At 36.8% G+C, this 224,376-nt stretch overlaps 1 protein-coding gene across 16 annotated transcripts, besides 7 other annotated features; it reads right to left on the bottom strand.

Moving 5' to 3' along the window:
- ADGRG6 (adhesion G protein-coupled receptor G6) lies at positions 78,361 to 222,615 on the bottom strand. 16 transcript variants are annotated; one of them, XM_005267061.4, is made up of 26 exons: positions 222,291 to 222,615; positions 214,978 to 215,078; positions 156,712 to 157,056; positions 153,829 to 154,452; positions 142,603 to 142,671; positions 140,779 to 140,862; positions 134,279 to 134,364; positions 131,622 to 131,674; positions 130,664 to 130,726; positions 126,867 to 127,009; positions 124,026 to 124,137; positions 122,564 to 122,628; positions 121,792 to 122,002; positions 120,649 to 120,820; positions 118,794 to 118,934; positions 116,353 to 116,472; positions 114,703 to 114,748; positions 113,211 to 113,317; positions 109,526 to 109,653; positions 108,558 to 108,826; positions 107,253 to 107,349; positions 104,518 to 104,801; positions 87,087 to 87,188; positions 86,258 to 86,410; positions 83,669 to 83,714; positions 78,361 to 81,285 (listed from the first exon to the last, which is right to left on the bottom strand). In XM_005267061.4, coding segments are annotated over exons 1-26 (3,669 nt in total). In that variant the 5' UTR covers positions 222,293 to 222,615; the 3' UTR covers positions 78,361 to 81,239. The 16 variants fall into 16 exon arrangements, with proteins under 16 accessions (XP_005267118.1, NP_065188.5, XP_047275059.1 ...); NM_020455.6 differs by having other exon boundaries at positions 156,712 to 157,053; XM_047419103.1 differs by lacking the exon at positions 222,291 to 222,615 and adding an exon at positions 221,883 to 221,945.
- Positions 110,816 to 111,110: an enhancer, noted in NCBI's record as "tiled region #3748; HepG2 Activating DNase matched - State 15:Elon, and K562 Activating non-DNase unmatched - State 24:Quies". NCBI's record gives its function as "activates a minimal TATA promoter and a strong SV40 promoter by Sharpr-MPRA in HepG2 and K562 cells {active_cell/tissue: HepG2 | K562}" and the evidence as "EXISTENCE:reporter gene assay evidence [ECO:0000049][PMID:27701403]".
- Positions 110,816 to 111,130: a biological region, named in NCBI's record as "Sharpr-MPRA regulatory regions 3748 and 6738".
- Positions 110,836 to 111,130: an enhancer, noted in NCBI's record as "tiled region #6738; HepG2 Activating DNase unmatched - State 15:Elon, and K562 Activating non-DNase unmatched - State 24:Quies". NCBI's record gives its function as "activates a minimal TATA promoter and a strong SV40 promoter by Sharpr-MPRA in HepG2 and K562 cells {active_cell/tissue: HepG2 | K562}" and the evidence as "EXISTENCE:reporter gene assay evidence [ECO:0000049][PMID:27701403]".
- Positions 148,613 to 149,812: an enhancer, noted in NCBI's record as "MED14-independent group 3 enhancer chr6:142695947-142697146 (GRCh37/hg19 assembly coordinates)". NCBI's record gives its function as "activates an origin of replication core promoter dependent on BRD2, BRD4, P300/CBP and CDK7 cofactors, and independent of MED14, by STARR-seq in HCT116 cells {active_cell/tissue: HCT116}" and the evidence as "EXISTENCE:reporter gene assay evidence [ECO:0000049][PMID:35650434]".
- Positions 149,770 to 150,371: an enhancer, noted in NCBI's record as "OCT4-NANOG hESC enhancer chr6:142695388-142695989 (GRCh37/hg19 assembly coordinates)". NCBI's record gives its function as "activates a minimal SCP1, AML or CMV promoter by ChIP-STARR-seq in primed H9 embryonic stem cells {active_cell/tissue: H9 hESC(primed)}" and the evidence as "EXISTENCE:reporter gene assay evidence [ECO:0000049][PMID:30033119]".
- Positions 189,956 to 190,250: a silencer, noted in NCBI's record as "tiled region #14737; HepG2 Repressive non-DNase unmatched - State 6:EnhF, and K562 Repressive non-DNase unmatched - State 24:Quies". NCBI's record gives its function as "represses a minimal TATA promoter and a strong SV40 promoter by Sharpr-MPRA in HepG2 and K562 cells {active_cell/tissue: HepG2 | K562}" and the evidence as "EXISTENCE:reporter gene assay evidence [ECO:0000049][PMID:27701403]".
- Positions 222,686 to 222,825: a silencer, noted in NCBI's record as "silent region_17614". NCBI's record gives its function as "represses an Ori minimal core promoter by ATAC-STARR-seq in GM12878 lymphoblastoid cells {active_cell/tissue: GM12878}" and the evidence as "EXISTENCE:reporter gene assay evidence [ECO:0000049][PMID:35858748]".

The raw sequence follows: 224,376 nt of genomic DNA, 5'->3' as shown, positions 1-224,376 counted from the left end.
TTCCAAAGTTTTTTTCTCTCTCTTTAAAACATTCCTCTTCCTTTTGCACATTTAAAAAGTAAACCTGACGCTAGTGCTTCAGAATTCCTGTAGCAAGACCCCTGTTTCTTTACTAATAATATGACCTGTTTTAACTAAACCTCCATAGCTTGCCAGCTGTCTTCCTTTACTGTATCTGAGATGGGAAGGGAGCGAGGCAGATGAAGTACATTGGTGATTGATGAGATGTTGGGGTGATGGCAGAAAGTATTTCCAATTTTAATTTATTAGGTTCATATTGATAAAGAACCTGTAAGCTCTTAAAAGCTTACTTCATTCACATATTTTTTGGCCAACAGAGTTTCACTGTTGCCAAGTAAAAATGCTTCCTTTATTTCTCTCACTTCTGCTGACATATAAATTTTTTTGGAAAGACTTAATTAGAATAAAAAAGCAGCTGATCCAGCCAGAACTGTTGATGGAGACAAGGTGTTTGGTAGCTGGATTTTGCTTTTTTAAAAAAAATCTATTTCCCTGGTTTTGCTATACACAGGAGTTAGGAGCCATAGTCCTTTGGCACCAAAGAGCTTCCTTCACACTGGAGTCCTTTCACTATTGGGGAAAAAGGGAAACTGGAGCTGTATGTACCACTCCTGCCAACACGGATACTGCTAACCTTGGAAGTTTCAAAAGAATAAACCTAGTTTTATAATTTTTGGAATAGCTGCTGCAGTGAAAGAAAGATTTGAATTCCTGATCAATTCTTTAGAAAAACGAGTTTTGCAATCTGTTCTGCTCTGTACTTGTATCCAGAAGTGAATGTGTTAAAGATGCTGAGAAAATAAATACCTTTTATAATCATGAGTTTGGGGGAAGAAGTGGGTGTATCTATTTGACGCTTGCCAACTCTTGCCTTTCTGTTTACTTCCCTCTTGTGTAATCATTCTTCATGATCCTCTTGTTGATGTTAACATTTAATGAGTGCCAAAAATATGCTAAGCCCTCTGTGGTACATAGAATGAGCAAGGCCCTTTCTCTGAGGACTCACATCAAGACACAAAAGCACTAGAAAAATAAAAGATTAAAACGGAAGACATAACCACAGAATTATAAAATAAATTCCACCAACCATTCTCAAGAAAACACAAAATCCCAGCCCTCACCAAATATAAAACAAAACAAACCCACAATGAGGCTTATTAAAATTGAGACTCAGACCATATATATTATACTTGAAGATATGGAAAATATATTTTTAATGAATATATGTTCATTAATTTATATTTTTATCCCCTCAGTCAACGAATATTTATTTCTTTATTGCAATGTCCTGGGATAGGCCCTGTGTAGGATAAAAATGTTTTTCCATAATGTTACTGACCTTAAGGAAGTTCTGATCTGGTAAGAAAAATAAAGCCAAAAATACATACGAGATACCTGTTGACTAGATAACCCCCACATGCTTAATAATAGGAACTCAGTGACTTCCCACTTAAGTAAATCTATTCCTCTCCATCCCCAAATCTTAGGTCGGTCCACATCATGTCCTTTCTGGGATCCTGCTTTCTGTCTTGCTTCCTCTCACCCACTGTTTATTTAGTAACTGGTGGGGCTTCTCTCATCCAGAGAAGGCCTAAAGAACATGTAGGATTTGGATGCCAGAAAGGAAAAGGAATGTTCTGGGAAGAAGAAATTTACATGTGCGGCAAGAGAGTGAAAGAAATAATAGTCCATTCGAGGAAAGGAAGCATGTTCCTTGGCCTGGGTGATGGTTTATGAAAAGGAGGGGGTGGCGAGACATGAGACAGGACGTAGGCAGGGACTCTCAGGTTACACAAAGGAGCTTATGCTTTCTCAAATATGAAAATACTTGAAGGCCTAGGAGAGTTTGATAAGGTACTGGGATCCCGCCACACTTCCTACTTTCCACATCTCTCTGCCTTTTTGTGCCCATAGCACATGGTATGGCTACTGTACAGAGCAGGCTATTGTAATTTCCTATTGTACAGAGCAGGCTATTGTAATTTCCTTTCCTTGGCCATAAATGAGAATCAGATTTCAGGGTCTAGAAATATAGTGGATAGAATTAACGCAGATAACTTTCCTTTTAGATACAGTTATCTGTGTTGGATCAAATATTTAAAACAAAATTATAATACTGTAAAAAGCCAGCCTTAGGAAAAAAGGAAACCCTCAAGTGGGATTTCAAAATCAAAGCAGTGAGTGTCTACGCCAATGCCAAGGGATACCTAACCCAGAAAAAAGCTCTAAAGACAAACAAACAAAATTTTAATGTCCTCACAGGAAATACCGAGCCAGGATTGTCTTAGTTTCCTAGAGTGTCATGACAAAGCACCACAAACTAGGTATCTTAAAACAACAGCAATTTATTCTGCCACAATGCTGGAAGCCAAAAGTCTGAAATCAAAGTGTTGTTGGTAGGGTTTGTTCCTTCTAGAGGCCCCGAGGGAGACTGTCCTGTGCCTCTCTCCTGGCTTCTGGTGGTGGCTGGCAATCCTTGGTGATCCTTGTCTTGGAGCGGCATCACTCCAATTCCTACCTCCATTGTCACATGGCCTTCTTCACTGTCTCTCTCTTTCCCTCTGTTTTAACAGCTCCCTTCCCTTGTCTTATAAAGACACCAGTCATTGGGTTTAGGGCTCACCCTAATCCAATATGTTATCTTAACTTGATTACATCTGCAAAGACTCTGTTTCCAAATAAGGTCACATCCATTAGCTCTAGGGGTTATGAATTGAACACATCATTTTAGAGGACACAATTTAACCCACAACAAGGATGTGAATATGAAATTTGGTCCCAGAGTAGTAAAATGCCTAAAGTACCACATAAAAGCAAACATGAAACCTCTCACTAGAAAAATCTCCACCAACCAAGGCACGTGGGACTCCAATTAAAACATACACACAAACACACACACCCTCCTGAAGAGAAGCTCACAATAAAAAAAATACAAAGCATACAGAAAAATGACCTATCTTGAAAAGGAAGAACAAGTACAACAATAAAGAACAAACATTTGAAATAATAAAAAATATCCCAAAGGTTTGCAATGATAAAAATAGCTCTGTAAAATAGTAATTGAAGTGTTTAAGACATATAAGAAGAAATAGAAAATAAAATTAAAGATGCGGCCACAGTAATGTGGACTTGGAAAAGAGAAAGTAGATATTGTGGAAATAAAAAACATACTTACTTATTAAAATTAACACAATAAATTGGTTAAGCAATAGATTAGACATAGCTAAAGAGAAAGATCAGTATGTTGGAAGATGAATCTGGTCTAAGTGCTCAGAAAAGCAGCACAAATAAAGAGAATAAAAAACATATTAAAGACAGTATAAGGGGCATGGAAGACTGTGTAGAAAAATTCAATATACATCCAAAATAATTGCAGAGAACAAGAAGAGAATTAGTGTAGATGACACAATATTTTTAAAAATAATGCCTGATAATTTTCTAGAATTAAGAAAGGTCATGATCCTCAGATTGGTTCTTAAGTATCCCAGATGCATTATAAGGAGATTGCAGAACACCAAAGACAAAAAATGAATCTTAAAAAACAACTTGAGCAAAGGAACAGATTGCCTGTAAATGAATAGCAATTAGACTTGCAGCAAAGTTTCTCATAAGTGAAAGTAAAGGCCAGAAGGCAAGGGTACTTTAAAACGTTATGGTAGTCCTGGAGAAGATAACACCAACTAACATTTACATAGTGATCTAGTATTGAAAAATGGGGGTAAAAAAGACAAAAGGTAAGAGAATGCGTCACTAGCAATAGAAAAGCCATAATTTAAGAAATAAAAGGAAACTCAGAAAAAAAAAGAGTAGGCATGCAAAACAATAAATATTATAGTAAAGAAAACTCATTAGCAATCTCATGTGATGAACATAGATATAAAAACAATGCATTAAACATTAGTACATCAAATCTAGCAATGTACCTTAAAAATACATATGACAAAGGGGGTTTATTTTGGAACTACAAGGTGACTTAATATTAGAAAAGGTAGTAATTTAACACATTGGCAAACTAAAAAGGAAAGACATAACACTGTACTTAAATATAGTTGGTATAGATAGAAAAAATATTGGATTAAATTCAACCTCTAGAGGTGATTAAACACCTCCTCCTACACACACATTTACCCAACTATGAATAAGACAGAAACCCCTTAAACAGCTGAAGAATACCTACCTAAAACCAACAGCAAACAACATATGCTGTGAGTGAAATGTTGAAGTCCCAACTAACACAACGATGTCAATTTACAAACTTATGTGTTTTAATTTTTTATATTGAACTAATTTTAAACTTATAGAAAAGTTGAAAAATAGTATGGAGAGTTTCTTTATATTCCTTACCTAGCCTCCCCAAATGTTAACCTCTTATATGATCAGAGTATGATTATTAAAACCTGGACATTAGCATTGGTACGATACTATCAGCTAAAGATCTTAGAGCTTCACAAGTTTTCTCCTAATGTCCTTTTCCTGTTCTAGTTTCCTATAGAAGATTTTACACGACATTTCGTTGTTAGACATAATTACCTCTAGAAGTTTGGAGTCATTCCCCAGCGTTACCTTGCTTTCCACGATCATGACATTTTTGCCAGGGTTGATCAGTTATTCTGTTGAATCTTCCTCAGTTTGGATTTTTTCTGATGTTTTCTTATGAGTGGATTGATGTTATGCATTTTTGTTAAGACTAACAGAAATAAGGTTGTATTTTTCTCAGTGCTTCATACCACGGCATTCAGTATGTCAATATGTACAAGCTATATTATTAAGATTTGTAATGAAGGTTAAATACATAAGGAGATACATTACATCCATGGATTCAAAGAATAAATGGTTAAAATATAACAATTCTCTTTAAAGTGATCTATAAATTCATGTAATTCCCATCAAATTCTCACCGTACTTTTTCATGGAATTAGACAAGCTGATTCTAAAAAAACTTGAGAAAAATAAGTCATCAAGATAAACCTATGCAATTCTATAGGAGATTTTTAAAATAAAGCTTTAGTAAATAACACTGTGATGCTTATGCAGGGATAAGCCCTGCAACTGAAAAAAAAAAAAAAAGAATTCCAAGAAACAAACTCACATATTTTGAGTACTTGATACAGGACAAAAATGGTATTAAAACTCTAATGTGGATGGAGATGATGGTGGACAGGAGGCGGAACTAGATTGCAGCTCTGACTCGGACAACATGCAGCATGTGGAGGCTTGCCTCATGAACTTTTGCTCCAGAACGACTGTAGGAATATATTAGGAAAACTGAGGGAACCACAGATCCTCTGAAGGAAGTGGATTGCTCCTGTAGGACCCTGAAGACACCCCAAATACTATGAGTGCCCAAACTGTGGAAGTGGGAAAGGGAGATCATCTGCCCCAAACATACATCCCGACTGGGGAACCTGCAGGTCTAGATTAAGGGAGAAGATTCTGATCTTACCTGGAGCTCAGTCAATTTAGAGAGCAGAGTGAAATACAGGGTAAAGAAGGCAGCAGGAAAAGACCTGTTGGCTCTCAGGGTCCCTTAGCAAGCCATTTCTGCCTTGCCTCACTGGAATCCCTGGGGACGGTGGATAGAGGCACTGGGAAAAGGCCAGAGGGAGAAGGTAACCTCCAGCTGAACTTTGTAATAACTTAAACCGATTGAGAAGTCTCCTGGCCAGAACTCGGGGGAGGCTTTGAATCCAGTGTACAAACTCCACAGGAGGGGGAAGAATAAAAGCCCTACTTGGTTTTGCAGCTGGGAGTCAGGTAGCCTGTGGCACATTCTCAGCCCTGCTCACCCACTGCTTGGAAACAGTCTTGGTGCTGTTGGTCGGGGCATAGTGGGAATGAGACCAGCCTTTTAGATTGTGTGGGAACTGGGTGAGACCTGTGACTGCTGGCTTTCCCCCACTTCCCTGACGACCTACATTACACAGTAGAGGCAGCCATAATCCTCCTAGGAACATAGCTGTTGACCTGGGAACCTCACCCCCATCCCCCACAGCAGCCACAGCAAGACCCATCCAAGGAGAGTCTGAGCTCAGACATGCCTAGCCCTGCCCCCACCCAGTGGTCCTTCCCTACCTACCCTGGAAACTGAAGACAAACAGCGTATACTCTTGGGAGTTCCAGGGCCCCCACACCAGCTGTTCCTCCCCATACTACCAGAGCTGATGCTGTCTGGAAAGTGTTGGCAGGAGGCCAACCAGCACAAAAATAGGGCATTAAACCACTGAAGCTAGGGTCCATCAAAGAGTCCATTTCATCACCCTGCCACTTTCCCCAGAGCAGGCGCTTGTATCCATGGCTGCAGGACCCACAGACGGTTCATATCAGAGGACTCTGTGCAGACAGTCCCCAGTACCAGCACAGAGCCTGTTAGACTTGCTGGGTGGCTAGATCTAGAAGAGAGATAACAATCATTACAGCTCAGCTCTCCAGAATCCACATCAAGAGGAAAAAGGGGAGAGTACTACATCAAGGGAACACCCCATAGACAAAAGAATCTGATCAACAGCCTCCAGCCCTAGATATTCCCTTTGACGGAGCCTACCCAAATGAGAAGGAACCAGAAAATCAACTCTGTTAATATGACAAAACAAGGTTCTTTAACACCCCCCAACAATCACACTAGCTCACCAGCAATGGATCCAAACGAAGAAGAAATTTCTAATTTACCTGAAAAAGAATTCAGGAGGCTAGTTATTATGCTAATCAGGGAGGCACCAGAGAAAGGTGAAGCCCAATTTAAGGAAATAAAAAATAACAATAATACAATAAGTGAAGGGAGAAATATTCAATGAAATAGATAGCATAAATTAAAAAAAAATCAAAACTTCAGGAAACAATGGACACATTTATAGAAACACAAAATGCTCCAGAAAGTCTCAGCAATAGAACTGAACAAGCAGAAGAAAGAACTTCAGAGCTCAAAGACAAGGTCTTTGAATTAACCCAATCCAACAAAGACAAAGAAAAAAGAATAAGAAAATATGAACAAAGGCCAGGCGTGGTGGCTCACCCCTGTAATCCGAGCACTTTGGGAGGCCAAGATTCGTGGATCATGAGGTCAGGAGTCCAAGACCAGCCTGGCCAATATGGTGAATACCCTGTCTCTATTAAAAATACAAAATTTAGCTGGGCATGGTGGTGCATGGCTGTAGTCCCAGCTACTCAGGAGGCTGAGTCAGAAGAATCGCTTGAACCCAGGAGGTGGAGGTTGTAGTGAGCCGAGATCACACCCCTGCACTCCAGCCTGGGTGACAGAGCAAGACTCTGTCTCAAAAAAAAATAAAAGAAAATATGAACAAAGCCCCCAAGAAGTCTGGGATTATGTTTAATGACAAAACCTAAGAATAATTGGTGTTCCTGAGGAAGAAGAGAAATCTAAAAATTTGGAAAACATTTGGGGGAATAATCGAGGAAAACATCCCCCGCCTTGCTAGACATCTAGACATTCAAATATAAGAAGCTCAAAGAACACTTGGGAAATGCATCGCAAAAAGATCATCCCCTATGCACATTGTCATCAAGTTAACTAAACTTAAGATGAAAGAAAGAATCTTAAGAGCTGTGAGGCAAAAGCACCAGGTAACCTATAAAGGAAAACCTATAGGATTAACAGCAGATTTCTCAGTGGAAACCCTACAAGCTAGAAAGGATTGGGCCCTATCTTCAGCATCCTCAAACAAAACAATTATCAACCAAGGATTTTGTATCCAGTGAAACTAAGCTTCATATATAAAGGAAAGATACAGTCTTTTTCAGGCAAACAAATGCTGAGAGAATTCACCACTACCAAGCCACCACTACAAGAACTGCTAAGAGGAGCTCTAAATCTTGAAACAAATCCTGGAAACACATTAAAACAGAACCCCTTTAAAGCATAACTCTCACAGGACCTATAAAACAAAAATACATTCAAAAAAACAAAAGCAAAAAACCAAGGTATACAGGCAACAAACAGCAACAAATGAATGGAATGGTACCCCACATCTCAATACTAATATTGAATGTAAATGGTCTAAATGCGCCACTTAAAAGATACAGAATTGCAGAATGGGTAAGAATTCACCAACCAACTATCTGCTGCCTTCAAGAGACTCACCTAAAACATAAGGACTCACTTAAGGTAAAGGGGTGGAAAAAGACAATTCATGCAAATGGACACCAAAAGTGAGCAGGAGTCACTATTCTTATATCAGACAAAACAAACTTTAGAGAAATAGCAGTTTAAAAAGACAAAGAGGGACACTATACAATGATAAAAGGCCTTCTCCAACAGGAAAATATTACAATCCTAAACATATATGCACCTAACACTGGAGCTCCCAGATTTATAAAATGATTACTAATAGATCTAAAAAATGAGATAGCAACACAATAATAGTGGAGGACTTGAATACTCCACTAACAGCACTAGACAAGTCATCAAGACAGAAAGTCAACAAAAAACCAATGGATTTAAACTATACCCTGGAACAAATGTACTTAACAGATATACACAGAACATTCCACCCAACAACCACAGAATATACATTCTATCCAACAGCAAGTGAAACTTTCTCCAAGATAGACCATATGATAGGCCACAAAACGAGCCTCAATAAATTTAAGAAAATTGAAATTATGTCAAGCACTCTCTCAGACCACAGTGGAATAAAACTGGAAATTAACTCCAAAAGGAACCTTGAAAACCATGCAAATACATGGAAATTGAATAACCTGCTCCTGAATGATCATTGGGTCAAAAATGAAATCAAGATAGAAATCAAAAAATTCTTCTAACTGAATGACAATAGTAACACAACCTATCAAAACCTCTGTGATACAGCAAAGGCAGTGCTAAGAGGAAAGTTCATAGCCCTAAACACCTACATTAATAAGTCTGAAAGAGCACAGACAATATAAGGTCACACCTCAAGGAAGTAAAAAAACAAGAACAAACCAAACCCAAACCCAGCAGAAGAAAGGAAATAAGAAAGATATGAGCAGAATTAAATGAAATTGAAACAAAAAATACAAAAGGTAAATGAAACAAGAAGCTGGTTCTTTGGAAAGATATATAAAATTGGTAGACCATTAGCAAGATTAACCAGGAAAAGATGAGAGAAAATCCAAATATGCTCAATTAGAAATGAAACAGGAGATATTACAACTGACACCACAGAAATACAAAAAATCATCCAAGGATACTATGAACACCTTTATGTGCATAAATTAGAAAACCTAGAGGAGCTGGATAAATTCCTGGAAAGATACAACTCTCCAGCTTAAATCAAGAAGAATTAGATACCCTGAACAGACCAACAACAAGCGACAACATTGAAATGGTAATTTAAAAATTACCAACAAAAAGAAGTCCAGACAGATGGATTCACAGCAGAATTCTACCAGACATACAAAGAAGAATTGGTAGTAATCCTATTGACACTATTCCACAAGATAGAGAAAGAGGGAACCCTCCCTAAATCATTCTATGAAGCCAGTATCATCCTAATACCAAAACCAGGAAAGGACATGCCAAAAAAGAAAACTACAGACCAATATCCCTGATGAATATAGATGCTAAAATCCTTAACAAAATACTAGCTAACCAAATTCAACCACATATCAAAAAGATAATCCACCATGATGAAGTGGGTTTCATAAAAGGGATGCAGGGATGGTTTAACATATGCAACTCAATAAATGTGATATGCCACATAAACAGAACTAAAAACAAAAATCACATGATCATCTCAATAGATGCAGAAATATCATTCAACAAAATCCAGCATCCCTTTATAATTAAAACTCTCAGCAAAGTTGGCATGCAAGGGACATACCTCAATGTAATAAAAGCCATTTATGACACACCCACAGACAACATAATACTGAATGAGGAAAAGTTGAAAGTACTCCTTCTGAGGACTGGAACAAGACAAGGATGCCCCCTCTTACCACTCCTCTTCAACATAGTACTGGAAGTTCTAGACAGAGCAATCAGACAAGAGAAAGAAATAAAAGGCATCCAAATTGGCAAAGAGAAAGTCAAATTGTTGCTGTTTGCTGATGATATGATTGTTTGTCTAGAAAACCCTAAAGACTCCTCCAGAAAACTCTTAGAACTGATAAAAGAATTCAGCAAAGTTTCCAGGTACAAAATTAATGTACACAAATCAGTGGCTCTTCTATATACCAACAGTGACCAAGTTGAGAATCAAATCAAGAACTCAACACGTTTTACAATAGCTGCAAAAACAAAACAAACAAACAAAATACCCCCAAAAAACAAAACTTTGGAATATACCCAACCAAAGAGATGAAAGACCTCTACAAGGAAAACTACAAAACACTGCTGAAAGAAATCACAGACAACACAAACAAGTGGAAACACATCCCATTCTCTTGGATGAGTAGAATCAATATTGTGAAAATGACCATACTGCCAAAAGCAATCTACAAATTCGATGCTATTCTCATCAAAATATCACCATAATTCACCACAGAATTAGTAAAAACAATCCTAAAATTCATATGGAACCAAAAAAGAGCCTACATAGCCAAAGCAAGACTAAGCAAAAAGAACAAATCTAGAGACAGCACATTACCTGATTTCAAACTGTATTAGAAGGCCATAATCACCAAAACAGCATGGTACTGGTATAAAAATAGGCACATAGACCAATGGAACAGAATAGAGAACCCAGAAGTAAACCCAAATATTTACAGCCAACTGATCTTCAACAAAGCAAACAAAAACATACAGTGAGGAAAGGACACCATATTCAACAAATGGTGTTGGGATAATTGGCAAGCCACATGTAGGAGAATGAAACTGGATTCTCATCACTCATCTTATACGAAAACTAACTCAAGATGGATTAAGGACTTAAATTTAAGACCTGAAGCTATAAAAATTCTAGAAGTTAACATTGGAAAAACCCTTATAGACATTGGCTTAGGCAAGGATTTCATGACCAAGAACCCAAAAGTAAATGCAATAAAAACAAAGATAAATAGCTGGGACTTAATTAAACTAAAGAGATTTTGCAGAACAAAAGGAATAGTCAGCAGGGTAAACAGACAACCCACAGAGTGGGAGAAAATCTTCACAATCTATACGTCTAACATAGGACAAATATCCAGAATCTATAACGAACCCAAACATGTTAGCAAGAAAAAAACAAACAATCCCATCAAAAAGTGGGCCAAATACATGCATAGACAATTCTCAAAAGAAGATATACACAGGGCCAACAAACAAATAAAAAATGCTCAATATCACTAATGATCAGGGAAATGCGAATCAAAACCACAATGCAATACTACCTCACTCCTGCAAGAACGGCCATAATCAAAAAATCAAAAAATAGTAAATATTGGCATGGATACGGTGAACAGGGAACACTTCTACACTGCTGGTGGGCATGTAAACCAGTACAACCACTATGAAAAACAGTGTGGAGATTCTTTAAAGAACTAAGAGTAGAAGTACCATTTGATTTAGCAATCTCACTACCGGGTATCTACCCAGAGGAAAAGAAATCATTATAGGAAAAACACACTTGCACATGCATGTTTATAGCAGCATGATTCACAATTGCAAAACTGTGAAACCAACCCAAATGTCCATCAGTCAACGAGTGGATAAAGAAACTGTGATATATATGTAAGAGATATATATATACACACACACACACACACACACACACACACATACATACATATATATATATATTATATATGATGGAATACTACTCAGCCATAAAAAGGAATGAATTTATGGCATTCACAGCAACCTGGATGAGATTGGAGACTATTATTCTAAGTGAAGTAACTCAGGAATGGAAAACCAAACATTGTATGTTCTCCCTCATAAGTGGGAGCTAAGCTATGAGGATGCAAGGGCATAAGAATGACACGATGGACTTTGGGGACTCGGGGAAAGAATGGGAAGTGCGTGAGGGGTAAAAGACTACAAACTGGGTGCAGTGTATACTCCTCGTGTGATGATGGGTATACCAAAATCTCACAAATCACTACTAAATAACTTACTCATGTAACCAAACACCACCGATTCCCCAATAACCTATGGAAATAACAAATTTTAAAACAAACAAACAAACAAAAAACTCCAATGTGGAAAGAATGGGTCACTCAAAAAAATATTTGGATACTTGAGGATATCCATTAATACCTATCTCACACAATAACAAAATACCAACCCCAGATAGATTAAAAGTCTGTGGCCAAAAGTCAAAACTGCAGAATTTTCAGAAAGAGATGTAGGAGACTATTTTTATGACATCAAGTAGGAATATCTTAAAGCCTAAATTAGCTATATGAAACATTTTTACACATTTGACTACTCCAAAATTAAAAACTTCCACATGATAAAATATACATAAAGAAAGTTAAAGGACAAATTTTAAAAATAGAAATTCACACAATGAACGAAAAACTTGTATCCAGAATATTGCATAACCTAGATTATAAAATGCACATATTTTATATTTTAATATCTCTAAAATGGGTACATCTTGCTATGAAGAGAGCAACTTGGCAACATACAATGAAGTTGAAATGCTCATACTCTTAGACACAGCAATTCTGCTCCTGGATTTATACATTAAGTTAGTGTTTTTCAAACCCTAGATCCTGACTCATTGTTCAGTTGACAACTGACATCCTGACAACTCAGTATGTCAGTCCCTGAATTTAACAAGGAGTAGAAGAGAGTAGAATATAACAAGAAATAGCATACAGAATAGAACAGAAAAGGAATAGAATAGAATAATATGAGAATATATCTTGGGTTTGTTTCAGTTGAATGACTATGTATGTGTTTATATGTGTTTGCACCTGGACTTGTCATGATGATATAAAATGTCTACATGCGGATCCTTGTCAAAATAAAGTTGCAAAACATTGCCCTAGAGAAATTCTCACACACGTAAGCAAGGAAACACATACATGAATGCTCACTGCAGAACTATAATAACAAAAACCCTGAAGTGAGTACACATAATCATCAAAATCAAAAAAGATAAATTATGATAAACTCACATAACAAAATAACATTCAACTGATAGAATACATTGAATTGGTTCTACATGTATTGACTTGAATAAATGTCAAAAACATTATTTTGAATGGAAAATGTAACATCCAAGAGGACATATCAAGTATAATACCATTTTAGTGTATTTTTTTTTAATAAAAATGCTACTTTTTATGAATACATGGCCACTAGGTAACTAGGCTAGTAGTTACCTTTGGGGAAAAAATGGAGGGAGGAAAGAAGGAAGAAAGGAAAGAGGGAGACAGGGAAATTTAGAGGTTGGCAGAGGTGTCCTCAACTCTGTTGATAACATTTTCTTTTCTACCAATGTAAAGTCTTCAAAACCTTGGCAAATGTTGATGTTTATATCTCCTTAGTGTTATAATTGCTGTACTTTTTGACTATTTGAATTATTTTATAATAAAAATTTTTAAAATAAGCTTCTTGAGAGCAAAAGAAAGTAACCCAAGTATCAAGTCTGTTCCATATTCTCAGTATCTAGGACATGTTTGGGTATACTAGATGCTTAATTCATTGGTTAGTCAACCAAGGACTTTGGGACATTGATGCCATTAGAGAACAGGCTGGAATCAGATCTCATGCATGACATGACCTGGCAGAGAGTTCAGGCTTGGGAGTAATGGGGTACCGGGGAGGTGAACAGGGTTAGCATGTGACAGTCTTACTGCCAGTGGCTTGCTTCATTCCAAGGCGCCCTACAGGAAAGCAATAAGAGGGCTCAGACATCCTGGACAATGTATTCCCAGCAGAGATGTCAGGTATGGAGAAAAATAATGCCACTCTTCCTTCTTCAAGAATGAGAGGTCAGAACTAGAAAGTGATTTTCAGTTGTCGGATGTTTTTTGTCATTGTCAAGAATTCCCAAAAGGATATCTTTGACCCCAAGAGTCTGGGGAGAAAGAAAACCCTTAGGGTAGCAGAGGCATCACCCAGTGTGCCTCAGACTGCTGTGGAGCTAAAGAATCAGAGAAACAGCGTTGTGGGATGAAAAAAGGGAGGCAAAAAGGGTCTCTTGGGCTCAAGGGAATTACTAAATCTCTGCTCTGACCAAGTGTAGCTCTATAAATTGCTCTGCTTTTCTCCTGGTGCTAGCAGGGAAGGCAGCTGTTTGTACTCAGGACACTTCCCCTTCTAGGCTGCAGCTGTGATGGATTCTGTTGCTCTTGGGGATGGGACAGAAATAGGTTCATGAAGGCATACAATTCCCTGATTTAGAGTGAAATAGAGTTGACAGGGAGAAGAAAGATTGTTCACTCCCATTCTTCCCCGTATGAACTGCTGGAAGGGGGAATATGCAGTTCCAAGCAGTTCGAGGTTGATTAGAAGTGAAAATCCCTGTAGCAGCCGATAGCAGCTATGGAATCAATCCGCTCCAAATTATTTTTTAGTGCCTGTTGAGGACTGGCCATTGTGACAGATTCGGAGAGGTAGGGGATAGAAGGCAGTTTACTAGATATAATTTAATAATCTTCCTGAGTTGTCATCTTTTAAGAGAGACATCTCATTTATTTTGACAAGGAAGAAGAGAAATTTTCTGTTCTCTTTTCCCTAGCAATGGATTTGTAGGGTGGTGGGTGGAGAAGGCTATTCTCCTTGGAGGAGTGAATGCACTGGCAGATCAGAATAAAACGCGGGCTGGACAGAGCAAGTCCAGGGCTGAAAGAGAGGTACTGGAGGAGAAGACAGTTAAAGAAAAGGGATAGAAAAACACAATAATGCTTAAAAATAATTTAGGGTTTACTTTAGATCAATCACTGTTTGTAGCATCTTGTTTCTTTTAAGACGCTTTTTTTAAAAAAGAGAAAAGTGTTTCTTTTCTCTTTTAAACTTTCTGTTTAAAAGAGAAAGTGTTTCTTTTAAGACGGGAAGTACAAAAACTATGTTTATATGCCAATGTATATGACCCAATAGAGAAGCAGTCATGATGGTGAAGTAAAAAGGGAGAGGTACTAAAGTGATGGTTTTGAGCAGGCAAGAGTAGACAGGACCCAGTGTCAAAGTGGAGGGCTCAGCCAGAGAGTGGAGCATGGGGTTGGGGGTGCTCATCTAACAGTAATCTCATGTCTGCCTTCCCCTTTGGTATATTCCTTTTCATCTTTCTAGAAGACTTTACTACCATTTTCTCAGCAGAGATAGCACTAGATAGAATACTCTCAAAAATATGTGTGTGGAATGAGTAGTCAATGATGAATGACCTAGACTGTATAACCATGTGCAAACCTAAAACACAAAACACATTGTCCAAAGAAGAGAAAAATTATAAATTACCTATAAAAAAATTATAAATTATAAAAAACACATTTTGTTTATAAGTTGAAAACCACTTTTAGGCTCAAGATTTCTTTGGATATTTAGTGTCTTTTGTGATTCCATATGAAATTTTGTATTGTTTTTCTGTATCTGTGAAAAAATGTTATGGAAATTTTGATAGGGATTCACTGAATCTGCAGAATGCTTGGGCAGTTGGACATTTTGACATTAATTCTTCCAATCCATGAACATGATCTACCTTTCCATTTATTCGTGTTTTCTTCCATTTCTTTCATCAGTGTCCTAGTTTTTGGTGTATAGCTCTTTCACTTCCTTGGATAAACGTATTTTCAAGTGTTGTATTTTTTTTTCTAGCTAACAATGCTGGAGGCATCACAATAGATTATTTCAAAATATATTACAAAGCTATAGTAATCAAAACAGCATTGTACTAGCATAAAAGCAGATACATAGACCAGTGAAACAGATAGACAGCCAAGAAATAAATCCATGCATTTATGGTCAATTAATTTTTGACAAAAATGCCAAGAGCACATGGGAGAAGGACACTCTTCTCAGCAAATCATGTTGAAAAAACTTTACATCCACATGCAGAATAAAATTAGACCTTTATCTCACACCATACACAAAAATCAAAATGGATTAAAGACTTAAATGTAAGACTTGAAAGTGTAAATCTACTAGGAGAAAACATGGGGGAAAGCTCCATGACATTGCTTTGGGCAATGATTTTTTGGAAATGACTCCAACAGCACAGGCAATAAAAGCAAAAATAGACAAGCTGTATTACAAACTAAAAAGTTTCTGCACAGCAAACAATTAACAGAGTGAAGAGACAACCTACAAAATGAGAGAAAATGATTGCAAACCATATATCTGATAAGGGATTGTGGTCTAAAATATTTAATGAACTCAAACAACTCAATAGCAAGAAAACAAATAACCCAATTAAAAAATGGACAGAGGACTTGAGCAAATATTTCTCAAAATAAGACATTCAAATGGCTAATAGGTATATGAAAAAAAAACATCAACATCACTAATCATCATGGAAATGCAAAGTAAAACCACAATGAAATATCACCTCACACTGTTTAGAATGGCTATGATAAAAAAAAAAAGATAACAAGTATTGGAGAGAATATTTAAAAAGTGAACTCTTGTACACTGTTGATGGGAATGTAAATTATTAAAGCCATTATAAAAAACAACATTGAGGTTCCTCAAAAATAAAAAATAGAGCTACCATATGATCTAACAATCCTATGACTGGGGACATATCCAAAGGAAACAAAATCAGTATGTTGAAGAGATATCTACATTCTCATGTTTATTGCAGCACTAGTCACAATAGCCAAGATATGAAATCAACCTAAGTGTCCATCATTAAGGAAATATGATATATATACATACAGCATTTACAGTCTCTCCACTTCAGTGTCCACTTCAAACAAATAATTTCATTTTATATAAAGTAGCCCTCAAATTGTGTTTTGAATATTTGCTTTAAACAATTCCACTAAAAATCTTTTTTAAACTGAAAGATTAAATTATTTTATTCTTCATCATAGCACTGTTAATAATGAACTGGAAACAAAGTAACCTGCAATAAGAAATTAGAGAGAGGCTGGCCAAGATGGCTGACTAGAAGCAGCTAGTGTGCGCCACTTTCACGGAATTAGAAGGGGGTGAATAAATACAGCACCTTCAACTGAAACATCCAGGTACATGTATTAGGATTCATCAAGGAAACAACTTGACCCAGGGAGAATGGAGAAAAGCAAGGTAGGACAACCACCCACTCAGGAGCAACACGGAGCCAGGGAGCCTACTGCAACCAGGGAAGTGGTCTGGGTCCTCACTTCTCCTCACTGGGCAGGCAGTCAGACCTTGGACTCCAGCACAATCATCCTGCCTCCACCTGACCACTTCAATCACAGGCAGCTCAGTATTTATCTCAGGAGGAAATCCCAGAGTCAGCCCATAACCCCTCTGCTACTGCAGTCGCGGTGGTACGCCCTAACAGCCCTCAGGCTAGGGAAGGAACAAAGGGCCTAGTCAGGATGCTGGCACCTCCAGCACACTGCAGCCACATAGGAGGAATCCAGCCTCTCTTCCCTTGGAATCCTCACCCCCTACTCCTCACCAGGCTGGCCCCCCAGCTCATGACCACAGAACAGTTACCCCCACCCACAGCTGAGCATACCCCTCGTAGTAGCCTGGAGTCTCCCTGGGGAGAGACTCCCAGAGACATCTGACAGCCCCACAGCCACTGTCGCAGCAGTGGTTCTATTCCTGCTGCCCTCAGTTGGGGGAAGAAACAAAGAACCTGAGGGCTACACCCGAGCTTACAGGATGCCACAGTCATCATATGAAGAGAACAGTCTCTCCTCCCATTGAGCCTGCAACCTCCTGCTTCCCTACAAGCAGAATTCAAAGCTCACATCAGCAGTGCAGCTACCCTACCCCACTGGCTGAACACTCCCAGTAATAGTGGCTCCACGTTTCTCAGAACTGGAGGCCCCAGAAGCAACTGAAAGCCAATCTGGCACTGCCTCTGCGGTGGTACTATCTGCTACCCTCAGACTAATGAAGAAGCAAAGACTCTAAGGGCCTTATCCACCCTCCAACAACCTGCTGTCGACCCAAGGAGAGGAGGCCAGTCTGTCTTATATGAGTCTCACCCACTCCTCTGCTCATCACCAGACAAGGAACCCTTGGCTTGGGCCTAGAGCACAGACCCCACGTCCTGGGATGATTACACGGAGCAGTTGCTGACCTGCATCTCTCTGGGGTAGAGCTCCAGTAAAAGACCCTTGGCCACAATCACTGCTAAGGTTCCTTCCTCCGCTACCTCCAAATTAAGGAGGAAATATAAACCCTGAGATTGCTCCAGAGTGCAGTGGGCAGCCCAAGAGTGCCAAGCCATGATCTACAGCCAACACTCAAGTAGGAGAGGAGCCCACACTTTCAGAGGATTGAGAGGCACCCTGGCTGCAAATGTGAGAAAATATAGGGAGGCCACATGACCAAGAAAGAGCTGATCAACTGACCTGTGCACCTAAGTGCCACCTACTGGATCACACCCCAAAGCTTCAACACCAAAAATACCTCACTAACATACTGCCCTGTGAAGCAGAAGACAAGAAGTCAGCTACAAATAAAGACTATGAACAAAGCTTCACCCTGTGAAAACATCCAGAAAAGAAGTCTACTGACTATACTCAATCTATACTGCAGTTAAAGGAACACACCCACATTCTGAGATGAGAAAGCACCAATACAAGAACTCAGGCAACTCAAATGGCCAGAGTCTACATCCTCCAGACAAACACACTAGTTCTCCAACCAGGATTCTTAACCAGGCTGAGCTGGCTGAAATGACAGAAATAGAATTCAGACTACGGATAGGAACAAAGATCACTGAGATTCAGTAGAATGGCAAAACCCATTCTAAGGAAACTAATAATCACAGTAAAATGATACAGGCCCTGACAGACAAAATAGCCAGTATAAAACAGAACCTAACTGACATGGCAGAGCTGAAAAACACACTACAATAATTTCACAATGCAATTGCAAGTATTAACAGCAGAATAGACCAAGCTGAGGAAAGAATCTTGGAACTTGAAGACTGGTTCCCTGAAACAAAACAGTCAGACAAAAATAAAGAAAAAAAAATAAAAAGGAATAAATAAAGCCTCTGAAAAATATGGGATTATGTAAAGAGGCCAAATCTTCAAATCATTGGCATCCTTGAAAGAAAGAGAAAGAAAGCAAACAACTTGGAAAACATATTTCAGGATATCATCCATGAAAATTTCCCAACATCTTGCTAGATGAGACCAACAGTCAAATTCAGGAAATACAGGGAACCCCTGCAAGATTCTGCACAAGAAGATCACCCCAAGACACGTGATTGTCAGATTCTCCAAAGTCAAAATGAAAGAAAAAAATGTTCAGCCAGGGTATTATTCTAGGTAAGTAATGAAATTAAGGCAGAAATCAAGTTCTTTGAAACTAATGAAAACAAAAATACAATGTACCAGAATCTCTAGGACACAGATAAGGCAGTGTTAATTTATAACAGTAAATGCCACATGAAAAAGTTAAGAAGATCTCAATTTACCAACCTAACATCACAACTAAAAGAACTAGAGAAACCAAGAGCAAACCAATTCCAAAGCTGGCAGAAGACAAAAAATATCCCAAATCAGAGCTGAACTGAAGGTGACTGAGACACAAAAAAAAAACACTCAAAAGATCAACAAATCCAGGAGTTGGTTTTTGGAAAAAAAAAAAAAAAAAAAAAAAAAAAAAATATATATATATATATATATATATATATATATATATATATATATATTTATAAATAGACTGCTAGCAAATGGGATCTAATAGAAAAAGAAGGCCAGGCAGGGTGGCTCAAGCCTGTAATTCCAGCACTTTGGGAGGCTGAGGCAGGCGGATCACAAGGTCAGGAGATCGAGACCATCCTGGCTAACACGGTGAAACCCCGTCTCTACTAAAAATGAAAAAAATTAGCCAGGCATGGTGGCTGGTGCCTGTAGTCCCAGCTACTTGGGAGGCTGAGGCAGGAGAATGGCGTGAACCGGGGAGGCGGAGCTTGCAGTGAGCCGAGATCGTGCCACTGCACTGCAGCCTGGGCAACAGAGCAAGACTCCGTCTCAAAAAATAAATAAATAAATAATAAAATAAAATAAAAAAAGAAAAAAGAGAAGATCTAAATAAACACAATTATAAATGACAAAAAGGGTATTACCACTGAGCCCACAGAAATACAAATAACCATCAGGGAATATTATGAACACCTCTGTGCACGCAAACTGGAAAATCTAGAAGAAATGGATAAATTCCCGGACACATACACAATCCCAAGACTGAACCAGGAAGAAAGGGTATCCCTGAACAGACCAATAAGGAGCTCCAAAATTGAATCACTAACAAATAGCCTACCAACCAAAAAAAGCCCATGACCAGACAGATTCACAGCTGAATTCCACTAGATATACGAAAAGAGTGGGTTCCATTCCTACTGAAACTATTCCAAAAAATTAAAAAGGAGGGATTCTTTCCTGACTCATTCTGTGGCCAGCATCATCCTGCTACTGAAACCTGGCAGAGACACAAAAAAGAAAACTTCAGGCCAATATCTTTGATGAACATCAATGCAAAAATCCTCAACAAAATACTGACAAACTGAATACAGCAGCACATCGAAAAGCTTATCCACCACAATCAAGTAGGGATGCAAGGTCAGTCTAACATATACAAATCAATACATGTGATTTGTCACATAAACAGAACAAGAGAAAAAAAAACACATGATTATCTCAATAGATGCAGAAAACGCTTTCGATAAAATTCAACACCTCTTGCATTAAAAACTCTCAATAAACTAAGTATTAAAGAAACATACCTCAAAATAATAAGAACTACCTATGACAAACCCGTAGCTAGCATCGTACAGAGTGGGCAAAATCTGGAAGCATTCCTCTTGAAAACGAGCACAAGACAAGGATGCTCTCTGTCACCACTCCTATTCAACATACATATTATTGAAAGTCCTGACCAGAGCAATCAGACAAGAGAAAGAAATAAATAGCATCCAAATAGGAAGAGAGGAAGTCAAATTATCTCTGTTTGCAGATGGCATAATCCTATATCTAGAAAACTCCATAGTCTTAGCCCAAAAGCTCCTGAAGCTGATAACTAACTTCAGCAACATCTCAGCATACAAAATCAATGTGCAAAAATCATTAGCATTTCTATACAACAACAACAATCAAGCTGACAGCTACCTCAGGAACGCAATCCCATTCACAATTGCCACAAAAAGAGTAAAATACCTAGGAATACAGCTAACCAGAGAGGTGATAGAAGTATGAAATGAGAACTATAATGAGAACTATGAAACATTGCTCAAAGAAATCAGAGATAACATAAACAAATGGAAAAATATCCCATGCTCATGGATAGGAAGAATAAATATTAAAATATCCATACTCCCAAAGCAATGTGCAGGCTCAATGCTATTCCTATTGAACTACCAATGACATTCTTTGCCTAACTAGAAAAAACGATTTTAAAACCCGTATGAAACCAAAAAAGAGCCCAAATTAGCCAAAGCAGTCCTAACCAAAAAGAACAAACCTGAAGGCATCTTGCTATGTGACTTCAAACTATACTTCAGAGCTACACTAACCAAAACAGCAAGGTACTCATACAAAAACAGATGCATAGACCAATGGAACAGAATAACGAGCTCAGAAATAAGGCTGCATGCTTACAAACATCTGATCTTGAACAAAGCTGACCAAAACAAGCAATGAGGAAAGAACTCCCTATTCAGCAAATGGTGCTGGGATAACTGACTAGCCATATGCAGAAGATTGAAACTGGACCCCTTACTTACACCACATGCAAAAATCAACTGAAGATGGATGAAAGACTTAAATGTAAAACCCAAAACTATAAAAACCCTGGAAGACAACCTAGGCAATACCATTCTGGACATAGAAACTGGCAAAGATTTCATGATGAAAACATTCAAAAGAAATTGCAACAAAAGCAAAAATTGACAAATGGGATCTAGTTAAAGAGCTTATGTACAGCAAAAGAAACTATCAACAGAGTAAACAGATAACCTACAGAATGGGAGAAAATTTTTGCAAACTATGCATCTGACAAATGTCTAATATCCAGCATCTCTCAGGAACTTAAAGAAATTTACCAAACAAAACAAAACAACAAGCTCCATTAGAAAGTGGGCAAAAGACATGAACAGACACTTTTCAAAAAAAGACATACATGTAGTCAACAAGCATATGAAAAAAAGCTCAACATCACTGATTATTAGTGAAATGCCAATCAAAATCACAATGAGATACCATCTCACACCAGTCAGAGTGGCTACTATCAAAAAGTCAAAAAATAACAGATGCTGGAGAGGTTGTGAAGAAAAGGGAATGCTTATACTCTGTTAATGGTTGGTGGGGGTGTAAATTGTTTCAACCATTGTGGAAAGCAGTGCGGCAGTTCCTCAAAGAACTGAAAACAGAACTACCATTCAACACAGCAATTTCATTAGTGGGTACATACCCAAAGGAATATAAATGGTTCTATCATAAAGACACATACACATGTATGTTCATTGCAGCACTATTCACAGTAGCAAAGACACGCAATCAACCTAAATGCCCATCAGTGGTAGATTGGATAAGAAACTGTGGTACATATACACCATGGAATACTATGCAGCCATAAAAAAGAACAAGATCATTTCCTTTGCAAGAACATGGATGGAGGTAGAGGCCATAATTCTTAGCAAACTAATGCAGAAACAGAAAACCCAATATTGCGTGTTCTTACTTATAAATGGGAGCTAAGTGATGAGAATACATTGACGCATAGAAGGGAAAAACAAACATGGGGGCCTACATGAGGGTGGAGGATGAGAGGAAGGAAAACAGTAGAAAACATAACTATTGGGTACTAGGCTTAGTACTGGGGTGATGAAATAATCTGTATAACAAACTCCCATGACACAAGTTTACCTATATAACAAACCTGCACATGTACCCCAATCTTAAAATTTTTAAAAAGAAGAAATTATATTAAAATATTTATTAAATACTATACATACATTGAAATTAATGAATAAAATAATATGCATATTTAATTATGTGATGTATATTCATGATACACATTTACATTAAAATATTGTTTACCAATCATATGTTTAATATTTATTTGGGGAAAAATATAGAATTTGTGCATAGAAAAATTTCCTGGAAGGATATATATCAAAGTGTCACGTAATTTCCTCTATGTGTTGGAATCATAGGTGGATTTTGGTCTTATTTTTTTTCTTTTCTTTTTTCACTTGTCTAAATTTTCTAGCTTTCTGCAATGAATATATATCACTTTTGATTTCAGAAGTGTTATTATTAATTGAGGAAAAGGACCTACCGCGTATTTCAAAAACTCCTACAGTCACCATCATACCTGCATGGCCCATAGTTCTCCATCAATAAAGTCCTGAACAGAAAACACTTGCCTCCACCTCTCACAGACAAAAAACAGTTAACCTCAGTGTTAAATCTGTTCCGAAGTAAAGTGCTGTTCATACAGTGTTAGCATTCATCTGGAAGAAGTGTAACGGTGTGGCAAACATTTTTTATTTTCCAGTCCAGACCAGGAGATTTACAGGTGGTCTGGGTATGTCAGGAGTAAATATGCATGATCAATGGATGTTCCGCCTCTCCTGAAAAATGCTCTGGCGGCAGTGTGGCTTGTTTCTTCAGGTGGTAAATTGTTGTTCATTTATCATCTCAGGATATTTCATTTTCTCCAAAGCAAGCATGATATTTAAAAAGTAGACTTCAGTTTTCCAAATGAGGGAAGGGAATGTTTAAACTGGTGAATGCCTTGTGTCTTTAATATAGAATCTATAGCATCTTCAAAAGGCCATTGAAGGAGTGTGACATAGCTGGTGTTAGTGCTTCCTGGTGTGGCTGTTGATAGGTGAAAATAACATTTTAAATTTTATGTCCTTAATGCCCTCCATCTTAGTTATCCTTAATTTCCACTGTAATCTTCTCCAGAATTAGCCTCCAATAGAACGCAAGCTTCCTCTCCAAATATAGCCTTCACCAGCACGAAAATAGCAAGCTTTTCTTCCCCTCTATTTTTTCTTGGTCACAGTCAGAGAGGAGAGAATTCAGTAAAATACTTCCCTGTGTGATGCATGTTAAGCATAATTTGAATCCCTTTGGGAAAATAACAACTCATTCTAGTTGTGTGGTTGCCAGGGGCTTGAATTATTAAGCTGTTATGTGGCCAGTGTTCCTTGAGCCCTAGAATGGATTTTGCTTAAGCTGTGTGGACTCCTCTCCCGGCCAGGTGATGGGAAGGAGGCTGTCAATGTGTTTCGTGCTGTATGTTTTCATCAGTATTAGTGCTGAGGAGAATGCCAATATTTGTGAAATAAAGATATGCAATCAGGAAAGAATCAGCAGAAAAAATGAGTTTTAAAAATAGAACAAGAGAAAGACAAGTAGCTGCACATTCATGGGGGAACACAGAATTATAAATATTTGGGAGTATGTGTCAGAGAGAAAAAGATAGAGTAGAACAATATTACTAGATTAACTCAGGTGTTAGATGCCCAGCTAATTCAGAAATGTCAGCCCTAGTCAAAGGGAAGTAGATGCAAACAAAAGATTTACTGAGCTTCTTCAACATAGCAAGTTGAGAGCACAGGAGAGCTATGAGACTTCATGTGTAATAAATGTTCAGATATGGCATCTTTTTCCACCTTTTAAAGGGAGGAATTTAGATGGAAGGTAGCAGAGAACATATGAATGAGGAAATGTAGTTTAATGGAAGGGACAAGGCTTTGGAGGAAGAAAGATTTGAGAGTTGCTTCCTAACTGCTACGTGGGGCAAGAAACCTACCATCTTTTATCCTGGGTCTTTGCTTTCTTTTATTTAAAATAGGCATTGTTAGCCCCTGTCTCTTTGGAGTCTAATTATGTCTGAAACTAAATAGTACAATGCCGGACATATAATTGATGCTTAACAAATAATACTTATAATTATTTCCAAAAATATTTGAACTTTACGTAGAAATTCCCTTGAAATGCTCAAGTACTGTGGCACTGCGGTACAACATAATGTCTCTCCATGATTGATTAGTTTAGCCAAAGTTCTTCACTCTTTATATGAATAAACCAAGGTAATGCATAGCTTAATTAATAAATAATATATTCTCTTAACAAGCATTATGGTCTATTGTTAAATCTTTTAAATATATAAATATATTGTAAATGTATTTTGCTTTTGTTATATAAATGTAGGAACTTGACAGAGACCGGAATGGAGAAATAGACAAGAATCCACAATGGAGGGCAGATGGAATACAGTCATTGTCTTAGGCTCTTGGGTCTAATAGATCTGGTCTGAAAGATTGGCTCCTTCTGTTTAAAGTTGTGTGACTCTGAGCAACTTGTTTAAATTCTACAAGCATCAGTTTCCTCAACTATATAAATGAACATAGTAAATATTAACTAGTTGTTTGCAATTAAGGCCTAAAACAATGAGTGATGTGGAAGGTACTGGGTCCTTGCCTTAGGTGGTACAGAGTTGTGGTCCATGATAAGAACTTAGAGGGTCAGAAATGAGAACTAAAAGCAGGTACTATATTTGCAGGTATGAATTGCCTCTCTCTGAGTCTTGAGAAGGTGTTTAGAGCTCATTTAATATTAAATAGCTACCTTTGAGACTTGTCTCTTAAGGTACTATTCAGCAGAGATGATGAATGAAGCCATATGTTGCCCCTGTAAAGCATGGATCATCACAGAGTTCTCTCCAGGGATGTGTGTATATTGATACCAGTGGGAAAGTAATATGTACTATAGGAGAGTTATACATAAAGTGTCATGAGAATTTAAAAGAAGATTGTTTCCATTTGGAGGGAATAGAAATGTGATTTTAAAAACAATTCCCTCATTCAGTTTTTTAAAACTCAATAACTATATCTTTAGCTGGGGCCTCTAAGCCACAAACAAGCTCTTGTGTTCCAATTCAATCAGGGTGCTTTTGGATACAAATTGGAACTGTGTCATGGTGTCATGCACAGCAGCATAAACTAATATCCAGTTTCTTTTTAATGTATGGTAAAATATTAGTTTGTAACTTTGAGTGGAAGTTTCAATATGTAATGAAATGCACTGATAGAATGGATCATTCAGAAATTTTGGTTCTAATTGAGTTATCTCTTGTATGACTGGTCTTAGAGAAGAATAAGATAACTGAACTAGAACATCCAAAACTGTGACAAGGGCCATCAACTAAAGATTAAGCCATATTAACAATTATTGCACAGAACTGTTCATTGGGCATCACTCTTGTCTATACTCATTTACCTGGAGAGCAAGTTGTCCTCAAAGACTCAAAAACCACTTTCCTGCATAATGTGGCATATAGTCTGTAGAAAAAAGAAGTATAACCTTAATTGTAAATGGATTCACTACTCTCAGAGAAAATATTCTTTGAGTGAGGATCCAAATAGCAAATTTTCCTCTCCTTAGCAAAACTAAACAATGAAAGTAAGTATTTTTCATAAATTCTATATTGTCTATGACTAATGGATTCTCCAATGCAACCAGCCGTATTAACATATCTGTCATCTCTGTGACACCTTAGCTTTTCATAAAATACATAAAATTTTGGTTTGACCATTTGAAGTCTCCATTTTTTAGATTGCTTGTTTTTAAACTTTAGTGATAAAAAGACTCAGCTTATTACAGTTTCCCTGTCTCCTTTTCCAGATATTCTGCTTCAGTGAGCCTTGGGTGGGACCCAGGAGTCAGTTTACATTAAAATCTCCCCAAGTCATTCTGATGCCAGTGGTCCACAGATCACACTTGAGAAATCCTGATCTAGATTTACTAAGCTTGATATAATGTCCTCCTTTAATCAAAGGTCTAGGAAGCATTTTCTTCGTTCAGTTTCTAGAACACACTTTGCTCCCATTTTCATCCTTGCTTAAAAGTGCCACTCATTTCTGGAACAAATCTAGGCCATGCTGTGAACAGGAGAAAAAATATTCTTTCTGTGAATACCTTGCAAAATGCTCACAGCTAGTCATTTTTTATGCAGGTGTGTGCACCCTAAGAATTACACAAGGTGATCCAGTAAGGTATGGAAAAAGTATTAGGTTTTCTATTTATACTTATTTTTACCTACAAGGAAAAAGTAATCTTCACTGATTTTAATGTATCTAGACAATAGTATATATGCATTGTTTCTAAGGAAATAAATATATATAGAGAGGCATGCATACTCAAACACTTTCTACAAGTAGAAATGAGTAATGAAGAGGTTGGAAGCCAACTGGTCTAATCAATAAAGTCCTCATTTTCCTCAACACTGCACTGTGTATTATTGCCTTGTACCATTGCTTGCAAGTAAAGTATTTATGTCTTCTATCAGCAATTAGAATATAGACCAGAAGACAAGAACTGTTTAGGCAAGACCTTCTCCCCATGCCCAGCACTTAGGCCAGAGTTATTCAATTAGTAGGCATTAATCTTTGTTTGGAGATTTACTGACTTGTCTCATGTCTATCAGCCTATTAATTCTCGGTATTTAACATGATTGGTAGAACTGCTGACTTTCCTTTATCACCTTTTTGTCTTCTCAAGTTCTGTCAGTCAGAACTACTCTTCACTCACATTTTCTTCTGATGAGTATATGAATCTTCTCTGTGCCTCAGCTTCAACATTACCTGTTCTATGGTGGTGCTTTTCTTCTTTCCCAGCCTCATTCAGTCCCATCTGTTTGCTGGCTTTCCAGAGTAACTTGTATATGGTTCTATCGTGGCATTTCCCATGCTATGAATAAACTTTCTTCTGGAATCTGAGCTTAACAAGGGCAAGATGTATGTCTTATGTCTACAACATGCAAGACATTTATATTGGTTGAATGACTGAATAAGTAGCAAAGGAACAACAAAAAAGTGCCATCATCCTTTGTCTATAGAGGTATAAAAAACCTTAGAAATATGTTGACAATTCTAAAGCGTATTTAGCATTATCTAATCACCTTTTAAAGAGATTTTTTAAAGCATCTTTCATTTCAATGTGAGAATATGAAATTGCTGTGCTAGGAGCTTAAAAATGTTAAGCAATGCTTTAGCTCAGTTTCCCTTCAAAGGTAGCAATTTGTAAACAAGGACAACTGAGAAATGCTTTGAAGAATCCACAAGTACTCTAGGCATCTTACCTGATGGTTTAAACATAAGATGCCTATATCTAAATCAGTACGCTTCAGTTACAATGTCCATCTTCACTTCATATTTGAAATTAAAACGAGAACATAGTGCAGAAGAAGGAGAAATATGAAGTCACAACTATTTTTTTTCTCCAACCTAGATGTTAGAAATTCAAATGTTAATAAGACAGAAGGTTCTCTATCCCCAAGGAGTTTCTTATCTGGGGAGATAGGAAATCAAGAAGTAAACAGATGAATAAACATGATCATTTCAAACATGAAAAAAGACATGAAAGAAATCGGGTGATTTGAGAGACAGCAACTGTTGGGCATTGGGGTGGGGAAAGAACAGGAGAAAACAGGAACAGGAGAAAAATATTCTTTCTGTGAATATCTTTCTAAATGCTCGAAGCTAGTCATCTTACAAAATTGGCCTGGCCAACATGGTGAAATCTCGTCTCTACTAAAAATACAAAAATTAGTAGCGTGTGATGGCAAAAGCCTGTAATTCCAGCTACTCAGGAGGCCGAGGCATGACAATCACTTGAACCCGGGAGGCAGAGGTTGCAGTGAGTCAAGATCGAGCCACTGCTCTCTGGCCTGGGTGACAGTGAGACCCTGTCAAAACAACAACAACAACAACAACAACAACAACAAACATATAGTATTCTATCTATACAAATTTCAACAATAAGCAAAACTAACCTATATTGACAGGAAGCAGAATAGTATTTTCTTCCAGTGGGAATGGGGCTGGAAAGTTTTCATTGGGAAGGAACACAAGGATGTTTTCTGACATTATGCAAATGTTCTGTACATTGATCTGGTATATAAAAATGTAAATATCATTTAGCTTGTTTAATACTTAAACATCTTATTATATGCAAGTTATGTCTCAGTTTAAAAGAGAGGAAGGAGGGAGGGAGAGAGAACAAGAGCGAGAGAGAGAGATGTTGTTTAACTTTCCCATGGTAAAAACAAAAAACTAGTAAGTGATGGAATTGGTTTTCAAACACTCTTTGCCTGACACTAAAGCATGTGCTTGTCACCAATCTAGTGTTGATATGGTTTGGCTGTGTCACACAAATCTCTTATTGAATTGTAGTTCCAATAATCCACACATGTAGTGGGAGGGACCTTGTGGGAGGTAATTGAATCATAGGGATGGTTATTTCCATGCTGTTCTCATGAGTGAGTGAGTTCTTATGAGATCTGATGGTTTTATAAGGAGCTTTTCCCAGTTTTGCTTGGCACTTCTCCTTGCTGCCACCATGTGAAGAAGGACATGTTTGCTTCCCCTTCCACCATGATTGTAAATTTCCCAAGGCTTCCACAGCCATGCTGAACTGTGAGTCAGTTAAACCTCTTTCCTTTATAAATTACCCAGTCCTGGGTATGTCTTTATTAGCAGCATGAGAACAGACTAATACAAGTGTACTGGTTTCCACAAATGCCAACCAATGTGCATGACAAATAGTAAGTACTCATAGTAGGTGCTTAATAAGTATTTCTAGAATTGAATAGAATTGCACTTTGTAGTAAGAAGAGGAGATGGTTGCATTCCAGTACTTTTGTATGTGAATAACATGATCTTGCATGTTGCTTCCTTAGAAAAGAACAATGCAGCCTGATTTTTCTGCAGTTCCCTGAATAATTTCTCACTGCATTTGATTGTGTATCCTCCCATTACCAAAAAGCTAGATGCTCTTTCTTTGATTTATGTTTGTCAAATGGTTGTATTGTGCATGTTATTAATTAGTCAATTGAAACTCATATTATTAATATTTATTCCTTCATGATCCAAACGATACTAATTCTACTGGGGGGGACAGAGAGCAGTTGTTGATATATTTTGTCCTGAAGGCATTATTCTGTAAAACATCAGCCTGTGTTTACATTTGCCCTATAAAAACATTAGAAGTCCAAATCCTTGTCTCTTTTCCTCATTTGCGTTGCATTCCACCAACCTACCCCTATTCCAGAGAAACCATAAAAAAATTTCAGAGAGTGAGTAAACATTTTCATATTTTACATATAATAGCTTTGTGCATGGTAAATGTGTGTGTGTGTGTGTGTGTAATTTGTGCTTGTTATAAAAGTATTCTTTAGTGAATATAAAGGTGTATTAATTTTTAAAAGATCCAATTCTCAAAAATATTTTTGAAGGAAAGATGCAACACATAGTGAGTGCCTATTTTTTGAGGTCCTAGATTAGAGTTTTGAAAATATAAAATAAAAAATTTTTAATTATGCTGAACTGGGAATAAGGGGTGACAAGTTCAGATAACATTTATTCAAACTTTCAGGAATGTAAGTCCCACTAGATGTTCCATTTTTGTTTTCTTCCTTCTTTTTAACTTTTAAGTTCAGGGGTACATATGCAGGTTTGTTGTATAGGTAAACTCATGTCACAGGGGCTTTTTGTACAGATTATTTCATCATCCAGGTAATAAGCCTAGTACCCAATAGTTACGTTTTCCTCTTTTCTCCCTCCTCCCACCCTCCTCCCTCAGGGAGGCCCCAGTGTCTGCTGTTCCCCTCTTTGTGTCCATATGTTCTCATCATTTAGTTCTCACTTATAAGTGAGAACATGGTATTTGATTTTCTGTTCCTGCATTAGTTTGCTGAGGATAATGGCTTCCAGTTCCATTCATGTTCCTGCAAAGGACATGATCTCATTCTTTTTATGGCTGCATAGTATTCCATGGTGTACATGTACCACATTTTTTTATCCAGTCTATCACTGATGGGCATTTAGGTTGATTCCATGTCTTCACTGCTGTGAATAGTGCTGGAATGAACATACACATGCATGTGTCTTTATGATAGAACATTTTTTTTTTTTTTTTTTTTTGAGACACAGTCTCGTCCTTTCACCCAGGCTGGAGTGCAGTGGCATGATCTCAGCTCTCTGAAACCTTCGCTTTCCAGGTTCAGGCGATTCTCATGCCTCAGCCTCCAAAGTAGCTGGGACTACAGGTACATGCCACTAGGCCTGGCTAATTTTTTTGCATTTTTAGTAGAAATGGGGTTTCGGCATGTTGGCCATGCTGGTCTCAAACTCCTGACCTCAAGCAATCCGTCCGCCTTGGCCTCCCAATGTGCTGGGATGAGAGGCGTGAGACACTGAGCCCAGCCAATTTATATTCTTTTGGGGATATACCTAGTAATGGGATTGCTGGATGAAATGATCATTCTGTTTTCAGCTCTTTGTAGAATCACCATACTGCTTTCCATAATAGTTGAACTAACGTACACTCCCAGCAACATCATGTAAGCATTCCCTTTTCTCCACAACCTTGCCAGCATCTGTTTTTTGTTTGTTTGTTTGTTTTTTACTTTTTGATAGTAGCCATTCTGACTGGTATGAGATGGTATTACATAGTGGTTTTGATTTGTATTTCTCTAATAGTCAGTGATGTTGAGCTTTATATATTTTTTTCATATGCATCTCGGCCTTGGCCACATGTATGTCTTCTTCTGAAAGATGTTCATGTCCTTTGTCTGCTTTCTAATAGAATTTGTTTTTTATTCTCGTAAATTTGTTTAAGTTCCTTATATATGCTGGATATTAGATATTTGTCAGATACATAGTTTGCAAAAATTTTCTCTCATTCTATAGGTTGTCTGTTCATCCTGTTGATAGTTTCTTTTGCTGTGCAGAAGCTCTTTAGTTTAATTAAATCCCATTTGTCAATTTTTGCTTTTGTTGCAATTGCTTTTGGTATCTTCATCATAAAATCCTTGTGAATTCCTATGTTCAGAACGGTATTGCTTAGGTTATCTTCCAGGGTTTTTATAGTTTTGAGTTTTACATTTAAGTCTTTAATCCATCTCGAGTTGATTTTTGTACATGGTATAAGGAAGGAGTCCAGTTTCAATCTTCTGCATATGGCTAGCCGGTTATCCGAGCACACTTTATTGACTAGATAATCCTTTTCCCATTGCTTGTTTTTGACAACTTTATTGAAGATCAGATGGTTGTAGGTGTGCGACCTTATTTGTGAGCACTCCATTCTGTGCTATTGGTCTATGTGTCTGCTTTTGTACCAGTACCACGCTGTCTTGGTTAGTGTAGCCCTGCAGTACAATACTTTGAAGTCAGATAACATGTTGCCTCCAGGTTTGTCCTTTTTGCTTAGAATTGCCTTGGCTATTTGGGCTTTTTTTTGGTTCCAGATGAAGTTTTAAATAGTTTTTTTTCTTTCTTTTCTTTTCTTTCTCATTTTATTTTATTCTATTTATTATTATTATTATCTGAGATAAAGTCTCATTCTTTTGCCCAGGTTGGAGTGCAGTGGCATGATCTTGGCTCACTGCAACCTCCGCCTCCCGGGTTCAAGTGATTCTCCCACTTCAGCCTCCTGAGTAGCTAGGACTACAGGTGAGCACCACCATGCCTGGCTAATTTGTGTGTGTGTATTTTTTGGTAGAGACAGGGTTTCACCATGTTGGCCAGGCTGGTCTTGAACTCCTGACCCCAAGTGATCTTGGCCTCCCAAACTGCTGGGATTACAGGCATGAGCCACTGTGCGCAGCCTAAGATAGTTTTTTTTTTTTCTGGTTCTATGAAGGATATTACTGGTAGTTTGATAGGAATAGCATTTAATTTATAAATTGCTCTGAGCAGTATGAGCATTATGGCCATTTTAATGATATTGATTCTTCCTATCCATGAGCATGGAATATTTTTCCATTTGTCTGTTTAATCTCTGATTTCTTTGAGCAGTGTTTTACATAGTATGAGTGATACTATGAGAAATGATAAGAAAATTGAAGGTCAGAGAAATTAAGGAATTTGTCACATTGTAAATGGCACAACCTGTATCATTCCATTTCAGTTGTAGCTGTGTTAATGCTCCACACTAGAGTTATAAGGGTTAAGAAAGGATTAATATCCTGGGAAAATCGTCGCTTTCTGATGGTCTTAACACCCTTCCCATTTTGAAGCCTTCTGTTCTCAGAGGTTAGGAGAGATCAAAGCTCATTTTAAAGAATCAGGGTTGCCTGTAATCCCAGCACTTTGGTAGGTGAAGGCGGGCGGATCATGAGGTCAGGAGTTTGAGACCAGCCTGACCAACATGGTGAAACCCCGTCTCTACTAAAAATACAAAAATTAGCCAGGTGTGGTGGTGCGTGCCTGTAATCCTAGCTACTCAGGAGGCTGGGGCAGGAGAATCGCTTGAATCTGGGAGGCAGAGGTTGCAGTGAGCTGAGATCGTGCCACTGCACTCCAGCCTGGGTGACAGGGCCAGACTCCATCTCAAAAAAAAAAAAAATTAAGGTTTAGTTCTGATTAAATGGTGAACTTAACAAGGGAGTGGAGTCACCTAATCTCTCCCCTTCTTGTTACTTGCAGTGAAGCTCTAGCAAATTTTGGAGCAGAACGGAGTGCAGGCACCTTGTGAGGGCTCTTCACCAGCGCCCTGGAGACTGTACCTAACTCGGTGGCTGAGCGGAAAGTAGGAGGGCAGTCAGTAGAAAAGTGGCTCATTAAAAATGGAACTAGTTACAGTAATTTTTAAAATGTAGAATGCAAAGAACATGAGGGTTGGAGGTCGATGATGTGTTTCAGTCCCTCCTCTGGGCTTCTAATGGAATATAGATTAGTTTCCTCTGTAAAGAATGGTTACAACTTAAGTCAGTGGTAGTGTTCTCCTTGCAGAATGTGTTATAAAACTCATTCTCTACCATAGCTGATATATCCTCATTTTATAGTAAGGTAGCAAAAGTGACATACTAAATGTTTCAAGGAAGAGGCTTATGAAATACAATTAATAGAACAGCAAAAGTGAATATAATAGACAAGTTTATAACTTATTCCAGCTTTTGGTTGGGAAAATTTAGACAACATAACCAAATAATTTGGCCAAAGCCTTATATGGATTTGTGGTGAAATCACAGGTCTCCCAACCCCATGCATGTGAGTTACTAGTTGGACTTAGTGTGATTTTCCCCTGCCAAAAAAGACCATGTAGTATTACTGTGGCTTTTTTGGGCTTGGCTGCTCTGGAGTAAAATGCCATCATTGTTTTAAATTATCACCATCACCACAAATTGGGTAGAGTAGAAGAGGAATGGTGATACACTAAAGAGAAAAGAAAGAGCCAGGCATGGTGACTCATGGCTGTAATCCCAGCACTTTGGAAGGCTGAGGTGAGTGGGCTGAGGCAGGAGAATCACTTGAACCCAGGAAGTGGAGGTTGCAGTGAGCCAAGATTGCACCAGTGCACTCCAGACAGAGTGAGACTCCATCTCAAAAATAAATAAATAAATAAATAAATGGAAAGGAAGGGAAGTGAAGGGGAAGGGAAGACATAGGGGGATGAAAGAGAGAGGGAGAGAAAGAAAAGGAAAGAAAAAAAGGAAAGAAAAAAGAAAGAGAGAACGAAAGAAAAAAAGAGTCAAGAAATAACATCTTGAGAGAAAGAAAAAGAAAGAAGAAAGAAAGAGAAAGGAAGAAAGAAATGAAAGAAAGAGAGAAAGAGAGTCAAGAAATAACATGTCTTGAGAGAAAGAAAGAAAAAGAAGAAAGAAAGAGAAGGAAGAAAGAAATGAAAGAGAGGAAAGAAAGAAAGAAATGAAACAGAGAAAGGAAAGAAAGAAAGAGAAAGAAAGGAAGGAAGGAAGGGTGGGAGACAGAGAAAAGAAGAAAGGAAGGAAAGAAAAGAAAGAAATACTATAAAGGGAGAGGGGTGGAGGAAGGAAAGAAAAAAGGAAGGAGTAAATAAATTTTACAGTTGTCTTTAGGTGACAAACATTCATGAATGAGACGCCAACAGCACCACTTGGATCCTCACCTAGATTTCTCATGTCAACTACAGAGTTCTCTGAATATTTAAGAATTAAATGCTTTGAAGGAGTAACTAAGGGTCCACAGATGTCTTTGCTGCTTGGAAAGAATTTCTCCACTGATAGTTCTGTGTCTGTCTTATCAGAGTTCCATTGGAAAGGGGGAAAATATATATTTTTTTCCTGTTCAGGTCATTTAAATGAGCAATCATCTTTTGAATTAAACTTCCTGACCTATAATGCTTCTTTAGGCACTCAAAAAATGTACTGATTAGAATAGCTTTCAATTTTGAATTGACAGAAATTGGTGTGAGCAGGCTGCCCCAGGGTCTGGCAAAGTCACATTGCCCAACAGAAATATTGAGAGAGGCCCTGATACCTTAAGCAAGAGATTCTTTTTTTTTTTCTCTAAATTGCTCATTTCTTGAATTTTGAAACTACAAAGGTGTGTTCATTATTCCAGCTTTTCTTCTGTCTCCAAGAGAAGAGACAATATTTTCATTATTGTAGAATATGATTTAACAATCTCTTGGATTCAGGTAACTTTCTCTTATTGGCCTTTTCAAACTTAGATGAAATGTTTCTCTAGTGATTGATTTAATAACCTGACCCAGTTACTCGGGCTGAAGTACAACAGTTTGTCAAGGCCCCGAGAGGGATGTGCATGAAGTGGTTTGCATTCAGTCACTGAAGGCAGACAGAGTTGGATTTGGTTTTTATTTCTGCCACGTACTTGCTTGTGCACACTGGACAGCTATGCCATTCTTCCAGGCACATTTCCTAATCAGTAAAATTGGTATAGTTATAGGAAATAGTCCATATTTATTTTTCCTTAAGAATATATGATATAATAACTGAAAGTACCTAGCAAATGGTACACTCACTATAAGTGTTAGCTATTATTACTTGTGATGGTTAATACTGAGTGTCAACTTGATTGGACTGAAGGATGCAACGTATTGATCCTGGGTGTGTCTATGAGGGTGTTGCCAAAGGAGTTTAGTATTTGAGTCAGTGGGCTGAAGAAGGCAGACCCACCCTTAATCTGGGTGGGCACCACATAATCAGCTGCCAGAGAATATAAAGCAGGAAGAGAAAACGTGAAAAGGCTAGACTTGCTTAGCCTCCCAGGCCACATCTTTCCCTTGTGCTGGATGCTTCCTGCCCTCGAACATTGGACTCCAAGTTTTTCAGCCTTGGGACTTGGACTGGCTTCCTTGCTCCTCAGCTTGCAGATGGCCTATTGTGGGACCTCATGAACATGTGAGTTAAAACTATTTGATAAACTCATAAATATATCCTATTAGTTCTGTCTCTCTAGAGAACCCTGACTAATACGTTACTGCTACTCATGTTGGAAGAATTGATAAGGTTCCCAGCCAGTCTTCTAAGTCTTCTAATGGAAAAATCATTCAACTGTAAAGGGTCATAACATGTCTTGACTAACGAAATTGGAAATGGATTGAATGAAGGTAAAAGAAAGGTCAAAGAAATAACTGGAAGGGATTTGAGGCTAAGCTGGCCAAACTAGGAGATGGATATATGAACTGGTCAGGTGATCCATAGCAAGTACCAGAAAAGACTCTGACTGGTGTAGCTCATGGAGTTGATGGAGATTCAGGCTTGAGAATAGGCAGAGACACAAGGATTTTAGGTTGGAGGGTCTAAAATCATGGCCTAGAACTCACCTGGTGATGCCACTGAGCACTGGCACCAGACACACAACCTGGGAACCCCTGCCTTTGCCAACTCTAGAAAGTGTCTGATGGTGTTGCTGCTGTTCCAGGATTGGATAAATTCTCATTCTGCCTGCTTTGTTGCATCATTGTTTCCAAATTCAGGAGTCTTGGATAGGTGGGTCTGATTGGTAAAAGGGCCCAGCAGTGCAAGCACAATTCTTCACTTTCTAAATGGAAGTCAGTTTCACCTACCATAATCCACTGGGTGGAAGATCGCTAAGTACAGGAAGGATAAGGAGAAAAAGTTTTGATTAGTGTGTGTCCCCTATAAGAGAATAGAATCAATGTTAGATATATGAGGTACCAAAGGCAGCAGTATGGGTCATTCTGCTACATAATTCATGCTCAGAACATAGATTGGGGAGGTCAATCATTAGACCCAATGAATAATCTAGGGCTTGGAGCCCCTTAGAGGTCATTTTGCTCTGGAAGGCACCTGGCATCTCCCCGGCAGTCCCTTAGTTAATTCTGTGTGCTCTCAGAACTGAAATTTGATCTGTTTGGGAACTAAAGCCCTTTCCCTGATCTTGACATTCTCTACAATGTTTCCCAGGCTTGAACAGGAGAAGACAGAATAGAGTTTTTGATTTGGGGGGAAAAAAGGGTCACCTATAAGAGTAAGAGTAAGTATTGTTTCCTCTGTGCTTTCACCTCCAGCCACAGCCAAGACTCGAGTTTCCATGTTTGGGGGAAGTACGTGAATCTCTTCCTTAAACATGAAACAGTGTACACAGACTTAGATCAAATATAAAACATAAAAATACTTCTGCCAATTACTGATGATTTAACAAATAAACATGGTTTTATATAGAGTTAATATAATTGTATAAAGGAGAATTTTGAAAAACAGAGAAATGGAAAAAAATTAATAATCCCATCATTCTAACAAAACCACTTCGGGCCTTTTGACCTGTTTTCTGTCATGGATACGTTGTTGTTCAAAATCATCTGGTTACTCTCCCAGAAACTTTCCTATAAGACAGAATTTGAGAATCAAGTCCAGGTGTATGTGTGTATCTATGGGGGCTGGGAAAAGTGCAGATAGCATGCGTCTTGGTGATAGGGATGTAAATTCCAACTCTAAGTCCAAAGTGTTGTGACCTGAGCCACCGAGTGACCTCTGTGAACCTCCTCTGTCAACTGATAACAATATGGCCATGCAGGGTTGATAGGAGGATTAATAAAGAGTTGTAAAGCAACTGTCAAAATGGTGGATACATAAAAATACACACATGCACACACATGTGTACACACAGATAAGGAAGAGGAATAACAAAGAACCTCACTTATTTCCATTATCCTCCATGGCACAGGAAACTTATGAGAAATAGCCGCCCTCTAATGGGGTTATATGTATTACAGTCCATGGCTTTTGCCTACCCAATATTTAAATATAGAACATTTATATGCTAGATACTGTTCTCAATGTTTTACAAATGTCAACTCATCCATCCTCTTAACAACACATTGGGCAGGATAATTTCAAAGATGAGGCCTTTTTGAGTACAGAAAGTTTGTATCTCACATACATACCTCAGATTGCACAACTGGTAAGTGGCAGGACTGGGACTATTTTATTTTATTTTATTTTATTTTATTTTATATTTTATTTTTGAAAGGGAGTCTTGCTGTGTTGCCCAGGCTAGAGTGCAGTGGCATGATCTCAGCTCACTGCAAACCTCCACCTCCCAGGTTCAAGAAATTCTTCTGCCTCAGCCTCCCGAGTAGCTGGGATTACAGGTACCTGCCACCATGCCGAGCTAATTTTTGTATTTTTAGTACAGACGGGGTCTCACTGTGTTGGCCAGGCTGGTCTTGAACTCTTGACCTTGTGATCCATCCGTCTCAGCCTCCCAAAGTGCTGGGATTACAAGCATAAGCCACCATGCCCAGCCAGGGCTGGGATTTAAATATAGCAGCCTGGCCCCAGGATCCATACTCTAAACCTTCCTGCTATGCTGCCATTTGGAGTGCAGTGGCTTGATCTTGGCTCACTGCATACTCTGTCTCCCAGGTTCAAGCGATTCACCTGCCTCGGCCACCTGAGTAGCTGGGATTACACCATGCCTGGCTAATTTTTGTATTTTTAGCAGAGACAGGGTTTCACCATGTTGACCAGGCTGGTCTCGGACTCCTGACATCAAGTGATCCATCCTACTTGGCCTCTCAAAGTGCTGGGATTACAGGTGTGAGCCACCATGCCCAGCCATTTGCTAAGTTTTTGAATACTGGAAACATAAAACAATTGTCCTTTTCTCCAGTGCTCTTTGTAGTTGGCATAGTCATTCTTCTTAGGAGGCAGTGTGGGCTATTGTTTTGCTGAAACCACCCGAAAACCAATTCTAAACTTGGCATCTTTCCTAAGGGCAAACAGCGGCAGGTGTCACAGTGCTTCTTCAAGCTCTGAGGGCTGTGCAGGGTAGACTAGAAGGAAGAAGTATCTAGCCTGAAGCATAGAGTGTCCTCAAGATTGTTCCCTCCCTATAGCCATTTCCTAGACCCCAGTTAAAAATAAATATGCAATGAAGTAATCTAAACATTTCCCAATAAGGAAGATGAAATAAATGAGTCAAGTTTCAACAGCCAGAGCAAAATTCCAACAGCATCAAACCACAAGTTGCCTTGAATAAAATTGTAAAACATCTAAAAGCAAAGAGATAATGTTGAGTTGAATCAGGCTCAATGCATGAGGTGCCTCTTATGAGGAGGTTGCAGGTGAGGGCTTCTGGAATATAAAGTTCTCAGTTGGAATCTCTCTGCGTGTGATGGTTAATTTTAGAGGTCAACTTGACTGGGCTAACAGATGCCCAGATAGCTGGTAAAACATTATTTCTGGGTGTGTTTGTAAGGGTTTCCAGAAGAGATGAGAAATTGAATTGGCAGACTGAGTAAAAAAGACTGCCTTTACCAATTCAGGTGGGCATTATCCAGTCAGTAGAGGATCTGAATAGAACAAAAAGTCAAAGGAAGGGTGAATTTCTTCTTTCTGCTTGAGCTGGGACTTTCTTCTCTTGTCTTTGGAGATCAGCACTTCTGGTTTTGGGGCTTTCAGACTGAGATAAGGATTTGCATTATTGGCTTCTCTGGTTCTCAGTCTTTGAGGTTTGGACTGGAACTACACCACTGGCTTTCCTTGGCCTTCAGCTTATAGATGGCAAGTCATGGGACTCCTCAGCTGCCAAAATTGTATGAGCCACTCCATCATAATATATCTCTGTCTATATATCTATTGTATTAGTCCATTTTCATACTGCTATGAAGAAATACCCAAGAGGGGTACTTTATAAAGAAAAAGAGGTTTAATAAACTCACAGTTCCACATAGCTAGGGAGGCCTCACAATCATGGTTGAAGGCAAAGGAGAAGCAAAGTCACATCTTAACATGGCGGCAGGCAAGAGAGCATGTGCAGGGGAACTGCCCTTCATAAAACCATCAGCTCTTGTGAGACTTATTCACTATCATGAGAGCAGCACCGGAAAAACCCATGATTCAATTAACTCCTACCGGGTCCCTCCTGCAACACACAGGAATTATGGGAGCTACACTTCAAAATGAGATTTGGGTGGGGACACAGCCAAACCATGTCATCTTATATAGATGTCATCTTATTGGTTCTTTTTCTCTGCAGAGCCCTGACTAATACACTGTAGCAGAAATGTCAACCTGAGAAATATGTGCCTTCAGGTGAAATGTGCACAGTTTCCACTGGGAGTGGGGAGAGGAGAGGGGTGCTGACCATTTAGCCCATAGAACCAACATCCTCTTTTCCCCAAGTCAGGAATGGCTGCTTCCCAAAACTCACCCTTAGACAATACCCTCAATTTGCAGCTAAGGAAATTGATAACTTAAGGGTCTATGTCTAAATTTTCACTGGAAACACAACTTATGTCTCCAAAATCTTAATAGGCTATTCCATAAATGCTTTTCCTTTCCTTTCCTTCCTTCCTTCCTTCCTTTTTCTTTTGTTTTCATGTATTCATTCATTCATTCATTCATCGTATTTTGTTATTCTTTCTCTTTCTGTCTTCCTTTCTTTCTTCCTTATTTTTATCTCTCAACATTCCTTCTCTTTTAGTCAGTTGGAGAATTTTTAAATTTTTCTTTTCAGAATTGTCCAAGGGTAAGCCACATTTTCATGTAATCATAGTTATAATAACTACTCTTGCAAGCACTTCGTTGGTACAAGATACTTTATGTGCACTGTTTCTAATATTAATACAAATAGTCCAACAAGTATTTGGTATTAGTCCCATTTCACAGATAATGAGAGTGAGAATCTCAGAGATGGGGAACTTGCTAAGGATCAAACACTGACCTTGTATTAGAGCTGGGATTGGAAGCGAGGTGCACAGGAGGCAAAAACATGTTCCTTCCTCTCCACCATGTAGCCTGAAGTCATTCAGGCTTGGTGTAGATTTGGTGTTTAAAACAGAGTGCTTGTAGATAGGGCTACTTAACTCAAGACAAAATGGTTATTTCCCCTAAAGCATTTGGCTTAACAACCTAAGGAGGTATTACATGCTGATTTATTTGTCTTTCTGTGAGCTATCATGGGAAGAATAATCTTTATATCTCTACAACGTATTTGATCCTGAAGCCATGGCCCCAAATGGCCAAAGAACGAATGAGTAAAATGCAGTTTGAAGGGAAGTAGAAACAGAAAGCAGCATGACCCCACGATGTAATGCCCACCTCACACCCTCTCTATAAACATATTCAGAACAGGTGTCTTACACAATGGCAAGCCTTGGAAAGCTCAGCACTTAATGAGTCCAGACATTTCGCAACCATGCATCATGAAGATCCCTTTACACCAGAGTACTGTACTTTGAGTTATTCCCCCCTACTAAGTAATTAAACTGTGTGACATTCCCTCTCCCAAATTTACTCCCACCCTCACACACGGTTTTGTTAATAGGAACATGAGGCACTGTAATGTGCTTAGCAGCACCAGGTGTGGGGTGTAAATCTGTCTACAGGAGTTGGAGACAAGGCATGGAGGAAGAAACCTCTTTATGTGCCTTTGAGTAACCCTTTCAGGAAAAGAGAAGTGAAATAGCTGATCGATAAAGGGCTGTATTTTAGCTTGTCATTGATGCCATTTAATAGAGAAAATGTTCCCAGAAAAGGAAATTGTAAACTTTGTGGTATTTGGTACTCTTCCAGATTTTAACACTGGTCAGGTATCCACTAATTAAATAGCATAATCATTACAGAAGCTTGCACTAATTTGTCTGTCACTTGTCCAGCATTGTGCCAGTATTAATTCTGCATACATGCTTCACTGTATTGTGCTCCAGGTGGCAGTGGCATCATTCTGTCTTGGTGTGTTGGTCTTACCACTTCATGCCTTTGGAGGTGAGGTTCTGTCTTTGTGGTGGTATGAACAGAACTAGGGTTTAGTCACCAAGCAAGATCCAATGGTCCCCAAGTTAGCAAGCCTGGAGTATTGAACAGCTGTATTCCCTTGGAGACAGCCACGTCATGATTGACCTTGAAGTAACAGTTTGTAAGCATCAGCTGATATTATGCAACCTCAAGAACTTCCCCATTCAGGTGCATTCAATGGCTCACAGACAGCCATGAACTCTATTAGGGCTCATCTCTCTCTCTCTCTCTTCTTTTTCCCCCTTTGCTTCTTTCTTTTCTGAAACTGTAGAAAAGAAGAAAGCCAGGAATTCAATAATAAGAATATTAAGCTCTCATTATAAAAACTTGGAAAGATGAAAAAGTTTAAAGAAGAAAATGAATAACACCGGAAAATATGCAGCTTATAGATAAACACGGTTAACATGTTCCTACGACTTGCAGCTCTTTTTTACTATATGTATATGCGGGTGGGGTACAAAACTATTATGCCTTTCTATGAATTTACTGTGCTTCATCCTGCGAAGGTAAATATAATTTGCCATGAAATAATATTGATGTGTGAGCACTGAATCGTAATATTTTCCATTGGCCACTCTCAAACCTATGTTCTACATATTATAGCATGATATTTTACAACAATTTTAGTCTTGTAGACAAGTGCAAAAATAGTATAAAGTCTTTTTGTATACTTTTAACCCAAATTCAGAACTATCAACATCTTACCACATTTGTTTTATCATTTAATCTGTCTTACTTTCTTCTGTATAGATAATAGCTTGGTAGATAAAAATAGAGATTAACAAGGAAAACTTGTTTTCCTGGATAGGCACAACACCTCTGACACCAAACGTGTGAATTTTCTACACTCGGCACTTCTTCACTTCTCTGTGGATACCAGCTGAGTAGTGACTCACAGGTCATTTCAACTCTGACACTATCCACCTGGAGTTAGTTTAACATCCTGCAAGTTAAAGAGCTCAGTCCCACAAGACCGCTCCCACTTTAGATGCCAATCACAAGTCCCGGGTTTCCACCTGTACTTCTGACTGGCTGGTTATAAACTAGGGGTTTCCATGACCCCCTTCTTAGGTTCAATAATTTGCTACAATGACTTACAGAACCCAGGGAAACACTTCATTTACTTTGATTGGTTTATTATAAAGGATACAAATGAACAGCCAGATGAAGAGGTATGGAGGGCAAGGTATGGGGGAAGGAGCATGAAGCTTTCATGCCCTCTCTGGGCGGGCCACCCTCCTAGCACCTCTGTATATTCACTGTCTCAGAAGTTCTCCAAACCACTTCATTTAGGACTTTTCTGCAGACTCCATCATGCAGGCATGATTAATTAAGTCACTGGCCATTGGTGATTGAACTCAATCTCCAGCCTCCCTCTCCTCCCCAGAGGTTGTGGGTGGGAATGGGGCTGAAAGTCTCAATTCTCTAATCACATGGTTGGTTCCTCTGGCAACAGCCTTCATTGTGGAGATATCTAGGGGCTTTTGGCCACCAGTCATCTCATCAACATACAAAAAGATACTCTTGGCCAGGCATGGTGGCTCACACCTGTAATCCCAGCACTTTGGGAGGCTGAGGCAGGAGGATTACCTGACGTCAAGAGTTCCAGACCAGCCTGGCCAACATGGCGAAACCTTGTCTCTACTAAAAATACAAAAAAGTAGCTGGATGTAGTGGTGGGCACCTGTAATACCAGCTACTTGGGAGGCTGAAGCACCAGAATCGCTTGACCCTGGGAGGCAGAGGTTGCAGTGAGCCGACATTGCGCCATTGCACTCCAGCATGGGCAACAGAGCGAGACTCTGTCTAGAAAAAAAAAAAGATACTCTTATCACTCCAGAGGTTCCAAAGTCTTAGAAGCTCTTCTGTCAGGAACCAAGGAGGAACTAAGAAAGACTATTACAACAAATGATGCTCCTAGCAGTCCTATTATTCAGGAAGATACAAGAGTGTTAGAAGTTTTGTGCCAGGAACCTGGGGTGAAGACCAAATATACATTTCTTATTATATCACAAAGATAGGCAATTTTTAAAAAACTATTTGAGAATAAGTTGTAAATTGCAGACATTATGAACAATTATGCATAAATACTTCAGTCTACTTCAGTTAATTTCCTAAACACAAGGGCATTATTTTATATAACCATAACATGGCATCAAAATCAAATTAACACTGGCACAGAAATATTATCTAATCCATAGGCCTTATTCAAACATGGCCAACTGTCCCAATAATACCATTTATAACAAAAATAAATTATAAGCATGTATGTGTATATGAGTATGTTGGTATGTACATATGTATGTATTCATGTTTCTGGCCTGGAATCCAATCCAGGATTACACTTTGTATTTAATTGTCATGCTTCCTTAGTTTCCTTTAATGTAGAAACTTCCTCAGACTTACTTTTTTGGCCATGACACGTTTGAAGAGTACAGACCATTTATTTTGTAAAATGTCCTTCGACTTAGGTTAGTCTAATATTTCCTCATAATTAGACTCAAGCTTTGCATTTCTGGCAGGAATATCACAAAATATTCCATCTTTCTCAGTGCATCATGTTAGGAGGCACATAATGGAATTCTATCCCATTACCGGTGATATTAACTATAATTGCTTGATTAAGGTGTTGTCTTTCAGATTTCTTCACTGTAAAGATACTATTTTAACTGTTGCAACTAATAAACTTTGTAAATATGTATATGTATATATATATACACACACACACACAAACAAAATATATATATCACCACAAAAAAATTTATAGGCACCAGTGATATATATATATATATCTCTCTCCACAAAAAAACTTATAGGCACCAGTGAGATACATATATATATATATATATATATATAAAGTTTTTCTGTGTGTGTGTGTGTATATATATATATATGTATATACACATACACAAAAATATATATATACACGCCAAAAAAACTTAATTTCAAAGTTTATTAGTAAATCCCAACAAAACTGAATGTGTGTGTGTATATATATGTATATATAAAATTTATATATATAGTTTTGGTTTTGATATTTAACATTATATTATGATCGTTGTCTCAATAAATATTCTTCATTGAAGTATTTTAATATTTGCGTAATATTTCTTTATATGGTTGGATCTCAATGGATTAAAAATACTTTTCTACTGTCGGTTATCTAGTTTGTCTCCATTATTTCATAATAGTGTGGTGTGTTGTTCAGCATGTAAATTAGCTTGGTCATTACGAGAAACAGTATGGAGGTTCCTAAAAACATTAAAAATCAAGCTACCATGTGATATGGCAAACCCACCACTGGGTACATCCAAAGGAAATGAAATCAATATATGGAAGAGATATGTGTGCTACCATATTCACTGGAGCATTATTCACAATAAATTAAGCTAAGTGCCCGTCAACAAATGAATGGATAAAGAAAATGTGGTATATATATACAATGAAATATAATTCAACCTCAAAAAAATAAGGACATTCTGTCACTTCAGACAATATGGATAAACCTGGAGATCCTAACCTGGAGCTCTTTAGATAAGTGAAATAAGCCAGGTCCAGAGACACAAATACTACATGATCTCACTTATACGCAGAATCTAAAAAACTTGAACTCATAGAAGTAGAGTTACCAGGGGCTAAGGATGAGAGTGAGGAGATATTGTTCATAAGATACAACATTTCAGTTAGACAAGAGAAATAAAGAGAGCTATTGTATAACATGGTGGCTATCATTAATAACAATGTATTGTACTCTCAAAAATTGCTAAAAGAATAGATATCAATTATTCTCACCACAAAAAAGGTAACTATGTGAGATAATGTTTATATTAATTAGCTTGATTTAGCCATTTCACAATGTATACATGTTCCAAAACAACATGCTATAAATAATATATACAATTTTTGTCAATTAAAATAAATAGACAATATTGTAGTGAATATCCTTCTATAAGAATATTTGTCAGCACCTCTGATTAGATCACTTGAAGTAGAAATATTAGGTCAAAACGATCAGACTGTAAGACCCTTTCTACATATTTTTAAAATCCTTCTTAGACTGGTTACACAAATTTACTACCCAATTGTCTCAGTCCATTTGAGCTGCTATGAAAAAACACCATAGACTGGGTGGCTTATAAACAACAGAAATTTAATGGTCCCAGTTCTGGAGGCTGCAAGTCCAAGACCAAGACATTAGCAGATTTGGTGTGTGTGGTGAGGGCCGGCTTCCTGTTTTATAAGTCACATCTTTTTGCTGTGTCATCACATGGCAGGAGGGAGGAGGGAGCCCTCTGTGGCCTCTTTCATAAAAGCACCAATGCCATCCATTAGGGCTCTCCCCTGATGATCTAATCTCCTTCCAAAGGACCCACCTCCAAATATCATCACCCTGAGGATTAAGACTTAACATATGAATTTGGTTGGGGCGGCAGGGGGGTGGGGGTGGAGAACATTCAGTCTATAGCACCAACTGTCAATTTACAATGCCATGCTGCTTTTTTAACCTTACTGGCATAAATTATGTTTTCGTCTCTGCCCATTTGAAAGGAGGGCAAATTCTAGAATGTGGGTTCTGGCATTCTGCTTTTGATTAGAAAGCTGCACAAGAATGTCACTCTACTTATGAGAAAATGCAGATAATCTATAAAACTCTACCTTTTCTTGATCCTATCAGAGAGCTGGGATTGTAAGCCAAATAAACAAACTGATTCCAAAGGGTGACAAGAATCTTTGAGGAGAGATGGGGTCCAAGGACTATTTCAGTTTTGACAGAACATGAGAGAAAGGCGGCTGCCATTAAACAAACTAAGAGAAAGTTAGCTAAAAATTAGAAAACATACTAAAAGCCAAGTGTAAGCTAGCATATCAACTTAAAATAACCATAAGCTCATGCAAGGTGAGCTCACACTTATGTGCAGGCTTGTTTCCACAGGCCTGCACGAGATGCTCACAAGACACAAGGCAACAGAAATATCCTGTCAAGGATTTTGAAGACTGTGTTGTACAGGTTACAAAAGCAACATAAAATACCAAACTCCACATAACTATTGACTACATTGACACAGCCCGCCATACTTTTGTGCAGACAGAAATGTGGTAACCATTGTTACCACAGTAACAACCAGTAATGGTAACTGGTACCTATTACTACGTGTAAATACTATTTACCTCAGTTTTCATCATTCTTCTACACATAATATTAGACATTCAGTAAAAAATACCAGATATATAAAGTTAAAAATAGGAGAAAATGACCCACTTTCAATAGATGAATCAACTATAGAACAAGACTTAGAGATGCTTCAGATATTGGAACTATTGAACAGAATTTTTAAAATAACTAGAATTGGCTTCTGGGTATAATGGAAAAAAGATTCCACAGGATGACTTACTCTGAAGAAAACAACTATAAAACTTAAACAATTTAAAAAGCAACTACCTGAAGGTACTGGAGAATAAACAGAAATGAAGAAATGCTAATGGGAGTGCATGCTTACTTGATAGATCAGAGGTTGATAAACTTTTTCTATAAAGGGCCAGATAAAAGGCTTTGCAACTATGCAACTATTCAACTTGGCCACTGTGACACCAGAACAGTCATGGTTAATACGTAAATGAATAAGCATGGCTGTTTTCCAATAAAACTTTATATATAAAAACAACATGGTGGGCCAGTTTGGCCTACAGGTCAAACATTTCCAACCCCTATGCTAAAGAATAAGGTTTACTTTATTGTTGATACTTTAGACAGGGTGGTCAGAGAAGACCTGTCTGATGAGAAATATTTTAGCTGAGACTTTAGGAAATGACAGTGTGTTCTGGGAAAGGGAAAAAAGTACACACAAGAGTTCTAAAGACTGGAAAAGTTTTGGGCTATTCCAGGAACTGTCAGAAGGCCAGTGCAGCTGGAATATGGTCATCGAGTGCCAAATAAAGTCAGAGAGTGGACAAGGAAGATCATGCAGTGGCTGTAGGTCAGTGTGAGGAATGTGAATTTTCTTGGAAGTGCAAGAGAGAGTCATTGAAAGGTTTAAAAGTGCAGCGATGAGATCTGACATATCTTTTAAAGGTCATTCAGTCTGTTGTGTGGAGGATGGATTGAAAGGTGGAGGACCGATGAGGAACCCAGCCTGGAGATATTTGCAGGAATCCTGTGAAAGAAAACAGAAACTTTTACTTGGTGTTCATACACTGCTATTATTTGCCCTATGAGGTCTTCTCATTCCTAGGAAGTAATGTTATTAACCAAAATTAAAATTTAGAAACCAAAGTAACTTGTCAAAAGTGTTGGAGCTCTGTTGCAAACCCAGGAAGACTAATTCTAAGGCCCATCTTAGACACCCTCCCATAGTCCTTTGACCTTAAGTTGCCCTTCCCATCACTGCTGATGGCCATGTGGTTGAACGGTTTTCCAGAGCTCTTTGGCCCAATACACCATGGTGCAGCATAAGCCATACCACCTCTGGCTTTTGGCACTTACTACAGCCAAAAGTCTGTTGCCTAAATGCAGGGGAGCCACAGCGTTCTCCACAGGCAACCTTCTCATTTCTGAGAGCATGTGCCAGAGGATGTTCACAGCGGAAACCTGGCTGAGTGTGTTTAAGGGCCCTGTAAAGCATGAAGATAATGTCATTATTCAGAGGCATCGTGTTGAAAAATATTGAAAATGCTTTAAAAGTCAGTTTCTCTTTGTTCTTAACAATTGACTATTCCAGTTTGTCATCATCTTCAGGATTTAGTTTTTTTTTGGTTGTTGTTGCTTTTGTTTTTTACCAAACAGTAATCACTTTTGAGGGTATTGCTATCTCACAATTAATTCAATGAACTTGAGGGATAATGAATATTCAGAGCTGAAAGGTGTTTACAAGATCACCCAGTCTGATAGTTTACAAACTGTGCTCTGAGGAAACCTAAGATTCTAGGGGAGAAAGGAGGAAACTCAAGAGGAAAACGTCTCTTTCAACTCTAGCATTTTCCTTTATTATTTTAGGTTTTGAACTTCTGAATAAGAGTCTTAAAAAGAAAAAAAGGAAAAAACATTCCCTTGGTAAAAATGCTTGAACTTACCTAGTCCAATGCCTTACTTTTTACATAAAAGTAATTAAATAATTTGCTTAAGATCCCACAAAGGGGTCAGTGATGGGGCAAGGACTGGCATTCTTAATCCCTGAATTTGTGATTTCGAGAATCAGTGTGGTACCACGGATAGAGAAAATATTGGTCAACAGACTTGGAGCTAATCATTACCAGTGTGTTTGGGCAAGTCACTTTGCCTTTTTAAAGTATCTTCATTTATAAGAGAATTTTGTTGTATTTTGTTTTCCTTCCTTCCTTTTGCTATAATATTTTCTCTCAGAAATGTGACTTTCAATGAATGAGGAGCAGTGAGATGAAATTTTAAAAGACAAGACTGGGACAATTCTCTCTTCTTAATTGTGCTTGCAAGTTTAGTTTAGCACCCTCCATTAGAGCAGCTTTTGTCTCTTTTATTAACTAATGCAACCCAGAAGACCCTTGCACTTAGTAGCAGATCCGTTAATATTTGTTTAGTAGCTAGGTCTACCAAGCTCCAAAAAATTGAATAAGCCATTTTGTTCTAAGGGATGCGCCACTGTTATTAATGCTGTACTGCCATCTTCTGGTCACATGAATAATTACAGTTGCATCCGTGAAAATGAAATCCTTCAGGAACTTGTTCCTTTTTTGTTTTTATATTGCAGTAATAGCATTTAGAGAAAAAAAATTGTGGGAATATCTTATTGTTGTTATAAGCAAATTTTAAAGGTGATCTTTTTAGAGTAGGAAACGTTTACATTTTCTGTGCAAAATGACAAAAGAAATATGTACCCTCACCTGAGAAAGCCAAGCAAGCCAGGGAGAAGAAAGGCTGGAAGCTAAGGAACAGAGGCACCGGGAGGTAAAAGGAACCAAACCCCGGCGCTGGGCGCCGCCCTGCGGACACTCCGGTCCTCAGCTAGAGGGAAGGGGAGACGGCTGGGCCTATGGCGAGGTGGAAATCCTTCCTCAGAGAACTTATGAACTGTGAGCTTGTGAGAGTCCAGAAACCCTGGGAAAATGCCAGGTCCACTAGCTATAGGCCTGGTTCTTCAAAAGCAAGATTTCCCTCACCATATTTTAAAATAAACCCTTGTGGGCCTTTTTTTTTTTCTTAGAAGCCAAGATACGTTGCTACAAAGTGAGATTTTCCTCTGGGCTACAATTGTGTCCTATAAAATATGGATTGTTCTAGAGAAACTCTAAGGCAATAACTTCGAAAACCATTACATCTGATAAGCATTTCTGCTTTCCTGTTCAAAAAGTGTCCTCCCAGCTGGGCGTAGTGGCTCACGCTTGTAATCCCAGCACTTTGGGAGGCCGAGGCGGGAGGATCACGAGGTCAAGAGATCGAGACCATCCTGGCCAACGTGGTGAAACCCCGTCTCTACTAAAAATACAAAAATTAGCCGGGCGTGGTGGCGCACACCTGTAGTCCCAGCTACTCGGGAGGCTGAGAGACAGGAGAATCGCTTGAACCCGGGAGGCAGAGTTTGCAGTGAGCCGAGATTGCACCACTGCACTCCAGCCTGGCGACAAAATGAGACTCCGTCTCAAAAAAAAAAAAAAAGTGTCCTCCCAACACCCCCCATCTAAGATAAAGTACCTGTGAAGAGGAGACCTTATATAACCCATCAGCAGATGTGATTAAAGACTTTAAGATGGGGGATCATCCTAGATGTGATTTAGGAGAGACCCATGTAATCGCAAGGATCCTTAGAAGAAGGGGCAGGCAGACCAAAATCAGAGACCTGCAATGTGACACTTGCAATGGAAATAGACTGGAATGATGTGGTCACCAGTCAAGGAATCTTGGCCACAGCTTCCAGGAGCTGGAAGTGGCCAAGGATGGATTCACACCTGGAGCCTCTAGAAGGACCAGCCATGTGGATGTCTTTATTTTAGACCTATGAGACTTCTTTCAAACTTCCGACTTTCAGAACTTTAGGAGAATAAATTTGTGCTGTTCTAAGTCGTCAGTTTTGTGGTAATTTGTTATGGTGGCAATAGAAAATGAATTGAGTCTTTAATCAATAAGGGTTGTTTTAACATAATCACCATGCTATTATCACACATCACAAAATTAATAATGCCTTAATACCATCAAATATCATATCCAAAGCTCCTTGATATTATGGTTCTAATCACCTTGTATTGTCATTACCTGCTTTCACCACTAGACCATGACATTATTAAGGTGTGGGGTTGATTCTATTCCGCAGTGGATCCCCTGCAGTGCCCAGATCATTGCATATAGTAGATGCTTAAAAAACCAGGGTAAATTGAAATGAATCACATCAATGATAGCTTCAGCGTGAAGTTTCTGAAAATTCAACTTCACTGTTATGACTACATATGTTAAGTCAATATAACGACAAAGTCATGAAGCTTTTCCTTTATGTTTTCTTCTAGGAGTTTTAAAAATTCATGTCTTATGTTTTAAGCCTTTAATCTATTTTTAGTTAATTTTTATGTATGGTTTAAGATAAGGGTTTAATTTCAGTTGATTGCATGTGGATATCCAGTTTTCCAATTTCCATTTGTTGAAGAGACTATCCTTCTCCTGTTGTATGTTCTTGGAATGCTTGTGAAGATCAGCTGACCATGGTGTGTGGGTGTATTTCTGGGTTCTCTATTCTGTTTTGTTCATCTGTATGTCCGTCTTTATGTCAGTACCATAATGTTTTGATTACTCTAGATTTGTATTTTGAAATCAGGAAATGTGATGCCTCCAGTTTTGTCCTTTCTCAAGATTGATTTGGCTATTCATGGTCTTTTATGGCTCTACATGAATTTTAAAATTGTATTTTCTATTGCTATAAAAATGCCATTTAGATTTTGTTAGGGATTACACTGAGTTGGTAGATTGCTTTGGGTAGTATGGACATTTTAACAATAATAGTAGCTCTTCTAATGCAGGCTGTCTTTCCATTTGTTTGTGTCTTAGCTTCTTTCATTCATGTTCTATAGTTTTCAGTATACATCCATTTCATCTCCTCAGCTAAGTTTATTCCTAGATATTTATTCTTTTTGGTGATAATGAAAATGGATTGTTTTTGTAATTTCCTTTTCAGATGGTTCATTGTTAATGTACAGAAAAGCAACTGATTTTTTTTCTTCTACCATAAGCTATTTCTTACTGGAAGGATAATTTTTAATTTTTTTTTATTTTTAATTTTTATTTATATTTTTAGAAACAGGGTCTCACTCTGTTGCCAAGGCTTCAGTGCAGTGGCACAATCAAAGCTCACTGCAGCCTCAAACTCCTAAGCTCCATCAATCCTCTTGCCTCAGCCTCCTGAGTAGCTGGGACTATAGGCCTGTGTCACCATGCCTGGCTAATATTTTATGTTTATTTTGTAGAGAAAGGGTTTTGCTTTGTGGCCCAGGCTGGTCTTGAACTCCTGGCCTCAAGGGATCCTCCCGCTTCAGCCTCCCAAAGTGCTGGGATTACAGGCATGAGCCACTGCACGTGGTCAGATATTTGTATGTTGATTTTGTATACTGCAACTTATTGAATTCATTTATTAGACAGTTTTTTATGGAGTCCTCAAGGTTTTCTCTATATAAGATCATGTCATTTGCAAACCAGGGCACTTTTACTTCTTTGTTGCTGATGTTGATGCCTTTTTATTTTTTTCTTGCCTAATTGCTCTGGCTAAGACTTTAATCTTGACAATGATTTCATGGATATGACAACAAAACCACAGGCAACAAAAGCAAAAATTAACAAGTGGAACTACATTAAACTAAAAAGCTCCTACCCAGCAAAGGAAGCAATCAACAGAGTGAAAAGGCAACCTACAAAATGGGATAAAATATTTGTAAACCATTTATCTGATAAGGGTTTAATCTCCAAAATATATAAGAAACTTCTATAACTCAAGAGTGAAAAAACTAATAACCCAATTCAAACTGAGCTAAAAACTTGAATAGATATTTCGCCAAAAAAGACATAAATACAGCCAACAGTTATATGGAAAAAAAATGCTCACCATCTCTAATCATCAGGGAAATGCTAATCAAAACTACAATGAGGTATCAGCTCAGAACTGTGAAGATCGCTATTATAACAACCTAAAAACCAAAAGACAATAAGTGTTGGTAAGGATGTGGAGAAATTGAAACACACACTGTTGGTGGGAATATAAAACGGTGCAGTCACCATGGGAAACGTTATGGAGGTTCCTCAAAGAATTAAAAATAGAAGTGCCATTTGATCTAGCAATTCCACTCCTGGGTTTCTATCCAAAAGAATGGAAATCAGGATCTTGAGGAGATGTTTCCACTTCCATATTCATTGCAACATTATTCACAATAGCAAAAATGTGGAAACAATGTAAATATTCATTGGCAGATGAATGTATAAAGAAAATGCATGTTCATACAATGCAATACTATTCACCCTTTAAAAAAAGGAAATTCTGCAATATGAGAAAACATGGAGGAACCTTGAGGACATTATGCTAAGTGAAATAAGCCAGTCACAGAAAGACAAATAGTGCATGATTCTACTTATCTGAATTATCTAAAATAGTAAAATTCATAGAATCAAATGATGTTTTCTGGGAGATATGGGGAGAGGGAAATGGGCAGTTAGTAAAGCTTCAGTCAGCAAGATGCATAAGCTCTAAAGATCTGCTGTACAACACAGTACCTGTGGTCAACAATTATGTATTGTATACCTAAAAATTTGTTGAGGGTAGATCTCTTGTTAAGTATTCTTATTGCAATTAAATATATATATATATTTATATAAAACAAATATACACACATATAGTCACTATTTATTGGTTTGCCACTCTGTATTATTTTATCTAACATGTGGTCAAACTGAAATGTCAAACTGAAGTGTAGAGTAACTTAAACTTCACCCAACAGGTGATCAGCAGAGATAAGATTCAAACCCGGAAACATCACTGTGAACTACCCAACATCCTTTAGGAATAGCTGCTGCTTGGAGAATTGAAGTTTGTCACAAAATATAGAATGAGGAAAAGATAATAAATGCTTAGGCAAGATAACTGCTTGCTAGAATTCACATGCAGAACTGCAGGTGTCAGGAATAATAGACTGGAAGAAATGCAACCTGAGAGCCAGGCAAATTCAATTGTGATTATCAATATTTAATGTAAAATATAATTTCGTTCCTGGGTTGACATGGAATAAGAATGAATGTCATTAGCACACAAAAAATCAGTTGCAATAAAAGCAAAATACAACCCTACAATGAGGTATCAGCTCAGACCTGTGAAGATGGCTATTATAACAACCTAAAAACCAAAAGACAATAAGTGTTGGTAAGGATGTAGAGAAATTGAAACCCTTGCACACTGTTGGTGGGAATATAAAACGGTGCAGTCACCATGGGAAACAGTATGGAGGTTTCTTAAAGAAACCATGCCATGGTATGATATGGTTCCTGGATGTTGACCGGATTCTTCACTCTCTGACTTGCTCATTGTAGTAGGCTAAATTATGCCTTCCCCAAATTTCCAGGTCCTAATCACTGAAATCTATAAATATTACCTTATGGGGCAAAATAGACTTTGCAGATGTGATATAATTAAGGATCTTGAGATGGGGAGGTTAATTCTGGCTCATCTTTGTGGGTCCTAAGCATGATCACAAATGTCCTTAGAAGAGGGAGGGAGAGGGAGACAACCACACATAGGAGAGGGCAATGAGACCAAGGTGGAGAGAGATTTGAAGACAGTACATTGTTGGCTTTGGAGATAAAGTAAGGGTTCATGAGCCAAGGCATGCAAGGACTGAGGCTCTAGAAGCTGAAAAAGGCAAGGAAATGGTTTGTTCTCTAGAGCCTCCACAGGACGCACCTGTAATAAACATCCCAACAGGTGTGTGTGTGTGTGTGTGTGTGTGTGTGTGTGTGTATCAAGAAGCTCCTAATACAAGCAACACTGTGAATGGCTTTCAAAAACATGTTGAGCAAAGTAAGTATGTAGTAAATATGTAATAAGTACTGTATGATTACATTTGCATAAACTTTCAGACTAGAGAAAACTAATCTATAGTGATAGGAATGTGGTTTCCCTGTGGTTGTGGGAGTGACTGATTGCAAAGAGCATGAATCACCTTTTAGGATGATGGCAATGTTCTGTATCTTGATTGTGATGTAGTTACATGGGTTTACACTTTCGTCAAGTCTCATTGAACATTGCACCTAAAATGGGTACAGTCAATACCAACTGATTCAGGAAAAACAAATTGATATAAAGAGCACAGGCATATGGATCCAAAATTGGAAGTGTGGTTATGAAGAGTGCTAGTTCCTCATCACAGGAGTTTTCCCACTATTATTGCAGCTTTCCTGAGGCTTTATAATAGGGTTTTGATCATGTTCTTGGGATTCTGCAATCACTAACTGGATCGTTTTCCATCAGAGCTGGGTTTCAGAAGGATTCTCTTGGAATATTTCTCCTGGATTCTCTTGGGTGCTATGGTCTCAATGTTTATGTGCCCCCAAAAGTCATGTATTGAAATCCTAACTCCCAAGGTGACAATATCAGGAGGTGGGGCCTTTGGGGAGGTGATTCTGTCATGAGGGTGGAGCCCTCATGAATAGGATTAGTGCCCTTAAAACATATGCCCCAAGGGAGCTCACTGTCCCCTTTTACCATGCGAGGTTACAGTGAGAAGATACCACCTACGAACCAGGAAGAGGGGTTTCACTAGACACTCAATCTGCTGGCAAGCCTTGATGCTGGACTTTCAGCCTTCAGAACTGTGAGAAATAAATGCTGTTTATAAGCCACCTTGTTCATGGTATTTTGTTATAGTTGCCTGAATGGATTAAGACAATGGATCTCCTTAGAAGTCAGCCAGCACTGGAGTTTTGATTAACAGAGCCTAACCCTGCTGCTGTCTTCCTGCAGATAAAAAGGCATATCTTCATTTCAAAACAAGCTCAGGTGAACCAGGCTTCCCCAACTCCATCCATTCTAGCAGCATGTAGCAAACCACATAACATTAAAATACAAAAACAAGCAGCTGCGTCTCCTGAGACCCAGAAGGTTCTTTGGAAAATAACATCCATTGTCTCCAAATTTTCTCTTGGAGTATTCCAGGGCAGCATTCTAAATACAAGGCATTGAGCTACAAGGTGCATTACTCAAGGCTAAAGAGGTGTTGGGATGAGTTCCTTCTTTCTTAATTTGGGGAGGAAATCACCTAATACTATGAGAGTCAGATAAAATTTATAAACTCCCTCTCCTGACAAATGACCATATGAAAACAACTGGAAATAGATTTTGGGAATCATCAGCCCCCTTACAGCCCACACATGGAACACAATTTTATTTTTTTTTTGAGACGGAGTCTTGCTCTGTCGCCCAGGCTGAAGTGCAGTGGCACGATCTCGGCTCACTGCAAGCTCCGCCTCCCGGGTTCACGCCATTCTCCTGCCTCAGCCTCCCGAGTAGCTGGGACTACAGGCAACCTCGCCCGGCTAATTTTTTGTGTATTTAGTAGAGACGGGGTTTCACCGTGTTAGCCAGGATGGTCTTGGGAACACAATTTTTAAACAGTGTCCTAGAGAGTCCTGTCTACCCAGTGGGAGAGTCTGTGATTATGGGATAACAGACTGCTTTCTTTATGCTTTCTTTGCTTACACCACCATTTTTCAAAACTTTGTGTAAGCCAGTGGCTTTTAGAACCAGTCTATAACAGGACAAAAAAAGGAGACCAAAAATACATGATTTACCTTTCCATGGGAAATGTTCATTACTGGTGATACGAGTTCGAAGGTCGTATAAAGTGAGTCCTTACTACTGTATCATATATTATATACCTCTCTTTAGTACATTTGTATTGTAATAGTTTTTTTCATGATAAGAATTACTTTTATAAGAGATGTTGGTAAATATGGGTCAGGAAGGTGCCTTGATTGCTTTCAGACAAGTGGAATAGTATTTTTTTTCTTAAACATGTGGACTTTCATTTCCTGCATAACAGAAAACATAATGGAAACTGTCACAAATTATCCTGGATGGTGGATAATTGTCCAAACAGGACCAGTTTCCAACATTTACTTAAATTTTAATTTGAATTGCTTGTGGCAATTTTTCAAATTCTGCTTAGCCAAATAGAAAGATATCTCTTGGAGGAAGAATTAAAGGCTATTTCTTCTTTTGACTGCTCATGACATTTTAAAGGAAGTAGACTCTATAAGTTAAATGTAGTCTGGTCATCTTACTGTTTTGTGCCAAGAAACTTAACTATATGTTTAGTCTCCATAATCCTCAGCTTTGAGTTATTTATTTTTAAAATGGTTTTCTAGTAGAGTGCTCTTACATATTCACTTTTAGATGTATTTCTCTGCTATGGTTTCAATTGCTTTTGCCAGTTTTGGTCTGGAAGGGTTGACATCTGAAATGTCTGTCCAGCCTGCATGAATTCATCTTTCTGAATATATCTAGCAGTGTGCAGGTTGAGACTGCCACCCACCTTATCATCACACTTTTCCCAACACTGCCACTCATTTCTTAAGGTTTCTCTTATGATTTAAATCTTCAGCATAAATATCATGATCATATTCACTACAGGTATAGAGATGTCATCAAAACTGCAATTGATATTGTATGCCATTCATTTTCTTTTCTGTCTCTTCCACTCTTTAAAGGATTTATTTATGGAAAAACACAATAAAAGAAAACATTTTTGTTGCCTGCTTTGTGTCAAGCCCTGTACTGGGCACTGAGGATACATGATTGACAAGACACAGTTCCTGTCTTCAGCAAACGCACAGTCAAAAGCAAATGTGAGGCTGTAAAATCAAGGGCAACATTAAAGTGGGTATGATTAGCATGCATTCTGCCTTTTTTGAGCAGGGGTTGTTTCTACCCTTGTTTGGTCTGTTGGTCAGGAAATGCTTTTAAGAAAAGTATAGCAAATCTTATAGGATCTATGAAATATGAGATAGTGAGTGCATACAGGTAAGTGAAAAATCATAGTAATTTTAGGCACTGTGTACATGTCAGTGTGGAGAAAGTAAAGCCTACAATGGAAGACACAACAGGAAAGGATAGAAATACAGGCAGAAATGAGTTGAACGGACTGATCAGCAGGGCAGTGTGACTTGATCAGGTTTATGTTTGAGAAAAATAAATCATTCCAGAATTATAGAAGATAGACTGCAAGGAGGACAGTGAGAGCGATAAATCAGTTAGAAAGCTAATTTAGAAATCCAGGGTAAAAATAGTGAAGTCCACTATGGCATTGGAAGATTGACGACAGAGGCCTGAACTTCATATGGCCTAGTTTCATGTTTTCATTTATCCTTTTTATAAGAAAAAGCAATATTGATAACTTTCATGACCATTTTTTTCCATTTACGTTCTGCCACTGATCAGTAGTTGCATTTTTTTTTTTTTTTTTGTAAAATAGTTACTTATTTGCTTAAAATTGCAAGTTCTTCTACCTGAACTGTTGCTGTTGTTTAGGGACCCTGCTGATTTACTCTGCTGATTCCGAATATATTTGGAAGGATTCGTTCTTTTATTTGAGGATTACACAAGTGCCTGGACAAGGGCCTTTACTCAGCAAAGAATTACGGAAACTTGGGTACATTTCCTCTGCCTTCATAGACCCAGGAAAAAGTAGAACGGGGTAGGGAGGACTGGGGTGAGGCTTCCTTCAGCTGCTGCAGCACATTCAATGAAGCAGTAGATATACGTTTTGTCATTTGCCTCCAACAGGAACAGGTAACACCAGCTCAGGTTGTAGGATTTAACTGGACATTGTTTTTTTCCCAGCTTTCGGAGGCAGACTGAGAGCAATGCAAGTAATATCTAAGAATAGTTTGCTCTTTGTATTTCATAGGAATTAAAAGGTGCATGGAAGCTAACCATATTTTGACTCTTGTGTTTGTACTTTCTCATTTGTTAAAATGATTCAAGGGACAATATGGTCTGGCACAAAAATGGAAGACACCAAAACTGGTTTTTTTTTTCACATCCAGATTTTAATGAATCCATTTATCATATAAAAATTTTGGCTTATTGATTTTACATTTTCTCCATTAGATCATGCTGCAATCTTTGAATATCTATTTTGTTGGTTTTGAGGATTAGTAACTAAATGTGTTAAGAGCTTTCTGACATATTTGAAATCAGGAGAATAAGCAACTCTGAATATATGAATATATTTAACTTTGCTTTTATATTAGCATATATTATAAGAGAAAGATTGCAAGGAACCATATTAGTATTGTCCCAAAGTAAGAAACAATTTAGTGGAGTACCTCTGGAAGAAGAATTGTGGGTGAGTGTGAAAAAGAAAATGTGAAATATCTTCATTTATTTGGAGCAAATGTGCTCGACCTACCTACATAGGCGGGAGATCTTACCTCTCTTTAGAAAGCATCATGAAGGAAATTCTACATATGAAAGCAAAGGAAGGCGAATTGGGCCATGCATGAATATATGGGTGGTTATTGTAAGATAATTTGCCAACCAAATCCTCATAATAGTATGAAGCATCAGAAAACATAAATTTATAATCTGTTATAAGAAATAGAAGATGAAAACAATTTATAAACAATAACCAGAACAGTTCTCCTCACACTCAGAACATGTGCCTCTCCCAGAAAACTATAGAGAATTTTAATGCTGAAAGAGCCCTGACTCCTTCTGCCCTTTGAGTTAGGGGCAAGTATTTCTTAGGAGGAATGCAAAGTGAGAGAGAGGAAGTGCAACCCTCTGCTCTTCTAGGGTATCTTTGGAATCTGCATGTAAAGATGTTACATTGTTTGGTATCTATTAATAAAATTCCTACAAAAAACCTAGTTGTAGATTGGTTGAAGAAGGTACAGAGAGAGACTTTTTTTTAAGACTACTCAAAAAAAATGGTGAAACTAAACTATCATTATAAAAGCCCTAGACTAATACAAATTAATGAATAAATGTAATACACATTAATTGAACACAAACTATGTGTAAGGCATTGTGTTTGTTGCTGCTTGGGATATAGAGATAAGCAATAGTAATGATACTCAGGGCCTTAGAACTTGCACCATAATTGGCTCTTTCATTTAGTTAAATGTTATTCTCTTGCACCCCATAAACCAGCCATCCCAAATTCATTGAAGGTCCTCAACAATCTCGCAGTTTAATTTCTTTATGTCCTTGCTTGTGAACATCCCTCTGCTTGACAAACTTAGTAGCTGAAGGTAACATTTTAAGATCACTTCAGTGAATTAAGTCCTACCCAAGACCTTTGCTATGGCTTGGCCGTGGACCCACTCAAATCTTATCTTGAACTGTAGATCCCGTAATCCCCATGTGTTGAGAGAGGGACCCAGTGGGAGGCAATTGAATCATGGGGGCAGTTTCCCCCAGGCTATTCTTGTGATAGTGAGTTCTCATGAGATCTGATGGTTTTATAAGGGGCTCCCTGCTTCACTCGGCTCTCATTCTTCTCTCTCATGATGCCACGTGAAGAAGGACGTATTTGCCTCCCCTTCCACATGATTATGTTTCCTGAGATCTCTCCAGCCCTGTGGAACTGTGAGTCAATTAAACCTCTTTCCTTTATAAATTACCTAGTCTCAGGTATATCCTTATAGTAGCGTGAGAACAGACTAATACAGTAAATTGGTACCAGGTGTGGGGTGCTATTATAAAGATACTGAAAATGTGGAAGTGACATTGGAACTGGGTCATAGGCAGAGGCTGGAACAGTTTGGAGGGCTCAGAAGAAGATAGAAAAAATGTGAGAAAGTTTGGAACTTCCTAGAGACTAGTTGAATGGCTTTGACCAAAATGCTGATAGTCATATGGACAATAAAGTCCAGGCTGAGATGGTCTCAGATGGAGATGAGGAACTTCTTGGGAACTGGAGTAGAGGTCACTCTTGCTATGCAAAGAGATTGGCTGCATTTTTCCCAGCCCTAGAGATCTGTGGAAATTTGAACTTGAGAGAGATGATTTAGGGTATCTGGCGGAAGAAATTTCTAAGCAGCAAAGCATTCAAGAGGAAGCAGAGCATGGAAGTTTGGAAAACTTGTGGCCTGATGATGCAATAGAAAAGAAAAGTCCAGGCCAGGTGCGGTGGCTCACGCCTGTAATCCCAGCACTTTGGGAGGCCAAGGCAGGCAGATCACAAGGTCAGGAGATCGAGACCATCCTGGTTAACATGGTGAAACCCCGTCTCTACTAAAAATACAAAAAATTAGCTGGGTGTGGTGGTGGGTGCCTGTAGTCCCACCTACTCAGGACGCTGAGGCAGGAGAATGGCGTAACCTGTGAGGTGGAGCTTGCAGTGAGCTGAGATCGCACCACTGCACTCCAGCCTGGGCAACAGAGCAAGACTCCATTTCAAAAAAAAAAAAGAAAAGAAAAGCCCATTTTCTGGGAAGAAATTCAAGCTGGCTGCAGAAATTTGCATAGGTAACAAGGAGTCAAATGTTAATAGCCAAGACAATGGGGAAAATGTCTCCATGGCATGTCACACACCTTCACACCAGCCCCTCCCATCACAGGCCTAGAGCCTTAGGAGGAAAAAATGGTTTTGTGGCCCAGGCCTGGGGGTACCCCTGCTCTATGCCACTCAGGGACATGGTGCCCTGCTTCCCAGCTGCTTCAGCTCCAGCTGTGGCTAAAATGGGCTAATGTACAGCTCAGGCCATTGCTTCAGAGGGTTCAAGCCCCAAGCCCTGGTGGCTTAGATGTTGTGTTGGGCTTGTGGGTGCACAGAAGTCAAGAATTGAGGTTTGGGAATCTCCACCTATATTTCAGAGGATGTATGGAAACACCTGGATGTCCAGGCAGGAGTTTGCTGCAGGGGCTGAGCCCTCATGGAGAGCCTCTGCTAGGGCAGTGCAGAATGGAAATGTGGGGTCAGAGCCCCCACACAGTGTCCCTTTTGGGGCACTGTCTGGTGGAGCTGTGAGAAGAGGGCCACTGTCCTCCAGATCCTGGTATGGTAGATCCACTGACAGCTTACACCGCTTGCCCAGAAAAGCTGTAGACACTCAATGCCAGCCCATGAAAGCAGCCAGGAGGAGGGCTATACCCTGCAAAGCCACAGGGGGCAGAGCTTTCCAAAGCTGTGGGAGCCGAACTCTTGCATCAGTGTGCCCTGGATGTGAGATATGGAGTCAAAGGAGATAATTTTGGAACTTTAAGGTTTAATGACTCTCCTATTGGATTTTGGCCTCACATAGGGCCTGTGGCCCTTTGTTTTGGCCAATTTCTCCCATTGGGTGTGTTTACCCAATTCCTCTACCCCCATAGTATCAACAAATAACTAACTTGCTTTTGATCTTACAGGCTCATAGGTGGAAGGGACTTGCTTTGTCTCAGATGAGACCTTGGACTTGGCCTTCTGGGTAAATGCTTGAATGAATTGAGACTTTGGAGGACTATTGGAAAGGCATAATTGTGTTTTGAAATATGAGGACATGAGATTTGGGAGAGGCCAGAAGTGGAATGATATGGTTTGGCTGTGTCTGTACCCGAATCTCATCTTGAACTGTAGTTCCCATAATCCCCATGTATTGTGGGAGGAACCCAGTGGCAGTTAATTGAATCATAGGGGTAGTTTCCCCTATGTTATTCTTGTGATAGAGAGTAAGTTATCATGAAACCTAATGGTTTTATAAGGGGCTTCCACCTTCACTTGGCTCTCATTCTTCTCTCTCCTACTGCCATGTGAAGAAGGACATGTTTTCTTCCCCTTCTGCCATGATTTCTCAGGTCTGTCTTTATTAGCAGCACAAGAATGGACTAATACACCCATCCTGACCATTCCCCAACCTAGAAATGACCTGTCTCTTTACAGCTCCAACTGTTGCTTTCATGCAGTGGATTTGTATCATAGAATCACTTCACTCATAATTAATGTGTTACCTAGTGCCACATTGACATTGCATTATTTCCCTCTATCCCTACCAGAAAAAACAATCTACTCATATATATTGAGATTACAGAGGCTTTTTACTAAAATGGAATTGTGTTAACCTTGAAAATACAAGGACTCAAAAGAACTTAAAAAATATTTCTGGGTTCCCTGCTGTCATCCTCTAAGAAATACTGTATGCTTCTGAAATGTGCCTGAATGAGTGATATGGTTGAGACAGAGCTCCTGCTTTATAGAAGCTTACAGTTTTCACAGAGTAGACTAGGAAAGCTCAAAGATGACTATGGTACAGGGGGAATAAAAACAGGCTAAGGATCTATTATAAATGGAGAAATGACATTTATTTGGTGACAGGACAGACTTCATGGAAAAGGAGGCATTTCAAATGGGCACCACTGGAAAAAAAAGATACCAAGAGAGAGAACATTCCAAGACAGAGAAAATGGCAGGACATATGTGGGAAGACAGCTCAGTTGGATCATGGTATCGATGCATTATGGAGGCCCTTGAATTCTAGGAAAGGAATCTGACTTAATTCAATAGGCAATGATGGGGCTTTGGGGTGATACAGCCAGAGCTTAGATTTAGGAAAACTCATCAAGTTGCTCTGTGTATGATGATTTGAGGCACATACAATATGGTATTCTCAATAAAAGTTGGTTGAATGAATTGTTGAAGATATGACTTCACAAATTCAGAAGTACAAAAAGAAAAGAAAAAAATGCAAAATAGTTTTCCATTCAGGTTGATAAAACAGTAACATTAAGTTTCAAAAATTCTTAGTACTTGTTATACTATGTGGTATTTATGCTTGGTACAGGACTTAGTGGGGATGTGGGTGATTTTACCAACTAATAGAAATATATGTGAAGGATAAACAGAAAGCTTTTCCACTATTATTTTGATTATTTTAGTAATCTAGTTGATCAATATTTTGAAAAGAGATCAGGATGGGGTACAGTAATGAATCTTATCAAAGTACGAAATTGCAGTTGATAGCAGTAAAATTGAAATGTTCTTAAAGACTAGTAGTGGGTGAAAGGAAATCCCCATAGAGATGGAGAACTTCAGCTAAGCTAGAAACAATATCCTTAAAGGAAAAAACTCCACAAACTTTGGAGACATTGCACAGTTAGGATTTTTCCTACTAACACTTTGCAACACCTAAAGAACACTGCTAAGATTTTAGGTTTACTTTAGTATTTGAGGACATGGGCTTTAAGGGCACAAGATTGTTGCTTGCATCACAGATAGTTCTTTTTGTCAAAAGCAACAAAGCCTATTATTATACAATTATTATAAAATATTATAAAACTATAAAACTACCCATTTCTGTTTTTAGTTCATCCAGATAAGACAGAAGGTACATCTAATAATGTTCTGAGTGTTCCAATGAATGCAGAGAAGAATGGCTGTACTGGAGGAGAAAAGCATTTGCCTGAAGTTGACAATATGAAGCTCAGCATATTCCAGGTAGGGCTGCAGATCCACCAGGATGAAATCCCCTCTACCAAGATGAAGGTCAAATTCCTATATAATAAGTTAGTAATCTCCTGTAGACATAAAAGTTGCCTGTTTTTTAGTAGTCACAATTTCCACACCCATGCTAAGAAAACTGGGCCCTTGAGTGGGGCCCAAGGTTCTATAACTGAACTTAATAGAAAGTGAGAATAACAACCAAGGCCACGATGCTTTATCATTTTTCAAATACTGCCACATATTTATCTCAGTTGTTCTTTACAGTCAAGTGAGGTAGCTATGGACATTACCAACTTTATTCCCATTCTACAGTTGAGAAAACTGAGGTTTGGAAAGATTAAGATACTTCCTAGTAAGTGACAGTTGTCAGTCCAGACATTTTTCTTAAAAGAAAATCCTTTGCTGTTTCCACATCATACTATCATCCATTGATGTAAGGAAATTGCACTAGGAGACAGAAAGAACCATCAATGTTATTAATGTATTTAAAATTAATGATATTTTGGAATAATTTTCCTAGAAGTTTGGAGAGTATCTTGTAACTAAAATAATGGAAAGGTACTAGAAAGAAAATAGCCCAGAGAAGCTGGGAGCTGAGTTGATGACAAAGCCATGTGATCTCCTTCTGTTTCCATTATGCTAGCTACAAGATACTCTCCAAACTTCTAGCCTTTTTAGAGACAGTTTCTAAAGATATGAGTCAGCACTACTCCTTTTAAACCACAGAAGGTACTAAAGTATTTGCTTTCCAAAGTATTCTCTCTTTATGTAGGGCCAAGAATGGGAAGGGATAGATGAAGTGGTTAATGTCACTCCATCCCGCAAAAAGTGTCTTGCACATAGTGCCTATTAATGTTATATAATTGTGATAGTGAATGTTATATGTCAACTTGGCTGAGCCATAGTGGCCAGATATTCAGTCAAACATTATTCTGGATGTCTGTGTGAAGGAGCTTTTTGGATGAGATTAACATTTACATCTGTGGCCTCTGAGTAAAGCAGATTACCCTCTATAATGTGGGTGGGCTTCTTCCAATCGCCAATGGCCTAAATAGAAAAGACTGCCCTCCCCAAGCAATAAGCAATTCTGCCAGCAGACTGCCTTTGGAATTGAAATGCAACTCTCCCCGGGTCTCCAGCCTGCTGGCCTACTCCATACATTTTGGATTTGCCAAGCCTATGCAATCACATGAGACAATTCCCTAAAATAAATCTTTCTATGTGTACACACACACAGCCTGCTGGTTTTGTTTCTCTGGAAAACCCTGACTAATACAATAATGTTAGGTAATATAAGTAGTAAGTGTGCATGTGTGTGTGTGTGTATGTATATATATATATATATATATATATATAGCGTTATATAAATGTAATACTTACAAGTAATGTTTTATATGTGTACTATGTCTTCACTTAACATCATAGATATGTAATGTTATATATATGTAATACTTACAAGTAATGATATATATATGTGTGTGTGTGTGTGTGTATATATATATGTATGTAGTAAATCTTCACTTAACATCATGGATAGGTTTCTGGAAACTGCAACTTTAAGCAAAATGACATATAACAAAACCAATTTTACCACAGGCTAAGTGATACAACCAAGAGTTAAGTTCCTATGGCAACATTTACGGTCACAAAACATTCCCAAACTTCTAAATAAAGACAAAATATTTCTAATATTAAACATTGAACTAAGTGTGAGCTATACATATATTTAAGAAAGACTAATGAACACAAGATAATTATTTACTCAATTTTTGGTGAATCAGTGATGGCAGTTGTAATGGTGGTGAGTTAAATCAAGAAATAAAGGTTTGCAAAGCAAAAATTGTAAGGAGCACCTCCTCCCCTCATACAGTTCACAATCCCACAGATATGGCAGCTCACTGAGTGCTACTGTACTGCATCATTTATTGCTGTGCATTTGGATGATTATCCTAGACTTGACAGATGTTTACAATCATTTGTCTTCATTCATTCATTCATTCATTCATTCATTTTTTCAATCTGCTTATTCCAGTTCAGAGTCATGGGCAGCTAGAGCCTATCTGGGTGGGAACTCACCTGGTACAGGATGCCATCCCATGACAGGGCACACTCACACCCACACCGATTCCCACACTCACTCATAGTGGGACCATGTGAACCTCACACAGATGAACCTCACAGGCACACCTTTGGGATGTGGGAGGAAAGCAGAGGTGCCAGAGAGAACCATCATGGACAATGGGGAGAGCATGAAGACTCCACACAGGCAGGGGCCCCAGCCTGGAATCAATGTTTTTTCTCACCAATGTTATAACTAAACAACTTTGAATGAAACAACTTTATTCAAAGACCTGCTGTATACACACACATATACACACACACACACACCTATTCAATGCAGCAATGGAAACAAAAGAGTCTTTCTGCCTTCATATGAAATTAAAACTAGCCTGCTAAGAAGTGAACAAATAATCCTTTCCAGAAGATGCCAACTGCATCCTGGTTGAATGCAGTTGAAGTTCAGGGTTCAAGAAAGAAAGCAATAATCTCAGTTGGACTCTAGAGTTGCCTTCATCTCTGTGTCAGAAACAAATAGGGACTAAATTTGTCTTCTAGGCGTTTTAGGAGACCCTTTTCATTTGCTTAAACATATGGAGCAATTTTAAAGTGAAGGAATGTTTCATGAAACCTAACAGCTCATTTCGATGCATTTTAGAAAATAATATAACACCATTATCACTCAAGAAACATTAAATTCTGGGTCCTGCCCACACCCACCCTGGATTGATAGAGGTTTGTGCAAAAAGAATTTTGAAGGAGGGAAGGATTAGGGAACAGAGGATTTGTCCTGCCATTTTGTTGTGACTATGAAGAAAGCAAGGCTTTGCATGATTATAATTATTTCAGGAAGAACCCAGAGGGTGCTGAGGTTCACTCTCATACTGATTGGATTGGCGAACGTAAACGAGGAAGTGAAGACAAGGAGAGGCCAGATAAGCTCTGGCCACCCATGACTCTGAACTGGAATAAGCAGATTGAAAGTGAAAACAAGTACCTATTTTCTAGTTTGAGTCCTGGCCACTTTCATCCCAACACATGCCAAGGGAGATATGGGAAAAATCTAACTCAAAGATTAGAGGAGAGAATGCTTTTTTAAACTTCAAATGCTTTTATTGAGTAAACACTGACTATATAAAATAGCAAAGCAAATGATAGGAAAAAGATCTTTTGGAATAAAAAGAAATTTCCAAGTGAATTGGGAATTATTTGGAAGAATGAAAGCCACAACTATGTTAGCAATTCCTTATAGCTTTTGTGGATAAGGAAAACAGAAAGCCCAACACTCATAACTATAAACTGATTTTTCTGTTACTGTGGAAAAGGCCTAGTAAAACATTTTCTAACTTTTATGTTTGGAGTACTTGTCTGGAATAATTCCTGAAAAGAAAATATCCTCTTTGCAATTCTGAGCATTTTATTTAAAAAGTCAGATAGTGAGGTATATATATAGTTATCTACCAAAAACTTTGAAGAAATTAGTCTTTATTATCTTCAGTTAAAATGTTAACTATTAAACAGAAATGGATTAATCAAGATAGTGACAATTTATTTTCACAATATATGTTAGTTTTTAAAAATGTGTGGTTACTAATCTAGCAGCTGTACTGATTTCTGTCATTCAAGCACTGCTGCTCCTGTTCCACTCCCCATATTTTCATTGCCATCGGTGAGTTCCCATTGTCATGATGTCTGTAAACTCGTGTTTGATGTAACTTACAAGGAGATTCTCAGGGCCCGTGAAAGGCAATCACATGAAGTATAATCTCTTTAAAGCACTTCTTGGATCTCTGGCAATGGATTCTATGGCTAAGAATTGCGCCCCCCGACACACACCCCACCATAGTTTATATGCACACAGCTTCCTCTAATTTGAATGCAAACCTGCTCTAGGCACCCATGAGTAAAGGTACACACAGGGTTCTGTGCAGTGGGGCACATCCATGTGCGTTTACTGAACAGAACCTTTTGGTTTTGCTTTTCTCATTTGCCCAGCAAGAGATCCCGGATTGCACATCTGAGGCCACTTCTTGGCAACTGTCAAATCTGCTTTGCTTGCTGTCTTCATATTTCCTGCTGATCTGTTTTCTTCTTTTCCCCAGTGACTTTGCACCGTGTGGTAACACACAGCTGGGGAAGAGAAATGGGATTTTGGTACCTGTGTTGGGGGGGATCATTAATTTGACAAAGTTGCTAAAAGACAGGGTTTTATCTCTGCTTTTTACAATGATATTGCCTTACTGCTGGGCCATCTTCTCTTTTGTATTTGAGAGTGAATCTTCCTACTAGTTTTATCCCTAGAAGACTTAATAAGAGTCTCAAAAATACTAAATTGTATGTATAGGAAAGTAATTTACTTTGGAAATTAAAAGATATATTTAAGTTGGTGCATAAGTATTTTAATGACAAAAGCCGCAAATACTTCTGCAGCAAACTAATAGGATACATGTATTCCCTTGAAAAATTTAGATTGAACAAGGTCAACATCTAGGTTGACATTTAGCTTTTAGATCTTTGGACTTTGTGTTTATATGGAAATTACTAGCATTTTTAAAGAAGTAAAGGAAATCATAGCACTCAAGTGCTGAATATGTTTTAGCTATTTATTTTAAATATATTTTAGCTATAATAATCAGCCTCCTTTATTTTACAGAGAAGTAAACTAAGGCCTAGAGCTGGTAAGTGACATAGTAAAGTCATATGGCACAGACTATTACTGGCAGAATGAGTATTTCCTAAAAATTAGGCCTGTGACCCTTTGTCAGCATTATATAAGTTTTAAGAGTGAAGGAACTGTTGGCTTTAGCAAAATGGGATCAATCTACCTTTTGAAACCTTAACAATAGTAATTCTATACGACTGCTTTTTCTTTTTTTTTTTCTTTAATGCCCTTCCTGTTATTTTTTAAAAATTTTAAGTTCTGGGATACATGTGCAGAATGTGCAGGTTTGTTACATAGGTATAAACGTGCCATGGTGGTTTGCTGCACCCATCAACTGATTATCTAAGTTTTAAGCCCCACATGCATTAGATATTTGTCCTAATGCTCTGCCTTGCCTTTCCCCCTACCCCTGACAGGCCCTGGTATGTGATGTTCCCCTCCCTGTGTCCATGTATTCTCATTGTTCAACTTCCACTTATGAGTGAGAACATGCAGTGTTTGGTTTTCTGTCCCTGTGTTTGTTGGCTGAAAATGATGGCTTCCAGCTTCATCCATGTCCCTGCAAAGGACATGAACTCATGCATTTTTATGATTGCATAGTATTCCATGGTGTATATGTGCCATATTTGCTTTATCTAGTCTATAACTCACGGGGATTAGGGTTGGTTCCAAGTCTTTGCTATTGTAAATAGTGTGCAATAAACATACTTGTGCATGTGTCTTTATAGAATAGTTTATAATCCTTGGTGTACATACCCAGTAATGGGATTGCTGGGTCAAATGGTATTTCTGGTTCTAGATTTTTGAGGCATCGCCACACTGTCTTCCACAATGGTTGAACTAATTTACACTCCCACCAACAATGTAAAAGCATTCCTATTTCTCCACATCCTCTCCAACATCTGTTGTTTCCTGACTTTTTAATGATTGCCATTCTAACTGGCGTGAGATGGTATCTCACTGTGGTTTTCATTTGCATTTCTCTAATGGCCAGTGATTACAAGGTTTTTTTTCATGTTTCTTGGCTGCCAGCCTTCTTTTGAGAAGTGTTTGTTTATATCCTGCATCCACTTTTTGATGGGATTTTTTTTTCTTGTAAATTTGTTTAAGTTCCTTGTAGATTCTGGATATTAGACCTTTGTCCTATGGGTAGATTGTGAAAATTTTCTCCCATTCTGTAGGTTGCCTGTTCAATCTGATGATAGTTTCTTTTGCTGTGCAGAAGCTCTTTAGTTTGATTAGATCCCAATTCTCAATTTTGGCTTTTGTTGCAATTGCTTTAGATGTTTTAGTCATGTAGTCTTTGCCCATGTCTATGTCCTGAATGGTATTGCCTGGGTCTTCTTCTAGGGTTTTTATGGTTTGGGTTTTACATTTAAGTCTTTAATCCATCTTGAGTCAATTTTTGTATAAGGCGTTAAGGAAGGGGTTCAGTTTCTGTTTTCTGCATATGACCAGCCAGTTTTCCCAGCACCATTTATTAAATAGGCAGTCCTTTCCCTATTGCTTGTTTTTGTCAGGTTTGTCGAAGATCAGATGGTTGTAGATATGTGGTGTTATTTTTGAGGTCTCTGTTAGTTCTTCTTTTCCTTACTAGTTAACAGTATCACAGCTTAACAACCTTACTTATGGCATGATGTAACATGGTTTTCTCATGTCAGAAACTGCTAGACAGTAATAGAACCCAGGCTAATAGCTGATTGGGACTTCAGACTTTTCTTCAATTGCAACAAATTAACAGGAAAAACACTCACACACACACACACACACAAAACAGATTTAACAGAAGTTCACACAGAGCAGTTCTAACAAATATTGGATTTTTGTTAGCCAAATTACAATTATTCTCTCAACAAGCTAACAACCATTTGAGGAAACTGATTAATTTATCAAATGAGGATGAAAAATAATTTTTAAATGCCTTCTTCAAGGTCATGTTAATTGCTCAATTCAGCATAGTTTCTAAACCATCTCTTGATTTTACATAGTAAAATTGATAGAGGAAAATATGATAATTAGAATTCACAGTTAATCTCTAAACTTCCATTTTCTTTGTAAAACTCATTTTCTTTGTAAATCGCTGGCTGAAGATATTACTCACTAGAATTCTGTTTTCCATGCCTGTATCCAGAAGCACTTGGTAGCCAATCCACCAGGGTGATCAAAGCCATCCAGTAGGTTAATCTTAGCATTGCTCCTGGTTACACAGCCTTCAAGCCAGGCTCTAGCCATCCTGGATTTTTCTGAATATGGGGATGGCCACAGGGGTATCCCACTTGGATCTTTCAAAGAACTTGCTGTAATGAGTGGAGTCAGGCTACAGCTTCCAGATACAATGCTTTTGAGGTCTGCTGGAGGCTTAGAGCTGGGAACATCCTATTCCCACGTGGCCTCCAGTCAATAACTGGAGGTCATTTCCAACCAGAATGGGACTCCTCAATGAGAAATCTTTGTGCTGGATCTCCTTGATGGGCTGGCCAGGACTTCCTCAGAATTATACTGCAGTCTGAGGCTATTTCTACCTTGTCTTCCTCCTTCCTACTCTCCTTTTATAGGCTTTCCTTGCCTACTCCTGCTCCCTTTTCTGTTATCTTTCACAGGCACTATCCCCAATAAACAGCTGGAATTCCTAAGTCCACCTTGGCATCCACTTCCTGGGTGACCCAAGCTAACACAGTGAGTTAACTGACACTCTTTAATAAATAACTTTTTTGCATCATTTATCATAATTGAACACAGTCTAAATAAACATCCTGTCTGAATTAGCAACTTTGCCCCTTCCCTTCTCCACAGCTTCTTTTGAATGGGTGAGTCTCAGCAGCCATATTCATACCAAGTGTCCTTGGACCAGGTGTAGACACTTGATTAAAGCTGAGTTAATCATGGATCTTTCTCAAGAATTTAAATGAAGAGACACTGAAACAACGGTTATTTGGTATTGAGAACCAGAGCTGTATGTTTATGTTTAGGACTGAGGCCAGAATGCGTACCATGGTAATATCAAACCCCATATAACATGTAACTCTGAAGAAACAGAAATTAAAGATCAGTGGTTGCCTGGGGGCTGGAGGAGAGAGTGATGAATAGGCAGAGCACAGAGTTTTTAGGGCAGCAAAAATACTCCGTATGATACTGTAGAAAGGAAGCTAGTCTGCTGCAGATATGGAAAAAAGAGCAAAGATGAAAATGATAGCATCACCACTTTGGAAGGCAGTTTGGCAGTTTATTACCAAACGAGACATACTCATCATACAAGCCAGCAATCATGCTCTTTGATATTTATCCAAAGGAACTGAAAACTTACATCTATACAAACACCTTCACATCAATGTTTATGATGGCTTTATTCATCATTGCCAAAACTTGGAAGCAACCAATACATCCTTCAGTAGGTGAGTGGAAACTAAACTGTGGTACATCCAGACAACAGATTATTCAGCACTAAAAAGAAATGAGCTATTAGGTTATGAAAAGGCATGGTGGAAATGTAAATGCATATTACTAAGTGAAAGAAGCCAATCTGAAAATTCTACCTACCATATGAATCCAGTTATGAGACATTCTGGAAAAGGTAAAACTATAAAGATAATAAAAAGATCAGTAGTTGCTGAGGAAGGGGTAGTGGGGAGGGAGGAATGAATATGTAGCACAGAAGTTTTTAGGGCTGTGAAAATTTTCTGTATGATACTTTAATGGTAGATACATGTCATTATATATTCACCCAAACCCATAGAATGTACAGCACCAAGAGTGAACCCTAATGTAAACTATGGACTCTGGGTCATAATGAAGTGTCAATGCAGGTTCATCAATTGTAACAAATGTTCTACTCTGGTGGGGGATGTTGATAATGAAAAGTATGCATGAGTTGTGGAAGGGGATATATGGGAAATCTCTGTGCTGCTTTCCCCAATTTTGCTGTGAACCAAAATGGCACTAAAACATTCTTTAAAACAACAGCAGCAACAACAGCAACACAAAGAAAATGGCTGCTTGATGACCAAAGCCATCATCCCTTGGTCCTACATCCCCCAAAGTCTGGCTGCACCCCTGGATGCTGGGCTCTATGAGGTCCCTCTGTGCTCTTACATTAAATTTCTAATATTAAAGCTAGCTTGAGCCATAAAACAGTTCCCAAGACAACTGCTCAAAAGCAGGATTTTCTGCATATTCATCTCAGACTTGAGTCCAGCCAGTTCCTTTCCTGATACTGAGAGGTGAAGCCACCTGAGCTTCTGGGTCCGGTGGGGACTTGGAGAACTTTTGTGTCTAGCTAAAAGATTGTAAATGCACCAATAAGCACTCTGTGTCTAGCGAAAGTATTGTAAATGCACCAATCAGCACTCTGTAAAAACGCACCAATCAGAACTCTGTAAAATGGAGCAATCAGCACTCTGTAAAATGGACCAATCAGCAGGATGTGGGCGGGGCCAAATAAGGGAATAAAAGCTGGCCACCCCAGCCAGCAGCGGCAACCTGCTCAGGTCCCCTTCCATGCTGTGGAAGCTTTCTTCTTTTGCTGTTCACAATAAATCTTGCTGCTGCTCACTCTTTGGGTCCACACTACCTTTATGAGCTGTAACACTCACTGGAAGGGTCTGTGGCTTCACTCCTGAAGTTAGCGAGACCACGAACCCACCGGGAGGAGGGAAGAACAAACAACTCCAGATGTGCCACCTTTAAGAGCTGTAATACTCACTGCGAAAGTCTGTGGCTTCACTCCTTAAGTCAGCAAGACCACAAACCGAAGGAAGAAACTCTGGACACATCCGAACACCTGAAGGAACAAACTCTGGACACACCATCTTTAAGAGCTGTAACACTCACCGTAGGGGTCTGCGGCTTCATTCTTGAAGTCAGCGAGACCAAGAACCCACCGGAAGGAATAAATTCTGGACACAATACCATTAAAAAAGATTGACAGTGACTATAAAATTGCTGTCTTTTTGTTCTTAACCATTTGCCTGTATCATATAGGGTAACATACAGCAACTGGGATAAAGGGGCTTGAAGAGCATAAAGCTAATACTTTTTTTCTTTGCATTTTATTTCTAGTCCATGTTCTTGCAAACCACAAAAATCCAAGGTACTTTAACATCTACTTTTCTAAAATATACAATGCAAGTGGACCAGGTCAACTACACATTCCAATTTAATTCAATAAATATTAACCAAGCACCTGTTACGTGACTAAGCAGTATGCTACTGCTTATCAAAATGATGACTATAAACATAACCCAATGCACAGAAGTTTAATAATATTATTCAGTAGAAAAGTCACATGCACATGAAATTTAAAAACACACACACAATATATATAAGGTGTCAAATTTAAGGCAATATTTAATGCAGTTAAGTGCTATGGCAGAGAATGTATTTGCTCTAGTTGGGTATCACTGATTACATTTTAGATCTTTATAAATAAACCAATTATTCTTTGAGTTTAAATAGTTTTGAATGTGTAAGAACTATCATCTCTCTTGGCCAGTGAACTCTTCCTAGGAAGGTTCTGTGCTTTATTTTGCAACCCCTGAGAACCAAAAAAGGGCGGAAGTTACTTGGTATACATGATAGATTGAGGCTTAGGACAATGAAACAGAAAAATGTTCCAGTGTTCTACAGGTCTTTCTTTTGCTCCTAGGGTATTTAAACTCTTGATTTTGTTATTTTCACATGCAGTGTGAACCAGATACTACAAGTATCAATATTAAAATGTATTTATGATTATATCAGGCCCAGTGAGGTGGCTCACACCTGTAATCCCGGAACTTTGGGGGGCTGAGGTGGGAGGAATGCCTGTACCCAGGAGTTCAAGACCAACCTAGGCAACACTGTAGACCTCTCTACACAAAATATTCCACTACAGGTGCCACATGCCTGTAGTCCCAGGTACTCAGCAGGCTGAGGCGGGAGGATTACATGAGGTTTGGGAGGTCAAGGCTACAGTGAGCTGTATTGTGCCACCTGACTCTAACCTGGGTGACAGAGTGAGACTGTGTCTCAAAAAACAAAAACAAAACAAAAGCAAAAAAAAAGAGAATATCAAATATTTTATTCTAATTGACATCTGAATTTATAAAAATCATTTTCAGTGATTCAGAATGAAAAAAAGTCAAGTCAAACAGAATATGTAAGTTAAAAGATTCAAAAGATTTACAGTGTATCTGAAATTATTCATTGTCCATTTATTTACAAGTGATTAAAATACATCCTTGACCAATAAGGTTTGAGACTTTAGAATATTAAGTGTTTAGTTATGACCTTGAAACAAATTGGTTTTTCAAAACACAGCAAATAAAAATATTTTAATAAAATGATTTGGCTACTATCCTTTTAAAAGCCACCCTAAGGGCAAACATTATTTATTTATTTAATGTAATTTTGCCAGGGATTTGCATTCCCTGGGAGGTTGTTCCAAATCCTTTAACTTTTACTCAGGTCCCCATCCTAATACCTTCTATCTTGCAATACCCAGCAGGTGAAATGAGCCTCTAATTATTTTACTGAACAAAAATTAGGAAACTCAACAAGCTTTCTCCAATACCTGCACCTTTGTCTTATCTAATAGCCTGTTTTTTGATCTCAGAAGAAGATAGGCCTCTTCTGTTTCTCATCCATTCTCCTCTCACCTCTAGGAGCCTGCTGTACCAACCATTCACTCTCTTCTGATGCCTTTCATTTTGCCTTCGAATATTGTATTCCATAAAACAAGTGAACAAATTAAACTTCATAAGACACTTTCCTTTAAGTTAATACTCTTTTAAACAGCTTACCTTCTCTTCTCTACCTTCCCACATTTTTGACATAAGCAGCTTGTCTCTTGAAGGCTTGCTTCTTTCAAGGCCCTTCTAACTCCGTGCCAACTGGATACAACCAAGGTGTTCCCTGCTGTTCTGAATATGGCAAGGTAGCTGTACCAATGCATGGGATGGCTGCTACTTTGAAAGCCTTCTGACGGCGTTGCCACTTCTGAGACCTGTGACCCCCAGACACCACTCCTCAATTTGCCTTGCTGCTCTGCTGACTCTTCCAAAGGGCTCCTCACTGTTCTCTCCAAGTTCAGCCCCTCTTCATTCTGATGATCCCAGCACAGTCATGGCCCTAAAGCCCAACTAGGATTGGGTTCCTTCATTGCCTAGAAGCCTTTATGCCTCTCTTGTGCCTGCTGCTAAGCTAAAACTTCTCTAGCCAGCCACTTGGGTTATTCACACAATGGCTGTCATCCCTCTGCAACCCCTTTCGACACCCTGCAATCAAGTCAGCCTCAACTCTTTTCCACCCATTTCTTTGGACTTTCCAATCTCCTTGTCTAGAATCTTTCCTTACCTTCAGGAGAGGCCAATCAGAATCTACCAGAACTTGAAAGACCAAATCATCGCTACTGGTTTGCTAGCCCAGAGGTTTTGCCTGAAGCTCCAGAAGCTTCTGACAAATGGATATCAGGGCATTTATCCTGGCCTTGGATTCTCTTCCTTCACCAGGCTGTAGGTTCTTTGAAGGAGGTGGCTAGGGAAGCTGATGTAGAAGAATGAACAGAGTCAGACGGACTTAGATTTGAGTCCCGCTCTTACCGTCTCTGTGGCCACAGGCAGGTTACTTACTGTTTTTAATCATCTGTTTCCCCAAATGGAAGAGTGAACTAACAACATGTCATAGAACTGTGCTGAAAATTCCATGATATAGGAAATAAACATCTGGCATCCAAACATATTTATAAATTTTTGTTTTTTTTGAGATGGAGTCTTGCTCTGTCACCCAGGTTGGAGTGCAGTGGCCCGATCTTAGCTTTCACTGCAAACTCCGCCTCCCAAGTTCAAACAATCTGACTGTCTCAGCCTCCCGAGTAGCTAGGACTACAGGCATGCACCAACGTGCCTGGCTAGTGTTTGAGTTTTTAGTAGAGATGGGGTTTCACCATGTTGCCCAGGCTGGTCTCGAACTCCTGACCTCTGCCTGCCTTGGCGAAAGTGCTGGGATTACAGTCGTTAGCCACTGTGCCTGTCCATGGTTTGTTTTTGTTTTTTTGTTTTTTTTTTTCCTATATAGTTCAGATTACTCAATTTAGGTTGGAGCTGCCTATGGTAACAAAGCATCCTTTTTTCTTTTTTTACTTTTTTTCTTTTGCGGAACAGGCTATATAGAATATAAATGCAAACACTTGAAAATTTCACGTTTATTCTTATTTCTCTCTAGGGAAGCAAAAAAAGAACTGTTAACACTAATTATTCTTCCTTGAAATAAAGATGGAAGGAGGGAAGGAAAAAGGGAGACAGAACAGAAGAAAGGGGAGAAGGATTTTGGTGGGGAGGAGGGAGAGAGCTATTTAATGTTTTTATATGAGAGAAATGGAATGTTATTCAACTGGAAACAGAGAAGTGCTTCCAAAACACTGAATTTATACAGACCAATTCCTCCAGATTTCAAAAATATTACCAACACAGGTCAGCCTGCAAATCAAATACGTGTTTTTCATTTGTTCCCCAATTCTACCCCTCCAGCTTTCCGAAGTAACCTGCATGTAAATGACTGTAGATGAGCCTTAAGCAGCTGCTTGTCTATTTTCTTAACATGGCTTGGCCAGGAGTTGTGAACATTGGCTTGGAAGACCTGGTTTAGCAGTGACCGTCAAAACACCTCACAACTTTGCACTGGGCATACACTTTGCTGAGTAGGGCAGTAAGCAAAATTGGGCTTTGGCTCACTGCAGAAAAAAAGTTATCCTAAATATCTACAGTAAAAGGAAGTGGGGAGGTTCTGTTCTCATCAAGTAAGTGAAGTTCGCTAAAATGTATCATTTGCTAAGCCTCTCACAATGAAAATAGCAACTATAAATGTGAGAAAAATATCCTAGGTCCTATCTTCTACAGGTTACTGAATCAGTTCCCTTTTGAGGATACTGAAGACATTCCCCGAAAGAAACCTGTATTATTTTTAATCTGCTGTAGAACTTGGCTTTGCATCAGTCATCCCAACAAATTCTAAGAACTTCAAAATGCATTAATCCTTAGTGAACTGGATCTGTGTAACATACTCATTCTGAGTGTTTTGGCAAAGTAGCCCTATGTCACTCGCTTAATTGGTGGCAGGTTATTTTCCAGCTGTCAAATAATCTTTTCCTATTTAGGAGTCAAAAGTAAAAACATTCACTCATAAAGGAATTGAATAACTTGGAACATGAACAACATAAGTATTTATTTGAAAAACATTTTCCATTTAAGTAAAATGGCAAATTAGCTAGAGTAGCTTCTTACTGCTAATTCTATTTGCACTCACAGTCACTTTTATTCATCATATTCAAAGATATTGCTACCAAAAATGATTTCACAAAGTATTTAGAAAAAATATATACAGTCTCTCTAATAGAAAGTTAATTAAAACAACAAAGCTAGGCAATATCAAGCTAAGAAAGGAAACCAATTGACATATATAAACACAAATAAATAAATATGTACAAAAGAATCTATGCCAACAACAGACAAAGAAAATCTTTACAATGCAAGTGAATGGTGACAAGAATGGAAAATCTCTCAGGATCCTAGACTATGACTCTAACACAATGTAGTTTAAAAAGAGGGAAAAAGAAAAGAAAACATAATGAAAAGAGAGTCTGAATTGATGCTATTCTCAAAGGTAAGCTGAACTAAATTTAGGCTCCCCAGCTAAATTCCTGACCTCTGTTCTGATGGGGGACTAAATGGAGGTGAGAACTGCATGCTTAGAACTGACAACAGAATTTGGCTCAATCTTTCAAATCCATTTACAAATGTTTCCCTTGAGCAATTTCTTAATTTTTTTCTCATCTGGTTATTGAAAATTTCTAAAGTGGAGCTGACATTGTCAAATATGAAAAAAATATTTTTCTGGAGCCATACGAATATGAGTAGAAATCAAAAGCAAAGCCATTTTTGAAGCTATATCTTAATTACTATTGACTAAGCACTTTGGGCAGAAATCTGACTAGTTAGAAAGCTAACTAATTAAAATCTACTATGAATGTCTAAGGTTTTGGGGGAAATGTATATGAATATTCAGTGACTAAGATTCATTTTCATCCATATGTAACCTCCGCCAAAATAAGCAGCCTGTTAATATATGCCTATTGAAAAGGATTTGGCTCAGTGACCTTAGATTTACTATCTTACTTAGAATCTCAGTGACCTTATATTTACTATTCTTTTTTACTGAATACAACCCTCCCCCGTGAAAGCCAAGCTGGGTAATGCTCTTGTCTCCCAGGATGGTGTTGCAGGATGTTGCAAAATGGAACAGTAATAAAAAACCCACTACCTCATTATCTCATCATCTGCTGGAGCCAGGCAAATAGCTTCCTGATTGAAGCTCAGCAAAAGGTGAGAGGTCCCTTGGGTTGCTGTGTAGCCTAAAAGCTCTCCCATATCTCAGACTGCAAACTACCTGTTTTTCGTGCAGAGAGAAAGGCCTCTAGGTTCCAGGTTCTGGACTTTGCCTTTAAGCAGATTGGCTTTGCCAGAATGTCTCCTTTTCTTATCACTTAATGCTGTTGCCTCCCAGAACCTGATACTTCCCAGATAACCCAGAGCAAATGTGAAAAAGCACAGCATGCACTGAGACCGATTTCTAAGAAACTGCATGGACTCCATCATCTAAGAACAATTACAATGTGGTCTCCTATACATTCATTAGCAAGCAAGCATTACTCAGAATAGTCTGAGAGTTAGGTAAGCTGCATAATAGTATGCAAGGTTTGTATGCAGCAGCCTGATCCATAAATAATACACCATCTATCTTGCCAGACCTCCTCAGGCTCTTATATACTATAACCAGAGGACTGACACACAAGTAGTTTTTAGACTAGCTATTGCAGACCCAGCTCTTCATAAATTATTTTGATTATTATGACTCACCCATATGTCTCACTTCATATTCCTTGGAACAAAACTCTCAATGGGGAAATACGAGGCTTTTATTTGTGCTTTAGGAAATGTCTTAAAGTCTCCAAAGCAAGGACAGAACCAGAGAGTCTTAATTGTGTGTCTCCTAAAAGGAAAATTCCACTGCATACAGCTTGCCTAATGGAAATTCTCCTTCCTCCCACAAGCCTATGGGCTTAATATACAGTAGAGGGGCAAAAGTAGAGGTGTAAGAGATTCATTCTTAAACAACTCCTGGGAGGTCCAGAATGATGGAACATCAACACTAAACTTAACTCGAATGTATGGGATTAAATTATACTTAATGCTTTGGCCCTATGCCTTGAATAGAATAAGTAAAATATTAGAAATTTATATAGCCTCATTTAACTAGGTCAACATTTTGGGAAAGTTTTCTTAAGCATGTTATGGTTCTGAAGGTGTAATATTTAAAATAATAAAAAATCCTTTTTAATCTTTGGGTCAAGGAGTAAACAGTCTTTTCTGCCTGTGGTTGAAATGTCATTGAAAATGAGAATATGGTACTGCATTCACAGAAAGTAACACTGGAATGGGATTTGTGGGCATTCAAAATAGTTACATTTTTTATTGTTGAGAAAGAAGATGCAGAAAATGGGTATATCCAGATATAACGATTAGGTGGAGTAAAATGAGCTCTATCTAGGGTCTTCCTCAGCATTGCTTCTCCCTTGTCTCTAATTTGAATGTCTCCCCTGCATTATGATTACTCTGATTCAATTATATATTTTACAAATCATAGCTTCTGTGGCTACTGAGTCATGTTACTCTCAGTACTGAAGTTTTAGTGATGACAACTCTTCCATGGAAGAAATATATTAAAAAGAAAAATTCTGAATTTCACAAAAGCCTTCTTAACAAAATACATTCCTTATATATATGCAGTTACCTAGGTAATAGCACATTTACATCACTAGTTGCAGTTTACACTGCTTGCAAATCTTCACATTTCTGCAGATTGATTTCTTTTTCTTAAAGACATTAAAACTTTGTGCTGTGGCTGAAGGTGTCTGACATGATAATATTTTTATAGAAGTTGTCTGAATGAGCATTGCAATAACCCTTGACCTTATCAATGACCTGATGGACAGGGATGATTGATGTTTGATCTCCATCAGCATGGGCCAGTTTTGACAAGGACTTGTCCATGGAAGCACTGTCTGCAAGAAATGATACAAGAAATTAGGTTCAAGATGAGCTGGTGGCATGCCTACAGGCCACCATATTGTATACTCCGTTTTGCACATTAAAGAAGAACAAAAGAAAATAAAGCTCCGATTCTTTCTTATATTAGGTAATAGGCAACACTAAACTTCCATGTTTTTCTTCTTCTAAGTATACTCCTGATAGTCACTGAGTGTCAACTTCCCTTCTAGTAATTTGTACTGTGGCTTACCATACGAAATATTCTTGAATGTAGCAGAGCCAATGAAAAAATAATTGGAAAACCACTTCAAAAAAACATGCACTATGGCTTGAAAGATGTACAAAATTATAAGGAATTAGAATGTGCTGAAATATTTGTGGAAGAAATTATATCTAAGATATGTTTTCAAATAATATAGGAAGGGAAAAATGGGTAGGGGTGTATAACTGGCTATAAATTGATGGTTACAAGGGGCTTTATAATAGTATCCTCTCTATTTTTTATATAGGTTTGACACTTTTCATAACAAAAAATTTTATAAAATTAAATTTAAAGGATTTTGGAGAATACAAGCAAATGAAAATAAATATGAAATGCTACTTTGAACGTATTTTCCCAAGGTTTTTAGCTGGATAAACAACTGGAAAATAGCAAAAAGGGTACTTCTTGTGAATTATTTTTTTAATTGTAGCAATCAAAGTTATTACCAGAAATATTTTAATAGAAAATGATTTATTTATATTAATTATCTTGTAGTTTCTGAATGATGTTATTGCTAACAGCACTAATATTATAGCAACTGATAGTAATAAAGGACTGCTAAATAATTTTTTCTAAAATTTTCAGTATCATATATTTAAATGTTATTTCCCTATACACAAAAGCTTTCTAAAATTGGCTCAGATAGTGTTCTGAAACCCACTTATGCTCTATTATCTATAAAGACGTATGGTTGTCTTCATGTATCCTACAAATATCTTTTAAGCACTTCCCTCTCCAAATACACTTTAGGAAAAAATTCTACCCTCAAATTAACCAAATTATAGAAATTTTACACTGATAAAGAAGATATGAACTTTTATAAAGTATTCAGTTTCCTATGTACCTTCTCCATACATTGTGGAAGAGGCAAAAACTCTATCCTGAAAAATTTTTAGAAATCATGGCTCTAAAATTGGAATCTTCACTCCAATGCTTTTTACATTTTGAGTATGCTGGACTCAGTATGTGACAAAACATTTAAAATCCATCAATAATTGGTAAAAGCCATCATCATCATGATATCTGTTGTCTTTGGAAACTATTCAAATTGCTCAACTATTATCTTGTGTTGAAGCCGACACTAAATACAATGAGGGCTAAAAAGGGAAATGGGATACTCAACCCACACTAAAGGATGCTAGAGAGAAGAATAGATGGTTCATGGAGAGAACGAGCAAACTGAAGCATGGTGGAACAACTGAAGCATTTTCCAATGTCGGCAAGGAAAAGGCTCAAGGAGTCATGACAAAAGGCCCCTCCCCATTAGGCTCTCAGCAAGCTGATTGATTCTGAGCTTCCTTTCAGTTCATATATTCACTAGCCATTGGTTTTCTGGTGGGGATTTTTCTATTGACTTATATATTAATAATGAATAATTAGTGCTTGGTGTTTTTAGAAAACCACATATCCTCAGAGAGATATCAAGGATATAGTCACTCTGTTTCCTTTGTAACTTCCAGTGGCATGTACTTTTAGAGATTTTGAAAAGCTTCATTTCAACAATGTGATCCAATTTAGTGGGTCTTTGCAGTTTAACAAAGCAAAATTCTGAATGAGGGCTGTATTTTTATATATGCTATTCCCAGTCTTCTGGTTAGATATTACATTATGGGTAATAAAGACTTTGATTATAGTTGCAAGTCTGAAAACCAGGGGCTAGGGATATGAACTATTATTTGACCTATGCTGAAATTTCAAGCAGATAACAATTCTCACAAAGCAGGCTTGGAATTCACAATTTCACTTACATGACTTCTATGAATGTACCATGACATACCCAGAAATCCACATGAGCAGTGGAAAAATAAAGCATTTCATGTCCTTCTACAACAAATCTTTTCTCAAGTACTGCTTTCTGTCATTATTTTACATAATATGTGCTCCACTCACTCCAGACCATGGTACATTTCCTAGAAGGAGCCGCTTGCAGATACCCCATGCAGAGAAGAGCCAGCACAGCACACACTATCATTCAAAACTTCAGAAATTCCAGCTCAATGCAGGAATGTCATTGTGCTAGCTGAAAAGAACAAGCCATTTTGCCGATGCAGCAAGAATCTTAGCTTAATCCATGCACATATTCTCTTATTACCTTGCAAAAAATTCATGCATTCAAAAAAGTAACGAAAGTTTACCTGAGTGATCCACTTTTGTTGAAGGAATGCTCATAGGAGACATTATCTATACCATAAACATATGAATATCTAGATCAATTCCAAGAAATGAACCAGCTAGATATCCATGATGATATGCAGTGACGTTTTGCATACCTTGAGTGATCCCAGGATGCTAACTGTTCCACTGAGAACTGTCTGGGTAGCCAAAGCCTATGTGAAGTCAGTTGACTGTAAACCAGGATTTATTATAACATTGAAGTAATGCCATATAACTAACTATATTCTCATCCTAGTTGACAAGAACCCATTTAGCCCCAAGGGTTTTTTGTTAAGGGAAACAAGAACATTAATGCATTCTTTAAAAAACAAAACAAAAGGCTAAGTGTGGTGGCTCACGTCTGTAATCCCAGGACTCTGGGAGGCTGAGGCAGGAAAATTCCTTGAGCCCAGGAGTTTGAGACTAGCCTGGGTAAGATGATGAGACCTCATCTCTACAAAAATACAAAAATTAGACAAGTGTGGTGGTGCACACCTGTAGTCCCAGCTACTCGGGAGGCTGAGGTAGGAGGATTGCTTGAACCCAGGAGGTAGAGGCTGCAGTAAGCCTCTACCGTGAGTGTGCCCTTGCACTCCAGCCTGGTAAACAGAGCGAGACCCTGTGTCAAAATAAATAAATAAATAAAATAAAATAATAGATGAAATAAAACAAAATGAAGAACAGACAATATTTTAAAATAGTAAAGTCTGCCTTTGGACCTCCATCTCTGCATTTCCTCTTTTATCTTCTAGTCCGTTTTCCCCCGAATCCTATAGCCCTTTCTATCCTTAATATTTCCAAAATGCCTCATGTTCCAAATTAACTGCCTTGTTATCTTCTTTCCTCTTTTAAGAGTGGCATTTCTTCAGGCCAGCTATTTTCAGCTGTTTAAGAGGAAAGCAATTCATTTGGTTTAATTCCTATTCATTAATAACTGATAAGGCATTAAGTATTTGTATTTTAGAAGGGGAGGCAAAATGAGTATCAAATTTTAAGTTTGGTTAAATAAAGTGAAAAAAATAATTCATTATAAGCAAAAATATTTTGTGCCACGGAACCACCAAATAAGTAGAATAATCTATCTTAGGCTATACCCCTGTTATCAATTTATTTACACAGGTATTCTTAAGCAGAGGTGCACAGACTTCTCTAATTTTATGCAAAATTGTGAAAATGATTCAAAGTCTGTACCTTTTTTTTCTGGAAGAGAATCAACAGCCTTCATTCAATTCCCCCCAAAATGTCCTAGACTTCAAGAAGCTTTAAGAACTGCTGTTCTAAGTTGCTCCAAGTTCTTGGATTTTTAATTAATTTTGGAATTAAAGAACTGTCTAAACACTCAAAACTTTTTCCATAGCACTATCATGAATCCCAGGCAGTGGCCACCCCAGTGGCAAGACATAGAAAACGGTGCAAACAGGGCATGTATATGGATTCAAATGTACACCAGGGTTATCTGTAATTCAAGTATTTGCAATATGAATAATTACAGACACATCACACACCTTACTCCCTATTTGCAAAAAGCCAAGTATTAATCTTCTTTGTGCCATTCACCTCTGCTCATGTTTAATAGCTAAACAAATTAAAAATTTAAAAGTTATTTCCATTATCCTTTTAGAATTATCTTTAATTAGGAAAGTGCTCTGTTTTAAATGTTGACAGCTGTCTGCCAGGGGTTTAATTTAAAAGTAGCAATTCTATTATTTCCCTTTGAAAACATGAAAAAGTTACACATTTTCACATCATTCACTATCAAGTGCTGCAAAATATTACTATTTTTTTGAGATGGGGTCTTGCTATGTTGCCCAGGCTGTGGTACAGTTGCTCAATCATTTCTCACTGCAGCCTGAACTCCAGGGCACAAGCAATCCCACCATCTCAGCCTCCAGAGCAGCTGGGACTCCAGGCATGTGTCATAGCACCTGGCTTAAAATATTCTTTATTTCCATGGTGTCGTCAGGATTTTTCACATACATGTTCAGTGTCAGAATGTGCAGCAATTGTAAATATCATGAAAAAACAGGATATTATGAAAGACAGTGTTTCTTATAGCCCTGTGTCACTTTCTAAATATTATGTTCTTTCATATATAATCAGTGATTTAAAGGGCAGTCATCAATAACATTTGCAATGGTTAAGGAATTAAGTCTTAAATAAAATGTACATCCTAGATATTGTTTCTTCCTGTTCCCAAGACAACTTGTCCAGTAATTATCATACTATGCTGAAATAATCTGTAATTCAATTTTTAATTTTAAAAATATATAACTTTTTAAACAAAATACCATAATTGTTAAAGATAACCAAGTTTTTGAATCAAATGATGAAGTAACAATAATATACAGAGTGAATTATTATGGTTATATAGCTAGAGTTTGGGTTACAAAATTTTTAAAAGGACAAAATATTCATAAAGGTGTTGGATAACGTCTTCAAACGGATTTTTATTTTCATAAATCTAAAAGATGCACCCTCTTAGGCACTGTGATTTATCAATCTTCATGATATGCCAATTTTTGCAATGAAAATGTGATGAGAACTAAACTTGAGGACATCTTTAGACTCACCTGTGTGGCTATTCCTTTTGAAATAGGTGGTAGAGCTGGATTTAGATTTGGATGTAAGATAGGTTGAGTTGGAACCAATGGAGCTTGAAGACAAAGATTTTCCTAGATTATCAGAACTTTTCTTGATGATATTGGTAGCTGTCTTACTCCAATCTGAAAAAAAAAATGACATCACCCTATCAATCTGCTTTACCGGGAATATGAACTGCTCTGAAAAAATCATCACTGCATTATTTATCTGGAGCATCTGATTTTCTGATATGCTGGCAATGGCTCAGAGAAGAGACTGACATGTAAACAATAAGAGGATATTGATAATTTCTTACTTTGACCTTGTATACGTACTATTTAAAATCTCACTTTCAATATCCCAAAGATGAGAAGTAACCACTGACAGTAAAAAGAAAAACAAAGAAAGATAAAGAAAAGAAAAAAGACAAAGTAGGTTTTTTCAGTTTTTTTTTTTTTTTTAATACTGAGAAAAATCTCTTTGCTTAATAATGTAATTGCGGATCTAGAAAATGTGGAAAGGTGAGTCTGGTATAGTGGAACCTCTGGGTATACGGGTTATTAAATTAGACATCAAACCTCAGGCAACTCATTTAACTTGTATGGAATTCATGCTTCTCCTCTGCAGAATAGAAGGGTTGGGCTCAAAGTTCTCTGATCTCTTCCAGCCCTGATATTCTATGATTCCAACTACGCATCTTCACATGCTCCACTTCAATAGCTTGCTACCACTGGGACTGGGTTGCTCTGACAATGAAAGACTGAATGACAAACTTTCCCATCTACTTGTAGATGTAAAATTTAATCAACAACTCTTTACCTGAGTTATCTGCTAACCGAAATCTACCACAGCAGAGATGCTGCCGCCACTGTTTCTGAACATTCTCCTTCATAGCACAGTGGAAGATGAATATAAATAAGCCTGTGACAAAAGAAAATATAAATATTTAAGCCAACTGACACATCTTTAAAGAGAAATCTTATAAAATACATGGATTCATTTTAATTTTAAATTTTTTACATCAAAGGCACTAAGAAACAAAGATCTTAAGGAAATGAATCTTGCAGTATGTAGCAGACACTTTAATCCTTTAGAAGAGAACACAAAGGCTCTGATAAAACTAGAATAACCACAGGGATCTGATTCTGTCTTTGCCTGTTCTGTTCAGCATTCATTATGACTTAACCTAAAAGCCAAGCTGAAATAAGCAACATTCAATTCTAGAAGTATTTAGTATTTCCCATATATTTGTCCTAAAATTATGTTAAAACTTTCCATACATATTTTAACAAAAGAGAAAATGGAAAACACACATAAGCTCATCATCTGTTTCAATTTGTGTATTCTGAGCTATTTTACATATGTATATTATAGTTATATTCATAGTATATTAGCTTGGGCCATAGAAAAGTGGTCTTTTTGCAGGTGAAACGTGGCACCAAATCAGCAAAATCATGCGGCTCCACCTGGCCTACTTTAGCTTTTCAAGATTTTAACACAGAAATATTTCCATAATGAGAAACAGTCTTCATATTTATAGTCACTCCTTGTGCTTATCAAAATCTGTGTCATTTGTATCTTAGAAGCCAATCCCTTTTAACTTTTCAGGGCATTTGCTTCCGCATTTTAAACCTCTCCTTGAGGCATCATCGATCTTTCTCTTGATTCCTCTATACTTGGTTATGTCCATTAACTTACAAGCATACTGTTAAAACACTTTTTTTAAGAACAAACAAAAAATTCCTCCCTTAACCTCCAATTTTCTTCCAGCTTCAATCTCTTTATTCCTTTTCCCAATAAAACTTCTTGAAATGGTTAACTTTTGCTGCCTCCCCTTTTTCTCACACCTTATCTTCTCCACCCAGTCCAAGCAGATTGCTATCCACATCCATGACCCTACTATGACCACTCTTGTAAGAATGATGGCAACTCCAATATTGCTAAGTTTCCCATGACCACTTTACTAGACGTCTCGGCAGCACTCAACACAATCAAACAGCCCTTCATTCTCAAGGTCATTTTCTCCCAGTTTTCTTCCTAATTTGCTGGGGATTCCTTCTTGGTCTCTTTAGTAGATTCTTCTGCTTTACTCTAAAAAGGTTTACATGTCCATGACTTGGTCCCGGGTTTCCATCTCTTCTATGGTTACATTGCCACTTTGGGTACCAACACTTCTAAAATATAAGCACCACATACTGATTTTTATATTTGGTTCTGCCCCTTTCTCTCCCCTACCCCCCACCAGGATTCCAACACATATTGCTCAAAGGACATCTTCACTGGGCTGTATCTCCCCTTGGCAGCATCTCACATCCCAGATGTCCTGAACAGAAGTCCTTGCGATCATGACCCTCAAACACACACACATCCCTTTAATTCTCAATGTGTCCAGCTCATTCCAGCCCAATACCATGCTGAACGCTCTTCTCCCAAATCTTTCCATAACACGTTCCTACCTGTCATTCTGGTCTCAGACCAACTGTTAACTCCTCAGAGAGGCCCTCAGCAACCGTTATTTTATTTTATTTTTAATTTTAACCTTTAGTCACTCCCTTTCACATCTTTTTTTCACAGCACTCCTCAGTATCTAACATTCTTGTATTCCTCATTTATTCATTTATTCCTTTGCTTGATCGTCTCTTACTAGCAGATAATAAGCTCCAAGAGAACAGGGATATTTGTGTATTCAATGCTGTGCTGGCTGTTTCAAGAAATATGCAGGAACTTAATGAATGTTTATTGATGGAATGAATGGTAACCAAGATCAATCAATCATGTAGTCTACATGAGTTAATTGAATGCTTACATGTATACTCTAATGTGTTAAATGTGTTTGGAGACGTGGAGGTTAAAAATAGGACTGAGCGGTCAAATTAAGAGGTAATAGGAATGAAAAGAAAACATATTTAAGGAAAAAGTTTCTGAAAAGCATGCAAATAAGTTGCTGAGGTTGTGTCCCAGTAAAACATTAAGCAGTATATCTACATAAGGGAGGGCTTTTTAGGGGATCTAGCGCTTGAACTGAACCTTAAGTTCAGTAGGGAAGTGAGGGAAGTTTCCAGGAAGGGTAATTGATTCAGTGACAATTTATTAAGCGCTGCTAAGCAGGAGGCACTGTGTTTTAGGAGTTGGAGATTCAATGGTGAACCAGGTAGGCAATCCTTGTATTCATGGAACAAAGGGTCTAGTATGGAATGGCATAAATGTAAAACTTATGACAGTCCTTTTAAGGGATCATTAAAACTTATATGTTCCTTTTGAATATGGAGTATTCATCAAGAAAACTACATTGCAGCTTGTACAATGGAAAAAGTGGGAAAAAGTCTTAACAGTACTCTCTTTAGAGTACTGTTTGCATAAATTTGCAAAATAAGTCTAAGGTTATGCTTACATGTTTTATTTTTTAATACGAAGATTCAAAGCGGCCCTTAGTTTTCAGAATAAATTACATTATTAGCAAATGTTATTATAGAAAAGGAGCTTAATTTCTACATGATGGGTCCTGATCACAGTAAAATGACTAGGCTGATTCTCCTCTAGGTTTAGCTTGTTGTTTGGTGATTAGCAACTGAGCACAAGCCCTGATACTTAATAGGTGCTGTCTATAAATTCCTATTTAAATTACTGAAGAATCATTACATATTTTGACTTGCAGAAAAATGCCACTATGAAAGTACTGACTATATTTGGTCATTGATTTCAAGTAGATGACCAGCCCATAAAAAGTTCTTCAGGGCCGGACGCGGTGGCTTACACCTGCAATCCCAACACTTTGGGAGGCCAAGGCAGGTGGATCATGAGGTCAGGAGCTGACCAGCCTGGCCAACATAGTGAAACCCCATCTCTACTAAAAACACAAAAAATTAGCCGGATGTGGTGGTTGGCACCTGTAATCCTAGCTACTCAGGAGGCTGCAGCAGGAGAATTGCTTGAACTCGGGAGGCGGAGGTTGCAGTGAGCCGAGATCGTGCCATTCCACTCCATCCTGGGTGACAGTGCGAGACTCCGTCTCAAAAAAGAAAAAAAAATTCTGGGAAATTTAAATATGTTGATCTCTGAGAGGTATGAATAAGGCATGCAATGACCTAAGTAATAGTGCATTATATTTATTATTACTATTATGTTATTTGATATTAATATATGGTTATATATTTATATAAATAAAATATGATTTTATTTATTATATAATTTATTACTAATACTTTATTGGTAATGAAGTAATTTGTAAAGGAAATAAATCCTAATGATCTATTTCTTTGAAATGTTATATCAGATAGGGTAGAGAAGTTTTTTCTTTTTTAAGAGACAGATTCTTGCTCTGTTGCCCAGGCTGGATGAAGTACAGTGGTGCAACTGTAGCTCACTGTAGCCTTGAACTCCTGGGCTCAAGCAATCCTCCTGCCTCAGCTTCTTATGTTGCCTGGACAATAGGCATGTGCCACCACATCTAACTAATGTTTTGTAGAAGTGGGGGTCTCACTATGTTGCCCAAGCTGGTCTAGAACTCCTGGCCTCAAACGATTCTCCTGCCTCAGCCTCCCAAAGCACTGGGATTACAGGCATGAGCCATCGTGACTGGCTGGGAAGTTCTAATTTAACAAAAGAAAAGCATTAATAAATATCAATCAATTTCAATTATTTAGAAAGCAAACAAGCACCTCGTGAAGGTCCCTGTGCTCCAGGTTGGGGAGGAAGAGTTGGAGAGGGCACTGGCTGCACACTGTCCTGGCCTGTGTCAGGGCATTACAAATCTCAGAGTAAGGAAAGATTTTCTTCTATACTCAGAATCCCTCAGAGCAGGCTTTGCAGGCTGATCCTCCTTCCCAGGAAGTACGGAATAGATATCATTCGGTTAGGATTTCATCCTCACACTCTACATGACTAAATCTCATTGCTTTTTAAAGCCTTTCCATACCTACCACATTCCCTAATCAGGTTGCCAATACAGTCAATCCTTTCAATAAGCAAATACACTTTGTACCACCAGCACTTTGAATAAGCAAAAGTGTATAAATAATTCGAATTGGTTACTAGATTCTTTTAAGTTTTGAAGAGAGGGTGGCAGTTACAGAGTAGAGTGGACTGAAGGAAGCCTGAGGTAAGGTAAATAGAGGCTACAGATGACGGAGGCTGCAGCTCCAGAGAAGGAAGTCCACATTGTCTCAGCTTACTCTATGTTCCCTTAACGGGGTCAGAATTTCCAGAATTTGTTCTTGGAGGTATTTTTGTCACACAGCTAGAAATATAAGTAACTGTGTATTCTTAAACAATTGTTTAACAGAGTCACATTTTAGAGCTGGAGGGGAATATAAACTTCAACGAAGGTCTTTTGTTCCTAAGCATTAACCCAGGTATTATTCGTTAGAGGGCCTCACATTTAGCAAATGATTTTTAGTTCTGGGTAGAAAGAAAAATTGCTGAATGTTGCTTCCCTTAATACTCTATTATTCTTTTGTAACCTTAGTAGTCTTTCTGTATGCTATATATCCTGGAAAAAACATTCAGAGGTTGTGTCTGGTGTTTTGAGGACATCAGAAAAGAACGAGGTCACAGATTCAGTTTCTTAGCCTTGTTGGGGTAGTAAAATGTGAATTATTCTGAGAATCAAATGCTAAGCACAGCCAGAGAGGATAAAGTTAAAGATAAGACTGACTTAATAAAACAATTTTTTAGATTGTATAGTGCTGCCCTATATCATAATTATATAACATTAAATGACATTGCCTATTTTTAAGTAACCATTGTGGTCTGTAAATATACAGGCACTCAATAATTTTTGGAAACACTGGAGAGGAGAAGTCATTTAAATGTTCTACCTTCCACTATGAATTGTGACGCTATGGAACAAAATTACATAATAAGCGTAACAAATTAGAATTCTTAGGAATGAATATATTTTAAATTTTAAGGTATTGTATTTATAATATATATATGGTGAATCCTATAATCTTGAGATTCATTTCTATTTTAAATAAGAATAGGATTCTCATAACAGGTTATTTTACTATTTGTAGTCACTAGCCCTTTTCCCATGAATTTAAGTTAGTCTGGCAATAAATATTATACCAAAATTCCTCCAGGACAAAATAGCCCTTTCACAGTTCAGTAGTGGGCAGTGTGGCAGGCATCTGGATCTGTAACAGTGCACACAAGCAATATGGAAAGAAATTCTGAACACTTCAGGAAGGAGCAGTAGAAATGAAGCCAGAGAGCCAAGGGCACCTGGAGGCTACTGTGAGAAAACATGGCTATTACCTCTTAAATTCTGAGGTTGAGGGTTTTTTGTTTTTGTTTTTGTTTTTCCTCCATCTACTTATAGATCTCGGTGTCAGAAGCAGGACTAAAATCACAAACTTTAATAGAGTTCTGTGTTGACAACCAAGAAAATCTGTTTGATTTCTCATTCCAATTTCTGCTTCTTTCTTTTGTTTCGAGATGGAATCTGGCTCTGTCGCCCAGGCTGGAGTGCAATGGTGCGATCTTGGCTCACTGCAACCTCTGCCCCCTGGGTTCAAGCAATTCTCCTGCCTCAATCTGCTGAGTAGCTGGGATTACAGGCGCATGCCACCACCCCTGGCTAATTTTTGTATTTTTAATAGAGGCGGGGCTTCACCATATTTGCCAGGCTGGTCTCAAACTCCTGAGCTCGTGATCTGCTCACCTCAGCCTCCCAAAGTGCTGGGATTACATGCGTGAGCCACCGCACCTGGCCTCTTTCTATCATTTTTTTCCCTTTGCTAATCTTCATACCACCTAGGAAGAATATGCTGTTCTAGCTTTCTGGAAAGAGCATTAAGATGTGACTGGGACCAGGACAATCAGGTTTTATTCTTCATAGTACTTGAAGCTTTATTTAACATTGCCCATAAAAGGTAGAAATAAAATGGCCCAAAAGACTGAATGCAGAGTTAAAGCTTTTACATCATCCTGAAAAGCTAGTGCCAGTTTCAAGAAACCTTCATGTATCACAAAAGGGAGCTCATGATAGACCTTTTTTGGTGCATTTTAGCCTGGAAAACTACCACTCTGGAGAATCCAAGCCAAAATTCCTTAGAATTAAGTTTCTTCAGCTTGATAACTGCCTTGATTCTTTAAGAATCCATTCCATGCTAGAACAATAAGGAAAAAAACCTTCATGCTTGTTAAATGAGCAGATTCCTAATCAGCTCCCAAAACTTTCATCCCATCCTTAGTCCTGCCTTCATTTCACTTCCATCTTTCACTAATCAGAGATATATGCTTAGCTTTAAAAAAAAAAAACTGTAATTGTGAATTGAAAATGTTTTAATTCTCAGTAAAATTTGCAATTTCCTCATTTAAAATAAATAACATTTTAATTGTAATGGAGAAAGGGTGTTGCAAGTAACACACAAGTGCTGAAAGTGGGCCTACGGGGGTTGTTAGGACAGAAAATTTATCAAATGCCAACTTGTCTAATACTCCTAGAGAAAGACTCCTACGGGCCAAGGCTGGCTCAGCAAATATAGTGAAGGAAGATGGTGAATAAGCAGCCAAGAAGGTTTTCAAAACTTGGAGTGAGAAACATTCTGAAAAATCTCAAGTAGTGAATTTAACTTTTGATATCTAATCCTTTCATCTACCAGAGAACACAATCAAGTAGCATGTTTGAAAAATAATAATACACCTATTTCTAAGTATTGGCATTATATTTACTGTAGACTATATGGGGTTGTGTTTAACCTTGGTCTTGTTAGAGCTATTTAACTATTCGGGGGAAAAAGATACACTTAGATATTTAGGCTAGAAATTTGGCTCCCACATAGAACTCATTCCTTTTGCTTGTTTCAGGCTATGATCCATGGCTTTCTGGGGGCAAATGTAAAATCAGTAGCCAAAGGGATGTTCTCATATCTTTCTGGTTATCAAAAGTTAAAGAATTTCTAGAAAGAGTTTCCTTGGATACTACTATACAGTAAAATTCGAGGCAATGCATATTGTCATTTACTTGGTGCTCTAAAAAGTCCCTTTGAAGCATCTAGGTAGAGTGGGGGGAAACAGACAACCTTGGGTCCTCATCTCTTAGAGTTCTTCAACAACTAAAGGCCACTGACACTTTCAGCAGAATTATCATCAATAAACTGGATAAATATTCTAAGTTGACTTTTTCTTCCCTCGGATAATAAATATCCAGAAATACAATTAAAGGGAAGACTTGCAGATATAGATAACTTCAGGGATGTGAGATGGCATTAGAGTGGGTAGTAATGACTGGTGTTTTAATCAGGTCATGAGCATAACATACTCTGGCAGGTTTTTTGTTTTTGTTTTTCTTTTTTTTCCCCTGAGACAAGGTCTCACTCTCTCACCCAGGCTGGAGTGCAGTAACATGATTATAAATCACTGTAACCTTGAACTTCTGGGCTCAAGCAATCGTTTTGCCTCAGCCTCCTGAGTAACTAGGAATACAGCCACACCACTACACCTAATTTTTCTATTTTTATTTTTGTAAAGATGGGGTATCACCATGTTGCCCATGATGGTCTTGAACTCCTGGTCTCAAGAAACCCTCCTGCCTTGGCCTCCCAAAGCACTGGTATTATAGGCGTGAGCCACTACACCTGATCAGTTCTGGAGTTTTGGTGGGAAAAACTGGTCAAGAACTAGTTACAGCAGATATTTGAGAAGAAGTGGCCACACACTCTAGGTACCACTGATTTTTGACCAAATTAGTCTAGATGACCTCTGAGCATCCTTAGTAGCCTGTGTCCAAATCTTTAAACAGCTCCTGTTTTCAGTTGTCACACAGACACAGTCAGCTGGCTATGGGGCTGGGGATCTTCAAGGGTTTATGGCTCTCTCTGGAAACTTCTTAAATCCTCCTTTCATACTACCAAGGTGCCCTTTAGAAAATTATTTCTCTGTGGCACAAAATGCCCTGCCAAAGAGTGAGTAATTTATTTCCTTGCAGCTGTAATGTCTCAGCCAAGCTGATGTTTCACTTGTGAGGGACTGAATTGGTGGGTCATCTCTTTACCTTGGCACCAATTCAATATGTGTATTATACATGTAATTATGTAACAGCTCAACTTTCATGAGGCTCCTAACCTCAGCCTCCAGTGGCAAGGGACACTTCATTGATATTTGGCATATTTCACCTCATACTTTGACTTAATTTTCTTAGTTTACCAATACTATAATAATAATACGCATTTCTCTAAATTACTTAACACTGAATAAGGGTAAGAGATTAAACTATCCTCTACTCATTTAATGTATAGTTAGTAACAGCTCTTTTTTGAATGGAAGTAGAATATTCTCTGCTGCATAGCAATTTGTATACCACAAAATTTTCTGCTTGTATTCTTCAGAAAAAATTTAAAATTTCAATACAGTGATATGCCTGTTTTATCCTGGAAAACAGCAAAAATAGCAAAAGCAGATAGACATGTAATTCAACTATGTTAAGAGAAGGTACACTTATCTTTTAATTTTTGCAGGAAAAAAATCAACAAAATGTTTACTCTGTAACTTAAATTAAGTAGGTGATATGGTTTGGCTTTGTGTCCCCACCCAAATCTCATCTTGAATTGTAATCCCCATAATCCCCAAATGTCAACGGAGGGAACTGATGGGAGGTGACTGGATCATGGGGATGGTTCCCCCATGCTGTTCTTGTGATAGTGAGTGAGTTCTCATGAGATTTAATGCTTTTATAAATGTTTGGCAGTTCCTCCTTCACATGCTCTCTCTTGCCTGCCACCATGTAAGATGTGCCTGCTCCCCATGCTGCCATGATTGTAAGTTTCCCGAGGCCTCCCCAGCCATATGGAACTGTGAGTCAATTAAACCTCTTCCCTTTATAAATTACCCAGTCTCAAGGAAGTTCTATATAGCAGTGTGAAAACTAATACTGTTAGTAAAATTAAAAGACCAAAGCATTATCCTGTGGATAATTAGAAAATAATAAATTTGGTTTCAGCCTTGATTCAATTCATGATGTCATTTGCTTATTTAAGTAGGTAAAATTTTTATAATCAAACAGATAGTAACAATTTTCTGATACCCATTTAACATAATTTTTGGCAATTAAATTATACAGTTATAAGTGTACATAAAAATAAAAATACATGCTAGAAATAAAAATATAAAACATACAAATAAAAAATAAAAATAAAGCATATATAAAATTTTATAGATAGACTCTTCAAATTTATGTGAGTACCCATATAATTACACATGTATATGTGTTTATAAACACATACCCCTTCATACATTTCCAAAAATCCTGAAAGATTAAATGGAGTTTTTAACATGCTTGAGCCAAAGTTTTGAAGAAATAAACAAATGTGACAAGAAATCTATCAAAAGTCATTCCTTGGATGTATATGTCCTGATATGGTTTGGCTGTGTCCCCACCCAAATCTCATCTTGAATTGTAACTCCCACAATTCTCACACACCGTGAGAGGAACCTGGTAGGAGGTGATTGAATTATGGGTGCAGGTTTTTCCTGGGCTGTTCTCGTGATAGTGAATGAGTCTCACAAGACCTGATGATTTTAAAAATGGGAGTTTTTCTTTACAAGCTCTCTCTTTGCCTGCTGCCATCCACATAAGATGTCATTTCCTCCTTCTTGCCCTCCGCCCTGATTGTGAGGCTTCCCCAGTCACATGGAACTGTAAGTGCAATTAAACCTCTTTCTTTTATAAACGGCCCAGTTTTGGGTATGTGTTTATCCGTAGTGTGAAAACAGACTAATACAGTAAATTGGTACCAGAAGTATGGTGCTGCTGAAAAGATACCCAAATATGTGGAAGCAACTTGGGAACTGGGTAACAGACAGAGGTTGGAACAGTTTGGAGGGCTCAGAAGAAGACAGGAAAATGTAGGAAAGTTTGAAACTTCCTAGAGACTTACTTAATGGCTTTGATAAAAACGTTGATAGTGATATGGACAATAAGGTCAAGGCTGAGGTGGTCTCATGGAGATGAGGAACTTGTTGAGAACTGGGGCAAAGGTGACTCTTGTGTTTTAGCAAAGAGTCTGGCGGCATTTTGATCCCACCCTAGAGATTTGCGGAACTTTGAACTTGAGAGGGATGATTTAGGGTATCTGGTAGAAGAAATTTCTAAGCAACAAAACATTCAACAGATGACCTGAGTGCTGTTAAAATCATTCAGTTTCAAAAGGGAAACAGAGCATTAAAGTTTGGAAAATTTGCAGCCTGACAATGGTATATAAAAGATAATGCCATTTTCTGAGGTGAAATTTAAGCCAGCTGCAGAAATTTGCATACATAATGAGTAGCCAAATGTTAAACATCAAGACAATGGTGAAAATGTCTCCAGGTCATGTCAGAGATCTTTGCAGTAGCCCTTCCCATCACAGACCTGGAGGCCTAGGAGGAAAAAGTGGTTTCATGGGTCAGGCTCAGAGTCCCCATGCTTTGTACAGTCTAGGGACTTGGTGACCTGTGTCCCAGCTGATCCAGCTGCCACTAAGAGTCCAAGGTACAGCTCAGGCTGTTGCTTCAGAGGGTGGAAGCCCAAAGCCTTGGCAGCTTCCATATGGTGTTGAGCCTGTGGGTGCACAGAAGTCAAGAATTGAGGTTTGGGAACCTCCGCCTAGATTTCAGAAGATGAAATGCTTGGATGCCCAGACAAAAGTTTGCTGCAGGGGTGAGGCCCTCATGGAGAACCTCCGCTAGGGCAGTACAGAGGGAAATGTGTGGTCTGGGCCCCACACAGAGTCCCTACTGGGGTGCCATCTAGTGGAGCTGTGAGAAGAGGGCCACCATCTTCCAGATCCCAGAATGGTAGATCCACCAACAGCTTGCACTGTGTGCCTGGAAAAGTCACAGACACTCAATGTCAGCCTGTGAAAGCAGCTGTGAGGGAGGCTATACCCTGCAAAGCCACAAGGATGGAGCTGCCCAAGACCATGGGAACCCACCTCTTGCATCAGTGTGACCCAGATGTGAGATATGGAGTCGAAGGAGATGATTTTGGAATCTTAAGATTTGACTGCCCTGCTGGATTCTGGACTTGCACTGGGCCTGTAGCCCCTTTATTTTGGCCAATTTCTCCCATTGCAACAGCAGTATTTACTCAATGCCTGTACCCCCATTGTATCTAGGAAGTAATTAACTTGCTTTTGATTTTACAGGCTCACAGGTGGAAGGGACTTGCCTTGTCTCAGATGAGACGTAGGACTGTGGACTTTTGAGTTAATGCTGAAATGAGTTAAGACTTTGGGGGACTGTTGGGAAGGCATAATTGGTTTTGAAATGTGAGGACATGAGATCTGGGAGGGGCCAGGGGTTGAATAATATGGTTTGGCTGTGTTCCCACCCAAGTCTCATCTTGAATTGTAACTCCCACAATTCCCACACATCATGGGAGGAACCCAGTGGAAGGTGATTGAATTATGGGGGCAAGTCTTTCCTGGGCTGTTATCGTGATAGTAAATGAATCTCACAAGATCTAATGCGTTTAAAAATGGGAGTTTTTCTGCACAAACTCTCTCTTTGCCTACCGCCACCTACATAAGATTTGATTTGCTCCTCCTTGCTTCCCGCCATGATTGTGAGGCTTCCCCAGTCACGTGGAACTGTAAGTCCAATTAAAGCTCTTTGTTTTGTAAATTGCCCAGTCTCTGGTATATGTTTATCAGCAGTGTGAAAATGAACTAATACATGCCCTGATGCCACAGCAGACCCAGCTCAAACACATGCTCCCACACATCCCGCCTCCATAACATTACATGGTGACCCTGCTGACTTTAAGGTGCCTCCCTGCAAGCTAAATCTAAAAGGGACTAAAATATGTTTAGCACAGTTTTAGCTTTCAGGATGTTGCTCTGCATTCTAAAGCTTTAGCCATTGTTAAATATTGTAATGATAGGCATCCATTAACTATAATATTGTATTAACAAGAAGACTTCTTACTCGAATCATTCTAGAAAAGTAAGAGTTTAATGAGCAAATCAATGATGAGTATTTTGTAGCAGCATGCTTCCTAAATTTCCCTTGGTTCTGTGCACATCTCTCTAGCTCTCTCATCCCCACCACAGTCTAAAATACTGGACCAACTTTTCCCCAAACACTGAGAGTCTCCTCCTACCTGCTCGCCCTACAGACCCTACTGGGCAGCTCTAATCCATTCACCACATTAGGTACAGCTTTATCTTTACAAAGTGCACATCCAATCATGTCACTCCACCTTTCAAAGACTTCCTATTGTGTTTATAAAGATTGAAATACAGAGCCTTCTGGTCTAGTCCTTGCCTCTCTGTTGTGCCTCTCTGCTTTGTCACTATCCTGCACTTTTGTTGTTCTCAGGATATATGAGTTTTCTTTTAATACCTTGAATATACACTGTAATCATCAACTATAGCAAATTTTTTGCACATGAAATGCCCACTATCTCAAATATTATTCTTCCTACTCTTACTCCCATCTTTCATCTAGTTAATTCCTATCGATCCTCCTGATTTCAGCTTAGATATCATGTTTTTTTGTAACACATTCTCAACGTCACAAGGTAATTTCTATAGAGCAATATATTTAATTAACCTGTCTCCCCTACTAGAATATAAATTCCATGAGGCAGAGGGACCACATCATGATTTTTGCTGGAATGACAAATATAAAAAAGAGAAAAAATTATTCCAATCAATAGAAAAAGAGGGAATCCTCCCTAACTCATTTTATGAGGCCAGCATCATTCTGATACCAAAGCCGGGCAGAGACACAACCAAAAAAGAGAATTTTAGACCAATATCCTTGATGAACATTGATGCAAAAATCCTCAATAAAATACCGGCAAACCGAATCCAGCAGCACATCAAAAAGCTTATCCACCATGATCAAGTGGGCTTCATCCCTGGGATGCAAGGCTGGTTCAATATACGCAAATCAATAAATGTAATCCAGCATATAAACAGAGCCAAAGACAAAAACCACATGATTATCTCAATAGATGCAGAAAAAGCCTTTGAAAAAATTCAACAACCCTTCATGCTAAAAACTCTCAATAAATTAGGTATTGATGGGACGTATTTCAAAATAATAAGAGCTATCTATGACAAACCCACAGCCAATATCATACTGAATGGGCAAAAACTGGAAGCATTCCCTTTGAAAACTGGCACAAGACAGGGATGCCCTCTCTCACCACTCCTATTCAACATAGTGTTGGAAGTTCTGGCCAGGGAAATTAGGCAGGAGAAGGAAATAAAGGGTATTCAATTAGGAAAAGAGGAAGTCAAATTGTCCCTGTTTGCAGATGACATGATTGTATATCTAGAAAACCCCATTGTCTCAGCCCAAAATCTCCTTAAGCTGATAAGCAACTTCAGCAAAGTCTCAGGATACAAAATCAATGTACAAAAATCACAAGCATTCTTATACACCAACAACAGACAAACAGAGAGCCAAATCATGAGTGAACTCCCATTCACAATTGCTTCAAAGAGAATAAAATACCTAGGAATCCAACTTACAAGGGATGTGAAGGACCTCTTCAAGGAGAACTACAAACCACTGCTCAATGAAATCAAAGAGGATACAAACAAATGGAAGAACATTCCATGCTCATGGGTAGGAAGAATCAATATCGTGAAAATGGCCATACTGCCCAAGGTAATTTACAGATTCAATGCCATCCCCATCAAGCTACCAATGACTTTCTTCACAGAATTGGAAAAAACTACTTTAAAGTTCATATGGAACCAAAAAAGAGCCCGCATCGCCAAGTCAATCCTAAGCCAAAAGAACAAAGCTGGAGGCATCACACTACCTGACTTCAAACTATACTACAAGGCTACAGTAACCAAAACAGCATGGTACTGGTACCAAAACAGAGATCTAGATCAATGGAACAGAACAGAGCCCTCAGAAATAACGCCACATATCTACAACTATCTGATCTTTGACAAACCTGAGAAAAACAAGCAATGGGGAAAGGATTCCCTATTTAATTAATAAATGGTGCTGGGAAAATTGGCTAGCCATATGTAGAAAGCTGAAACTGGATCCCTTCCTTACACCTTATACAAAAATCAATTCAAGATGGATTAAAGATTTAAACGTTAGACCTAAAACCATAAAAACCCTAGAAGAAAACCTAGGCATTACCATTCAGGACATAGGCATGGGCAAGGACTTCATGTCCAAAACACCAAAAGCAATGGCAACAAAAGCCAAAATTGACAAATGGGATCTAATTAAACTAAAGAGCTTCTGCACAGCAAAAGAAACTACCATCAGAGTGAACAGGCAACCTACAAAATGGGAGAAAATTTTCGCAACCTACTCATCTGACAAAGGGCTAATATCCAGAATCTACAATGAACTCAAACACATTTACAAGAAAAAAACAAACAACCCCATCAAAAACTGGGCGAAGGACATGAACAGACACTTCTCAAAAGAAGACATTTATGCAGCCAAAGAACACATGAAAAAATGCTCATCATCACTGGCCATCAGAGAAATGCAAATCAAAACCACAATGAGATACCATCTCACACCAGTTAGAATGGCAATCATTAAAAAGTCAGGAAACAACAGGTGCTGGAGAGGATGTGGAGAAATAGGAACACTTTTACACTGTTGGTGGGACTGTAAACTAGTTCAACCACTGTGGAAGTCAGTGTGGCGATTCCTCAGGGATCTAGAACTAGAAATACCATTTGACCCAGCCATCCCATTACTGGGTATATACCCAAAGGACTATAAATCATGCTGCTATAAAGACACATGCACACGTATGTTTATTGTGGCATTATTCACAATAGCAAAGACTTGGAACCAACCCAAATGTCCAACAATGATAGACTGGATTAAGAAAATGTGGCACATATACACCATGGAGTACTATGCAGCCATAAAAAATGATGAGTTCGTGTCCTTTGTAGGGACATGGATGAAATTGGAAATCATCATTCTCAGTAAACTATCGCAAGAGCAAAAAACCAAACACCACATATTGTCACTCATAGGTGGGAATTGAACAATGAGATCACATGGACACAGGAAGGGGAATATCACACTCTGGGGACTGTGGTGGGGTGGGGGGAGCAGGGAGGGATAGCATTGGGAGATATACCTAATGCTAGATGACGAGTTTGTGGGTGCAGCACACCAGCATGGCATATGTATACATATGTAACTAACCTGCACAATGTGCACATGTACCCTAAAACTTAAAGTATAATAAAAAAAAAAAGAGAAAAAATTAGATATAATGTAGTTTGCCTCCTTACTACCTGAGTTCATTTTGCATTCACTGAATCATTTCTTTAAGCTGTCTAAATTCTACATGCTTCTTTTAACAAAGCATATACTGCTAACAACAAAGCCTCTCTTGGAAGGTTCTGAAAATGACTCAACAATAAAAACCATTAAGTAAATTTCCATAGCATCCTAAGAAGTTTTGGCACAAGCCTGGGCAGCAAGCAATTGTTGGTAGACTCATGTGCTCTGTATCACTGCCTTTTAATTTAAATTTTCTTTCTGGGAGGTGTTTTAATATAATTAAATGTGCTGAAATCTGTTCTGAATTTATATGATTTAAAATTAGTCTTAAAAGTCAGTGATTTATGAAGAACACTGAGTTGATGATGGTTTACAACATTTTTCCCTCCTGACAGGGGACCCATGCTGGGAAAAATAAAACATCCCAATTCTCATTAATGGAAACAGAGCTGAACAGACAACTGTAGCTGTTGAAGGTTACTGAAACTGCCAGGAAATTCTAAAAGCAAAACCAAGGCTGGGCTGGCAGATCAATGTGCCTTTTATATACAATCCTGAAATATGAAACCATGGAATTTCTAATGTTAATGGATACTTTTGTCAATATTTATTTAAGCACTTTTATGTTGTATATTATAGAAGAGATTAAATAGAGGAATACTCACTTTATAAAGCTAGATCCCAATAAAGATGTATTTATATGCTACATACTCATTTTCCAATTTTTGGAGTTGCACTTGAGGCTTATTCTATGGACTAAAGATAATGAGCCTACATACTTCCTTTGTTATAAGACAATGAACCTGAATAAAATTTGCTGAACTAGTTAATACATATTTATGCCAGAGGCATCTCAGATTGGAATAGGCCATCCCCAAAGCCTCTTTCTCCATCTAGCAATCCATTAATTTACCAATCATTAAGCACCTACCATGTGACAATTATTTTGCACTTCACAAGCTAGTGGAAGAGCATGGGAGATAAGCAGTAACCAACTCTCCCCTGCAGATAACTACAGACTTTCTTAAAACACACTTGCAGGGAGTACCCACCTTGGCACCTCATTTGGTGAGTAATACAAATCTGCTTTCCACCCCAGCTCAGATATATTCAGCAATTTCTTCCCCAGACATCTACAACTGCAAGACCAATAGCTTCAGTTAAGCCATTTGCACTGCTCTACTCAGAAACATTCCAAGCATTCTAATTTCTTTTAGAGTGTTGGCCTCATGGTGCTTCTGCACACTAAGGAGTTTCATCAACAGTACAGGGTATATTCAAAATCTTAAAGAATTCCATTTAATGATCTAAAAAGACAATTTATATTCCCTTAAGCTTAAAAGTTAAATTTATTATAGAGTATACTATGGTATGTATTATGGAATAAGAGGTATGACTGCAAGCTCTTTGAAGGAAGCCTGGTATTTTTATGCAAAGCAGACCATTGACAAATGTTTGTTGAATTGTTGAACTAACTGTGAAATGTTCAACATTTCTCATAAAAAGATAAAAGTTCCTGAACTAGAGTGTTGGTATTTATTCTGAAATCAAAGGACCCAAAAAATCAAGGTGAACTGCTACTGTTCTTACATAGACTCTAAAAATTCTTCTGGCCATCAACGGTAAATCTTCAGGGGACAGGATGTATGAAGAGGACCAACATTCAGCAAAACTGTGAAGAAGGTAACTTGTCTGTGCATCCCTTTAAACTCCCCGTTTGGTTCTCAGCTAGATACTTCCCTTGCTCCATATTCATTCATGAAATAATATGCATTTATGGAGTACCTACTATCTGCCAGGTACAGTGTTCTAGGTGCTTGGCATATACCACTGATAAAAAGGCAAAACTAACATTCTACCTCATTTATCTATTCAAGACCCTTTTAACAAGTGACCACACTGCACATGGAACTATATTCAGCACTTGAAATAGTGACACAGAAACTTAACATGGCATCTGTCCAAAAGTGAAGCTGCTTGCAAATATGACAAAATTAGAAAGCAGAGACTATTCATGTACAATTTATCTTACCTTGTAATGAATTGAAGATGGAGAAGAGGTACATGAAGGGGATATTTAAGGGTCCCCAGGCAAAGAATGCAAAACCCCATGTCATGCCCAACAGAAAGGTCAAGCTAACCACACTGCGCAGGTTCCTTAACACTTCTTCTCTCAGGGTCCGGTTGCTTCTCTTGCCATTCCTCCCACAGATCTGCACCATTACCACAATGAACATGGCAATGTTCAGAAAAAACATGACTCCAAAATACCCAGCACAGGTCACATAAAATATGACTGGATCTTGAATCCAACAGCTTAAAAAAGAAGAAATGAGAAAGAAAAAAAGATTTATTACCATGTCCTGTTTACCTAAGACTTTTCTCAGCTTAGTTTGGGCTACTGCAGATTTTCCTCTCAAATGTCTTTAGAAAGCCACTTTACTTCCTTGGACCTCAGTTTCTTCTTCAATCTCTTCATAGGTCTTTTGTTCATTTGTTTTTGGATGGCCATTGTCTTAATATCTAGGTAAGCCAATATTACAAAGAAGACAAGGTTGCTTCCTGATTTCTGAGTTGATATGAAAACACTCTTGGCTGACTTGTTCCAAGCCATGTCTAACCTCCTTTTCTTTTGGGTGCCTGTACACTGAGAATGGGAAATTTAAAAACTAATTTTTGGTCTCCTTTGTATTTAAGGAGTGGCTGTATGACATCGTTTTATAAAGTGATATGGAAGTAGAAGTCTGCCAAAGGATTTTTGGAAGAGCTATTAGTGGTAGACTCAACTGGCAAGGTCCTTATTCCTTCTTCCTGCTTCAAACGTGCAAGTGAGCTATGGAGCCGCAGCCAGCATCTTCTGTCCAATGACAGAGAGGTCAAGCCTGCTGCAGAGTTGTTGGCCCTGACATTTTTAGCCACAAAATCCATGCCAGTGATTGCCACTACCATGTTTCTTGTCATGTGCAAAGAGTAAACTCCTACTCACTTAAGTCACAACTAGTTGTGAGTTTGTTACTGTGGCAAAATAATTACTACTAATATCATTGCTGTAGATGAGGCAAGACCTTATAATTGAGATTAATATACAGATGGTTGTCATGCACAATTACGTAGCTTACAATGATTACAAAATATCCCAGTGACATGGAGAAGAAGATACTTGATACTTATAATATATATATTGGATAGTAGATTAAAGAAATTTTAAAACTGTACTATATGCAAAGTTGTCAAATAATATAATTTGTAGATGTCCTAGTGCCTAATCGACGCTATAGGAATTCTTAAGACACCTCAAAAATTGAATAAATGATTTAAAGCAACTAAATTCATCTTGAAATTCTAGCACAAATGGTTATTATTCTGGGCCATATCTTCCATGTTGGAACATAACCTCCACAAAGGCAAAAGCTGTCCTGCACATCTTTGAATTCTAGAAACTAACATGATTCTGGCATACAGTAAATTATCAATAAATGAAATGTCCTAATGGTATAGCAGTTTACTAAATGGTACTTTAAAGTTCTGTATGAGTTGATGAACATACTTCTAAAATTCTCTTATTTAGAAATTATTTATTAATTTCTACTTTTAATGTATGTTGTTATAAATGTCCCTGGAATAATGTTGCTTGTCCCTAGAGCTAACGTTTCTTTTACACACAGAAGTTCTTCTAAAATTCTGGAATTCCTCACCTAGCCCCATTATTTTTCCCTAGTTCTTGTGGGGTCTTTTGAGTGCCACTTTACAAATATAAGAGATGGCAAGACTGTGAAGAAATGGGACAGAGATTGGATAAGTGATTGGATGTAAGTGGGTTTTTTTTTTTTTTTTTTTTTTTAGATGGAGTCTCACTCTGTTGCCCAGGCTGGAGTTCATGGTGCAATCTTGGCTCACTGCAACTTCCGCCTCCCAGATTCAAATGATTCTCCTGCCTCAGCCTCCCGAGTAGTAGCTGGGATTATAGCTATGCACCACCATGCCCAGCTAATTTTTGTATTTTTAATAGAGATGGGGTTTCGCCATGTTGGCCAGGCTGATCTCAAACTTCTGACCTCAGGTGATATACCCAGCTCGGCCTCCTAAAGTGCTGGGATTATAGGTGTAAGCCACTGCGCCCAGCCGATGTAAATGTTATCCATCCATGAGATATGCATAGATATGTGGCATGATGGGTCCCATTTCAGAAATAGGCTCTTTATTCATTCAGTAATTTTTTCAATCAACATATATTTATTGAGTACCCATGGTGGACTAATAAAATAGGAGATCGGTAACTGCCCAAACTGAACAATATAAAACCCTTAATCTCAATGATCTCACAATCTGAAGAGAACTTTTGAAATTGTTTAAGAACATGCTGATTTCTCCATTCTCTAAATTTCTACCTAACACTCCCATTGGCAATGAATCATTCACTCTCTGTCTGATACTGCTATTTAACTCTCTTGAAGACGTGGGTGGGTTTGAGGAGGTGAGAGTGTTATGAAATCTTCTGAAATAGAATGGGTCTTCTGAGGCTAAAAAACTGTCTTAGGCATTTTCTCAATTCCTCCATATGACAGAGTACAATGTTAATATGAAAAAGTGTCTCAAACATTTCAGGGCATTCAACTGAATTAATCTGTGGTGTAGCAGAGATTTTGGCAGTCATGTGAATAAACATCAACCTTTTAAAATGAAAGCCTTGTTATTGGCATGGAAATTAATGCTAAACTTCAGGAAACAAAGGATATCTACTCATCACAAAAAGTTTTTATTACTTACAATTCATCACCTTTTTCTTTCCCATAACTTTCTTTTCCATAGACTTCATTGTTGTTTCTGCTCGCTAGAACAACTGACACCACTAAGGCAGGCAAACCTGTTACAAAAACACCATGACACAAACTCTTTTGAAGCATCTGAAACTGCTTCATAAGACTGCTAATGAAATGTAAAGAAAAGAAATGAAAAGAAGAGAAATGCAAGCAAGCCAACATTCCATATCCCAGATTCAAACTTCTTAGAAATGGCAACTTGGTTAACAACAAAATCCCCTCCTTGGGGTTCAATGTCCAACTCTAACTGGCAACAATCCAAACCTACTCTTAAATGACAGATATTTAAATAAAATTCTGTTTGCTTAGTGGGACTCACTGGAAAACTAAACCTGATTTGTATCAAATCTAGCACTAGTGAATGTGGTTTCATTAATTAAGCCTTGTTAGACTGGCAGAGTTTAGGCAGACAAGGTCATTACAGCCTATTTTGCCTCCTTCTATATAAAGAAAACTCTTTAGAAAAAGTGGAGGAAAAGCAAGGGGGCTATAAAGTCTTTGTAGCCTTCTCTCCCCAGAGATTGAATAAAGTATTTCCATGTATATTTCAGTGGGGAAATGCTATGGCAGGCATCCCAGGTCTCTGAAGAGTGTGCTTATTGCCTCCTGAGGTGGTTTTGAAGGTCTTGAAAATATCTCTCACTTATATTTCCATCTGAAACAGATCTGTGAGAAAGCTCTAAAATGCCTGGCTCAATATGAAGCCTGCAAAAATAAGGGAGCACAATAGAAGATCTCAAACAGGTTAATACAACCACCTATGTCTGACTGAGGACTCATGTTATTACAAAAAGTTCAAGGCAATAATCCTATAAGTATTCTGGTTGCACACGCAAGAATAACATTCTTTCTCTGGTTTCCAAGACATAGGCATGTGTCTGGGGATGAGTGTAACTAGCCGTCTGAGCTGGCCTTTGTATTTTAAAGCATCATGGAAAAGACATCACTGCCTGCCAGCTGCTTCTTCAGACTTGGGTGGGCTGGCTCTGGGCTCAGGAAATAAGTTTGTGGTGACTCAGGGAGTGAGGGCTTTTCCTTTACTCGTGTATATAGTGAGTGCTGTTGATGAGTTTTAAAAAATAAAGTTGTGAAGATGTCCCTTCCTTAGGCTATGTATATCTAATCCATGCCATTCACAATTTTGAGGTTCCTCTTAATGGTACTATTTTTTTTTAAATAAGATTTTTTCCTATGAGAATCTGGCAATTTTCATGAGGGAAAAACAAAACCAAAAAAATTTTAAGAGGCTTACCCCAGCCAATGATGCAGAATTTTAGAATGTATCGGCGAATGTAAGTGTTAAATACTTTAACTAGAGCAATGTACATGTGAATTGCTTCTAGCCCCATCCAGGTAAAGGTTGCCAGAAGGAAGAAATGCAACAGGACTGCAACAGCAATGCAAAGTCCATCCACATTGAAGGAGGTGATCCAGCCATCTAGGAGGAAGAGGAGATTCAGGAACAGCAGGGCTGTGCTCAGGTTCATCAAGATTTTGGAGGGATAATCCCTTCGCAATTTCCTAAAAAATGAAAAAAGGAATCTATGAGAGAACTAATACTGTATATCAATCTTTTAAGCACAGGCCTGTATAAATTCGTATCTTATACAACCCTGCAATGAGATAAGTAGCACCACCTTTCTGATGTGGTTCTGCTAAAAGGAGGGGCTAAGGATATTTATGAGTATTTGGCAAGTTATAAAGACTTTAAAAATATTAGTTTACTTCAAAATTATTTCCAATTGTTTATACAATTCCCAGTTGGGCTTCAACTGAATTTTTTTTTAACCCAGGAAAAATTCTAGAGTTGTAAGAATGACATTTTTCTTAAAAAATAATTTCCCTAAATTATTTGAACCTTTTTGATTTTTAATGAGTTAAAAGGATCTTAAAAAAATTGTTTCAGGACTAATTTTATAAGATTATAAAACAAACATTTTCATGTTTTACAATACAGAAAGCACCTTATATAATTTTTACTTACTTAAATGTTAATCATTTCTAACAGATTTGAATGCATTTTATAAATAGAAATACAGCAATTATAAATTAAAATTCTATAGCTGGAAAATTCATGTTACATAATATATTTTATCAGAAACATGAACATTAACGTTCAACCACCCTACAGTGTATAAATGTTTTTCAAAGCCGAGGCAATTTTCTTATTCACATTTGGAACAGTTAGCAATGGGTTTGGCAGATTAAAAATATACTTACTCAAAAGCAACATATGTCAGGAGAGTTGCTGCTGAAAAAATAGCAGATATTCCACACCCAATATAGCTGATGAAAGTGAGGACTTTAGTGTTTCTTGCATCTAACTGTGAGGCACTTCTTGGAAGGTCCTACATAAAACATGGCGAGCAGCTGTAAGAAACTCTCTTCTCATGAGAATGGTTCTCTGTTTCACTAGAAAGTTCACTGTTAACATTAGAGCAGCTTACTCTCAGGGGCTAAAACCAACAGTGTAAATCAATATTAAAATTTCCATTTATTATATTATTTTCGATCAATAAATAAAAGAAAAAAATGCAGCATTACTTCTGGAAGTCGTTACACATTGTTTTTCATCATTACCTTCTTTCCCAAGCTTTCTGCAAACCGGTATAACCTGAAGATCAAAACCACCAGGACTCTCAACAGAAATTGGAGAGGAGACGGTTGCCTTGCATAATAAACCATCAGGCCCATTCCTAACAGTTGCAGGGCTTGGGGCACCAGTTCAAATGGAGACCACAGTAGTCTATATGGCCAAACCCTCAAGCCTTTAGGTTCCTTGCCAGGTAGCAAGGAGCTCAGCCAGAGGCTGGTGCTGGTGCTGTGACTGCCAGGCTCTAAGGGTGGTGCGGAGGCTCCTAACCCTGGTTATTTCAATGCTTGGTATGTATGAGGTGGGACTGTCTTTATTTTCATAACTGAGATGCCATTAAGACTTTTGGGGGTCATAGACTTTTTTATTCCTATAGTACTGAAAGGATACAATTTAAATTATTTGGGGCTGTTGTGGAGTGGAAAGAAGTAAATACTTTCCAGTGTATTAATATAAAGTATTAATTTCAATGTGCTAAGGGAGACTTACAGGTCTGGACTTGGTAGAAAAATCTTTCTTTTCTGCCTTAAATGGGGGATTGGGATAGGAATAAATCTTGAGGTAAGACCACTCACTCAATCCTGGTTGGAGGAGAAAAGTACCTCCTTTATGTAGATGTTAAAAAATGGAGTGTTCTTACAGAAGGGATGTATTGAATATCTAGCGTAAACTTTTAGGTTTTAAATTATGGAGAAAATGTTTATGATTTTTCCTTCTATATGTAAATTGCCTTTAACTGTCATCAAAATGCCAATAAAATCTGCTACTCACACACAGGCCTTAAGTTGTGTGTGTGTGTGTGTGTGTGTGTGTGTGTGTGTGTGATAAAGAAATGTGGGTTAGTTTCAGGTTTCACTGATGCAGTAAAGAACAGGTACAGTATCTCTGCAACATCAAGCCATGCACGAAGTGATGGAATTCAGCAGAAGCAGAGGCTCAGAGTCTGAGGGGGCTCCCCCTATCTTCTTATCCCAGGAATCCCTTAAAACACTGGGAGAACACGGGGCACCCAGGGTACATGGGATGGGGTTTGAGTTGGTGCCACTTGATTCACAGATAGGCTAACTCAACCAATGATTCATCAGCCCAGAGAGATGAATCATGGTTTTGAGAGATTGCCAAGTGATGTGTCACAAATTCTTGAAAAACCTATGACTTGCAAATCACAATTAAATCCAGAATTTCAAATAGAAATTAAATAAGGCTGCTTACAGATTTGTTTACAGATTTATACACAATTTCATGTTGTTTTGTTCTTTTAGAGAATGAAAATATGAAAACTTTTATGATATAGCCAATATGAAAATGTACTAATCTTCATGAAAGCCAGTTTTAGTACAAAGAAATGTAGCAGAAGACATTAAATTCTTGAAATATTTGTAGACCAGAAGATATAATTATAGGTATGAGGTGCATTGTTTTAGCATCTCATATGGTGAACTGGTGAATGTGTCATGGGACAATGCAGACTCTGGGAATATCTTATACAAGTGAATAAAGAGTTTCTAAGTCAAGAAAAACTCTTAACAAAGTCTTGGTGGTCTGGAAAAACTGAAAAGATAAGAGAACATCACCAAAAAGGATATGTTCTGAAAAGATTTTCTACCAGCAATTTTTAATATTACAAAAACAGACAAGGTAGAAAATGGAAAGAGAACATGAATGATGCTTATCTTCACATATATATATATATAATTAACCATTCAATCAGATAGCAGCAGAAAAAATAATGCGTAATTACAAACTCATAATAAAATTTAGACAATATATGAAGGAACTGGCCATATGAAGTCGTGGGCAGGCAAACTCTGGCTTCATATAAATCATCTCTGAAGAGTAAATTTTGTTACTGTTATCTATTTATTTAATACCAGACTTACAACATGCACATAGTTGAAATATTTAAATGAATTAAGCTAAAGCTTACATACCTGAATGAGTAATCACAAAAAATAAGTGTTCTTTGAAAGAATGCCTGCTATCACTTTTGCAAAAAAGAGAACATGGAAGGAAACTGAATTTTCTTTTATAATTACTTAAGGAAAACATGCAATAGTTAATTGTTCATTTTCATGCTTTGACAGCAAAAGGAAAATATTTGTATTTTAGATAGTTAAAAAGGTGTCTTCTATGATTTATCACCTTTTTAAATGACTTGCTCTTATTCTGCAGAGCATTTATGTACTTGATTGTCAGGAAAATTACAACTTGCAGGGTTGCCATATGACAATGGCCATTTACATAGGCTGAGTAGATTTGTGAGCCAAATACTACATCCCACAGATCCTCAAGGCTTCCTCCCAGTCCCCACAGGAAGAAGGGTGCAAGATTTAAAGGCGGGAATAAACAAAACCTGACGTCTGTGATTCTAATTTGAAAAGCTTTATTGCCTCAGCTCACATCACTCCTATCTCCTATTAAAAAACAAATGTGGTTTGGTCCCTTTATGAAAACCAAACAGAAACAAAGGCTATGCTACAACCCAGAGCATACCCTGGAGACCAGAAAAGTGTTTGCAAAATCACAGGTAAACTGGATAAAAGGGAAAGGTATAAATCTATGGATGAGTTCAAAGAAGTCGCTGGATGCGTGGTGCGTCTTAAAATTTGGTGGGATAAGAAAAACACATTGACGCAATCTAATTTTGTTTAAAACTGTTTGGCAAGCTGGCTAATAAGATAAAACAGGGGCATGGAAGAAGGAAGGAAAGAATGATATAGAGGCCTAAGAGTGACAGAAACATCATAACCATTATCTCTCTTGCAGCTCTGAAGTCTCCATTCTAACCCTAGTCACTAGTCTGTCCTAACAAACTGCAATCTCTAGGAGGGAGATCACTCGGTGCAGTACCAGGTACAAAGCAACGTTCAAATATATTGAATGAGTGACAACATAAGAAAAATTTTTTTGATTACACTATTCACAATTCCCTTCCATGTTAGTAACACCCAACATTTTCTTCTTTAACTTTCTCTCCCTCCTCCCACTTGTCTCCCCGTCCATCTCTTTGACTCTGTTTCTCTCTTAATTAAAAAGTTTCATGAGGATTTTCTTGTTTCTGGGATTATTTATCATCACTGTTAATGCTACAGGAAAAAAAGGGAGAAAGTTCTTTTCTATAATTACTTTCACATATTTTTAATATGTGATCTTTGCTAATTAGATTCTTTATTAAGAATTAAGATTCACGGTACAGATGAAAACTATCAGGAAATAATTCCCAAAATACATAATCTAAAAATACATACAAAAAAGGAGTATGCCATCCAAAGTTACAGCATGTCAAAATGAGCTTAGAAATTCCCCCCTTACCATCAGAACTCCAAAGTGTGTGAAGTGGTTACACAGGCAGACTGTCTCACTTGCATCTGAATCTCTGTGTGCAACACATCCTGACGTGTTCCATCCTCCAAAACTTTCTGTTGAAGGAATCAACAAACAGTGTGAAAACAGCAGGTCAGTTTCTTCTCTATAATGGATGAGACCTTCTATAGAGAAATTTGCCTCAGTCTCTTCTGCCATACAGAGTTTATCTGTAAAATGGATACCATTATGAAAGTTTTCAATGCTTAGAATAATTTGGATTCCTAGAATAATCAAATGTTAGCTCTGGGTGGGCAGTTAGAGGTGATCTAATCAGTAGGTTCAAACTTGAGAGTTCCACAAATGTTTGATTCAAGTTTAATTTTTAACATATTTTAAAATGAACTTCCACAAAAAGAAGACTCATTTTCAAATACACTACACACTAATGAACCAACAATTTTTTCTGAGGGTTAATCTACATTTTCATGAAGACATAAGAACAAAGAAGGTTTGCTTTCTTAGAATGTGCCATTTATGTATACAAAAATCATGAATGGTAGTAACTGATTGTAAATGGCTTGAAACCACCTTATTTGACTTTCATGGTATAAAATGGAATATGAGCAATGCATATTGTCAATGTATTGAATCCATTTATTTAAATAATATTTTAAGATAATAAAGTGATACTTTTAACTAGGTAAATGAGTAAAGATCTTCTCAAAATTATGCAACTAAACCCCTCCACCAAAAAACTCCTGTCTTGCTGTGACAAGAACTATCAAAAAAAGAAGTTTTTGCCCTTTTCAGGCTGTTTTCATCAGCAAAGTACCCTGCCTTTATATCAGAATGAATCTGGCCACAATAATCCTCACAAGGGGACAAACAGAAGAAGCTTCTTTATTTGTACTTCCTTTCAAAGAGATTTACACCTTATGCCTACTGATTGATTCATCCCTTAATTTTGCCTTCCTTTCTTGATTGTCAAATCTAATTCTGCAGGCTCTTCATCTCTTTCAAGTAATATATGTCCATTATATCAATTTCTATATTTACATTCCTTCAGTCAGCTTCTCACCTCCCTCATAACTGGAGGTCTGGAAGCTGGATTTTAAATTGTCTGCCTTACACATATCAAATAATCCCCTCAACTGTGTCTTAGAAGAATGAGATTAAGTGCAAGTCTACTTTCATCAAAAGTAGCAATAAAATTGTATGCTGTATTTTATAAATAACTGATGTCAAAGAGGTTGTTCAACTGAAAAATGAAAGAAAACACAGTGAAGTCTGCCTATTTCTTCTTGCAATGACTAAAAAGTTACAGAAATTAGAACTGACTTCCCAAGCTACCTAAACTAACTTTGCAGCTCATTTGCCATTTACACTTACATTGTGACTCACTCTGGTTTGGGGTGGAATTAAAGGAAATGGGGGTGTCTAACAATGTTTAAAATTCAGTTGTTATCTATATTAAGACAACCAATATTTTAAAACTTACTGTTTTTGTTCAGATCCCAGAAGGCACAGATGGGATGATGCACTTCCTATATTAACATAAGAATAAACATGTGAAATTGTGTTTAAAATGCCATGATTTAAATATGGCAAAAGAATAAAAACACGAAGGGTTTCACAAAGAAATAGATTAGTATTAACATGCCAATTCAACCTGAAAATGTAGGCAATTTAGGGGGATCTTCTTCTCTCCCATAGAGACTTCAAGCGAAAATCAACTCTAACCTCATAAGGAATCATACTACCTACTCATTTATCTGTAGGTTACTACAAATGTCCCATCATTAAGTATATTGATTCTACTCTCATTCTTAGCATTTAGAAAAGCTCTTGACACTACAATTTCACATCATCTTCAAAATTCTCCTTTATGTCTGGGTATTTACATAGACAAATTGAAAACAAGGACTCGACAAGATATCTGTAGACTCATGCTCACAGTAGCATTATTCACAAGAGCCAAAAAGTAGAAGCAACCCAAGCGTCTATCAATGAGGAATAGACAAACAAAATCTAGTATATACATACAATGAAATACTCTTCAGCCTTAAAAAGGAAGTCAGTTCTGACAGATGCTACAACATGGATAAACCTTGAAGACACTGTGCTATGAAATAAGCCAGTCACAAAGGACAAACACTGTATGTTTCCACTTATATGAGGTACTTAGAGTAGTGAAATTAAGAGACAGAAAGTAGGATGGTGGTTGCCAGGTGCTATTGAAAGGAGAGAACAGGGAATGGGTATTTAATGGGAGGAGAGTTTCAACTGGGGAGATGGATAGTGGTGATGGCTGCATAACAATGTGAACACACTTAATGCTATTGAACTGTACACTTAAAAATGATTAAGATGATACATTTATATTATGTATGTTCTACAATTTTTAAAAATCGTCCTTTATGAATGAAGGGGCTGAAACAAAGGAAGCCAAAGTGTTGAACACGGAAGTCTAAGACGGTTCGTGGCAAAGGAGGCTAGATCTTAGGTGACTTGGCTTTCAATCCTCAGCACACTCATTTCCAGCCTGTCTTCCTGCCTATCTAATAAATGGCAGAATCATGATGAGGGCCCTTTGGAAAAGTGAGAAAAACCTGTTCTTGGGCCATCTGGGACAATGAGAACTTCCATCTAATTTTATCAAACAAACAGATGACAAGGGTAATGAAGCAACAAGAAAAGCAACATTTGCAAAGACTAACCACTGCTAACCTCTCAAAAAATAAGTCCACCCTCCCCTGTTTCTTTGTTGGCTTTCCCAGTTGCAGTTATCTTTGCAAATATACACAGAAATACAAAGAAACAACCAAAACCTCTATTGGCAGAATTGTGCAACTACATCTGCATCTAATTTATCTGAAGCAATATATGTTATATCTGAAAAATAGAAGCCCTTCTCTTCACTTCCCTTCTCTTTCTGATTATTGAGTCCTAGATAAGACTAACCTCTCCAGCTGCTTCAATTTACTGTGACTTTAAAGCACTACCTGATCAGTTGTTCTCTCTTTATAGAAAACTGGGCCCTACTCCACAAAAAAAGGGTCAGTTACTTTTTAACATGTAGAAAAAAAGGCCCCACTAGTATATTAAATAGTCCACTTCTGTCCAAATGCTATTGGGAGCGTTTTCTTACCTGAGTTCTTGTATGTTTGATTTTTATTTGAACAGGATCCTTCAGATTCTGGATAGTAATGTTTCCAATACTGCACGCCATCACATAACTCACTAAAGTTTTTCTTTGGGGTCCTACATCCTTTTAAAGAAAAAAAAATCGCGTGTATCAGTCAGAAGTACACTTTTATTTTACTTTGGTGCTCCAAAATAAGCAAACTGTCAGCAATTTTTACACTTAAGATCTTCAGTTCTAGAACATCCTGTTTATCACATCAAGTTGCTGGCTTTCCTGAAGGAGGTTTGCTATTTCCCTTATTATAATAAATACATTGAGGGAATGTTGGGAGCCAATATTGTAAGACTGAGTTCATAAAACTACATTCTTGATTGTGGTGACTGATGTCAGCCAGTTAACAACTGAAACAATGCAGACTCATAAATAATATAAACTCATAAAAAGCTGTGAAACAATTAGATCATTTCCCTACTTTAGAAGATAGATGTTGTTTTCTTTCAGAGAAGTATGAAGAAAATATGGTGTGAAAAATAAAAAGCAAGACATCTTTCACATCCATGCCAACAGCCTGACATGTTTACTAACTTATACCTAAAAGTAATACTGGATTCAAGTCCCATCCAGGACTTCTACCTTCTTCTCTGACTGTATACTTGCCAGCATCTGCAGATTTCACTTAAGCAATAAGGCTGTCAGGAAATCAAATCTGTCCCATAAAATGGTTTGGACCAATAAGCATTCTATTCTGCAAGTTCATCTCTATTTTTTTCTTTCCCTTGTATTTCTTGTCAAATCTCCTGAATTTCTCTTTATATCATAGCTTACAAATCAGTTGTTTTGGAATAATCACAGGATAAATTCCAAATAAAATTCAGCATCCAGAATATAGCTTTTTGTTAATTTTGTGTGGTGGTCATTATTAAACTCAGCTATTAGCTGGTGATACCCAGCCTTTCAGTAAAACACAAAAAAAAACACCATCACCATCGTACCTTGCCCTCTATGATAGGGGAGCACCACAGAACCTTTAAAGTTTTTTCATTCTCCTGTAAATTAACTTTAGAAACTGAACATATGCTTCCTTTTTTTTTTTTTTTTTTTTAAAGAGACGGGTCTCACTATGTTGGCTTGATTGGCCTTGAACTCTTGGTCTCAAGCAATCCTCCCTCCTCAGCCTCCCAAAGTGCTAGGATTACAGGCACGAGGCACTGCGCCTGGCCAGATATGCTTCCTAATAACAACTTTGGTAGAGAAATACCAAAGGAGAAGGAAACAATGATATGGAGAAGACTCAAAACAATGACAGATGCTTGCAAATCTAAGAGTGCAGGGCTAAACCTTCTCCCTGCACTGGACTCCATTTCTGTACCATTCACATTTTGTGGCACCTACATACATACATGTTTTGCTGCATTTTTATATTGGTTTTAAGGTAACATTGTCATACACTTCAAGTTACCATAATTTTTAAAACTGCAGTTGTACATGTTTATAGCTATTAAATCTTTCAGGATAAATTACACGTTTTATACAAAATATATAAATTGCATTCATATAAATCACCAAATTTGTATAGAGCTGGTTCCTAAAACATTTGTTGATAAAATTTTTAAATTTTGGAATTAACTACTGTCAAGGATTCCATGGTATTATTTTTCCTTGACTATATCTCTACTTGGCTGCTCCTCTACACATGACATATAAAGGCAGATCTATTAGAAACAATTCTCTGACCTTGAGACTTGCTATTTTATATAAGTCACATTGTTCAATATGCAATGATATCTTGAATTTAATAGATAAGTTTTATTTTTTAAAAAGGGCCCAGCGAACCTGCTCTCGATCAGGTTGTACTTGTAAAGGCAAACAGAGGTCACCAGTGTTTGCTGGCAGTGGGCCTTCTAGAATCTAGAAATGATGCCAATAAAAATGATAATATGTGCTTAGCACAATTCCATCTTACTCTGCGGATGTGTAAAGACCAAAGGTCACTTGAAATACTAATGGGAAAACTGATTAAAGCCAAGAATGCTGCTCATTATGTAAACAGTACTTACTGCTAAATTAAAGAAAAAAAAAAAACCCTTTCCTTTGGTGTGCAATTTCTTTAACTGTAAAGGCCTAAATGATTGGAGAGCATAAAATATTTAATAAAAGTAATAATAAACGGTCATTTCTTCACTAATTCAATTTCTAATTGTTTAATGCAAGCCTTAGCCTAATACTTGAATTATTTTAAAAATTGAAGTACATACAACTTGTTAATTAGCATATTATCTGAAATAAAATATTTAAACAATTATATTAAAAATTTTCAGTTTTGAAAACACAGTAAATTTTTCTAAACCTTCTGATATATTTCAACAGAATCTAAAGTTTTGTTTTCTTTGCTCAAAGAAACTTCATTTGCAGTTGAAAAACAATAATTTAATGAATGTGCTTACCTGGAAAAGTCCAGTTTTGTTGAAGAAAGTAAACTGTGCTCTTCTAACTAATACAGAATCTTCTGGACTTAAATTCTCAAGTAAGTTTGGAGGCAAAATTACAGATGCCAGTGGATCCACTTGTCCACTCTCAAAATCCATCTGTCACACACACACAGATATATTGGTCAAGTAATCATAATTGAATGGTAATAACTTTATTCCACATGTATAGTTAGGCGAGTGAACAATTGCAAGTTCAAATTAGCCAGTACCAGGACTTCCCTTTGTATCTACAGTAGTCACTGCAACTCCTGGATAAACCCCTACAGACAGAGCTGTAGATCTCATTTGGGTTTTACATGTGTGCCAAAGGAGAAAATGCATTGATTTTAATTAAGACATAGGAAGAAATCTATAAATCAGTCAACATTTTCAAGTATAAGAATTAGATTTACCAGCAGCAGATTTTGAGGTTTTCTCAAAACACGTAGTGAAAGATAATAACTATGGGAGAAAGGGGCAAGGGAGAGAGAAAGAGAAAGAGACTGAAGTTAACTTGTTGATTTCAGACTGCATTAAAATTTTATGAACACTCTCAGATAGCATTTTTCCTGAAACCATAGCTCAAGGACAAAGAATGCTTTCCTGCAAATTGTCTTGGAATGAGACGGAGGTTGACTGAGTTTTACTCTTAAAATGTGAAAAAGAATTACCCAAAAGAGCCCCTAGTCTAATGGAGAAAAAAGGTCTTGCCTGTATCCTGATTTCAGGCTTTTTATATTTTCAGTTTGTTCTATCTCCACAGTTAAAAGATATATTGTGCTTCACATACTATACTCTCCCAGGTCAAGGACAATGCTTCATTCATTTTGTTTGCTCTGGTGGCTAATAGTGCCTGGCATGTAGTAGGAACTTGAAAACTCTTTGCTTATGTGTCGCTTGAACATGTTGAAAAGGTTCTCCATTAATCCAGCCCCAGCTTATGTGTCCAGCCGTACTGTCACCTGCTATCCCAGACTTCTACATCACGGGTTCTCAAAGTATGATCCTTAGACCAGCAATGTCTAAGGAACTTGCTAAAAGTGCAAATTTGGTGGGCCTACCCAGGACCTACTAAATCAGAAACTCCTGGAGTAGGTCCCAGAAATCTGTTTTAACAAGTCCTCTAGTCCTCCAGAAGATTATTTTTTTCTTTTTTCTATTGAGACAGAGTCTTGCTCTGTCGCCCAGGCTGGAGGGAAGTGGCATGATTCCGGCTCACTGCAACCTCAGCCTCCCAGGTTCAAGTGATTCTCGTGCCTCAGCCTCCTGAATAGCTGGGATTACAGGCCTGCACCACCATGCCTGGCTAACTTTTTTTTGTATTTTTAGTAGAAACAGGGTTTACCATGTTGGCCAGCCTGGTCTCAAACTCCTGACCTCAAGTGATCCACCCACCTCGGCCTCCCAAAGTGCTGGGATTACAGGCTTGAGAGACCGCGCCCAGCCTCCTCCAGAAGATTCTAATGTTCAGTTTGAGAACCACTGGCAAAGAGAATGCACCATGCTTCTTTTCACCTTGGGGCCCTTAAAGCTCTTTCCTCTAACTGAACTGATGCTCACCCCAAGTATGGTGGCCCCTACTCATGCTTAGCTCCAGTAACCCCTCTTGTAGAAGGTAAGCTGACCACCCCTGTCACCCAGATTATGAAAGCATACCCACTCTGAGCTCCCACAATACTTTATGGCTACTGCTCTAGTTAAACTTAGCCAACATTCAGACCTTGCCACTTCATGGACCAAGACCTCTTGGAAGCAGCAACTGCTAAGTGATCAGCAAGTTTTTATATGTCTAACTAATTAATTAAAATGAAAGAAACCACTGGCTCATTACCTGGAAATACGATTCATTATTGCTTGGAAGACCAATGCTAAAATTTGAAATTGCATTTGTCCCTGGTAACAGGGATGATACGCTGAGAGCCAAGTTCCGAGTTGTAATATTCACATGTGATGTGCTATTTAGGTCTATCTTGAAGGCCAATTCATCAATTGTTTTTAAAGCTCTAAAGTAACGACAAAAAATGCCACTATTAAGTAATATGATATTTTAGATTCTTAAACATACATGTTTTGCTGCATGGCAAAATACAAACAAAATAAAATTGTGTTTAGATTTTCTGATCTTAACATGAACACCCATAAAATTACCCCAATCCACAGTGATATCTGTTAAAATATGGAATCACAGGGATGGATAAATCCTCAAGAGAAATATCTGCTTTAAAGAAAATTAACAATTAAATCATCCTGAACAAATACTGTTTTTCATTTATTTTAGCCTCTCTTTTCCAACATGAAAAAGCATCCTCCCTACCTTACGGCTTATCAAGAATCAAAGGAAATAATGCGATAAAAGTGTTCTGTGAACTGCAAGATGCCATAAAAATGTTTATATTGTTATTATGTAGATTGTTAGAAAATACATTTTTAACAAATATAAAATTTTCTTCAGAGAAATGTAGAAGAGAAGGAAATAGAAAAACATTAAATATTTTAATATTAATACATTAAATGAAGCAATTAAATACAAATTGAATCATATAAATACAGGTACATTTTCATCTGCCCCAGCATGTTCATTTCAGAAGTCCAACAATCATGTGGCTGTGGCTGTCAGTGGCATAGTTCACAGTATAGTGGACTTATAATGATCAGTTATGCATAACTCTACTGGTCGACTAAATTTAGAATTTTATAATTTTTAAACTAAATTTAGAATTTTCAAATAAAAAATGAAAGACTGCTTATGCTTTCTAGGGCTATGTATATTGTAAATTGTATTTCTCAAAAAAAAAAACACACAGAACTTTTAAGTTCATGTTGTGAATGACCTTGCTTCACTATTAACGACTATCAATACATCTTGCAGAGATTTGAATTCTGAAATCTGGGCACAAAGTATTCAGATAGGTGAGAAATCATGTAACATCATTATCCAATAAAATTTACTCTCCAGGAAAAAAAAAATACTTACTCAGAAGATGACTCAAGCAAGTCACTGTCTGAACTGCTTAAGATATTAGAAAATATATTCATTAGAGTTGAGCCAAGTGTTATATCAATGTTTTCTTCTTTATTCACAATTCTTTTGACCTGTTCCACAATGTTGGTAATATTGGCTGAGGTTAAGTTCTGCCCATCAGCAGTTAAATTTAAAATCTGGTTAGCAACTTCATTTGCTTCTTCTAAAACAAAGGCAGAAGAAAACAACACTAAGTTTTACCTGAATATTTAGAGCATTTCCAGGAATCCAAAGTAGAGTGTAATATTTCACTTTACAGTTGAAGCAAGAAAGTGAGATTTTCCTGTGTATACCTCATCCCCATATTCACAAGGCAATAATATTTCTTTCTATGCAGAGACTAACTTCTCTCTTTAGTAAGATACAAATAACTTGGAGGGATGAATGAACACACAAAGTTCTAAGAGAAACATTCCCAGAATCCCTGAATTAGTGTATATTTGCTATTTAAAATTAATGCAAACTACAAAACATTGATACAAATATCAATTTATATATTAGTTTTGTCTTCTCTAGATTTTCCTTACTATTTTTAATCCCCTACAGAACAGAAAGTTAAAATGAGAGTAAAAAGTATTTTCTGTCTTAAGTGAAACAATCATTTGCCTTTTAATATGAAAACAGTATCACAGAGCAGAAGAATATTCTCGAAGACAATGAAAATCATGAAGCATGAAGTCATGTCATTTTGTCCTTGAGAAATAAAGGAAAACTGCTCACTTACTTAAACAGTTGGAGATATCAACAGGTCCCCAGTAGGTTACCAATGGGTTGGTAGCATTGTAAAAACTATGAAACAAAATAGATATTTTAAATATTTGATATAACTGGTATTATTTTGTACTGCTTAAAGGGATTTTTACATGATATATACATTTATTACAATATGATCAATGGACAAGCTTCCCTTTAAGATACTGAGCTTCTCACTCTTTCCATTTTAATTCTCTGTTTATCTCTGTACCTGTTTATATGTCTACGTTCTATCTCTCTAGCCTATTTCTGTTTATCACCCTATCTATACAATGTTCCCAAATTCTCTCCATTTCTCCACCTCATTCTTCTCACCCTTCCTTATTCTCTCCTCTCTCACCCCAGTTTGTTTCTCCATTTGCACTATTTCCTTCTACAAGTTTTCTTTTCCTGTTTTCCTATAAATGATATTAGAACTGAAAAGATTAGTTAATAACTTTTGGGATTTGCCTTGATTTCTAGGTTAAGTTTCCTTTGAAAATAAAACTGTAATGCACTGAAATAAATTTCATGCTAAAAATTCTTATGGGAAAAAAATCAGTAGCATGCATCTTGGAAACAAAATACCAGCAGTATCCTAACCTAGGATACATTGGCCAAGTACTGCTTTAAGAACTTTACAGGTAAAATCTGATTTTGAGTTCACATAACTCTGCAAAGCAGATTATAATTCACATCTTATAGAAGATTAAATGGAATTTGGTAAATCAACGAATTTTCCAAGTTCTCACAGCCAGGAAGAGATGGAGCCACATTTCAAACTCAAGTCCATACATCTCTACAGTCCCCTTCTTTGCTCCCTACAAAGTGTCAAACCCAGCAATATTTATAGTATGCAAAGTATTTATGCTTAGGCAGTTTCCATTTCTGAATTTCCCCCAGGAAAACTCTAATTGGGAGTGAGGTGGGTAGAGAAATGGATTTGACTTGCTATTCCATGAATCCCTGCAATTATCTAGTCTCTGAGGTTTCTGTTAAACATTTAGAGAAAATCTACACCCTGACAGTTTCCATCAGCAGACTATCCCAATCTGGATCTTGTCTTCATTTCCTCTTTGCCTCCTCTCCCCATTCCAGCAATAATCAGTCAAAATAGTTAAAAAGTTTCGGAATTCCAGACGCATGTTCCAAGGGTAGGCTAGGTTCATCCACATACAAGGTACTTTGCTCTGGTGCTACCCACTGGCTTCTAAACTCTTCAGTTTTTCTGTGAAAGGGCTTGATTAGCATGTGGCTGGGAGGAAAACACTGCCTTTCTGAGTCATCCACTTATGTTATCTTTATTCCCCAGGAGTGAATGATACAGGCATACACAGAGATTCCTGCCCTTCTTTGCAATCAATATAATGCCTAAGAACTACCGTGCTGCACGTATAACCCTGGGAAGGCTGATAACATGTAGCTTTGCTGGCAAGAGTCAGTGAAAATATTACCATATCCGAGAAGCAGAAAAGCCAGGCTTGTCTGGACAAGGAAGAACGTATTCAGAAGGTTGGATAGATGGCCAGTAGTAGCCTTTGGGTTCCTCCATGGCAAGACAATGACCTATATGAACATAAGAACCAGCATGAGAAATATTCACCTATTTTTTAAAGTTAGAGATTAGAGATGCAGGATGAAAGCAAAATGACAATGCTGGTAATTAGGTATTTCTTTAATGTAATACCAAAATATTAGTGTTTATCTTCAGAATTTGTAAAAAAAAAAATTAGAAGTTAGAAAAAACATTAACATTTAATACACTTCAAATCCAAAAATCATTACATTGGACAAAACCTTAAGTAAAAAACACAGTTATGTAAGTATAAACATGAAACATACATTATCATTCTAATCATTAGCAGATACTAGTTTTATTCAAAGAAATAAACCCTACAGAGAAGGAAAACAATCCTGAAAAATTCAAAATGTAATTTGATTTTTTTCAAAGGGGAAAGCCTAGAAATGATGCCTCAATAGTGTCTTCTTTGAGTTGTGTGGCTATTTTATAGAAAATGTTCCAGCTGCTCTGATAGCCTCTCCTGCCTGGAAGCTAACTAAGGGGGACACAGGAAGTCACCTGCAAACCAACAAACTCTCAGACTTCTTTATCCTCACATCATCTGACTTTTTGTTTGACGACTCTCTAAGTAAGCCTCATGACATCAATGATTCAGATTCTACATTTTAAAGGATATCAAAGTAACAGCAATACGTCAACAACAACAATAAACTCTTGTATTTCAGTACTGAGCATTAGTGAGTTATATCAGTTTTCTGGGAACAAGTACTGTCATCACCAACTGAAAATTCAAATAACTTTCCCATGTATACTGTGAACTTTAAAACTGTTAGGTTTTAGCCTTTTATTTTTCCATTGGTAGAAGCGCTTATCCACAGATTCATTTGCAGAAAAACAATAAAACGGATAATTTAAATTAAATGGTATAAATTAAATGTCTAAATATATGGACAGAGTGGTGCTGGGCTTTCACAGCCTATGAGGACAGAGCCAGTGCTGGTCCTCCTAGGGTTCTCCAGTCATAGATAAACTACCATTTGTCAGACTCCTTCTTTGTGAAGACTCCTATACGTGAAAGGGTAGCAGCTTGCATTCTCCCTCCCTCCAAAAAGCCCCATTTGTTAAGAAGTATTTTCCCATAGAGACTCAGAAATGGTTTATTACCATGATTAGTATTATTATTTGCATTCATCCATCTCTATGAGTTCTTTGTAACGGTGTACATCCACCCAATAGAGATGGGTGGCTCCTCACAGAAGTGGAGATGCCTGCCTCTTTACTAGACTGTGATTATGGCCTTGGTCGCAATCGCCCTCTTCAAGGCTGAGGAACACTTGCCTCCCTCAATTCAACCTCCTGAGTGTAGAGAAGGCGAAGGGTCAAAGTTTTCTTTTCTTTTGATCTCTACTAATGTACCTAATCACAGTATAATTGCAATCATAGAATAACATTAAAACAATTGCTTTTTGTTATCCATATTTGTGAACATTTGATTTCCTAAAATATTCTCATGCAGACTCATTCATTTGTCTATTCAACAAGTGTTCCAGTTCCAGGGAATGTGCTGGGTTCTGGAAATATGTGGGAAGTAAGAGTTAAAGAAAAAAGAAAATATGATCTTAAGTCAGAGATTATTGTTTACAGAATATATACATATATATATATGTGAACATAAATATATCTAGTCTTCTAAGTACTATGGTCTTCTGATGCATATGATGCTCTAGGCATCTGGACAGCATGAAGTAGAGGCTCAAAGGCAGTGATGTCTATACTTTATTTCAGAAAAGGTTCCAAAGAAGAGCTGACTTAGGAGCTGTCTTTAAAAATACATAGGTGATAATGAGGTTGCCGGTGGGAGTGGAGAAGAACAGTGTGCAAAGATATAGAAAGGGTATCTAAAGGAAGCAGCACAGCCTCTTTGTGGAAGTACAAGCCGTGCCATATGTGTGGCTAGAGCTTAGGATGTGAACGATCTCCAGGAGAAACTTGATTTTAGGTCCAACAGAATCCCTACATTCATGACCTAGTCCTGTGAAGACAGTGGTATCACTAATAGAGACAGGGAACATGAGAGAAGGAGACGTTTTCTGTTTGTTTTTTTGAGACAGGGTCTCATTCTGCTGCCCAGGCTGGAGTGCAGTGGCATGAACATGGCTCACTGCAGCCTTGACCTCCCAAGCTCAGGTAATCCTCCTGCCTCAGCCCCGCCTAGTAACTGAGATTACAGGTGCACAGCACAACACCCAACTAATTTCTTAATCTTTCGTAGAGACAGTCTCCCTGTGTAGCCCAGGCTAGTCTCGAATTCCTGGGCTCAAGTTATTCTCCACCTTGGCCTCCCAAAGTGCTGGGATTATAGGCATGAGCCACCATGCCCAGCAGGAGATGTTTTAAAACAGGAAATCTCCTTCTATAAGATTTATCTCATTAGAGTTCCCACATTCACATCTACACACTCTTTTTTTTCCCTAAAGTTGACAACAGTGATGATCAAGATTATTCTGGCATTTTGTTCATATTGTTAGTATTTTCAAAATATGTTCCTAAAGTAAAATATAAACTTTCATCTACCTCCTTCATTCCCTTGGATTCACAGACACTGAGCTGATTTTTTTTTTCTGCTATGTCATTCATTTGTTACTGAACTTCACCATCAGAAAAAAAACTTACATAAACAAATAGCGCATAAAGAAAATTTCTGCTGTTGTTTCAAGTAAACCTGAATATACAGTTGTATAAAATGCATATTATAAAAAAATTAGTCACTTACCCAGTTGTCTCACATTCACTGTATGTAGCCTCAAGCCTTCATCCAAGGACTCATTATTTTTTAGGAGCTTCTGCTGAATGATTTTTCCTTCCAAATTAGTATTGTTGGTAGCATTGTAAACTAGAAGGGCCCAAAGCACCAACCTAGGGAAACATTTCGGATAGAACTGTTGTTGTTGTTCATTGGTTGCTTGTCATTTGGTAGGAGAAACAGAGTATTTGGATGTAGAGGGATGACCATCACCTGTTGAGACTGAAGAGATTAGCCAAGGTGCTCACAGACTTTCTCTGCTGCTGTGTAAATTATAATGTTAAAAATATTCCAATATTAATAGATTCTATAGGCTATTGCTTGTATAATTCTGTCAAATAACTCCATTTCTTTTCAGAAATATTTTAATATTTAATATTTATAGTAATACATTATATAGTCATTTAAAGCATAAACACAAGAAAACAGCATTCCTGTGGTTAATTCTACATTTTTTCTTTGTGGCCCCAAATTAATTTTTTTTAATAAAACTATGATTTCAACTGACCATTTATCTTTTGAAATTACCATTTCTAACTATTAGAAATTAACTATTTATATTTACTAACACTATAAAAGTGTTACTATTCATGAATGTGATATAATTTCTTCAGAATAGCAACAAATGATTTTCTATCTCCATGAGGCATTTGCAAATACTTTTTATGGTAAAAAGTTTCACAAAATAAATACTTAAAATCGACTCTGTGATTGGTCAGCATATTACTTAAGAAGGTTATAGAATGGTTGACTTTGAAGGTCTTTAAAAAGGAAATACCTCTATGGGAAGCAAAGAAATGTATCCCCAAAGCCCTGTTAAAAACTTTTGGTTCTACAATTTAAAGTAATATAATTTTCTGTTCCACTACAATCACAGCTATAGTCAAAAGCAGAAATCAAAACTATTAATTTAACACTGAGGTAAAAGTAAGTAACATTATTTTGTCAGGTAGAGGAGAATTTCTTTTGCTTATATGTGAAAGCTCTGGATTCACAAAAAAATTGTTTCTTCTTCATATTCAGAGGAGAAATGAATAAGATAAGACGTTATATTATTGAGATCAGTTACTGTCTTCACGCCAAAGACAAAGTGGTAGTATTGTTTTTAAACTAGTTATGGAATGTCTAGTGGAGAGGCAGTGACATTTTATTTATGAAACTATGAATATTAATAAGTATTATAGTAGTAATTTATTTGTGGTGTTAAAAAATAAGAAGGAATATGTGAAATATTTGCTATTCAAGGCTAGGTGAAATTAAAGAATAGCTCAAGTTTTCTTTCCTAAATATCTGTGCTAATTTCAAGGAATAGGTGCTCTACTCTTCTCATAATTAACTCTGAAAAGCTCTCTCTAAAATGATCTACTGCTTACCATTCGCATACAAGCCATATTTCAGGATGAGGCAAACATAATGAATATAATGATAGCTGTGAACATAGATGTGACTATGATAGCTTAACAATTTTTAAAATGGCCCATGAAAAAGTATCCCTGGATTAAGTCATTGTTTAAAGACAAGCTTCGCCACTCCAGTTGGTGAGAACTTACAGCTGGGAATGTGACCTTTTACTTGTCTTGAATACTGAGAACATAATTAGCCCAAAGTATTGTGGGTGATATTGAATACCCAAACCCAACAAGTCAGGAATAGCCATACATTTTCACAGGTCTTATCTGTGTGTTTTCCTCTCTCATCCTGAAAACTGAAACTATTTTATGGTTCTACAAAGTTACATTCTATCTGTTGTTACCATCAGCCATTCTTTATTTGAAAAAAACCTCTCTGTGGCTTTGGTTTCCTGTCTGTCTAGGCAATAGAGTATGACAGCATTATCTGAAGCTATGGTCTGTGTTAAGTGATACAATCAAATTGAAAGGAAAAGTTTTTTTAAAAAACAATGTATGTAAAAGTAGTAGACTGTGGTTTTGACAAAAACTGAGACTATAAAGCCTCACCAATGAGGGTAAGAGCCATAGAGAATAGAAAAAAGAGACAAGAAAGGCTATAAACATAAATATTAAATAATGGCAAGAGTTCATACCAAAAAGCCCCTAAATATGTGGATTTTGCTATATACACTGTCTCAGTTCATTCTCCCTATAATTTTCTGTAAAATTACTCATTGCTTTGAAGACCAGGAAACTGAAATCCCATGAATTTAAATGTCCTTCAAGAAGAGTTTCTGAGGTGCTGACATGTACTAACGATGGCTGATTTTAGTATCACCAGGTAGTAGAAGAACCACAGTAAGTACACTAAAAAGCGGACGCTGACTGCCTGAAGAAGGTATACCATTGGCTATATCTACCAAACCCAGGGCTGTCCCAGTTGCTACACAAAGTGTCCAGCAAAGGGATCCTGATTGCTGCTGGATCCATTACTGAAGATGCAATATGACCTAACAGAAAGGATTGAAAAAAATTATTTGGTTAAATAGTGGAGAAGAGTTCTGTCACCTTCAAGAATACAGTACTGAAATATACTACTGTGTTTTCATATCATAAAGAAAAAATTATAATACCAGAAAATAAAAACAAGTTTCCCTAATCACATGGCTCAATCCAGTCCATTTACTATGTATACAAAAATGACATCTTTCAATATAACTTTCAAAACATTTGTTTTTCTAGTGTTGAAAAGAAAAAAAAAGCTCTCTGGTCAATTCTCATATGAAATTTTATCTTTTCATAGTAAGAAGATATCACCTGAAAAGAAGCAAGCTCCGTCATCAGGGCTGTATATCCATAAGATTTAATTCAGTCTATTGAGATCCAGCAAGACTTATAGAAACTTTTGCTTCACAACAAATTTTTAAAAAATTGTATGGAGGCCAGATATGACATCTCACGCCTGTACATGTAATCCCAGCACTCTGGGGGGGGCTGAGACAGGAGGTTTACTTGAGGCCAGGAGTTTGAGATGAGCCTGAGCAACATAGCAAGACCCAGTCTCTACAAAAATAGTATTTTAAAAATTAGCCAGGTATGCTAGCACATGTGTGTAGCCCCAGCTACTCAGGAGGCTAAGGCAGGAGGATCATTTGAGCCTAGGAGTTCAAGGCTGCAGTGAGTGATGGTCACACCACTGCACTCCAGCCCGGGTGACAAAGTGAGACTCTGTCTCAAAAAAAAAAAAAAAAAAATCTACAGAGATGCAATACATGACCTGAATAACCTAAATACAACTAAATTTATTCCATTTGGAAATTTAGGGTTTTTTTGTTTGTTTTACAGTACTCTGAACATTTGGTCCTTACATGCCAACTGGTCATATATGCTGGACATATCCATTAAATTACCTGCATGATTAAGGCATGATCCTGATATAAATATTAAAAGGGAGACTTCAGAAAATTAACTAATAGCTTTAAATGCTGAAAACATTTAGGCATCTATTATCCATATTATTAGATGTTATCATATATAAACACTTTATTTAAAGCTATTTTCTTTGAAGGTACCTTTGCAATTTCAAGTAAGAGGCAATGGGTTATGATAAATAAACTGGAAATACTAAAAATAATAATCCATCCATTTTAAATGCCCTATTTCTCAATTATTTTTCATTGGATATACATTACTACCCAGTCTGTTACATTACAGTTTTAACTACAAGAAAAAAGTAGTGTACAGCAGTGCTAAAGAAATAACTGTGCTATGTGATTAAGTTTTTCTTTCCTATCTAATTGTTTTCATTTCTCTACCAGATAAAGTAGTGAGCAAGAGAAAGAATGTTATACTCTTTACAATACTTTGTCCTGTTACCTTGGCTCATCCTCAAGGCTTCTCTTGACTTTAATCTTGTCCTCTCCAGCACTCAGGTGAAAACTAAAAACACAAATACATATATTCATTAATCCACCTCACCAACTACATCATCAACAATAAAATTTGGGGACCTGAAATAAAGAGACAGAATGGGAATTCTAAGCCAATATTTTCAAATGTGTGTCCTGAGGTTCTAGCTTCTTTCAGAAAGCTAGGCAACTGTGTGCTTTTGCTCTGTTTTGAAGATTCACAATTCATATTATTACACTAAAGAAACTGAGACGTTCTGATAAAAAAATCTGCTTCAGTTTGTACAATAACGTACTTCCTGAACTTATATGACAATTTGACACCTGTTCTGTGTTATTAAATCTCTTATCTTCACAGAATATATGTTTAGGGGTCATGACATACACTTTAGAAAACTAGTTCAGGTATAGAACTATGAAAACAAGGTACACAGGAGGATATATGGACAATACAAATTGCTGAAGATAGTGGAGGATTTAAATATAAATACAGTGAAGGATAATTTCGAAAAGTTAGGTTGCAATCAGACAGACTGTCGATGTACGAAATTAGATCTGGAAAAAAAAGTGGTCTTGAAATGGGTACACACAACCAGGGGGTGCTCTAGGTGATCCACCAGGGTGTGAGAAGAAACTAACAACTTCTATTTATATTTAATTATCCGATTTTAATTTTTGACACATTATAACATGATTTAAAACAAATACAAATTAACTGTAATGCATGATCAAAACAGTTTAAAACCATCGCTGCAGCATGGAGGTTTTTTGTGCAATGAACTAATACACAGTTGTTTTAGAAAGATTATGTATATAGTAGCTATGTGTGTGTATTTGTATGTATATTTTGGTACAATCAGAGAGACAAATAGTAGCATTAAATTAGACACTACTTTTAATTTATCAAATAATTTATTCTGTCTTACCTGATATTAACGACATAAACCGTGTAGTTCCAATTTTGGAAGGTTGAATTGAGCTGGAAAACACAATGGAAAAGGCTGAGTTTTGCTAATACCTTTAAAAAATATCTAATTCAAGTTTCTACCTAAAACATAAGTTGTTACTGAGATAAGACCCTGGGAAAATCCTGAAGAGTTGGAGGAGTGAACAGTTAATGGATCATTGTAACAGTTAATGGATCACTGTATACCAAGAATTTGATAAATGTTATTCCTTTCAATCCTCACAACAACCAATGAAATAGGTATTATCCCCACACACCCCATAGTCTTATATATAAAGAAACTGAGCTTTCACAGATAAGAAATGGTTTGCCCAAGATCACCCAAGTAAGCAGTAGCAGATGCCAGATTGGAACCCAAGTCTGTCTGTTTGGAAAACTATCATTTCCTCTCTAGCCCTCATATTAAAGAAGATTTGCAATAAATATCTTCTCTATTCTTCATTTAACAACACTAAGATACACTAAACATTTTTCTAGTAATTACCATCTCACAATATTAGTAATAAGAAAAATTATAAATTAACAATATAAATTAAAAAAATAAAATAAGTTCAATACTATTGGAACTATGTATTTATTATGTGGTTATTTAGCAGTCTTTATGGTCTCAGCATAAGAGTTTTTAATGAAGCAATGGATTCCTCCAATATAAAGAAGCTTCTATGATGCAGTTTCCCATACAACTGCAAAACGAGATTCCCTCACTGACATGAGAGACTCCTATTTACATATCATCTCCGAATAGTGATTTAGGCCTTGTTTCATACACACATTTAGCCTCTCTTTTAAGCATTTCTAAAACTGAATGTAAGTTTTAGGGAATCCTGGCAAAAAAAATGTTAAATTATTTTAAAATTGTAAATAGTAATAATTTGAAACAGGTACACTATTTATATTTTCTCTGTTATCAAGTATCTGCTTTGGTATCTTGCATTTTAAACAAAAATGTCTAGTAAAGTTTAGCTGCAGATGAGAATAAAGCTATGTTGAAAACCATGCATGAAGTAAATATAAATGTAAGCTTATACCTTATCTAGCACAAACTTTCTAGTGAATGCTAAATTTAGATTAATAACATTACCCATTATTTGCACAAATAAGCTAACAGTAGCTTATTTGAGAATGAAAATAAAGAATTTTATCTTCTGAAATCACTCTAACTTTAAACAAAAAGAACAACTCTGGAAAGAAAATGGGATACACAGAAAGAATATACTCTTTCTGCAGCCTGCTCTCTCCATTGAGAGGTTAAACATCTCCTAGTATTTGAATGAGTTACTAATCTCAATGTGGCATTCCCAAAAATCAAACGTAGTATTTTTCTTTTATTTCAGTAGAGGATTTCACCTTTCTCACCAACTTTGTAACAGAGTTAATTACCTACTATTGTTACCTATGGTCAACTTTTTTTTAAAGAGTACTGCCTTTAAAATGAAGACTGTTTTCTATCAGTTATTTTTCAAATATATATAGATGTCTCTGTGTGTGTGTGTGTGTGTGTGTGTGTGTGTGTGTGTGTGTGTGTAGCTACCACTTCCTCTCAATGCGTAAACTTTCTTTTGCTACCAAAGACACGTTTATCAAACACCAAATATATATGAAAACCCATTTTTCTTATTTCAGAATGTATAGTGACTCAATTAAAAAAATTGTTTGAACTGTAACAGCATTATATATAAAAAGAAGTACAAAGTCTCACAGTATGCTGTAGGTAGGAAATGAAATAATAGAAAAAATAGAAACCTATGGAAAATAAAATTGAGATTGTTATTGTGAAGAAGAAAATGAAAAAATCCATGTGTTGTATTTGTAAGAAAAAGAAGAAAATAAAATGTTAAATTTTTTAAATTGAAAACTACAAAATGTTTACCAATAGGATACTGGTTAAATAAATTACAGCCTAACTGTCCATCAACAGAAGATCTGCTAAATAAATGACTGAACAGCCACATAATGAAATATTATGCATTGTTTTTTCAAAACAAAAAAAACATGTAGTTCTCTAATGTTGCAAATCTGGCAACAATAAAAATAAGTACGGTATAGAACGGTATGTAAAGTATACTACTTTTCGTGTAAAAAAGAAGGAAAATAAGAATCTATAGTTTAATTTTCTTTCATGTGCACAAAGAAATCTGGAAAAAAGCGGAGAAAACTAATAGTGATTTCCTATTTGCTGTTGGTTATTGGGTTGGTTCCATGCAGATGAGCAGCAAGGATGGGTGGAAGACTTTCATAATGCGTCTTTTCATACTTGCTGGTTTTGATCAAACATTCAAACAATTTTTAAAATAATCTATTTAAAAATATAGCAGAAAATACATGGATCTAATATGAAATACAGATACCTGTTGCCACCAAAATCTATTTCCATTTGTGCGATACTTTTCTTATTTAAGACATTGATAGTCTATTAGGCTCAGTTCTTATCCTTTATTCAAATGTACTTCTCTTCCTATGCATAAGGACAACACCTCACTTACATATCTACTCATATATTTCTAATGAATACCATCTGTGTTTCAGTATGATCTGTGGATTCAGTTAACTAGTCTTTTCCAGATTCCCAGAAGTTAAAGAATTTTTTTAAAAAAGAAAAGTTACAAGCTCACTTACCCATTCTGCCACCTTGCTCTGTACTTTTACCTCAGGGTGACGAAGGATGTTCTGAATCACTACGGATATTCTATAGATAATTCCATCTGCCCATTGGAAATAGGATTAGTCCATTAATTATATGTTTATAGTTATATAATTATCAAACAATTTAAAGTTATGATCATGTAAGTCTTACATAATCATATAGTTTTATTCATAATCACATAATTTACAATATAAGTTAAAAGAAACACCTTCTACATAGGCAAAAAAAGTTCTGAAATATTTTGATGTTAAGCTTATTGACCTTCCAACTTCTTAGAAATAGTTATCAATTAGCTTACTCTTATTACTTGCATATGTTTCTTCATATTTTTAATTCTATAGATTTCTTATATCTACTGTCTGTAATGTGTTAACTGTTTTCATGTACAATTTGACTTCTTATAACAGGCATTATGCTTTCTGTGCATTATAAAGAATGATAAAGAGTTTGGGATGTGAAAACTTGAATGAGATCATATGGAGGAATTAACTTGAAAAAGCAGAACAGGCATACACATACTTACTACCCTAATTCCTCTCCTTTTCCTCTCTTTCCCCTGCTTAATAAAATACTTCTATTAAACTACTAGGCTGCATTTCACCAGACTTTTCATCAAAATTTCTTAAATATGCTCATTTATACCAAAATAGAGGGAAAAAAAGAAACAATATTTGCAGGTAGAATTTTCATTGGACTAAATCACTTGAAAAAGAAAATAAAAAGAAAACCTTATTGTAAAGAAGATTCTGCTCTTTGGGTGGGGGGAATCTTTAAAGTAAACTGATTTTTTAAAATGAAAAATCAAACTCACCAGCAAGGGTTTGCTAAATAGCTGTAAATGGGTGCTTTAGTCAAAGTAGCTAGTAAGAAAAATACCCTTTTAAATTATGGTAAGATACAGAGAGAAGAAAATTTTTTGAGTCTCCTTTGTTGATCATCTTTCTTCATGCTTATGTTTAGGTAAGTCTTAAGTAAAATAGGCACACAAAATATAGAAATACATAATTATAGCAATGTTGAAGAAAACAGTAAAAATTGTGGGGAGGCAGTAGAAAAAAAAATGTAAAAGTTTGCCTCTGGGAATTTCCAAATCCACCAAAATGCAAATTCCAGTCCCACTACCAAAGGAATGTCTTTCCAGTAAGAATCAGAGTCTTGTGCTAAACAATATAAATTGCTGCCCCTGGATGTAGTAATATAAATATATAAAACTGGCACAAGTCCAAGCACAGGTGAGTTTAATTTATGCAGACTATTTCAACTTCTAAAATTCTTCGGGTATTTTAATGATCTTGACTTTTATATTCCTTTAAAAAATGTTCTGAATGAAAAATATTTGGAGGAACATATAAAACAAATAATTCATATAAAGATAACTTTTACACTGTGGATCTCATCAAATAAAATCACAGATGTTCTGAATGATTGGGAGGAAATTCAGAATTGCAAGGGTCAAAGAGTTATTTCAGGATCCTGATAATATTCTGTGACTATACAGAAGCTTCCCTACTTACAGTTCAAGATCATTCAACTTTACGATGGTGGGAAAACAACAGGCATTCGGTGGAAACTGTACTTCTAGTACCCATATGACCATTTCACTTTTCACTTTAAGTTCAGCATTCAATAAAGTACATGAGATATTCAACACTTTATTATAAAATAGACTCTGTGTTAGATGATTTTGCCCAGCTGTAGGCTAAGGTAAGTGTTCTGAACGTGTTTAAGGTGGGTTCAGCAAGCTATGATGTTCAGCAAGTTGGGTGTATTAAATGTATTTTTGACTTTTGATATTTTCCAGTATTTTCAACTTAATAGTGGGTTTATAGGAATGCAAACCCTACCGTAAGTGGAGGAGCATCTGTATTATCAATGCTAGCAGAGTATCTGAAAAGCCACCACTAGATGGAAACCTAAAGCATGCTTTTGTTATAACAGTAGTATTTGTTCCCTCTAAGGAAAATATTGCAAAATTCTAAAAATCATTGACATTTCTGAATTTTTAAGAAAGCATCCAAATATTTAAGATGTTTTCTTTAAACATTGTTTCCTGCCCCAGTCCACTTGTTATACTTATTTAAAATTTTGGAATAGTGCAGTCAACAAGTAACCATGAGAAAAGTCCAAGAGTGAACTGTCAAAGCAACATAAAAAAATATGCCCACTGAAGGGCTGATGAGCAGGGTTTTGGACTACAGCAAAATAATTGGCTTCAACATTGCCATTGGAGGAAATGCATAATTAAGACACACTTATGCAGGATTTTCCATGTTACCATAGCAGTAAAGTTGTCCTCTCTTACAAATGTTAACAACACTCACGGTGTTTTAAAAGCTATTCACAAATCTTCATGTGTTCCAGAGACTTCAAAATATGTATGTACTATCCTAATAATGACATCTAGGCCCAAAGAATTTATTATAGACATTAATTGGGGAAAAATGATTTAAGAATATATCCATTTTCCATTTAGATACTTCTTTCAGCATGTAGAACTTCAAGCAGAAATCACTGTCTGCCATTACCAATGTATCAAAACAACATTATTTTTTGTAGGTCTCTCTCCAATTAATCTTTCCCTTTTTTATCTTCTTACACTTTTTTCAGAGTTTCTTGGAGAATACAGAAATGACACTGCTCTATCTATGCTATTTCAAGGACGTAAAATACAGGTTTGAAATGATAGGCCTATTTGAAAAAATAGACGTTAAAATATAAACCAAATGCTAATCTAGACACCTGGTTATTTCTTTGAACTAGTGATGAGGCAATTCTATTACGACAGTGGCATTTACAATATGACTGGCATCCTGCAGCTCCTACATACACAATTTCTTTAAGACATATGGCATAAAAAGCTAGAGTAATGGATCCATTCAAATGATCTTAGAAGGAATTTGTTATTTAAGCAGCTAAACGTATGTGAGAAACTGGAAGCAGTGTTACAATCTGTACTTACTTGTAAACTAGGTTTTTAGAACAATAATAGAGACTAATGGAGTTAATTCCTTACTTGGGTTGCTTGTGACAACCTCACAAAAGCTTACTATTCAGTAGCTAGTGATGTTTGAGCAGAGAAGATATGATTTGGAATGGAATAATAATTAGTCCAAGAGCTTTTCTTGGGAATGTAATGGAAAACATAAAAAAGATCATTATTTGTGGGAATCCCCAGATTACCCATATCCTGAAATATCTGTTTGTGAAAAGTAGCTTTAAAGACTTTCTTAGTGTACACAGCAGGTCCTTGAGTAACATCATTTCATTCAACAGAGCTTCATTACAAAGTTGATGAGGAGACGACTCAATGCCTGGCCAGGTCCCCTGTCTGCGTAGGGTCTGCATGTTCTCCCCTTGTCTTCATGGGGTTTCTCCAGGTCCTCCAGTGTCTTCCCACATCCCAAAGCTGTGTACCTTGGATTCACTGGCCTGTCTACATGGTCCCAGTGTGAGTGGGTGTGGGTGTGTGTGAGTGTGCCCTGCCATGGGATGGAGTCCTGGCCAGGGCTAGTTTCTGCCTGCTGCCCCGAGCTGCCCAGATGGCTCCAGCCACCCGCTACCCTGAACTGGATGGAATAAGCAGGTTGGAAAGTCAATGAATGAATGGCTACAAATTACTGTAAAACAAAAATTCATAAAGTATAAGATAATCATATAAATGCACGACAATAAGTGATACAGTATGAAAGCACTCGGCAAACCCCCATATTGGTGATTGTTTTGGAACTGCTTGGTGGCAGGAGGTGCTCCTCACAATTTTCATTGTGCAAAAATTTGTTTCTTGATTTAACCCACCACCGCCACTAAGACTGCAGTCACTCACTGGCTCACCCAAAATTGGGCAATCAATTATCTTACTTGTTTTCACTAATGTTTCTTAAATGTATGTACAGCTCATATTAACTGCAATGTTTAATATTAGAAGTGTTTCGGCCTTTATTTGGAAGTTTGGTGATGTTTCTGTGACCAGAAATATGCCGTAGGAACTTAACTCTTGTTTATATCAATCAGCCTATGGTAAGATTGGTTTCATTACATGTTATTTTACTCAAAGTCAGAATTTCCAAGAACCTATCAATGACATTAATGAGGACTTAGTGTAATTTGAGGTATCAGATAAAAGTCCTATTGCAAACAACAAAAATAACTTCACACAGAAAAACAGGGACATTTCACAAAAGCCAGGAAAACAAATTCTATTGATATACTATGATAAATATATCTGATTATCAAGCAAACTCAACCCCTCTCCTCTCCCCACAATGCAATATTGTTATTGATTAATTCAGTAAAATTCTGATAGCCAAGAGTTAAAAGGAATGGACAAATTAGATAATAGATTTGACAGTTGTGCCAATCTTTCTTACAGTAAATAAAATAGTATTCTCTAATATATCAGAATGTAAGCCTGAGAATCTTTACTCTCTGTTTCCCAAAGAATAAGAAATTATTAATGTTATATCAATGATGATAATCCAGGACATGACATTAAATAGCATGTATTCATAAGGTGAAAAAGTAATTCTCTTTTCAATTATTTCAAATTTGATTACATCAAAGAAAAAAAACTTAATATAGTCTGTCTCTAATACTTTGTTAGTCTTCCTTTTTAAAAAGATAATAAAGGCTTCAGGCGCTAAGATGTGAGAAGGCAATAGGATACAGGGAGAATTTTAAAACATTGTTTACATTATATTTATATTCACTTTTTACAACTGTGTTATAACAAGTAGGACTGGTTTCACTTTACAATTGTGAAATAGATTTTCCCAAGTAAACACAAATGTTTACATTAAAAAGTGAGTCAATTTAGGAAAAAAAACATAGTAAATAGTATAGGTGGTTCAGAGACATGGTAAAAATAACAATTGTTAAGATGGTACACAAATTTGAGAACACAATTTTGAGAATATTTCTGTCATATAATGACCTGAATATTTTTAAACGCTGATGACATTTTGATTAAGAATTATCTGAATTAGATTTTTTTCATTAATGTGGTCAAGACAGACCATTTTAACTGATTCTAACATTTGCTTGCTTTGTTAAAACTCCAATGAAGGTTATGACGCAGAGAGAGATGGCCTAAACAAGGCTTTCTTCAAGAATGTCAGAAATGACATGATTGAGTGAATACAGCTCCACTCCACCAAGTCAAGGACTCTGAAGCACCGTATAAATGTTCTTGGACAGTAGAGGATGTGTCAATCCTGGAGGGAGAATACCACAGAGGCTCTTTGTATGTTCATACAAAGAGTGAAATACTTAGTTAGAATTATAATATTCCCATCTACTGGCTAGAGTCCATGTGAAATATGCACTGGAAATTTCAGCTGCTGTTGCTTTCTTGGGGGTTGCTGGAATTTTTGCTCCATCATAAATCTCCTTGGTGTAACTATCAGAATAACCATAAACACTATCTGAATCGATGTCTTTATAACCCTACTGAAATTTATATCTATGTTTCATGTAAAATATTCCATAGTTCCAATTTAAATGTCCTACAGAGGAAATTGATGTAACCTCTGAAGCCAAGAAAAAATGAACTATGTGGGTTTCTTTTCTCAGGGTTTTGGGTCCCTGGTGATATATTACAGATGTCTTGGCCTCATAAGCTAAATGACTGGAGTTTAGAAAATTCCTTTGTTTCTAATGCTTCATATTTGAGAATATTACTGTATTCAAAGCAATGGTGTGGTCACCTGATTGGAATTTCTCTTTTATTAGAAGAAACTGAAATTGCTCACTGTGAATTACTGAAAGGCCATGTATGTCGTTCATCTAGGAACAGGTTAAAGAATTCCACTCACCTGACTTTTCCTCTGTTTATTTCTTACCGTACACTGCTGTATTTGCAAATTATAAATAATAGAAAAGTATATTTGGAGAAAAAAGCAAGAAGTATTTGAAGTTGTCATTCAAAATTTGATTTGTTTTAGTTGATATATAATCATATTCTATTATTCTTCGGCAAATAAAAACAGAAAGCAAAGTATTACTATGGACATTGATGTAAATGTCACAAATATATGACCATAAAGTTCACTTAAGTGAGAAATTAAATTATTAAAATTACTTAATTTTTTGAAATTTATAAAATCCTTTAAAACTTGTTTCCTGCAGCAAATAATCTGACAAAATACCATGGAAATACGTTTTTCTCTGATCTCTATTATGATGCACATTAATGCCTTCTAATTAAATGCCTTTCCCCTAAAACTTCCTTTGAAAAAAATTTTGGCTAAAAGCGCAAAAGAGGAGTACTGGAGATGTACTCATTCCACTCGTCATAAGAATGAGGAACTCAACAGAGTTAAGTGATCTTTATTAATTTTACTAATCTTGTAAACCTACAAATGTACCAATTGACTCCAGTAACAGACACTTTGTTGGAATAATACATATTTCCATCCTTAGAATACAATTTTTTATGTTAGACATACTAAAAATATAAAAGGTAATGATTTCTTACCATTCCTTTGTTTATCGATTCTGTTAGTAACAGGCATGTTAGTGGTGACAGTGGGTGGTGTAGTACTAGGAGAGTTTACAGTAGCTGGTAATAAAGATGAGAAAGATGTAATTTTGCAAAGAGCACATGACAGTTAATTTGGATAAGCAATCTATAATTAATGCATTAAAATATATAGGGGAAGAATGGAAACCACTTTGAAATACAAAAGACTCCAAGGTTGTAATGTATAAGATGAAGCAATGCTTTCTATGGCACATTAAGAATCAGTACACATGGCCTTTGATGCTATAATACACAAGGGTCTGGAGCAAGCACATAGTGATGAGAGAAAGGACATTTTGATTCTAGATTCTAGACCTAGATCTCCATTAACAAGCTGGCAATCACACAGTAAAACACTAAACCCTTCTAGAACTTGGTTTCCTGAGTCTGTCAAAAGAAAAAGTTATAGAAAGCAGCCTGTACAGATCTGCAGCTTGAAAGTTATCTAAACTAAGTTTGCCTAATACACTGAGACTAGAGAAATAAAATCTCAGAAGAAAAATGTACTTCTTCTTAAGATGAATGTAAAGAAAAAGACAAATGAAATGCATAGACTAAGTTAATCATTTAAAGATTCCAAAAAGTTTACTAAACATTGATGGATAAAAAGTATTTCACAGGGCAAGCTTTATAAGGGAGACATTTTCAAAGTATTATGTCAGATATCCCAGGTGAGAAGAATTTTAAAAATAAAAATAACTTTTTTTAAACTTCAGATCTTGAACTAAACAGAATTACAGATTTTTTTATTTCATATAACAATTTGAAAACCACATGGAGATCATGGAAAAAAAAACTACTTGATGACTTAATTTTCATAGGGTATTGATTAATAATAATATCAAAGAAATAATGTCTCCAAAAGGAAAAAAAGATAATAATGAGTTACCCCACCCCACCTCCTGCCTGCCCTACTCTCACACTGGAACCACAGAAGAGAGCTTAGGTTTTTATTTCTTCAATCTCACTTCTAAGCCCTGTCACTTTTGTGCTATGATCTTCTTAATAAGAGATCCAGCTTTTACAAAAGGCATGGCTGTGATTCTTAATGTGGTACACAGAACATGCTACTTCACTATAGAAGTATTTAATAGAATAAATAGATGAAAAGGGTCATGGATAATTAGGAAGAGCAATGATAAAATAAAGCAAAATATTTATATTATTATTTTAAAACTTGTATAACTTTAATTATGTATTATTTAGCATGCAGCTATTTAGTACATAACATGTAACTGAAATACTGACCACGATATAGTAAGCATCGTAATAATTAACACAGTTACATTAACATTAGTTCACTATAACCATTTTAATCTTAAAATTTAAGTTATCTTGTCATCATAAATTGCCTCATGGCCTTATCTTAAAGTTAACTGAATAGTCAAATTAATTTCCCTCTTTATTTTATAGACATGAATACTTCTTCAAAGTATTGTACCACTGTATTTATACTGGACTTTTTGCAAGTCCAATATATTCTTGAGAAGACATGGGGGAAAAATGAAACCAATCCATATTTAATAGGATATAAATTCACATTTTTAAAACTCAGAGCTTTGTGGAATTGTGGTTACCCATGGTGTGAATGCATTCTTTCTCCATGCCGTACGTACTGTGCACCCACACAACTAAAACACATGCAGAAATTCTTCTGTTTTGCTGTTTTCTGGCTTTCCAAGTGAAAATTCAGATACAAATCAAAACAATGACAACCACATTACCCAAAATTGCAAGTAGAAAGCAAAGAGATTCCAGAGCACGGTGTGGGCTCCCTACCTTGACAGAGGGTCCCCAGGTCTGCACAGCTGGCCAGTTCTGCTGCTGGGAGCGGGATCAGGTAGGAACCTTGATCAACACAAAAAGAATATGTAAGTTTGATTTATGATTTAGTGATATTATCCAGAAAAATCATACGGTTGATGTAATAGAAGCAGCCCTAGAAGAGTCCACCAGTAATTCTTTGATATCAAGAAAGTCTCTTAAGGCCACTGTGCCTTAATTTTCTCAAATGTAAAACCAAAGTATTGATATTGTCCTCAAAATCTTTAACTCAACTTGTGAGTCATCACACATGAAAAGAAAAGCAGTGCCACTGCCCCTTAAAGTTTGTGCAAAAAGTTCAGGGCTTTTTGTATAATAAATTTTAAGAGTTTGGGTGGGAATTCATACAAATAAAATAATACAAACATCAAGAATAAGTTTCAAAAGTGAAGTTAATATGAATTACCCATAAAACGCAGTTTTGGTTCATACATCCTAGCATATGCTATTTGTAATTCCAGAAATATGTTTCTGTGACTTCAATTCAGTCTCTGTGTCTTTTTATTTCAAGCTTTTACTAACTCATCCTCAGCAGGAAACAAGTTTTGAGCTAATTTTTTAGTAGAAGTAGATTTTCATTGTTGCACTAAATCTCCCTCTGACAATTAACAGACTTTTTCCAACAGCTTGAGTCTGAGAAAAATTGGCTAAGCTTATAACAAAGCATATTGTATCATAAACACACACAAATACAAATATATATGTATATGTGTGTATACACATATATATACACACATATATAATATGCACGATATTTTAAGGGACATTTATATAATAGTGGTTTTATTCTAATAAATATTTCAAAACTTTCCTGTGGGAATGTGTAGGCACAGCTCGCACATGAGCTAACAAAAGATACATAACTAGGTAAACGGTATGCATAAGCAGAAAATAACCTAACAGTTTAACAGTATCTCCAGAGGCATGGTTTCTTCATCCTTGATACCTCAGGGCACTTGACCCAAGGAAAGAATCATGATACTTCAGAAAGGCCTGATATTACAGGCAGGCTATGACATGACACTGACTGGCAAGAAGCTCTTGTCACAGACCTTTACACATTCACTCAACAAACATTTACCTATTGCCTACATTATGTGAGGTACAGAGGCCAGAATGATGCTTTAAGCTAAGTCGCTGCTCTCAGGGAGGCATGAAAGGGAGATGGCGTCACAGTTCTAAGTGCTATTAGGGAAGTGCTCCGAAGGTGGCAGTGGCCCAAAGGAGGATGTGACAGCAGCTTGGTAAGAAAAGCGAACAGAAAATCCATTTCAAAGAAGAAGGCCCATGAGGCACAGGAGGCTGTGAGAGAGCCAGGGGTAAGAAAGTAGAGATGGGTATTTTACTGGCAGACAGAATTTCTAAAACAAGTACCAAGGAGGCACTGAGACGGTCTGTGCACTCAAGTCACTGGGCTTTGCTAAAGTAAAGTAAAAACTGATAAGGATGATCAGATACACAAACAATGGATAGCTGCTGTAAGGCTTTGGAAAATAGCAACACCATGAGCACTAGAACCCTCTGTCTTTCTTCCAGTGGTTAATCCCACACACTAGAACCTTGAGTGGTGGGCACTCAAGATTGTAAACCAAAAATGAACTTCTAGGGCCCCCCACAACCATCTGAATGGACTCCTCCTCTTGGCCGAGGTCCCTCCAGAGTTAACCTGAAAATCGAGTTGAGGCCATGATGGAAGAGAGGGTTGGACATGCCTCATTACACCCCTCCAGCATTAACATCAACATAGACCCTAAGTCTGATAAGAAACATTTACAATCTATCCTCTGTGAAGCCTGTTACCTGGAGGCTTCATCTGCATGAAAAAATCTTGGTATCCACAACCCTTTATTTAACCCAGACATTCCTTTCTACTGATAATAACTCTTTCAATCAATTGTCAATCAGAAAAATTTTAAATCTACCTATGACCTGGAAGCCCTCTCCCCACTACTTTGAGTTGTCCCACCCTTCTCCAGATTGAACCAATGTAAATCTTACATGTATTGGTTGATGTATTGTGTCCCTAAAACATATAAAAGCAAGCTGTACCCTGACCATCTTGGGCACATGTCATCAGGACCCCCTGAGGCTGTGTCACGGGTGTGTCCTTAACTTCGGAAAAATAAACTTTCTAAACTAATTGAAACCTGTCTCAGATATTTTGGGTTCACCAGGTGAACTAACATTGTGAACTCTTTTTCTTTTTTTGAGATGGAGTCTCGCTCTGTTGCCCAGGCTGGGGTGCAGTGGCATGATCTTGGCTCACTGCAAACTCTGCCTCCCGGGTTCCCGCCATTCTCCTGCCTCAGCCTCCCGAGTAGCTGGGACTACAGGCGCCCGTCACCACGCCAGGCTAATTTTTTGTATTTTTAGTAGAGACAGGGTTTCACCATGTTAGCCAGGATGGTCTCAATCTCCTGACCTCGTGATCCGCCCGCCTCGGCCTCCCAAAGCGCTGGGATTACAGGCGTGAGCCACCGTGCCCGGCCTGTGAACTCTTTCTTAAAGGCAGTGAGGGAAAATGAGGAGGTAGGCAAGTAAACTATATTTCATTTGAAAACAATCATTTAGGTTCTACAACCAAAAGAAGGGAAACAGAAGCAGGACTACTACTAATAATTCAGCCTTGATATCATAAGTAATAAGGATTGACAGAAAGAGATAGATACAGATACAAGAAATTTAAAGATAGAATGCATAACATTTAGCAACTAATTAAAGACAGAGGAAAAAAGGAAGAATAGAGGACGTTTTGCTAATTTCCAACTTCAAAAACTGGTACATATCGATCTAATAAAAGGAGATAGGAAATAACAGAAGAAGAGCAGACTTAGGTGGGGTAGGGTAAACACTAAGTCCAGTAACGGAAACTGAGGTGCCTGTGTGACACCTAGACGCAAAAGTGTTTTTGTAAGAGGTGTAGCCAGGAAATACTCATCAGAAGCTATAGAGTGTTTGGGATCACTGGAGATAGATTGTAGATTTGAGAAGGAAACAGGATGGAACCACAGATATTTCTATATTTAAGCATCAGATATAAGAAAAAGAGCTATAGACTTAAAAAGGTAAAAACAGCTTTTACAGAGGTGGTTTTACATAATTTAAGAGAAGAAAGTTTAATGCAGGGTGTGACAATATCAAGAATACCAGAAAGGCCAAGAATTATAAAGAATGAGAAGACCTTTAACTTTGCATTGGGATTTTGGTAGTAACTCTATAGAAAATAGTTTGAGTTGTGTGGGAATGATGAAATCTAGACTGCCAAGGTCTGACGAGTGAATGCAAGAAGAGGAAGCTTGGCTGTGAAAGGAAGCAGAGAGAGGAAGGGGGAGTTTTAAAGATTGAAAACTTAAGCAAATGCACAATGAAAAAAGAACATTTGAAGAGGCAGAAGTTAAGGCAGGACTGAGGTGGAATTTTGTCTTGAATGCTTTTTGCCCATTATTCCCTTGCATCACATTTACTGTATGCCCATTTTTTGTAGGACCTCCCTTTTGTAGGTACTTATATTTTGTAAGGGACTTCCGCAAACTAAAAAGCCTTTAAAGTTCAGAGACTAATGAAATCTCAGCCTCTGTAGCATGCAATAGAGGAGACCCTGGAGGGAGTTCCTGTGGTTCTCATATTACACACAATGTTGGCAGTCAAGGGCTTCTTAGGCCACTTCTGGCACTGATACAATATCTCTGGAAGACAAAGGGAGATAAGGGCTCAGTGTTGTGGGAAAGCAGTTTTTAGGCAAACTACATTCCCAGTATGTTAAAGAGCTTAGAGGTAAAAATAAGAAAAGAAAATCAGAAGAGCTATGATTTAGAGCAAGATATTTAACAATTTTCTTGAACATTTCATCAGTTTCATTGCACAGTAACAAGTATAAATTTCAATATGTAGCATTCTTTTATGGGAAACTGCAACAATTACTTCTCAGTATTTTAGTTAGCTGTTCCTTCTGGGGAACTTCTAGTTTAGCAAATTGACATTGCTTTAAACACTCAATAAACACTATTTTAATATGATCCAATATAACAATAAAAATCACACTGGAATATTTTTAAGTAAAAATGGTATAAATACAAGTGACTAATTTAATTAAAAGGAAATTTAATTGATAAATGAAAACTTGCATTACAAACACACCAAAATAAACAAATACATGAACTATCAAAAGTATATACAAACTTTATTTCTACCCAGTTCCATTTTCAGCATATCTGCATAAAAAGTCAATATCACAATCAGTTTTCTTTGGCTGATGGATTTACACATCAGGAGGTTGTTAAGAAAGAACAAACAATCCACTCTCCTGGATAATGATATGTTTTATCATCAACAAATTGGTTTTAGAATATGATGTGTATGTGTTCACTGATTTTCGAGGCTACCAGAAAGGTGTTTTCAGGTGTTTACTTAATATTAATGAGACAGCCAAATGTCTAGGCAGATAAAAAGGGGCGCCCGGAGAATCTCCCACCCGCCCCACAAGTGTTTACATCAGATGCTTTCGTGCAGATGAGGAAACCTGCCCAGGCCTTGCCTGAGCCTGCCCATAGAGGACTGGAGCCCGACTTGTGGGAGGTGGGTGGAGCCACGGGGAATTCATGCCTTATGCAGGGGAGGAGGCTGCTCTCTCCAGCTCCTGTGGGGACCTGGGAATCAATCAGTGAGGTGGAGGGCCTGTTGGCAGGCCTCCGTCTCACTTTGCTGAGCTTTTTGTTGTTGTTTTTTGTTTTGTTTTTCCTTTTTGCCCAATAAAGTCCTGCTCTACTGACCACTCGATGTGTCCGTGTGCCTAAATTTTCCTAGTTGTGTGACAAGAACCCGGGTTCTAGCTGAACTAAGAAGCAAAGTTCTACAACATTAACAGCAACATTTAGAGCCAAGTTTTCTTGAAAAAAATGTAATCACTGGAAACAGGCAGTTGAGGAAAAGCTCTAAAGCTGTTAATCCTTCTCTATCTGTTGTACTTTCCAAATTATGCTACTGAAAGGAGTCACTATATGTTAATATTTACACAAGTTGTGGTAAAAAAGACTGATGTGTAGCCCACTGCTCCTCTCATACCTACTTAATGATACTCCAAATAACTGAAGAGCAAATCCTCACAATAAGTTGCAATAACAGAAAAATAAAAACAGTAATTCCTTTCATTTTTTTCTTTGCAGTTGCTACTAAGATGAATTTTTCAACTTTTCATAAATAAATATATTTAAAGTGAAATTTAGTCATCTATGTTCATAAAGAGTTTGGGCATCCTCAGAGTATAAAGTCCTTTGCAAAGATAAAATGATTTATCTTAATTTTATTATTTAAAAATGATTTAGTAATCTAAAAATATTACATTCAATCATTTGTTAGAAGTGCAAGGGAGGAGCCAATAATGAATTGAAGTTTTATAGCTATGAAGAACAGAACTGTAATGATTATGAAACGGTAAAAATCCAAGAGTTGATGAAACCTTAGCAAACTCTGTAAAAAATCCTAGAGAGGGAAACAAAAATACAAATCCAGAAATTTCAGAAAAGAATAACAATAAAGTATTTATGAAGTGTGTCTTATCTCTACAACCACAGTAGCTAACCAATGGAAGTGCCTAATAAATGCTTGTTAAAATAAATGTAATTTGTTTGAACTTAGACTATTCATTGCGTTATACTGTACCACTCCCTCAGGAAAGAGTAGTAATCAGTAAAATAAATAAAACTAGTAGAGAAGGCACTGTCTGTTCTTTGTGAAAATTGACGGACATCAGCCAGTATCTAAACTTGAATCATTACACAGGCAAATAAATACTTGCACCTATAATTAAAGAGTCCACTAAAAATTTATCTATCCATGAGGGTCATAAAACTGAATGTATTTAATAAAATTGTTATGAGAAAAATGAAGATGCTATAAAATGAAGCAGATTTACTGCTAAATAAACATTTCGTTTTTAAAAGTATTGACAGGTTTAACCATGTTTTTAAAAATCTGCTGAAAATTTCCTAATTAAGGTAAAATTCCCAAATATTTTTTAGAAAAGTATAGGAAAACAAAGTCATATACTAAAATCGTTAGAGTATTTATTAATAATATATCAATTTTATTAAGGCTAGGATGTTTAATATGTGAAAAAAATGACAGGATATTTTAATGTTGAATTGAGTCAGTTCAATTCTACTATGTTACTTTCGTACTAAAATTTATTTAGCAATATACCTTTGCAAAATCTATTTATTTTTCCATCACAAATTAATCCTGAAATAAAAGCTCATATTTAGCAGACATTGTCCATTCAGTGGAATGCTAGAAATAAATTTCTATTCTCCCATTGGTTACTGTACTGATTAGTTTGTTGGAAATTATAACCATAAACAGCAAGATGCTTTCATTTCCTGGAAAAAAAATGAAAGGTTAAAATGTTAACAGGGTACACTTATCAAAGATTTGCTTAGCTAACAAGCCTTGATATAATCTCTGTTTACAGGTATTTCCTGTCAGTTAATGAGTGACTTGGACTCTTCAACTCCCAAAGCTGATGATTAAGCAGCAGGAAATTCCCTCTCCCATCATTTCTCCTGAAACACAGTCCAGGACATCTGAATGTCTGGAATGTGAGTGTTTAACGTCAACTTGGAATGGCAAGAAGATCACTATAAAAGTTAGAAAGACTCAAATATATTGACTCCGTTAAGTTCACGGTACCCTTTTGACAAAATTACTTTGAAAACTTATAGATGACTAAGATACATGAGTATGTATTTGATGCACTCCGATAATCTTAAGGCTTGGGAAAGGAGTCTCAGGGACAGAGTTTAAGAAATTATGAGAACTGCATGATCTTACTTAAATGTGGAACCTAAAAAGGTTGAACTCATAAAAGCAAAGAATAGAAGAGTGGTTTCCAGGGGCACAGGGGTGGATGGGGCACAGGAGTTGAGAATGTATGGGTCAAAGGATGGAAAATTTCAGTTAGACTGGAGAAATACATTCAAGAAATCTATTGTACAACATGATGATTATTGTTAATAACAATGATTGTATACTTGAAAATTGCTGAGAGATTTTAAATGTTCTGTCTACAAATAAAATGATAAGTATATGAGATAACAATGAAAGTTAATTAGCTCATATTAGCCATTCCACAATGTATACCTATATTAAAACATGTTGTATACCATAAACACATATAGTTCTTATCAATCAATTAAAATAATTTAAAATAATTTTTTAAATGAGTATTCCCAGACATAAATACTAGACAAGGAGACAGGAGACACGTGTTGGAGCCCACCAACTGCCTCTGCCACTTTTTTTTGTCTAAGCTTCAGTTTCCTGGCCCGTATAAAGGGAGTGGCATAAATCAGCATTCCCATTTAAAAGCCCATCAGGGCCAGATGGCCATCTAAAGACAAAAAGGGGGCTGGAGTGGGAAGAATAAGGGGTTGCTAAGGGCTAAAGTAAACTGGGAAGCTCCTTTGAAAGCAGCAGCCACCATTTAGCTCCAGCTGTGTTGGCCATGCAGATATAGTAGCCTAGTGTATTCTGTTTACCAGAAAAATCCAAAACTTCATTTTTATGTGAAATCTAATTGTTTAATATTGGAAATAATTCATCAATTAAAAGCACTGTGTGAAACAAATGTAAATGAACAGGAACAAATAAATGCTACTACCACCACCCATGTCGTAGGGCTAAACTAGCCTGTGGGTGATTGGTTTGTTTTCCCTGGCTGAGGAGATCTAGCAGGTCTTTTCTAGTGCTGTCCAAAGTATGTGGTTCAGCAAAGCGGACTCTCAGTTCTTTAGACTAGTTTCAGGGGGTGGCAAATGTTCTCCTAAAGGGCTAGACTGTAAACATTTTAGGATGGCAGGCTATACTGTATTGATCACAATCAATTAACACAGCCATTGTAGCACAGAGGCAGACAAAGACAATATATAAACTAATGGGCATGGCTGTGTTCCAATTAAACTTTATTTATAAGAACAAGGGAGCTTAGTCCCAGCTACTCAGAAGGCTGAGATTAGAAGATTGCTTTAGCCCAGGAGTTTGAGGCCAGTCTGGGCAACACAGTAAGACCCCAACTTAAAAAAAAAAAAAAAAAAAAAAAAGAAAAGAAAAAGAAAAACAAGTATTAAAAAAACATGTGTGCTGGGCACAATCCCTCATGCCTGTAATCCCACCACTTTGGGAGGCTGAGGAGGGAGGATCACATGGGGCCAGGAGTTCAAGACCAGCCTTGACAACACAGTGAGACCTCATCTCTACAATAAATGTTTTAAAAAATTAGCTGGGCATGGTGGTGCACACCTGATGTCCTACCTACTCAGGAGAGCTGAAGTAGGAGGATCACTTGAGCCCAGAAGTTCAAGGTTATAGCGATCTCTGATGGCACCACTACAGTCCACCCTGGGGGACAGAGTGAAACCCCGTCTCTAAACAAACAAGTAAACAAAAATGCATGGCCTGTTACAGGCCCTCCTAATTTGCCAACCTCTGGTCTAGAGAAATTCTTAGAGAAGCTTAGGAATCCCTGTAAAACTGAATCATACTTTTTCATAGTTAGGTATCCAGGAAGTATTGTGGGAAACAAATATTATTTGTTTGAAACAAATATGTTAACACACTGCAAACCTAGTGTTTTCTCACAGAATGCACTGCTGGCCAGAGAGATGGCTCTTGGACCTTCATACTTCTCCCCTGAGCAAGAATGAGCTTTAGCCTATCCTGGTACTAAATCTAATATCTAATCCTGTTTATGATGAATGACAGTCTAATTTATACTGGTTAGAAGAGCACAGCTCTAATACCAAACTTTCCAAGCTCCAATCCTGGCTTGGCTACTTACTAATTAAGAGACACTGGATAAGTTAGTTAATCTCCACGTGCCTCAGGTTCCTTATTTGCAAAATAGGATCAATTATAGAACCCGTAACATGGGATCTATGGTGTAGGTAATCAACCAATATGTGTTAAGTGCTTAAAATGACATTTAGTACAAAATGTGTGTTCAATTTAAATATAAGTATTAGCAATTATTAACATAGCCATATTTGTTTTGGTTGCTGACATCTTCAAAACATTGTCCCATAAAAAGGCAAATATTAGAATGGTCTATACTATGACTTCTTAATAATGTCCCAGTCTATGGTGAAAAGAGACCCCTGAATTAAAGACAGTCACCCAGAATGCAGGAAGTGCACCATTCCCTCTCCTTATTCTTCACTGTCCCACACCAAACATACACACCTGACTTTCTCAATTTCTTCTCTGATAAAAGACTTCTCAAGGAGTCCCTGAAGGTCCTTTCTAGCTATCCTAACACTGAGAGAAGATCTTAGGGAACATCACCAGCTCTTATAAAGCTCTGCAGTTCCCTTGTGGAACAGGGTTGTGGTTTATCTACTTTCCAACATCCTGCAAGGAAATATCTTTCAAATGACATCACTTCACAGCCTTTCCACCACCTGTAGGAGTGCCATGGACCACACGAACAGGTGGGTAACAGGAGTTCTCAGGCCAGAAGGGCAGGCATGGGTCTGAGAAATTGGGAGGTGGCCTTGAGTCATCATAAGGGTGCTACTTTGCTCAAAGCGTGGGAATAAATTCCCAGTAAACTTCCCTCCAATATCATATACAAATTACTTTTGAATACTAGGCTCCTTCTTCTCCTTTTTAATTGAGAGTTATGTCTGTGACTAAAATGTATATATTATCACTGCCTTAGATTTAGTCATATGACATTTAAAGTTGATAATGAAACTTCTACTTTTTGTGTTTGAATCAGTCCTATAATAAAATAAAGGCTTCCAGAATTAACTTGTGTAAATGGAGAATATTAGGTGGAGATCTATTTTAATACAATTTTTATCACACAGAATTATTTCTCAAAATATTCTGCATTTAGCTACTTCCAATAATAGCACATTTACAGTCTCACAAAGAAGAACCAGAGACAGCACAGTATTTGAAACAAACTATAAATCCTCATTTTAAAAAAAATGGAGAAAAATGTTCAAAGAAAAAAATGGATAATTCCTGATTAAGATTTTCTATAAAATGGACAGTTTTGATATTTAAACTGGCTGAGTAAATACTATTCTCTTAGGTGCTGGTTGTTTATTTAAGTCATCCAATTGAAATTTAATTCCAGGATGATATAGATCAGTTTATTACTGTATCACCTTTGTGATTAAAAACAGTAACTGGGCCGGGCACGGTGGCTCATGCCTGTAATCCTAACATTTTGGGAGGCCAAGGTGGGCCGATCACGAGGTCAGGAGATTGAGACCATCCTGGCTAACACAGTGAAACCCCATCTCTACTAAAAACACAAAAAATTAGCCGGGCATGGTGGTGGGCACCTGTAGTCCCAGCTACTCGATAGGCTGAGGCAGGAGAATGGCGTGAATCTGGGAGGCAGAGCTTGCAGTGAGCTGAGATCTCATGACACTGCACTCCAGCCTGGGCAGCATAGCGAGACTCTGTCTCAAAAAAAAAAAAAAAAACAAAAAAAAACAGTAACTGGCCAGGCAGGGTGGCTCACACCTGTAATCCCAGCACTTTGGGAGGCTGAGATAGGTGGACCACTTGAGGTCAGGAGTTTGAGACCAGCCTAGCCAACATGATGAAACCCCATCTCTATTTTAAAAAAATACAAAAATTAGCTGGGTGTGGTGGTGCACGCCTGTGGTCCCAGATACTTGGGAGGCTGAGGCATGAGAATTTCTTAAACCCAGGAGGTAGAGTTTGCAGTGAGCCAAGATCACCCCACTGCACTCCAGCCTGGGCAACACAGTGAGACTCTGTCTCAAAAAAAAAATACCAATAACTTACTTATTAATTTCTTTTGTTTCAAGCCTAGTGTTAACATTTGTATTTGAGATTCCACAATTATAACTATTGTTATATTCGTGATAAACTCTGTGATATTTTATGACATAGGGAAAACTTAAGAATGGTAAAACCAAATGTCTTGATGGAGCATGCATGGCTTATAATCAAATGTGTGCTATAAGAGCTGAGCAGACGACATTTTAAAAATTAAAAGAGCTTTTTAATGACAACATATATATATATGTCTATATGTGTGAATATACATACAGGTACATTTGTGTGTATGTATAATTCTTTGTTGACAATCATATTCATAGAATAATGCTAAAAAAAAAAAAAAAAAGGAATACGCTACAAACTCACCACAGCTTAGGTTGCTTTCAGCTTTCAGAGCTAGGTTTGGGATATTCCAGAAGTCATTTTGCCAGTCGACTACATTCCCTTTCACATTACAGCTGAGGTTGGAGAGGATTTTGGCATTCATGGTAAAATTCCAAAGTCGAAAGTTATAAATGTCCCCTTTTAGAGAGACAATTTCATTTTGATTGGAGCCCAACAACAATTTCCCATTCCCAGGAATAACTTTACTAATGGTAGAATCACATGGAACTGTTTCATAGTTTCTTTTGAAATTTACACCAATAGAGCCCAAAGAATTATTCCAAACAAGGCAGAGCTGTTCAAAGCTTTCTGCAAAAATGTCTTCTTTTTCTTTGACAGGTAATGCATTATTCAACAAACATTTTGAATCAGAAATGGATAGAAAGTAGCCACTCTTGGCCTTTCCAAAACTGAGCAATTGTGTGAAGGATGCATTTGAGTAGGAGAAAGCTGTCCAATCACTGTCTTCATGGCCAACTTTGGTTGCTTCAAAGCAGAGTGTGAAAGCACTGAGCTCTGGAATAGAGATGCTTTTTGCAACAGATACCTGGTAAGCATCTGATGTCTGGGGTAAAATGACCTTTTGATTCCTTAAGGACACGGCAACTAGGACAAAACATAACAAGAAAGATAAACCTGTTAACTTCAGAACACAGACTAATGTGATGCAAAACATCAAGCCCTCCATCGCTTTCTACTAGTTAACTTTTTACCTACCATTTGCCCCATCCCTCCCCTCTTACTCATCTATCCTCTGTCACCAGCCCATTACCAATCGTCTGATATCAGTAATAATAAGAAATTCTACTCATTTCATCTCTAGTCATGATTGGATCTCACACCTAAACTTTTGAGTTACAGCCAGCAAAGTTGATAAGTATTTTTTAATCCTGAAACTAAGAAATTAACAATTTAAAAACCCCAACTACCTAATTAAGGAAATAACTGGTTTCAGGAAGGCTTTGTTTATACATTAAGATTTTCAAAAATACTACTTTTCAAATGATTTCTAAACATAAATAATAGTTCTTATTTTCATTAATGATTACTTTTCACTCTTTCCAAACATTCCTGTACTGCCATCTCCCTTTCAGTTACTCTATATCCTCCTATTTTTTCCACCATCATCAGGCTGTTTTAGGAACAAATGCAAAAATAATTCTATTAAGGAGAGGGAGTCTAGTGAAAAGTCAAACAAAGTGGAGATTTAAGGTATCCAGGCATATAAGCCAGTTTTTGAGTAGTAAAGGGCAGACCATGGAGTTTCCTACTCCAGCTCTTCTGGGTAGTGGCCATGTGACCCTGGGTATGTTACTTCATCTCTCTCTACCTTTGTCTTATCTGTAAAATGGGCAACAATGGCACCTATTGTATATATGGTCAATAAGAATTAAATAAGTTAATATGTCCAAGGCACAGAGCAGTGCCAGTACCACAGCAATAAATAGCAAGTACTATTATTGTAATAGACGTGCAATAAATTCAAAATAAAAATGTATTCACCTAATCCATGATACATGCAAAATTATTACATAATACAACAGATTTAGCCCTATGCTAATATAATAGCCATTGTGAAACTAATTTGAGAAAGAAGTATTTCTCCTCAAAAATACTTTTTAATACTGGTTTCATATGAAAAACAGTTTGAATATATTTTAATATTCAGTACATCAAGAATAGTTCTATAATAAAACATCGTTTTAGTATAACTATTCTAGTAAAAATCTATGATAGAATTTAAAGGAATCATGGACTTTAGTTTACGTTTTAAATATAAGGCAGTTTATAGGTTCACTTATGCAAAGAGACACAATATGAACCAGTATTCTACATGCATTGTTAAAATTAAAAGCCTAGAAATAAATATCTCCATCAACATTTTATTAGTGGTTATGGCTGGGTGGCATTTGTATAGGTAATTCTAATTTGCTTTTTTTGTTTTCCAATGTCCTATATTTTATCATTTTTAAAACATTATTTTGAAAAATTTAAAATATTTTGAAAAATTTAAGCATGTGTGTTTTAACCATGGTAAACACAAATCAATAACTCCACAATCAAAAAACACAATTTATAATAGTGAGGGTCAGTCATTTTCATAGTCGTGTCTTTCTGTTTTTACTTAGAAAGTTCAGAAGAAAAAAAAGTATAACTAAATCATAATAGTCATTTTTATAGTTGTACCTTTCTGTTTGTTTTTACTTAGAAGGCACAGAAGAAAAAAAAAACAGTATAACTAAGTCTCACCATGTTGAAGCTTGAGTTTCTTTAGGGAAACACAGGTTTTAGAGAGAAAGATTATTTAAATGTTATGTTGTGCCAGAATATAGAAAACATATTTAATAAAAATATGCCTTATTTCATTCAGTTAGCCATTTTCAGAGGGCTTTCCTCAAGCTGTGTTATTTATTAGCTTAAACTGTTAATAGCTTGTTAAAAATTTACTGTTCATTTTCTGTATTTGTTCCCTACCATAGTTCCTTAAAAGGACAACATCATAAAACCCAAAATAAAATGATGTCTAAATAGGGATGTTTTAAATTTTCAGTGGAGAGATGTTAGAATTATAGATTTTAATTATTAGCCGTGGAATATCTACAGTGTCTTCCAAGCAGCCTTTAAATGTTCCACATATAAACAATATAAAAGAATTCAACTCTACTGTAACCACATTTTGGATCTGGTAATTATATTTTGCTAACAAGAATGCTCAGAGAATATTAACAGATTCTTGCCCTTATATCCCAATCCTAATCATTCACATTCACATAAAAGAGCATAACTCTGTCTTCTGGTCCTTGTGTTTACTGCAGAACATGTTAAATAAAAGCAGAAGGTTGGCGTTGCCTTTGGTTTACATACCTCTGATGTAGCTGGCATTGAAACCTTTCTTCTGGATGCTAAAGTCACTTGAAAAGGACACATGCATCTCATTCGCACTTGAGTTAAATGATAGGCCTTTGGCAGTTGCTCCACAAAATTTAGTCTGGCTCTCTCCATTATCAAGGGATAATGAGTCATAAATGCAATTGGGAGCTTCTTCAATGTCAAAGTCGTTAAATGTTATCTGAATGATATAACCGGTGGGGGCTCGGAGCGTCCACATGCAAGCCTGGCTGTTTGGGTAGTCGTTAGGGTAGCATGGAGAAGTAAAGGTCCCAGAAGGGTTGGACAAAACCACTCGGCAGTTGGCACATCCCCACACTGCTGGCCAGACAAAAGAGAGACAGAGAGAAGGGCTGGGTTCAGATGCATGCAATAAACCGAGAATACCACACACTGGCGACAATCAAGCAGTAAATATTTAAAAATACCAACATACAATCATAAAAAATAAATGGAAAATGAAACCCTCTTGAGGAGAAAAAGAATTATCAATAGAGCAACAAAAAGTAAAAGAGAAACAAAAAATTTTAATGCAATGATTCTTAAATTTGGGAGGTTATACAGTCTGAGAATCTGTTATACAAACTCTCTCCAGTAAAATGAGCAGGGGCCACACACGTTACACACAATTTCAAGGAGTACAATGAGGCCTCAGGAGGCAACAGCGAATTTCACAAAGGTTCACTGACCCAGGTTAAGAATCTCTACTCTAGAGGGTAACTGAACTGGGGTGGCGGGGGTTATAGAACCATAAAGATAGTGCTCAATGTTACAAATCATAGATATAAAGGAAGAGAAACTCTTAGAAAATAAATAATTTAATAGAAAGCTATCAATACAAAAAAATAATGAGCTATCTTCTGGCAGACTGTATTTTTTTTCTGAAATTCAAATAAATAGCATCACCTTGCAAACATGGATTATTTATAGTTTCGAAAATACATTCACTTATCCCATTTGTTTGTCACAGTTGGTAATTATATGCTTGTGGGCTCATCTCATTTACTCATTCATTTAGTAAATATTTATTGTGAGTCTATTATGTGCCAAGCACTATTCTAAATAATATATATCAATATCAATGAGCAGCAAAGACAAAATCTCTCTATAAAGGAATCTTTTTTTTTTTTTTTTGAGACAGTCTCGCTCTGTTGCCCAGGCTGGAGGGAAGTGGCATAATTCTGGCTCACTGCAACCTCTGCCTCCCAGGTTCAAGCAATTCTAGTGCCTCAGCCTCCCGAGTAGCTAGGATTACAGGTGTGCACCACCACGCCTGGCTGGATAAAGAATTCTTATACTTCAGTGTTGGACCTAAAGGTAACCACAAGTATAATGACAGATAAAGGTGGGGAAGAAAAGTAAAGCAAAGGATAAAGAGAGACTGAAATCAATGTTAGCGATGCTGGTTCTCCAAAGAGGTGACATTTGAGGAGAGATCCAACTGAATGATGTGAAGGAGCATGCCATGAGCATGCTAGAGTATAGCACCGCAGATCACAGGAATGGAAAAATTAAGACCCATTGTAAATGAACATTGGTTTTTCCCATGGAATGTAAGTCCTATGAGATCTAAGATCATGTCTCCTTTGCTCATCACTATTTGTTCTCAGTATAAGGTTCACAATAAATGTTAATTGAATGAATTATGTAAAGAAAAACCCTTCTGAGGTAGACAGGGGAAATGCTATTATCCCATTTTCACTAATGAGAACAGTTAGGTTCTTCTCAATTATTATTTATCCACCAGTTGGAATCAGAAACCAAGGTCTACTATCTTCCTGTCCAGAGATGCTTTTGCAACTAATATTCACATTGCTTTTACATATTTATATAAATGAAGGCAGTAATCTCATTTATTCAAAATACTGGATAAATTGCCATTAAATGGACACATAAACTTTCAAACAATAAAATACTTAAAAAATATTAATGAAAATAACTAAATTTATTATATCCCTCCCTCTTTTACTGAGTTGACTAGAATGCATATACAATAACATTTCTTGAAAAATGGTAGTTACTACAAATACTACTATTCTTCTATGATATGGTGATTTATTCAAGGACTAATTCGATGTTTTATACAGCTCAAGTGAGGTTTTTCTCTTCTCTTTGGCCACCTTGTATTACTCAATGTTTCACTTTGCCAACTCTGTCTCCATCCATTCTTTTTAACTTGCCCTCCTCCTGCTCTTCCTCCCTAAGTCTCTGACATCTTGTACAAGACCGAAGACAGACAATGGAAAATAAATGATGATCATCAAGTGTCTGCCAAATGCTTTCTCTTATCCATCCCTGGAGCACCATGTTCCTCTGCTTTGTAGCACTATTCAGAGGACTTGTGTTACTTCCATTTGTGAGATGATTTTCTTATTGTAAATCTTCTTCCACTACTTTGTGAACTCAACAAGCAGAGGGTGTGTGACTGTCATATTTGCCATTCTACTCTCCAGCACTGCACAGTACCTCTGGCACATAGGAGATCTTCAATAAAATTTGCTAAATTTATGAACAAATGAGTAGCTTAAATGAAGGGAACCATGCCTAAATTAAAGAAAGACTCCATGCAGTATAACCAAGTCAAACAAATTCTAATTCTGAAAAGAAGATAGAGTACATGTGCTCTGGAACATCTCTTTGGGTGGGGTGTTGGGCTGTTTCTTCCAATTATATCACTCACAGCACAGGACTGAAATGATTAGGACTTTCTGACAAGTTCAGCTTTGTGTTACTTTGCCTTGGGCTCAGGAGACAGAAGTAATCCTAGGAAATTAACAATAATTTATCCAGTTATAGGCACTGGAGATTAAAAATAAAAATATAAAGGAAAGTAAGCAACAACCTCTGTCATCGCAACATGCAGACAGGCAGCATCATTTTTCCAAGAAGAGATGCCATCCTTTATATCCAAGACCCAAGTTATGTGCATGACTTCCTTTATCCTATATATTATCTTTGCCAAATTCTTCCCTAAGACCTGAAGAAAGGGTTTAAGAAAATTTATTATCATTATTATTTTTTAGAGACAGGGTATCTCTCTGTCACCCAGGCTGGAGTGTAGTGGCCCTCGCTGCAGCCTCAAACTACTGGGCTCAAGCAATCCTCCCACCTTGGCTCCAGAAGTACTGAAATTACTGGCCTGAGCCACCACGCCTACCCACGGGTATAAGAAAGTTAAATTTGACTGATAACACTGACTGTGTAATCTTTAACAAGTTAATTTATCTGTGCCTCAGTTTCTCCACCTTTACACTGGTGATAATAACAGCAACCACTTCCCAGAGTTATTGGGAGGATAACATGGATTAATATTGGAAAGTCCTGGAAGTTGTACCTGGGACATAGTTAGCACTAGTTAAGTGTTGGCTATTATTAATAATTACTATAACACAAAATTAGTGCCTTAAAATTTTAAGAGAGGTAAAATAGCACACCACTTTAGTAGAATTTCTTTTTTCCTTAGGCACTCAGAGGGATAGAAAAAAGATAAAGATGACACTCATAACATGAATTCAGAAGAACATTTGATACATTCTTCCATATTATTCTTACCTTCAGTGGCTAGACAGCATTTAGAGATAGTGCTACTAAATAATAATTATCTTAAATAGATGAAATGTCAGTTAAGCTAGACACAGTATCATCCTCTTCATTATACTTATAGAGCAATTCACAATAACAAGCTTTCACATATATCTCATTTAACATTATAATAACCCTGAGAATTATTACCACCTCTATCTTTAGAGGAAACAAATGAGGCTAATATAGATTGGATAACTCACACAAAGTCACACATCTAATTGATAGTAGCACCAAAATTCAAACCAGCCCTTCTGAATGTAAGCCTAGTATCCTTCTAAGGAAAAAAAAAAAAAAGTTGCCACAATTAAACAAAAAATACAGAACAAAACGGTGAGCTCAAGTGCTTCTTTAAGAGACGTTTTTTAAACGGACAATTTCTTAAAAAGAGTTTCATAGCCCTAAAATAAACCTATTTTAAGAAACTCATTTGGAAACATTTTAATAAAGAGTATTAGGAAGTATGAAATATAGTGCTTTGAATTTTCCAATTTGGAGTAGTCAAATATCACTGCTAATTGATTCCTATACTATGAGCTAGCCTAGTAAGTAATTACTTTGATCTCTCTTAAGAGTCAGGGCTACCTAATTAGATGGTTACTGAAGTAGCCACTGAATGAGGTATTGGTAAAATCAGGATTAACACATATTCTAAAAGCTACTCAACTCAAAGCATCTGGCTCAATATGTTCTCAAAGACAGATATGGTAACATATTCTTACATATAATTATAAAAGCAAGGTTTTCAAGTAATCCAAACAAACAACAAACCAAATTCCACCCTCAGTTCTTGCCTATGCTTACAAATATTTAGCAGTAATTTACTTGTGCGTATTTTTACAAGTTTATTTTTCAATGAAACTCTAATCTATAATGAAAAGTCTTCCAGTCACGCCAAAGCCTAATTCAATTGATAAATAACATTTTGATATAGATTTAATAATCATTAACTTGTGAGGTTTTTTTTTTAATCTCAGATTTGGATTCTTACTCTACCTTTGCCACAAGTACTTCTTTATAAAATCCAAATGCCTATTCTTTAAAATCTCTTTAAAACAAGAATTTTAGATCCCAAGAGATAAATCAAAATGGAGATCAATTTTAGCTTCTTTCAACACAGATTTGTGGATGATATTGAATAATTGCTTCTTCTAGACTGTGTTAAATGGTGAACAAAATGAATTCATTTAAGTAAATCTTGATCTCTATTTGAACATATATAAAATTGCAGCTAATGAGCTTGTAGAAAAACCTGGTCAGTGAAAATTATCTCCAGAAAATTTAGCTTAAGTTGCCTGCTTGGTCTGCATTTATTCAGTCATTATTTGAATTATCCATGAGGATATATTAAGTTCTAACACATGAAAAGCTCATTTGTTGCTTAAAAACATTTAAAATATTTAGTAGTCTTGGTGGCTTCTAAAAATTAAACCTAAGGGCCAGCAACTATGAATTCTAGAATCAGTTCTAATACCTAAGTCAGTAAAGAGCCAGGATAGCCACATACCATTTCTCCAGATCTAAGTAAATTGCTGTCAGATGTAACATCATTGAAATGTAAAATATCAATAACATTTTAGATGCTGGCATTTATCAAATGATTGATAATATGCAGAAATGGACGACTTCATCAAAGTAAGTTATTTTAAGTGATTTCAGACCACTATCCAGATTTTTCAAGATGGCATAGAATCCAAGGCAATCTGGCTGTGACATCTGTGATTCTGTTAATGTGACAGACTTGGCAAGCATCCCCACCACCCTCACCGCTCCTCCTCAAGCTCTGCACTCAAAAATAGCATTTCTACACTTGAGGAGGGTCTTTCTTAAAGCACGGTTACATTGGTCATTCCAATCCCCTACCAGAACTTCTGACAGACATGCCAGAATACCAGTTCATTCACACACTCCTCCTAAAACAATGGTTTCCTGAGTAAACCGGATAATTGTTTCATTTCCCTCTGTAATGGGTCAACCCCAAAACGTTCTTTGGAAACACCCTGAATAAGGAGCTACTTCAACGACTTAAGCATGAGTTCAAAAGGGTACCGCTTACTTGAATCAGTTCAATTAAGCTTGACATTGCTAGAAAATGAACAAGATGTTGAACTGAAGTTTCCTTGATGAGGCACCATTAAGACTGACAATTTTTTGAATTTCCAAAGATACCCACATGCACCACACCCTCAAACACATCTCTTTCTTCTGTAATACTGTTAATGTTTAAACTTTGAGTTCTGTCTTTCCATAATCATGTTGGCAAGAGAACATTCCATGCCTGACTGCAAAAGATAATACTTTCTGAAGATCCAAACAAATGAACTGTTGTAAATCATTCCAGAGTCAGCCTGTTATGTAGATATACATCACTTGCAAGAGGCTTAGACACACAAGCACATGGGTATGCATATGTACACACACCCACACATATTTTCGTGGGAAACTATTCTCTCTTAAGCAATGGTTGAGGCTTTTCCAGCTTTAAAAAAAAAAAAACAATCTAAAGGCAATGAATAATTTGAAACAACATAAACTGCATGGTCTATCACCAAATCTACCTCCTGGTTAACATATTCATTCAAGTTCCTTATTCTCTTCCTGCAAACCCCCAACTCTGGATTAATCCAGCTGCGGACCTTCTTGCTCATGAATCCATAGGCCTCTGAACTCAGTTGATAAGAACTTACAAAATTTCACACAGTGTTTATACTAAAGTGGCTTCCATTTTTATTTCACTCATCCTCTCCAGCACTGGATGCCTCTGAGCACACGCTGCTTCTGGACAGTCTCTTACCCACAAATTCTCCATTCTCCTCATTTCCTTCCTGCCCTCTCAGCCCTCTCCAAGCACCACCTCTGCTACCCTTGCCTTTACAATCCTTTCTGTTTGGCCGGAGGATCTCAGACAAGCAGCATGGGCATCATCCGAGAGCTTGTTGACGCACAGAATAACCCAGACCTACTAAACAAAATTTGCATTTAAACGAAATTCTTGGATGATTAATAAGCAAGTTAAACTCTGAGAAGTACTGCTTTAAATAACAGTTTACTACAAAAGCTACTCAATCTTCTTAGGTACAACTTCTCCCAAGAGGATCTGTCTCCTCTCACACCTCTTGCTGTCATCTTTATACTACTTGGTCCAAGGAGTAAACGCCTGACCTGAAGGGAACCAAACCACAGGCTTTGCCAATCAACCAAATGCTATCTTTCTCTAAGAATTTCAAGTTAGAGACACACACAACCAGAGAATGACAAAAAGAAGAATGATGACATTATAGAAATTCAAAGGCAGCAGCTGCCTTGGCCACTTGGAAATACAGGAAGCTAAGGGGCTAGAGAGCAAATGTAGAGGCTGGGCGCAGTGGCTCATGCCTGTAATCCCAACACTTTCGGAGGCTGAGGTGAATCACGAGGTCAGGAATTCAAGACCAGCCTGGCCAACATGGTGAAACCCCATCTCTACTAAAAATACAAAAATTAGCCAGGACTGGTGGCACATGCCTGTAATCCCAGCTACTCAGGAGGCTGAGGCAGGAGAATCACTTGAACCCAGGAGGTGGAGTTTCAGTAAGCTGAGATCACACCACTACACTCCAGCCTGGGTGACAGAGCGAAACTGTGTCTCAATAAAAATTAAATAAATAAATAAAAGAAAAGAAAAGAAAATGTAGAGCACAAAGATGAGAGAAAACCAGACTTTTGAGAAACAGAGGTGCTTTAATTCCAGCCATTCCACATCCAGTAATGAAGGGTAGGAGCTGTTCCTTGTGGCCTGTCCTAGAATTATATGACAATAATTCTTATTATACCTGCTGCTCTACTACTTTACTTGGTTTTAGTCGATTTCTGTTGGTTGCAACCAAGTGTGCCTCAAGCCAGTACTCTAATAGAGCTCTCCTCTATGTTCAGCTCTTCTTTATATATACTCATTCTCGCTGGCTAATCTCATCTGAACAAAAGCCTTCATTATACCTAAATGTTCATCACATACATGTGCTACTGAGCACCATATCCTAGCTTTGCAAATACCTACTCAATATCTTCACTTGGATATCCCATAGAGCCATCAGTCCAAACATCATTCCTCAAATAATTTGTTTTTATCCTCCTTATAATTGTTAGCAGCATGAACATCACCCAAATTAGGACTCTGAACATCCCTTCTCTCTTCTTTCTCCCACACCATCTCAAATAATTTGCCAAGGGCTATGACATTTGTTTTATTCATAGTTGTTAAATCTGCTCCTCATCTCATTCCCACAGTTTAAGGTCCTGTAGTTTAAGGTTCTCATCCTTTCTCTCTTGGATAAAAGTTTGGTCTCCTTGTCAATATTCTTGTCACCTGCAACTAACTCATCTTCCACATCACTACCAGAAAGATCTATCAATATCCTAGTATGAAGGTAAGTTTTCTCTACCTCCAAATCTTCTCTGGGATCCAACAAGACAAGTCCCTTGACTGACATATACAGCACTCCTTATTAGCTCTGTTCACACTTCCTGTCTCTTCTCATCTCCCCACATCCCCGCACTTAATAAATACTTACTAAACATTTATCTGCCTGACACTGTGCCAGGTTCTGGGAATACAGTCATGTACAAGATATAATCTCTGACTATGGATTATTGGAAATGCAGATAAATAAGTAGATTGTGATCATACAATGTGATAATTGCTCTGATAGAACAGTGCTATACTATAGCCTGGGTTTAGACTTCATAGAAACAGTACCATTTCTAACCAAATCAAGAAACTGAGATGTAAATATGCAGTTTGGGAGTGAGCCAAGTAAAGGAGGAAGGCAGAGACAAAACAGAAAAGAGTGTCCTGGGCAGTGAGGTCAGCAGGTACAAGACAGCATAGACTGTTCAAGTAACTTAAGATTTAGTTCAGCTGGAGCATCGTGTGTAAAGTGGGGAGAAATAAGAGATAAAGATGACAAAGTAGGCAGAGATAAGATTTTGCAGGATTTTGCAAGCCATGCTAGAGAAAATGAAAGTATACCAACAGCAGTAGGGAAACTAAAAAGGTTTTAGTTTGGGGAAGGTAAAATAACTGGATTTTTGTTTAGCACTTTTTTTTTTTTTTTTTTTTTTTATAGGGTCTTGCTCTGTCTCCCAGGCTGGAGTGCACTGGTACAATCATGGCTCACTGAAGCCTCAACCTCCTGGGCTCAAGCAGTCCTCCCACCTCAGTCTCCTGAGTAGCTGAGACCACATGTATGCACCACCATGCCCAGATATTTTTTTTTTTTTTAATTGTAGAGGGGATCTCATAATGTTGCCCAGGGTGCTCTCAAACTCCTGGACTCAAGTGATCCTCCCACCTCAGCCTCCCAAAGTGCTGGGATTACAGGCATGCAGGCATGAGCCACTGCACCAGGCCAGCACAGATACTTTTTTTGAGACAGAGTCTCACTCCGTCGCCCAGGCTTGCATGATCTCGGCTCACTGCTGCAACCTCTGCCTTCTGGGTTCAAAGGATTCTCCTGCCTCAGCCTCCCGAGTAGTTAGGACTACAGGCATGTGCCACCATGCCCAGCTAATTTTTGTATTTTTAGTGGAGACGGGATTTCACCATGTTGGTCAGGCTGGTCTCAAACTCCTGACCTCATGATCCGCCCTCCTCGGCCTCCCAAAGTGCTGGGATTACAGGTGTGAGCCACCGGGCCCAGCCACAGATACTTTTTAAAGCCTTGCTCCTTTTTATATAAACAATACAAAACTACCAGTGAACAAAGATCCTTGTAAAAATCACTGTAGCCCAATTCTAAGGACCTGACAAATGACGAGAAGAAAGACAAAAGCTAGCAAGCTGCACTGACAGTTTGTGGAAATAACTTAGCAGTCACAGTGGCAAGGCAGACTTATTCTACAAGGACTGAATTCACTGAAGTGAGCCTAACTGCTGATGATAAGACAGAAAAGCAGCAAAGTGACTACTCTTATGTTCATCAAAAATTTGTCTCATTTTGATCTTATCTGCTTTTATTATACCTAAAGAAAGACTCAGGAAACTTAAAAGACACACACTCACCTTATGTTCATCTCATATGAGAATGTCACAGAAAATCTTTCCATATGGATTACCTAGGCAGCATTGCAGGGTGGAACAGGTTTATGTTGGCATTAACCAGAAAAATACTGCTAAACACTACCAACATAAGTAGAGAATGTCTTAGCTTCATAAAAGCTAATTATAGTTCTAATACCCATGAAGGCAATGATGTCATTACTGGCTAAACAGCACATAACTAACTTCTTGAGCACATGAAAGTAGCCAATGAGATATCTATATAAAGTACTGGGACCATACATGACTCACAGTAAGATGCTTAAATAATATTAGTTTTCAGTGTTGTTGTGACTGTGGTTGTTATTAAATAGCAAAGCATGTTAGCCATATTTTAGTTTGTTCATTAATTAATCTAACTTACTGAGCCCCTACTTCCTTTCATGTCCAGTTTTCTTTTAGATGTCTTTACATATGGTCACCAGAGGGTTATTGCTTCCTATTTATTCCATGTTATGTGGTGCAGGTGAAGGACCTGAAATTAGTAGCTAGAGCAAATTTTGGGTTTACAAACTTACCTTCCCAATAAGTTGGGAGAATATATTGGGAAAAAGATGGTAGTGGCAGGATAAGTGTGCTTGTTAGCTCAAGTTTTCCAAACGGGCCTTTAATTTGAGGGCATAAAAAAAACTCATTCAGGTTTGTGCACATAAATGGAAGCAGTTTAAATAGCCAAGGTTTGGAGCAAAGCAAATTATAGGTGCAACCAGCATAATTTTTCCCCTTTATGGAACACTTTTTATGTAAACATCTTAGTAATAAGAGCTGATGTAAAAATTCCATAATACAGATTTTTTTAAATAATGTTTTTTTAAGAAAAATTTCCATTTTTACATGAACAGCTTGTTTAAATATGCTATCCATCTAATGCTTTAAATTAACTCATCACTGGAATTAGTTTTCAAAGTATTTATAAAATGTTAGCTTTTCATATAGATCTCAGGTATAATGTATCAGGGGAGTATGTATGTATGAATGAGAGAGAGAGGGGAAGAGAAACAGATGATCTTAATTTTTTCAGCAAACTCTGAAAATGAACTTTAAAAAGTTTTCTTCTATTCAAACTATCTTCTAGCTAAAATCACAAGATCTAGCTAAAAAAAGATATTTTATTATTGTGGAAAAAATCACTGTGGGAAGGACAATATTATTATGAAACTAAACTAGAAGCTCTCTCGAGATCTTCCCCAGACCTAAACTTACACAAGATCTTTTCTTTAAAATTTGAATACAAGCCATATAAACCCTTAAAACATATTGTTGTGAAACACAATAACATCTGGAGAGGGAGGGAAATAAAAATAATAAAAATAACTCTAACAACAACTAACATCTAGTAAGTGATTACTTTGTGCCAGATAAGACAGACTAAATCACCTTCCTTTTGAAGTAATTCGTGCTTATGTGGTTATTTGGCTATGTTCGAAGTGAGATCACAGTGGCTTCTGGTCTTGGCTCCTCCATTAGCAAACCATGTGACCTTGAGGTAGTCACTAGCCCCCGAGGTTCTGATTTCCACATCTGAAGAAAAAAAAAATCCCTTTTGGCTCTAAAGCTCTACTATGGGTGGCAGATTCAGGTTATGACACATAATAGAGCCTCAATTTTTCCCTTTACTACAAAAAAGTTTCCAAGGAAGTTATGAAGACATATGATGCTTCACTAAGGAAAGGAGTGCCCTGTATAGTTCACAGGGTTATGAAGCAAGAAGCTCTTTTTGAGTGTTCATGAGACTTTGTGTTCATTTGTCCACTTTGGAGCCATAAGTCTGAGTCCCTAAGGGACAGCCAATACAGGTTGCATGCAAGTAGAGCTAATGGTCGGCAAACATCCTGACTTCTGGGGTACATTCCTACTGCTCAAGAAAATTTCCACATCTTGCTAACAGTACTTATTGTGCTATTTTGAATATTGCTGGCTTAGAATTATAGAGCAAGCTTTGACAGATTGTGAAGATTTAGAGTGTGGTTACATCAGGAAAAAAATCACCTCCTTTCTACTTAATACAGCTGCTTTAGCGTGCTCTTGATGCCTAACAGCTTAGTTTACAAAAAATAGCTTATTACTTTTATAAAGTTAATAGAACTATTGAAAAGCAAGGTTGAATTTCGGTTTGCCACATCATTGCCAAAATGTTTATCTAATTTCAAATTGCACTGGGCTGGGGGTGAGGCAATGTATGCATTAACCTCATAGAGCCTCTGGCAGGTTATGTACAAGAGACAGCTCACTCAACTTCCTATCTTTCAACTGCTTTACCTATGCCCCAGGGGGCCTCCACATCAATCACAAGTCTGCGGCAAAAACATGCTTGAAAAAGTTCACGAAGTTCACCAAACTTTATAATTATAACTTTCCAGGACAGTATAAAAATCGACTTGCTTACTGTCTTCTTTTAGCCAGTCATATTTTTAAACTTCAGAAAAATGGCAGAGTAGCTTGTTCTCGGTGGGTGAGTAAGGGCACACCTGCAGGCAAGCCTTACAGAAGGCCAAACCACAAAAAGTGGGTGGGCTGGGTGGTCTACAGGGCACACAGTGCAGCATGTTTCCAATAGGAGGCACAGACCTAAAAATAGAAGCTTGTCAGTGCCCCCAGAGGTTTGAATGGTGGCAAACCTCACTCCCTGTCGCTGGAGAGCAGAGGTGTGCTCAGCTGCATTTGTCTGTTCCACTCACTATCGAGGTGCAGTTGAATGATCATTCAAAATCTCTGCAAAATTGCTTCTATGCTCTTGATTACCATTTAGCTTTGTAGTGGTATTTGAGAGAAAGAGAAATATTATTTTAATACTTAGATTCCTTCCATGATCCCATTTAGAATATCAAGTAGGGATGTTCTATGGAAAGTCATTTTGAAATAATAATAGGTATATTATTATTATAACCCTAAACTATAACACAGTATAGTCTCCCCACTCTCCATGAAAATAACACTGATAGCTGGGAAGACTGAGCCCCAGTGATTACTGAAATTATATAGAGAGGTCCATCTTACGGAAAAATTGAAAGGGAAATTTCAAAAAAAAATGCCAATTTAGAATTTCAATATAAATACAAAGTTTTAGATACAAATATATTGCTCCTCCAGAGAAGAGTATCTAATGGGAAGACTATGTGCCATTTTGCCATCAAATCTCAACCAGGAAAAGATGAGAAACCCCAGGTTTTTGGTTAATAGTGAATTAAAGTAAATAGGAGATGTTTGGATAATAGATCACTCTATAAGTTATTCGCTAAGATAATCCGAGTTGAATCTCTATTCAAAGAAATCAAAATGATTGTCTTCTCCCTATAACATAATCACCAGACTTTCAGTTTTTAGGATGAACAAGGCATCAGGCATTTTACTGAAGGGCCATCCAGCCAATGTTGTACAGCTTCTAAGTAGATGAACTGTTAGTTCCATTATGCAAACTGAGCCAAAAAAATTTTTAATAAAACTTGATTTGCTTGGGAATTAATGTTAATAGTTTACATATATGCAATTTTGTCTGAAAGGAATAGCTTTTAAATTGTCAAAAACATTTTTTCTGTAATACGTCCCTTTTAGGGATCTCATTTTACAATGTTTTACAGATTTCTTTTCTATAAAACTAAGTCATAATTCAAAAGCAAACAATGCAGATGAACTTCCTTGATTACTATTTGTCTTATACAAATAATCAATAAGAAATGTAGGTATCACACTGAATTTGAAATTCAGGCTAAACTCCTGGCCAAAACACAAAAGAGAATGTATGAAATGATTTCATAGAAGACTTAATAATGTGTAACTGACAAACTGAGGATTATATTTGGCCATTAAAACTCAAAAGTTTTTTTGTTTGTTTGTTTGTTTGTTTTTGAGATAGAGACTCGCTCTGTCACCCAAGCTAGAGCGCAATGGCACGATCTCAGTTCACTGCAACCTCCGCCTCCCAAGTTCGTTCAAGTGATTCTCTTGCCTCAGCCTCCTGAGTAGCCGGGATTACAGGCGCGTGCCACCACGCCCAGCTAATTTTGTATTTTTAGTAGAGATGGGGTTTCACCAAGGTTTTTTTTAATAGGAGAAAATGAGAAGAGCAAAATCTAAAAATTATTTATTATTTTTAAATATCTGCTTACAGGAGGGCTGAACATTAAACATCTATAATTCATATAAAGCTATTTTGGACACAAGTCTAAGTTTCTATTTGAACTGGTTTCTAAGTTGCTCCTATCCCAACATCTTTACAGCTGCTCTCTGCATGTAAAGTCTCCATATACTTGACTAGAAATAGCACATTGCCTGGGTGGAACTTTCTGTAATGTTTCGGTTTGAAAGAGGCTACTGTCCTCTAAAGCACATTATTCAACAATTAGATTTGGGCTGCTGAAGCAAAAGACAAAGACAGCACTATATCCTATCCAGTTCTACCCATTTGCTTCATGACGTCATTTTTAGGTACAGCCTTTCAATTCAAAGTTTGATGTTTTTATACAGCTTTTAGTGATGTAAAAGCTATGTAAGAAGATGTGTAAATCCTCCTCTTGGGGCATACTCTTTTCAGAAATATAAAAAAGAAACATGAAATCTCATTAAGTTAGATCAACTTTTTAAACAAAACCATTAATCAAGGCAAATTTTAATGTTAATGAAATTTTAATTTAAAAAGTACATCAAATTCTAACCTACTTGATACAACATCCAAGTAATATTAATATAGTAATCCCTTTGCTGTCTTTGTTGAATTTTTTTAAAAAAAGAAACTTTTTAAAAAAGAAAAGATAATGTCAAGTCTCAACTGATTTGATGCAAGATTTCAGGGAAAGGCTGGGAGGGAGACATCCTACACTAAGAATGTTTGATATAAATCATGATTAAACCATTGCAAGATGATTGGCATCTTGTTAAACATAATTAGAATAACATCATGGGAGATTAAACTGTCACCTTTTCCTCTAGACCTCCTGTAGCAATTGGTGATAAAGAATGCAAAGAAGTAAAATAAAATTTATTTTAAATAAAATAAATAGGTTGGGTGGGAGCCTTTAGCTTGGGTGGGAGCCCATAGCTTGGGTGGGAGCCTTTAGCTATCTGTTTCCTCTTTGATTCTTTGGGGATTATCCAATAAAAACGGAAGTAGAGGGAAAAGAAAAAACAGCAAGTGTATATCTCCAAGATGACCCACTTACCTTGAGTTCATACTGTGACACTGTGTAATGCCAATACACAAAGTTATAGATTTCCTTCATCTCACATAGGGAAAGGCTTGGGTTTGTTTTTGGTGGAGAGAGAGAAAGGAGAGGGAGGAGATCTGAATACCTTGTGGCATGCCCTCTGAAATTTAGGATTGCTTTCCTTGGCACACTTCATCTAATTTTATTTGCTTGCTTTCCTTGTCAGATATTTTTTCTTAAGTACTACAAATTCATAAGAAGAGACAAGTTTTTTAAAAAGCAAAAAAAAGGGGAGAACTATTACATGCATATACATAATGTATATGCTTTTGGGATGCATATATATGTTCACACAATTTCCCTGTGGTCAGGCAGCATGTCTACTTGACATGTATATTTCAAAATACATACAATATCCAACATATGTACTTATACAAATATATATGTTAATATTACAAGATAATTTTTTCTACTTTTATTTTAGGTTCAGAGGGTACAGGTGGTTTGTTACAGTGAAAAATTGTGTGCTGCTGAGGCTTGGGGTACAAATCGTCACCAAAATACGGAGCATAGTACCCAAGAGGCAGCCTCTGGACCCACACCCTCTTTCCATCCTCCCCACTCAAGCAGTTCCTAGTGTCTGCTGTTCCTGTCTTTATGTCCATGTGTATTCAATTCAAGCTCCCACTTATAAGTGAGAACATGTGCTATTTTTGGTTTGCTGTACCTACATTAGTTCACTTAGGATAATGGCCTCCAGCTACATCCATGTTGCTGCACAGGAAATGATTTCATTCTCTTTATAGCTGCATAGTATTCCATGGTGTACATGGACCACATTTTCTTTATCTAATCCACCATTGATGGGCATCGTGGTTGACTCCATGTCTCTGCTATTGTGAATAGTGCTGCAATGAACATACATGTGCAGGTGTCTTTTTGGTAGAATGATTTATTTTCCTTTGGGTATATACCCAATAGTGAGACTGGTGGGTCCAATGGTAGTTCTGTTTTAAGTTCGCTAAAAAAATCTCCACACTGTTTTCCACAGTGGCTAACCTAATTTACATTTCTGACAGCAGTGTATAAGTGTTCACCTTTCTCTGCAAACTCACTAGCATCTGTTGTTTTTTAACTTTTTAATAATGGCCATTATGACTGGTGTGAGATGGTATTTCACTGTAGTTTTGATTTGCATTTCTCTAATGATTAGTGATGAGTAATAACGGGGTTGTTTTTTGCTTGCCAATCCGTTCAAGTTCCTTATAGATCCTGGATATTTGACCTTTGTTGGATGCATAGTGGATATTTTCTCCCTTCTGTAGGCTGTCTGTTTCTTCTGCTAATAGTTTCATTTGCTGTGCAGAAGCTTATTAATCAGGTCCCATTTGTGAATTTTTGTTTTCACTACAGTTGTTTTTGGGATTTGGTCATAAAGTCTCTGCAAAGGCCAATGACCAGAATGGAATTTCCTAGGTTGTCTTCCAGGGTTTTTATAATTTTGGGTTTTATATTTAATCTTTGATCTATCTTATATTGATTTTTGTGTGTAGTGTAAGGAAGAGTTTCAGTTTCAATCTTCTGCATATGGCCAGCCAGTTATCCCAGCACCATTTATTGAATGGGGAGTCCTTTCTCCATTGCTTGTTATTGTTACCTTTGTTGAAGATCAGGTGGTTGTAGGTGTGCGGCTTTATTTCAGGGTTCTCTGTCCTGTTCTATTAGTCTGTGTGTCTGTTTTAGTGCAGTACCATGCTGTTTTGGTTACTGTAGCCTTGTAGTATAGTTTGAAGTCTGGTAGTGTGATGCCCCCACTTTGTTCTTTTGTTTGTTTGTTTTGTTTTGTTTTGTTTTTTGAAACAAAGTCTCACTCTGTTGCCCAGGCTGGAGTGCAGTGGCGCAATCTCGGCTCACTGCAAGCTCCGCCTCCTGAGTTCTCCTGCCTCAGCCTCCGAAGTAGCTGGGACTACAGGTGCCCGCCACCATGCCCGGCTAATTTTTTGTATTTTCTTTTTTAGTAGAGACGGGGTTTCACCGTGTTAGCCAGGATGGTCTCAATCTCCTGACCTCGTGATCCACCCGCCTTGGCCTCCCAAAGTGCTGGGATTACAGGTGTGAGCCACCGTGCCCAGCCTACTTTGCTCTTTTTGCTTAGGATTGCTTTAGTGATTCAGACTCTTATTTGGTTCTGTATGGATTTTAGAATAGTTTTTTCTAATTTTGTGAAAAAATGATGTTGGTAGTTTGATCGGAACAGCTTTGAATATATAAATTGCTTTTGGTCAGTATGACCATAAGAGATAATTGTTTTTTAATAATCAAGAATTTTCCTATGGTAGAAGAACTGATCAATTTGCTTGCTCCCTCCTCCCACTGATCATGATAAAAGTTAAACTGAATTCCACTTGAGGATGAGATTATATCTGATTTCATATAATATCTCTGTCTCACTCTAGTCACTTTATATTTATTCAGCACATACTTTGCATAAGGCACACATTATAAATATTAAAGAGGAAATGGATTTCTTTAGGAAAGACAAGAAGCCATAGCAGAGTACTATAAACTTCCTCACACAGGTGCATCATGTACCAGTTGCTGAGTTTATGAGTTGTTTCATCTTGAACCACCTGGATCTCTATTGTCAACAGCATTTAGTAGAATATTACTGCTGGTATAAACCTTATAATTCATCCACCTTGTGCACTTCATTTTTGAAATGTAAAAGCCAAGGGCCAGAGATACCAACTGACTTGCCCAAGAGGACACCGCTAATTAAAATCAAAATGAAAATTATTTTTTCCCAACTATGATAAATGCAAATATTCTCTAATATCTCTATGCTTGTACTGAATATAAACACAGAAAGTAAATTTTCAAGTGCCTAAGATGTCTCAAACTTTGTGCTATTATCATTCCACATATAAATTCTTATAACCACTTTACAAAGTGGGTGGTGTTACATTATCGATGAAAAAAACTCAGATTTCTGTGTATCATTTTTAAAAATTACCTTGCTTATGCAATCAAGTCTGTAAGCTTTTCAAAGTCAGGGATCCTAACTAACTTGGTTTAATCATCATTCAATGGTAAATATATCCCGAGTGCTGGTAGTACTTGTGGTAACAGTATTTATGAATACAATATTTAAATTTTCTCCACAATCAAAGGATTTTGAGGAACCACAGAGTTTAGAAAATCCACCCTCCACCATTTATGCTACCTAAAGAGCAGCTTTATGAAAAAAAATGAGCTTTTTAGCCAGACAGACTTGCCATTTTTATGTAACCTTGGGCAAGTTATTCAACCTCTCTAAATCATGATTTATTCCTAGAAAAGGGAAGACATCAGCACCTTTTTTTGTGTGTGTTTACTCTATGGATTAGTGAAACCCTACATAGAGTGACTTATGCAATAGCCAACATCATGTAGTCATTCAATAATGGTGTAGTAGATGCTGTGGAGCACTGGCCAGGTCCCTCTTCGACACTGTACTCATTCTCTCAGCTGGTGAGACTAACAGCCAGTGACAGTACCCTGTTGAGTTTCCCTCAGACTACGGGAGGACTGAAGAGAGACACCTCACCTAGTTATGACTCCTTCCCAGGTAGCTTCCATCCAGTGATTGCTCAAAGTGGGGGATAAGGTCCAGTCCCCTTGTGCCAGTCTAAGCAACTATGTGGGGCATTCCAGCTACATGGGGGCCTGCAGTATCTGCTGAGGCCGCTGTTGGGACTGTGCCACAGGCCAACTTCTTCCTCTGCCCCATTCTTCCTTCACTTTCCACAGAGGTGTTGCTCCAAGATTAGTCCCTGACCAACCCCCTGCATTCTAATCTCTATCTCAGAGTCTGGTGTTTCAGGAACTTTATCTGCAACATCTGGTTATTTCATTGTCTTATGTTTGATTGAAACAAGAGGCACTGAGGAAGCTCATAAAGAAATGTCTATTCAAACTGCAGTGATACAGTGAAAACAGTATTGAAGTGAGAAAAAGATGTAAGCTCTGGTTCCACTCACCACCTAACTAGATTGGATCACTTACTTAATATCTCAGCATTAATGCTTTAAAATGTGATGGCATTGTAACTTTGAAACAAAGTTTAGCTTCCCTCATTTTAGAACCCTCTTTAGGCCCAACTGTGCTAGTATTCCCATAAGATCAAGAAAAAAAAGTTTGTATTGAAAGAAATTAATAATTACATTTTTGTCAAATCCCAATCAATTCAAAAAACCAAAGATGACTAATTTAAAGATCACCATGTTTTCTTAACATATTTGGAATGCAGAACTTTCCAGATAAGCCTAAACAAATAGAAATTCATTAATTCATTGTAGAATACCAATCAAGGTAGATTGCTGATAAATGAAATTTCCTACATTCCCATTAAGATTTAACATAAATTTCAGTAAACCAGTTCCTTCTTTTCTATGAAGTCTAAATATCTAAAAAAAAAAAACCACCCCTCACATTCAAATATTGCTTTGCTCATGATCCATGAATGTTTTTGAAGCACATGGAAGAAGTTGGTTACTGAAGTCCACTCTGTATTCACACTGAAGCAGCAGATATTTCCAAATGATGTCAGGAATGAACAGAGGAGGGATACTTTTTAATAATGTAGGGAATTAGAAAACAAAATTTTTGTTTTCCTTTTTTTTACCAATATAAATATACACATTATTCCCTCTGGATAAATGACCTATCTCATGCTTATATCTAAATTTTGCCTCTTCCATCTGATCTTTTAACATTTGATGCTGAGTCTAATTTTAAGAAGGCTCAGTTGATCAAAGTTGGAGTTTCATATTCCCTTTGATGTATTCTCTGGAGGGATTAACAAATACCATTTTAGAAATATACTGTCCTAGAACATAAACCTATCATTCATGTTTGTTTTTTATTGACTTCTGGTAAGCGGGCGGTATGATGATTCTCAAAACCTTAATTCCACCACCCCATTACCATGCAGCTAATGGGTTCAGAAAAATCCAACCACAAAAACATAATCACAGTAGCTCTCTGTAAAGAGGTACCTGAAACCTCATTGATTATGATACTTAAAATGTTCCCTGTGAAGGTCAAATTCAAAACATATTTATGAAAAATAAACCTTTATGTTTAGATTTTAAATCTGTTGGCCAGAAAAAACATGGTAGTTTGGTCCAGAATATAAAAAATAACCAACATAGAAATCAAAAGAATATTTAGCTACTTTATTCAAATAGAAACTCTTGTTAGTCCTTGGAAGCTATGATGAATTATTTCTTAAGAACTTAGAAATCAGATTGTTCTTCAAAGTGTTAAATGTTAACTCTTTTGCACTGAGACAAAAAGACGTAGTCATCTTAGACAAACAGAATCTGAGAAGAATAAGACTTGACTGTTACCAGACTGAATGTAGAGACATACACCAAGTATAGTAAAAGAAAAGTCTAAGAAGAGCTCAATAGTAATATCCACCCAAGTACTGTACTGGGCCAACTACAAAAATCCAAGCAAATGACTCAGAATCCTTGTGCCACTGAGAAGATCAAGACTCTCATCAGATGGATACATAAACCTCATTTGGTTTGATGAGATTAAACACTGGATTCATCTCAGTCTTCTAATTCACACTCAGATCATTGTTTGGTTTTCTACATAGGTGAACTATCTACTCTTCCGGTTCCTCTGAAATATTTCTCATTATATATCAACAAATTGACATTAAAATTTGGTTTCCCAAGTAGAGAGATAGTCCCAATACAGTGATATAAAAACTATGGTAATATTTAGGGCTCTGATCAATCAGAATGGATACTGACGTGGATGGCAGACAACTAAAAACAACTGAATATCAGCTCTGACTATAAGCAAACTTTCACTTGTTCAACATATCTGTTCCCTCTTGGACAGTGACAATGACTTATTTACTACTGTATCTTCAAAGCCTATTATAGTGCCTGTCTCTAGCCCTAAGAATTCATATATACATCCATACATATATAAACAAATAAACAAATATGTTATATTAATTTAGATGAATCTTTTTTTTACTTGACTAAAAAATGGCTTTTTAAAAAAACATATAAAGTTCTGGGATACATGTGCAGAAGGTACAGGTTTGTTACATAGGTATGTATGTGCCATGGTTGTTTGCCGCACCCATCAACCCATCATCTACATTAGGTATTTCTCCTAATAGTATCCCTCCCCTAGCCCCCCACCCCCCAACAGGCCCCAGTGTGTGATGTTCCCCTCCCTATGTCCATGTGTTCTCATTGCTCAAGTCCCACTTACGAGTGAGAGCATGTGGTGTTTGGTTTTCTGTTCCTGTGTTAGTTTCCTGAGAATGCTGGTTTCCAGCTTCATTCATGTCCCTGCAAAGGACATGAACTCGTTCTTTTTTATGACTGCATAGTATTCCATGGTGTATATGTGCCATGTTTCCTTTATCCATTCTATCATTGATGGGCATTTGGGTTGGTTCCAAGTCTTTGCTATTGTGAATAGTACTGCAATAAACATACATGTGCATGTGTCTTTAGAGTAGAATGATTTATAATCCTTTGGGTATATACCCAGAAAAATTTACAAGAAAAAAACAAACAACTCCATCAAAAAGTGGGCAAAGGATATGAACAGATACTTCTCAAAAGAAGACACTTATGTTGCCAAAAAACATATGAAAGAAAGCTCATCATGACTGGTCATTAGAGAATGCAGATCAAAACTACAGTGAGATAACATCTCACGCAAGTTAGAATGGCAATCATTAAAAAGTTAGGAAACAACATATGCTGGAGAGGATGTGGAGAAATAGGAATGCTTTTACATTGTTGGTGGGAGTGTAAATTAGTTCGACCATTATGGACGAATCTATTTTTAAGAGATGGATCTACTCTTACAGTGGGTTCAAAGTCAAGCTTCTGAGCCTCCAAGACTGATGCTTAGACCAATTCATGAGGTGAGGAATACCTTTAGTAAGGTGTCTCAGGAAGGTTTTATTAGCCTTCCTAAAGGCAGCCCACTATCCTAACCCATCCCTAAAGACACAGTAGGGATTTCCCTTCACAGGAACTAAAGTGAGATTACTAAAGTGAACATAAGGAAGGGACCTCAAACAACCCTTAAAAATGCAAACTCGCAAATCGAAGTCATCTACTAATGTTTTTTCCTTAAAATAACTTTACATTCTTTGTGTTAACACAAATCTAAAGTATAACAACAAACTAATTTAATGGATTACTAGAAACCAATTTTGCCACAAATTAAAGTCTAGCTAGTGGTTAAAAGTTTGACTACTGAAATAGTCAAATTTAACCATGTAATAAAGGAAACAAAACTTTCCTTTTCAACTGGTTATACTTTTGCCTCAGACAAATAGCCATGCTGTCACTGGAAAAATATATTTTTAGTTGACTGAATTATTTGATCACAAAATTACATGAATCATAAAAACATCTTGCAGGGTATATTCACTACATGCTGTTAGGGGGAGAAGGAACCTAATATTTATGATATTCTGTTCCTTTCCCTTTTGCATGTCAGAAACACCCACTAAAAATTCATGTATTTCACTGACATGTAAACCAGAAAGACTATTTTGAATTCAAACACAGTTGATCATGATGTGAAAAGAACTTCTAAACAAAAAAACTAAGAGGTTTAATATAGTGTTTAATTTTATATTTACAAACTTTGGGTTAGTATTTTCATCATGTAGACAATGTTTATAGTGATCAGCCAACAAGTATAAGCAGAACAGCCTTGACTATGACTGCCAAAGATATTACGATATGTTTTCAAGTTACTTATACTTTTCCCCTAGGCTATTTCCTAATTGAAAACTAAAGAAAGATTAGAGACAATTACATGTTTGTATCGAAAAACGTTATTAATTCATCAGTGAATCTGTAGCACATATTTCTTTACTCTTTTACCACTCTGTAGAAAATGTTTTAGTCATGTAAAACTTGAAAATACAAAATAAATGTTCCTCACATCTCTTTTGACTTTCACAGGCAACAATATTTTACAGTCCAATTATTGAATGACCCACAATTCTGACCTTTATTGGGCTGGTTGGAATCCTAATTCTCCTTATGTCCCATTCCTCTCATCCTATGTTGTAGCCTCAGTATTTGGAAGTACTCTGTATTTGAAGTGGCAGTAGACTCAGTTTATTTCCTAATATTCCCAACATCTGAGGAGATTTTTCAAATATCCCTGTAGTCATCTACTTTATCACAAAACAACTTGATGGCCACAACTGTAGACTCATACTGAATATCAGTATATTAGAAATGTTAAAAGCTGTGTCTGTGTATCTCTTCTGCAAATCCTTTCCATAAACTCTTACCTACCAATTATTACCTCAAATAGAATAGAAGCAGAAGCTTTTTCCTTACAGTTTTAAGGAAGCCAGCTATTTTATGAAAAATTTTTGGAGGAAGAAGTCCATATTATTGTATCACCTGATATCAGATTTCTTAAGAAAAAACATCATTTAATCAGATAATTATAAAAATGATATTGCCTGATCTTAGAAATTTCCCTCCCTTAAATCCTAGAAATCAGAAGCCTTTAAATGTTCATCCACACTGTTTTCTTTAAAATGTGTTTGTAAGGAAATGCCAAGTTGTACAATCTTTAAGGCTAGATATTTTCTTATGAACATTTACAACAAAGTAGACATGATCTAGAACAGTTCTGTGTGATGTGCTACAACTCATGTCAAATACTCAGATTGTATTAATAAAGCATTTCAAAAATCTTTTCACTGCAAAATTATAGCATAAAGAAAAGCTTGTTTATATTGAACATCACATTGTTAGACATTGTTTTCTCAAGTATGTATTTGTTTTACAATTTTGAGCTCACATAATATTTTTCTTATCACTAATACTTTGGAAACAAAACAATCAGTGACACCATCTAGGGAAGGATTTTTTTTCACATTTCACAGAATAATAAATCAAGAATAATAAATCATGTATTAGCATGTGAACTGGATCTCTCTGACTTCTCTCTGAGCACTCTTTCAGTCTTCCAACCAAAAGAAAATCCAGTAGGAACTGTAACTGTTGTTCAACAGAAAGATATTTCATACATTTCATTTAGCATTTAGATAAGCTTAGGAAACAGGAATTCAGTGTTGCGAACTTCAAGCACTAATGAAATATACCAAATTAGATACTACGGAGTTTTCTAAGTCTTAATGTTTCAATCCAGGAGAATACAAATTGAGGAATGCCCACTTTTGAATTTTTTTCTTCTGCCAGATAATTCACACACTTGACTTTTTTGTACCATGTTGAAATAAGTGATTGAACTGCACAATTGGCTTTTGATTTGGATTTGGTTAATCTAAAATTATGGATGATTTAATGTTACTATTCTTGGAAATTAAATCTATTTTTCAATTTGACTCTTGCTCTTTTTTGCAATGGTAATTATTACTATTACCTATATATTGTTCTAATGTTAAAATATGTAATTTAAAATGTATAATTGTAAAAACTATATTTTATCTCAAGAAAAACCTGAATGTAGATTTAATAAAAGATGTATCTCTAAATACTGTTTATCTTTTTATGTTTCTTAGAACAATTTCACTAAATAAGATCATGAGGAAAAATACATGTTTTTTTAAAAGAGTAAGTAAAGGTCTTTAGTGAAAGATATTGATATCCCTACTCATTATTATTAAAAATATATGTAATTTTTTTCTGCATGTTATTGTAAAAAGTAGAATTTACTATTTATTTGCTTACCAATGCTTTGTCATCTTTGGTTATTGAATTTTTTAGATAGGTTATTTTCCTATTTCCAAGTACTCTCTCTGTCCTAACCAAGTAAATACCATTTAAGTTTGTCATGAATATGAAAAATGCATAGGCACTTAGGTAACATGAAAATTATTAAACAAAAAAACAGGAAAAGCAGGAAATGTATTTTATATATTTGTCAAAAGCACATATCTGATTTTGCAGAGAATGCAGATAATACATTTTTATAAGCTTATATTTACATACCCTATATAAGTAGTTTTATAAAACTTTTATAAAAAATTTTTACCATATATAAAAGTTTTATAAAACTTTTACCCAGTTTTATATTAAGAATCCATTCATGTATATCTGCAAGTCATGTTGAAATATACACAAAGGTAATAATAACATGAGTAAATCAGAGGTCAAAATTTCATTTATATTCTTAGCATTTTACTTACTAAAATATATTTTAAAATAAAAAAATAAAATATTTTCCATCAGTTTTCCTCCTTTAAGTAGCTAAATACATATCTACCTACAGAAGTAATGATTTATGCCAGATGATTACAAATGAAATGGATTTCTGTCATTTTTCAACTGTGTGATTGGCTTTGTTACGTACTTTTGGTAATTTTTTAAATATCTTATAAGGTTAGCAAAGTTTTAAAAAGCTCACAAGAGAGCATTGGAATGCTACTGTCAGCCTCGTGGCTTACAAATTTTGATCTGGGTAAAATACAACTGAAACAACCAGTTAACTATGAAAACTTCTAACGCCTTATTTAGACGGTAAAGTATCAATAAGAATGCTCAGGAAATTAGGGTTTTCATAATCTTTAAGTTAATGGCAGGAATCTTATCTCCTAAAATTCATTTTCAAAGAATATACTGTATTCCATGGAACAATAAAAATCATTTAACTTTTGTTTGATTCTTCAGGATATTACAATTTTCTTATTTTGAATAATCATCATCACTGCAGCACAGCCTAAGTATGGACTGAGAAAGCATTGTGGAAATGCATCTTCTCTGGAATTTAATTCTTGGAATAAATCCCTGAGATAAAGTTTCCTATGTTTTCCTTTCAACAATTTTCTCCACTCTCTCTGGAGAATTTTTTTTTCCATTCAGTTACACTTGCCTCTTTCCATTTGCTGTATCTCTCCAATAATCCCGCTCCCTTGCTTGCTGTCCACTCCATTTTATTCCCTCTATGCACACAGATCCTTGCAGCAGCAGGCTCTTCTAGCCAGTTCAGTTGCTAATGCTGAAACGATGGGCATTTTAAGAGGTAAACTTCACCAAAAAACTGTTTTCTAGGCTAACCCTAAGTGGCAAGCCTTCTAGGCATGAGACTGACTCAAGGGTCTGCTTTTTACATTCAGAAAATAAAACAGTTTGGGAGGCATTTCAATTACTCAAGTTTCAGAATGATCCAAGTTTTTTTAAAAATTTGGTATTCATTGGTAAAATACTCATAGAATTATGGAATTTTTAATTGGTACAGAATGAGACAGCATATAGTGACTGTCTAATTTTACAATTTAGAAGGAGAGGTAAAAATGGGGTGCAACTTGTCCAAGTCTGCATAGTTACTCAGTGGCACAACTATCATTAGAATCTTGCTCTCCAATGAGGTCTCCATTTATATATATGTAATATTATATATACTATATAGTATATATTATATATATTATATATTATATATACTACATATTATATAGTATATATAATATATAATATTATATATACTACATAATATTATATAGTATATATACTATATATTATATACTATATATACTATATAATATTATGTAGTATATATACTATATAATATTATATAGTATATATACTACATAATATTATATATACTATATATACTATATATATAATTATATATATTATATAATTATATTATATAATATATTATATAATATAATATATAGTATATATATAATATATATTCTTACAATATGCTAGGAATCCCAGTGAGGCAGAAGTTACTAATAACCCAAGTGAACAGTTAATAAAGCCAAGGCTTAAAAAGAATTAAGTAACTGCCAAAAGTCACAAGGCTTGGAGGTGGTAGAACAGGATTCAAACTCAAGGAGTACAGCTCCAGAACCTCTTCTCTTAACGACTTCATTTACTGCTCCCCATCACACCCTAGAGACATCATTCATTACTCTGAAATTCAGAAGTCAACTCTAGGCTATGTAATTTTCCATTTTGAAGATCACTTTCATTCATAACATCCATTAACAAGATGCTTACTCTTACATGACAATCCTTTTAATTAAAAAAAATTAAGACATCTTCCCACATGGCTTCCTGAACCAATTCCTACCCCTGCATTTTGAGACTATTATTTTCTATGCAAGTTAAAAGTGCCACAACCTAAGAAATCCTGCAATTTGAAGTCCAAGACAACCACAGAAAATGATGTAACAGGGCAGTACTCTACACATTTAACTATGAGAGTATCCTCAAACACCTTAACGTCAGAAACATACACTACACAGACATCAAATACATGTTCTAAGCTTGTAAAATCTGTCCTCTTATTGAGGCTCAGCAACTTCACTGATGAAGAGTTAAAGGTTTCTCTGCTTCTACTTGGAATGATGTGGGGGGACAAGAATGTCTCTCTCAGAAAAATGTACTATTCAAAGGACTTCAGAAAAGGCAGAGAATGGAAATCTCTTTATCTCTTCAATTTATTCTTGAAGGATATATTCCTTTGAATTTTTTCTTAGCACAGCCAAATTTTTGCTACATGGATTTGCACAATGTATATGTGCATACTTATGATTACATACACTGTAACCTTATATAGCTATGTGTACATATGAGCACTTCTAAATTCTTACAAGTAACCTTATTACCATTACAACCTTATATAGTGAGCTAAATTCACAGACTGGGAATTGAATAAGTTTAATCATGACCACAAATAACCTTGAATAATAAGTCTTGAATAATAAGGTTATTCAAGACTTGTACATATTAGCTAACTGATAAATATTTGGTAATGTAAAAATTGCTATAAATGGACATTTATTCTTGAGAATACATGTGCATTCCACCTTGTCTTTCTTGCAAAATAACTTGCAGCAGTTGTTGGTAAGTCGGCATAGCAACACTTGTTAAAGTAACTCCCACTTCTAATGTTCCCCTTTCCACAGATGTAGAATTACTCTCAAGAGAAAGAGCCTGGTTTCTACTGTGCATATAAGCTATTGTTCATATGCAACATTTGTCAGTAACATGACAAAAGAGAAGTTAACTTTATTAAATGGGGTAGCTTAGCCCTATCTAATTTCTGCATCTAATATTCAAAAGCTTTTTTGCCAGTTTATCAGCCGCCAAAATTTCCAATGCCAACTACACCTGCAATACACATGTATGATAATGGAACACAGAAAAAAATACTTATCCTATTATGTTAAAGAGCAAAACAGTAGAATAAAAGAAAAAAAATCATCTGGTTTTTGAAGTTTCCATGATGTAAGGCAATCCAAAACCAATTATCTGCCATTAAGTAAAAAGAGTTGCAATTAAAAGGCTAAGAAGGTCATTTCAGAGTCCTTTGTATTCTGTGCTTCTAGTAAAGCATATAATAATTCTTGAGGTCAAAACATCCTACGAGCATGGCTAGTCTTAAATAAGGCCTGCTCATCATTGCCAAGTGTAACAGAGCACTGCATGAACCTAGCTTTGACACCACAAAAGGATCATGCTTTTTAAAATAAGACAATATTAGTAACAACATACAATGTCAAATCCAGATACTCAAGCAAAGCAGAAGTAATGAAAAAGAAATGGCCAAAGTTTGCATCAGTACTCATTCTTGACATCTGGGAGGGGAAGGAGGGTTCAAATTTTAGTGTGGTTTCCAGAAAGCTCTGATATTAGCCCTGATGGAAGCATGTTTGATAGTTCCTAAATCAAATCTTTAATTTCAGTGCTTCATGCCAATTTCTACTATTTGCTGGTCTCCAGCTTTTCTGGAAGCATTCATATTTTTGTTACGCCCCAGTGGATATTTGACAGTAGAGAAGGGATTCTCCACCTGGCTTGTTCTTGCAACTGCTCTAAGCAGTTTATTGACCCGTGATAAGTGATTATGAATTCTTGTGCATAGCTAACATCAGATTCTCTGTAGGATCCCTGACTCAAAAACATAAAGATGACTATTAATGTATATAAATATTTAAGTTAACACCTGAGATTTGTACAACTACTGTGAGAGACAGGTTAAAAATTAATAACTATCCTGGATGTGAAGTTTTAAGAGTATAAAGATTGAAGAATTCTTACATTAATTTAGAGAATTAATACAGCATAATCACATCCAATAAAATGTGGAGTGTGTTTGTGTAGGTAAGGAAATTTGATAATTTTTTGGAATAATGAGTTAGCTATTGAAAGAAAAGTCAATTTACATTTTGGTTGTTTCCAAGTATGTTTGTGGGGCAGATGAGGGGCTTGATGGTGGTAAATGAATGACTAGAAGACATATAGGCATTACTATTTTTAATTAAAATGTTTCAGTTACATATCAGATGAAATTAAGAATTATACTTCTTTTAGATTACAGGATTATAAAATTATAAATCAAATGATGTTAACTACAACTATTTATGCAATAGCAATTACCTCAGTACAATTTGTGCTGAGTATTAAAATGATATCAAAGAAAATAAATTTAGACATATTAAGAGTTCTATAGCTAAAACGAATTTAATAATATATCGATTAACTACTATTATTTAAGCACAAAATATATGATCTATATTGCTCAAATTTAAAGAATAAATTATATGTAATAAATATAATTAAATATACAATATTTAACATAATAAAACTCTTATTTAGAGCCTTCAATAAAAAAGAAATCATTGAACTACAGCCAAAGAAAATTAGATATTCGAAACATAGTTTAAGAAACAACTGTAATATCATTAAATTCAAAGATTTAGTCTCCTTAATTTCAATACACTATCAAAGATACAAGGCATAGGCCGGGCGCGGTGGCTCATGCCTGTAATCCCAGCACTTTGGGAGGCCGAGGCGGACGGATCACGAGGTCAGGAGATCGAGACCACGGTGAAACCCCATCTCTACTAAAAATACAAAAAGTTAGCCGGGCGTAGTGGCAGGCGCCTGTAGTCGCAGCTACTCGGGAGGCTGAGGCAGGAGAATGGCGTGAACCCGGGAGGCAGAGCTTGCAGTGAGCCAAGATCGCGCCACTGCACTCCAGCCTGGGTGACAGAGCGAGACTCCGTCTCAAAAAAAAAAAAAAAAAAAAACAAAGATACAAGGCATAAAAAGGATTTAGTGTCAGAACATTTGTTTATTTTCAACAAAAGTATATATAAATTCAGTGTCAGATGTATATAAATGATCAGATATAATTATTCACTGATAATATCTATTTCATATATATCTATGAGTCCCCTGTGTTAGCCCACTCTTCCCTATCAAGATCAGTATAGACTGAGAAATAAAATCTAAAAGTAAATATAAAGGTTAAAATATTATTGTTATTCCAAATAGAGCTGGACTTAGCAACTGAACCTGAGAACCAGGCTTACTGACATAACTTGACTGCAACCAACATTTACAGACCCATGAACCCACTTTGGGGAACAAACCTGTAGAAATGCACTAGAATGCATAATGCCTCCTCCCTTGGGTAGGCAGCTGCCCCACAAAAGAGGGGAGAATCAGGTTGAGAATTCCCAATTTTGCTTTCCACAAATAACCAATCACTTGAGTCCCTCCGAGAGTAAAGCAAGCCTTGAGCTCTCCTCACAAGGAGGAACTACTGGAAAAAGATAAAGTTCCCCCAAACATGCGTGCCATTGCCATTTTTCTGGTTTGTTTTGGTTTCATAGCTTGAGTCCCAGTGCAGCACTCATTAAAACAGTTCATATATGATTAAAACTGAACCACATTCTATTTTGTTTCCATTACAACTTCCAAAAGACAGTACAAAATTATCCTTAAACTGTGATGCTATTTGACTGCTTCCAATAGGTGGAAACTCTTTGTTCACCCTTAATGGCAGGCTTTATCTGGTAATCCACAGTTCTAAACTTACAAAGAATACCAGATTACATGAAATGCTTGAAGACACATAACAGTATAATAAAATACCAGCATATTATTTTAAAGGATGCTAATGGCAAGAAGTTTTAAAGGTAAAAATTAGATGGAGTACCTGTGAAATTTATTCCAAAAGAGAAAAAACTGCCCCTGTTGAAGCACCTAGTGGTGGAAGGGACACTGCCCTGGTAGACGCAGACCTGGTGCCAGTCTGCCCAGCTGAGGCAAAACCATCCACACTTTAGCTCTCTCACTTGCACACCTCAATATCAAAGTCCTTTGGCAGTAACAACACCTCCATATCCTAGGTAGTACAGCATGATGCAGAGAAAAAGAATATCAGGTTCGAAAACAGATTGCCCCAGGGCCATTTCTCACTTCAGTTCTTATATCCATCTGAGATCGAGTACTTATAAGATCTCTCACAAACTCAGTTTGCTCATCTGCATAGTGACAATAATACCACCCCTCTAAGGAGGGTGTCATAAAAGAAGGTAATAAATATGCATGTGTGTGTTATCTATGTACAAATATATCTATGTATGTGTCTACATATAAATACATATAATGCTAACATAGTACACAGTTCCTTAGAACATGCCTCAATATACATATGGTGGATGTTACATTTATTTTAGTAGAATTGCTATATTTGATTATCAGTAGCATGTTTTGTAGCTGCTACCATGTAACAGATAAGCTATTTGAACCAAGGGCTGTGGTTATTTATTTTCAACCCCAGACACAACCCCAGAGAGCAAACCACAAACAAGCAAACCTTTAAGTACTCCAAAATTATGGTGTTATCTGTATGTATGATGAAACTAATTGTGACCAGGGAATTTGCCCTTTCTGAATTACTAAACAAAAATCAATCTTAGAAAAAGGTTACTGCACACATAACAGTATTTCAGAGAGAACTGAAAGTTCCATGTTAGCATGCCCTGATTGTCTACTTCTCCCTAAGGAAGAAAAATAGCAACAATCACTGTCTTCCACTGGAGTTTGAATCAAAATTACAAATTTATCCCACATAAAGCCTTTATCCTTGAGAGAAGTCTGAGCTGCCTGCTGCATGGAAGACCTGCACATAGACCTGCACACAGAGAGGCACTGCTATCATGCAGAAGGGGAAAAAAGAGATCATAAAAAGTTGCTTTGAGTAACAAGCAAAACTTTGACTAATGTAATTTTACTGTTTGTTCTTTCACATTTACAAAATTATATGGCCACCCCAGTTCCAAACCTCTTGAAGGGATGGTTCACATCCCCCATGGAAACTTCCATCTCACATTTTTTTCTTACTTCTTACTACAGGGGCTCCCAAAGGATCCCTGATTACATTCTCTTGAAATTTTCTTTTCTCAGATTCCAAGAAATATTCTCTTGGTTTTTCTTCTTACATCATTAAGTAGTCTATAACACCTTCTTCTCTGATTACTTTTTTCTCCTTTTTCCCTAAATTTTGCTGCTGTCTATAGTTCAGCTCAGAGATCTCTTTTCTCTCCCACCCCACCCCCTATGGTTTTCCTATTGGAATTTCATCAGACTTCATGATTGCAGATTCATCCTCTGTGTAAATAACTTCCAAATCGGGATCTCAACTCCTGACCTCTGTTCCATGCACCACTTCTGCAGTGTGGGACACCAGTGGACAAGACAACCTCCTTTCCCACTGATGCCCTCCAAAGCTTTTCTCTCCACGTATTTCCATTGCAATGAAAGGCAGCTCTGTCCTCCCAGGAACTGAATCCTCACTACTTCTAACTGTAAAAGGCTTTCTTGTGCTCCCCTGTTCTCCATTTTCATTCTCTATTTATATTCTGGCCTTCGATTTTCTCACCTAACTTTTTCTACTTCCCTTCCAATCCTCCTTTTTAAAAACTCCTTCCCCACCACTACCAAGATCAATAATTGTGTAATAAAAAGTTCACATCATGTCCATCTCTATTTCAAAAACAACAAAACCATCAAAAGAAATCAGGTGTCCACCAAAAACCAAACATCTAAACCTGAAATTCAAGGTTCCCCATGACTTAACACTATTTCTGATCTCTTGGTTCTCAATACTATCCTCCGATCACCTGTAATAAACAAGAATATTTGCCTGTAGCTCTTTAAACACGTCTTTTGCTTTCTTACTACTGCACTCTGTGTAAGCCCTTTCCTGTCAGAATGCTGCTAAATGCAACAATAAACTCTTTCTAGACATGCTTTTGTCCAGTGCCAATCACCTTTATTCATTCTATTAAGATTTATAATCACTCCCACAGGTTTTAAACAATATGGCTTTCAAAAAATCTTATATTTTGTTTATTTCCCTCTAACATATTATTTTGAATTTCATTTGATTACTGTTTTAAAAGGATTGCCACAGTTCATCTTATTTCATAAGCCTAAGTACTGCCCTCTGTTTATTAAAAGATACTTATGAAACACAGTAAAACTGAGTATGAAAGAGAAAAAAGGTGTAACCAAAACAGTCATAGAATCACAAAATCTTGGTAAGGGACCTTCAGGTTCACCCGATTCAAACTCTGACCTCATGCTAGAGACCCTTGATTGCAACCCTGCCAATCTTCTAGCAGCTACCTGACTCTCCAGTGACAGGAAGCTCATTACTTTGGGGAAAAAGCCATTCCACTGTTGGCACATCTTATTGTCAGAAAGTTCTTCCTTATTCTGGGCCAAGACATACTTCCTGTAGCTTTTCCTCATAACTCCCAGCTCTAACTCTACAGGCACTTGGGCTTCTGCTACGTGTGGAGAGTTAGGTAACAGCACTTCTATAATCTGTTAATGTTTGCAAATTCACTTCATGGTTTTAGGGGGCATAGGATGGTATAGATAGCCTGGATTCCCTAGTGTTAACAAGTGTAATATATCTGGCAATGTGGAGTAGTTTTGTTTTTCCTTCTCTTGTCTTTACCACCTTTTTCCTTTAGCCAAACACTGTTTTTGATTCCCTGCTTTTTATGTGAAATGTTATTCTTCTTAGCTTCCTTCCTGAATTATTTCTTCCATCTTTTGTCTAAGAACTTTGTATTTCCATTAATGATCATATTTCTAGAATTTCAAGTTGAACATTCATATCTTGGGGTAAACCTTGGAAACATCCTGAAACTATCATAAAACAGATGCCATATCCATTCATTTGTTGGAAAACCGACTTTCTTCCTTCAGACAAAAATCTGATATCATTTATCAGTGGTAATTTACACCACATACCATCCCTGGTAAAAGATTTTATTCACCAAAATATATTTGAATTAAGAGCAATGACAGTGTGGACAAGCCATAGGATTAGAGACAGAAGGCCGGAATTAAAGTCCTTCCCTGCCACTTAGTGCTAATGTGATGATGGACAAATCCATTAACTTCTCTGTGATTCAATTTCCTCATCTCTCAATAATAATAAATTACAATGTACCAGGGACATGGATATCTATTGTATTGTTTCAGCCTCACCAGAGTGTGAAGTAGGTATTATTGATCTCATCTTGAAAAGATAAGAACCCTAAGTAATATTTCCAGATTCTCAGACCTTGAAGCTCAAAAGTGATGAAGGTGGCCGGGCATGATGACTCATGCCTGTAATCCCAGCATTTTTGGTGGCCAAGGCAGGAGGATTGCTTGAGCCCAGTAGTTGAAGCCTAGCGTGGGCAACACAGTGAGACCTTATATCTACTAAAAAAAACTTTTTTAAGTGATGAAAGTGAGATTACATCTCCATTCTGCCTGACTGCAACATTCAGTCTTCACTACACCACACATTAATATCAATAAGAAAAACAAGCTGATAGTCCAGGTCTGCCATACCTTGTGATCCTAATGTTATATGTAAACTCTTAGGGAAATAGTACAATGGGTCAGAGGGGATATAACCCTGAAAAACCAACAAATATGCTTGGTGATGAGTTAAAACAAAGGAGTCATCATACAGACAGTGCTCTTTTTCTAACCATCTGGGTCTCCCATTCTGTCCCCTAGAGGAGTTTGAATGACAAATCAAACTGAGTCACTGACTGACAAATTCAAGCAAGAAAATAATTTAATACTGTCTCAATCAAGACTTGCATCATATATTCTCTTTGCTCTGAAATGTAAGGCACATGACAGGATTATACTTTTCCACACTTATCACCATTTCAATCACCATTTCAATAATGGAAACCTGTGACCATCTCCACTCTAGCTTTTGCAACAGTTCAAATAATTCTCAGTCAGTAACTGCCAAGCTATTTTTACGCTCAGTATATTTCCTAGTGTACTTAGGCTAGGATGATAACTAAACTGCACACTAGCACTTCCATGTGCTTAACTTTCCAGGCGTCTGACAGAAGCCCTTACCTGGAAGATTCAAGAACTCCTCCTGGCTTGTTCTTACTGCCACGATCCTTCAGCCCATATTATGGTCCTTTACTTGTTGCTTGGGAGGATGAAGGCCGAAGGGTATTTTCACTAACTTAAAATCCCAAAGATAACAATAGATGTCTAAAAGATAAACACAATCTACTATATTGTGTCTCTCTTGCAAAAGCTATCATTTTTGGCGTGGTAAGTAATAATGTTTTATGTCCACATGACATCCAAGCCCCATGGCAAGATTTATAAGAAAGGGAAATCATTTCCTAGAGAAACTGCCTTGGAATGAGGTGGCTCATTATCTAAGCCAGCAGAACGTCAACTCTGCTTAACCCAGACTTCCTTCACAAAAAAAAAAAAAGCAAAAAACATGCTAGTTAAAAAATTCGAATTTAGTGGAGAACAGAGAGCCAACTGAGGTCTCAAGCCAGAAATTTACAAAATTTACTTTAATAATTAAAAATAAAAAACTTTCAATGTCTATGTAAAGACACCTAATACCTAAATATGCTTAAGTTTCTCTGTGAATTAAATTAGAAGAGGTATCACTAATATGCTAGGACTTTCTACCTACTCATCACTATGTGGTAAGTCAGCCTCTCTGCTGCAAACATTCAGTATTCGAATCTTTCACAACTAAAAGAACCAATAATATACTACATATGTATAGTTATTTTACAGTGATCGAAAAGGGGCGGCCACCTATATTGTGATCTTAAATCCCATTCCATCTACTTTAAGAAGAATTGTGAGCCATTCCTATATTTATATATGGTTTCTCTTTTTCTGAAGTATCAATGATATGTATTTTAGATTTAACAGCATATTACTCTAAAAACCTAATGATCTGTATTTAATTGTCCCATTATAAAGCTGTTATTACTGCAAAATACCAATATGGTACCGAATTAATAAAAATACAGTTAACTTTTCTGAGATAACATTTATTTGCATCTCACTAAAAGATGGCCTAATGACTAGACAAAAAAGTTAACATGAAAACATGCCAAATTCCACAAGCTGTGAATGAAAATGATTAGTTAATGAGGGGAGTGAGGGGGTGCTAGCAAGCAGTGACACGTATTTTCCTACTTAGTCACAAATACACTAAACAAAAAAAGAGCGTTTACAAAAAAAACAGAGAAGGCAATAGTTTTCATTATTCTATTCCATTAACACTGCCAACAGTAATCAATATTTTTGCTTTTAAAAAAGTAACAATCTAGATCTACATTCTGTAAATAACACTGCATTTCAGGACTATTTTCATCAAGGAAAGCAAAATGAGATCAAGTTAACAATATTTCTAAAAAGTTTTTTAAAGTACCCTTTTCAGAGGGTCATGTCATTGCTGGGTTCCCACTGCATTTTCGTCATACAGCATGATGATTATACCGACAGACACAGAACAGAAGAATCTCTTTTCATTTCTGACTCTGCAAGATGAGATCACAGAAAGCCTCACACAAAGCCCATGGGCTGCAGGATATGTCTCACTAGGCCTAAAAAGACACAGCTCTTTTCACTGTGGCTTTTCTTTGAACTATACACTTTAAAGGAGCCATAAGATTCAGAGGGGAGGGGCAGTGAAAAAAAAGAGGCAGCATATCTTCTCAGATCTAAAAGCATACAGATGGCAAAGGTTAGACCTTAGTGGGGAAACACTAAAAAGTCCAGGACAACTGAAAAACACTAGTTTGATAGTTTTTTTTTTTTTTAACTCTTTTCTACCCTGCTGTATTCCATAGAATGTCCATGTCACATACAGCCATGTCTGACCTCAACTCCAAAGGAGCTTTGGCTTCCCTGGGCCCCAGTCGGTGACTTCAGGCAAAGGCAAGTTTTGCTTCTGAGTTCCCATAGAAAAACTGTTCCTCAAGTCCAGTTATATAAATGAAGCTTAAAAAGCTTTTTTTTTAAAGAAACAATTCTGAATTTGTTTACATGGGAAAGAATTATATACTCTAAAAATATTGGCTATAGTTCCTCTGATGTATAATAAATTGAAAATCAATTTTTCAAGGTCGAAAGAGCATGTTTTTATACTCTGGTTTTGAAAATGGAAAGAGTAAGTTGTAAATTCCTCCTCCTCAAAACCCCAAATTAATGACAATCAGGGGAAAAGGCATATACAATATTTGCAACTTTCAGCCCACTAAATGCATTCCATACTATAAGGTTATAGAAAATCAAATCCATCTTCTTCTCAAGCATATTTTATTCCTCTTCCTGAAGGGAAAGGCAAAACTGTAATACATCATCTGTTTCTTGATTCTGAACAGAGAACAGAAATCTCTGAATCTAAAAATGGATCTGGTGACCTAGTATATTACATTGAGGGTTAGGGGAAGCCCTTTCCTTAATATGGTTTTCATGATTAATGAATGGCATTGCCATATTTACTCCCACATCTTTCCGGCTTGCATGAGCTTGTTTGGCTGAGAATAACATCAAGAAAAAAATGTTTTCACCACCGAATTTTTTTTCCACATTTTATTTCATTTTTTTTTAACTTGTAAGTTCAGGAGTACATGTGCAGGTTTGTTACACAGGTAAATTTGGGTCACGGGGGTTTGCTGTACAGATTATTTCATCAGCCAGGTATTAAGCCCATTAGTTATTTTTCCTGATCCAATGCAGCCATTAAAAAGAACGAGATCATGTCCTTTGGAGGGACATGGATGGAGCTGGAGGCCATTATCCTTAGTAAACTAACACACGAACAGAAAACCAAATACCACCTAATTCTTAACCTCTCCCTTTTAAAAAAAATTGCAGTGGCAAAAAAAAAAAATTGCAGTGGCAAATGAAAAATTTCTTCCAGCAGAATATGTTGTTTTCCTTGCCAGAGCCTAGTAGAGACTAAAATAAAGAAGCACACAACTGCAGGCTATATATGGGCTGCAGTGGAGAGTGAAGTTCATCAGTGCTCACGTATCTCACCTTTACACAGCTGTCTTCCCAGCCTCCTCCTTTTCTACTCCCTTCCTATAAGTGGCAGATATGTGACTGTTGTCATTGCACTGCAATTAGAAAAACTTAGAGAAGAATAAGATATCTTAAGGAGTAACCAAGAATGCATTAGCTACTGAAGTATTTGTACACCAATGTTTAAATGAAAAAGAAACCCTCAAGGCAGGAATACCTATTCACCACTCTAAGGTCCTTTCATTTACCCTTTGTGTTGATCACAAACATGACTCAATGATGGGAGCTTTTTCTACAAACAATGATTATTCACTAAGGGAAGGGGGAAATGCTAGTTTATATTAAATTCACTCACGTTGTGACAATTTTTGTTTTAGTAAGGACTGTGATGATCTCGTAAGGTAACAAAATAGATGCAAAAGGCTGCAGAAGATGGCTGATGCTTATACAATTATTTTCTTCCCTTTCAAAAGTGAAAATATTAGAGAAAAATGAAGAAAATAACCTTCAAATATTTTGGCATAAATGTCTTCTTTATAGCTACTTTTAGTTACTAATAAATTATTAAAATGAAATTGCAAACAACACTCAGAAAGGAAAAAATATGGCTAATGAGCCATGAAGATTATATATTACCCCAGAAACTCTCCCAAATTGGTTGTCTCCCCAAAAGTTCATTTTTAAAGTCCTTGGTTGAAACTTAAAATATTACTTTCCAAAACAATACTTCATGATTCATTGTGCAAATAACTGTGCTAAATAATAACAACTATAGCTAACATTTTACTTATTTAATTATCACAAAGACCTCAGAAGGCAGGAAGTACCATGACTGCATTTCACAGAGAAGTAACTTTTCCAGGGCCCATATGAAGTGTAAGTAATAACACCAGTATTCCAACTTACAGTTCATCTTCAGAGCCCACACACTGAACCATTATACTCTACTACCATCTCAGGGAGCCAATGTGGGGATGTGGATATAAGTAAGAAAAATATTATAAATGCTGGACAGACTTTTTAGGTAGCTCAGGACAAAAATTAAACTACAATTTACCTCAATGTCAATTTCATCGATTAAGAGTTTAAAACAGTCCAATTTTAGCTAACATCGAAATCACCTGGAAAGCTTGGGCAAACACAAGTCAATGAGCGCTACCCCAGACTTTCTGACTCAGTAGGTCTGTAATGACGCCCAAGGATTTGCATTTCTATGGCATTCCCTGGTGATACTCTACTGTTGGTTCCAAGACCAGACTTCACTTGAAAAACCACTGGTATAAAACTCTCTGGCAATACTTATAATTGAAACATAATAGAAGAAATTTTGTTGAGTACAATTACTGAACTATAATTAGATTTAAAAAACACAACCTGACTCCTGGCTATCAAGATGAAAGAAATGGAATCAGAAAAGGATAAGCAGGTCAGCCCAGTGGCTCACACCTGTAATTCCAGAACTTTGGGAGGCCAAGGTGGGAAGATCACTTGAGCTCATAAGATCGAGACCAGCTGGGCAACATGGTGAAACACCATCTCTACAAAATACACAAAAATTAGCCAGGCATGGAGATGTGTGCCTATAGTCCCAGCTACTCAGGAGGCTGAGGTGGGAGGAGGGCTTGAGTCCAGGAGGCAGAGGTTGCAGTGAGCTGAAATCATGCCACTGCACTTCAGCCTGGACAACACAGCAAGACCTTGTCTCAAAAAAACAAAACAAAACAAAAGGATAAGCATGTAAGGAGGTGTAAACCTCCATAGCCTTTGCTTGATATTGGTGGGCCCTTTGGAGGTTTACCTCCAAGATAATGGAAAAAACAATGACTAAGGACTAAGAGTCTGAAGAACTGCGTTCTGTTTTGTTTCTGTTTTCCCATAGGGCTGGCACTTAAGTATTCCTAACTTTGGTCTCCTTATCTGTAACGTAGGAAAAATAATTCTTTTGCCTTTTGGGAAGGAGGGAGAAATTGTAAGAATCTGATGAAGTAACTGAAAAAAAAATTACACACCAAGAAACAATATGCAAAATAAAGTAACATTATTGAGATATTGATCAAATTTGATTTAATCTCAAAATGTAGGATTCTTGTTTTCTTTCAAAAAAATTAAATGTTAACACTAGTTTATGATTACTGATCATTACAATGAGTCATGGAGGCATATTTCAACTCAAAAGATTTGTAAAAAAGTGGAGGAGTAAATGGAAGGGAATTCAGTGAAAAAACTGATAAAGAGCTTACCCTTTATAGAAATAGCTGACTTCCCAAATAGGATGAATAAAGATTGGTTACATAATACTCTTGCAGAGAAAGGGAAGTGGAATGATGACAGGTAAGAAGCCATCAGGTGCAGGTAGAAGAGTTCTGGTGCTACACAATGAGGGAAATGATAATACACATTTCCTATAAATATCTAGTAGCTTATCTTCCAACTGAATTGAATAACGATGTTCAGCCTCAGAGGTTTACTCTATGTCTGTATTAATTAAAATCTGTTTCTTGCTACAGCTGATTTTCACACTGTGTTCCAAAACATTTCCTAATATAGACGGTGAACTCCATGTGTTAAGTTTGAATGAGAAGATTTTCCAGTTTACACAGAAAGTTGCTGTTATGGTACTTCCAGTTCCTCCTAGTCCCCAAAGACTTTTTTTTTTTAATGAATTCCTCTTTTTATCTTTTTGCCTATCATTAAGTTAAATCTATGGTTCATTTGCCTCATTCTTTATTTTATGAGGCTTTAAAAATTAAAACATTTTTAGAAAAGTCATATTACCCCACTGACAACTGCATTACATCTAAAAACAACTTAATTAATAAAGCATACACACCCAAACAAAGTACTGGAGCAAGATGGAATACTAGTCTTTCATAATCAGACCAAGATGAGAAATTATCTTGGGTACTTTCACAATACCCATGATTTGGTACTAAATCATTAAATCATGTACTAAACGTTTTCTGGATGCCATCAGTTTCTGAAAGAATGATCTGTGTCAATTAATCTTAAAAGGATTCTTAAAGTAAAAAGATTTTCAAATAAAAAGCAAATGTATGCAAATATAAATCCCACAAGTCTACAAAAAGGGTTCAGAGCCAGCTAATCACTCATGCCCCTCCACACACATACACACACCCTTAACCCTCACTTAACATGACTGCATGACTCTTTCCACAGATGCTTCTGTGATCACTTCAGCCATGATTTATCTGTCTCCACCTAATAACGGAGTTTTGATAACAGATGATCTCAGTCTCATAGAATGAGTTTGTTCTCACACCATTAATTTAAAAGAACAATGAACAGTCAAGGGGTACATAAGAACAAAACTCTGTTCTGTACAAGGAGTTGGTATTCAGTGTGACACTCATCTTGAACCATATTCAAGACCAAAGAAACCAAAAAAAAAAAAGCCAAGAGTCTGAAAACTCACGATCACTATTGTATATTGTAAATAATTAGGTCCAGCAAGATATGCCAATTATCTTTCTAAAATTCTAGTTAATTTTTCATTACCATTTCTTTTTGTATGGGAGTTTTGAAAATTCACAATTTTGCAGAAAGGAAAGGGAAACACAACTAGAAATCACTTATTAAGAAAAATCTTTTTTTTTTTTTGCTGGGAGGACATGCAGAGAAACAATAAAGTTTTGAATTTGTTTTGATGTATCCCACTTTAAATCCGTGTACATGAATTGTTCCAGAAACAACGTGTTTAAAGTCAAGTAGAATTATTTTGAAGACATATTTGGAAAAAAATAAAACTATTATTAACTCTCTCATCACTATGTTAATATTTGCATACTATCTACTAGTTTTTTACAGGCATGCATATTTTGCAAACATAGTATTTAGTATTAATATTTTATTATACTAAACCTACCTGTATTTCTACATTATAATTATAGTCATTTTGCCATAATTCATAAAATTATTCTGTATTACTGAGATTTTAGGTGGGTTTTTTTTCTACCTTACATAGTTTTAAATGAATATCTTCATGTGTGAAGCATTTGCTACTGAATTATATTCTTAGGTAATCCTCTTAGTAATTAATCAAAAGTACATTATCTTCCTGGATGATTACAGCAGAGACTATTTTTAAAAATCAAACACCTACATTTAATTTTAGTATAATAAATCCACTAATTCTAAGATAACTCCTTTTTTAAAAAAATCTACAAATATTCATTTAAATGGAAGCATATCAGATAAATTAGTAAAAGTTTGAAACTATATCATGTTTCTAAATAATTCATTGAATACAGCTATGGTTACAGGTATTTTGATTTTAAAGAACAGGGCACAGATACAATAAATGTAGAAATATTTGGTCTTTAAAATGTCAAAAATCCAAAACATACAATTCATTATATTGCAAAAAATAAGCTCCAAATTGGTTGTTTGGATTTTAGAATTCTTTTTCCCATGGAAATAACATTATAAAATTCAGTTAAAATCCCAGGCCAACTCATAATATAGCTAAAACAAAATTAATCCTAAATCCAGTTAATACCGTGGAGCCTCAGCCCAAGATTCTGCTAAGCTACAAGCCTCGTGGGAGATGTAAAGAATAGGAAGGTGGAGCTTGGTGGAAGCTCTAGCACTTCTCTCCTATGGGAACCCGGAGGAAGGTGATTACAGTGGAGGGCTATGCTGGAGCACAAACCTACCACAGGGATTGTTGGGTCAAGAAAAGACAGGAAGATGTAAACTTCATGGCCTTTTAGACATATTGTCTGTAAGTCCAAAGTTCTTATGTTACCAACTGCTTGGGAAGGTTTTCTTAAATCCTATGTACTTTTTAGGTATACAGCAAGAGACAAAATGACTGAAATGCAGAATGAGCTACGAGGATTTGTAGCATTCTAAATAATCCAAGTAAATATGCTCCCAATGTAACTAAAATGCATGGTTGTGCCTCATTCTATTTGTTTACAACATAGTTTCTCTGCCCTTCACATCAAACTGAAGAGTGGATACGTTGCCTTAATTATAAATGTCTCCCTTCTAATAATGGGCTTTACTTCATTCCCGTTGCAGTACCTATACTTTCTTAGTTTTGGGCAGAATCCAAAAATAAAGAAGATATACTCCCTACCTGTAGGCACTAACAATAAGGGAAAAATAGAAACATATTAATAATCATAAAACACAATATGGCAACAAGACATAGAATAAGTATGAATTGTTACAGAATTCCAAATGACAGATGGAGGAAAACTGGAGATTCAGAAAATACTTTGCTGCTCCATTTCCACCATTAAAATACTATCCAACAGGTGGTCACCTGGGTACACACATACCTGATAATTAAGACGAAAAAACTACCTATCTTTCTATCCTTATTTTAAATGCTGCCTACATGAAGAGGCATTTGAGACAGATCATGAGATGGCAAAGCACTTTATTAGGCAGCAATGACGGAGAATGGAGTTTTAGGTTGAATAAATGGTGTGGAGGTAGGGAAGTTTGTGGAATGCCAGAGGAAAAAATGTTTTCAGCTTGTTTATTTCTTAGATTATGTGTAAGGAAGTAGTGGAAATAGCTTAGAAAATACTGGTTGAGGATACATAGTGAGGGAACTTCAATGCCAATCAATAAAGGCCATGCTGACATCAGCAATTGAAAGCTCTCCTAAGAGCTTTAAGTGTAATTTCCTATGCAAATTACACTTAAAGAAATGTTTATAGGAAAGTGCTTTACTGCTAGATTGCAGAGGAAGACAGAAGGCAACAAAATCCATTTTTCTGTTTTACAGAAGCTGAGGCAACAGGCAATAAGGTCTGCATTAGAATAAAGGACATTCAAAAAATACAGTCAGACAAGAAATGCTCTCATATTTAGCAATGAATTAGATCTCAAAGAAGTCTGGAGGGAAGAGAAGTAATGGTATTAACACACTGAAGACAGGAAAAAGCAGCTTAGGTTGAAGAAGAGCTTAGATTGCTAGAGGTCTATGAGAAGCTCTCATAATCAGCCAGCAATAAAAATACAGTGGTATAAAAGATAAAATATGGTACACCTGTATAGGGCAGCTCCATTATACAGCCATGCACCCCATAACAACGTTTCAGTCAACGACAGACCAAATATATGATAGTGGGCCCATAATATTATAATCCTGCATTTTTATTGTACCTTTCCCAGACACATTCAGATACGCAAATACTTACCATTATGTTACAATTCCCTACAGTATTCAGTACCTGTTAAACAGGTTTATAGCCTAGAAGTAATAGGCTATACCATCTGCGTAGGAGGCTATACCATTTAGGTTTGTGTAAATACACTCTATGATGTTTGCACAGTGACGAAATCACCTAACGATGCATTTCTTAGAACATACCTTTGTCGTTAAGCAATGCATGACTAATCTTATGAGACCACTGTCATATATGTGGACTGTCAATGACCTAAATGTTGTTTTGTGGCACTTGGCTGTGTAACTGTTAACACAGGTCCTGTATAGCAAAATATCCGCTAAATCAGCTTTAATCTAAATGTATAAAACTAAGGAATGAGATCAGATTTTAAGATGTAAAGATTGAGCCTCACCTTTTTTTAATGCGTACTGGAATTCAAAATCATACTTTTCACCCTTTGGATTTACTCAATTATATATCGTACTTCTTCAAATTATCCATCCAATAAGGATACATTCTCACTTTCATGAGATGTTTTTGTATAACCCGCAAGCCATCTGGGACCTTAATATTAACAGCTGATGATTATGGGTCCTATTAGTTTGCTTCAATCAATAGCCCCATTCTCATTACAGTCTTCATAGGCAAAAAAAAAAAAAATAAGTGACATTTATACAGGGGTACAGATATAGCAGGTGCTTCTTCAGAAACAAGACTGTCTTGACTGATGCTTTCAACTCACTACTCACTCATGTAACCTCTCAAGTCAGTAACCAGGGCAGAACAAATAACACTCTCAGAGGCCATTCACCAGGTGCTGAGCTCCTCTAGGTCAGTGTTTTCAAGTGTTTGATTGAAATGTACTTTCTGGTTCATGCTTTATATTTGCTGGGAAATGAAATTTATAAAGATTTGTGGAGTTTTTCACCAAGAGCAGGCATTTGTGAAATGAGGACAAATCACTTTATAGTAAATAGATGATAAACCACTCTGTTACATTAAAACAAGTAAACAGACAAGTAAGCATACAATAAAAAATGAAGTGAGCTTTCCTGAGTCACCCATGTTTTATCTCTACTTTTTATTATGGTGACAAGCCAAAAATATCAGTAAGTCTTGCACAAGGTCCTAGTTAAAAAGCAAAATCCAATATATTATGAAAAAGGATATGTTGGTTTTTGCATTAGTTTTTAATTAAATGGGGGAAAGAAGCTCTCAAGGAAAAGAGCCTTCAGGCAAAGGTAGAATAACCCAAACTTTTGAATGTATGTAGAGGCTAAAGAAAGGTGAGGTGGCATCTTACACTTGACCTAAGCGAAGTTTATATCTTTGCAGAAATGGGTTCTCTTCCTCCGACCCAAATAATTTTTTTTTTATTTTGAGATGGGGTCTCATTCTGTCACCCAGGCTGGAGTGCAGTAGTGCAATCATGGCTCACCACAGCCTCAACTGTCCCAGCTCAAGGAATTCTCCCACCTCAGACTCTCAAGAAACTGGGACCACAGGCATGTGCTACCATGCGTGGCTAATATTTTTATTATTTGTGGAGACGAGGTCTCGCTATGTTGCCTGGACTGGTCTAGGACTACTGGGCTCCACTGATTCTCTCACCTCAGCCTTTCAAAGTTTTGGGATTACTGACATGAGTCACTGTGCCCAGGCCCCCAAAATTCTTAACTACTGAAAATATCCCTGAATACTGAATAAACATAACTAATACAAATACAGTAAAATTGAATATTCTTTTCCTGCTGGGAAGAAATATTTTCCAGCCAAAATACTCTAACAAATAAAGAAGTTGTGTTTTAGAAAGCTAGCACGTAATTCTCGATATAGATAGTAAAATCCTGATAGTTTTGGGAGCAGTGAAATTATGTTAATTGTGTCCTAAAACTATTACTTGTATATTTTAACTGGATGAGACTGTTCTAATAGAGGTATAATTTACATAGAAAAAAATGCACAGATTTAACTAAGCTGTTCAATGAGTTTTGATAAATGTATACCTCTATGTAATTATATTCAAATCAAAATTTGAAACATTTCCATCAACACAGAGAATCTTACCATATCTCCTTCCAGTCCGTTGCTCCCTAGAGGCCACCAGTGTTCTGGTTTTTATCATTATAGCTTAGCTGTGCCTATTCCGTAATTCCATATAAACAAAATCATAGAGTACGTACTCTATGTCCCTCTCTTTGTTCAACATGTTTTAGAGAACCCTATTCTTATTTTTGCATACATAGGTAGTTCATTCCTTTTTTGCTGAGTAATATTCTATATTATGAATATACCAAAATCTGTTTATGTATTTACATGTTGATAGACATTTGGATTTTTCTTTTCCACTTTGTGGCTATTATAAATAATGGTGGTGTAAAATTCTTATATAAGTCTTTTTGTGGATATTTTCATTTCTTTTGGATAAATACCCAATAATATAATTATTAAATCATAGTATATACACGTGTGTGTGTGTGTGTGTGTGTGTGTATGCATGCTTATTTTTGGAAACATAAGGATGTAATGAAAAAGGAAATATGTGAATCTTAAAAGCATGCAGATTGCTATCTTGCCATTTTTTTAATTTAATTCAGACTATTGTTTAAAAAACACTACTCAGTTTTATGCCCTGCTTCTCTCAATTACATTTTTATCTTTATCCCATTTCACTAAACATTTCAAAAATTAAGTTATGGTTATGTATACCTTTCATAATGTAAATATTCCATAATTATCAAATTCTTTCTTGGTGGATATTTGTCTTTAATATTTAATTATTATAACTATTTTTGTGATGAGAATCTATATGTGTTGTTACACATATGCACCTACTGGTCAAAGGGTTTAAAAAGTATGATAGATATAGAATTTATCAGCCTTTGAAAATGTCTTATTGCTCTAATATATATTTACAGAAAGGGATGACTACAACATAAGAAATTAATTCACAGGATCCTTTTTCAACTTAATGGTGTATTTCAAATAAAGCTGTACCACACTTATGCAATGAATATACAAGTACCGAAGCTAATTTTTGATCAAGTTATATCTGGGCTATGAAACCAGAAAAATGGAAATCAACCATCCAATTTAACGTCTGCTAACCATCCTCTGCCTGATTTTGCTATTAATAGAAACACAAGCTAAAAGTTCAGGCACGCAGTTTTCACTATGTGTACTAACTGTATCTTCCTACTACAGCTCACAAGGAACAAAGCCTCAGTACATATGGAAAAGGTATCTCTGACTGTAAAGGAACATTGTTGCAAAATTTCATTTCAGAGTCAGCATTTTAATTCATGCTACTAAGTTACTCAGAGTCAAGTTAGCAGTGCTATTGATATCAAAAGCAATTATTTTCACTCCCATTATTAGTTTAGTTGCATCCAAAAGTGCTTTAATGCTTGGTGTGTGCTGTTCAAGTTTAAATCAAATCCAACATAGATTTAAGTTTTTAATGTATTTTCTCAAAGGCACATTTTTATCTCAAATAATACTTTATTTTTAGCCTGAAATAGCCCACAATATATTTTCTGCTTTTATTTCTAAGATTACTAAAAATTAAAATACTTTTTAGGTACCATGTGTAAAGTACTACTAATGCTTCTAAGGCATAGAGTCTTAAAAAGTAACACTGTAGTCTTACTTTTAAAATATGAAAAGCTCTCCTTTAAATATGGGGAAAACAAAACTACATATGTTCATTTTTATTATTAGATTTCAAATCTAATTTTTTTTACCTCCACGTGAACAAACTGGTTTATGTATTCTGCCCTAAAAGCTAACATATACTTTTAACCTATTTTAACAAAGCCCAATGAACTACATCTTTTTCTGACCAAAAACGTAAGTTGTTACTTACAGCACTAAATGTTTATATTTTATACAAAATCTCTAGTTCCCACAGATGGGAGTTTTAAACTTAAATTAGCCCAAAGTTCCCAATTCAAGATGCTTTCAAACATAATTATGATAAAGATAAAGGCTGTGGTAAAGTAATGTCAGGCACACATAGTGGACAGAGAATAAAGATGTCTTTCTCTCTGTTTCACTTGAAACAACTGCTTTAAAGTAAATATTCTAATAACTGTCTTATGGAAAAATTTAAGTTATAATGGGAAAATTGAAATGTATTCAAAAGGAATAAACAGGAATGGGAAATGAACTAGGCAAACCAGGTGGTAAATCTGATTTAAATGAGAAACAAAAAAAGTCATATTAGTTGCTCAGAAGTCAGAAGAACCTAAAGGAACAATTTGAAGAATATGAAAAACTTCATGTAAAAAAGATGTGCTCTCAAAATTTGAATGTCAATAGACTAAATTTTAAATCATTAGTCATCTCATTCTGTCACACAATTTCACCCTTAAGCCAGACTTCCTATAAAAAAGGAGATTTTTGTCCGATTTACTTTGGACCCAGGGATTTTACTTAGGAGCTCTTACAATATACCCAGTGGAGATGAAAGCCTCAAAGGCGATAGTTATAAAGACAAAGAAGGTATTTCTGATCTAGATTCACCAACCCTCAGTCACAACTAAATATGCGTTTGAGCAAGAAGCAGAAGGCATCCAGGGCACCTGAAGTGCTATTACTATCTCCAGGTTTTCAATATGTGTGTCAGGGCTGTTCACCAATGAGGAAACTAAGGCTGCCATTTCTAAGGCACAACAGTATGACAGAGAAAAATCATAAAACTGCAGATTCAACAAACAAAAAACAATTTTTTCATTGAGTGCCCTACCACCCTAGGGAAGCTCTCAACCTCTGTGCCCTTCAGCATTCATCTTCATCTGCAATTGCACAAATCTTACTTACAGAACTGTAGCTAGTGGGGACATATCTATCTCCCCTGCTGGGCTGGAAGTCCTCATTCAGCTTTGTCAGCATCGGCCCTCACTTAACATCCTCCAGTCTGGTCTCCCACTTCCCCATCTAGCCTCATTCCCTACCTTCTTCTGCAGAGACCCTTTATTCTAGTAATGAGAAATATGCATGCTTCTACAAAGCCATTTATAATGCATCTGTGCATTTGTCCTTGTCCCTGCTCCCTTCTCTGCCCAGATCCCCCTTCTCCATTTCTAGATCCATTCTCCATATTCTCCCTTTCTGTTGTCATCAGAAGACACAGTTTTAACATTATCTATCCATGAGAATTTTTCTGAGATCTCTTCTGTTATCTCTTGACATCATGTCTATAATTCTACTAAATCGCACATCACACTGCATCCTATTATTTTTTCTCACGTTAGTCTCCCCAATAACACTAAAATTCCTTAACATTAAAGGCAATGATTTAGCTTTGCAAAATTAGGACTTTGAAATGAGCCTGATATATAAATATATAATATATAAATATATTATATATATATTTAAATTACATATAATATATAAATATATAAATATATATAAATATTATATAATATATAAATATATAATATAAATATATATAATATATAAATATATAATATAAATATATATAATATATAAATATATATAATATAAATATATATAATAAATATATATAATATATAAATATATATAATATAAATATATATAATATATAAATATATATAATATAAATATATAATATATAATATATAAATATATAATATATATAATATATAATATATATTATATAAATATATAATATATATAATATATAATATATATAAATATATATAATATAAATATATAATATATAAATATATATAATATAAATATATATAACATAAATATATATTATATATAATATATATAACATAAATATTATATATAATATATAAATATGTAATATAAATATATATAATATATAAATATATAATATAAATATATATAATATATAAATATATAATATAAATATATATAATATATATAAATATATAATATAAATATATATAATATATAAAAATATAATATAAATATATATTATATATAAATATATATAATATAAATTAATATATATAAATATATATAATATATATATTATATATAAATATATATGATATAAATATATATAATATAAATATATATTATATAAATATATATTAATATATAATATAAATATATATATATTTACTGAATGAGCAGTAAGATGCTCATTTCAAAGTCCTATATATATAATATACACCCAAATACACACACACCGCTCATTTATAATATTACAATGACATAGCCTTTAGCGTTTAAATGAGTCTAAGAACAGCAACATTAACTCTATGTTCTCTGTAACTTATTTAAGTACTATAATGCTCTCACAAATGTTAAACATATTTTAATAATGGTGGGGAAATGAGGGGACTCTGATTAAAGATACCTAACTCTTTGATAAGCTAGACACACCCTGCTAAGGAAAATCCAAGTTCTGTCAAGACAGCTTGGAAAGCAATTCAATTCATTTGCTACACATTTACTGATTCTGTCTTCCATGGTGTCACAATTAGTAGTATCATGTTTGCAAATGGACACTACCTTAAATATCAGAAAAGGCTTAAAATTCAAAGAGAACTTTCTTCTGAAAGGTCAATAAAAAAAGCAGACATCTCTAACTCATGTGTGTGGGACATGGAAGCCAGTCAGATGATGAGAAGTAATAAGAGTCCTAACCAAACGCCAAGTAAAGCATCAAGGATGCTTACCAAGCTGGAAGGAAAATGTCCTGTATCAACTTAGCAAAAGCTCTGAGAGAAAAACCACAAACCCTATTGTTTGGTGAAACATTAGGTTATCAGCAGTATTGAAACAAAAATGTTTGTGGTCTTGAGCTGCCTACAAGTAATAGATTTTCAGGTTACCATTCTAAAGAGAGATGAGATTAGCAGTTCAAATAAAACACTAATATTGACCTCTGATGAGCCAACCAGGAGACAACTGGTGTACACAATCTGATGAGGAGAATTCTGGAAAAGGTGACAGACTACATTTCCACAACCTCAGTGTATACTTGGAGCTCATTTTCTCTAAAATTAAAAAAAAACACTAAGGTAAATTATCTCTAAAAGTCTAGCTTTTCCTCCTCATAGCACTGCTACTGCAGCCACTGAAATCACTGTGATCAGAAACTCTGCCTTAAAACTCTATTCAATAAGGCCAGTGATACAGCTAAACTATTCTTTATACTCATAGGGGCCAGTATCAATTGTACATAATGTCATATTTCTGGACATATTTAAGGCATAAAACAAATAAATGAAGGACAGAAGAAAGGAACTGTGTGTATAAAAACAGTGATTAATATTGCCAGAGTATTTTTTTCCTCCAGATCTATATTTTACTTCAATAATTCTCTTTAATCAAGTTTTGGCCAGGTAAGGAATCTTCTAAAAAGATCCTTCTGTTTGCAAAAATTATGAGCATTTTCTCATTCTTGTAGTTTTGCCCAAACCAATAAGAGTGACTAGTGTAATTCTGTCATTATTAGAAAAAAGATCCTGATTTTTAAATGGTTGACACAATCCATCTTCTGAGCTCTAGTACAAACACTTTTTCTCTTTTATCTAAACCAGCAGCACCAAACTTGGAGGAGAATGTAGTAGAGGAAGGGATCTTTTTTGACTTATAATAATTTATTGCAGAAAATTATGTAATTTTTTTATAAAGCATATCATTTCTAAACCACAAGTTTAAGATGAAGTTAGTTTAGGAATGACTAAAAACCAAGATATGTTGACATGAAAGACCTAATAATTCAAACCATTTTCCTGAGAAAAATCTCATTCAAACGATTACAAATATTTTTAATGATTTTAAGAAATCAAGATAATTAGTCTTAACCATAGAAATATGGTGGCCACATATTCCCCACTGGGATACTTTATTCCTCTCTGAGAGTTTTTTCACAGGAGATGGTTAAGGTTAACCTGAACTGGTGACAGCTACCATCCATGTGCTGCCAAAGAACCTTGCTTTATTTATTTATTTATTTATTTATTTATTTATTTATTTATTTATTTATTTGAGATGTAGTTGCCCAGGCTAGAGTGCAACAGCACGATCTCGGCTCACTGCAACCTCCACCTCCCAGATTCAAGTGATTCTCCTGCCTCAGCCTCCCGAGTAGCTGGGATTACAGGCGCGCACCACCACACCAGGCTAATTTTTGGATTTTTAGTAGAGTCGGGGTTTCACCATGTTGGCCAGGCTGGTCTCAAACTTCTGGCCTCATGATCTGCCCGCCGCCTCGGCCTCCCAAAGGAACCTTGCTTTCTTTTCAGGTGTATAATCATGTTAGTTCAATGGAGGGGAAAGGATGTTTATGTGACTTGATCCTCATTGTGGGATTAATACACTTTTCTCATCTAACCTCAAAACCTTCCTCCCCATACTACCCCACCCTATAAAGTATATTTGCTCATTACATCTGGAATATATTGGGGTTTGTCTTTGGTTCTCCATTCTGTTTTTTTTTTCCATCTTCTTTACTTACTGAATACTATGATATTGCAAGTACAAACAATGCCAAAGAAGAAAGAATAGTAAGAACAGTGCCAAAGAGCACATATTCTACTTGCTGAAAATAAAAAGAAAACTCCTTAAAGAATTAAAAAGAATTTAAAAGTGTTAGACAATTTTGTGTCTGCGAAAGTCTCAGAGTTGGTATGTCCCCATTAAACTCTACAGCTCCCCAGGTTTATCTTGTCCAAGAAAGTTACCCGCCCAACCTCTAGGTCTAGTTCATTATTAAAAGTACCCGCTAAAATTGGAAGTACACAGAAGAAACTTTACAGGTAAAACAATTAAAACTATGTGCACAAAACAAAATAGACTGTATAACACACACACACACACACACACACACACACACACTCCATGATTGGACTGTAGGCTAAGGAGGTCTTCGAGGTTTCTGGTACAAATTCCTCAATACTGAGATTCCTTCATGTCCCGATTACTAGTGATAGGGGAATTTGAAGGACAGCTAGGTTTATCTTTGGACAATTAATTACTAAGAGAGTCATTTGGTTCTTACAGCATTAACACACTTGTCCTAGTTCTGCTCTTTGAGATACTTAGAAGAAGTCTGTTATCACTTCCAGATGACCACTCTCCAGATATCTAAAGGCCAGTATCTTATTCCTACTGACTTTATTACTTTAAAGTAAATGTGCCATTTCTCTACATCCATTTTTAATGCAACAATGCAACAAAATTTGTACTTAAAAAACAAACAAATTGATACACGAAAGCAAGAACGTTGTAGCTGACACAAAGGGAGTTCACAGTCGCAGCCCACCTCTAAAGAGGTTTCACTCACCCAGTATTGACAGGGACTGCTCCAAAAATTCCTCAGATAGCTTGAGACTCATCAGTATGCTGGTGTGCCTCGTCTAAATATTCTCTGTTTACCAACCCTCTCCACATTATGACAGTCATGCCTGGAGACAAGCGTGATCTCACCAATAAAAAGTAGGACACCTGACATCTCCCTCTTCCTAATATCATTTAAGTGGTGTCAGTTTCATTAGTGGTCCCATCACACTGCGGGTCACTTGAGATTGTCACTGTGGTGACAAGGCAGGTCATTCCCCTTCTACGTTTATGTAATTGGCTTTATGACCCCTCAATGTATGATTTCATATTGAACAACATCGAATTCAGGCCATCCAAAGGTGTATGAAGAAAATTATCTAGAAAGTTGCCTCAAGGAAATATCTGTATAAAACTTTCTAGACTTTATTCACTCACACTGACGCTAATCTGAGGTCTGAAACAGAAAAACAGCCTTTTAGCTGAAAGCTTCAGACAGTAATTTGGAGCACTTTGATTCTGAGTGAAACACACATACACACATTTATCATTATATGCAAAATGGTCTGTACAATTAGAGCCTTATTTTTGACCTTTAAGACACACTTAGTAATTTTCAATACACAATACTGAATTTTTTTTTAAAAAGGGGACATTCATAAAAGGATTTTTTTAGACATTTGAAAGTCCTCTGACCAAACTTTGATTTAATTCTTAAATATAGATTGCAATGTAATTGATACTAAATAATAATTGTTGATGTTATGATCATAAGAAAAATTAACACATACTACTAAATAACTGTTCATTTTATGATAAGAAAAATTAACACATAAACAAACAAAAAAGCACAAGATTCTTTTTACACAATCACCTGCCTTCCAGAACTATGCTGTGCCCTGGGCTAGAAAGTACACAATTCAGGCCAGATTTTACTTTCAGAAACATTTCCCCTGGTAGCTGTTGATGTCTCATAGATATCAGAGTAACACTGTGCTTTGAAACGATCTGCTGATATCACTGATTTTCAGGAGAGAAGGGAGGCTCCTCCTGCACTGCTCATGACTAAGACGATCTGTGTGGAAACAAGCTCCTGGTTGCTTAGAAATGTATTGGCTCTTGGCTGTTTCCCACTCTACTTGAATCCATAACCCTCTGTCTGCTTGAGATATCATCATTCATCTTCAGAGTCATGGAGTGTTAGGCCACAAAAAAGAAGTTATTATCTGAAACTCCTTTTAGAGATTCCTATTAAGTGAAGAAAGAGCCAGAGTAACAGTTAAGTAACTAACAAAATTTAAATATTCATACACTTCTATGCCTCTCTGGTCATTTTTATGTGGCTTTTTTTAAAAAAAGAAATTCATCAGCTTTTTTTCAGATTAGTAAAGTAATACCTGATCGTTGTAAGAAGGCAAAAAAATTCAGAGGTGTATGAAGTTCCATCGTCATCCCTCCTGTTTCTCCAAACTGTGCCTCTGAGACAACCCATTTTAGAAGCCTGATGAGTATCATTCCATGTTTTGTTAACATGTTTACAAAGTCTTATATAAGTGCTGGGATTACAGGTGTGAGCCACAGTGCCTGATTATAATTTGCTTTTTAATTTAACATTATTATCATGAATAGCTTCCCAAGCAAATAGGCAGTTTGACCACATTGTTTTGAGGCACTGCACAGTATTCCACAGAAGGAATGTAAAATAATGCACATAACCATCCCCCTTTCAGTGAACAACGTCTCTTCCAGTTTGCTATTGCAATGCTAGTTAACACAGTGATACAGATTTCTCTACATATTTATGTTTTTTTATTTTATAGGGTATATGCCTACATGTGAGAGTGATACACCAATGTACACATTCTTGATTTTTTTATGTGTTACCTAATTACTCTCCCAAAAGAGTCAACAGTGTCAGTGCACACTCTTTTCCTAACAATTTTGATTGTATTGGATGTTGTCAACTTTTCTAAATGGTTTCAAGATAGTGGGTAAAAATAAATCGCATTTTTATTGTTTTAAGGCATACTTCTATGGTACAAGTGTAAATATTCTAAATTGTTATTTTATTGTAGTTCTTATTAAAGGTTATAATCATCACTTGTCAAGACACAGTGAGCTATTTTTCCACACTACTTTTGAAAATCCAGAAGGTCACAAAACTCACATATTTCTTTTTTAAGTGTCCCATGAAATATAAATGTTAACTTACCTACTAGCAAACTTAATACTGCAATTCTATTATAAGAATTAAACTATGGATGTTATTGGAATCAAACCATAAGATTCTAATTTTAATCATCTGAATTAAGTGTCAATCGTAACAACCAAAAGAGATCTGCCAATCTCCTAACCTAGCTATCACAGTCAAATTAACAAAACATTAACAAACAAGACAAAAACCAAAATCTATGCAGATTATCACTAAGAATATGATATGATCCAGTGGCGCTCCTTTGAATTGAGGGATAGGGAAGGATTACATGAGGTGGTAATAATTAAACTGAGATCTGAGTGTCAAAAAGAACCAGGTAAGGGAGAAGAGGAGACTAGGAAGGCATAGACAAGGAATAGAAAGGCCAATGTGTCTACAAAATAGTGAGAGTAGGAGAGAACAGGAGGATAGAAGGAGGAATTTTAAAGGTTAAAAGAGAAGTAGATTTGAGGATAGGAGATAGGAACTAGGAGTCCTGTTTGCACATTTAAAGTTTAAGGCCTATTATAAATCCAAGGGTAGATGAGGATCAGCAACTCAAGAGATGGCTCTAGGAGCCAGGATGGACAATACAGATTTAGTGGACACTGGCATCAAGATACCATTTAAAGCCACTTGAGATCATCTAGGTGTTACCTAGAGAAGCAAAAATTAGTCAACAAAAGTGTAAACAGGGATATAACATCAGTTAAGCACTAGTCTTCAAAAACATAGCAGTATTACACTTTGATTTATGCAAAAAAAGATTTTAAATATCATATATATCCAAAGTTGTAATATGCATTATTTTAAATGGCTTGGGAGTTCATTATAAGGAACCCCATGCTGAGTCATCTTATAAGGCAAAAATTTTATATTAAAATACCTATAAGACCCTCTAAAGAGTGTTTGTGAATTCAGATATTTACCTGTGAGGTGGTGGCATTTTAAATGAGTCATTATTAGAGTGATATAGGTATTAATACAAAATGTTCTGGCCTCAAAAGTGAAACAGAAAACTATCTGTCACAAGACCTTATCTGATACACAAAAAGTTTAATAATGCAGGAAATAACAAAAAATAAGAAAATCTTGTGTGAGAGAGTAACTTAACAAGTGTAAGTACTTTGATTCTGGTGGCCTTGAGAATGAGTGCCTCCTTAAATTTTGTACCCCAGGTGATTCTCTTCCCTCAGCCTGGTCCCAGACAAGTTGATTCCTTTTCTTTAGCCTAAAAACATGTGCTTCATTTATTCAAATGATTAAAATTCAAGAATGTGCATATATTCATTAAAATGTTGACATCTAAAAGTCCAAATTGGAGGTGCCGTGGTCTCAAGAAGCCTTAAAAATATATAAATACATGACCTAACAAAAATGAAAGTAAACAGACTTCAACTAATAATGTTAATCTCATAATTTATCTCATATCATGTAATTGATTCTTAGAGAATCACTTTTGAAAGTAGTTCAACACTGTACATCATAAAACCTATCTTTAATTTTCCAATCTGTTTACAAGTGTGTTTCCTCTAATAATGACAGTAATAAGGAAAATGGCTTTACAATAAAATTCTAACAAACACACACACAAAATTCACTGAAAGATCTGTTCTGTTTTGAAGCCATTAAATAAGTGCCAGGGATTTTGCAAGTAAATAACTGAAACTCTTAAAACACTTGGAGGCTTGGAAAAAAAAGTTTTCACATCTCAATACAAGTTTAATTTCTTGATGCGTGAATAAGCAATTTTAGCAGATAATCTATTTCCACGATGTTTAAAATGTATTCTTTATGATAATATATATTATAAATATGAAATTAATAAATCTTGATTAAATTCCAAGTAATAAATACATAAGACTTCAAGAATTATGATTTTCTTAATTGACATTTTAGCTTTATTCTAAAGGAAAACATAATAAGCCTAATACATACACCAGGAGAAAACAAAGAATAAAATAGAACGGACTTAAATAAATTTGCTCAGTTCAGTGACAAAACCAGAAAATGAAGAAACAGTTTACTTTTAGATATCATTCACATTCCTCAGCCTCTAATTGGCTTATTCATATAATTTGCTGTTTACAGAAAATTTAGTTTTTTCAACAGCCACCAAGATCTTATTTCAAAGTTCAAAAAAATGTAACTAGAAAAAATACTTTAATTCCAAAAATGCTGTAATTAAAATTAACTTTCATATCAAGTAAATTAAACTGCATAGTCTAAAAACTGAATTTTCAATTCCTAATTCATATTGCAACATGCTAATAAAATGAGGATGAATGAAACTAGCAAAGTCTGTACTTTCCATAAATAACTACATGAAAACTTGAAAAGAGAAGTACTGTATATTTATTCAACAGTAGAAGAAACAGCTACCACTTTTTAAATGCGATTTATGTAGTTATCTCATCACTCAATATGGGCTACGTAAATAAATAAAAGACAACAAAGATTAAAGAAATAAACTCATTAGAAAATAAAACAATGATCAAAGAAACAGTATTCACACAAAATTCAAAGAGAACAGACAAATCATAAACAGAAAAAAACTGCCCTATAAGGATAGAAACAGGAAAAAAAAAAAAGGCAGTAAGTAAAAGTAAGGCAACATAAATAAGTAGCATGCTTACACTGCAGACAATGTCATCATGATTAAATTCCAGGTGTGAAAGAGGAAGAGTCTTACCTGAGTGAGGAACACACATGATATATAAAGCAAATAAGAACAGGAGAGGACTGGGCTTCCATTTCCAATGGCAGCTCCACATTCGATCTGAGCGAAACATCCTGCAAAGAAAGAAGATGGCAATTAGGACATTCAACATTCAGTAAAGCATTATGACAAATAAAGTAAAAACTATAGGTTTCCAGTAGGGACTGGAAAATAAACCTTTTTCATCCTTGCTTCCAAATAGAGGAGGAACTTAAAAGATGATGACGACTTGATCACTTCCTTCAAGCTAATTAGCAAAAGAAAATAAATCCATGCATTTTATTTGCCACATGGTAGCAGTTTCCTTATCAAAATATATATAATAGGTGATTTCTGCATGAAAATGGGTAGTCAGACAATTCAAAAAAATTATTTATTAAAAAATAAAGCAATGTTAGCTTCAGCCTCACCAGACTCATGTTCATCTGGGTAGAAGAAGGATGTTTCTATCAACCTTCCTTATAATCTCCCAGAAATTCAGATTGTAAGGAAATGTTTTCTTTAATGTCTGCTGCTTTACAAACGGAAATATTTAACATAAAACCAAATTGCCCAAACTCTGTTCTATCCCCTAAAGTGATACATTGAAGCATTAACATTCCAAAAAAGGTGAAGTCTTTATATATAAAATAGCTATCAAGTTTTTAAATGGCTATTGAACACCAGGTATTATAGAAAGTAGTAAATGACATTAGATGGAGAGGTGGTGCTTTGAAAACTCAACTATCCTTCTGCATGACTTACTCATTTAATTCTGAAAATTATATTTAATAATGATTTAGAAAGCAACATTCATATTATATTGTCTCAAAACAATGGTATAATACAGTTCATTGAATCAGCACCATCAAAAAAAAAAGGCAAACCAGCAAAGAAGGAAGAAATTACAAAAATCAGTCATCAAAAAGGACCATAAGTGGACTGGTGAGCAGAAGAGTTGTGAGGCAGGAAGGTAAGTAAGCAATAGTCAGAAATCTCCAGGAAACCTGAAAATCCCCTGAGAGAGAGTTACTTTGCCTATAAGTAGTAACTGAGACTCATTTTAGCAAGGAGTAACTAATAAGATAGTTTAGGGTTACAGTAATATCTACCCTAAAGCCTGCAGTTTGCTTACCTGAGTAAAATGTGTAATACTAAACAGAAAAGCAGAAAGAGAAATACTCAAATGAGCAAAATTAGACATCAAAGGACTCCTGCACTTGCCTCAAGACTGCATTTTTAAACTTTAAGAGACCATCTCCATCTCATAGCCAAGAGAATAAGCTTAGAGTGAGACAGATCTGGTTTGCTACTTATGAACTATGCTGCAAACCTTGGGAAATTGCTTGATCGCCTTGTGCCTCCTATTTCTTACCTGTAAAATAAGGAACAGCAATGAACCTAGTCCACAGTGTTGCTGAGATGATTACATAAGACGATGCCTTTCAAGAACAGTTCCTGACACTCAGCAAGTACTCAATAAATATTAGCTATTATTATGATTACTATCATTCCAGGCATTCTCATTTAAGTGGTGTTATTCTGTCCACAGTGAAATCAAAGGAAAAGACTCAAGCAAGAGTAAACAAGATTAATCTCATATGCCAACACCAATCAATTGACTTTGTGGTCACTTCTGGGATCACCTGGGCCAGAAATGAAATTGGTTATTCATGTTTGCTATGAATAAAGAAATGTTAAGTAGTATCTGAAACTCAAGCCATGTTTTAGTATTCACCAAACTAGAAGTTCTAAAATCATGCAGCTCTCCTGATGGAAATTCTAAACTAGGAAAATTCGAAACCAGGAAAAGGTTAAGATTTGAAGAGTATCTCTTGTTTGCAAGTTGTTTTCAAATCCATCCATCCAAAATATTTGAGATTAAAAGAAGTACTGCTAATGAGAAGTATGTTTTAGTAAGTAAGAAATTAGTAATTATAATAATGGATGTGGACTCTCAAACAGCAACAACTTACCTCCTGGTGCCTCTATAAACTGTGTGGTTTGTAGGGCAAGTACTTAAACCCTTAGTCTTTTCTTCTGTAAATAGGATATTACCCACCAAAAAGAACTGGAAATAACAGTACAGGTTAATCTGTAGGGGCTTTTAAAACGGTAGGTGACAAACTTCCGTCCCATAGAAAGTTCACTTATTTGGAAGAATAGGCCTGTTTCCTACTGATGCTGGATGAATGAGTATGCTTTTAAAACAAAAGCACAATTACATATTCAAAGAAATTTAGAGCTAGGAGGACCAATGCTGAAGTCTAATCTAACCTCATTTCACAAAAAAAGGAAACTTAGGTCCAGAAAAATAAAGAGACAGACCAATCAAACCTGGCTGTCACCCTTACAGATATTAACAGAAGGATGTATCAGCTCAAGAGAATTCCCAGCTTCTTACACTCTTTGACATACGACAATTATCTTTCATCAATGTGTGAATAATAGCTTTCTCTCAGATTCATTTAATCTCTAAATAATACTCATAGATTCCTGCTCATTAGTTTGGCCACAAAACACTGTTTATGCGCTCAGGCAACTTCTTTGCTATAAAAGGTTTCAGCATTTAGGGATTCCATATTCAATTCTGAAGCTGTCTTATCAAAGCTGCCTGCAATCCTATCAGTTGCAAATGATGACCATGGCTTAAGGCATTCCATGTCTCCAGACTCTATCACTTCAGACAGAAAAGAAACCCAACAAGGCAAGCACTTGTAACTAAACAAACCATAGGACAGGCCAACTTTCATCCACTTTACTGTTTACTGAAGAAGATAAACAAATAAATTAAGAATAGAACAGAGGAAGGAAAGTACTATGTGTTTTCTCAGGGGATCACTTAGCAAAGATATATCCCTGAGATTTAAATAACTATCTCCCAAGAATGGAAAATCCTGAACAGGGTTACTAAGGTTCTAAATAGGAACTACAAGGAAAAAAAACACACACACACAAAAGTACACTCTTACACCATTTTGATTGTGGCCTTAAAGTTCTACTGAAGACAGCAGGAACATTTTTTAAGTAAAAGACAGTCATAGACTCCTATATCTGGAAGAAACCTAAAGATTATGCAAAAAAAACCTATCATCTTACAGGTGAAAAACTGAGATACTAAACTACTTGCCCAAGATCATAAGATCAGTGGTGTCAGAGCCAAAAGATCCTTTTTGTCACTTGGCTTCCAACCTAGCGTCCTTTTTGAGACCCACACTACCTCTGTTGCAAACTTGTTCTCTTTTTCAATCTACATAGGCTACAAAATACAATTTGCTTTAGTCCTGTTTCCGGAAGCTTTAGAATGTAACCCTTCTACAGAATTGCTTTAAATGTCGATATGATTCCTTGTAGGCATTATTTTATCCAAATGGATCACCGAAATAATCTTAAAAACCTACCACTTTCCATCTCTCTACTCCTACTGGTTTCCCCAAAAGTCACAATTTAAAGAGAAATTAGTGAAGAAATTTTGATATTAGTGGAGAAATTGATACGATACTAATGCAATCAATACCAGCAACTGTCAGAAATAACTGCTTTCGCCATATCCCAACTCTGTTTCTATGGCAAATCTTTTCATAAAAGGGACTGGGGAATGGCAGAGAAAATACCTTAATTCTTCCAGAGTGAAAAGAACAGTAATTTGGTTTATTCAAGTCTGCTCATAATCGTTTTTCTTTTTTTTGGTTAAAGATCATGTTCCTGAGCCAAAGCAATGTATTTAAAAAAAAGTGCTATTCTATTAACTCGATTTGAGTACCTTTATTAAGCTGGGTGTACCTCCACTTCAAAAAGGCTGATTTATTCTTCAACCCTGCACAAATCTTAAACTTTATTTGAACAGTAACATGCATAACTGGCTTATACTAGAGGTGAGAGTAAAACTCAGCCTTAAGAATTACATACATAGGTACACAAGAATGACTACACATAAAGCTTGGGAAATCTGAAAAAGAGAAGTAAATTGTGTCAATATACTTGTTTTAATATTGTACTACAGGTTTTCCAAATGCTACCATTGGGGGAACTGGGTCAAAGGTATACAGGATCTCTATTTTTTGGCAACTATATTTAAAGTTAGAAATATCTTTAAAATTTCAATTGAAAAATTAAACTCTTAAGCCCTTATGCATACAACTTGTTCTCAGATGGTTCAGAAAAAAATTGTGTGTGTGTGTGTGTGTGTGTGTGTGTGTGTGTGTGTGTACAGGAGGGGCTCGTGGGGGGGGGCAGGAAAGGAGGAACGGGAATGATTAAACAAATGGGGCCAATAATTAGAATAGGTGATTCTGGGTAAAAGGTATAGAGGTGTGTTCTTTGCATAACTTTTATTTTTGAAAACGTCCTGTAGATTTAAAATGATTTCTAAAAGAGTTAAAAAATTCACATTTACATTGAAACATATCACTGTTTTCATGTCACGGCCCTCTCCTCACTATTGAGTATTATTGCTTTAATCCCTGTCACTTTGATAAAAGAAGTTGCATCTCATTTGAATTTCCTTTATTTGGATTGTCATGTTCAAGTCATTTGTATGGTTTTCTATTACAAATATACATATTTTCTTCATTGATTTGTGATTTCTTAACGACTTATTTTAAATATGTTAAACTTTTGTCATATTTGCTCTGTTTTAAATAAATGGATCTTGAAGCTTTTTTTTAAGGCATTCCAGATAATTCCATTTCAAGTAATGCTTATAATGGAAAGTAACATGACACTCAGGTAGCCACATTTTTTGATCAATATATCCTTTATATGGCACCACCCCTGTCAATTAGTATGCATCTTAACATCATCCAATGTAGATAATAATCTCATCCAATTAGAAATGAAAATGGAAAGATACAGTTTTTGCCCATGCATACCACAAACATTGAACAAAGTCTTTTCCATTTAGTCTAAATTCTAAATAGACTGTAGAAACTTTTGATTAAAAATCATCCCATCAGAAACGTAAACTCTGTAAGATATATAGGCCATTAGAAAAATAGTCAGGTTTTAAAAAGCAGTTATTAGTTTATTTTTAATATGTAAACTAATTCTCTTTCAAATCATTATTTCCAGACTTCAGAGTCATGTGTCCAGTTAGGCTACAAAACTACAGGCTTCTAATATTTCCCATAAGCCAAGAGACAATAGCCTTATTCACCATTCATATTGAAAAAGCACAATGTCATGTAATTTATATAAGCCATAAATGGAACAGTAGCTTCATGCAGCTTGAGACGAATTAATGCAAGTCTTGCTACATCTGCTAAATTTCTTAGGGTATGAAAAATATGCAGTCACTACAACTCCCAAATATATTCGTAAAGTCTATAATTAAAGAACCTGAGTATAACAATATACAAATACACTTTCTCCACAAGGAGGAGGCAGAAAATACACTTAAGTAGTTTCTGAACTTGAATCTATTAAAATTTAAAGGATAATATAGCTTATGTTACCCATTTTAACATTTTTCAACAAGATAGTAAGAATATTAATCTTGGAAAGGTTGGTAATTCTTTCCATATATTCTAACAAACCAATACCTAAAAAGAATCAGGCCATCCTAAACCACTCCATATGAATCGTAAATAGCAAAATGGAAAAAAATATACTTACCATCTGGTAAAAAATGAAAACTTTCAGTCAAAATAGCTCAAAAAAGAATCTCAAATCTAGGTATCAAGCCCTATTTTCTATGTGATTTCATATTCACGCTTTTACCCTATAATGACATGATTTTTTAATCACGAAGAATTCAAATGGACTATATAACTTAATTTCATGATCAGGAAATTTTTACATTACCTGTTGATAAGTTTAACATCTTTTATTTTAAAAACAGGTATTTATACTTTCATGTGTAATATGCTTTTTTTCTCATAAGATCTAAATGCTTAGGAAAGCTGAAAAAAACTGGGCAAATACCTGCTGTAAAATCCCTAGTATATTTTCAAGAAAAACTGAAGTTGAAAACAAGCTCATATTACTTCAAAATGTGTAGCCTGTATATGAGAACAAGTCTTATATGAAAATGCTGGCTGTATCCCAAAATAAATTTTTTCAAGTTGTACCTTGCCGATTCCACTGGCATAAATGAAACTTTAAAACTCCCAGGTGTGGAATTATTTCACATGCAGTTTCAGTAAAAATAAGTGGTTCATTTCTGATTACATCTCACAGTACCTGGAACAGAGTTACAGAGTGCTAGGCTTGTGGGCACTATCCTTTCTTTCTCCTATTTTAAAATGTGTGTTGGGGAGTGGGGAAGTAGGGAATGGAAAGTGCAGGAAAGTGTGGAAAAACAGGACCTAGGGGGCAGGTCTTTCCCCATGTACTGAACTGAAAGAGTAAATTCATGTAAGATCCAGGAGTTGGGGGAAGGAGTGTTAAGTACCAAGTTCTAGAAATTGTTGTACATGAGTTAGTGGAAGGGGATAAAATGTCTGTCACGGTGTCCGTCCAAGATTAACTAAAACATCAGAAGGAAAATTACCTATTACAAGAAAAAGAAACTTCTTAGTTGGCCACAAAAATAAGCTTGGCCCTTTGGAGTACAATCTTCCTTTTCCCATTCTGGAAAGCCAGACGGTGCTTGGCGACCCTTTCATGGGGTCGCTGTGCGCCACCTCACCATTAGGATGACAATTCTATGGAGGCAAAACCTTTTAGGTTTCTCTGTTTCAATGCCCCAATTCCCCACGCCCCCCATAAGTCTATGGAAGTCCCCTCAAATCCTATCACGTAACGTGGCGTAACCCTTAATTACTTCCTAAACTACAAAGCACACTGAAAACATTTTCTGCACACCTTAAAAAAATTCAAACACCCCAAAGATCCAAGAATAACTTCTACAGTCAATGGTGACAATGTGTAAAGTCAACATTTTCTCGGCATACTAGTACCTTCCAAGCCCCCAGGTGTTGATTCCGGAGAGCGCCTTCTTGGCAGGGCCAGGCCTCTGGACTGAGGAGCGGTGCCTGTTACTCCTTGTTTAATTTGAATTGAAAACACGTTTTCCCCATTCTTGAAGCCCTGCCCTTCTTATTAGGCTTTACACCGCCCAAATGTGAGGTTTACCTCGCTGGGGGAAAAAAAACAGCCACACACACATGTCACAACTCCACTTGGCAATAGTCCTACTCCTCAGTGCCTCGAGGGGCAAACTGAAGACAAACCGGTTTATTCCCTCCGTGCAGTTGAAGTCCTTATAAAATCATTTCTCTTGAGGGTGGGGTGGTCGGGGAGGGGGCGACAGAAGGTGGACACAGATAAAAGAGTGAAGGAATTCCAAGCTGAAAGGTGAGACTTACATGTTGACATTACTGCGCCGAGGTCCCCTTTGGCCGCAAGATCATCCTCCACCACTTTCCCGCTCTGCTGCCGCTGCTCCACCCAGGGGGAACCCAGGCGCCCCAGCCCTGCGCCGCGGCGGGACCCTCCTTTACGCCGTTTCTGGAGAGTTCATGGGCTTTCCCGACGGCGCAAGGTGAACCCTGGGCGCGGCAGCGTTCAGCGCAGGGCCTGCGGACGAGGAAGCAGGCTGGCGGCAGGTCCCTCCTCGCAGGGAAGTTGGCAGGGTGAGGGCGAGAAGCTGAGGAAGTAGGGTGTGCGTGGGGCTGGTGCTGAGGAGACCGGGCCAGGCAGGGGTGCGCGTCGCAGGTCCTCGCCCCCGCTGGCGGGAGGCGGGACTCGGCCACCACCCTAGGTACTTGGGTCCCCCTCGCGGGCGCAGGCGACTCTCCCCGGACCCGTGCGCTCCGCCCGCGCTTCCGGCGTGACTGGAGCTGGGCTCAGGTGCGGCGGCCCCGGCGGCGTGCGGCGTATGACCCGACTCCGGCTGCCCTGGTCTGGGCGCTCCGCGGCTGGGGCTGTCCCGAAGGCGCAGCTGCCCCACACAGGATCTTCAACCCCAGGGCCGAAAGGGAGAAGTCGCCCCGCGGGGCGGGACAGGCGCTTTTGGAGCGAGCAGCGAAGGGAGAGTGGCCGGGGTCGGCGATGGGCGCAGAGCCGGGCTCAGCTCCCCAGCTGGGAGGGGACAGGGCGGACCCGGAGGTCGCCGAAACGCCGGGAGCGCTGAACCCCAGAGACCCTCGGCGAGAGAAAGGAGAAGCTGGGAAGGCAGGCGCTCCTGTGGCATCTCCCCAGCGTTTGCAGCCTACCCGAGTCCCCGCGCGGGTCCCCCCGCCACGCTCCCGGGCTGTTGCTTTGCTTCACTTTTCTGCCACTTTCTTTACTTAACTTTTCTGTCTTCTCTGACTAGTTCGCTTGCTCGAAAAAATGAAGGGATTTTAACGGGGGGCTGGGAAGATGGTCACATAACATTTTATTGAGAGGGATTGATTTGCCAACGTAAATCCAGCTGCTTGTTGGGGAAAGTTAGCTGCCTGCTCTCCAATGCTCCTGTAAAGTAGCTGTCTGGCAAAGGGATCTGGACACACCTCCTTGGGAATGAGAAGAGAGAAGGGCTCACACTTGGAAAGAGGTTTTCTTCCCATTGTGTACTGCCAGAGTTAGTCCACAAAATGCTAGAGGCAAACCTTCCGGTGCCAGGGCTGTATGCACATCCAGAACCTCAACAGCTCAGCTTGCACGGTGTACACACTGGCACATGCACAGGCCATACACAGAAGTGCCCTAACAATTATTTCAAGCTGATTAGCTTATGATAGAGAGCTGTTGGTGGGTGCGGGGGGTGGGAAGGAGGTAAAGCAGGACTTACTCACAGTTACAGGCAGAAAGGAAGCTGGAACGCTGCCACCAATTCCAGAGGCCTGAACATCTAGGGTGTGTTCTACTTGTCATTTTTATCAGTATTCATTTTGATGAATAAACGGTATGATTAATAGAGACGCTGAGTTGTAGCATTTAAGGGAAGCTAAAGTTCTTCTGCCCAACTGTCTCACGTTAACAGGTAGGGAAATGAGACTGACAAGATCTGAGGTCTGTGCACACTAGCTAGAGGTGACCAGGGGCTAAGATTAGGTTTCCAGACTACCCTTTTGAGTCAGTCGCTATTACACGGTATAGTCCCAAAGAAATTTAAGGGCCACTCTTGGAATTTTTTAAAAGCAACATGTATTTCACAGTTTGTGGGTCAAGAACCTGGATGCCCTTAGCTCAGTGTCTCTCAGGAGGCCACAATTGGAGTGGTGACTAAGGCTGTGGTCTGATCTGAAGGCTGGACAGGGGAAAGATCTACTTCCAAGTTCACATATGTATTTGTTCCAGTCATAGAATTTTAAAGTTAGAAGAAACCTGGAAACATAAGAGCAAATAAATATAAATAACTGCCAGGCACGGTGGCTCATGCCTGTAATCCCAGCACTTTGGGAAGCTGAGGCGAGTCAGTTGGGGTCAGGAGTTCGAGACCAGTTTGGCCAACATGGTGAGACCTCA

The sequence above is a fragment of the Homo sapiens genome, chromosome 6, assembly GCF_000001405.40.
Source record: "Homo sapiens chromosome 6, GRCh38.p14 Primary Assembly".
NCBI classification, from domain to species: Eukaryota; Metazoa; Chordata; class Mammalia; order Primates; family Hominidae; genus Homo; species Homo sapiens.
The sequence above is the reverse complement of the archived record's forward strand: the minus strand, read 5'-3'. Positions and strand labels throughout refer to the sequence as shown.

Coding starts and splice junctions, on each gene's coding strand:
- ADGRG6 (XM_006715516.3), bottom strand. Junction 142,672..153,828: donor TGAAAGCAACCTAAGCTGTG/GTGAGTTTGTAG, acceptor GTGTTGATCAAG/GTTCCTACCTGATCCCGCTC. Junction 120,821..121,791: donor TTGCTTGAGTCATCTTCTGA/GTAAGTATTTTT, acceptor TCGTTACTTTAG/AGCTTTAAAAACAATTGATG.